General features: G+C 40.2%; 3 protein-coding genes across 3 annotated transcripts; 2 read left to right on the forward strand and 1 right to left on the reverse strand.

Moving 5' to 3' along the window:
• Positions 1 to 808: 808 nt before the first annotated feature.
• On the forward strand, positions 809 to 99,265 carry CRYBG1 (crystallin beta-gamma domain containing 1). Its single transcript, XM_062624710.1, has 23 exons — positions 809 to 1,230; positions 33,208 to 33,337; positions 55,554 to 57,040; positions 62,529 to 63,975; positions 64,057 to 64,233; positions 66,821 to 66,868; positions 66,968 to 67,098; positions 68,476 to 68,638; positions 69,471 to 69,610; positions 73,339 to 73,465; positions 73,792 to 73,827; positions 74,209 to 74,351; positions 74,580 to 74,706; positions 74,798 to 74,943; positions 81,213 to 81,339; positions 81,510 to 81,542; positions 83,295 to 83,404; positions 83,653 to 83,782; positions 87,461 to 87,600; positions 89,881 to 90,004; positions 91,174 to 91,332; positions 94,196 to 94,358; positions 97,426 to 99,265. Exons 1-23 carry the CDS (start codon positions 869 to 871, stop codon positions 97,512 to 97,514), a joined length of 5,739 nt encoding a protein of 1,912 aa, XP_062480694.1. The 5' UTR covers positions 809 to 868; the 3' UTR covers positions 97,515 to 99,265.
• Positions 99,266 to 100,136: 871 nt separating this feature from the next.
• RTN4IP1 (reticulon 4 interacting protein 1) lies at positions 100,137 to 125,235 on the reverse strand. Its single transcript, XM_062624772.1, has 9 exons — positions 124,740 to 125,235; positions 122,625 to 122,776; positions 121,676 to 121,744; positions 121,319 to 121,443; positions 116,048 to 116,096; positions 114,361 to 114,497; positions 112,017 to 112,200; positions 110,554 to 110,646; positions 100,137 to 100,406 (listed from the first exon to the last, which is right to left on the reverse strand). The coding sequence occupies exons 1-9, from the start codon at positions 125,002 to 125,004 to the stop codon at positions 100,290 to 100,292; spliced, it is 1,191 nt and encodes a 396-aa protein (XP_062480756.1). The 5' UTR covers positions 125,005 to 125,235; the 3' UTR covers positions 100,137 to 100,289.
• Positions 125,160 to 138,710, forward strand: QRSL1 (glutaminyl-tRNA amidotransferase subunit QRSL1). Its single transcript, XM_062624739.1, has 11 exons — positions 125,160 to 125,311; positions 125,617 to 125,776; positions 126,950 to 127,048; positions 128,680 to 128,776; positions 130,411 to 130,587; positions 132,950 to 133,125; positions 133,243 to 133,355; positions 134,842 to 135,034; positions 135,416 to 135,533; positions 137,560 to 137,765; positions 138,251 to 138,710. The coding sequence occupies exons 1-11, from the start codon at positions 125,288 to 125,290 to the stop codon at positions 138,460 to 138,462; spliced, it is 1,575 nt and encodes a 524-aa protein (XP_062480723.1). The 5' UTR covers positions 125,160 to 125,287; the 3' UTR covers positions 138,463 to 138,710.
• The last annotated feature ends 89,770 nt before the right edge of the window (positions 138,711 to 228,480 follow it).

Here is a 228,480-nt window from a genome sequence, read left to right on the forward strand (position 1 = left end):
ACCAGGTTGCTTCAAGCCCCATCCAGTTTGGCTTTAAACACTTCCAGGGATGGAGCACCCACAACTTCTTTGGGCAACCTTTTCCAGTGCTTCACCACCCTCACAGTAAATGCGTGCTTGTTAGCTACAATTTAGGACCGGCGGCATCGTCAGCATAGTACAGTAAGCCTCCATTGGAAAGCTGGAGAAGACGTCGGGGTCGTTTAAGAGAAGAGTCCTAAAAGCACGGAGGGACGCACGGGACCGCCACGTCCCGACAGGGGCGACCTGAGGCGACCCTGTCAGCTGCCAGCCCGAGCCGGGCCCTCCCCGCGGGAGCGGTTCTGCAGCCCCTCGACACAGCTCATTTGTCCCTCCCCGGCGGGACGGTCACTGCCGCTTTAGTCCCGGAGAGAGGGATAAGCACCCAATTAATTAATGCCCGGGCACCGGGACAAAAATGTAGCGCTGCAAGGTTTAGGGAGTGCCGTCTCCGCAGGAGCCCCCTCGGCTCCACGGGAGGGGTAAGGCCGGCCGTGGGGGGGGGCTGGCGGGACCTGTGTAGGATGTACGTGGTCCCCGGCTCTGACCCTACGCGGTGCGGGAGGGCGCGAAGCGTTTGCCCGCGACTTGCACAAGTGTCCGGGGCGCGGGAAATACCTGAGGGTTAGTAGAAAACAACAACAAGATAATGGTCCCTAATGTGCACCCTGGGCACGGATCACACGCGGGCCTCTCCCTTCCTGTGCGACCGGCGGGGAGCCTGCCGCGCCGCGGCTCTCTCCGCGGGGAGGGACCGACGCGGCCGGCGGTGGGCAGGGAAGGAGGGAGGGAATCACTTTATTAAACGCATACACCGAGGCGGGCGGCTGCCACCGCCGCCCCGTCCATGCCCGCGGAGAGCCCGAAACCACCGGGAGCGCCGCGCTCCCCCCGCTGCCGCTCCTGCCCCGGCTGCCGGCAGGAGGACGCCGCCACCGCGCACAGCCCCGCCGCCCACCGCGATCACCACATGGCGCGACGCGGCCGCTTCCAGCGCCTCTTCGGCCGCAGCGAGTCGGAGGACTCGGAACCCGAGGGGGCGGCCACCCCCCCCCGCCGCCGCTCCTCCACCGCTGCCGCGCCCAAGCGGCGCCCCGCATTCCCCCACTGGCGCCCGAAGAGGAAGGAGCAGCACCCCCGGGGGAGCGGCGGTGCTGCTCCCGCCTGGACCCCGCCGCCCGCCTCACCCCTCGGTTCCCCGGCCCCGCGGTAAGCGCAGACCCCGCGGGAGGGGCGGGATAGCGGGCGGCCGGGGGAACGCGGGGATCGGCAGGCAGGGCACGGCTGGAGGCCAGGGTATTTTTCGCTCCCGAGGAGGGAAGCGGGTGTCCCGTCGCCGCCTTAATGTCCAGCGTTTGCCCCAGCCTTCTGGCAGCGCGGCACCTGAGCGGTGTTGACAAACAGCAGCGCCTGTGTGAATAAGTAACAGTCACCCTGTGCCCCAAGCAGAGGGAGGCTTCTTGCCCCAAAACAGCCTCCTAAAGTGTGGCTGGCGTGTGTGAATAAATTTGCTTCTCCTCAAGAGCAGTGGGCTTACTCTGTGCTCACTTTCTGTGGATGCAGTAAAGGAGGAAGAGCAGAGAGAAGGGCCTGACACCGCTTATCTGCAGCCCTCCCCAAAGCTGTTGCTCCCCAGTGTGGTTTGAAGTCTCCCGTGGGTAGTGACCATCTGGTGCACCCTGGCTTATAAATTCTTGAGGACACGGGCATTCCTCAGGGCTGATTTCAGCCTGTGGCCGTGGCATGGGGAAGCGCCGTGGGACTGTGGAGTTGCCAAGCAGTAGAACCCTCTGACATGGAGGTGGTTCACATCAGGGTATGGTGAACTTGGGGTTATATCAGGAATCAGACTGGTTAATACTACTCAGATTTGAACAGCAAGACCCAGGCAATGAGAAGGTGTCAGTGCTATGTGTTTTTTGTTTGTTTTTTTTTTTTAAGCTGCGTTATTGGTCTCTCAGGTGTTTGGTTCAGACTGAGAAATCTGTGAGTTGCAGGTGGTGGCTCTGTGTGTTTATATTAGTTACACAGAAAATGCTGGCACTTGCCTAAAAATAGACAATATGTAGATGTGCGGACTTGACTAAAATATAGTCTAATGGTGTATTTGGTATTGAAATGTATTCTTGAAAACTTAAACCACCAATGTCTTTTATAAAAGAAAATAAAAAAGAACTTATGTTTACATATTTATAGGAAAAAGAAGACAAAGTATGCTTTTCAGATCTATTAAACCAGGAGACGATGCATTTCACAATGCTGTTGAGTGGCCAAGCTCAGGGTGATGCTGCACGTGGACCTCAACCAGGCACAGACCCCTCTTCTGCCTTCCAAAAGCCAGATAAAATAGAAGAGGATCATAGTGTAGCTCAGGTTGTAAGGGAGCACCAAGCATCGTCAGCCCTGAGTTCAGTCCCTGGTTTCTCAGGACTGTGTCCAGTTCAGTTGAGTTTTGAAATCTTCCAAGAACAGAGTGCTCACCAGCTCTAGGCAAGCTGCATCATTGCCTATGTACAAGAAAGTTTCTCCGGCTACAAGGCTGGAAAATCTCTTCTTTCAATGTATGGCCTCTGTTGCTCCTGCTGTGTACTATTGAAGAGCCTCTTGGCTCTTCTTGGTGATACTCTGTCATGGACAGAGTGGGAGATCAGACAAAGTTGCCATGGAGGCCTTCAAGTTGAGTCATGAGGTTCAAGAAAGGAGCCCCTTGCTCCCTGTAGTCCTCAGAGGGGAGTTTAGGTGCAGCTGGATTTAGACTTAGTCCCAGACTTGGACAATGGTTTATGTCTAAAGGACTACACCACTTTGTCCCACAGGATTAAAGATGGCAAACTGTACAGAAATATAAACTGAAAGTTTTATTACAATTGATAGTGATAATGACAATAATGATTGATAATCATCATAATATGACTAGGCTAAAGAACTTTAATCAGAATATCTACTACATAGTATAAATGCTTATAACTATTATTTACTGTAATTCAAATCTAGCTTAATAATTAATAAGTAAAGATTGATGTTACTCACCCATGCTGATGACTGTGGGCAGCTCTCTTTTGCTCAGCCTCAAGGGGTAACCTTAAGGCACATCCCCACTCAAGGGGTGAATTTCTACATACTCCTAGGAATAGCATGCTAGAATTCCTGCCTTTGGAAGGTAGAACTAAGCTTGTATAGTATAAAGTGATTGAGTGTCAGTCATTTATTGTCAGGCTAGATTTAGTAGCTCAGCAAAACATGAAAGGTAACAATAACTCATCCAGAGATAAACCATGTTTCGCTAGATAGGCCAAGTCACCATTCATTGGTTCCTCTTCCAGGAAGCATCCAGTTTCACATCTTTGTTAGGTTTAATTTGATGAAGTTGTTGAGTCAGGCTGGTCCCGGTCTTGGCATGCCTCAATGCTAAAACCAGCATGACCCCCTTCTGTCACTGATTTTAATGAGTAGGGTGGAATTTGAGCTATTTGACCCCCACTTAGAGCTTCCTGCTACACCTTTGCAGGAATATTGGCAGACAGATGATGGGTCCTCTCCAAGGTCACCTCTCCCTCTGAGCTCAACAAACCCCACTTCCCCAGCCTCTCTTCTCAGGGCAAGAGCAACAGCCCCTGGGCGTCTAGGGCTCTATGCTCAACTTGCCCCAATTTACCAACATCTGTTTTATGTTGAGGGGGCCCAAAACTGAACAGAATATGTAGACATGGACACATGAATGGTGAGAAAAGTGGGGTAACTCTTCAATCTAGGTGTAAGTTCCTTTTTCTTCCAGATACCTTGCTAGGTCTACACTGCCAAACCAGAACAGCAATGCTGTATGGGATTTGGGCTTCAGTTCTTACACCTGAAAAAAATGGAGGATGTTTTTACTGCAAAAATTTGTTGTCAAGTTCTGTGCCTAAAACACAAGTGAAGTCTAATAATTGCAAGGCTTCTGAATGATAGGGTTGAATCTCTTGGTACAAAATACTGTTGTTTATATTTTTTTAATTAGGGAATCAGTCCTTCTACTTTTGATAGCAATTTGGGCTTGTGCTTCAGTGCATGGAAATACACATGTATGTCACCATCATTAACTGCAGTTGGTCATCTTTAGAGAGCACAAACTTTTCTTATTCGTATAGCTTTCTACTACTCTCATTAAAAATAGAAAAAGAAATAAACAAAGCCCTTAATACGTAGCCAAAGCCACTAAATGTATTTATTTAGTATGTTGAAGATTATGGTAGCATTTCTCAAAAGACATGGTTTAAAGTATTTTATTTTTATTACATGAATAGTATGTTATAAGCCATGGTTGCATGAATGCTGTATAGGCCAAATAAAAGTATACTTTTAACAGTGATTCTTTTGAAAATTTAGGATGCTTAATAAATGGCCATGGCTTCTGCTATGAAAGAGTCATGGTTGGTCACATACTAGCATGACAGCTGGCGATTTGAAGAAACTTAGTTATGTGAAACTGTAAGAAGGTAGATTTAGATTATATATTAGGAAGAAGTTCTTCACTGTAAGGGTGGTGAGACACTGGCACAGGTTGCCCAGAGAAGCTGTGGCTGCCCCATCCCTGGAAGTGTTCAAGGCCGGGTTGGACAGGGTTTTGAGCATCCTGGTCTAGTGGAAGCTGTCACTGCCCGTGGCAGGGGGTTGGAACAGGCTGAGCTTTACGGTCCCTTCCAATCCAAACCATTCTGCGATCCTATGATACTCCAGTTTAAAAATTGTCCAATGAGCTGTTTTGCTCTTCCTGTGTTATTTTTTCCAGTAGCCAGTACTTTTCCTTGCTGTTAGTTATTTACCTTGAAGAGCTGTAGCCAATTAAAAAAAAACACCAAACCAAACAACAAAAAAAGCAGCCCAGTTCCTTTAGACTTGGGGCTACAAGTGTGCATTCTCCTGCCTCAGTGAAGCTTGTGTTGTACTGCCTCTGTTCATGGGTGTCTGGGGTTAAATCAGAGAAGGCAGATGAACTCCTCTGTTCTCTTTTTCCAGAAAAAGCTTGTAGAATCTCTTTCCCAGAGATGACAGGTACAAATTGGAGCCTCTATACAGAAGATGCAGTGAAAGAGAACAATAAAAAAGCATGACAGCTGTCACCATGCCATGAAAAACTACACCATAGTAAGAAACCAAGTTTTACTTGATCTGTTGAAGTCAAGTACCTACAGAGTTGTCATTTCTTGAACACTAAATGATCTCCACCCAAGGGCTACTTCAAAAATGATGTTGATGACTTGAATTTGACCTTTGAAGCAGGAAGTTGACTACAGGAGGACAAAGAAAATTGTATATCTTTGGGGTGTGATTGTTTATCAGTCTTTCTCACAGTCTGTGCTACTTCATGAATTTTGAGCTTTTCGTATTTGATGGTCAAGACAGACAAGTTACTTCAGTCCAGTTATGAGTTGGCTATTACATAAATGTCAGTAGCTAGATTCTCCCCCAAGATGAGTCACTGTAATCACCATGAAGAAAGAGGACATTTTTTATGCTCATTACTTCTTCAAGAACACTGTTATTTTGGTGTTGATATTGAGGAAGCTAAGGCTGTTACCATCAGCAACACCCCTTGTTTTTACTGTTTTCCTCTCCTCTGATTAAATGCAACTCAGCTTATCTTCATCAACATACTAAATACGTGAAGGCAAAGAAACCTATGGGATTGCTATTCTACAGCCATTTGGCAGGGAAAAAAAAATTAATTAGGGTTCAGTAATAGCATAAAATAGCAAAGGGAAACAGCATTAGGCAACATCCAAGGAGAGTTAGACTGTGAAATAATTATACCTTATCTTGGAGAGGAACACACACGTTCAGGAGATATGTTGCATGCAAAGATACGTATTGTGTGTGGAGAAAGTGGTGGTGAGACCAAGATTTTATATTTCTTCCCTACTTTAATATTCTTTGAGTTACTCTTCTTTGACTTCTATATTAGAAGAGGTGAAGGAATTGTGCTTCACAGCCAGAATATAACATCACATTTCGTAGAAAGATGAAGAACAAATGTTTCACCCTGTGAAAAACACAGAACATCAGTAGCTTGACTGATTGACAGGAACAAAATGTTGAAGCATCACACAATCAGCTGTTTTAAATAGTGAAATATGAACCTTCCATTCCCTGTCCTTTATGTGTGTAACTACACTTGTGTGTTTTCTGGTTCAAAGAAGAAATGGAATCATTCATCTGTGTTCTTTGCAAGATAAAATGTACATGTCTACAAGTGGTCCTGTTTGCAATTACTTTGTGGGAGCTAGAAGGGGAAAAGGGTAATTACATTTGCAGTATAATTCTTAGTACTCTGAAATGTAAGTGTAATGCCTTAGGAATAAAGATTTCTTATTTTAATTTCGTTTTATAGAGGGCAGAAGTTCTCTAAAACCACTGTCATGATCAAATAATTAATTGCAGAATGTGTTTTGCTCAATTTCATCTATACTATGACCTCATGAGGAAATCAGTGCTTATTGAAAAAAAAAAACAAACAAAAATGAACAACACGTTTAGAAAGATACTAAGATAAGAGGGATGTCATGCTAAAACATTCACTTACTTTGTTTGCATTTTTAAGAGGTAAAAAATGCTGTCCTATGAAAACCTACGTAATGACATCTGTGCCATGAAAACAGTAGTCTGTCTCTTCTTCAGGAGTTGAACATTAGCTGCTGGTTCTGTGTCACTGATTTTGCAGGTTTGGTGGCTGTGAAAACACCAGTGTGAAGAGTGCTCACCTTCTCATTTTGTCCTTTAAAAAGTGAAATGACAGCCTAAAAAAATCTGAACCAGTGAGACTGCTAGTGCCTCCTTCAGCCTGCATGGATGTCAGTGGAAGGGTAGATCCTAGCAGGGAAGAGTGGGATCTCATTCCTGACCTCTGTGGTGCAGAAGAATTGCTGGTTTTGTTTGTTCATGTTTTTTCTCTTAAATTAGGAAGAACTATCTTAAAAAATAGACTGGACTCATGCCATTCACAGTCAAGGAATTTTTCCTTTTTTTTGGGGGGGAGTGCTTCTACCTTTGTTGCATATTCATTTTGGAAAGGTAGTATACTGTCCTGTATTCAGGTGAATCTGACCCTTAGTAGTGCTGAGTACCATTGAGGTGATAAGATTTCTGTACTGAACAGTTAAATGTCTATTAAAACAAGGACTGTTGTGAAAAAGGAGGCTCTAGCCTACTCAAACTTGGTGCCAGTCTTGACACCTTTGGTTTTAGTGTGTCAAATCCGCACTTTGAAATGGTGACATATGAAAATATAAAGGTGTTCTGAGGAGTTATTATAAAACACCACTGTGGAAACCACCTAGGAACATGAAGAAACAAAATGTTCATATTGAATGCAGGTACATATAGTTGGCAGGTAATAATGTATGAAGTGCTAAAACTAATATTAAATATTGAATGCATACCAATTCATTGAGTACCATTTGTCTAAAAGTGAAAACAGCAGTTTTTGCTGCCTACTCTTTCTTAACACTGCTATCTTGCCTCTTGTTTTATTCCATGTCATGTTCCTTTGTTCTTACAACTCTCTGTCCTGTCTTTTCCTCCCTTTTCATCCTCTAGAGATTTGCATCAAGCAGTTCAGCCTTTATTTTCTAGTGGGCTCCTGCTTGCATGAAAAAAACAAAAGAGTGATGCTTTTCTGTACCTGCGATGGCCTCAGGGCATAGGCAGGACAACATCTGTAGACAGAAATTAATATTTGTTATTGAAACAGTAAATATAATTACTTTGACTTACTTCATATACAAGATGGCATCCGTATCCTCTAATTTCAGGTATCTACATCTGAACTAGTTATTCCCTTTATAATCAAGGAGGGCAAATAGGCACGTCTGGCATGCAGTTCATCTCAGCCTAAGGTTAGTGTCTGAAACAGGCTAAATGAATTGCATCTTAGAAGTGCCAGTTTTGTCTCATTGACTTTAAAAGCTGCCTGAAGGTGACGCCTCCAACATCTGAATTTGGGTAGCTGAACTCCGTCTGTGTTACGTGGTATGGGGGGTCCACAGGCTGGTACTTCCATGCATGCTGCAGTGCAAAGTCATACAGTCATGAGCTTCAAAAACTATGTTCTGATTTTGTGTGCAACTTTTAAGGCACCGTCTTTGTTCGCAGGCAATCTGGTTTTAAAAAATCATTTTCTGCAGGATTTATGTGTTGTTATTTAATTGATTTTGGTTAAGGGTTTTCAAGTTTCTTTAGGGAACTGGGGTTGATCCCTACTTCAGCCATGTTTCCTTGGGAAAGCTGGGCAAGTCATGGAAGACAAACCTTTCACAGATGATCACAGAGAGAAAACAGGGTAAACAGGAGAGAGAGGAGGCTACTTGACCTAGGGTCTTATTTGCAAAATTTTAGCAAAAATGGCAATGCTTAGGCAAGTTAAAGGCTGCTGAAAATGGAATCTTAAAATGGAAAAGATGGGGAACTGTTAATACTGGACAGTCCTTCCTTTAGCACGTTGAATTTTTAAATTCTGTGCTCTGTGCAAGGAAGTTCCTGTGCAAGAGAAAAAAATCCCTTCTTCAGTTTTCAAAACAGACAGGAAGAAGTCATCAATGGTTTGCATGAATGTAAGGTATCTGATAATACTGCATCTTTGTATATACTATTCTTCTATTATTTATTTCTTAAACCTAGTGAACTTTCTCTTGTAAAGTTTACCTACTCACGCATGTTTGTTCATGTGGCCACATACTGTGAGCTAATACAACCTATCATCAAATATTTCATAACTTGGTGCTTATGGGAAGGAGGGAAAGATTGGCAAAGACAAGGTCCCTTCCAACCCAAACCGTTCTATGACTGATCAATGTAATAGGTTAATCGTTTCCTTTGGTGCCCTTAGCCAAAAAAAAAAAAAAAAAAAAGGAGAAAAGATAAAAGGCACAGTATTCATTTGAAGAAAGTAAACTATCATCGTCCATGTTATCATCAGTATTGTTCATTCCCAAGTGTGTAAAAATACTGTCATTTTTTCAGTAGCCTCATTGTGGAACTGTGCTTAGAAATTCTGAAATGAAAATGAAAGAATATTTGTTGGGTAAAATAGTACTTTTTGCTTTATTCATCTATAATTTACAGTTATAAAGTCAACCAAGTTATATTCTAAAAGAATGCCACAACCTATGAAAATCTGTTTGAATTCCCCAAATCCTGTGTTTCAGGTAGAGCCTGACACCAGAAGCACAACTGCTATTTCAACAAAAAGCCCTTTGGTTTTCCTCTGTAAGGATTATTACTGATTACACTGCTTCTTCTACTGTTAGAGTCACTCCATCGGTACTCTAAGAACTACAGGCAGACAGAGGGGCCCCAGTGCATCCTTTAACCAACTCTGTAATAGTTGCTATTTCATCTTTGTAAGCTAGTGTTATATTGTCTCTAGAGTATTTTGAACTGTTGCTGGTGAGGATCAGTGCCCAGGCTTACAGAGTTTGATCAGGCTATAAACAGCTGAGCAGAAAACATTTAAGTTGCATGGCCTAGCGGAAACAATCTTTTTCCATTTGTCTCTCCTTCTGTGGCCAGGAGCAGGTGCCACAACACAGTCTTGCAGGGCTCGTGTAGAGTCACAGATGACTTCTAGTTAATGCAAAGAAAGTGGGAGAGAACTTTTTGTACATTTTGTATACTTTTCTTGCACTGGAGATGGACAGGTAGCCTTCATTGTCACAAGGGCACACTGCTGATAATGTCTGATAGTAGAATGTGAAACCTATGGACTTGCAGAGACTTGGCACTGAGAAGTACAAGGTAATTCAAGGTGTCATTGTGAATTTGTGCATTTTTGGGGGGTTTGTCTATAGTTTCTTGTTCTTTGACTTCAAGAAGTTTTTACTGATGTGTTTGGTTTGGCTTCCATAATACTAATTCCCTGAAACCACCAGCTGGGATTTCATGGTGGACATTCCACAACAGACAGAGATGTACCCTGTGATTAGCAGTGCTGACATGTTTTCCTACCCTTGGTTGGGAATCCTGTGCCATTCATTTATGAATCATTTAGTGAGTAACTGGTAATTCTTGTGACAGAATGTATATTTAGAATTTTGGAACAGTATAAGTACGTTTGGCATAAAACCAAACCATATGATTACTAGTAAGAGTTTGTAACATTGTAGTGCCATCTCTATCTTCAAGGAGAGTCTTTTGATGATTCACCCATGATAGCCAATTTGCAGATAAAGTACAAATAATTTACACTCCATGGTGCCACGAGGACACTGGTAGATATATGCTGAAACTTGTTCCCTGTTGAAGCATTTTTGTGTGCTCCCTTAGCTATGTGCAAGAGCTGAAGCAGCAGGGGAGAAAATAGGAATGGAAATACAACTTAAGTTCTTTCTATTTGAAGAATATTTGTGTACTTGGTGAAGAGGAAGAAATTGTTGAGGTTTTTTTCTAGATATGTTTGAGGGTAACATTGTAGATAATTTGTTGGAAGGAAGCTGTGAATGCTCCATCCCTGGCAGTGTTCAAGGCCAGGCTGGGCAGAGCCTTGGGTGACATGGTTTAGTGTGAGGTGTCCCTGCCCATGGCAGGGGGGGTGGAACTAGATGATCTTAAGGTCCTTTCCAACCCTAATCATTCTACGATTCTATGATTCTAATTTAGTGAAACTGCTGAAATGGCAGCCCTCACGTTACTTTTGGTGTTAGCTCTGTATTCTTAGCAGTGCAGGTTAGGTAACAAGAAGAGGTATAAGTTTATGCATGTCAAGTGTTCCTTGGTTAGAAATTGTCTAGGAGCAAAGTACCTTCTGTATGGAAGTAACATAGATGGGCTACTGTAGCTCGCATAGAGATAGCTAGCTTGCACTCTCAAATCCCATAGAGAGGCAGACTGATTGATTGGGCGGATTGACTGTTTTTTCTACAGCACTGAGAATAAACTCAGATATTCAGCCTGAAAGGACAGATATGCAGACACATCACCTGACTGACCCAGTGGTGTGGCTTGCAAAGTAAAACTGATTTTTATGTGGCTGATTTAAACTTGGATGCATTAAACACGTATGTCATCCTCACCTCACTGTGTAGACATATTCTGAGTTAACCTCGTGGGATTCTTCTGATTTGAGTCTGGATTCCTTTACTTATTCAGTGGGAGGCAACCTTGTCTGCCTTCAGTTTAGGCAGTAAGAAATCTTTTCCTCACACCTTCTGTCTGTATCGTTACTGAGTAATCTCTCCCAGGCTGGGGTTGTGTGTTTATCAAATGTCTAGAATAATGGAGTCTGATTTTGACTATGGCTTCTATATGCAAATAACAGCACAAAGGACAAAAAAAACCCCAATGTTGGCACCTTCCAAAAGCTCTGAATGAATACATATCATTTGCAATTTCAGAGTGGAACTCATCAGGCTTTATAGTCCTAGTGTAATTTAGAGGGTGTGTATGACGTGAAGAACTAAAAGAGGCTGGGAGGCCTATAAACATTCCACAGGGATGTATTTTAAATACAACATAGGTGACAGTCCTGCAGGTGATAAGCCTATTCACGTGAAATTGGCTGCCTGATTCCTGTGTAACAGCTTGATACATGTTTCTGTCATGTTTATCAGAAATGGAGCATAGCCAGGGCTTCAGGGAGGCTCTTCTATATTTGGGGTGAAACCACTGATGTTTTCAGGGAAGTGGTCAACTTTAAAGTTCTAACAAATCTAAATTCTGGGTTTTTTTTCCCTCTCTGTTGATTGAGTAGAAATCCAAAGGCAGCCAGAGTTGTACTGTTACTCATGTGAGTCTGTATCACTGTTAGCGCTATCTCAGGCTATATATTTGTGGCTTGAAGCAACTGATAATTGAACTAATCAGTTCTTTAATAAGATCTAGATGATATCTTCCTTGCTTGGGACAAATAGAAATATATACTGCATACGGTCTTTGAGGTAAGGTAGAGCTAATAGTTTTAACACAGGAATTTTAGTGTTTTACATGAGATAAATCTATGAGGAAGCTGAATTCTGTGGGAGAGTTTTTATGTTTTCATTACAATTCACCAGGAAAGTTAAAAGATGGGTAGAGATCCAACAGTACTCTCCACTGGTTCATTGCAGTAAATAAAACAACAGAAAAATAATCTGAAGCCTAAATGCAGCTCTTTCTGTCAAGATACATGACTTTGCATCTTGACTTTCGAAAAGCATTTATTAGTGCAAGCATGTGAAGTTTGGATCAGAGCATAATTTAGAAAATGGTTAATTTTGTAAACTTCAGTTCAAAACAAGTAAGTCAAAATAAATATCACAAACAACTTTTACATGTGTGCCAGTGTGCTAGAAATGTCTTGTAAATAAAAAAGTAGAAAATAAGCCCATACTTTATAGTGTAACTTTTATTGGCAAAAGTAGATCTAGTCAGATGACAAACTCTAGTATTTCGTGTCAAGTGAAAATTCCTTTTTTTCTGTAAATGATAAATACAATGTGATAGTAAGATTTCTAATTTGAAAACATGAGCAAAAAGTGACCTCAATTATAAACGTTTACCAGTATGTGAAACTGTGTGGTAATATAGACCTGAGTATTTTACAAATGCTCTGCATCCTAAATGAACCCAGTTATAATGGGCTGTCTTTCTTTTGTTCCCGCTTTACAGTACAATGCTCAGAAGCTATGCATGAGCAGGTCAGGAGCTGGAAGGCTGCTGGTGCTGGAAGAATGTCCCACTAGCTGCTAAACCAGTGGGGCAGCATTGGAGGGAATAATAATAGTTCAAAGCTTACATGGAGGTATTTGAGTGGTGATTACATGTTGCAGGGGTGCTTGCCATGACTGCTAAGGAGGAATTTGAACAGGAAGTATCTATCTGGCAAAAACTTGGCAACTTTAAATTCTGCATCTAAATGAGCTTTTAGCAAGTTCAAATATCGAGCGCAACAGTATTTTTGATGACACTGTAGGTGTTGCCTGATGTAATCAGGTTTTTGTGATGGGCATTTATGTTTTAATACTCTGAATAGTTTCTTTTAAAACTATGAAATACAATTGCTCCATGAGGGTTGTTCTTTACTATAAGAAAGGTATCTGAATCACTACTCAACAGCTGGCTGCCTGTTTTCTTTGTCTAGTTTGCCTTCCTAAGTTTATTTAGCAGCTGTTTTCTTTGGAATTGTTTTCTGTTTGTTTTGGTTGTTTTGGGTTTTGCTTTTTGTTTTGGTTGTTTGGTTTTGTGATTCACTAAACATGATCAGGGTGATTCCATAATATGACTACAGTCATGACTAACTTTCCATACTGTATGGTTTAGTTTTGCTTGGTTTTGTTTGGTTTTAAAAGAAAAATAAACCTTTGTATACCTGTTTGGACATGTCTAATCTCTTCTAAGTTAGATCATAGTTATTTGGCAACCTTTGGCATATTTCTGTTAAACAGTGTTTTCCTCCCCCCCATGCTGTTTTCTGTAGAAGTGCTTTTCCTGCATCCACCTTAAAGCAAATCCTTTATGGTCTGAAGAATCCACACTTTGATATTTCTTTGTGGTTCCTAAGAATCCTCTGTTCCCACTGTTCTTTATTATGGTTCATGGAACTCCTTCTCGTCTAATTATTACCCTGGAACAGCTGCCAAGAGAATGCACTATCATCATGTATTTGTTCCTTCCCACAGTGAGAGGTATCAGTTCTAACTTCAACATGTATGAGTTGATAGAGCTTAACGTATATTTTCTGGTGGTACCTCTCTGTAACTTAAGACAGGCGGATTTCTCTCTTATCAGTAACACTGGTTGTTTTTTGTCAAGATTAAATTCTTTCAGTTCTTCTGGACATAATATTCCCCAGGCTCTCCAAAATCTGATCTGTTTCTCTCATAATTCTGAAATGTATTTTTAGACTCACTGATTTACAGCCTATAATTGCAGCATAGGTGTGTAGAGTAGATTTATTGGATGTGAATGAATAATACATAGATTAATTTTATATATAGCACACAATACTTGTTTTCATTCTGACATATGCATTTTGGTTTACTGAGTGCATTTTCTTACAAGCATAATGTTCATTGCACTTGAAAATGATTATAAATAAATTATGCTGCTGATGACAAGTCAGGTGTTCATGTCATCTAATGAAGCAGGTGTGCCAGCCATGTGTTGGCAGTAGCAGGCCGTGGTGTGTGTGAGATACATGTGCTTAGTTTTTTATTTTCAGAAGCAATAGGGGTGCTTCTCCAAGAACTGGTTTTATTATTTGGTGCTTTGTGTGTGTGTATGTAATATTCCATCTAGTGGTTGAGTCATTTCTACCTTTGAAAAGAGTTTTGAACCCTCTTCCAAGTTAGCATCTTAGTCAGTTTGTGGGAACAACACATGCAAGTTGCCTTTACCTCTCCAATCATGTTTTCTGTGTTTCTGAGGGAGCAAGCACAACATCTGTCTCTCCTTTTGAATTCTCTGTGGGCATACTGATCTTTCTCAGTAAATTGTAGTATTCTTGGTCATCTTAGTCTATCACTTTGCTTTTAAAAACCTCTCACTTTATGTATGATGATACGGATGCCACTCATAAAACTAAAGAAAAATTCCATACAGAGTTACTTCTTAATATTAAACTTTATTTTATAATTTATTTATAATGTGAAGAGTGTCAGGGGAAACAGTTGTGAAATAAAGGATATTGACTGTCATTAAATTTAGTACTATCTAAGCAGATACTGAAATGTAGACAGACTTACTTGATTTAGCATTTCATATATCTTCCCTGGGTTGACTCTTCTTCCTTGTTATTTTAGCCTGTGAACACCGAAACTTTGGAGTCTTTTGAGTGTGCTGTTTTCTGAACTTTATGGTTGGGTTTTACAAGAGATTCTAGAAACTGAAAAGAGAGAAACAATCACCAAGAACGACTCCTCAGAAAGAGGGTTTGGCAGAAGCTTTCATTTCTCTGCACATGAATACTAAATCGACTGTTTTGCTTTTCAGCAGTAGTCCTCATTTGTGTTCAGGCTTAGATGTGTGTGTGATTACTATGCCCAAACATAAGGACTTTCTAATCTAGCAAAATCTACAAGTATCCGTATATCTGCTGCCGCCGCTTTTGCTTCATATCAGAGGAACAAAGCGCACAATGTCTTCATGTGTTTCAGTCACTCCTCAGCCTTAGAGCAAGTTTCTGGTTCTTGGGGAGCTTTTGACTTCCGTTTTCAATAATTTTCATAAGCATGGGTCCATTGGTTTAGGTTCTTTTTCAGAGATTTCATAGAGCTGAAGGAAGACACTTGAACAAATGAGGCAGTGATCAGGGGCATCTGGAGGAGTGCTGAGCACCTCTTGAAACTGGAAGTGTGAATGTAAGTGCTGGTGCCTTTTGCATCTCTCTCAAGACTGAATCACAAGCAAATGATAATAAAGGAACAGTATGGGCACTGATCCTCCCTATGACATCTTGTTATCTGATCGTTGTTACCACTGTGGCATTCAGTACTCATGCTGGCATAACCCGGGGTGCCAGCTCATATTTGACAGAAAAGTCAGGATACGTCAGGGCATCTGAGCAGTAGGTAACACTGACTAATGCTCCAGGACTTGAAACTGTGTCGCTAGCAGCATTCAGTTCCCATGATGGCCCTGCTGTCTGTGGCACCAAGGTTACTGCTGTGGAGGAAGGGTGTTGCCTTTTCTATGACTCCTCTCCATTTACAGGAATCTAGGAGGATGTAATAGATGTAAATATTCCCTGTCTTTGCCACTATGAGTTGGTCCTGGAAAGAAAAGATGGCTTCTGAGACAGTCTAGGAATGCAAAGCATTTGTGGTAGATTGTGTGGCCCAATGAGAGACCCTTCAGCCCTGTATCCACCCAGGAGCAGCCCCAGAGCAAGAAAATGTTTGGAAGGCAGTGACTGATTTCACAGGTGTTGGAGATCTTGTTCCCAGCTTATCCTCTCAAGATGAAGTGATTGACTGTAGATGTCTCTAGAAGTGAGAAGATTTTAGAGAGTTAAGTTCTAAGGTGTGGAGTGACAACATATCATGACATTGTAATGCCAGCCAGGTGTTGCTGGAAGTTCAGCAAACAGCCTTGGGAACAGTTGTCTGCGCTTATAAACAAGTGACTTCTGGATGACAGACTTGCTGAACTGACCAAGGGCGCCCGGGCTCTGACAGTAGCGCCTCCAGCATGGCCAGAAACGGTATTTATTTTATTTAAGAGTTCCAAAGGACGGTTTTACAGTTTCACATTCATCAAATACTGCATAGTTTCTGAGGGCATCCACATTTGATTTTCTATTCAGCAAACAGCCCTTACTTCCCACTTTTGAGTTGACTACTCCTTTGTAATCGTTCACATGTGCCTGTGGACAACCACAAATAGAAGAAAGCATTTTTTTTTAACACGTGTTATTTAGGTTTCCTAAAGAGATGCTGTCCATAGGCGCCTTATGCAACCACTCTACCTATAGAAAAAGCAACCTGAGATCACATGCTTATGAGGAAACTGAAATTTTGGGCATGCTTTGCCCTGTATGGCATTGGTGCAAAGACTATGAAGCTATGTATGGAAAACATCAAATGCATAAGTACTGCTAGGAAAAGCTTATCAAGTCTGAGTATTTAGGGTGTGGTCATTGCTGTTGGAGCATACATATGGCCAGTACTGATTTAACACTGGTAGCTTCTTTCTTTTCTGTTTCAAAGAGTCACACAGGATTAACAATCTTTTATCTTTAACTAAAAGAAATACTGCACCATGATGACATAGTAAAGTAAAAATGGTTTAGTGTATGTTTATACATGATAACCAAAAACCAGTATACGTTTAACAAATGGACCTCTGAACATAACTAATCTCCTGAGGACAGGTAATTGTGAAGGAATCTTAATCCCAGCCCCACAAAAAGGATGTAATTCTGTGATAGGTTGACCCTGGCCAGCAATTAAGCACCCACCACCCTCTTGCTTTACTCTCCTCCCCACCCCTTGCAGCAGCTTAGTTGTAGAAAAGTCCTGGATAATTTTGCAAATTAGAACATTTGTGGTTAGTAAGCTTACAGTAAGGAAAAATAAGAGCTGGGCTTCAGAGCTGAGTAAGACTGCCTAGGGAAGGCAGGAAAGACTACTTTTGCCCAGTATTTACTCTGTTGCATAGTTAGAGAAATATTTTATTTACAAAATAAATTAACTATGGTCTTTTAAATGAATAATTTAATAAAATGAAGGTTTGTGCATCTAACATTATTTCACTCTCTTTAAATTTTTATTGTGCAATCTTTTTCTTCCTTGTAGACTCTGCAGACTTTGTTTTCTTGAAGATTTGTTGACCTTACCTGTTCGTATTTGTTAATCCATGTAAGCATGAATTTGCGCACTAATCTGTGTCCAAGCAAAGAACTGAACATATTTTACCATAGCATCACATTCCCTGCTGTCCTGTGTCATTACTTAGCTAGTAATGAAGAGCCGTAATTGATCCATCTGTTGCATCCTGGAGGTTACTAGCAGTGCCATCAAGTTTGTGTGACTGTTATTTTTGTCGTGTGACCTTGATTCCAAAGACGGCAGAGGTACATGTGTTGTGTATATCTTGAATGACTCCCAGAAGCTTGCTTGTGTCCTATCAGGTGGCTTTGATGTTTACACCTGCTGTTATCTGGTGTTGATACCTCCTGCCACAAGTGTTCGCTGTCCAATGTTGGGTCTTGGTGATGGTAAGTCTGATGGAGCAGCTGCTGTTTTGAAACTGTTATGATAATGACCTACCACAGGCAGACTCTGAAGATTCTCACCATAATAACAGAGCAAAATTTACTAGGTTGTACCTTTTACACCCTCTTTTTTCTTTAATACAGTTTACCTGTTGATTACATTGTACTGCTTAATATTTGGGTCTGAGTTTTACATGGCACCTACATAGCATGTATGCAAGAGAAGAAAAAAATTGCAAAAGCTTGCATAAGTACAGGACATTTTTTAAATGTTTATGCAAACTATTTTTTCCTAAAACTACTTTCCATTTCCTCCAAGAGTAAAATACATGGTTAAAAAAATGGCTTGAGGAGACCTTCTATTAATTGTTAGAGGTCCTCACTTTCCTTTCTTTTCCCCTTTCTTAGAGTGCTTTTAACGTCTCTCATACTTTAAGAAGCATTTTCCTTTTTTCCATTCTGATTTTTGTATGTTTCATATGCCTGGAACAGTCTCATTATTTTTATCTGCTCAATAATCTGTCATCACCCTAAGTCCCTTTGCAAATGTGCTTTTTTTGTTAGCTTTGCACCCCTCCTTTTATGCTGCTCTGCTGTCCTTTAATCTAGCCCAAATTACAATTTAATAATGAAGGTGAGGGTTGAGGAGGAGAGGCAGTTCTAGTTTCAAAAGTTAGCTGTAAAACAAACCCCTTCAGTCATATTGCATCTTCTGTTATTGTGGTCTAGGGTTCAGTTTGCTCAGGCTTTTCAGGGTGTTTGTTTGTTTTCATGTACTTGTGTGCAGACTGAGGTGCAGAAATACCGCTGTGTACAGCTTACAAAACCAAAGGAGACCTGAAGCTTTTATTTAATGAAAACTGATTCCTGTTTACTGGGGAAGAGCAGGGCCTTTTAACAGAAACAGTTTTCTAAGTGCTTGCCAAAGTTTCTATAGCAAAACTACTTCTCCAGCCAACTCCTGAATATTTGCCTAGTAGAGCATTATAAAAGAGCAGACTAAGGACATAGAATTAAGCTAAAACCAACATAGAGTGTAACTTAATCAGTTTGGTTTGCCCCTTCCAGCCACTGTTGTTCTGAAGTTCCTAAAAATGTTATTGCACGTGTTGATTAGTGAGACCTGAGTTACTAGAATGATGTTGAACTTGCTTTCATTAGGGAAACCGAGACATCAGTGTCCTTTTATTTCTGTAGCTCCTGGTTTTTTCTCATTAATTAATGGAAACACTAATAGAAAATTATGTGTTTGCTTTATTTTTTTATGTGAAAGATTTGTAACTAACAGACTTACAGACCAGGCTACAGTGCTGCCTTCTGATGGAAACGTAGTTCAGATCAAGTCTTTCAGCAAGGTCATTTCTTTATGATTCTTCAGCATCGTTTCGTGCCATTTTAATTCTACATCTATAATTTAGCAGTTTACAACATTCAAATTAATGAAATGATCTATCTTGAAAATAAACTTCAAATATTTAGGAATTATTTGTCATCCTTAGCGGCCTCTTCCTGATCCTTTGTTTCTTTGAAGTGAACATTACCTTATATGAAGACAGAAAAAAAAACCTGTTATGCATTATGGATAATGAATATCTCTTGACAGAGATTTCAGAGTCTCTACCTTTGCAGAATGAAACTTTGCAGCCCTAAAGGTTAACTGTGTTTTCAAATATGCATTTACTGCACACAGCAGCCTAGAGGAGGTTTGTAAAATGCTTGAACATCTGGTTTCTGAGACCGAGTCCAAAGATTTAAAAATTGTCACCTGTTTCGCTGCGTATTTAATACAGCAAAAACATGATTGCTGTCTTTCTTTTCCCTTGCCTAACTGATTCTAGTAAGAGTGTTGATTCCTTTTGTTGTTTACTCTTGCTCCTTTCTGTAGATCCTTTTTTGAAAAGGAATCTGTGGCTCCTTTGCGTTTTTTTTAAGAAAGGAGGGGCTTATGTTATACTTTGGAAAACCATCAAGACAAAATACTCTGCTGTCTAAAACCCAGTGTTTCCCCCCCAGAAACACTGTTTTTCCCCCAACTCCTAAGGATTTATCTGTGGGAAATTCTAAATTCTTTGTTCCTTATGAAGGTGTTGCCCCATCTGGGTCACAAATGACAAGATAAATGCCTTGTTAAACTGGTTCTAGCCCCTAGAGGGTTGAAAGTAGGCAAATGCAGAAATTAAAATGGAAGGTTTTAGCAGGTAACTATAGAGTTGCTGGCAGATGACTCTGTAGTAAGTTATTGTAAATAGGACATCCTAGATGACTTAAGTTGGTCTTTGAACTGGCTCCAGAATGACTTGCATTTCATGTGTAAAGTCGAAGACTCATAATACATTTGTACCAAATGATGCTTTAGGATAAAGTTTAATGTGTGAACTACTTTAAAATTAAAATGTGATTGAAATTGTAGTAGAGTTATTTTGTGTGATTCGAGGTGTTTACTTAATTACTCTTTGTGCTCAACTGTCAATTAGACTTCTTGCGTAAACACTGAGCTACCTAACCTACTGAGATAGTCAGATGATATAAACTCCTTTGGCTCCAAAGGAAGACCAGAAAACTTTGTATGTGTTTCTTTAATGTCTTTGTTTTTTTTTTTTTAATGGTCACGTGATCTTTTTTTGTCTAGAAGCTATCAGGAGCTTATACACTGCAGGTATGTAAAGCATCATAATCACTGAGATAGTATGCACGTATACTGGAACAATATGGTTTGCCACTTAATGCCGTACCAGAATAATTCATTTCTTGATGACAAAGAACTGAAGCATGACACTGAGATGAAAATTACTTCCTTCAGCAAACACCGTGGAGGTTACTCCTGCTAGGTAAAGACCAGGTCAGGTTTATGTAAGAATATGTGATGCTATAGCTGTAGGCTAGTAAGAGCAAGTTCTCTCCCATAAATTTTTCTTAATTCAGCTTCAAACACAGCCATAATAATCTTATAATTTTATAAATGGCATCCTTAATCAAAGATAAGGAGGATTATATCTAAATTTGCTTGTCACGTGGAGAGGAAGCTTTCATTAGCAATAGATTTGACCCAATCAGGAGAGCAGGTGTGGCTGAAAGCACTTATGGTGGACAAATAAAACTTGTTTTTACTCAGAAGTGCATGTGCATTGGGATTAGCCACCTCTGCTCTGGCTGTTTGTTAAATCTAAGAGACAACCTAAATGTATTTCTTTTGCAGAGTTGTGGCCACAGATCAGTGCAAGAGAGAGCAAAAGTCTGTCTTAACCAGCTTCCTCAAAGTTAAAAACTTGCCTAGGTTTTTCCTAAGGATTTTTCTTCTGATATAATGATCTCATTATAGGAGCACATTGTTTCTACTCATTACAGAGTCTCTGACAGCTTTCCTGTGTTCAGAACCGCTTGGCAGGCTCCATCCCAGACATTTAATATAATTAACTTGAAGGTGTTTCCTGCTCAGGAGGTATTTAAGCATCCTAGGATGAACAAGCATTGAGGTTGGAAGATGAGCTCTTCATAACCAGTAGTTGAAGGCCTTGTAGTTTAGTAATCCAGAAGAGAGCTGTTAATGAGCAAAGTGGAAGCAGCATTAAGTAAGTGTACTGAATTGTAACAAAATGCTCATAATTTTAAATAACAAAGCCTTACACATAATTACCTGGGCTTTCAGTGTCCCAGTTAAAAAGATAGTCTGCCTGGCTTGTCTGCACCTCCTTTCCCAGGAGCGTCTCATCTTCATTTTTCATTTTCCCCTCTTTTCTTTTTTTACGTTCTTTTATCTTCTCTCCCTGACAAGAGGCAAAAATACCGTCAGGAGGTAACTTCTTATTTCTCAAAAGGTGAAGCAAAACAAACTCTGAAAGTGAAGTTTGTGATCTGGTGCTGTAGAGTTAAGGTGCAGACAGGCAGGTAGGCTGCCTTGCAGTGAGCTTGTATCCAGGAGGAATCATGAAGCTGGCTGCTGCTTGATTTGTAAGCTAGTCCTTCCTAAGAAGCCGGTATGACTTCAAAGAAGCACTTCATAGTGTAAATTGATGTTACAGTGTCTGAGCTAGCAGAAAGCCTAATATGAATAAAGCCCATCCACATCCATGTATTTCCTTTGATGTGTAACTTCTTGACAATTTAAATATCTATATTAATTGTTCCTAAAAGTATGTGAGATTGAAAAGCACTGACGATAATCTGTGGGGCTACAGAATGTGCTGTGAAATGGTATCTTATGTTGTTGTGCTAGAGTTTATGACCAGACCACTTTTTATATCACATTTGAGGCTGCACTTGATGCATACTGGGTTTGAGTTGCCTTTCCACCTTCTCCATTGTTCTCTGACTTAAAAACTTAGTAATTTCCAAGACTCCCCCAAACTACTTTTTCTGCTGGACTCGTGACTTGGAAAGCTATAGGAAGTATAAAAGCAGATTTCTAAAAGTTGTATCTTTACATATGCTGCTGTTAAAGCATTTTAAAATTGTTTTCATAAATACAATTGTAAATACACATACAAGATGAAGACTGTTTTCTCTAAGTCATAGACCTAGCCTGTTAAATACATTCATAAATTGTGATTAAGTATTTTCATCCTTTAAGACAGGATTCAAACTTCACTCAGATGTTCCATATAGAAATATGCAGAGAATTTAAATGAGAGTAATTAGTGGTTTCTTAAACCAAAAATAGTGAATTGTTAGGACTTACATGAAAATCTCTGCAGCTGCATGCTTTTAAGCAAGTAAGAAAATCCATATTAATGTATTTTGCAATAACATTATCATTATTTGGAACCTGAAGTAATACAGTCCATTATTATGTCTGGAAGTGACAAAACACATTACAAAAGCTAACTTAATCTAAGTATAACTTCATGTTTTCCTATTTCTTTGTACTGAATATATAATTTTAATTCAATTCTCCATTCCTGGAATCAGCCACTGTAATAAATTGTTCTTCCTTTCTAGTTAAGGCTCAGTAAAATTTTAATGGCCACTTCTTAAACCTGAATTTCCAAGTCTACAATTCTTAACTGGTGCCTCTATAGTGCACTTTTTAAAATATATATATTATTTTTTCTTTTCTGCAGCATGTTTGTAACTGCTTTATAGGTTTGCTAGGTATTTAGATTGCTGATAATCAGAAATGACATAATAAACTTACATTAATGCAATTTGTAATCGCAAATCTTCATTGAATATAAGCCACTGTTATTTTCTGAGCAGAAGGTGGCTCAGCGCTTTGTTGCCAAAAGCCTGAGTTTCAATTAGGCTCAGCATAATTGATGTGAATGTAAAATGGCTGGTACCACACTAGTTGGTTGTCTTTGTTCTAGACAGTGGGCTAATTTAGCTCATGAAATCAACTCCTTTTAGGCGAGTTTCTTTGTTGTAATTGCAGGGTGTGGTTTATGAAGATTTTGATGAATAGATAAATTGATGAGTTTATGCAGCACCAGCCAAACCTCACAAATCCTGCATGCATCTCATTCATTTGTCCCTTTCCTCAATCTCTCCGCCGGTGCTGCTGGGGGTTCACTCACTGTGTGCGCTCAGTTCATGAGACCTCCACAGGCATCTCTTCATCAGCCCAATGGGCGCAGGAGAGGCTGGAGCAGGGGAGAGTCCCAGCATTAGGCTGCTGAAAGGCTGTCTAATCTTCCAGGATCTCATGCTGACAGGGACCTTTGTGTAAGCTGTGGTCCCCAGCCGCAGTCTGGTGCTGTGGTCATTGATCTCTGTATGACAAGATGTGGCCCCGCCACAAGACCTAGTGTTCAGGTGATAGTGCATCCCTCCCTGCTCCCTCTGTACCCATCCTGCATGGGCTTTTTTGCCTTTGGCCAAGGGGAACTTGAAAGGCCTGTTTTGGTGTGTGCAAACCTGTTTCATCTGTTCTTGTGGACAGAAACTTTTTTCCTAAGAATTAAAGACTTTCCTACTTGCTGCTGGAATGGCACTGTGTTTAGAGATGAATAGATGAATTGGACTTTTTAAAAGTGGAACTTCAGTCTATGACAGATTACTAGATGCTCACAACCAACTTTGAAGAGCAAAGAGCACAAACTTTGTTAAATTTTTTCCAACTATCCCTTTGAACCAAATGCTAATACATAAAAGAGCGTGTGTGTTTGGGGGGAGTATGCTGCCAGTGTGAGTCTTCATGTTCAGAAGTATTTTCATGTCCCTGAATTTGTAAACACTTTTCTGTATCTCTTGTCATAGCTAGAGAAAGTACCAAAATTATGCAGTAACTTGATATTTCTGTTCATCAAGTCATGGTGAGTCAGTGTGAACAAAGGAAGAAAAGCATCATGTGTTTAAATGAATGAGTGATGCTGGCTTTCTGTCTCCTCAGTCAAACAGCTTCATCTGGTTCTTTGACCTTCTTACTATATAAAATATTACCTTTGTTAGGTAAGGCAATGTGATGATTATTGTTTATACAATGCTTTAAAGCTAGGCTGGAATATAAGTATCAAGATCAGATTTACACTCAGTGAAATAGTCCAGTGCATAGTTACAAATGATATCTGGGGGCAAGACTGTTACTAGTGTACTTCCTCATTGCCCACCAAAACTGGAATTTGACTTTGCTTGGTGCTGGATGCTACTGCAGTGTCAGACATGATATTAAATGTTGTTATTACTACAAAGTGACAGATTTCATTATCTATCTCCTCTGGCATATCTGTCAATTGAGCATCTGTCGGATGCTCTCAAAAGTTGCCGATACTTACACATATTCAAAGAATCAGGTTTCCAGTGAGGGGTTTATTTACAGAGCTTCCCCCCTCCCCTCCCCCAAAAAATAGGAGTAGAAAAATTATGGTGGAAAATTTCAGGAATATTTGTAAAGTCAATTTTTACTAATTAGCTGTCTCCCAAACAAAGTTGCATACGCAGAGATGATGTGATGTCAGCACTTGGCTGTAGGAGGAATCATTATCACAGCCAACACGGGTTTGTTGGGGCACATCTGGCATCTATGTAGAGGTGCCACCCAGTGGCCAGATGGTAATAATGAGGTTTTCTGACTAATTGAAATTAAAAAAAGGAGGGGGGGGGGAACCTCAAAGGAGGGTTTCTTACAATAATATTTTAATTCTTTTTTTTTTTTTTTATGCTTCATGATCAGCCGATGGGGTTTAGTTTCTTGAAAAGTAATAACAGCAAAGTTTGTTAATGTTCTTCAAATTGAATTAAAAAGAGCTTCAGTTAATTCAAATAGCTTCCAAGTAATCAAACAACGTGTTCCTCCTTTGAAACTAGGTTTTAGAAAGTGTATCAGTATATGTTCGAGTTGTACCAAACCAAGCTGCTCTTTTTGCTGTTTTTATTAGATTATAGTTTCTTCCTATGCAAACAAGAGCTAGAAATACAACTTAAGAGAAGTGATTGTCTGTGGTAGGTGTTAACTGAAATTTATGATGCATCTCCTCATAGCGACATTAATACAGAATGATAATCATCTGGTTCATAGATATAAAAAGGGAGAAAGTGGAGTTGCTGCATTTATGATGCCAGCAAGATACAAAGTTAAATCTATTACTATATATTTAATCTACAGGATTAAATTCCATTGTTGAGATTAATAAAAGACAAAAGAGTGAAATAGCGATGAGCATCTGATACAGGCCTGGTGTACATCAAGCTCTCCACAACCATTCATGAAGATTTTAACTAGCTATACAATGGCTGGGTTTCTGGTGCAGGTCAATCATTATTCACTAAATTTCCAGACTACCTAGGAGATAACCTTGTACTTCAAAAGCATCTATTCTCAGCCTCAAGTGTCTGTATTGGGTTTATTTCCCAATTAATAGAGGTACTAAAGAAGTTAACTTTAAACACAATTAATAACGTCAGTAATTTCTATGACAGCAGGGCTTTTTGATTCTGTAAAACAGAAAAGGGTCACTTGGGGTGAGAAACCAGAAGCTTGGATTCACTGTATTAAAGATTTGGCTACAAAACACACTCTGTACCTGTCTTAGGACTCAGGAAAACACGTTTTGAAGGACTAATGACTGTAGTATTTCCAATTGTATGCTGTTTGAAGCACAAGAAAGCCAGAACCTTGAAACCATTTCATTTCATGAGCAGTTGCTCAGAGCTTTAACAAACTGCCAAATGCAAACAAATGCATTTAATAACCTGAAATTAATATATTGTACTTGGGAAGGCAGTAGGGCTGAAAAAACAAACACATGTAGGTATGGTAGTGGACAACAAGTATGACAAGTTTGTGGTGTTACAGTGGCTCAGAAAAAGCTCTGTTTAGTCTTTGTGTGTGCAAATGTATCGTGGCACAAAGCAACAAGGCAGCAGACCTGCTTTTCGTGATTTTTTATGTGACTGGAATGGGAACATTGTGGCCAGCTCTGGACGCATCTTTGCTGGAGGGGTGTTGTCAGAAGGAATCAGAGAGAAGAACAGTGGAATTCATTTACAAAAGGGAAAATTATGCTAAATAATGGCTGAGTGGAGAGATACAGCTGAAGCCTGCAAATATTTAAATGGTGTGAATTTGCCAAACAAAGAAAGGAATTATTTAGGCTGACACAGTGAGGCAGAGTGGAGTAACTATAACAAAAGGTACTTTGGGTGAGATATAAACCCTGTTATTAAGATGTATGACAGAACACTCCAAAATAAGCTAGCAGGAGTATGTCTGCCCTAGCAAGATGTGACCTAAGGTAGTTTAAACAGACTTTTCTATCTCTAGGATCTAGAAAGGTGGAGGCAGAAAGGTAGAACTTGATTCACCTGTGAATCTGAAGGCTGGCCATTAGATGGCAGGGTGCTGGCACAGGAGAGTGGGTACTGCCCTGCTGCTTCTTAATGCCATGCCCCAGGAATTGCTCAGAACCACTCATAAGTTCCGTGGAGAAGTTTGAGTTGCTCAGTTTTCCCATAAAAATCATACGTGCACCCTGTCACTCCCACGGCAGAAAGTCATACAGCAGCTATGTCCCAAGCACATGTCCCTTAAAGAATGTGTGCGTCTGCTCTGGCTTTGCACTCCCTGAAAGCCCGTGTGGGTAGGTAGGTAGGTACGAAAGGTGTTTAGCTACCCCAGTGTAACAAACCACTTTGTGTGGGAGCTGAAGTCGTCTCTTTTATTCTATAACCAGGTATACAGTAATGGGACTGCTGAGGCAGTGGGAAAGGGTGGTGTAAATGCAGTAAGTAGCTTGCTGCAGACTGTTCAGGAAGTCCACACACTGGTTTTGTGGAGGAGACAACAGAAGGAGTAACAAGCAGTAGGTTTGTATGGAAAACTTCAGCCTAGAGCTGACTGTTTGAAATGCTCAAAATATATTAAGACTGTAACTACAGCAACTCAAATAATGTGCAATAAAAAAAAACACAGCAAAATCATAACGAAACCCAAAACAAAAACAACTCCAAAGCTTGTTTAACATACAGTCTACACAGCTAAAGGATCTGCCCCAGGGAGCGATCCTTACATATGCATCCACACCTCTCACACCTCTGGAGTGAACTGGCTGTGTTTGTGCTGCGTAACACTTGACCCGAGTCCGATGCCCCTCTAGCTCTAAGACCTTAATTATATTTTTGTGGCTTCAGTTCAAAGTGTCTGAGGTAATGTGAGGCCTGCTGTGCTGCCTGCAAGACCGGTGTTTTTATAGCATTATGCCAAAGGTACGCTGCATGCTGTGGGGTGTGATGTGAGGGGATACAAGGGGTGTCTGAAGGTAGGAGGCTATCTGAGATGGTGTAGGGCAGGAGAAGCCAAAGCTGGTATAGTCCCATCCTTGCTCTGCCATCTGTAGGGCAGCTCATCTGCAGAGCTGCACCTCAGCTTTGCTTTGGAGGGAAGTAGTTGGTTTCCCCCAGAGAAGAGTCTAAGCACAAAATGGTGCATGTGCGCTATGGCTGACAGGGGGACTGGACCAGGGAATGAACCAGGGATGTAAATTATTTGAGAGTGTAGGTGTACCTGTCATAGTCACAAGCACCACAGTAGTGGGTGAGACAGGGAAAAGCCCCTTACTGCGCTTATTGTTGTTCTGTGTTTTGCAGTAAATCTTTAGCACAGACATTTTGCTGATCAAATTGATACTTGCTGGTCCCAGGGAAAAATTTAAGTGCTAATATGGCGTGGGAGGGGGGAAACTGGGCAGAGGATCTGAATAAACAAACAAAATGTCTTCATTCCATTTTAATGAAGTTGCTGTTGCTCATACATGCTCTCTCTTAAAAAAAATTATCTCATCCTATACGTGTTGATTGAAAATGGGAATTACTATGCAAGAACCATGTACCAGGTACAGACTGAAGACTGTTCTGAAAACTAGCAGACTGGAGATGGATATCAGGGCTGAATATCATGGATTATGAGGGAAGCCATGGTTGTAAAATTATAAGGATGCCAGTTCAGTAAACACTATTAGTTTAAAATGTATGTCAATCTCCTTTTTTGTTGTGAGTTGTTTGCTTATTGGTCCTATATTAGTGTTTTCATGTATTTTTGTCTTCAGCTTAATCCACTTCAAAATGATTTGTAATTGTCATGATATTTTAAGGCAATATCTTAAGACAGCCCTGTATTACTATTAGAGACTTAGGTACGGACAGGTATAAGCAATGGGGCCGAAGCGTGTGATCTGCAGTATAAAGAGAGTACTCCCCAGTTTAATTCCTATCTGGTTGTTTCCTTTTCCAGTCAGTCATGCTGTGAACCAGTATTCCTGTACTGGCAAAAAGAAGATGGATGTACGTATAGAACTTCTCCTTCCTCCTTTTAGTGCCTCAAGCTCTCATCAAAAGCTTGGTAATTTCCAAGGCCTCCTAGCTGCTGTTCCTTTTGCTTTACTGTAAAATTTATTTTCATTGGCAATATCAAAATGGGCTGGTTTTAGCTCTGATGGAAGTAGTTTTCTTAATAGTAGCTAGTATGGGGCTATGTTTTGGATTTGTGCTGGGAACAGTGCTGGTAACACAAGGATGTTCGAGTTACTGCTGAGCAGTGCTTGCACAGCATTGAAGACTTCTGCTCCTCACCCCACCCCACTAGCAAGTAGGCTGGGGGTGTGCAAGGAGTTGGAAGGGGACCCAGCCAGGACAGCTGACCCCAACTGACTAGAGGGATATTCCATACCATGTGGTGTCATGCTCAGCAGATACAACAGGAGGAAGAAGGAAAGGGGGGGACAGGACATTCAGAGTGATGGCATCTTACTAAGTCACCGTTACACATGATGGAGCCCTGCTGTCCTGGGGATGGCTGAGCACCTGCCTGCCCATGAAAGGAGTGAATGAACTCCTTGTTTTGCTTTGCTTGCTCATGTGGCTTTTGCTTTATCTATTAAAGTGTCTTTATCTCAGCCCATGATTTTCTCGCTTTTACTTTTCCGATTCTCACCCCCATCCCACCAGGTGGGAGGGAGCGAGCGGCCCTGTGGCGCTTAGTTGCTGTCTGGCACCACAGCTGTGTCAGACAGTAGGACACACACTGCTGTAGACCAGGTAACCATCCTCTGAGCATTTTTTACATGATCTGTTGTAAAATTAGTAGCCAAACATGTAACAAACAATAAACTATCCGGTCTATCACAAATATTCACCACACCATTTTCCTGGTTTGTGAATTCTTACCTCCACAGACAAGGCTCCTCTCCAAGTACCTCCAACAGTTGATGGGCCTTGCAAAACTTCTGGGAGGGTTTCATAATGTGCCCAGGATGTTGCAAGCATCCTTTTCCTCTGGGCCCTTGGGGCTCTGAGCGAGTGCGTATGGTTACAGAAGCAAGCCTAGGTGAGGAAAGCAAGGGTGTGGGCTGACAGTACGTCAGCTCCTCTATGGTAACTGTCCACCCGCCTGCCCTTGCCCCACGGTGAGTTTCTCTGCAGGGAGCTGGGGCAAGCTGCTCAGCATTTGGGCTGGAAGGAGAGAATTTGGCTGGGCAGTTAAGGCAGCGATGGTGCGGCGCTGTGCCTTCACACCTTGGCTTGTCTCTGGGAGCTTGCGTGTGTGCCCGTGCCTTCAGGCAGGAAGCGTACCACAGTGTTTCCTTGGAAAACTGCCTGTTGCCATAAAGTAAAGCTTTTGGGAGGCTCTGGTGAGCTCAGCTCATCAGTAGATTTTTGGGAGGATGTACCTGAAACTGGGAGGAAATTCAAAGAGTGCCTTTTCTCACCCCTTTGGAAATCTGGTGTTGGCTGTTTTCCAGCACACTGTCTTCGGGTCGAAACTTTCTATGCTGCTTCTGCCAGCTCCAGCTTCTGGTGTGAAATTGTGTCCTGTAAAAAGAGCTGTCTGAAAAAAAACACTGCTGCTTCACCATACTGGGAGAGCAGAGGCTTCCTGGCTGCCACACCACAGACCTGCTAGTGCCCTGAGGTCTCATGGTGTCTCAGGGGCTGATGGCCCATCAGGAGTGGCCCCATGGGGGTGAGGCTTGCTGGAGGGGAGACAGCGGGTGCCTCCTGGTGGATGTTGCTGGCTTGCCTGGTGACCAGCACACCCCCTTCTGCAGCAGGGGATACTGAGGAAACATCATGACTTCCTGTGTAGGAAGTGTTTGCTCCTAGAGCTTCCTCCTTTTGGCATTTTGACGCAAGGGATCGATAGCATGTTGTTTTCTGACATATGTTCATTATATAGCACTTGGGGGGCAGATGCTTGGCACCAGCCCAGCAGCACCATTACAAATGGTGGCCTCAAATGTGACTGTTGGTGTCACCTCAACACTTGACAGCTCTTCTATCTGCTTCCCATGGTGTGCCGTTATTTTCCTTTTCCTTACCTGGACTTCGACTAAGTGCCTTCCCTGTCTCCTTCCCATGCGATGTCACATGTTCCACTGCTCTGAGTCACTGAGTTGATAGACCTCAGACTACGGGTGCTCCCTTAAGCAGTCTTACAGAGGCCTCAAGTATATACATTCAACAGGGTAGGGTGCAAGAGGATCTTTAAGCACTAGGTGAGCAGCTGGTTAATGCCACTTTTGAATTCTGTCATATACAACGTGTGTGGAACCACCCCAAAAGCAATGTCCATTGGTAGAGGCAGAAAATGGAATTCAAGATTAACAGCTCAAAGTCACCTATGGCTTGGAGAAGGTAACCAGCTATTGAGAGCGATGCAGTTTCATCCTTATAAATAGGTAAATAAACAAAATAATTGCACATGTTTATTGGGATATGTGTTAAAATGTCAAAACTTTTTCACCACAATTATGCAATAAACTGAACACCTCTATAAATATGCCAGAGGCTTTTCTGCTGCCTTATTTCACTCTTTGAAGATTTTTTTATGGCAGTCAGTTATAAAACTGAATTTGCAACTAAAGCTGTACAAACAGAGCTGGGTTTGAGACTTTGTGATGAGTCTGGAAAAGTAGCCTATGGGAAAGACAGTTTTGATCCAACTGAAATGGAAAATATGCATACGTTAAGGACAAACCAAACCAAAATATTTTGAGACTTTTTTTTTTTTTTTTTTCTGAAAGCAGATACTTGTTGAGGGTGTTTTCTACCTAAAGATCTCTCAGTGTTTCAGACTGGGAGTAGTTCATCGGATGGTGACCAGTACTGCCAGGGATTGTGTGTGAGGCTGCATGTGCCTTGTGAGGACAGGATGGAGATTTGGGGCTTATTTAGTCTGGGGGAAGAAGCAGCTGTGGCAGGTGATGAGGAGCCTGGAGGTCCCCCAGTACATGTGAGGAGGTCACCAAGAAGACAGACCCGTTGTCTTCACAGTGGTGCATGGCAGAAGGACAACAGGCAAAAATTGAGAAAGGAGGAATTCAGGCTGCATGTAAAGGAAAACATTTTCACCACTGCCCAGAGAGGTTGTGATATCTCCGCTCCTTGTATGTTTTCAAGAGTTATAGAATCATAGAATCATAGAGTAGTTAGGGTTGGAAAGTACCTTACGATCATCAAGTTCCAACCCCCCTGCCATGGGCAAGGACACCTCACACTAAACCGTGTCACCCAAGGCTCTGTCCAACCTGGCCTTGAACATTGCCAGGGATGGAGCACTCACAGCTTCCTTAGGGAACCCATTCCAGTGCCTCACCACCCTCACAGTAAAGAACTTCTTCCTTATATCCAATCTAAACTTCCCCTGTTTATGTTTTAACCCGTTACCCCTTGTCCTGGCACTACAGTCCCTAATGAAGAGTCCATCCCCAGCACCCCTATAGCCCCCCTTCAGATACTGGAAGGCTGCTATGAGGTCTCCACACAGCCTTCTCTTCTCCAGGCTGAACAGCCCCAACTTCCTCAGCCTGTCTTCATACGGGAGGTGCTCCAGTCCCCTGATCATCCTCGTGGCCCTCCTCTGGACTTGCTCCAACAGTTCCATGTCCTTTTTTATGCTGAGGACACCAGAACTGCACACAATATTCCAAGTGATGTCTCACAAGAGCAGAGTACAGGGGCAGGATCACCTCCTTCAACCTGCTGGTCATGCTCCTTTTGATGCAGCCCAGGATACGGTTGGCTTTCTAAGCTGCGAGCGCACACTGCCAGCTCATGTTCATTTTCTCATTGACCAACATCAGTTGACTGGTTAAAGCCCTGGGCAACCTGGTGTGACCCCACTTAAGGCAGGACATTGGACGAGACTTGCTGTGGTCCATTCCAACCTGCACTGTCCTATGATCCTCTGAAAAATACTGCCCAGTTTTAAAATAAGAAACCCCAAACAAAATACATGCATTTTTTAAAAAGCTGGATTTTATCTAACTGTTGAATCATCTAAAGGACTAAATATTTAAAACAACATTGTTATCAACCTTTTTAATGAAACCTGATCTTCAGAGAATTCTTTATTCTTGCTACTTAGATTTTTCAGACAATGAAATGAAAGAAATTATATAGTCAGATTTTACTATTTTATTTCTCTCTTAGGAGACTAAATGAACTTTTCCACATTCTTCAGATTCAGAATTTCAAAACTGGCACTGCAGAATTAACATAAGCAAAATTAGGTCCTTTAAGCTTTAGGACTAACTTGGCGAGAAATAATGTATTGTTTTAAAGATTGAAAACACTTTCAAAGTGTATTCTTATGGGACAGATTTTGGGACAGATGGGACAGCATCTTCCCAAAATTTGATTACCCTCTGTTTTGAGAATTCAACTGGTTCCTCATTGATACAGCTTCCGGAAGAAACGTGAACAGAACAGTGATGTAACGTGGAACTATAAACCCCAAATGTTGTAATCTGCTATGTCCATAGAGATGGAGTGACATAAGACAACTAATTTTTCTGCGTTGTGGCTTTGATGTGGTTGTCCTGCTGGATATTATATTTGAGGTTTGGTTGTTTTGTTATTGGGAAAAAGCTGACAAGTTAGAGTTTTGGATCGCTAAAGCAGGTGGGATGAATTAATGTCTAATAAGAGGAGCAAGTTGTTTGGCTAAAATAAGGCTGTAAACTTTCCAAGCACCAGACGCCTTGAACCACTGCAACAGGAGAAAACTGCTTAGTGTGTTTTGTCAAGAAATACAGCAGATATTAGCTCAGACTTCATTTCACTAGAATGTATTAATTGAACAAGGTTTACTCTCCTTTCAGGTACTATGATCTGTCAGGCAGATGCTATACTGTTCAAGAAGATCAAATGCCATCAGTAGTCTGTCCACACTCTTTTGTTCTTCCAGCGATATCAATGTCTACTGCCTCATTACCAGCAGCACTTAGAAAGGTAAGAGAACTAAATATGCGTGTTTACAGAAAAAATATATATACATATATGCACTCACACATGTATCATAAAGAAAATTACTATTCTGAAAACAAAATTTAACACTAGGTATAATTGTAATCTTCCTTTAAAAGACCTATGTTTGAAATACTGGAAAAATTTCAAGTTAATATCATATATGGAAATAACAAAGGTACATGATGACTATAGCTGGCATGAAGAGCCAACAATGGAAATGGCTCGAGGAGATCTTCCACATGCTCTCACAAACCATATGGCTTTTTCCTTTTTTGTTCATGAAATATATATAGGCAAAAATAATAAAGGAAAAGCACCTACACTTCTACAGTCTATGTTAAGTTTTATTCCAGAGAAGGAGAAATGGCTGTGCATTTGTTTTCTAATGTTCATTTAGCTCATGTAGTGTTACTCATGTGCTTGGCAGCAGTGTTACTGTATGGAAGCAAGGTAGGGAAAATGCTAATTACTTCTGTTCTAATGTGAGAATTTAATTTCAGATTGCAGACAAGGTTGTGCAATGCCATTCTTGTCTTTATTGTAATCTTTCCATGGAAAGAGAAATACTTTTTTTTTTTTTTTTTCCACATTAACAAAAGTACATAGCAGGCCAGTAACTGAAAAAGTTGATTTTTTTCTTTCTTGTGGAACTGATATTCATCTGAATATATCTGATGAGGGCTTAAAATATTCTGTCTTTAAAACAAAATTTTATTGTCTAGTCTTTTCAAGCCAGTAAATCTCATCTGCTAATTTCTATATGAAGCCTTTTGGAAAGACTCATTAGTCTTTAGTTGAATACACAAATAATATACATCCCAAACATCCGTTGTGGTCTCATTCATCATCTTAGTTCTTTTTACACTGTAGAAACATGCCTACAAAAAGACCTCAGTTCCTTACAGCAAAATGGCATACTGCTGTGATGGGATATTTCTCTTGCAGTAGAACTAGCTGGGGAATTAGCTTTCCAACAATAAAAACCTGCTTTTCACCCTATTGCTGTCTTGGATGGACTCATGTATTCGCAAGGACTTCTAGAAAAGCAAGTAGACTTTGAATTTTTTAGTGGAAATTTAAGAATGGTAGAATTCAGCTGTCATTTAGTGAGCTTGTGAGTTGTCATTTTGTTCCTCTTTTTAAATAAATTGTTCATATTTACAGCTAAGTTAAACTGTTGGGGTGTCAATCCTCTAACCTGGAACCAATCCATTTGTAGTAAGAACATTTAAAACCCCTTAAATGAAGCATCTAAAAGAGTATCAGAGCAGGCTACATCATTTTATACTTTGAAGTGTAATACAAAGGTCTGATTGTAAGATAAATCATGAAAATCAAGGAAATCGTGCGTGGGGTGTGTGTGTGTACGTGTGCGCGCATGAATTCAGCAGTTTCTTCTGTATTGGGATAATCTGCTAATGTGAGTGATAATACAGTCACCTGATGATGATAGATGGCTTATGGAGATATAATGAAGCCCTGTCTTCCCTCAGCATTTCTTGTGGGAGAGCAGTAGAAAACAGTCGATGACAGAACATAAGCTGTTTGCACCAGGCTCCTCTCTGTTGCTGTTCTCTATATGGAGATCTGCTCGTAAACCTTTCAAAGGTGAATGTACTAAGCAGAGTCTTGCAGACTAATATACAGAGCCTAATTTGTATTATCATCTGTTTTTGCCTAATTTAGGTTATTTCCTTTGCCTCAGATAATTAGAAGCTGACTCCAACAATGACTAAAACAGACCAGCTCTCCTGCATTCTTTTACTAATTAAACAGTCTTCCTAAGTAACCTTGCTTATCAGCTTCTGGAGCTGGTTGACATTTGGATTTGTTTTCTGGAAGGAAAAAAAAAAAAGTAATTTAATTTTGCTGCTTTCCTTTTCCTTTTTGTGGAAGTGATCATTAAACGATAGAGCTCACTTTCACCTAAATTCCCTTCCACTCTCAGCCAGTTCGTGCCTACTAGTCAGCAGAAGATCTAAAATAGCCACTCCCTTAATGGTTTTCTTCACCTTCTGAAGAAAAGCTGTCCCCAGCATATTCCAAGAACTTGTTGGACTGTCTCTGTCTTGTATTTCTTTTCCAGCAGAAAGAAAAAAAAATTAATTCCGAGAAGTAATTAAAGCCATCAGGTTCTGTCCTTTTGGATGCTTCCCTTGCTGATCAAAAAACAAGCCTTCTCTCCACTCAATTAACTAGTGTTTAATAAACTTCTATCATAATATATCCTGGTTTTCCGCTTTCATCTTCTTCCAGGATTGTTGAACTAATCTTCATCTTACCTATTCCTGTACTTCACAGCAGCTGTTCTTGATACACAGTGTAACTTTGATTCTCTTTTTGCTTAACTTCCATAAATAGCTACATCCTTCTGTATCAAGATTACTTTCTCCTCAAATACTTCTGACGCTGATTCAGATGTACTTCTAGTTGTGTACAAAGATTTCTACTTTTTTCCCTTTGCAAGGCCATCTGGAATCTATCACTTTGTTTTAAGCTTCTGATTTGAACAAATGAAAATGTCAGCTATATAACAATGAGTGTTCTTATATATAAATGGCATATGGTTAAAATATGGTTTACATATCTTTATATAAAATATTACATAATACTAAAATATTATATTTAACACCTATATTATTATTTATATAATATTTATATAAATTATATAAATAGCATATGTTTATTAAATCACTGGATGTAGCTAGATCTCTGAGAAATTAATAAATAATATACATTTAATTTTCTTGATTCTTCTAGTCCTGTACTAATTAACATGCAAAACATTTGTTTTACAAAAATGAAGGTTTATCAGTTATTCTTTTGGTGTTTTGGCAAATAGAATTAAACACAATAAATTAAAAAACCACAAACAAACAAACAAACAAAATCCCCCCCCCAAAAAAACAACCAACAAAAAAAAGGCACCAAAATCAAAAAACACCCCAAACCAAATAATTTCTAGATGTCACTTCTGCAAAACACTTTATTTCTGTATTTCTAAAACTCAGCTTACTCCTTTTCCCAAATAATACTTTCGAACAGTGTTTTGTTTACTGAAGCTAAACAGGAGGATTATTTGGTGTCTTTGAGTTTGTTTGCAAATGAAGGCAAAATAGCTCGATTAGATTCCTGTTTATATTTAGAATGTCTATGCAGATCTACACTGAAGAATATTTCAGCTGTCGCATAACCTATATGAAGTAGATAGCTGTGGCCACAATTTCATGACTGTTTCTAAAGAGTATCTTTAAAACTGCTTAATTAATAATACAATGTGGCCAGTGTTCTCACTGTGAATGAATAAACAAGTTCCTGAATGCTTGATTCATTCTGTTCTGTTTGAATAAACAATAATTCAATTTGAAGACCAAATCACAAATAAATGTATATTTTGCAGTCATGCAGCTTCAATGGTGACAAAATACTAATATGAATTGAGGAGTCCTACCTGTGATATGGCAAACCCAAATGACCCTGATTAAGTTAAAGGAAAAATAGACTCTAAGCTGATAGGTTTCCACACAGTTAAGATGAAAAGCATTTTTTCCTGTAGGGAACAATTTCAAATTTAGATTGGTTTCTGCTGATCATAAAATGAGTGAAGGAAAAGAGTTCTTAATCCTTCAGTACATATATACATTTCCTGTGCACTAGAAATAGTGATCACAAAAAATCTAGACTTTAAAATTCCATGTGGGATACTTAGGTCTAAACAGGTTTTTTTTTTCCCTAAGTCACATCTATGTGCTCTAATGCTGTCTCTCCTCTTATATTCAGGTGTTGATTAGTCATATTTTCAGACCTATAACCAGGTACCTGTCTAAAGGTTTCTCAGGATTCTCCATCTAGATAAGAGTTCTCACACCTACTTGCTACCTGAACACAGCCACTGCCTTTCACACAAAGATTCTAGTCCTGTGACATGAATATTAAATGAAGGAAACTGGGTGGAGTACTTCTAACACCCAGGTGTGGCCATGGAAGCCCATTTTGATTCTGTGTCAAATTACTGGATTAAATGAATTTATTCTATCACTGCCTTTGCCATATTCCTGAGACAGCAGATATGCAGATCCCTAATTCCTCCTGCTCTTTCAACTCATCTTTCAAGATGATAGGTCATCAGGGTTGAAGATATTTTCAGTTCATTTCTCCCTTGCTCAGAGAAATGTTGGCAAGACATCCAGCCCAGGTCCTCATACTGCTTCTCTTTACAGTGCTTTATTTTCTCAAATAACAAAACCTAAAGACTATTTGGGATCCCACGGAGTTACAAAATCACCTCCCACAGTGATGTTTAAACAGTAGAAACAAAGCATTTTATGCTGCCATTTGATAAACTTCCAATACCAAGTAAGTGAGAAAGCAGGTGAACCACTTTCCAAAGTAACAGACAACAAAATTACCAGTTTGTGGATAGGTGAGAGGAGCCTGCCCTGAGGAGAACAAGTCTTTGCCTTAAAGTTCACCACAATTTTTAATAGATAAGGCCTTCCAGTGGTTAACTGATCTCCTCCCAAAACCTGAGACCAAAAGAAGAGAAGGCATCCCTCTCCAACCTGGAACCAGAAAGCTAAACAAAACCTTGTACTTTGTAGCCAAAATCCTATGAAGTGAGTCATACAGGGGCTGAGAATATTTGCTGGTGTAGGTTTTCTCAAAGGAGAAAAAACTCTCCAGGAGAGCACTAAGCTGCCTTGTGCAAAGACTGAAGGAGAAAAAGAAAGGGTGATGTTTGCTCTTCGTTTCATTTTGTTTTCTTTTAAAATCTGGATAGGTCCTCAGCTGTTTGAAATAGGTTATGGCTTGCTGGCTTACTACCTGAAAAAAAACCACCCTGAAACAACAGGGAAAAAATCCTATTCAGTGCTGTGCTGGACATTGGGATTCTTGCCAGAATTTCTATCTGCTTAACTACACTTACTGTCAACTTTTGTATAAAATAATGCACTTTGAGCTGTTGGGGTTTTGTTGGTTATTTTTTCTCTTTTTCTTCAATGTAACTGTTGTGTTCTTTACCCGGTAAAATTACTGTTACTTCTCCTGTGGGAAATACAGCAAGGCTCACTCAAGTTGGGTTGGAGGTCTCACTGATAGCACAGAGCATGTTCCCTGCAGACCCCTACCACTGCACAATGCTCTCAGTCACCCTCCTCCCCCAAGTGTGACTTTTTTCCCTAAAATAATGTTTGCACTTTCTACCTCCCTCCCAGGCTTGACAGCCTGAATCATTTTCCTTTCCTTTTTTATTTTACTTTTTTTCTACTGGTAATTCCCCCTCTTACAGATAGACAGATTCAAAATCCCCTGATAATCCCCACAAAAAGATGGCATTTACTTACTGCCTTTTTGATTAGTCATACTTGTGCTCACTCTGCTAGGGCTACTTTCTAATCACGTTGCTCCCCATTGTCATTCCTGCAGAGTAGCTTACCATTTTTAAATTTTAAAGCATAAATTTTAACCTCTTTAAATAGCCAGGTCTGCCTATGAGAGTCACCTGCATGTTATATGCTTTTAGTGCACTAATTTATGCGAAATCTGGATAAATACATTTCTTCAGTTTAGATCAATGAAAATTATAGCAATAGAGATTTTTATAAGATAGAGTATATATAGGAATTTTGTAAGATAGAGTATATATAGGAATTTTGTTTACATTTATATATACGGATGTATATTAAATGCATGTATGAATTGAAGGAATTTTGGGGTTTAGTGTGAGGTGTCCCTGCCCATGGCAGGGGGGGTGGAACTAGGTGATCTTAAGGTCCTTTCCAATCCTAACTATTCTATGATTCTATGATTCTATGATGTTAATCCAGAAGCTATCCTGATGTATTTATATGAATTGAAGAGAAAGGTATATAGGGAGAATGGGAAAAGATCAAACGTGATGGAGGATGGATTGCAACAGTTCTTTGACAACACTCAGAATAGCTATATTATTCATTTTCTGTATGGCTTCTAATAATGGATTTCAGTAGGATGTTATTGTGCTGGCCAACACAGTAATTTCTTATTGTGGTTTAAATGTCTAGGAAAACATAAGAACATTATAATAGTTTATCTAAATTGTGGGTTTTTTCCTTTTATTCTGTCTATGCAATTTGATCCTATTCTTGGGCTGCAACCATGCTATGATCTGGGCAAAAAAAGTGATGTTAATGGAAGAAGAACACTGAAGTAATCAAATTTTCAAACCAAACCAGTTGAGTAGGGTGGAGAGATGTGGGAAGGGAAAAAGAATGCCTCATTTTGTTCTGGCTATGCCAGCATTTCTCATATGGTCGACAAAGGACTTAGACACTTAGTAAATATTTCATTTGCTCTGTCCTTTAAACTTTTAGGTATTTTATGGGATGTCTAGCTCTGAGTCATACTATGTTTTGCAAGAGTTTGAGATGATTAATACTGAAATATTCTTTCAGAATTATTTAGTTGATAAATATGCATTTCATAATTAAAAACACAACACCACCACAACCAACCAGAAGCAAACAGAATTCAAATACCACTTCCATTTACATCATGGAAGCCAGAAAATACAGAACTGGGACAGAATTTAAATGCTGCCCATTTAAGACACAGTGATGACTCCCACAAACACTAGCACTCTGAGAAGCCACTGTATCTTAAATGACTTGTACACAGTATTTGGTGAGTAGTATCATAAACCAGTAACCTGAAATGATACGGTAAAATGTTAAAACCCACAAAATACTGGGGGAATAAATTGAAGATAGCTTCTATTGAAGCACTCTCCATTGAGAGAGTATTTAGGAGCATGGTCTACAGAGGCATAATGGCAGTCTTGACTACTCTATTTGACAGAAAGGGACGCTCAAAATCAGGAAACAAAGCAAAGCTGGTCACAGCATGTGCAGACAGTCTTTGTGTAACACCACCTGCTAGCAAGAACCCACATATATGCCAGCACTTTCTAAATAATAGTACTAAATAACAGCAGAGGACTGAACTATGGTTTTGTTAATTCTTTCAGTTTAATAACTTATGGTGCTGTCTTTTAATACAAATATTTCTCAATATTGACACTAAAAACTGTAGATGTAGCACAGCCCCTGTACAAGCAATATACTTCTAATAGTGCATGGTTACTATTGTACCTGTAGGAATGCTGAATCAAGACACTGGGATAGTCAGCTATAGCTGTAAGTCACCGTTGGAGATGCTTCTTGGTCTGACAGAACTTAGATATCATGTCTGCTTTATATAAAACAAATAAAGATAAATGTGATATGAATTTGTTACATCAGGCATTTTTACTTTTGGCTGTAGTAATTGCACATTCATTGCTTTATCTATATCTGTTCCTTGTCAAGGCCTTCAGAGGAGGAGGAAGAGGGGACAAGAGGGATACCAGAGAGAAAAGACCAAAAAACATGGCACCAGAACAAGCAAAAAAACCAACAAAGCAAGCCAGAACACTAAAGCAAGAAGACCTACTTGATATAGATTAAATTTACAGCAGATAGGAAAGAAAGCAAACCCCAAAATGTATGCAGGAGAGTTCAGAAGACAGAATAAGCTGTTCCTGTAATTTAAGTGCTTTCAACTACCAGATTGAAATTTATGGTATCTGGTAATGTTATGGATTTTTTAGGATTCTGCTCCAAGTCTGGTTTATTTTATGTCTCTGGTTGAAAAACTACAGTTCTTTGGTATTTCAATTCTGAATGGCAGAAGAGTAAGCCATTCAATAATAGAATTAGCTTTCTAACATGATTGAACTGTCAGAAGCACAACAGAATTAAGAATTCCTGAGTTAGTATCTATAATTTTATGTACTTTGGTTAAGCATCATTCTTCCCAGATTTCCCAGGACACAGCAAGCATTCATAGCGGTGTTAGCAGAGATATTCTGGATATAAAACTATGGTTCTTTCATAGAAATAAAATGCCACATGCCCTCAATTCAACTGTATTTGTTACTAATGAAGGCATAAGAGTCCAGCAGCTATTTATACATGCACTGTCATACTTACTGTGTAGGCAATGACCAAAATTCTAAGAAGTCCAAATATTAAAAAACTTAGACATCAGGTCCACTATAAAACTATCTGATTATTGTGATTTGGCTTGGTAACACAGCTCACTAAAGACCTCCTCATCCTTTTATCGTCCAAAAAGTCTGGACATTTATAGCTAATTACAGCACTAGAGAGGTTGTCAGCCATCCACAACAGAAGCTTTCTGAGTGTTGCTCAACAAAATTACCTCTGCTTAAAAAAATACCATTCTGCTGACTAGACTGATGGCATCATTGCAATTTCCTTGTCAGTCCACTTTTTTTCCATATTCCCAGCTCATTAGTTTTCTTATCCCCATTTGAACCACAAATTCATTTCAATGTTATCTTAAAAAGGGTTTCATTTTGCTATTTTCAACCTTTCTAAAGACACCAACTCCCTGATATCCTAAAAACAACATCTAGGTTATGTTCAGTTCTTATGGCAGTTTCAGGGAGACCTTGAAAACATCTTTCTCTTGCATTTCTGCTGCTTTTCAGTAAGAAGTTTAGCATAAGAATATTTAAGCTGTGGTTGACTGCAGGTGTACAGGACTAAACCTGACAACTAACATGGGCCTCAGAGAAGTGCAGAAGACAAGGGGGAAGATGGCATGACATTACTTAGCGTTTTCATAGAAGGAACATAGCTCCTGGAATATTGGGGCAAGGTGAATCTGTCTTGTAGTCTAACATTTTGGTATTCAAGACAGCAGTGGATGCATTGAGTCAAGAAGGTTTCCTCCACCCCTTTAAGAATATAAATAAATTTGAAGGCAGAGTAGGAATACTAGTAAATTATTTGTAGATTCTTACTCTGAAAGACATCTTTCAAGTACTCACAAAGTTTATTGAGGATGTTGTTGGGATTTTTTACATTCAGTTTAAAAAAAAAACAACTTAAAATATTAACATATATCATATAGCTTACATTTACTTACTCTTATCTGGCAACTTAAGACATATGTCACTTGGAGAACTCTCCTTCCAAGCAGTTCAGCACACCCACCTTGATGCAGGAGAATTATAAAAAGGCTATGTCCAACTTTACATTGGACTTGCATTCTGCATAGCCTTTGTGTTGAGCTACGTTTGGAATTTTCATCTTAGTTCTTGCATGCTCCATGTAATACTGTGAACAAATTTAGAGGACGCAATGGGTGAAAATGCATTTCTGTTTGAGAGGGTTAGTGACAGCTTAAAAAACAGTCATGTGAGCAGTGGTCCAGGAATCTGATAGTGCTGAGATCTTCAGGGCTGAATAACCTACAGTCCCCCAAGCAATGACAAAATAAAAGGTATATCAAACCGGCACAGTACTGCACTTTGCAGGAGTGAGATAATGTGGATAGCCACATACTCAGTGTGGCATTGCTGACAGAAAGCAATGAACCATTTGTGCATTGCAAAGTTTTAAGGAGGTCTGTCATCAAAGATCAAGCGTGGACAGTACATAATGAGTCTGGTAATGGTGACATGGGAGTGTGTACCATGCAGTCCAATGTTATCAGTGTCCATCCTTTATCTGCCCCACCTTTGTGTATCATCATGCCAAACACTTAGCTACATAGCATTTCAACATTTCACTGGTGTTGCTCATGCTAGTACGTAACCCTTTCTTAGGATGACACTGGGCACTTTACTGCCTTCTTCCCAAAGGGCATACTCCTCCCTTCTCCTTCCCTTGGTGAGTAAAGTCCTGTGAAGTTGACCTTTGAATCATCAGGGGTTTGTTTCTGGCCTCCACACTAGGCTACCGTGCAGTGATCTGCGTGGAAAGCTGTAGACTGTTTTGCTTTTCATGTACCACTTCCACTCTTGTGCAATGTGTTGGAATAGTTTTCGGGATCTTGGCAGCTACCTGTGCTCTCTCCTTGGGTGTGACCCTATTTCCATTCTGCCATGCTATGTGACCAGGTGGCTCAGCATATGCACAGTACACCTGTGCATCCTCAGACCTGAGGAGGTTGCGACACAAAGCTTTTACTAATAATTCATTCCTCCTGACCAGGCTTTTGCCACTTTATTCACTATGAAATGCATAATGACAATTGGGAATGTGCATATATATGCATATATGTGTAATTTATTGCTCTGTAGTTCCAGATGCAGTATAATAATGTGTTTGCAAAGGGTAGTAATGAAAAATTTAATCTTTCTGATTTTACTCTCTTGAGAACTGAGTTATAGTCAATAAGCTGGAATGTCTCTTCACTTATCCCTTTAAAACAAGCACTCAATCTGCCATGGCTCAAGAACTGCAAAAGCAAAGTGTGATCCACTTCAATAAAGAATTGCATAAACTACTGTTTGAGTAAGATTTAGAGATGCAAAAAAAACCAATCTACCATACCTACAAGCTAGCATTGTTCATACAGTTTTCAAAATCACAGTGGGTAACATTTCAACAGATAAGTTTTGAATGTGTTATGGCTGCAGAAAGTATCTAAAGATTTAAACAGAATAGAAAGGTTTGTTCTACAATAATTTCTTTTTCATGATAGAACTTAATATTGTAACTCCCTCTAAATTATACCTATGGCATGCAATTAAAAAGGTATCCTCTTTTCCTCTCCCCTCTTTACACTTCCCTTCCCCCCAGCTTTTTTTTGTTTGTTTGTTTCCTTCTCATTTTACCAAGTTGATTTTTAGGGTATATTTGCTGAAAACCAGAATAATTGTCTAGGGGAAAAACAGATATTGAAAAGTGTAGCTTTTAAAAACTATAAAAACCTAAACAAACTATGCTGGTTTAGCAACCAGAATTGAGATTAAAAGAAACTTGTGATTTTAGATGGCTTATCAGTGGTAATTCTGGGTATTCCCTTTCCCCCTTCTCAAGGAGAGTTATGATCGTTTTGCTTCTGGGAATGCTGAGGGTTTTTTCTTTGACATATAAGACTTAATTTTTATCAGATAAATTCCTGACTCTTGGATATTGTCCTGGGGGGGGGGAAATCACTTTCCAAGCATGAAAAAAGTATAGGCAGTTTGTGAGGGTTTTTTTCTAAGCAGCTGCCCAGCTATGCAGAAGCTCACCCTGCTTGTTGCTGGCTCCTGTTCAGAGCCTTGTGCGCAGCTGGGAAACTTAATAGACTTGTCAGGTTCATCATGTGGCTGGCTGGGAAAGCCCAAGTTGCAGCAGAGACAAAAGATGGAATCACCTGCAGATTAAACTGGTAGGTAGGTAGAGGAGAACCACACAGAGCAGAAGAGATTTGTCTTGCCACCCCCACCTTCCTACCAGGTTCCAAGAAGCTGTGAGAGGGAAGCGGTAGAGTAGGAATGGGAGGGAAGACACATGCCTGCCTTCCATGTACAGAAAGCACTTGCTGTCTACCAGGTTTTAATGTTAGACAACAATCTCTCTCCTACATTCTCAAGCCCTGACGAATAATGGGGCAAGCTTATGCAAAGTGGTCCCCAAGAGTTGTTAATGGAGTATTTTTACCATATTTTATTTAGAAAGGATCTGAAGTAGTCTGAGCCCAGCACTAGAACTGATGTAGTACTAACTTCTTATTCAGAAATTTTAAGCGCAGACTCAATAAACCTGTGTGTTTCTTGACATTTCCTGGAAATGCTGGTACTTCTGAACAGTACAGCGTCATCCAGTTTGATCCAATTCCCTGCTGTGTTATTGATAATCAACAAAATATATTTTTAGAGTTGACCTGAATACTTTTTTAAGAATACCAGGTAGGAATTTGAACTTTTACCTAGTTATCCAGTAGTAACAGTAGTGAGGTTTAACTGCTGTTGTAGTTAGACCTCTTTAGCAGCTAGCATTTAGTAGTTCGGTTGCAGTGTAGGATAATGCAACATGTCTGTAATAGGGTATCTGTAATAACAGGAAAACATACATCTCCCTTTTTCCTCAGAAGTAATAAGGTATCTGTTTTCTGGACAGACACATATTGTTTATTTTAATGTTTTGTATGCTAATTACTTCTGTTCAGAGCCTAAAATAAACACACCTAAGAATACAAATGCATTTCATTAAAGCATTTTCTCTTAGAGGTTTCTCTTGCTTAATGGTGAATATTTAGACGATACTGATGTAATCGTGGGATTAAGAGCAAAGAGTTTGCAGGAGTATTCCACTTGATTTAATTTTTGCTCACTGCACTGCAGGGAACCAGTGGGTCTTGAGTCATTCCTATCTTCTCTGTACTGGTTTTATAAAGTCAATTCTAATTAACAATATGGCAATTCCCTGTAATAATTATTATTATAATTAGTTTGAGGGAATTCTGGGAGCCTTAGGTGAACACTGTTATTTAGAATAAATGCTAAATTATAACATTGTAATTCAAACATAAAATGAGATGTCCAGCCATTTTTATAAAGTCAGGATATGGTATTTTGGTAATAATAGTTCCTTGTACTTAATAGTCTTCCTCTGTATGTGATGACAAATCTGTACATCAGAGAAGTTATCAAGGGGTGTAAACACTTTATACATTTTACAAAAGGGCTGTTTGAAGCACACAGACTGTCAAGTCCAAATTTTCCAAAGCAACTGCTGTGTTGGGTGCTTTCATATTGAGGGGTTGACTTGAAACACATTTCAATTGAAAGATGCCGTTTGTTTAAAGCTACCGAATGATACCCTGGCATAACGTGTAGTAGAAGTTGCATTTTACTTAGTCAGAATTTCCGTGGAGAAGAGAGATTCTATTAATTTCATATTTAAATACACTTTGATTAAATATTGTCATTTTTCATCCTACTAAATGGTTTTCACAGTCATAAACACACAGTAGTTTTTTCTTGTTTCAGGACCATCACATTAGCTTCCCAAAACAAGCATGTCAAACATGCAGTTCCCTTTGTTCTTTATGAAATTTGGCTTTGGTCAGGTTAGCAGTCCAGTTTGCAGCTTGTTTACCATCTTGATATTTTTGCAGTTTTACAGTCTCACAGTAAGTCTCACAGTAATACCACAGCACTCAGAAGGATGGCTTTCTGCCTGTTGCCCTGTATGCCTGTGCCTGACCTGGGGAAAGTCTACTATGCCTGACCTGGGGAAAGTCCTTGCATTGCTAGCAAAAGGCTTTTAGTTTTCCATTTATAGTTCCAGACTATCTGCTTTACCCAGAGAAAAGAACCCCAGTTTTCTAAATTTCAATGACATAACAGGTTACTTTTAGGTATCTAGAGCTAGAGGCACTGAAGGACTAAAACACGTACGTGCTTTAGTTAGTTAAACTAACTCCTAGGCATATTTTCCCTAGCCTGAATCAGAACTGGAAGTAAGAACCTAGGTTTCCTATCTAGTGAAAGCAGAGAGTGAGACAATCTATATCCTCCATCTGCTGAGTATTTAGAACTAGCTAACAAGAAAGATTGGGCACAGGAGCACATTAGAAATCCTGCCTTGCTCTTGAGCTACATGCAGAATCATGTACAGATGCCCAAGCTAGCCTGGGAGGAACCAGCTCAGTTAGCCAGCACAGAGCAGCCACATCAGTGCCGTGTTTGGCAAAGGCTAATATTATATATGGCTCCCTAGGATTATTTCCTCTTTGTCCCACAATCATTTAATGTAAAACTGTATGAACAGTCTTGAGGAGACAGAATAGAGTATCTGGAATGAGATCCAAGGATTACAATTAGTCTGATTATTATTTAAATAGCGTTTCCACAGTCTGATTTCAAAGGTGTTTTCAGTGTGCGTAATTTCTCTTCTGAGAGTATATATCAGTTTTACTGTATCTAAGTGCTTAGCAAAGAAATAAATTCAGATTGCTATTTAAAATACATTTTCTTAGATGAGAATGATGCAGAATGGAAAACATAGTTGTCGCTTGTCCATTTTTAGCTGACCTATCCGCAGGTTTTGTTTGACAGTAGGCTCAGTAGTGTTAGTGAAAATATCAGTCTTTGTCATAGTATCTGACTTTGGGTTGCTCTGCAATTTACTGATGCTTTCACAAAATTCTTGCATGTGCCCTGAAATGCTGCGAGACTTTTGCAAATGTCATAAACTGTCAAGACTGTGGAGCTCCTATGACAGCAATAATTTTGCATGAAAGCAAGGGGAAGAGATCAAGATTGATGGTGCCTAAGAAAGCTGATTTCCAGAGATTTATGGCTTAGTCTGTTGTACAAACACTCCTAGATTTGCAGCCAAAGAAGCCCATCTCCTATCCCCAGTAATTATACAGAAATTGCAATCTAAAAAGAACTGGGAGGTGTTGCACCAAGTTATAGATCTAAATTAGACAACTCATGTTAAATCTGTACTTACCAATATACACCATTTAGTTAGCAACAGGACACTATGCTGTCACAAAACAGAAGAGACCTAGTAAATGCAAAACCACTTGTGTACCGTATTCTTTATAATTTTGAATTGCATTCAGAATTTAAAAAAGGAAAGAGGTTACATATATTAGTTGTGCTTTTGCCATTTGTCCTCTATTGCTCAACAGAAAAAGTACTTTCAAGTTCCTGTCTCTCAGAACAAAACACAGATAATAAATGTTTACTTTTACTCTTTACTTCAGAAGAGATGGTGTCTTGATGAATCTTTACACTGAGTAGATTATCTAATAATACGGCTCTGACCCAGCAGCAAGATTCAAAATCCTGAGAGCAAAGATGTGAAGCTAGTCCATGTCAAACTTTCTCACTTTCTCTTACATTGAAACACAAAGAGTTACAAGTACAATAATTTATGTTAATGCTATTTTTTGCATATAATTTTATTTCTGGAAGTCATCCAAGTTCAGGAGAGTTTAAATATTCTCTCATTTCTTCAGTGTTGAATAATCCCTGCTCCTACTTTTGATGCTGCTTCTTTTCTGCTTTTTTCAAGTCCCATTTTAGTATAATTTTACCATAAATCACCAGAAAAATAGAGATTTAATAAATCAAATTAGGAAGGTGAAAAAACAAGGATGCCTGTATAAATCAATCTCTTACTGAAAAAGGCACAAGTAATTTTTTTCCTTTAGACATCTTACACAGGGAACAGAAGACAGTAACACAGTTTGTGAGAACCAACGTGTGTGGTACATTTTTTCCTACTGTTGCATATCTACATTCTAGTATTGCGTGTTAATTAATGCACGTAAGGCATTTGCCCAACACTAAGTTCACAGTTCTTTGCAGCAGGTTCTCTGCTTCTATAGAGGTGTTTACTGAAGGACTTGCTGCCACCCATCTGCAGCTTTCTCCTGTCCTCTAATTGAGTCCGTTTCATAGTTATAATTTGTCTGCCAAATGACTTATCAGTTGGAAAGGCTCAAGTCAGATACTACTTCCTTTTTTTGCTTGTTTTTAACCGAGTGCTGGCAGAAGAAAGAAGGGGTTAAAGCGTGGGAGGATTGCTAAGAAAAAGGGTTTGGTTAATGACACATAGGACTGCATCTCACACACCATAGTTTGTTTATCCTTCTGTAAACAGCAGAAAGAATTATCATCATCATGGTAAGGCAAACAGCACGCTTTTTTTCCCCCCCTTTAAACCCCACTACAAATCTCTGGGTTAATACACATTTTTTAAAAATCATATAATCAACTGATCTCCATTAGTTTTATAAAGTGTTTCTTTAACTGACAGATGCTACCATTGACAGGAGGGGAGGGGGTAAAGGCTTTAGTATATGGAAATAACTAGCTCTGGGGAAGAGGAGATGGGAGCAGGCATGCCTTTTCTGACATGCCTGTTCTTTTTTATCAGCCTTGTTTCCTAAATAGTCATGTAAAGGTCTGTTCAAGCTTTACTTATGCGTCTTTGTCTTTCCTGAGCTTTTTCAAAAGATTTCTATTTACTTGATATTGCATGATTTGTTTCTTTCAGTTTTGCTGGATTTGGGGGTTTTCTTTTACATACAATATCTAATCTCTGTGTTTAGCACCTAAGAAATAATATGGAATTTAATAGTTACACCTATGCTTCTTGATCTGATTATTTCCATTAAAATATCAGTTAAACATGCAGGCTCGGTATTCTTATTAGTCAACTACTACTAATTCTTATAGTCTACTACTGTTGCAAAATGGTCAATTTTCAGTGTATGTTTGAGCTAAAAATTTATTTTTACACTGAAAAAATAAATTGTAAGCAGACAGGTTCTGTCTCTTGAAGACATGAACTGTTTTGCTAAAATACCCTGACATATTAGAATATAGAAAATACAAATAGTTCATGGAAAAAAATATGACTATTAAGAAAAATTAGATTTGTTTCACTTCTCTCTGCTTAAAAGTCTCACATTTACAGTTCCTTGGTATCTCAGGTAAGTTCCCTGAGCTAGATAACTACATTCCCTGTATACAGAGCTTAGGTAAAGCTGAAATTGTTTAAAATCCAGCTGTTGCTGTTTATATCCTCTGCAAGCGTGGCAGGCAAAGAGCTGGAAGAGGCAGGGAGTAAATTCCGTGCTAGAGTGGACTTGTTGAAGTGTTTGCTTTCTTTGACTCAGAAGAGGACACTGTCAGCCTGGAATCTGATGTATTTAAAAGAAATGCTAAAAAAATGTAATGTGTATATGCCAAACTGTTGGAATTCAGAAGAAGGCAGTGTGTGGGTTAAAATAATGTAAGTAAGTAAGTCATACTTTTCAAAATAGCAACCTCTCTTTTGTGGCTTTCTGAAGGGTCAGCATAAACAAAAATTACAGTGAATTGAAGTAATTCATATGTAGTTGACTGATGGCAAGGTAACTGGTTAAGTTTAAGTTAACTTGAAATATAACTGCTTTTTTTCCCCTCAGTGAATCAACAAAACAAAAAAATTGTTTCAGGTCGAATGTTTTGTTAGCTATAATTTTTTTTTCCCATGCTTTTTAAATAAGAAAACAAGTAAAAGCAGCAAGCCTTTATTTCTGTCTACAACTGCCCTCTTTCTCTACCAGTAATTAGGACACTCACCTGCAGGACAGCAGTATGACATCTTCTCTCACTCAGTAGGACTTGAAGTGGGTCTTGACTTCTCAGACTTTTCTTTCTTAGCTTTGATTTGTACATCCTTATGTCCAGTTTTCCTAGTATTTTTTCTAGTATTTTTCTAGTATTTTTTACCAGCACATTGTACCAGCAATACTCCAGATGAATTTTCAGCCTAACAAAGCCTGGCACTGCTATTGCTGAATATGTGAGACTCAGTTGTTGCAGAATGCTGCTACAGCCTGAAGAGTAGTAGTTTATTTATTTAAATGTTTTTGGCTAATGCACATTAGCCTGCTAATGCACATTAGACTGCTAGAACTCCAAGACTTTCTGCTTCTTATGGTTGTAAGAATATGATACTGTGAGTTAAAGGTACCCAAAGTTACCGTCATTCCAATATGAACTTAGAAGGGTTAAAGATAGAAGGGTCTCAGAGGCTTGCATGTTACCTGAACTTCAGTTATTTATGACCTTCTACTGAATGATAAAGCTCAAACTTACTCTTCATTAAATATTGTTTGTTGCTTTTTCCCCCTCTGAAGGCAAACATAAGCTAGCAAATAAATGTTTAAACTACAGAACTGTCCACACTAGATATTACCACCTATTAGTTACCACAAAGTTGCTAATGACTAGTAAAAATACTACTTTTTTCTATAATGTGTGCTCTAAGAAGTATTTTCAGTCATGTTCAACTGACTCAGATGAGATAATCTAAGAAAATAACATCCAATTGATCCCTTGAGACACAGCCTGAAGTCCTGATTCAACAAATCACAGTAGTTTATGCGTTCTCTCCACTGGCGACCAGGAAAGCACATGTTTAATTACATTGCTAAATTAGGGGTTTGGCTGTGGCAACTTATATTAGCTAATGAGAAAAAGACCCAGCCAGAAACATAGGAAATATTTCAATGCTAACATAAACAGGTATGAATATAAATAAAACAAGATTTACATTTCTTGGTTAAGAAGGCGGCATTTTGCTTTCAGATTAGAACACCGCTTTAAAGATTCATGCACTGTACTTGAAATGGCTTCCTCTACACTGTCCAAGGAATGGATAGGCAAGTCCTCTGTTTTTTTTTCTTTAGTTGCCAGTGTCTTTGATCAGGGATTTCTGAAAAAGCTCATGTCTCAAGGGTAAGAGTGTTTGAGCAGAAACATGTTGAAGAAGCCAGATCTGCAGAGCAAGGATACTTCTTGCCTTCTGGAAATCAAACATTTCAGTGTTGTGCTCTGGAAGTCAAGCATTCCTGTGCTGTGCTTTGTCAGGCTGGGCCCCACTTCGAAGCCTCTTGAGAAGCTCAGTCTCTGTGCCCTCTTGCACTGGCAATACTGGCTCACCTACATTTATCTGAGTTAAAATACAAGCTCTTCAGGGCAAGTACCTGGTCTTTTATGTGTTTTGAAAGAGCTGTATATAATTAAGGTACTTTGTATGAAGAAATTACTTCAAAACAGTTTACATAGGGCAGCTATTTCAAGATCAAGAAAAAATCTTTAGCCTTGTTCCCTGAGGAAACAAGGCTTATGTGACTGTCCCTCCTCCCTTCCATCCAACACCTTTTGAACTTGGACAGTTTAAACTACATTTGAAAGGGGGAGACGTCTCAAAGATAATTAAGTTCCCATGGACTTTATGAAAATAAGCTGCTGGGAAGACAGAAATCCAGATCCACAGTTCAAATAACTATTTTTTTCCAAGGGCAATCTTGCAAACCCAAAGCTTGACTGCAAGTGTAATAATGACTGTCAGGTTGATAATGCAATCTCAGCTAAGTTAGAAGACTGACAGCTATTTTACATCCAAATATCAATATGTAGATTGACACCATAACCATAGAATCATAGAATAGTTAGGGCTGGAAAGGACCTTAAGATCATCTAGTTCTACCCCCCCGTGAAATGTTGGTGTTTTACCAGTTTTCAATATGAACAATATATGCATCCTCCTCACACTTGCAGTTACTATGAATTTTCAGATAAATTATTGTCAGTAATTCTGCATTGGCTTGCTTTCAGTGCTCCTGAAAATGTCATGCTTTTACTTTTTTTTTTTAGCTAGCAACGTTCATTACTGTCTCCTTATCCCTTCCCTACAATTAGTTATTACTGGCAATACATGTGTAGAATCAAGAAATTAGATAGTAATTGGGCTGCATTACTTATGATTGTTGGATCTGATAGGGAAATTCAAAGTTGGTTTTGTTATCACTAAAGCACTTTGAGCTGCATGAACTCAGTGCAGCCCTCAGCTGCTCTTTTAAGTGAGCATTTTGGTTCTACTGGCTGAAAGAAATCATCAAAGGGAGGGAAGCACAGACATCAAACTTTATCATTAGCAGATTATTTCGCTATCTCTAAATAAAATCAAAACCAACCCAACAACCAAAAAGCTTAATCTCAGGGTCATGATCATAGACTTGCCTATCAGAAAACCTGCTGGTAGAAGATCACTAAGTGTGCAGACATCAGACCTCACTGGGGGTACAGCTGCTTATCAGTTGTGTAAGTAACACATGTAAGAAAGGTTGGCAAAGACAAGGGTCGCCATGAATTTCTGTTTGTTTGCAGTATGAAAAGCTTGCTCTACATATTTAACAGTTTAGGTTTTCTGTATTTTTCATGTGCTTGGGCAACCCTCACTGCTACACTGTTTCTGGCAGTAGTAGGGTCTGTAGGGTCTCTTGGAGCTGAGACTGCTTCACGACTCATGTTTGGGGTGGTTCTACAGAAGAGGCCAAATATTAGTCTGTTGATGAAGCAAAAATCACTAACTTGACACATTTTCACCCGGAGGAGGAAGCAAGTGCATAAAAAGAGGCCTCATTTTCTCCAATAGCCAGAGGGCTAGACACGCCGCAGGGCAGGCCGCCTGACCAGCCGCCGGCGGGTTGACCTGGTGTTTCTCCCGCCTCCGCGTAGGGGCCTCAGAAGCGCCGAAATGAGCCTTGCGTGGTCCTTCCTGTTGAAGCTGTTTCACTTCATATAACTAATTAAGCGTTAATTAGAAGAGGAGTAGTTTAGCATTCATTAAACATTAAATACTAATTGAGCGCCCGGGGAGAGTGCCGGCACCATTAGGCCACGGAGTCATTCTCACGCCGCGTCGGCCGAGGACAGGGGACTGGCGGCGGCGGCGGGAGGTGGAAGGAAGCCCGCGGAACCCCTGCAGCCGCGATCCCGGGGGCAGGCCGACGCGGCAGGCAGCCGCGCCTGCCGGCCCTTGGTTGGGAGGTGGAGAACGCGGGTTCATCTGCCTACAGGGCTCTGAACCGAGATCTCCCACATGGGCTCAACCGCCGGGCGGTGCCGGCCCCAACATGCCTACCCGGGCAGGTCCCGCCGCGGGACTTGCTGCGGAGACCCACGCCTCCTCCCCTCGGTTGGGACTGAGGGGGTGCCGACTGCCTGGTGGCCCGCACTCAACCCCGGCTCCCCTCTATGACCCGGTAACAGGAGGAGAGCGAGTGTCCCCGGCCTAGCATCCCCGTCCCGTCCCCTCGCCCCAGCGGAGTGGAGCGCTGGCTCCGTGATGGGCGCGCTGGTTGAGGCCGGGCAGCCCTCACGGCAGCCGGGCGGCGCGGATTGCCCGCCTTCCACCCTTGGCGCTGTTCCCTCAACATCACAAGTTTGTCGGTTTTGCCCGGGGCGGTGTTTTGCCCTCAATAACGAGGAAGCCGCCGCAGCGCGGGCTGCCGGGACACGTACGAGGCGCGGCGCCCACTCGCGCTCCACCGCCCCCTCGGAAGCCTCGCCCGTGGCCGAGGGCGCCCGCCTTCCCGCGCTTGCCGCTGCCCCTCGGCCTTCGCCCTCGCTGAGGGCCTGCGCTACCCAGCCACCCGCCCTCTGTGGCCGAGAGAGGCCGCCCAGCCCGGTGGAGCCGCTGCCTGCGGCCGGGGCGGTGGCTCAGGGCGGGCCGAGGCGCCCTGGCGGGGCGGGCCGAGGCGGAGCGCCCAGACAGCTGGCGTCCGGGCAGCCGTGCGGGTAGCGGCGTGAGGGGCAGCTCTGCGCACGGGTCGCCGAGCCGCATCTGGCGGTGAGTGTCGGGGCCGCTTGAGGCCCGTGTAGGTACCGGCACCTGCGGAGCCGGGCGGTTAAAGTTCGTCCGCGGCTCCTTCCTCCCGCTCATCCCGTTCTGGGACGGGGGGAGAACAGCGGCGGGTTCTAGGGATTTCACCCTCTGGGTGGGTTCACGGGGCTGGGAGGTGAGGTTGTACTCGCTAGTGCTCCGTAGCCGTCCCCGGGGAAGGAGGCAGCGGCGGGGGTCCCTGGGCCCGCCCCGCGGCGGGGCGAGGGTGGCCGCGGGGCTGCGCGGAGGGTGCGGGCGCTCCAGGTGGTGGAGACTCGTGGGCGCTGTCAGGCGGTCACGGTGTCTGCAACAAAACCCCCCAGGTTTAAAACGTCCGTGCTGACGAGAGGTGCCCTCTCCTCTAAAACGTCCGTGCTGACGAGAGGTGCCCTCTCCTCTGGGGAGGTCCGGTCCCCCGAAGTAGGAAATACTCGCGGTGTTTTGAAATAGGCATCTCAAAACAAGTATTCATCGTACCGGCATGTAAAAAGTGCTAATATATTAAAATGCAAATATGCATGTGTACTCGGCAATGCTGTTGCGTGTTTCCTGTTTACCATGTTAATTAGAAGTTGTAAGGGAAAACTTGCCAAGAGTAATCCAGGGTAGTATTTGACCCAGTAATGCTCATTGAATGATGCAGTGGCTTTTATATTTCTGAGTTTTCTAGCCCAAAACGCAAGCCAAGTAGTTGCTGGACTTTGTTGATGAGAAGTATATGAATAGTAATATAACTTACGCCTTTGAAACTATTCTTTGCCAGCATGAGTGTCAAAACTAACTCAGCCAGTATGAAGAGGAAAATTAAACTCACCAGTCTTGTTTTTGTAAGGAAAATTTTGACATAGTAGTTTGTCTCAAACCTTGCAGACACCAGCTTGCTTTCCTCTGTTATTCTGTGTGATGTTAACTCATTGTGCAAAAGTTTTGGATTTGAGACATTATAATGATAATATTGTAAGGCAAGATGAGTGTACTTGTAAATGAATGCAGGCAAAAACATACAGAAGGATTTTTGGATTGTAATTGGTTTTGAGGGTTTTGTTTTTCTTGTTCTTTTTTGAGAGCTAATATTGTTCAGGAAGCTGTTCATATTCACTGTGTCCTTTGGAATCCTAGGTGGTGCTAATAAAAACAAACATATTATAAAATTTTGACATTAACCAAATGTTTGTTTGTTTGTTTTGTAGTCCACCTCACAACTTCCGGATTCTTCCAGAGAAGAGACTAAAAAGAAGCCAGTTTTGGAAAGACTTGGAAATTTGTTTGGTACAGGGAGAAGGAAACATGTCAAAAGTTCCCTAGAATACACTTCGCATCGAAAAGGGGAGGGGTCAGTTTCTCCTCACAGAGTACAGCCAATATATTGTAGGCACTCAAAGGAAGGACACGAAGCTCCTCAAGTACAGAAGCAAGTGGGAGACGTAAGTGCTGTTTCTGAGACGCAGGAATATCATTTTGGTGGGGAAGCAGGAACGCTGTATCGTGATACCATTTCAGAATGGAGTAGTAGAGGAGTATCTTCTGACAGCGAATGGTCAGCAGATTGGAGCAGCAGCAGTGAAACCATTAAAAACTCTTTCTTTGAGAGTAGCCTCAATGTGGAAACCCTGGGACTGGAGAAAGAATCCACCACAGATATAAATAATTCTACAACTCCAGATTTCATAAAAAGCTTGAGAAATTTCTCTAGTGAAGACTTAGAGAAGAGTATCTTAAGCCACAAGCAGCTTGTGAACACGTGGGTGGCTGAGGAGCCTGGGCATGCGAAACCAAGGGATTTGCCATACGAGTTGGAATCTGCAGCGAGTGAGCACACATATTCTGCTAGAGTGTTAACAGTTGATATCTATCTTAGAAAAACAGAAGAACTCCTTGATGAACCTGTGACTGTTACATCGGAAGAAAATTGTAGTGACTTTGACACAATGGATAAAAAATCTGCTCATAAAAGATCTGGAAAAAGGAGAAAATCTCAGACGTCTAGTGACCTTCCAAACGGAGAGAGAAACCAGACTGAGATTACTGCAAGAGAAGAATCTGGTTTTGATGATGATGTCCCTTCTGAGGTGTTCTCAGACAAGGTAATAAACTCAGAAAGAAAAACAAAGTCTCCTCAACAGACTCCTGAAAGGAATTCCTCTTCTCCAGGTAATATTCAGGATCTAAAGGTTGGATCTGCGCACAAAGGGACATCTAAAACTGAAGCTGACAAAGGCAAGCAGCAGATCACAAACACAACCACTGCAAGGAGAAGATCATACAAAAAGAATCAGTCAGATGCTGTCCCCATTTCCCCTACTGGTTTGAAGGGTCAGGTAAAAGATTATTCCTCAAAAAGACAACCTTTAGGATCACCAGAGAGTAACCCAATGACAAAAAGAACTTTGGAAAAGGGAACTATATCTGCAGCTTTTGGAGAAGATGGCTTGGAGTCTCACAGAGTTTCTTTGGCTGCTAAGACAGAAGACACTGCCTTGGTGTTTGCTGAAGGCAGAAATGAGACCAAGGCATTAAAACATGGTAGTGGTTTGGATGGAAGAGCTTTCTTGCATACCGATGGGATTAAAAACGGAGACCTGTGTATGTCAGCTGAGAGACAGACAAATTCTGATTTAGACAGCTTGAAGCTGAAGAGTTTGGATGCTTCCAGAACAGTCACGACAAAGATTAGCCTGTAAGTAACATAAATTAGTTGCAATTAATAGCTGTAATTTTGCCTGTATCTGTGTTTAGGATTCTGTAGGAACACGAGCTACTGTATCTATCTAGATTATTTTCAGTAATGAGCTGCCTTTTTTCCTAAATGTCTCATAATTAAAAGCACTGTAGTTCACAGGTGTTAGAAAAATATTTTTCCTGTGTTTTGTTTTTTTCTCTTTTTTTTAATAGATAGGGAATTTTTTTTGCCAATTTCATTATATGGAATAATTTAACATACATAAAAGCTGCTTTGTCGTCATCATCATCAGTGCCCCATTGTTGCTCGTATTAGTTTGGCTGTCATTGACCTTAATGTAGTCTTGTCATCTGTAAACAACTGATATTGTGGCTGAAGATTTGATATGTGAAAGTCTTTGACTAAGAAATGTGTTCAAGTTGTGCTTTGACACAACAGGATTTCAGCTATCATTTTATGAAGAAATGTAGGGTGCAATGTAGAACTCAGTCCTTCAAACGATAGGATAAATCACACTCCAGAAATTTGAATATAGTTGCTTTCATAAGTATGTGCAGGATGAATCGTGAATTTTTATGCATGTGAATAACATCAGACATGTAGAATTACACATAAATTAGTTTTCAGGATTTGGTTTTACTCTCAAGGAAGTTGTCATCTGTCAAACAGAGGCAATCAGTGCTTTGCTGAGGACTGTAAAGAAGTGGATGTATTTATAGCTTTCACTGTAATCATAAGTATGAATCCAGTGATTGATTTCCTGGATTCTATGACGTTCTCTTCTACAGTGAATCATTTTATTACATTTGTCATTACTGTTGTTTGATTTTCATGGCTACCTACAATTCTCTATTGCTTTCCTCACTCTGGTATGTTCATTTATAGGTGTCAGAGTACAATGAATCCTGTAAGTCCCCCTCAGGTACAAGTGTTGTGTTAGCGAATTGTGAAGGTTTAACATTATGGCTTAAGAAACACATATGATTCCAATTATGCTTTCCACATCTGAGAAGCATAGGGAGCAATTTAATTTGCATGACTTGTAATACTGTACATCTGATTTGTACATTCATAACTGAATTAAAGACAGTTAATACTAAAAGTTAAATTGTGGTATTGTTGTACGTGGTGATGCTTTGCCATCTGGCAATACAGATCACAAAACTTAAACTAAGGTTTTGTATCTTAACAACTTCAAAGGAAAGGTAGCTCTCATATTTTTCTCTTTGTGTCACTGTCATTAGTGATGATGAAGTTAATAAATGCTTGCCTAGCTGGATTTCTTTTTTCTGGGTATCTCCTTGGTTTGCTGTACAGTGAATTATATTCTGCTGTGCTCATATAGTAAAACTGTCAGAAAAGTTACTTGCCTTTTATTTTAATAAATAGCTTGTTCTGCTTCACCTGATTCTGTGGGGTGTGCAGCACTTTGCATCTTGGCCTTATCTGCTGCTTTTGGAACTTTAGCCCTGGGTGGGGATTGCTGTGTTGCATGCATCTGGTAGCTGTCGTTGCACAGTACTAGTTTCTTCAGCCAGACAAATTGGTATGGTCAGACTGCTTGGTATAATTTGTAGTCATTCATCAGAACACATGAACTATAAACCTGGATGTGGATTAAGCTGCTGTAAAATTGGGAAAGGAAAAGATGCTGCCATTCCTAGAAGGTGTGTTTTTGTTCTTGTTGTTGCTTTGAACTACAGAACAGATAACTTTTCGATTTTAGAAGGTTAAAAAATTATTGTTAGATACTTAAGATGAATCCCTTTCAGGTTGAAAAAAGTTTACTCACAGGCATGTTTGCCTCCTGTTAAGGTGGATTTCATATAATCAAAGTAGTTTTCACATGAAAGTGCATAATGTCTCTTATTAATGACATTGTGCTAATTCTGGGAGTCAAGTTTCTTTAGAAACGATTTTAAAATAAGTCTGTTCTGCTGGTTCCCTGTAAGTAATGATAACATTTTCTCCTTTTATGTTTGTATACTGGGCAACTTGGAAGTCACAGAACACTTTGCTTCTAGCTTTTAAAAGGGAAATCTATCAGGTTTGAGATTAAACTGAGGTTGATGGTACATCTTCATCAGCAAATAAAACCTCAGGCAGTAGTTACTTTGATGTGCTTAGCCTAAAACTTGGCTTCAGTTGTCATATTTGATGTGCAGACATGGTTTTGTAGTTTATGCCAACTTGCTGAATTATTCTATTCTGTTAATATGCTGTTTTTCTTTGCTCATCTCAGTCTGATGTTTTGGCATTAGGTACATGATTGACATGGTCGTTTGGACAGTATGCTTCAACTATGTGACTCACCTTCCATTTATGACTGTGTGGGAGAGGTTTAAGTGCTTGCTTCCACAGGTTAGCTGCAAGATGTAGCTGAAGAAAAGGACGTTAGTTTTATTCTTGTGTCTGCTTGTTCCTGCCATTGCAGATCAGCACGAGGTAGTAGGCATCAGCCACTCTGGGCTGTTTATGAGAAAATGTTTGCACTGTTAAGTGAATCCATCTTCCAATGCTTTTCCCTCAAATTAGAGCGGAGGCTTAAAAGGACTCTCAAATAATATCTCCTTCTTTTAAGCAAGTTTAGAAACTCAGTTCTTGCAATAAGGCACATCTTTTGGCTGTATCTAGAATTGGTATTTCATAATGTGAAAAAAGGTGTAATGGAAAGATCAGTTAGAGGAGGCCAGCTGTAGTGAATGGAGCTCCAGGGCTAAGCTTTCCGTTTCTCGTTGTGCTTTTTTGCTGCTGCTGTGCAGAAATACTGCAGAATTTAAAGTGCAAAGTGCTGAAGTGGCTGTTTTTGCCTGAATTTGCAAAGCTTGAAACTGTACCTTTGAGGTGTTAGCTGTTCATTTAAAACAGGTTTCAGGTGTGGCTGATAACTATCAGTGTTAACCATTAAACTTGCTTGTGTCAAGGCAGGAGAGACAGACTTTGTTAGAAAAATATGTGTTGTTAGGTTGAAATGCATGTAGTAGTGCAAGTGATGGGCTGACAAAGGGAGGGTATGGAGATGAGTCTGTTAACATAATTAGGCCATTAGTGATACCTCTTGAAAATACAGGTAGAAGGAAAGGATTGAAGGGTCCTGGCAAAATGCAAGTTCAGCATGTGTCAGTAGTGCAGCTTTGTGGCAGGTGAACACAGCCTGTACTGGGCTGCATTGGCAGGAGCATAGCCGGCAGGTCAAAGGAGAAGATATTTGGTGCTCATGAGGCTGCATGTGTGGCATTGTTATTGAGTTGTATCCCTTCCTCCTCTTCTCCTGGTCCAGAGTAAGTATTCACAGATTGCAATGAGTCCAGTGGTGAGCCATTAAGAAGGTGATGGCACCAGAGCATAGTATGTATGAGGAGAAGCTGAAGCAGCTTGATTTGTTTAACTGTGAGCACATGTGTATATCTCAATCATCTCTTGCTACTTACAGAGGTATTATAGAGAAGGCAGAGCCAGATTAATCACTGAAGTGTGCAGCGAAGGGACAATGGCCATGGATGCAAGTTTCAACAGTAAAGTTTCAATGGGATATAAGGCAAAAATAATACACAGTGACAGTGGCTGACCTGCTGCAATGTTTCCCTAGTGAAATTTGTGAAATCTCAACCCTTCAAAATACTCGGAACTTGGTCAGACAAAGCCTTCATCAGCTTGATCTAACTTTGAAGTTGTCCCTATTTTGAGCAGGAAGTTAGACTAGCTGACCTTTAAAGGTCCCTTGCAACTTATATTCATTTTTCCAAAAAGAAGAATTGTAGAATAATTTAACTTTGAAAAGTTTAGGGAAAACAGTTGTACTGCAAATGAAAAGTAGTGCCTAAATATATTTAATTTTATGCTGTGATAGTTCCCCATCTGCCTTCCCCCTTTCAGTAATATTTTTTTCTCTTTCTATGTTTTATTAGCATGTTTATTAGTATATTTTATTAGCACCTATGTGAAATATGGCCAGTCATTTTTAATGTTAATATTTTCCTTTTTATTGATCACATGTTCTTCAGAAGAGCCTTCTGGTTCTGAACTGACATGAGCGGGCTGGTAGTTAGCGTCAGCGCTCTTGGGAATTCTCTGAAAAGAGCTTAACAGTTGCTTTCTGTGTAGATTCTTAGGCAGCTGATTTTGGGTTCCTTCTGTTACTTCAATAATTTTGTTCCTCATGCTTTTCCCAAGAAGCTTGCGTAATAGAGAGTCTTGCTTTAATGGGGTTTATTTTCTTACTTGGGATGGATCTTTTGAGGAAGAGGAGACAGGAGTGATCTCAGGTTTTGGGTTGCTGATGTTAACTCACTTGTACCTCATGCATTTTTCTCAGGCTAAAGAGCTGCCTGAGAGCAAGCTCAGTGAGCACAGTTCATATAGGTAAAAAAGAAGAAAGCACTTAAATACCAGAATTGTCTGTTGATTGACAGAGCATTTGAGACCCTGGAGATTGTTGTGGCAAGCCGGTTTCTTTCTCTTATCGTTGTCAGTTTTCCTGTAGCGCAGTTTCTGCCTGTTCCTCCACTGCTGAGTGTCCCCAGATTGCTCTTTGGGGGACAGGTCTGCTTTTGAGGTGATGGTGGGCTCCACTGCTTATATCTAACTGATACATTTTGAAGACACATGCCTTGCATTGTCACAGCTGTTGATACTGCTCCTTTGGTAGCAAGTGACATGGACAAATGATTTGTTCCTGGATATAGGTATTCAGAGGAAGCAGGCTTAAAACCCACAGCTGCATGTCATCAAACTTCTGCTATAGTACATGAGTACTATGTGCTATGTACTTGCGCACTTCTCTATCCACTCTGATGGAGAAATTTTTGCGTTTCCTAATTCAGTTCTTTTAAAATTAGCAGGGTTAGTTTACACAATTTAAATTAGCTGACTTTACCTGAAGGAAATGGGGCAGTCCTCACATGTGGTGTTTTCTTAGCCAAGTGGTGATGCAGTGATTGGGGTCAGTTCCCTTTTTCATGAGCACTAATAAAGCCAGAAGAGTTCTTTCACTAGTTTAAGGTTGCTTTTGCAGTAGAAAAGCTGCAAAGAATCTGGACAGATGTCTTCAAGACTTGTTGGAGAGGTATATTAAAATGTTAACCAACTCATTATGACCTTAATGAATTGGGATTTGTTTCCTAAACTCTGTAGGGAATTGCATACATATAATTTATTCTGCCTATTCACTATTAAATTTTAATGTCTGTCAGTCATAAGCATTTTCAGCCTCAATTGCAGATGCTGTAGGCTGCTGTGTTTGTTGTTTTACTGAGCATTAAAGAGCTATGCACGTGTTTGAATGTATTCTTATTAAGTGTCGATTTTTTTGTTGTTGTTTGTGTAGTTGCTCCTTTTCTTGTTACCTCCTTTTGAGATACCAACATTTAGCTGAATATGACTATGGAAAAAGTAATTCTAATGATACGTTTTATTGTTCTGAAAATTGCTACAAATCTTTTCATGATAAATTAAAAATGTAACTCTATCACTTTGCCTCCTCTAGTCCAGCCAAACCGAAGAATGTAGAGCTGAATTTTAAAGCACCTATGAATCAAGACAGTTTAGAAAGTGAGCAGGATGCTCTTGAAAAACCAGTTAATAAAACTAACAGCAACATTGCCAACAAAATTTCCTTGTTTGAAAATAAATGTGCTAACCAGAGCCAGAGGCCTGTTGACATTCCTGCTTCAAAAAATAGTACTGTACCAAGCACATTTGTTGGCAGAGCAAAGCTAAAGTTTGGAAAACAACCTAAGGAAAACGAACAGCCTGATAAAACGTTAAGCAAGCAAAGCAGTCGCCAGAAGTTGTTTGAGAATGGCACAACAGAGAAAGAAAACACTGCAGAATTAAAAGGCAAAAATGAAGAAGGCTCTGCCTCTTGCGAGGATATTGGAAAAACAACAGAACTTAAAGTAAAAGCTGCAATATCCCTTTTTAACCAGAGCAGTAAAACAGATGCTAGTAGTGTCTCTCTGAAGCAAACCGACCCAGAACTGACCACAGGTAAAAAAGAAAGTTCATCATTTAAACTGCCTTTGCACTTGCCCAGTAAAAGTGAAAATGCTCAAGATACTTCCTACCAAAGAAACAGCACAAGCTCAGAATTCCAGCGAAATGAAGAAAAGATGCTGCCAAATGCAGAGGTTTTATCACCTTTATCACCATCTCATCAGGTTTCTAGATCAGAATTTAAGAAGATGGAAAATGGAGATAAAAAGACAAAGCCGGGAGATTTGAGCCTTGTAGAACTGCAATATGATGACAGAAGTCAGGAGAGCATAGTGATTTCAGAGAACAACATCGATACACAAAAGAGCCCAGGTGAAACCTGTAATGGGTCTGCTGAAGATGATACCATTTTTGATTCCCCATCTGACATGAAGAAGTTTGCTGAAACAATAAAAAACTTGGACAGCTCCGTTTGTTTACCCCAGAAAAAGAAGAGATCGAAGCTTCCTAAGTCCCCAGCACCCCACTTTGCAATGCCTCCTATTCATGAAGACAACTTAGAGAAAGTATTTGATGCCAGTGTATTTACTTTTGGTTTGGGACTGAGGAGGGAAAAAGCACAGGATCTGTTACCAGCACAACAAATGAAAATGCAAAGCCTGGAAACAATAGCCAGAGTCAGGCCCAAGCGTGCATCAACAGAGCAGAGTATTGTATTTAAAGCCCTGCAATCATGTAATAGAGAGGAACCTGCCTTTACTCATGAAATAAATGGAAAAGAGAGTGTTGATGGTACAGATGGTGAAATTAAGAGATCCCGTCTTGAAAAAAGCTCCCTCTTCTCAAGCTTGCTGTCTTCTACATCTAAAGAAAAGTTTCTTAATACTTCTGTCACCACAGTAAACAACACCGCAGCAGCTTTTGCAACTGACTCCTCAGGGCTCCCTCCTTTACAACAGGATGCTTCTGGGCCATTCGGCATGCCTCAAAAGTCTGAGGTAATAAAGATAATGAAATGCAGCCATGTAAAATTTTGTCTACCTGCTGAATGACTGTTAATTTTGATTTTTGCAATTCAGTCTCTTTCAGATTTGAAGCTTCCAAGCTTTGTGGAGAAGTACATGCAAGCAGATAGTGCAAAAAAAGAACTAAGTTTACAAATGCCCAACTATGGGAACCCTGAGAAAAGTTTTTCAAGCTGGCTAGGGACAAGCAGATGTGAATCAAATGGCCCCTTTGGTTTATTAGCCGTGGATGTAAGTACTGTGTTGTTTAAAATCTGCCTGGAAATTTATCCAGTTTTTGTGTTTTCTATATATGATGTGCATACATTGTTTAGTTTTGTTTCCCTTCTTAGGGAGTTATGTAGGTTTTGAATACATAGAAGTGAATCAGTTTCATCTGATGTTGGCTATACGTGAAAAGGAGATGGGATCTATTAACTTGTTTCTTCATGGTGCTCTTGAGACTCTTCACAAAAATGAATTTAAAGTCATTCACATCTTCATACTTGATTTTGTATTATTTTGAAGCAAATCTAATGCTAACTTTATTTTTAAAAAAATTGTAAGTTAGTAGAATGCTTTCTGTGAACTGCGGAAAACTTGTGCCTGCTTCTTCTGTTCATAGTGATCTCCCTCCTGTTTCACCAAGACATTCAACCATTGCATTGTTAAATGAGTAACAGGGCAGTTTTTTTTTTTTAATCCCTCTTTTTTGTTCCCAGTATGCCTATGCTCTTAATAGGAAATATGAATTTTTCAAAAATACTTTCAGAACTGGATAGTAGTAATTATTCAAAGTGCTGCTACAGTGAAGCGCTGTCCTTTTGTCTGATTATGAGCATCTAACCGTCACGAATCAAGACAGACCTATGTCTTCCCTTTGAGGGAACTTTACCTTAATGTGGGAGAACTTTGTGATTTCTGTCAACAACATGATGAACCAGTGTTTTTTATATCTGCTGTTTCTGTTGATGTAAGCCCTTACTGTTACCTGAGAGGAAAACTATAATCAGAAGATTAAGAACCGTGGGAAGAAATGTGTTCTCCAGATTTCAGCAGCCACATTAATGAGACCTGTAGAATTGAAGCAGAATATAAGCAATTCGGGAAATTCTTTTCCAAAGTTAATGGCTATCTTCTGTTACAGTTCTACTAAAAGGAGTGGGGAGTAGTAGAAATAGCTTCTTTCTTCTTCACCTTGCAGAAGGACATCCTCCATGGTACCTGCAATTTTGAGGATGTAGATTTTTCCCTCATGGGAAGTTATTTAATTGGTGTGGGCATGAAAATTACGGGGGTTATTTGCAGTAGACTTAATGCTGCCAGTTAAGGCTTTCTTATTCTAGCTGGTCCTGCTTGAATTTCAAAACCTGAGTTTTAAAGCTAAATGACTAATACTGATGTGGTTTGTTTTTTTTTAATTTTTTTTTTTGTTATTGTTACTTAAAACTGCTGTTCTCGAGTGAGTTTCAATTTTTTAGTAGAGTGTGGAGGCCTGATATGGCAAGGGGGTACATACTGCTCTTAAGAGAAGCCAGGTAGGCTGTGAAGGGTTCCAGAATTTCTGCAGGACTGTTGATGACTGTGAATTGTCTTGCTCAAGTTAGAGAGGAACCAAAAATGTTTTTATGATGTGTGCATCTTCCACTGAGTAAGAAGATGATGCAGTGGCTAATGGTAATGTGAAGAGCAGCCCAAAACAATGACTTTGGCATTCTCTAAAACACAGAGCAAGTTCTAACTGGAATTGAGGCACAGGCTAAAAAACCAGTCATGCTTCAGCGTGTCTTGATGATGCCTACAAAAATCTTATGGTGGTTAGGAACTCTGTTCTGAGACCACTGCCCTTTGTGCTGACTAATACATTTTCCTTAGTTCCTTGCATGTGTTGCTGGTTATCTTAGGCTGCAGCCTATTTAGGAGACAGGTTCTGTTTAGGTTTTGTTGTTTGCAAGAGTAGTTCCTGGAAGAGTGGGACCCTGTTCTGGAATAAGCACTCCTGTCCTTTTCTAGGAAACCAAACACATAATTGCAACGCTTTCTTTATTTGTTTTAAGATGACGTGATGCAACCCCAAGTTTCCCATATATTCTATATCATATAATTTACCACTGACTTCAACACTGGTTTAGATTTTGTATTACTCAATGTGTTCTGTTTCTTCTTGGCATTTTTAGTCTGTCACTTACTGCACAGTCTCACGCTTTTTGAAGAAACCTATCTTGTTACAAGGTGTTCAGCACAAAATTAATTATGTTAAATAGTTCATACACATATATGCCATTGTGCCTCCTCAGTCCTTTCATATATTCCTTCAAAATTATTTTATGAGTTATGGTTAAAAGATATTTAAACACCTGTTAATATCTTCATCATTGAAAAGTTTGTACTTTACCAATGCCAGTTTTTTAAGTAGTCTTTTGGTATGAAACTCCTGGGATATATAGGAAGTTGATCAGAAGGATTTAGAAGTATCTCAAGTCTGAGTTTAGTTGGCTTCAGTGTCAGAGGACAATTTGGATTTAAAAAAAAAATAAATGTATAAGTTCATACAGTTATGACAAGATACTGTTCCTCAGAGGAGGAAGGAGGAATTGAAGCAGTAAGTGTAGTTGAAGTGTTACCAGGTTTTTACTATTCAGACTAATTTTTACTTTTACTACCTTTTTTTTTTCATAGCTGAACATCTTTATTGAATAAATTTTGTGTTTGCATTTTTTGTTTATTTGGAGTTTTTGTTTGTTTCTTTAGTGTTTGAGTTTTTTTTTGTGGTGGTGGTTTTTTTTTTGTTCAGGTTTGGGTTTTTTTTTGGTGACTTTCTCTTCCCACTGTCTGTTAGGCACTTTCAAGAAATGGACAAAGTAAAATCAATCCCAGACCTGGTAAGGTAAGATCAATCTTTACTTTTCCTCTCTATGTTTAAAGCAGAGCAAGATAGAATTTTATGGTGTTGGTATCTGGTTGTTCTGTTTTGTTTTTAACACAGCTGGTGATATACTGTGAATCAGATTGTAAATCAGACTATCAGAAAAATGGTATTGAAGTTTTCCATGATGTTCTGGATTGCAGTTCTTGGGTTCTGTCACCAACAATTTTAGTTAAAGTCATCAGAGGATGGTAAGAGATTAATTTTTACTCTTTCTCACTGGTCTATCCAAAAATCTTTCAAAACAGAACCATCATGTAACTCACAGTAAGTCTGCCTTGCAAATGGCAATGTAACATAAACATCTGTGAGTAAGAAATGTGGCACTGTACCTCTGCCATAGGAAGTTCTGGTCTGAGAAACTTATTTTGCTGACAAATTGAGTGAGTATTACCATCTCAGGGATGCATCATTTCACCAGGCATAGGCATGGAGTGGAATGACACATTCTGTCCATCTGTGCTGCCCTTTGACTCCTATCCCTGTTACAGGTTCTTGTGTAGTATTTAAGTTGGGCTAGAACGTCAGCAAAGGATTTTAAAGCCATGTCTGACATGGGTTTGGATGCAGAATATTAATTTCACATCCAAAGATGTAAGGTGGTGCTGTAGAGATAATTGAATGTTTCTCTTGGAAGTCCAGAGGGAATTTTTCTCTAAAAGCTAGATTGCCTAAGAGTAATTCAGAACAAGTTCATCTCCTACTTTCTTAGTAGCATTTACAGAAAAGCTATTATTATTGTGGATAGTATAGCAAGTTAAGTTGTGGGCAGGCCATAATGCAGCCAAATAGCAGGCTCTCAAAAGTAAAGATCTGATAGTAAACTGCTGAAACAAGGGCTAGCTGCAGTAGGAGGTACTGGGAAGCACACTGATTGCTGTTTAGCTTCAGAAACTGGAACAAAAATGTTTTGTCTGTGTGAACCAGGTCTTTTCCACCACAAACTAGGGGAGATGGGGTTTTTCTTTCCCCACTTCTACTGAGAGCTGCATGGGAGGGTTTTTGTATTTGCAGATGGATATAGTTTTTAACTAGTTATATATTCAAAATTACCCTTAAAAATGCAGTTATGCTTGTCTTCTAAGCAGTCCTATCATCATTTGGCCCATCTATACCAGCCCTCGTGGAACTCCAGGCTGCTGTTCACAGGATCCAAGTAGCTTGTCTGTTTATACATGATGCAGCAATCTGCAGAGTCAACGTTTTCTGACCTACAAATTGGTTCTGATTAGTATCTCATGCAAAAATTTGGTACTCACAGACAGTAGTCTTGCCACTCCAAATCATCAATTTAAAAAGGCGGAGGAGTTTTCAGTGAAATTACAAAGTCAGCAGTAGGCATCTTTGTTTTTATAATTGTTTTAAAAGTATCATATCTATCAGTAATGGCTTACATCAGCAGTGTTGAGTGAATAAGCTGTACTGGGGTGGCGGGAAGGGTCTTGAAATAATATTCTTGTGAAAGGATTTATTAAATGGGGGCATGACTTTTGAAAACCACACTTGATAAAGCAGCATTAAAAATGAGGGGGGTTTTTTGTTTGTGTTTTTTTTTTTTTTATTTTAAGCTGGATACTCTATGAAAAGCCAAATTTTGAAGGCCCCTCTATTCCACTGGAAGAAGGAGAGCTGGAACTCCCAGATATTTGGGGTGTAGGTGCTTCTGAAGAGCCAAATGAAGGCAAATCTCTAAAGCCTGCAGTGATTGGTTCAATAAAACATGTTGTTAAGGCAAGTAGAGAAAATTTTATATGGATCTTAATGTTCAGTAATGTTTTGGTTTTTTGTTTTGTTGGTTTTTTTTTTTTTGTGTTAGAATAGTCTCCAAAATGGTATGTATAGCATATGTACTTTTGCGTGGACAATCTGTCAGTTTCTCAGGAAAAATATCCCAGAAAACCATCAGTAATTCCAGAGACTCATTTTTTTAAACAATGTGTGTGGCTATTTATTTATTTTTTGTTTGTTTGTTTATTTTTAAGTATAAATCAAACTTAGACTCAACATGAACATTAGTGTTGAATACCAAACCTTGTTTCATACTTAAAAAAAAAAGCCCTTAACAAACTTAACAGGGAGTTTCACACATGGTGAAACAACCTTCCTACATGCACTTTTAACCGACCATTAAGTTGTTACCTTTGCAGGTTGCCAAAGGAAGCAAGAGCTATAAAGTTATTTGATTGGGAAGGGAAAAAGGAATATATATTGCTTGTAACTACAATACTTGTTTAAATTGTAGTTGTCTTCAAGAACGGCTTGCTTGGTGTTATCTTAGGATTTAATTTACTAGAGGAGATGTTAACTGATGAAAGAAAATGCATTCCTGCTTGGATGGCAGAAAGTGAACAATGTAAATGCTGGTTAGAGATTGACTGACTGTCTTGGTCCAGGAACAGGCAAACTGGCCTAGTTATACTTTGTTACAGGCATCTAATAGCAGTAGTAATTGACAAGGGGGAAACAATTTAAAATAAACAGGTGTTTCAAAACTGATTTAGTTGTCCACATTAATTACAGAACTCATAGCACAGAGTGATTATGGCAATCTTCATTTTTTCAGGATTACAGGGTTTGCCGAATTGATTTGTATACAGAACCTGAAGGGTTAGGAATTGTGACTTCCTTTTTTGATGACACTGAAGAAACAGGGGTGTTCGGCACCACTCAGAAGACTTGTTCTATCAAAGTACACTGGGGCACGTAAGTGCGTAGTTTTCTGTGAACGTGTACTGCAATGAAAACAATTCGTTTTAAACCATTGGTTACGCATATCCATCAGACATGCAGGCAGGCTGTATTTTAGTCCTGTATTTTGGTAGTATTTGTTGACAGTAGCATTAGTACATCATTGTATTGCTTCACCCTTGCAGAGGCTGACCTCTTAAAATGTGGTGTTAGACACAGTTTTTCTTCTGCTCACATGTAGTAACCCTTGTGTATTTGTAGCAAAGGAATAATTTTGCCTCTCTTGCTCTTTTTCATTCAAGTAGAACTTACCATAAGTGACAGTGGGGGAATGAACTGTTAATGATAAGACCACATTTCCTACTTACTTTTCTCTAAACTTGAAATCGTTCTACTAAAATAAGAAAACTTTCAAGCCCTTGTGTTACAAAATAAGACTTAGTGTCATGCTCTGGAAAGTATTCTTGTATTTCACAGTGCATTTTAATCCGTGTTTTTATGATGATGGACATGTATGTTATGTCACCTGAAAATATCTAGCCATCTGAATTAGGAGAGTAATGAATGTCATGAACTAAGCAAGCTGTTGTGAGAAAGACCTTTAAGGAACAGTCCAGATACTATAACAATGGTAGTTTTGATAACTTAATAAACAAACTTGTAAATCAGAACCGAAAATATGCCTTAAAGTGGTACATGGAGGCTGCTTTCAGAAAAAGTGAAAGTGGAACCAACAGTGTGCGGTCTTGCAGAACACTTCACAGGGTGTACAGACCTTGGTTGTAACCTGTTGGCCATGTTGTGTTCTGTCACTTGCTGCAGATGGTCTATTTATCTATCAATAATGATAGATAGATCTTAAACTAGATGATCTGAAGGTCCTTTCCAACCCTAACTGTTCTGTGATTCTATAAAACCTGCCCAACTAAAGGCAGGTGTTAAATACCACTGTAAAGATGGATTCAAATATGTCACATGATAGATGGCGCATTTAGTTGATAGGTAGAAGGTATTTCATCTGATTGAATCTTTATGCCTTGATTTGGTGAAAAAATGAAACACTCTGATATATAGGAAAAATTTAAGATGTCCAAGTATTTGGTTCTCTGACAGGAAGTTATTTCTGTTGAACTGCAAGCTTAATTCAAATTACATGTCTGCCAAGATACGTTATTTGGACGTTGATCATAAATTGAGTTCATCTACCTTTCCGCTTAATTTATGCCCACACTTAAAAGTATTCTGTGAATACTGAAATTGCAAAATTTCTGGCAAGGAAGCAGAGCCTGTCCACATTCCTTCAGTCCTTATCTTTCACCAGGGTGACTGTTTCATGCAGTAGATCTGTGTAAACTCTTACAGTCTTAATTTCTGTCTGTTGCATTTGGATCCTTTGAGGGAATGCAGGCTAATATTTGCAGCTGGACCAAAACAGGCAGCTGAAAACAATCTTCTCTAACTGACATCTTGGGTATCAGTTCACTTGTCCCGTGTAGAAGGAAGTTGCTTCTGCCAATTGCTTGCCAGAGAAATTCAGTAAATTGTTGCTGCTTTTTCACATGTTCCTGGGTTTTTATTTTCCATTAGTTTACAGGCATGGCATAGTTCACTGTATTGGCAGCTGAGGGAGGCTCTGATTCTGAGTCACCTTGCCATGTGGGTGTGGTTGTATCTTCTTAAAGTTTCCCAGTGTTCATTCTTAATTGTTGTTTACTAAAAGCTGCCAGCAAAATTGAGTCAGTGCACCTTTATCTTCTGACTGTACTCTTTCCTTGGTCTTCATGTGTTTAAGTTCTTGCAGTGAAGTTAGAATCATAGAGTTGTGTAGGTTGGAAAAGACCTTTAAGATCATCCAGTCTGGCTGTTAACCCAGCACTGCCAAGTCTGCCACTAAACCGTGTCCCTAAGCACCACACTTACATGACTTTTAAATACTTCCAGGGATGGTGACTCCACCACTGCCCTGGGCAGCCTGTTCCAGTGCTTGACAACCTTTTAGGTGAAGAAATTTTTCCTACTATCTAATCTAAACCTCACTTGCCACAACCTGAGGCCATTTCTTCTAGTACTTCTTGGGAGAAGAGACTGACATCCACTTCACTGCAACCTCCTTTCAGGTGGCCGCAGAGAGCAATAAGGTCCCCCCCAGCCTCCTTTTCTCCAGACTAAACAACCCTAGTTTCCTCAGCTGTTCCTCTGAGGACTTCTCCTCTAGACCCTTTACCAGCTTTGTTGCTTTTTGGACATGCTCCAGCACCTCCAATGTCTTTCTTGTACTGAGGGTCACAGAACTGAACACAGTATTTGACGTGCGGCCTCACCAGTGCTGGGTACAGGGGGATGATCACTGCCCTGGCCCTGCTGGCCACACTACTGCTGATACAGGGCAGGATGCTGTTGGCCTTCTTGGCCACCTGGGCACAAGCTGGCTCATGTTCAGCCGGCTGTTGACCAACACTGCCAGGTCCTTTTCTGCTGAGCAGCTTTCCAGCCACTCTTTCCCAATCCTGGAGCACTACATGGGGTTGTTGTGGCCCAAGTGCAGGACCCAAGAGCTTTGCCTTGTTGAACCTCAGGCAGTTGGCCTCAGCTGATCAATCCAGCCTGCCTATATCCATCTGCAGAGCCTTCCTACCCTCAGCCAGATCAACACTTCCACCCAACTCATTATTGTCTGCAAACTTAGTGAGAGTGCGCTTGATCCCCTTGACCAGATCATTTATAAAGTTATTAAACAGAACTGGCCTCAGTACTAAGCCCTGGTGAATACCACTGGTAACTGGCTGTAAAGTGAGGGTTTACTGAGCAGTGCGACTACAGGATATAAAATATATCAAACATTTACTATAGGCAGCAATAAAACTAAAACTCCATGTTTGTTTCTTGGAACAGTATGTTTGCAGTGAAGCTGCTACCAACTTGTGCTGGTTTACATCAGCTTGGAATCTGCCTTTTGAGCGCAATAGAGTGATGGATTATTGTAACATCTTTCTGGTATCACCACATTTATACATTATGATCCTTACATGATTAAAGGATTGGCTGCATAAAGTGTTCCTATTTAGTATGTGTTTTATACCATGCTGCACTGCTGAGAGATCAGTAAATTTAGTTGTGTAAGGATGGCAATGTATTCTGTCCAGAGATCAGCAGTATGTTTGTTTCCAGTAAGTGATTGGTGGTTAAGCTATTACTGAAAAAGCTTTAAAGGTACTGTTGCTGTTCCCATCAGGAACTTTGAAAGTTATGTCTTTCTAAGCAGATTTATTAGCAGATACAAACCATGAGGAAGTAAATTGCTAGCAAATTGTCAGGTTCTTCTACATATTACTAAATAACACAAGGTCTTTCGAGTTCTTGAAAGTTGATTCAGCATATTTTAAAACTATTATAAAAATAATAGAGAGTAACCTTGAAATTTCAGTCTAAAACTTGGGTTGCCTTCAGAGATGACAGGCAAGTTTCTAACTGTGTTTGTTATCTTGATGTGGGGAGTTTTTAGTCTGTTGAACCGAAGCACATGTATTATTGGTGGTTCCTGCACAGGCACAGAAGTTTGCCAGTATACCAGGTTGCAGCTGGCAATTTTGATGGTAAAGAAACAACGTTTTATTAAGGGTACAAGAATGTCTTTCCTAAAGTAAGCACGTAGTCTTGCCTTTACTGTTCAGAAATGTTTTGGGATTTTTATCTTTTTCTTTTCTCCACACCCTTTCCCCACCTGCCCACATCCCTCTCTTTAGATGGCTAATTTATGAAGAGCCTGGTTTCCAGGGAGTCCCTTTAATGTTGGAGCCTGGTGAATACCCTAATTTAGCATTCTGGGAGAAGAAGGAAGCCTACATCAGGTCCATGAGACCCTTGAAAATGGTAAAATATTGTTATTACTTGGAAGTTACATGACCTGTGTTTGTGTGCCAGAAGTAATGTGTTAAGGTAGTCAGATTTTTCAAGACTCACAAAATAAAACTCTTTTATAGACTAAAAATGTTTGGTTTAAAATTCTTGAACTTTCAACATTTGATTGCATCCGTTTCTGCCTTTAATCTACCTTCTTATTTTCACTTGTGTTTTTCAAGGAAGGTTTCTCTTTAATTCTATCATTTTGTGAAGAGTTGATGACTTAATAGTTGCCTATAACTTGTTTAAGTAAGTATAGGCAACTTATTTTCTTCTTTCTTCTATTTTTAAAACAGGGTGGTCGCAAAGTTGAATTCAGTGGAGAGCCAAAGGTAAAAGCCAATATTCATTTGATTGTCCAAAGGTATTTTATAGCACATGAACATATGGGTAGATAAATGCATCTTGACCATGTATGAGCTACTGGTGCCTGGTCCTACTGTGTGTGACCACACCATGAAACTGCAATTTCTGACACATTTATGCATCCACAGCATATGTAGATGGCAGTATTAATAGCTATCTGGATAATGCAGATGGGTAACGAACATTCAGACCCTCATGTTGCATCTCTAAGATCTCTTTAACAGAATAGAAAGATCCCACTAACTAATTTCATAATCTTGGCTTCTCATTCTCTGTGCACAGAGGAAACACTCATCAGAATTTATCATGCTCTCTGCAACTTTTCTTTTACTTCATTTCCTGTACAGGTAATCGTTTATGAGAAGCCTTTCTTTAAAGGGAGACATGTGGAAATAGAATCGGAGATCATTATGCTTGATGACAAGGAATCAGAAGAGAAGACAAGACTTCAACTTCCATCAGTGGGATCTATGAAAGTACTGGGAGGAGTGTAAGTGGGAAAACACCAGTAATATTTCTCCTTTAGCTGAAGTAGTAAGCATGTAGGCTGGAAACTGCAGTGGGCAAATTCTGTACACGTTTATTTTCTCTGTTTTCCTAGTTTTTTGGGTTTAGATATATGCCCAAGTTAAATTTGCAAATCTGTATCTGTTCCATTATGACGCAGAGCAGCAGTTCTCCATTTTCACACATGGACTCTGTTGTTGTTGTTGTTTAGTTGGGTCGCTTATGAGAAGCCTGGGTTTGAAGGCCATCAGTACTTGCTGGAAGAAGGAGCGTATCGGGATTGGACAGACTGGGGTGGCTATGATGAACAGTTGCAGTCACTGCGACCAGTTGTTGGCGTGAGTTCCAAGAACATGTAGTAGACATCTCCTGAGTGCACTGAGATGTCATGTTGCATTTGCCTTATGATGCTTCTCTGTGTTTTAACAGGACTTCACAAGCTCCCATATGATAATGTACAGTGAAAAAGACTTTGGATCAAAGGGTGCCAATATTAATGTGTTAGGAATTATTTCCAATTTGAAAGACACTGGATATGGGCTGAGGACACAATCTATAAATGTGCTAAGTGGCGTGTAAGTGATATTTTTAATCGCTGTTTAATTTTAAATGTGCTATTCTTTTTAGATTTTGATAGTATTTTCAGATATTTCTCAGCACTTTTGACTTCTAATGTCTGTGTGGAGTCTTCAGATAAGATTTTCTGCCCTTAACTGCAGAATGTGGAAAGTTTTTGTGAATATGGTAAATCAGTTTTCTTTTTCATTGTAAGATTGGATGGTCCAGGAGATGTTGACTTACTGATACACAAAGTACTAAAAGTATGATATTTTGTCAGAGAGGTAGAAATAGCTTGTTCTTGTGGCTGCATTTTTTGAAATCATTTCAACAGCAAAAGTACTATGGAACCCATTTCCAGTTTTAAAGCTTAATTTCCAGTCATCTTGTGTTTGATCAGAGGCAAATTCCTTGCTCTTTATTTCAGTTGTGTGCAAAACAGAGATAACTCTTGCTGTGCTCACTAATGCATTCTGATATTAAGGAGACTTTAACTGTTCTGAAACATAACGTTGGTTTTGCAGTGAATCCTATAGATTAATAGTCTTTTAGTACCATGCTGTTGTTTTGTTCACCTTTTTTTTTACCACAGTGATTCCCAGAACTTTGCGTTGATATGGTCATTACCCTCTGCTGCATGTGTTATCAGATGCAGTAGATAAGTTGATAGACTTTGCTGTTTGATTTGTTCAGTACATCAATTGTAGATTGAGTTTCACAGCCTTGCAGACTGCGTCAAAGTAGTTTGGAAATAGAAACAAGTGTTAGCAATCATGTCTCCAAATACACAGAAGTACTTGAAGTAGTAGAACCAAAAGAATTTGAGATGTACAGTCTCTCTCCTTTCCTGGTATGCAGGTGACTTGCTGAAAGCATACGCAGCCACACCTTGAATCTTTCTGTGTGTTTATCTGTGCGAAAGCTCTGCAAGTTTTGTCAGGGTAAAGACTGCACAGTCAAGCTCAGTGCATTCCAGATGACTGCTTTTTAAGTTGTATATGAATATGGTACGACAGCAGGGTTTTTTTCTGCATGATGATCTTTGAAGCCACTGTGCCCTTTTGTTTTCTGTAATATACAAGGGAGATTCATGAGAAAGAGTGACCTCTGAAGGTTGGGGAAACAAACCTTCAGAGGTGAAAATAGGTTGTGGGTTACCTATCATGCCCTTTGTGTTGTTCTAGTAAATGTATCTGTTACAGTTAAGATAGGAATCATACTTTGGTCTCAGTATTCTAGTAATTAAGAGTGACTCTAATATTCTTATGGTAAGGGTGGCTAGAAGTCATTACAAACAAGAATTGTCCCAACAGTCTCTGCTACTGCACCTGTAATCTCACCTTGTAGTCAGTCAGATGTCATTTGTAGCAGTTAGCTTTTTAAAAACTTAGGTGCGTTGTTTGTAGCAGGTGACTAGCACTCGGCTCTGAACAGTTTTGTGTGACCCTTTTGTTTCCAAAGAGGTTGTGAGTGTTTGGGGATTCTGTGGTGGTGTTCTTCCTAAATGCTATGTATCAGAAAGGTTGAATGATTCACGTTAAGTCATGCTTGGTAACACGGTGCTTTTTTAAGTCTTGAGCAACGGTTCAGGTACAAAATTTTTATATCTTTCCTTCCAAGAAATCATTCACCAAGCAATGAATAATCCATTGAGTAATTTCCTGAGTTGTTTAGACTGTAGTGTAGATGATGTCTTAGTGAACTGTGACAGACTGAGTAAAAGCTTGTCAGAATATTTCAAGGGAACCTTTCTGGTATCATACTTATAATACCTCATTATAAAAAAAAAAAAAAAGTCAAATAATGTAAGAAGCCCTGAATCTGTCATAGTAGCTTTTCAACTACAGGCTTTTCTGGGATAAGCTGTTATGGCAGACAGATAACAGATGATCTGCATTTCCCCCCATATTAATTTAATTGCTCTGTAATTTAAAGGGTATGTCAAAGAAAGCCTGATACTGCAGTGCACAGATACTACTGAGCAAGATATAAGCTAAACTGCATCTCTAAACTGTATGCTGAAGGCAGCCCAGCTCTGCATTTGGGGAGTGAATATTCTATTTTGGGGTAATTTAAGTGCTAGTTCCATCAGATTTTTTTTTCAGCTATCCTGTTTCTGAAGAATGTTTCCAAGCAGTATTTTCATGTCTTTGCTAAATCCATTGTAAAGAGACTCCCCCCCAAAAAAATATTCTAAAATGATGAGCATTTACTTTTTTAAAAATGAGAATTTTTTGCTCTTGAGCATTCTTCAGAGACTGGCCAAGCATAAGATCCAGGATGTTTTATTCTTCTGCTGTTGGTGCAGGAGAAAGCAATCCAGACTGCCTGAAAGTAGGAGAGGCCTTTCTTCTTTTAAGAAGGGTTTGATTGTTATGTCCAAATTGGCAGAATTTAAGTGGCGAGAAATGGAAATACTTACTAGCAATAACCCTTTACAAGTTGAAGCAAGTACTAAAATCAACCGTTGTGCAATTTTGATTTTCTGTCTGCATAAAACCTCTTCAAGGTTACATTGAATAGTGATCAAAATCACAGGAATGTTTGAAATGTGCCTTTTCTGTATTCATAAACACACCAAACATTTGCCAAAAATACTGAAACCCCCCTGTCTTTTAGTTGATCCTTTTGGAACTTGGTGGAAGAACTTTTCCATATTCGGGGGGGGGGGGTTTGTTGGTGGCTTTTTTATGTCGGCGTTTGTTTTACTGTGGAGCTGTAATCAGGCTGGTTTTCCCCTAGTTTTCAAGCAGTTAGTCCACAGTGCAGGTTTGGCTCCTTCTTGTGTACATCTGGGTAGTGATATTAAGGAAATTACAAGGTGATGAGTAGTTCATATACAGGAGCCAGAATGTAGTAAATTTAATCTAAATGTGCTTTGAAGGTAACACAGGTGAAACTAAGACAACATGAGTTACAAGAACTAAACCTCCACTGGAGCTGAGAAAGGCAAGAACCCATGGGCAAGTACCCCATGGGAGAAATCTCAAACGAAGCTTCCACTTCCTCTATGTCTGAACTGACATTCAAAAAACCTTTCAAGGAGTCTTGAAATTAAAATCTGCAGGTCCCTGGGGTACTGGGAATCACAAGCACAAAGGGGTATGATAAAGAACCTGTTTGCTCTATTTACTGTAACAGAATTTTACTAACTCATCCTCTCTGTTAATCATGCTACAAATCTGAAAGTGTCAGTTCATTTCCTGGCCCCTATGGTCTATCTGATTAGCATATTTATGCCAATTTAAACTCATTGTGTCCATATAGTATTTAAGCTTTAAAGATGGTGGATTGTGTTTCAGACCTGAAGGAGTGTTCTGTGCCTGAAAGCTTTCTTTTTACAGCTATGCCATTTAGTTTAATGAAGGTGTTGTCATTTCTTCCTTAGCTGAGAATGGTCCTTCCAGGACTTGGGTAATCAGTCCTATGTTAAAGTGAGTCTGAGCAGCTGAGGGGATTACTCCTTGCAGCTGATGTTAGAAAGAACATATGCGATAAGAAATGGCTAGTGTTTTAAATGATGAAGTTAGGTAAAATGAATCCTGGGCTAACCATGAGCAGAGCTGATTTTTTCTGGCAAGTTGTCTTTGTCTGTGTTCTGTTCTTGGCTGATCTTCCAGACCCTTCTTGGACCCATGCTTCCTAGACATCATATCTGGAAAGTTCTGGGGAAAGACACTGGGCATGTAGTAGTGCCAACAATATCTAAACAATGCTTTTCTTTACATCTTTGGTTCCAAGGGCATGGATGGTGTAGAGAAGTGAAGGTCTCCAGCACCACCCTGCCAGCAGCATGGGATGAGGCTGTATCTCAGGCTAAGACAATTTGTAGGGCTGGGGGTTACAAAAACTGTTGTGCTAGGAGACCTTGTTCCCTGTAGGGCAGGGTTGTTGTTGCCATGCTGCAGAGCAGTACTCCAGTTTTTGTGATGCCTAGCAACTGGAATGTGACTCTCTTGCTCAGATATGGAGATGATGTCTTGCTCTCCAGGCGTTTCTGTTAAGTCAGAAGTTGGATGCAGGCAGTGCTCCTTCCTAGGAGCACTTGACGTTTGACAGGTTTAGCTGGTACTGAATTAAGCTGCCTGTCCTTGATGTTGTTGTTACTACTCTCAGCAGCTTGTGTGGGCTTATGAATGAAGTAGAAAAACACAAGGCTTATTTCACCAATAAGCCTTGACAGCAGAAACTGCATGGGCTCACTTGCTTATTTAAATCCCATGTGTGAGTGAGATACCTTGGTTATTTCTGTATTCAGGTTTCTTTTTAGATGGGGGAAATGAAATAACTGCAGTTGACAGATTCTTTGGAGGCACCTGGAATATTTTGTCATTCACTTACTATCAGAAAAACTTTTTTACGTAGATGTCAGTCAGGTGAAACTGTCATGCACTGTAGTTGTACCTTGGCATTTGCACATTGAAAAATCTAATGAACATCTGCTGAAGAGGCTGGCTAAGGAAACCTCATTTTCACAGCTTTTGGTATATGTGGCATACAGGTATAGACACACCTGAGACATTTGAACTGTCTGCTCAATTTATTGTACATACCGATGTCTCTTTGATGAATTACTATGAGGTGATTTTGAAATGTGCCTTGAAATATGTCTTAAGTAATTAGTGCATAACAAGTTAGAATAATTGATTATATCTGAGGCAAACCAAGAGATGGTGAATAGTGATAAATGTGAATCACTGTATGAGTGTTTGCCATGGGCAACTAATACAAACTTTATACTCTCAGCACATACATGTTGATGCAGCTTTATTTCAATTTGAAGTTATTGTACTTCTTGTATCTGCAGAGACTCTGGCATTTGTTCTTAGAATAAAACTGCAGCTTAATAAAAACCAGTTGCTTGACACATGTAGATCATTTTATGGTAAATTTAGATGGTGAGGGTTAGCCTCCACTGCAAATTACAAGTACCATATCATTTTACTGCTTTATGATATGATTTTTTTTTGTGTTAGTGTTGAAACTTTGTAAGAAAATTGCCCTGAAAGTGGGTTTTGGCATAACCTAGCATACACTCATTATGCAGTGCTTTGGATAAAACTGGAAGTGGGTTGATGATGAGTAAAGGATTATATTGTAGAACCAGGAACCAGCAAGATGTCCTAATGCCTGCATAAACATGAATGAAACTCAGCTGGTACTCTGGCCAGTTCTAATATTGGCACTGAAAAAGAAAGAAAGAAAGAACAAACAAACAAAACAGGGAAAAGGATGAGTTTAAAAAAGAGCCAGAATATAATTATGGGAAAGTTTGCAAAGTCTAGTGGTGAAAGGCAACAGACAGAAGTTATGCAGGTTATCACAAAACCAAAGGTAGTGCTGATGTGCAAGTGCTTTATCTTGGACTTCAGTATGGAGCCAGGGTTAGAAGAATGCCGTAATAGAAGGTTTGTTGAATGGATGCATAGCAAGAGTACCTGATAGCAGATAGCTAGAAAGAAAGCACTGCGGGGGTAACTGAACATTAGAGAGAGATATGTAGTGATTTGGTTGTTTTTCTAATGTTTTTCTAATACACTCTAAGTGTGTATTGACCTCAAAAGGTCAGTGTCTTTCAAAAAGGTGTATTCTGACTGGGACAGAAGTTATGGACTTGATGCAGAATTCTGAGTCTGTGGCCTGTATCAGGCAGGAGATGTGACTGCCTAGTTATAATAATAGCTTTGAATTAATCTGGCCAAATTTGTGATGGTTTTAATGCTTAACTTTCAGGGATGTTCTTCCTGCCTGATATCTGTGATTCCTGGCAGGGAACAGCCTGCTCTCATTAGCATATATGTCTCTTGTTGCAGCTCAGCTTTCGGTTGGGATTGATGTTTGCTTGAACACGGCTGAACTGGCAACATTAAAAATCAGTATTCCTATCTTTACTGTCCAGATGACTCTGAAAGTTAGTTTTATCTGAAAAAAATGTGTTCTGTTTTTCCAGAGAAGGTCTTGAGCTAGCTAAAATAATGGAACTGTGAAGCATCTCAGAATGTTCTTACTGGAGTCAGCTTCTAGGAAATCTAGCAGATGACGTATTTGAATTTGTGGTCTGCTTTTAGCTAATTCATATTGACATAGGGTATAAGGAAGTGAAATTTACATGGGTTTTGGAGTATCAGATACACTTGTTTGTTTATGGTTTTAATAAAATTACAGTTGACACTTGAGGGGAGAAATTTTTTATTTGTTCTTACATTAAGACAATAATGATTATACACACTTGTATTTTGGAAAAGTACTGTGACTTCTACCCATCACCCTCTTCTGTCTCTCTTAGGTGGGTGGCTTATGAGAATCCTGAGTTCACAGGGGAGCAGTATATACTGGCTAAAGGGCTATATCCCAGCACTGAAGCATGGGGGGGAAAGAATTGCAAGATATCTTCAGTTCAGCCCATCATTACAGTAAGGAATTAATTTTATACTTGTTTTGCAAGTTTCTCTGAAGTGTTTAGAACTACACTTTTCCTATCAAATTCAGTTTATTTACATTCTTTAATAACATTAAACTTTTTTATGTTTGTTATTTTATTACTGTTTAAAATAATTTTTTTTCTTCTTCCAAACATCTGCAGGATATTGCTGGAAATGAAAGAGGTAAAGTCAAGGTAAGACTTCTCCAAGGTCATGAAAAGTACTGTGTAGGTCTGTAACATATATAAATAAAGAAATGTCTTTTTGTCTAGTGTAACACCCAGCTATTTGCGTAGATGATTGACTAGTCAGGCAAAGAGTAAGAACTGCAGGTAAAGAAAGGAAGCTTTCCAGACCTCTCAAGTAAGTCACATTAAGGCCCAAGGAAGATGGGATTTAATACACAGCTGCCACCAGAACTTTCTAAGGGCACAGGCGATGTTTTGGTTCAGCAAGTGAGCTGTTTTGGTATATCAGTGATTGTTCTGAGGAGCTGGAGCTCTCAGCTGTCCATTCAGAGGCGGAGGTAGTTGCTGAGGCAAGTGCTCTCAAAGTTAAGTGTTGTTCATGGTACTGTTGTGACTTAAAACCTTTTGGATCTAGTTCTTTGGTTAACAGTTCTGCTAATGGTGGTTGCACTATATGGGAATCTTGTTCACTCTTAAATACTGCCGAGTTATGCTTAAAAGTTAGTGCCATCTTTGTCAATAGTTAAGAGAAGGAAATGACTGGGAGAACTTGTTCAGTGAGTTAACATATTTTTATGTTGGACTGTGGCCTGTATGCAACTACTAATATGTATTTTTGACAGTGAGGCCAATGGGCACCTTTTTCATACTTTGATAATTTTGAACCTTTTCATGTTTGTCTCTGCACAAAGAGACTTTTATTTTCAATTCAGTCAAAATGGTGGGTATCTCATGGAATTAAAACTAGGGAGAAAATTCTTATCTATTCCATTTTGCATTCTTTATTAGTAGCATGCCTCACTGGAATCTCCTGCATACAGATAGTGTATGAACTACAGGGAATAAAAATCTCAAGGCTGCTTATTTTCAGCTATGTGCATGAAAAATTATTTGCACCTATGTATATTATGTGTCTACTAAGATCTTATCCCGAGGAAACAAAGAAGTAATGGCTTGCAGCCAATAGACTGCATCGCTCGTCAGCATGTTCCTCTTTGGAGAACGGTGTGCATGCCCACACTTGTATCTCTGTTAAGAGTGAATAAACTGGTAGGCATGTGATAATGTGCATGACTTCTGTGTGATCAAGGTTAATTATCCTCTAACTAAATTAGCAGGTTTGCTGCTTAGAAATTATTATTTTTTTCTTTTTTAACAAGGACAAAAGACTCTGGGTGACATATCCTCTCTTATCCTCCAAGCAGAGAAAGAACAACGGATGTGACTGTATAGCCATAACAGGCACATAAAGCCCATCTACCCTGGGAATATTTACCATGCCTGTTGGCATGCTGTCCGAGTACTTTGCCAAGATTATGCCCCATTTGTGTTGAGAGACAGACAGTTTTCATTTAGTGGGAAGAGTATGTATTTTGGAGATTAAATGGATTAATAATCTAAACCAAAACCGTTTATGGCCCTTTAATAAAGATGTGCCAGGTCTGACCATTCTGTGGGAATTTAAAAATCTTCTCCATCAGATAGTCCAGGGGACTATCTTCATTAGTGTTATTTTAATTACTTTGTATGTTACTGAGTGATACACTGCCAGAAGTAATTTTTGGTATTGTCGCCTTGCCGTCTTGAACAAGGATTGCAACATGGAAGAGGTAAAAAAAAAAAAAAAAAAATGCATGTAGCTGAGGAAGTCTGGGTGATTTAAGTAGGTTTTAATCTAATTGTAAAAACAATGGTAGAGGCGTGTTACTGAAGATTGAATAATTAATTGTTTTTAAATACGTTTATAACTTTTTAAAGGTCCAGTTATTTTCAGAGCCTGAATTCAAGGGTAACTGCCAAATATTTGAAAAAGATACAAGATGTATTGATTCATTTGCTGTGAAGTCTTCAAAAATATTAGATGGCAGGTAAGTTACATTGAATAAATATTGCAAAATCCCTTAAACAGTAAAAGTTTTAAAAAAGCAGCCAGCTTTCTAACACCTGAAGTGATTTCAGAAAAATGCTTTGCAGTTTGCACATAAGTCTTCAGCCTGTCAGGACAAAACAGTGTAAATAATCTTTCTGTCAGTAGCTCTTGCTAAAGACTGAGAAATACAGCTTCATTTTAACTTGCACAGAATTCTTAAGAGGCCATTTCTTCTCCTTTCTGCAGCTGCATAGTGTATGACCAGGAAGAATTCTCTGGTAACCAGTATGTGTTAGAAGAAGGAATCTATCCTGATCTGACGGCAATGGGTTGTTCACCCCAAGCAGTTCTAAAATCTTTACAGATTATAAATATTGTAAGTAAAACTATTAGAAATACCGTAAAGATTGGTAGTGATGACTCCCACCTCCCCGTTTTTTTCAACAGTAAAAATATGAGGGACACACTGACAACAGGAGTATTTTTATTTATTTCTTTTTTATATGTAGTGGCATTTAAATGTCCCAGCTGCAGCCAAGTTTTTTTGACCTCTGTGCTGTTTTTGCAAAAGAAGGGACATCCCTGAAGCAGCTGCCTGGGATTTTCTGTAAGAAGAGTCAAGGATGTATCAGACAGGCACTTAATTTCCCAGTAGGAGAGACCACTTAGAGTGGGTTGAGAAATGTCAGTAGAACAGTGTGAAGAAACCTTTGTACTGCAGCCCTTGGGTTTTATGCATATTAAAAAAAACAGACTTAACTAAGCAATTTTGCATGAAATACATGTAATTATAAAGCACTATTGCTATAATCAGGGAAATGCAATTTGAGTAATCATGAAATAATGTACCCTTCTAGATAAAGTAAAGCAACACCCAATGCCATTTGGCAAAATCAGACAGTGTTGTTGTTATGTGTGGTGGATACAAACTAAACAACATTTACATATTTTGTAACTCATCAATGGCAAGGAACGAGTTTGCTCAAGCCTATAGCCAATCATTATGATTGGTTCTGATGGAATCTGCAAGTATATTTTAAGGTGAAAGTAATTCCTAGCAAAATGGCATCAAGAATCCAGGGACTTATGTCAGTAAGAAGATACTCATTTTAAAAAAGGAGGAGTGCACTGTTGACTGTTCTTTGAATCTGACAACTTCGTTGCACTCCACTGTAATTTTGGTAACCCGTCAGTGATGTAGCAGTTGACAAAGGAGAACTAAAGTGTGTCATCCTCTTTCATGTGTCTGAAGCATTTTGATGTACAGTGTAAACAAGTATCTGCAGCAGGTATGTCTGACTTCTGAAGTCTCTGGCTATCTAGTAGATGGATCCTATTAAAAACAATAGAAATGCTTCTAGCCAAGCTTGGTGGGTGATCACCATGAACTAAAACAGGCTCTTCTGTACCTGTCAGTGTCTAGTTCTTGGGTCTGAAATGCTTGTTTCAAGCTGGAATGATCAGCTTACTTTTGGAAGATGTATTATTTGTGACATAGGCTGTTGTGTTAAGACAGCCAAATACCAGTTTTGTGCCTCAAAGTTCTTGTAATTTCTGAGACTTGTTTTAGCCTTACAATTCATCACGCTTCAAACAGTAGCATAGAGATGCATCTGTTTACCAGTCGCGTGCTGCTGCTTCCTTCTTCAGAGGCTTCCTGCCTGCGGAGAAGAGGATAAGGGGTTGCTTTGCTCAGCAGTTTATTATCAAACCAGAATACAGAGAATAAGAAGTTAGGTGGAAATGATTCATAATTTTACAAAAGCTTGAAGCTTGTTAGATACTGGTGTCACCTCTCAGATTTATTTTGGGATTGGTTTTGGCAGTGCAGATCTTAATTCCTCCCCACCATCTGCTGCTCCCATAATTTTCCGTGTGATTTTTCTGTGACGTTTCTGTACAAGAAGCACCTTTGCTATTTTGGTATGTCTAAAATACTAAATATAGGTGTTTTAGCATTATGATACTAATCTAGTTTAACTCCCCCTTGAAGGGATTGATTTCTAATGGACCATGAGAAAAGAAAATGAAAGGGATATTCAATAAACTTGGAAGACAAAGTTAAAAGGACTTGTATTCATAAGCTCAAGGTTTTTGTGTTATTATACCACTGTATCTTTGCATGTTTGTGCTTGCTTTGCATACTTCACATGGTTGTGCTGCAGATAGAGAATAGCATTTTTCCTTCTTGAATTTGCTAAACATTCGTTTTCCTGAACAGACTATAAGAACAACTGTGAATGTGGTTTATGCGTGAACAGTCATGCTGAAAATACTTCTTTTTAATGAACAGCTCTGTGAAATAACTAAGTGTAGATATACAGGAACACCAGATTCTCACAGTGCAGTACATGCGAAGTACTGAAAGAAAACTGGTGAGCAGATGTTGCAGTTCTTTCAGTGTGGAACGTTTTATGTAACAGTATTGCTGCTGAATCTAAACAATGCCCAGAGTGGAAGGTGTGGCAGAAAATTGGAGGATTTCCTTTGCTGTCTGTGTGTTTTCTTTGTAAGTAGATTATTTCTCAAGCATTGCACATGGCTCAAGGGCTGCTGCCTGACCAGTTAGTTCCATGTCTCAGAGCACAGGTGCAGGTCTATAAAAGGGCTGAGGGGGAGACACCAGACCATCATCATGGTGCAACTGTCCCTGCTGGGCTTTTGACCCGTGATGACGCATGATGGTCTAACAGGTGTTTACCTTCCATGGTGGAGATGAGTGTACTCTGATTTTTGGAGTAAGCTGAAAAGCCTCTCCTGGCATTTCCTACAGCCTAGCAGTGTGTGTGTGATCAGGAAGCTGCTGTACAATAATCTGGACTGTTGCAAAGATGATGGTGATGCTCATGCAACTTTGTCATCTGGGCCCTTAAGTATCTAAAGGAAGATCAAAAGGAAGATTAAAGAGAAATTTAAGCACTGTCTAGAGATAGGTTGACAGGAGATCTTGCCTAAAAAAATTGCATGGAATCATGGATATCTGCTGCAGTGCATTACAAAGCCACCTCTGCCTTACAGGGCATGTTTCCATGCCTGGGGCCAGATAGGAGTCTGTCGAGACTTTGCATCATGTCAGGCGTTCCTGATCCAGTTGATGTGTTTCAAGCATTCTGAGCATATGCCAGCAGGAAGGAGCTCTTCTGGCTATGGTGGTTGTTTTACACAGTCGTTGCTGGAAGACTTGCAAGAAAGGGAGTGGCAGGGTCATTTCTATCTATGAGCATAAACTGTAATGCCAGGACACTCAGGATTATTGACTTTATCCCAAGGGATTTCAGACTCTTGCCTCTCAGCTTCCGGAGGAAGGCTTTAATTGTGAGAAATTATTTCCAGTCCACTGCAGATAACCTTGCTACACAGAAAAGCCCAAGGTTTGTTATCCAGAAGGCATTTAAGATGGATTGAGCAATGCAGGGAGCTTCATGTGGGCAGAATCCCTTTGACACCAGAAGCATTTTGACAGTGAGGAAGAAAAATCATCTCTCCACAGTAGTTTGGAGGATTCAGATATTAGTTTTTGCTTGTCTTGAATTTCACCTCAGAAGTGTAAATCTTGAAGCTTTTGTCTAATCCAAGTTTGATATTGCCATAACCAACTATAAGAGTTAAAAATGAGAGCAGTAACTAATAAGCAGTACTGACAAGGCTGTCATCATTTGAAGCTGTAGAAATCAGTATTATTTGACTGTATGTTCAGGACTGAAGATGAAAATTGCTTCATGACTGGGCTTTAGTACAATGGAAGACAGGGCATTAATGAAAATATATTTTAAAACGTACTTAAGATATTATGCAGAATTAAAACCAGAGAAATTTCTGTGTGCCTTAAGGAAGTTTTATGTTCCATGTAAGGAGATCCCTTGTGTGTTTTGTATAAGGGCTTTTTATTACTTCTTTTTATTTCTTGTAAGTAACTTGTGCAGAACAAAAAACCATTATTCTTAAACAATCAAGAAGAAACCTCTGAAATAAAAGGGCTGTGTGGAGTAGTGGTGTTCATAGTCACCATGTGGAGTTCTAACATACTATAAAAGTGCTTATCTTCCTTTTGCAGGAGTTGTCTGAACCGTGCATAGCTCTTTTTGAAAAGGTGGGGTTCCAAGGAAAGAAAATCAAATTCAGTACGGAAATCTTAAATTTCCAGTTCCTGGGATACAATCCTCGAGTAGCTTCAGTTCAAATCCTTGGTGGCACGTAAGTTTAAAATCACTTTCTGATTCTTTGGAATGATGTTATTTACTCAACTGAAAAATTACAGGTGTTACAAACCAAGGAGTATAAAATTTGATTATCATAATGTGTGGAGTGCTTTAATACAGCGTCTTCTTACAGAACCTTTTTGCATCCCATTTCAAGAACATGTTATCACCAACTTGTGCTCTGTGCTAGAAGTTGAAATGAATTTAAATAAAGCCTACAAGGAAGCCGATGTCCTCTCTCATGCCATATTATAAAAGCCAGTTCGCACAGCATCCTTAAAGCCAACTTCTGTGCTCCTGGTTTAGGTCTCAATCATAACAAAACAAAAAATAAAAAAGATAATCAATCCATTTGAGCTGTGCCATAAGTTTAAAATTTTATAGTAAGTCTTCACATTCATCCTTTTACCTGGGTGTTATGGACACAGTGGTACAATCAGATCATGATCTGGCCCCTTTGGCATTAGTAATAATCCCTTTTAATTCAGAACCTGGGTCAGACTCTGTTGTCAATCTAGCAGTTAAATTCGTTAACTGTTTTTATGCAGTTGTGTTCTCTAAACTTACTTTTGAAGATCAGGTGAAAAAATAGGCTGTGATGAAGTTTAAAAACTGTCTGGAAGCATTTTGAAAGCTACTGTGCTATTTTCTTCCAGTGTTCCAACAGAGCTGTTAAACTTCTCTTTTCATGTTTTTTCTTCCTATTAATCTCTAGCTTCAAGATACTTGCACCAGTTGTTATATTTAGTTTCTGACGAACGTTTTTGTGTTTGTGGTTTTTTTTGTGTTGCTTTGTTTAACGATAAATCCATGTTACTGTTTGCATTTAAATGTGTTCTTCTGAAGAGAGAAATTTCAAGGTGTGTGCTGGAGAGACTCTGCGGATAGCTTAAGACTGCCCTCCAGTGGATAGCTAATACCAGATCTGTAGAGCAAATCATTTTTACCATCTGTGTAAGCTGGTTGAAGGGTTTCTTTAGCACACTGAACTGACGTTTGAAACACAAAGGTCATTGGAAAAGGTACCTGTTCAGTACCCTCAAGTCTACTGAGATTTTGTAACTTTCACCATAACCACCGTATAGTTGTTTCTCACTTTCAATAACATGAAATAGCATGAGGTCAAACATTGTTACTTCTTTGCCAAGAACACAGTTACCATGATTCCAGATAATGGAGTCATGAATTGTGTATGTTTTCTGTCCAATGACAGGTTGATTTTTCTGATTGGTCACTGGAATAGTACGAAAATTCTGATTTCATTTTAGCAGTGTCAGATGCTGAAATGTGTCAAAATATACGTTTCTGAGTGCGCTTGCCCCTGGTGCCTCCCTTATTGAGGGTTTTCTCCTCTTCCTTTGCTAAGAGGCATTTGTTTATGATTTTCCTAATTTCATACCAGGGGATAGGTGTGTATTAGGCTGTGAAAAAGCACCAATATTAAGGTGTGTGTTCTGGATATGGACATACGGCTGTTGTGCAGTCCCAGTAAATCAGTGTGAGAAAACTCAACGTATTGCACTGTATTGCAGCCTGTTTCAAAGTCTAGTAATTCACTGCCTGTGCCAGTATAGTAGAGACGCAGAAGTCAGGTTCTGACAGATTGCTTTCGATGTGATGGTTACCATGGTTGGATGTGTTTGTATTTAGCTAGGGAATGCTAAACAAAAGTTTTCTATATGCTTTTTCTTTGTCATGTGTCATATCTGTGTCATGTCCCCTCCCCTACAGTATTTGGGAAGGAGAGAGGTGTTCTGAAATAAAACCTCTTATCAGAATACCCTAGAGAATTTCACACTGTTGCAGTTACAGTATTTGCTTGTTGTGGTCTACATCCCTAATAGCTCTTTCCCATGTGGGTCAGGCCTGTCCAAATTAAGCTATTAGAGCTACTGATTCAGCACATGCAGCAATCTAGTATATACAACATATATAGCATATACATACATGCTCCTTGAGGAGTCACAGTACCTCCTGAAAGCAGATGGTACTTAAAAGTTGGGTTCCCCCTTTAAGGCAAGAAAAAGCTTTGTTTCATTCAGCTTGTATTTTTTAAATAACAGGACTGTAAAATGTGGACTCCAGTGTATTCATCTTAATGCGATTGATTTCAGTCAGGACATGATTTTATTATTTTTTAAGACCTATCAGAAAGGAGGTCATTGTCTTTCCAAAGCTAAACACTACTACTTTGTGAGACAGATTTCTAGAAACCCATTTATTGATTTCAAAGCAGGATTTAGCTGTAAAAACATTCTGTATTTTTGTCTTACAGATGGGTAATTTATGAGCACAGTAATTACAGGGGGCGTCAGATGTTGTTATCACCGAAAGAAATTCCAGATTGGTATAAAGTGAGTGGCTTTTGTCAGATAGGTTCTCTGAGACCTTTACTGCAGGTGAGTAGGCTCTGACGTGAGATTGTCAAGTACCAATTTATATTTTGTAATGGGGTTAGGGGGATATTATAAGCAGTGTTACAGTCTTGATGCATGTTACAAGCTTCAGCAATAGCAGTTGTGTAAAGAAATTGCTCTACAGTTTTGCTTGTAATAAAAGCTGTTTGATTATGCTGCATGGCTTTGCAATTCTGCTTCTCAAACTGTTCATTAAGCATACTTTAAACCAAAATATGGAGGACAGCATGTAAGGATTGGCTAAATTCTTTTAACAAATAGTGACTATAACTACTATATATAAATTATTTTGTTTTATAATTAGCACCCAAACTTGCTACTGGCAAGTACTGTATTATCTACATTATTTTTGGAGCAAGAAGAAAATTGGTCAACAAAATTGGATACTTCAATTAGTAGTGATTTTTGTGTTGATTTAGGGGGGAAGGCCCTTCCCTGCTTATTACTTGGCAGAATAATTTGCAAATCTAATGCAAAGCTTGTGGCATCTATTTCATTTTGTCCTCTAAGTGAGGACCATGTGATTTGGTCCAGTACTGCAGCAGTCCTGTAAGCTTTAACATTCGAGGTTTTTGCTGAGCTGTATTTTATTGAGGGAGCAACTTTTTCTAATTCACAGATTACTTGTACCTGTAACCAAATGTATTTGCTTGCTGTCAATGTTGTCTTTCTATAACCTTAAGCAGGGTTAGAATAATGCATTTTGACTGTGCTGGCTGAGAGCTTGTCTGAACAGAAATGTTAATGTGTAACAAGACGCAGCATGAACTTGAAGTATACTACTTGTTGCCAGGGAAATAAGCAGCGTTGCACGAATTCACCCTTGATGAAAGCTAAAAGCATCAATACAAGAAGTTAGCAGAGAGCCGTTAGTGCTGCTCTGAATTAAAAATTCTTAGCTTTCCACTTCGTGCTGATCTTGGTGCATAGGAAGGCCTAAAAATCTCCATGCAGAATGACAAGTTCTCAAAGCTTGGCTTATTCTAGACATCTGTAGACTTTGGAATTAAATTCTAGAATAGAAAAGTTAAGGTTTCTGAAGGGAGGAGGGACACGTGAGGTTCACGGGACAGTAACTACTCTGAAGTTAACCAGAGCAGGATGTGTTTTGTGCTGAGACTGTGGTTAAAGAATTCTGTTGTTTTCTGCAGAAACGTGTGTACTTCAGGCTTCGAAACAAAGAAACAGGAAAATTCATGTCAGCTGATGGAAATTTAGACAATCTGAATCTTCTCAGAATACAGGTTGCAGAAGATACAGGCTCAGATGATCAAATCTGGGTTTATCAGGATGGATTCATAAGGTGCCGGGTAAGGTTCAAGTTCAGAATGAATTTTCTCTTTCCCTCTTTCCCAGTAAGGCTTTTTGGATTCAATTCTTATTGTATCATCTTAATTTATTGTATTTCTGTTTCAGCTGTAACATAATCTTTTTGTAAAGTGTTGGTTTTGTTTTGGTTGGTTGGTTGGTTTTTTAAGTTGAACTCTGGCTTTTTCAGGTGATACAAACTAGTTGTATGATACCTTTTCTGATGTCATTTGAGTTGTGAGAGATTTTAGTTATGATGTACTTTCCCCCTAAAGAATAGTACCCTAGTACCAGCCTCATCAACACCAGAAGATCATTGTCTTGCTCTTCATGAGCTCCTTTCACGTTTATGCCCTCTTTCTTCCAGGGAAAATATCACAAAAGTGTCTAAGCAGGGGAGACCTTTTAAAATGCTTGTTGTTAAAATGCTATCATTAATAGACCCTTATTGATAACACTTTGAACTACAAATACCTTGTGGTAGGTTGATTAGCATAATGCAGGTTATATCCTCTTCTGCTTAAAGATGCAATCCTATTCTTTTGGGTTTTTGAGGATTTGTGTCTGGTTACCCGTGTATTTGTCAAATTCATCGCTTTCCATTCCTCTGTACAATTTTCCAAATGAAGTCCTACTTTTCTCACAGTCCATAAAACTAATCATGTGTGAATTGTCATTGAGGTGAGCAGAGGTATGCGTGGTTCATAATGTCTAAGCATGTACAGTCTCAGGTAGGGATGCCAGCCAAAGAAAATTAAGTTACTTTAATGCTCTCAAACAGCTTGACTGCAAAGAATCATATGAACTTTTTCTATAGGATTGTATAACTTCAAAGGAGCCATTTATAATTATGTCATCTATCCTGGAGGGAAGAATCTTACTGTTAATAAGCTAAGGAATTGTTTGGACATGTTTACAGAACACATGCAGTAGTAAAAGGGATTTATATAGAGAGTGAAATGATGCAAAGTAAGCTAAAAGCTTTAATATCGCACACAAAAGACTTCTGTCTTGACAGTGCCTCTCAAACATTTCACTGAAAGTATTTATCAAGATAGTGTGGTATTACATGGCTTTGGATAAAACATGCTCTTGGTTTTTGTCCCTGTCTCACACAAAGCAGTTCTTCTGTGCACAGAAAATACAGAGCTCATGCTGTATAGCAACCAGGTAGCTTAGTGTGGAGTACAGGCTGGCAACATTGATCTTAAATGACTGGACTCTTACAGAGCTCCACCACCATCTTCCTATTGAATGACAGTAAATGTTTTGTATGCAAAAAATGGTTTTTCACAACATTTTAAAAACAAGCTCACGGGTGGGTAGGTACATGCATGTAGGCAGACCCAGGTCACTTGGAAGAACTTGTGCCTTTCTTCTTGTAAGCTTAGGTCATCTGACTGAGTATGTGGTACTTGAGGTATGCCTGAGGTTTCAAGGAAGGGCTGTTTTAGGTAGGTGGCATAACTGGTAAGCAGGATATGAAAGTTATTCTGCCCATTTTGTCAGAAACGAATATGATTGTAGGTCTGAAATCAGGTCTCCTCACTCTTCACAAGTTTCTTGGAGATGGGTGAAGTAGTGGCCGTTGTGTAATAACCTAGTGTGTAAGCTTTGAGTCTTCCAAGTCCCACTAGAGAAGATCTTTAGATACAGATGAGTATTTCAGAATTGTAGAACTAAATCATCTTACTTCAATTCTAGGTTATGATAGTAAGAAGTGCTACTTTTTCACAACTGTCTGTTTAATAATTTGGGGCCATATCAACAACAGCAGATGGGCATTTGCTTAATCTGCCGCTGAAGTCCCTTCAGATGATACAAGGCAGCTTATGGTGATCTATTGAAAAATCACTGTTCACATAGAATAATTAACTGTAATTTACTACTAATAGTAAATTAAGTAGCCTTAATATTCTTTTCAAATAAACTTGATTTTTGCCAGTTCTTTTTTTTTTAACCATAAAGACATTTGCAGCGTTTTGAAATCAAGTTATATAAATGGCTAGGAAAAGAATATTGAACAAAGAAGAACATATCCTTGTGACATGCTACTGTGCAGTTATGTCCTTTATCTCAAAAGGACTGGAGATTATTAGAGACCAAAAAAAGAATGCGCAGAGGAGATGGAAGGTTTCTATGCAAGGAAGAGACAAAATAGGACTTTTTAGGCTACAAAGGGGGCAGTTTGAGGGATGATATGATTGAAGTCATGCAAACATAGCATGGACAAGACATCCCTTGAAGTAAAGGAGGGGAAGGGGAGTAGAAGTAGGGGAGTGAGGAGAGCACCAAATAAAACCTGTAGTTGCCTATCAGTTGTTGGGTTTTTTTTTTTAATGCCAGTAGTGAAGATACGGAACTGCTTGCTGCAGAAGGGTGGTGATACAGAAGGGTGTTTGTCTCAAAGAGTTACACTGATCTCAGTGGGTAGTGATTAACGAATTCATGTATGGGACAGAAACCATCTGAGTATTAAAGGTACCAGCTCTGCATGGAAAAGTCTCTGGACTGGAAATTGCTGTAGACTGGGAGAGATTACCAGGAATGTAGTGCATACAAGAGCAGAGTGAATGTAATCTTTCATAACACCTGTTATTGGCCACTGCTAGAGACAGCTGCTAATTGTACCTTCTGATCTGACACACTATGGTTATTTTAATGTTCTTATGTTGTGAAGAGTGTCAGCCTTATAGGAACAAAAGAAAAATAAGTAGGCTTGAGTTTGGGGCAAAAATACATTCCTTTAGGGAAAGTAGTTCCTAGATTCTGTTCTTGCCTGTTGTCATCTATCTGATTAAAAAATAGTGAATACTAGAAGTAAGGCTGTTTTGAATAATTGGTGTTGCCTTTCTGATGATACAGATGGCAGAGGATTGCTGCTTGACAATTGTTGGAAATCTTATAACTCCTGGCTCTAAACTTGGTCTGTCATTTGAGCGGAATGAAGACAAACAATATTGGCATATTAATCCCGATGGCAGGATTTATAGCAAGATGAAACCCAAACTGGTTTTAGATATCAAAGGTAAGCAAATGTGTTATCTCATTACATTGTGTCTTAATTACATGGTATTTACAGTGGGATAGGCACTAAACGTGCCTATAAATTAAGGATGGTGTTAGAGTTACTTTAATCTAGAATCAAAAGAAGACCCGATTAGCTCATCTGACCTCCTGAATTAGACAGGCCCAAGGACTTCATTTTTCCTACACAGAGTTTAGTGACTCACAGTACTTGCTTATCTTGTATTCCCAGTGTCCACTCACTGTAGATATCCCCAGTTAATTTTATGTGCACTGAGTGATATGAATATAATTATTGAAAATGCTGAAGCAAGAAAAACCTAACTTCTCATTAACTATAATTTGTATAAAGAAAATTTTCTTATATAGTAAGTAGGTGCATTAGCCAGAGGGTATTAGGAAAGCAAAGACAGGCTTGTACACTGATGTGATTTTATGAAAAAAGTGTTTTCATTTGGTTATTAATGACGACACCTTTATTGTGACTATGAGATTCTGCCATAGCAGCCTAAGGTCTGTGCTTACTTGATGGTGTTTTTTATAGTCACTTTTGTTGCAGCAATTTGATTCACTTAGATACTGTTTCCAAACTTTGGTTTCATAGTTTCATAGAAAGTCTGAAAAAGCAACAAATTGAATGATTAGCAGAATTAGCATAATCAGATCATAGAATTGTAGAATGGTTTGGGTTGAAGGAACGTTAAAGCTCATCCAGTTCCAAACCCCTGCCATGGGCAGGGGCACCTTCCACTAGGCCAGGTTGCTCAAAGCCCCATTCAACCTGGCCTTGAACACTGCCAGGGATGGGGCATCCACAACTTCTCTGGACAACCTGTGCCAGTGGCTCCCCACCCTCACAGCAAAGAACTTCTTCCTAATATCTAATCTAAATTGACCCTCTGTCAGTTTAAATCAATTCCTCCTTGTCCTATCACTACACGGCCTTGTAAAAAGTCCCTCAACAGCTTTCTTGTAGGCCCCATGTTCTAGATGTTCTTACATGACTCTCACTCTTTCAGGTAGGGGAATAATCATTTCCTGTAGCTGTTTATTTTTTTAGCTGTTTTAAGATGAATTTTGCATTGATGCTGTGGCATTAATTACAGCCATTAGAAAAGAAAAAAAAAAGAAGAAAGGAAAATACTGGAGTCAGAACTTTAGAACAGAAAAGGACAGGACTATCAGAACTGTGAGAAAAGGGTTATCTAATGTTTGACCGTAATACAACACTGCCACAAATCATCACTAATTCTCTTTACTGCCATAAAAAGGTAGTGGCTATTAATTATAAACTCATCAAAAAGCCTCCAGTTCAAGGGAGAGTGTTTAGTCAGGATAACTCCGCATATCTTTTTCTAAAGTGAGTTCTGGGTTGCACCAAACAAGAAGAAATTACACTGCCTTGTCTTCAATTCATAATGTTTAAAGTAGTTATGCATTCTGCATTTGTAATTGAAAATCTCACAATGGTCTGGTGCTGAAAGTATAGATGTGCTCTTAGTTAAAAAAAAAGTAAACCTGTGTGGTACATATGAAAGAGTAGGTACATTCAGCTTTTATTTGAGAAAGCCTAGTAGGAACATTACCTGTTTCTGCCAATCTTGCTGATCTGTTCTTGACCACAAATTGAGCATTAATGAATTCTTCAGCAAGTGAATGCAATTGTTAACTGTGCAGTTACCAATGCCACCTTGTGGATGTCGTGGCACAGCACAACGCCTTGTCCAGGGCACCGCTCTACCAAAGTAGTCTCTTCTTCCACTGAAAGAAATCCTCTCTCTTCCCTTATAACATGTTTACATTCTATCAGACACTGCTTAAAAAGTACTTTTTGTGCTTGCAGTGATTACTGAGCTATTTAGGTAATGTTATTTTTTGTAGCTGCTGGTTAGGTTTTCTTTCCCCTGGGATTATTAGGTCTGGTATTCCCTTTTTTTAACTCTCTTTCTGAAGAACTTTGCAAGTATTTCTGCTGTGTATCCCCACTGCTTTTTAGTAACTGCCTGAGGAGACAAATCATGTTGGTGTTAACCTTCTCAGAGACCTTTCTGCTTTGGAACAGTGGCACCAGGAAGCCTCCCCCAAGTTCCTGAAGCAGAGAACAGCTAAGGTGCTTGAGATGGCATTTCCTTTGTACAGAAGAGCTGTTCTTAAATGTGCCTGCCTATGTATATTTGTTGCTGAGATCTGCTAAAATCTACACTTGCTACATTCATCATAAGCTTTTGGCTGCCAGGCTTGTCTTTTGCTCCTTTGGAGAGGGTGAGGCTGTAGGGGCGCAGAATGAAAGATGGTGTCTGCAGGGGTGGCCTGGTGCTCTCTGTATGAAGGTTGGCTCAGATGGCTGCTTCCACACACTTTTGCAGTATGTACTAGATACGAGAAAAATGTCAGTTCTCACTTTCAGTTGTAGTCATACATTTATTTGCTTCAGAGTTTAAGTCAGATTAGTACTAGTGCGCTTCTGTGAGAACATGTTTCAACATGCATGAACATTGCAGCACGAGTAAATTAAGCCCCTCTAAGAAAGGGCTGTATTTGCCAGTGGAAACAGCTGAACATTGGGTGATATCCTGTGTCTGGCAGCTGCTCCAAACACAGGATTATAATGGTGAAGAGTAAATGAGTACCAGACCTTGTCCCTGGTATGGTCCTGCTCACATTGTCTGTTAGCAGCAGGACTTATTTCATTGTGTAAACATCATCCTTAGAGCAAAGTGACAACTGACAGCTGTTGAGGGAAAAACTGAACAGCCAAGCATGACTTTTGGGAAGTGACAGTCTTAAAGGAGCCACACTTGACTGTACTACAGTGTTTCCTTCCTTTCCCATCCAGGCTGACAAAGCTGAGGTACTGAATTACTGAAGGGGTGGAGAGGAGCAGACAGCCTCCCTTGCTTCAAAATGAATTCCAAAAGCAGGCAGTGATGAAAGGGCGTTTGTCTTTTCAGTGCCTTGGGGAGAAGGGAAACTGTCTACACTGTCACTTACTAGAATTGCCCTGAAACCTAGAGTACATGTCTCTTATTTCAAAGCTAATCTACCCTCTTTGAAATCTTTCTTTACAGGAGGCACACAGTACGACCATGACCATGTTGTTGTCAATACAGTCAATGAAGAAAAGTTAACTCAGTGTTGGGAACCTCTGGTTGTATAAACTCAAACAAGCAAAGATGACATTTGAATTGGCTGCTGTTCCAGATGCTAGAATTGGCACTGCCATCTCTGAAGGATGTGGGATCAACAAGAGGTTTTTCTTCCCAATTTTAAAAAGAACAAGCAACAGAATGGTTTCACCTCTCTATCTAAGATTATTATCCGTAGAAAACCTGGAGTATTTCTCAACCCTTTTATTATTTTTTTTTTTTTTCCAGTCAACAGGAGAGAGAGAATGGTGGTATGCCTTGGGCTAGAGTGGAAGAACTAAAGGTGGGGGAAGCTCCCTGGAGTGAAAGTTATGTCAGTGAGTAGTTAATCCAGAATAGTCAATAAGCATAACTTTAAATTATTTTTCAAGAGGGCTTTTGTTTTTAACTGAGAGAAGGGCTAAAAAATAATTAAAGCTTATTTTATAAAGGGCAGGAGTGCAGTGTGTATATGGGTATAGCAACTTGGACCTATGGGCCTGTAGTATAGCGAAATATTCACTACTGGAAATTAATATATTTGTTTGACTGGAACAAACATTTACTGGAAGTTTGAAGACTGCTAGGGGACAGCACATCTAAAGAATTTTTAACATGTGGCTTCACATATAGTTAGAATGCTAATATAGTAAGTCCTAAATTACAAAAAAACTGTAGATTTTCTCATGTAGAGATGATATAAATTAGTAGATGTTTGTTAGAAAAAGAAAGGGCTGGCTAAAGGATGCATCAGAATGTGAAGAACTTGCCCGTTTTCTAGGCTGCCTAACTTTTTGAGTTACAGGTATTTTACTTCTTTGCTAAGTCAGATTTTTACCTTTTAAAACAGTTCCAATAAGTATAATCTCCCTGAACTCCAAAATCATATTGAAAACAAGAATTCTTAGGGAAAGTACCACTAAAGGTGACTGTAACAGCACCTAAGCACTGTAGTTGCCCAGTTTTTCAGCCACTGCCTGCTGGGCTTACTGTAGAGAAAGCTGGACTCCCCAGTATTTCTGGTAATGTTGGATAACAACATCCATGGTGGGCTGCTGGCTCCCAGCTGCTGCTGAGCAGATGTGTCAGACTGCTCTAGTAAGTGGCATAGCCAAGCCTGGATACATGCCCAGTCACAACGGCTGTGCCTGTTCAGAGTAAGCATTACTGGTTTGGTAAAGAGCTTGTGACAAGACTTATGACTTCAGAAGGTTCTTCTGTTGCCCTGCTCTTAATCTGGTTTTCTTTGTTTTCCTTAATAATGTTGGCAAAAAGGTAAAATACAAAGTCTTGTACTATGCTGCTGTGTTTTTGTTCTAGCTTAGACCAGTGTTATTACAAGCTGCTCCCAGGAGCATCCAGGCCTTTGTCTTGCATTGTTAGTCTGTTTAAAATCAACATTTTCATTACTATTGTATTGCCTCAAAGGATACTGGTGCTTTTATTGTTACCACTCTAGAGGAAGTGCCTTACTAATTTTCCTCCTTTTGTACAGATGTACTGAAGTTTTGTTGCTCTGAAATGTGCTGCTTTTAGTTTTTCATAGAAAATGTGTTGTTATTGGTTACAAACAGTGGTACTTTGTCATATTGATGTGCTCTTGCTATATATAATATAGCATTTTACAAATAAATTTAGTTAGGTAACTTTTAATTGAAATTATTTTTAAAGGTAGAAAGCTGATATTTTATGGTTAGTTTTGCTTCTGTCTTATATCCTTCTTTGTCCATAATTCATCTGTGACCCCAAATGAGGAGTGAACACATGGTGTGGAATGGCTGCAGGCTCTGAGGAATAGATGCTTCTCTTGTAAAAGTGTGTGTTCAATGCATTTGTACATGGAACCACAGTTCTCATGGCTGCTGCTGCTTTCCCCTGGTGGAAGCACTGTATGACATGTTTTTTCCACCACCATAGCTGCACCACAGTATATGTGCAGCTCTAATTAAGAGATTACCACTTTCCTTTGATCTGCCTGCATAATTGCAGGGCAAGTCACTCTGTAGCCAATCTCTGCAAAATGGTAAGTTTAAAAACAGAGCAGCAGACACATACACCCTCAAGCACTTCACCCCCAGCAGCAGTGACAGGGGCCATGGCAGAAACAGGCTCTCCTGATTACTGACAAAATCATGTCTAGCCTACCTGCATAAACACTGTAGTCAGCTGACTCTGTGCCAGAAGATAGGCAATTAGAACAATTATCAGTTAGTTGCAGATGGATTTTGTTCCATGCTTCTACTCAGATTAGTTTTGCCATGAGAAATTTGCCATATCAAGATTAAAGTGCCAGGCTTGAGGTAGCAGTGTGACCAGTTACTACAGGGAAAGGTTCTGAGAATGAAATAGACTGAGTAATAATATGTATTAATAAAGGTGAACAGAACTAGGAAAGGCCGGGGAAAAAGGACAGCACAAGTTTCATTTGGACAGTTACATACAAATATGCCTTACAATTCTGGGACTTAGCTAAAACATCTGGAAAATAAAAGCTCGATGATCTACCAACAAAAAATGCTGCTGGCTGTTCCTCTTATTCCAAGAGGGAGGGGTGTTCTGCAAAAGTCACAACTACATTAGCATGGCTTACATGTAAAAATACGTATGGGACATTGTTACCAAAGGCAGAGCATGAAGGAATCAGAGAGGCTTTTCTAAAAGATTTTTCTTTTTTTTTCTTTTCTTTTTTTTTTTTTTTTAAATTATGCAACCCGTGTGAGCTTTTAAAGAAGAAACAGCTGCTGTGTACCAATACATGTTCAAGGGCAATAATTTACCAGTAGAGGACTGACTGCAGGAAGAATATTTTATTTTTTACTAATTACATTGATCACTGTTTTTCCACGTGCATGTCCTCCTTCCAATTTCTGAAAGGCCTTTGGAACTTCAGAAAAAGAGAAGACTTCATCAATAACTGGCTGAATCTATAGAATAAAGAAAAAATATCATTACATTAGCAATAATGTATCACCTTCCCATTTTAAAACTATATGAAGAAAGGGGGAAGTTACTTTATAATGTTTAGGGCAGAAGTTGCTAAATGATGTAGTCACTGGCTTCTACCTTTTTTTCGGGGTCCTTCTGCATGCACAAGGCTTTCTGATGCTCTTTTCCCAAGATTTGAAACATCTCTACTTGCAGAATCTGGAGCCCTCAACTGGTACTCTTAACTATAGGGTCACCAGTCAAGGCTCTAAGCCCCTTTAAAAGCTGACAGTGTGGTGCAACTGTTGTCCACTATGATAAACTGAGGAAAAGATCTTTTTTCTTGTATGTCTCCACTGGTTTTCTTGTTAAACCCACAATTTTTTAAAAGGTCAGCTGTTTCAAAGATACCTATGAATCTAGTGCCTGTCTGCATCAGTACATGCCTCAGTACCCGTAAAGGACTTGAAATGAAATACGTGAAATACAAAAAATATCCTACAAACATTTGTTGCTGAATCATTTAGATATACACTTGAAAACCCAGCCACTGTGTATTCCAGCAGGCATACATCATTAAGCCCAGCCTGCATCAACTGCTATTCTGGCATTAATCTTGTAGAGTAGCCTTCTGGATTGCTTTACACTCATTTCTAATAATGAAGGTGAAACTGACCTATTCCTTGTCTCAGATATTAACTCATGAGCCCAAAACCCTACACTTTCTTTAGACATCATAAGGTACTGACAGAAGCAGAAGAAATATCAGCTGCTTCTGAAAAATACTTTGTCACTGCTCATCCAAGGGAAGAAGCTTTTTCTAGTCTCTCAGTCCAGTTCTGAGTCAGCCTTCCAAAGGCTAAAATAAGATCTGTGTACAAAAGTACCTCCTCCCAAAGATCCTACCTCTCCTGAAGTTAGTCACTTACCTTGGACTCCCCTAACACTAGCCCTATGCATGTTTTTGCACTGATGAACTGATCCTAATCCTCTTATCAGAGGAAAACAGTAATAGTAGGTGATTCTACAGCTAGCTCTTGCAGTAATGAAGATCTGAAGCAACAAAGATCCAAACAGCCCATTTGCTATAACAGAAAAAGATCTTTGCTAACTTGAGTCAGTGAAAAAGGTATCTTCATGCTTTTTCCTTGCAGCTACTAGCATACATGCTGTCTTGTTGAGTACTCTAAAACTGATAACTGCCCTCTCCTGGCAAGGCATGTGTCTCACTAAATACAAAAAAGAATACAACAGCAATAAAGACACAAACAATTTGTCAGCATGAGAACAGGGCCATTTTTCAAAAGGCTTGCTTACTTTTACCAGAAGACAAGGGGTATGTGTTCAGACATGCTGTTTAGAAGGCAAATGTACAGCACTACCAAGGAAAGGTTTTCATATGTACTTTTTCATATGCACTTTTTCCAAGCAGCAGCACTAGCCACCTTGCACCCTCCCCAACATCACAACAAATGCATTGTCCATACTCATGTAGATCCTTTTCTCAACTATTCATACACAGTGCCTTTAAGTCCATTCATTGCACTAAAATAAATACTGGGTTTGCTTATATGATAACAGTAATCCAAGACATCAATAATCTACCCTATTACATTGTAGTATGGCCTAATCTTACTAGATTTTCTTTATTTTCTCAAGGCAAGGTTAGCAGTAATGTGAAGCTTTTTAGGCCACAAATGTAGGAAGGAGTGAACCCCCCTAGATTCAGAATTAGCAGCCAAATCACTGTGAGAGCAGCTGTGCAAATACATTCACTAAGTGCCTCAAATCTGTCATGCTGCATGATACAAGGCTGGGTCCTTTTTTCCCTTTGTTCTGCCAGGACAATGGCTGTAGACAAACCTCAAGCAAAGGTAATAATAACACAGCAAAGAACGCACAAAGATAGTAACACTTTCTGCTGCTCAACTGGGGATGAAATGTGGGGCATGAAGGATCAAAACAAAATCATGTTTGGTCAGCATCCAGCACAGAACAAAAATGTCATCTCGGGTATCCACAAGGTCAGGGACATGGACCTAGAGCAGCAAAATCACTGAGACAATGGCTTTGGGTATACTGAGCACCCAAGTAAACTGCAGCTGATGTGACTATCAGCAAGAGGAACGTGCTGCTGATCAGTAGACTTTGGTGGAAGAGCAACCCTTGCTTTCAAAGCAGGAGTTTGGCAAAAAACCCCTACAATTCAGTAACCAGTAACCTTGTTGAGCCAAGCACAAGTGCAGCACTTGTACAAGTACTTAATGTTAATGGCAGTTACACACGAAGCTGTGCTTCAGTTAAGAAATAAACTATACAGACACTCACCTGCTGGACTGTGCATACAAATGACCCTCACAGGGCAGGAGGCCAGGAAGAGGGGAAAAGTACTTGGGGAAGAAAGCATTGTAGCAGCACAAGGGATGTGAATACAGAGAATTACAGGGAAAGAGGCAGGAGTTAATTTCAGACATGCAGCAAGTGAGAAAAAATTAACAAGACACTTCAGTGTTCTGGCACCTGCACTCATTTATTGTAGGCTGTAGCTTGTAACCCTGACAGAACAGGGTATGTTATGTCCTCAGCCTATTAGGTAAAGTTCAAACCATCACATTTGAAAAGCGGTGACACAGGGGTTCAGAGGAACCCTAAACTCAACCTCACAGTGCAAAACACCATGTGTATCGCACTCACTCAAAGCCCATCTGCTACACTGATGTAACTTCTAGCTCCATTTCAACGCTGGCTTTAGGCAGTGCTATAGAGACATGAATACTAAATTGATGATCCTGACAATCTAGAGCATTAAACATTTTATCTGGCTGGCTGGTCAGTCCCATTGTCTGAATAGCCCTGAAAGGGCTGACCGTGTTGCAGCACAGTGATTCACTCAGCCTTTACCATAATCCACTGACTAAGATAAAATTTCTTCCTGTGAACAGACAAATAAGTAGGGGAACGTCTGCTGTTGCTGAATGTGTGATAACAAATGGAGATTAACTGGATAATAAAAACACTGCCTATTTACAGCCACGCATCAGTTCCTTGCCAGAGGACACCTATTTGTTCAGAGAAAAGGGATTAAACTAAAGTCTGTGAGAGAAAGGATTACACACAGCCACATTGAAATGCTTATCTGAAAACAGATTGGTACTGAAAGGTACTTTCTTCCTCTTCATTCTCTCCGATGCAGGGCACAGTATAGAAATGAATCTCAGGTCTCCTGAAATAAACTCATGTGTTTGGAAAAAAAAAGAGTAATTGCTGATGCTGATTAAGGCTATCCTACACACAGCACAGAAGTGGCATCCCGCTCAACACAGCTCTGAATGCAGCAGGCAGTGAACAGGCACAGGCAGGAGTTGACTGGTCAGCAGAAACACACTCCTAACGGCAAATTCAAGCCCACCCTTTCAGGGCCCCACTTCTGTGGTAGCAAGGATAGTTTGAATTTTTCAGGAGGGACAAGGTATGAAACATAAAGGGAATGAAGATGACTTTGATCAGCCTATTATAGCACAAGCTGTTGCAGTGAGTGTGAAGCTGCTTCCTGCCGCTGGAGGGAGAGCTACAGCCTTGAAATCTCGGCAGAGAGACGAACCGAGCCCCAGAGGCCCTCAGAACAAGGCTAGTTGAGACCAGACCAAAAGTCCCCTCACTCCAAGGGCAATGACAGTGCATTGGCTCTCCCCCAGGTTTGTAAAGGACGGCCCTGTCAAAACATCAGGGCAGCCTTGCTTTGAAGAGCACCTCTCTCATTGCTGCTGCCTCCCAGCACACACAGCCTCCTCATGTCTTGGTTAAGTCGGATACTTGTGCACACACATTGGAAAACATATTCGTCTACTTACAGAACACAAGCTGTGATGTGCTCCACCAGACATCAAAATCCTCTTGAGGGCTTGCCCTAATGGAAAGACCCACTTGCCATTTTAACTAGCTGAGTTAAAAGGATAAAGGCTGTCTTCCTCCAGAAATTGCCACCTTGCCCAAATGTGGTAAAGGAACACAAAAGCACAGCTTGATACTCTCCTATGGCCTTCAGTAAGTCTCCCTTCAATGTCAACAAGAGACTTGAACAGAAATCATTACAGAGAACAGTCCCTGTCCTGTAACTAAGCATTTAGTTACCTGTTCAGTACTTCACTGTCATCTCATGGAGAAAAGGCTGGTTTGGGACACTGCTGTTTCTAACATTTCTTCTCTTCAACTGAGCATCTCTTCCTCAACTGTACTCAAGTTCCATGTTCTCTGGGTCTTAATTCCACCCCTTTTTTCATTCTTCCTTCACCTTAAATCTATGCTGAGCTTCATACTGCTTGTCAGTATTAGGTTCTAGGGCCAAACCTCACTGAAGACAAAGATTAGAAATTGTCACCTTCTGGAACAGCTAGCTCTGGTCATGTGCTGTGGGTAGCTTTTCAGCTGTACAGTACCATGGTTTTTATTAGATTATATTTCAGAAAATATGTACTTTCATCCAAGAGCACATTAAAGGATAACAGGTACATGGTATCTCTGTCCCAAATGCCTAACGGAAGTAAAAATGAGCCAATGATCCAGTCTCACACACCTGTGAGAAGAATGGTGTTGCAGTGGTTCAGACACAGGAACAGAAACACAGTCCTGGCATCTACTCCCACAGTCATCTTACCAACAACTGTATTGACTTTTTCAAACCAAGGTACCTTCTTTCATATCCAGCCTCTACCAGCAGCCCACAGGGACTCACGAGTATCATCAACAATTATTAAACTACTAGAAGATGAATCCCAGTTAAGCAGACTATCAGGGTATGGTTCTGAATGTAGAAAAGGCTTTAAAAAAAATCTAGTTCATTGGCTCTGGCAGAACAGCTTCCACAGAACATAATCAAGAGCAGTAAGAAACTGGAACAAGCCCAGAACTGTAGTGTGTGCCAGCCTAGCCCAAGCTTAAATCAGTAGAAATGAGGAAGATCCTGTGTTTAGTTACCTATTGAACCATGCTGAAGAACTATTAACTAAAGGAAAGAACAACTCTCACGTCTGGAATCCCCTAGCACTCAAATTCATGGTAGTTGTCCTGATACTTACGCTGGTAACTAAAGCCATCTGGGGCAATGCTATCATATAACAACAACAAATTTTAGTACAGTTACGTGTGTATATATATATATATGAGAGTATACATCTTTATATATGAAAGCATATGTTATTATATATATTACATATACTATGTACTATGTGTTATACAGTGTATGTATTAGAAGAATAGTCCTGCATGATCTGCATCTCATCTCAGCAAATTACACTCACAACAGACAAAACCTCACATTTCACCACTATCCTGGATGTAATTCCCTCCTACATCAGGGGACTAGAGCTCAGAACACTGGGTCTGACCTTCTATAGAATATGCAATTACATGAGGCTAAAGCAACACATTTGATTAAATATCTGGTATATGGCGGTTTTTTTTGTCCAGACTTCATTGTGGTTTATGTGAATTTACATATCCTAACCCTAGATCCCCACAGAATGCAAACTTTCCATTAGTCTTTTTCACAGACATTTTATGATGTAATCACACAGCACCCTCATGAAGAACATGAGCAAGCTCTCATGTCCTGAAGGAATAGGAACAGATGTGGTTTAATGAAAATCACAGTGGGGTTTCCTTGGTGGTCATGACAAAATGCAGAGAAGAGAAGGGACTTTTGGAAGAGAAAGACCTGAACAGCTTTTTTGCAACCTCTCCTTGATCAACATTTCTGGGGACCAGCCAACCAACCTGGCAAGCAGAAGCCACAAGAAGCAACAAGAAAACACAAAACCAGAAGGAAAAAGAAAAAAAAGAGAGAAAAAGGAAGAGAAAGAAAAAAGAAAAAAAAAAAGAAAAAGGGAAAGGGAGAGGAAGAGGAGAAAAAGAAAAAAAAAAGAGAAAAAGAGAAAAGGAAAAGGAAAAAGAAAAAAAAAAGAAAAAGAAAAAAGAGAGAGAGAAGAAAAAATGCAAGCTTTGCAATTTAGCAAAGACAGTTGTCAGAATAAATGTGAGTGACTGAAGAGGAGAGCTGTGGAGAAGGACCGCTCTCTAGTCAACGTAGACATTTTATTACAGACCTGCGATGCTAGCGCCCTTTCTTAGACAGGGAGAGTGAAGGAGGCATTACCCAAGGTAATGTCAAAGTGGGTGGTTGTATCCATGTTACGTATTCCCTCAACAGTAAAGACTAGCAATACAAAACAATTCCACAGGGCATCTCAGAGCAAATTACCAAAGATGGATAAAGGGCACTAGCCCTCATTAGTAGACAGAAATATTATGGTAGCAAAAGATTATGTGATTTGTACAGCATTGCACAGGAAGACAGCAGCAGGGCCAGACAGCATCCTGTCCTCCAAACCACAACAGCAGGTGCTAAGTCAAAAGCATCTAATGTCTTCAGCAAAATGTATAATCAATACTAGACACAAATTACATTAATATAAGCATGCAATAGTTTTTCTTATGTATGCCTGTGCTGTAACATTGATCTAGAAAGCAAACAACACAGAGTATGATCTATTCATGTCATAATCAGAAACTCTACTTGTTCTTTAGTCTTCCTTCTGCAAAATCAGCTTTCACCCATCAGCCCATTCGATATAACTCTGAAGGAAAGAGCATTAAGCCACCAGAAATACTGAAAACACACACACACACACACACACCCCTCTGCACTGCATTTAAATGACACTGAATGTAAATGGAAATTTCAAATTTCTGTTAGGGCTCCACATTAACCCACATCCATCCTGGTCCAGCAGGAACATACAACATACTCAGTTGTTCCTCTTACAACACTAAGGAGTTTTTTGAGCCTGCTTTCCTGCATCAGGCTTTATAAAAGGCAAAGTAAGTGCTCAAACTTTGTAGAGGCTTTCTACAAACTTACGTAGTTACACACATTTGGTGTATTTTCACCAAGTACTAAACCACACGACCTCAGAGAGAAGGAAAAAGTTAAGTAAGCAGCAAAACCAAAGGCTGCCAATGTTAAATTCACAACACTGACCACAAATACATAGAACTAATTCCTAGCAAGCCTTTTAGTGACAGTGCTGGCAGCAGAGACCAGTGATGATACTTCAGCAAATGGTGTGCCAGCACATCTGCGTCCTGAACTAAAGGCTTGATTGATTCCAGCCGTCTTTAGATGAGAACCTTTTAATTCACCAGGAACATTCTGCCATGGAAAGAGATCCCCAGCTTCTGACATGTGCTTTATCAATTCATTTGGTGAGGCCCACATTAAGCCAGTCCTTACTGGCTCATAATTAACTGGCAGAGTTCCTTCCACAACAGGGACTTCCCAGGAGCTTAAAAAGTAGCCAGTTCTCTAAAATCTGACATGGAAATACGTGATTTTCTCTGTGCCTACTGTTGCAGCAGCCTCCCAGCCCCTCAGTCTCACAATAGCCTCTTTGCAAGACGTCTAGCTGCAAGGCAGAGAAAACAGCTCATAAACTGAAAATGGTTTTACAATCCCCAGAATTGAGCTGATGTGCAGGTAAATTACAAAAGGAGAATTACTCTCCTTCCTTGCACTACCAGCTCATCAAATCCTCTCCTTCTCCTCACCATTAAAAAAGGCTGTTAAAAGAACTTCTCCTCGTACCTGACATTTTGCAGATCTCTATTTCTTGCTGCAAAGCTCATCTGCAAAAACCAAATCTTTAAACAAAATGCCCTTTTTGCTTATTATTTATCCACTGAAAGACTGAGAATCCCTTTGCTTTCACAAAGGAAGATGATGAACTCATCAGAACTAAAAATCTGTATTGGTGAAAAAGGACTAAAAGAAAGAACAGTCAAATCAGTATTATCTGTAACAGCTTCAGGGATATACTCTTCAAAGCTTCACTTACTGTAACATCACCTCTTTAAACCACCATCTCATTTTAATTTCCTTCATTTAAATCCCCCCTCACAATTTATACTTTCCTGAAAAAAGCCTCTCATTTTCAGGAGTTCTGCAATTGCTCTCCTCTTCACACAATCTCAAAATTTAGATGTCTGTAGCAGAAAAGACGATTCACTGAAATTTAAAAGTAACTACAGCTGTATTACTCAAAACTGTATTCAATCAAAACAAAGATGTTCAACTACATGAACTCACTTTACTGGCTTCCCCAAGTCATCTTGCTACACTTTATTGCTTTGTGGGTTTTTTTAATTCTCATTTTTTCCTCATTTATTCCCACTTACTTTCACTTAGTTACAGCAAATGATGGTATGATTCCTCCAGTAATTCCCTCCTGCTTTTCTTCCAAGCACCTACTCTTCTGAATGGATGATCTGTCCATTTCAGAGAACACTTGTTTCTAGACAATAAAGGTCACGGTCTTATTAACATCTATCTAAATGGAACACATCTGGGTCTTACAAAATACAATAGCACAGGTGTTTGCAACATTTTACAAAATAGAGTAAAAGGCTGCTAGAATAATGATTATGCAGATAAACAGTCTGGCACTATGACCTCTTTTTGCATGGAGAATAAAAGACTAAGCAAACATCTCTGTCCTCACTATCATCTTACAACAAAAAGTACATTAGGACATTCATACATGTATGGCGTACATTTTAGATGGCATTACAATTCACCTGTCCAGATCATCAGGCAGAGAACAGGGATTAAGCCCTATCTCTATTGCATAAACAGGTGTTTCCCAAGAGGCTTTCATGGGTATATTCTGCATTTGTTTTGCATACAAGGTAGGAGCACAAAATAAGGCAGGAACACAAAACAAGTTGTGACTGGTTAAAAATCAGGACAAACGGTAAGAACAAAGACAAGGGCATTTCTATTTCTTAGACAGTTTTAATTCAGTAGTGTGATTGTATGCAATCACACAGTGAGTAGCATCCTCTAGGATCTTTCTTGATCATGGGATAATGCCTACAGCACTGGACATACCACAGGGTGGTGCAAAGCTGTAGCCAGGGACAAACTCCACCACAGCTTATTTACTGCTGCAGCCTCTATTTATGAGTAGTTAACTTTTTAGGAAACACAGGCTTTCCACTGGTTGTGTCAGCAGCACACTGCTCATGACAGGGAAACAGGAGTGGCTGAATTCACAAGGTTTTTATTCTGATCACCAGCACTGAGGTAGCAAATAGAAGCAATCAGGCCTTAAGTACAATAGCAATTCATTTACTCATCTCAACACTCTGGAACATAATGCATAGCAGAAAAGGAGATCAACGCTCATTGACGGATCTAGATTTTACTAATATGCACAGATTTTGAGCACAAGATGGTCTGACAATTCATGTACCGGAATTACCAAATCATGGCAGATTCTGTTCCTTCTTCTGCTTAGGTACCACATAAAAAGATTAACAACAATTGTCCATATTCTCTACTCACAGAATTTTGGCAACATGAGGACACTGCCAGGACCTGCACCACACAGTCCAATAAACCGGCAATCAACTGCTCACTCTCACACACATTTGGTAACAATAAACCTGAAATAATCAGAAAAACAGTAGCCCACCTGCCATTTCATACCTTTCCCACAAGTCCATTAAAAGATGCCCCAAAATCTTACAAATGCTCATGATACTCCAAGTCACTGTGCTGAATTAGCACAAACATTATACTCTGAAGCACTGAAATAATGAAACACAAAATTCTTGTCACCACTCTGCCAATGCAGATTGTCTAAGACCTCCAATAACCTGAATATTCTAGTTCTGCGCACATTATGAGCCAGACTGCCAATCACCTAGGCTAAGCAATTTTGTGTATGCAGATATACACAGTCATGTTCATTCTGACTAAGTGAACCAAATGAGGCCTCTTAAAACATACCATTTTCAACACCAGAGTTCATTCTAAATGACTGGGAAAAAATAAACAATCATTGGGCACTTTTTCCTCACAACTTAGTAAGCTTTGTGTTTTTAAAAACAGATATGGTGGAGAGGGAGAAAGCAGAAGAGTTTTAAGGATTATGAACTCCTAAATTCCATGCAAATTCAGAAGTTAGAAACTGCAGCAAGTAAATTCTTAACTAGTTTCTTCACTGTGACTGTAATTATGAACTACAGCATTTTTCAGACAAAGCAGCACCTCCTTCAGCACAAATACTCAAATAACCATTACAAACATACCTTTCCAGAATCAACTAGTTCTGCAATTTCATCCAAACTTGGGCCACTTGCCATAAAAAATGCCCACCGATAATGGACTCCTTTTAAGAGATGCTGCAAGAAGGATCACAAACATATTAAAAAATTATGAGAGAAAACTGAAATGGGAACTGAAACAAACAACAGGAGATCCAGAGAAGTAACTCAAGGAAAAGACATGGAAATTATATGCTAGCATCTGAAAAAAATAACACCTAAGCATGTGGATTAAATGTACAGACAGGGATGTTGGATTACCACAACAGGATCAGGGTGAATTTTGTGTTCAATTGCACACAGGTCAGCTAGTTGAGAAAAACAACCATGTCTCTGCAGCTAGTAAAAACATTGTTTGTTATGTAAGAGAGAAATGGTGCTATATATTTATACGCTTTCACAAAGAGGGTGAAAGAAACCCAGCAATGTGACATTCAGAACCTTACACCTCAGTGTCAGTAATTAAACTTTCCACCATCACATCTGCCAAAGTCATCACCATCCAGTGACATATGGCAGCTCACATGAAAAGTATTTTGGGAAGACCTCACAACCACAAGTCAAGAACAACTCCTCTGAGTAAGTCGTTACAGGAACAAGAGATATCAGCCATCATCTGCCAAAGAGAGATGATTTTTAATACATGGCATACAATGCTCCCCACCACAGAAACATACACACTGAGAAACATTACATTATCTATGATTTCTTTCCAGCCTTCTCATTTTGTTTTTGAGCCTGCCTTTGAAAGTACTTGTGCAGGACTTAGAATCTCATTCAACCATGGCATCACAGGAATACCATAGCAACTGCTTGAAATGCATTCATTTGGAGAGCAAGTACACATGTTGAGAGAAGAAAGAAAAGTTCTAAGAAGCCTCACTGATCTGGCCACTGGCAGAATGTTTTAAGATCCACTTATGAAAAACAGAAAAAAAAAAAATCAGTATCACCATCCAGACACATGAACATGAAAGAGATGAAAGACTTTCTAGCCACTCTCAACCACTTTTAATACTCTCTGGTGCTGGAATAGGATGAAGAGAACCAGTCATGGAAAAATGTTTTGAGAGAAAGCCTGAACTGCCTAAAGCAAGTAGCAAAATTACCCACAGTACAATGAGGCAGGGATTTGCTCTGTTTACTATGAAACACTAGCTGTCAGCAGGACTCACTAGGGAGGCCATATGGAAAAGGCCACAGTGAAATAGCACAATAAGGAATCAAAACTTCAAAGCACCCCAAACTACCACATACATCAATCACTACCACCCCAACACATCTTTTTTTTTTCAGTTCAAGAAAGGAAAGAACAGAAACGCATCTGAAGTCTACTTAATGATATATGAGGAAAATACAACAGATGCCTCTAGAAGAACCACATGACTAGCATCCAAGCCACAAAGGAAGCCACTAGAGTACTACATAAGATTAAATATATAAGATACCTTTACAGTTTTGGAACCGACAGTGAATCCCGTTTGTAACATGCCATCAGCCACTCCAAGTCTGTCCATATTGATCAGGAAAGGTGTTACTAAGGTAACGTATGTTGCTCCTGACCATTTCTTCAGGAGATCTAGAGCCCACTTCTCAGTGGATCCACCAACACTATCTAGGATGAAATCAAATCTGCAGACATGTAAAGAACAGGTTTAAAATCACAATATGGGAAAAATAACTTCATCATAATTAAGCTAATTCATATCAGAAATTTGCTATAGTTTACATTTTAATGTGTCAGCGCAATGAAATAATCTGCTTGCAAGACAGTGGCAAGAAAGTCCCCCGACTTCAGTTAAATCCCAGCTTTATTTACTGTACAATGCAAATCATATTTATAGGATATTGCCCATTCACTGCATAGCAGACACAAGCTATTCAGAGAACTTAAACCTCACTTAAACTCCAAAATGCAGACTCTTACACGCAACAACTACATTCTCTACTTGCTTAAAGCTTAGAGCTCTATCTCCTCCCTCCCGCTGAGACTACTACAGCAGTCCTGAGGTCTGGTCCTAGCATTGAACACTATGGTATGTGAATGTAAAACTAGCCTGGACTCATGCCCTGACTAGGAACATCTCCTGTACATGCTGTTCTCAAGGGAAAGTCAATTCCAGTGGTCAAAGTTACATAAACAAATTACTAACCCCTACCTCCTCACATCTTTTCTGTGACACAGTCCTCAGCTTCACTTCCAAAAGTCTTTCTTGACCTCCTGATTAATTTTGGGGGCATTTTACCTCTACTGGTAGCTCTTTTCTCCCCATCTACCTATCTGACGTAGAACCTAACAATGCAATGAGTATAAAACCTTCCCCCCATGGAATGGGTGTATGCAGCCTGTGGCAACAAGCCACAGTTTCAGCCTTCCTTCTCACTTTCCCAGGCATGTGAGCCTGTAAAGGCTGAATAGGCCAACAGGGAGCTATGTACCTATACTATTAGATGCACAGCTCATTCTCATTTTCATCTGTAAATTTCCAGCAATCTCCAAACTGCAAAAGATATTTACACATACATCTAAGGAACTTACAAGTAAAAGCAAAAAAAAAATTATTCAAATTAAATAGAAAAGTTCTTATCTTTGGGAAGACATTTTACCTGCCTGTCTTCCAAGGATGTAATTTCATGTTAAAGTTTAGCCAACCTAACTGTTAGCTGTCAAGAGAAATTAAAATAATGAGAACTAATGCTCCAGGAAAAACTAGCTCATTACAGGGTCTGAAGAGTCAGGACAACTGAAAAGGGAAGTAGAAACATCCCTCTCAGTACACCTGACTGATAAGCTTAACCATATCATAAAACTGCTGTTGATACCTCCTAAAAGGGTCATCTGCTAGAATGGGTGTTCAGTATTTAAGATGTTAAACTGCACAAAGGCAAATTTAGCACTGCTTGCAAACTGTGTAGCTGCAGGTCCTGCCCATACTCAGAGACAGTGCCCCCACAGTGGACCTCAATCCTGCTGACAATCAGCTAAAGGGCACATGCCTTCTTAGCAGTTACCAGTAAGATTCTTTCATAGATCGAACAACTTCTACTTCCCCCCCCCCCCGAAAGTTAACTCAATATAGCTAAAAAGAGCAGCGTAAATACCATATTTAAATACAAGTCACAGTATGCAAAGTTTAAACAAATGGAAAGACTACAAAAGCAAAAAATACTTCAGTTCCAGAGAAAACCCCCAAACTACTTTAAACATAACTGCTGTGACAAGATAAGTGTGATTGTTTATCAGAGCCAGCTGTATCCAATGTTACAGAAGAGAAATTACTCCCAGCTGAGTTGCACAGTGGTTAAAGACCCTCAGGCAAGTCACTTAACTGCTTAATGACATAGTTCTTCCCCCTAGAAGAGGGAAAGTTACTATTTACTAACCTCACACAGGATTTCTGAGACTTACTTTCATTTATTCATTTCACTTATTCTTTATAAATGCTCCAAGATCCTGACAAAACTGTTCACAGTCATTGAACAGAGGCATGTGAAAGTGAGCTTGCCTCCACAAGCCCAATTAACTGTCTTAGTCTTACAATGAAATCTGTGCTTGGGATACCCACTTGGCAAACTGCATTCAAAAAGGGGTGGGATGAATTTGCTTTACAAAGTAATGCTTTAGAAATTGGGAAAAAAAATAACAAACCCTCAACAACCAAAACCAAAAAAAAAAACCCAGTGAAGAACAACAAAAAAAGAGGGAGTTCTGACAGACTGGAGTCAAGCAATCAAAAGGCAGCTCTAACCGCCAACTCCTTCATCTCAGTATTAAGCAACACAAACACGTACAAGGGTAACGTTTTAAGCTGCTCTTCCAGATTTCCAGATTTGTAATCAATCACATCATCTGCTCCGAGTTTTTTCACCAGCGTGCTGGCATCATGAGAACAAACTGCTGTCACATGAGCACCCCAGGCCTTCACTAGCTGAAAACAAGCATATAAAAAAAAAAAAAGAAGTCCAAAGTTTAAAATTTAGTGAAACATTGAGAACAACTTAAAAAAGTCATTATATAATAAATGATCACCTTTAGTAGGGGGACTGTGTTCCAACACAGCATAATTTGTCACACATCCCACAGACAAACAGTGGTAAGAATTTATCAGTATTTAAGGAAGTTTTGGGGAGGGAGAAGTTGGTGTGGAGGAAGGAGTGTGGTTTTTAATGCCACTTAGAGATATCGGGTCGTAGGATAAGTAAGGCTTCAAATAAAATACCAGTTTGCCATCTGAATCTGGCAGCTAAATACATACCAAGAAGTACTGTCCAAGTTACCAATCTACAAAACTGTCACCAGATCAACCACTAAATATTTGTAAATATTTTAAATTATTTTATGTTCCTACCTATTCATTATTTAATACATCTACCTCACTGTAAATACCTTAAATATTAATAATGAGAAAAAGAAGGAAGTCATCTGATTTACCACAGGGATGATATCAGATTATTTTGTACTCCAAAGGCTATAGGAAAATAAAGGATTTTTCTAGTTCTGTAACCTCGTTCTCCGCTCACAGTAATGGTTTCTACATTTACTCTGGATTAATGAACATAGTTTACTCAGAATTAATCAGGTAGAAATTGCAACTAGTCAGTGGCTGGTAGGCCTTTCATACTGATCTAATTTAACCACCTTATTTATCATGAATCAGGCATAGCATACCACGAAATATTCTCATGTAAGCCTCTTGAAAAACACTATGTTTATGGCCTAGTAACATGGAACACAGTGAAATCATCACCAAATTTCAGTGGTTTTTTCATATTCTCAAGAGAAAGATGTTTCAGCATGATACAACACCGATTAGAAACAAAACCCCCAAATTAAAGAACAGCATGAAAAGAGGATGTTCCACAATTCATGTATCAATAAAAGAGCATATTGACTCTCTGAAGTGTAGAGCTACCAGAATGAAGACAGACAGAAGGGCAGCAGGACAAAGACAGTGAGGGAAGGTTCATCTAAGCCACTGTGCTTTACATACACTGCACATAAAAGCCTGGTGCCTCTCATATCATTTGAGCATCTGAAACAGTCATGGTAGATGATACATTCTCAATCAATTTTTCTACTTGCATCCCAAGTTCTTTTCATATTATGGAGCAGAGCTGACTGAAAGATAATGAAAACAGGCCACCTATTTCAGGTTACACCAATTAAGAGACTTCCTGCACCCAAACTGTGAAATGCAATCTTTCACAACCTACTCCAACACACAACGATACTCACACCTCCTTTCTTTGAAAGCCCCTGCTCCCTATTCTAACCCAATACAGTGTAATATGGAAAGCAAATAAATCTGAAAATATTTCACTTCTGGAAATATCAATCAGACCAATCTGATCGATCAGACAGATCAACTGCACTGGCTTGCAATTTCACTATTCCTTTCCTCAGTTGCCTTCTGTTCAGTTTTTTTTGTTAATATTGAATAGTTTGAAGATGCACCCTGGGCATGCTGGTTTATATTACCTGTACAGCAAATGTACCAACTCCTCCTGAAGCTCCTAATATTAATACTCTGTAAGAGAAAATTAAAATATATTAAATAGTTTTTTAAATAAACTCTATTGTATCAATGTATTCTAATGCTTCTTACACATCTCTGACATCAAACTGTTTTAAGCAGAAGACTGTATTTGTTATTCAGTGTTACTTAGTGTTTAACTCTTCCGATGGTGAATAATGTGACTTAACATTATTCACTACCTGTTTCATGTGCCAAGAGCATTATCTCAGCACAGCCAATGAGACTTCCTCAGATGTACCTTCCACTAAATCCAGGCAGTAGAGCTGTCAGGCAGTAATATTTATCACCCAAAACCCCTGTCCTTGTCCTTACTTTCCCAAACAGAATTGCTTAGTTTGGGACAAAATCAGTTAAGAGTCTTTCATTCTCCCAGACTCCACTGCTGTATCTCCTAAAGTAAAAAAAAAACAACAACAAAACAACAACAAAAAAAAAGTAAAAAAAAAATATATGATTGATCAACATTTTATAAAAAATGGCATTATCTAAAGAAAAAGTAGTTTAGTATTACATTGTAGGGAGATTGGGAACTTCAGATTATAGAGAACATAGTTTTCCATATAGCATACTATTTATCTAAAACCCCCCAAAATACAATGAAGTAGCCTTGCCATAAACAAATCTAAGTTCTATTAAATTATCTGCCTTTTTCTTCAGTAAAAAAGACAGTAGAATTTTTCTAGTGAAAACTGGCACACGATGAGGATTAGGCGTGTATTTCCAAATTATTAGCAAGTGGGAGTTCATTAACTGAACACACTACCCTGAATTTCATGAAAATGAATGCAAGCTCAGTTGTGTGAGAATCTTACTGCTGGCAGCCTCATTTCAGAAATTATGTTCAGAAATTAATGTTCAGAAATTTCATCCAGAAATTTTAATTAAATAATTAAGCTTCACAAAGTGTAAGAAAGACTTGGTGCCGAAGCTAGAAACAGTGCTTGGACTCTGGACTCATTTGCTAATTCTAGGACAAAGGAAGATCCAAGATGAAGATGAAGTCTTGGCATAGGATTAGGGAACATCATGTTTCTCAAGACTTCTGTTTGCCAGAAAAAATTCAGTACCTTTGGAAGCTGGTGATGTTCCTGTCTTAAATCTCACGGTGCTGGATGTTGAAGGAAATTGCTTTTTACAGTGCGAAACTGTACTATACAATCTGGAGTCTCAGTTTACAAAAATTCTTTGACGTAACCTAAGAGAATTGGCTTTGGTCACAGCATCCATTTTAAAATGCTTCTTTTTTTGTAACTGATCAGATTCCATTCCCTCCTATTTCACTGATCCAAGCTGCAAAATTCAGATAAAGAATATGAAACCACAATGCTTGCAGCTTTTAAATCTGCCAAAATGTACTTATCCTCAGAACCATGCTTCCAACGACAGATGCCTGAAGCAACATTCACATTTTGATTTTATTATACTTGAAAAGGCTCAGGGATGTTACACTCAAGATACTGGGTTAAGCCCATCTTTATCCTCACAAAGGACAGTCACAATAAAATCCTTCCCCAAAAAAAAAACAAACCCAAAACAACAAACCAAACTTGTCAAACTGCCTTTCCAATTTTACTCCCTGCTTAAAGCACATTTCTTGCACTACAGATTTTGGAGAAAGATGTCATTTTAAAATGGACATCTGGCTCAAGAATTCAGGGAATGTTTTCAGTTTGGGGGAGCTACTTGGCTTGGATTTTTTTTGTTTGTTTTTTGTTTGTTTGGTTTTGTTTTGTTTTCCAGTTCAGTAAAAGTCCTTGAGGTTCTTCATAATTTCCAGATGTGGTTTGTTCCTATATTATGTGGGCTATTTCCTACCAAACATTCAAATTATTAAAGCTTTCTCCATACACTGTGACTTCAAGAAACTCTTTGCTTCAGAGACCAACTACATCTGCACAGGATGTCCATGTGCCACAGCTCAACCATTCAGCATTTATACAGCACTGAGGACAGCAAGACACATTGTTTGGCAGAACACAAGGAAGTGGGGAAGCATTTGAAGGTGCAGGACCTGTTAGGATGGTAATAAAGGAACACAGATGGTGGAAAGTGCCAAAGCAGGCACAGTTTTGTTTGTATTGCCTCAGGAAAATACAGCCAGAAGAAAACATACCAGAGAAACTACCTGTTTGTGAGCTCAGGAATAAACTAATATATAAACATGTGTACAAGGAACAAACTAACAAATTATTTGACCTGAGGAGAGGTCCAAGAGAACATGTTCTCTCAAAAGAACAAAACAAATGTTCATACTCCAGGCTTTACTCCCTTCTGACAAAGGCACATAATTCAAGCCAGTATTCACCAAGGCCTATACAAGGCTTTAGTAGTTCAAATGGTCAGAGAGTCAGCAGATCTCTCCAGATGAGCATAACATAGGAGCTTAGACCTTCTCCTTGGGCACCACTTGGAATTATGGTATGGTCAGGAACTCGAATCAGAGAGCCAGGACCTGTTTCAGCTGTGTGTGTCCCCGCAAAAGACAGGAGGTGGGGAGTAGGTATACAGATCAAGGACTAACATTTTCTCCAGATTATAAACAACTAGAAATTTTCAGTGACTCAGCTAGACACCAATGTACTATATTTCTTGAATATTTCAATTTTAGATATGTATATAAAACTAAATTGTATTTGATTATGCCAATAAAATCCCTAAGAGATTTATTGCTGTACCAAGGAGCATTTACTCTATCAAGAAGTTTTGCAACCTCACTCACTTTGTACTTCTCAACAGATAAACTGATGAAATAATACAGACTCTGAAAAGAATGTTTTCTCGGGGTATCATTCAAATTTTCACTGAAACAATATAAACCAGGAGTGTACGTTTAATAACTTACAGCAACAGAATCCAGCGTCTCTGCCCAGCATACTTAAAACACATAAACTAGTAACACTGCATTTATATAAAAACCTTCACTTAACATTAATGTAAATGTTTTCAAGAATTTCCCAAACTGTCAGGTTTGTTTTTATTGTGCTTTTTCTGAATACAGCAAGCAAGATACTTCGCACTGTTGTTGAACAAACATACCACCTTTCTACTGAAACAGGACACTGGCATGTACCAGAAGGTCTCCAGGTATTACCCAGAGAACTTCAAAACAGCGGAGTCGTTCAGAACATTTTGGATAACAAGAACATTCACCTTTAGCTTGTGCAAGAATATTGACATAAATTACAGTGGTCCTGGATAAAAGTTACGGAGAAACAACTAGGGTCATAGTGAAGCAGGAGGCAGCACGAACACTGTGAGCACGCTTCAGGTAACTTGTGAAAACAAAATCTGTGAAAGTGTGTGCAGATGCAGCAGATACTCCTAACAGATCAACATGCTGGACTATTAGCAAGTATTTCTGGTTAGCCGACCCTTACACCTTAAAGAGGCAAAGAAAACAATACACGCCAATAGAAAAATATTGCTCTAAGATGTCTTAACACTGCAATAAAGTACCAGTGAAGTAGCTTTCATCAAGGAACTGCTCTTTCAAAGTAAGACACACTGTTGTGTGTAAACATACACACATACATAGCTATTTACATACACCTACAGGAAACAAAAAGACCAAGGTAAAATCACATACATAGGTAACTTCTTGCCAAATATGTTAAATTATTTCAAGAAATTAAGATGTAAATTCTTGTCTTTTTAAATTACATTGTCTTGAGAGAGTAATACAAAGCTCATGGAATGTACTTTTGCACAGGCCTTTAAATTAATTTTATATATTTTCCTACAATATATTTTTCAGGGAAAAAAGCTACCATCATTTAAGTCATTCTCTGCTGTTTTTACAATTCAAGATGACTAGATGGGAAACGTAACTTTTTAAGTACATTAAAATTTTTTTGCTGACAGAGAAATTAAATATTGGGAACATAAAAGTAAATATTAAATGTAAAGACACTATATAATGCAGTTTGAATTTCACTTTTAACTGTCTAAACACTTACCTGAAGATTAGAAAGATACTTTAAACAAGGCTAGCCTACCAATATATCTTTAGGTTAATTCTATTTATATGTGAAAGTTAAGATTAAAAAGAAGTCTAAACACTGAAGAATAAAATGGAATGCAACGTAACTAGAATTTTGTCACTAGCTGGAAGTTAATTTCAATGATGTCCTTTGAAACTGCTTTAAATTTTGCAATTTCATTTTCTCAGAGCATTGTTTATCTTCAGAACAGTCATCTGATATTTTCATGATGAAATTTACCGTGACATACAACTACTCAATCTATTATCTTCTAAGGATGCGGGTGAAGAATTTCAGTTAATCTAGTGTCCTTTATAATGTATTGCATTACAAGTAAAGACTCAAGATAAGAAGTCAGGCATCTAGACTCCTACTGCCCAGTAATTACTCTATGACCTAAATTTTTGGTGCAACATAGTAATTTCAATGACTTTTTTTTTTCCCCCGATTCTGGTATTTTTACTTTTGCCCTTCTTTCCATTCTGAACATTTTGCTATCTGTTTACATAAACATCCAAAGGCCAAACAAATTGCAAATTTCAATTGTCAGGAGAAAAATGGTACCTGCTCCAATCATTCAATGCATTTTTTGTCTTCTGTCCTCCATCTGCTAATATCTGATCAGAGGCTGATAAACAAAGCCCGTTCTTCTGTTTGATTTGGCTGCTTATCTTTCACGTTTTCCTCTTCTGCATTCCTGACCTCATTAAAGTTCTGGCCTACAGCTCAAGCGAGACCCAGTCACCTGCTCATTTCTTTCTGAAAAGCTGGAAAACCAGTCTGCTCCAAATGGCCCACACATGCAGGAACAGAGAGAACCACACCTCTATGGTTGAGAGGGCATTTTGTGACTTGTCAAAGTAACTCAGAGAAGAGACTGCATTTGGTAGCCATCCTAGCAGGCAGAAAGGCAAAGTCCCTATAAATTCCTAGAGATACCACTCTTAAATTCTCTATACATTAGATATGCATTGAACTACCTCTATATAGTCACTATATAGAGGAAACAAGCAGCAAGTGACTAGGTACACTTCAGTTAGGATCCTCATCCAAGTCTCCCTCTAAAAGACATCTCCCTCAGCAGTCGTGTAGATTGAAGCCAACATCTTCAGCCTGCTGGGCTTTGTGAACGTCATGGTGTAACAGTCTTCTTCATTGTTGGACATGCCTTCGAAGCAGCTAATCGGCACAAAAATGAACCACAAAGTTTTAGCACCAGAACTATCTGCTCACCTTTTCCCACTGCAATTACTTTGGTTCAGTCCTCCAACCTGGTTAACAGCAGACCACGCTGTGAGACCTACGTATGGTAAGGAGGCAGCTTCTGTATGACTGAGACACTTCGGCTTAAAAGACACCTGGAATAAAATCAATGATATGTAAGTCACACAGCAGATCCTACGTGACAATGAAATATTTAAATAAGCTTTACTGACTTGCAGATTTTGTATTCCACATTTTCAACTATCTTTGTAACTAGCTGGAATCTAAACCAAGCCAAGCACTAAGAAATAAACAGTTACTTAGACACTGATGAAAAAAGTGCCAGTCTTGTTTTGTTGTCTATTAGCTACATTTTTGAACGTTTACCTCATTTCCACTAGCAACCACAAACTCTGACAGTGTGCCCTGTTTCCAAGGAGGAATTGCTGCCCACACCTAAAACCAAACAGAAAACAGCTATCAGGTTTTGTGGACTTCGCACATGATTGTACCTACAGATAAGTTTTCTTCATTGAAGAAATTATTTTTTTTCCCAATTTGCAGAATGTCCTCACTATTGCTTATCAGAAACCAGTTTTAGCTTACTCTACACAAAAAAAAACAACAACACATTACAAGACTGATTAAATGAAGGACTGTAGAGGTATGCAAATAAATTTTACCATCCTGTGTATAAGACACAATTTTTTCAAACCCCACAACTATTTCCATGCCAGGAAAGCCCATATTGGAGGGGATGGGATAGGGGGTTGGGGTAGGCAAGGTGTGCATGTTTGTGTGTGTGTAATCAGAAATTGCTATACTAAAACTGGTAAGATGTGAAAGCAACTGCTGATGGTGAAAGCAAACAATATCAGTACTTCTGGGGGGGGCCTCAGAAAGTGCTTCTTGGGTTATGCCAGAGCTCCTATCCTAAGTAACTTATGAAAAAAATCACAGAAATTAATCCCTTCCTGCATCCTGTTATAATTCTATCTTCAGTCAAAAATGAGGAAGCACCACAAGTGTGCACAAATAAATTCCTCTCTTGCTACCACTGAAATAGACAAAAAAAAACAAACAAAAAAAAACAACAAAACCAGAAGGGAAATTAACTTGCAGAAGCAAGTCTTGGAAAGACCATGTTTTTCAGAGAAAAAAAAGGTAGGGAAGAAGGCATTTAGGAATTTACTGCTAGATAGGCCTCATTCAGAGTGCAACAGCATTAAAAGAACAAAAAACCAAAGAATTTTCTCAACAGGAAAATTAAAGGTGGACATCTCATAGTACATTTTAACTATACAATTTAGGAAAAAATAAAGATCGGTGGTATCACCTCATCTCCAGGTTTGAAATAAGATACAGCCAGTCCACATTCCATAACAACACCTGAGACATCTCTACCAAGTGTCAATGGAAATTCAGTGTCCTCGCTTTTGAGTTTCAGGGGATCCCGCTTCATATTTAATGCGGTTGCACCATAACCACCTGCAACACATGAAATCAACCATGACATACTGTACTGAGTTTTCATTTATTAACTGAACAATTCCAATTAGAAAGCACTGTCAGTACCTGATAAGCCTCATACGTATTTAGCATGGAAAAAATCTGCAACATTTTATACTTTTATAGAATTTACAAATAAAGAGCAAATCTCATTCTCCTTATTTGTCCAGGAAATGGCTCTCCATTATAAGAATATTTAGCATGTTATAACACCGTCAGAAATTCTAATAAGTCCACTGGAAATGTTCCATTTTCCAACACCATTGTGTAGCTACAAATCCAAAATAACTCCAAACTTCCCATTTAACAGAATCATAGAATAGTGAGGGCTGAAAAAGACCTTAAGATCACCTACCTCCAACCCCCCTGCCATGGGCAGGGACACCTCGCACTAAACCAGGTCATCCAAGGCTCTGTCCAACCTGGCCTTGAACACCGCCAGGGATGGAGCATTTACAGCTTCCTTAAGAAACCCATTCCACGGCCTCACCACCCTCACAGTAAAGAACCTCTTCCTTATATCTAACCTACCTAATCTGTCTTTTCAGATAAAGTACTGTAACAAGCAGTACGAACATTATTGTAAAAGATATTATGGCACATCCCCTAAGGTGAGTAACCTGAACTTCCATTCAGTAAGCAACAGCTAAATGCTGCTCTCAGAATTATCCATCGAATAACTCTGCTCAGCCTAAAAAAAGTCTGCATTCGGGCATGTATGCCCTTTCAAGTGTTTGGACAAGTCTGTCTAGGTGCCCTACTATGCTAGGATGTGTTTTAATACTTTAAAGAAACAGACAAAAAAGCACCTCGAAAGCAGAATGAAAACGTAGTTTCTCCCAAATACAGACTCAAAATACCAGTGGTAGCCCAGCAGTTCAGATAGGTCATTCAACAGGAATCCTCAGCACACGTCCCATAACCAAACCCACAACTATACACAAAGATTTTTTAAAATTAGTTTATTAGTGGCCCAAACGCAAATTACAGCTCTGTTGGCAGGCTTCCCGCAGCTATCTCTGAATGTGCTAATGAATCTGGTTTGATGTGCAAGATCACTTGCCAATGTGAAATATAAGGTCTTCTGCTACCACGACTTACTTCTTGTGTTTCAAATCTTGAAACTGAGGGAAAAAAATCTGGTTAAATGCATCCAATACAAAGAGTTGGTCAGTGAAAGATGTAGATTTCCTGGGCAAAATGACAGCAGCTACCCAGGTATCAACACAGGAAGCAACGGCATGACAACGAATAAGGTTCGGATCCCTGGAAGTGTTCCAAGGCCACGCTGGACACTGCTTTCAGCAACCTGGTCTAGTGGAAGGTGTCCCTACCCTTGGCAAGCAGTTTGGAACCAGATATCTTTTATGTCTTTTCCAACCCAAACCACTCTGTGACTCTGATTTGACCGCATGTGCCAACTTTGTAGCAATTTTGACCTTCAGCTCCTTTTACCTCAAAGAGGCAGGACAATCCAGCACCCCTCAAGGGGAATGCTGCTCCATGGAAAGGCTAGTCTCTTGGTCAAGAGTACCACCACTCACACAGTGGTAACAGGGGAGAAGGCCAGGAAATAAATCCCACCATAGTCTTGCTACTAGCAGAAGGAAGCTGAGCTGCAAGCGTGCAGAAAACAACAATTAGTCACTCAGATTAAATGCTTGCCCCTGCAACATACATGCTCCTGTCTTCAGAAAGGCAATGGCTTTTTGTACTGCTCACCCCTAGGAACTTCAAAGGGGTTCATGATAAACAGGCGGTTTCACACAGGAGTCAGGGCAACACCTGCTTTAAGGCACTACCGAGAGAGGTGCCCACCGGGCCAGGCCGGTCACAACATCTGGCCGATTTTGGCCGCCGGGGGACCATATAGAAGCCGCAGTCCAAACGCAACCTCTGCCATCGCGCCAGCCCGGCCAGACCGCCCAGGCTCGGCACTTACTTCTCATGCTAAGGTCGATGGGGTTCAGGCTCGCAGCGTGAACCTTAATGATGACCTCGTTCGGGAAGTGTATGATGGGGAACACCATGCTCCTGGTGAAGCGCAGCACGTCGTTGCGGCCGTACCGGTCTATGACCCAGGAGGGCATGACAGACCGCGTTCGCGGAGAGGCGCGGAGCCCGCGGAACGGCGGCGGCCGCTGCTGCACGCCCGCCCGCGCCGCCCCGCGCCGAGCCCACCCGCTCGCTGCGCCCCGCGATAACATGGCTGTGGAGCCGGGCCGGACAGCGTAGCCAGAGCCCCAAGGGATCGGGCTGGCTTGCCGAACTCCCCACTCGCCTCCGCGCTCAACCGGGCCGGCTAGGCGCGGCCTGCCCTCCTTCCTCCTCTCTTCCCGGCGGCACCCGCTGCCAATCGGTGGCCGTCTTCTTGGCTGTCCTGCCAATGGCACCTCTCGATGTTGCAGCAAGATGGCGGCGCCCAGCCGCCGAGCCGGGAGAAGGGTTATGGTGGTCTAGCGGCTGTGAGGCGGCGGGAAGTGGTCCGCTATGCTGCGTGCCTCTCTCCGCAAGGTGAGTGCTGCCAGCCCATCCTGTGAGCTGCCGCGGCTAGGGGTGGGGAGGGCATGGGAGAGCGCGCCGCGCCGAGGAGCGGGGTGATAGTGGCGGCGGTGCGGGCTCGCAGGGTGACCGGGGCGAGCGGGCCCTCCGCGGTGTCGCCTCATTTGTCCCCTTCCAGAAGCGCGGGGCGGTAAGGGGCTAGCCGCAGTGGGGCCCGGGGGAGCCCTTCCTGAGGGCTCCTTCTTGGCCGCGCTTTAACGCCCCGAAGTGGGCTCTGTTACCTGCCTGCGTTGAAAGCCGGGGGATTGTGCTTTCAGGTGTCGGCAGCTCTGAAGGAAGGACATGTCTCTCCCACGGAGCTTTGCCAGCAGTGCCTTGGCCTGATCAAAAGCACAAAATTCCTTAATGCTTATATTACCGTAGCGGAAGAAACTGCGTTGAAGCAGGCTGAAGAATCAGAGAAAAGATATAGAGCAGGTATGTTTGTGATAATATTAGTCTTTACAAAGCTGTTTCGGAGGAGATCCTTGTGTTAGATGTGTTAGACTTTTTCTTCTTAAAGCAGGTGTATGTGCTACTTGTTTGACTGTTAAGGGGATGAGGCTTGTGGTTGAGGCTTCTGTGAGTGCATGCTTGAAGGTGTAGGTAGCATATTCAGTCCAAAATTGGAGGCAAAACCTGGACCAAGCCAGGCACTGCAAATTAAATAAATAGGCTCAATGCTTCCTGAGCAGCGCTGCTGCTACTGATTGCTTCTTCTTTCCCTCAGCAGTTTATTTTGAATTGGTAGCCAACAGTTACCATAAAGGGGAAGATGCAGCGGTCTTCTGCAACCTGTTGGCTGGGGTAGACAAACACCTGGCTCAGCCTGTCAGCTTTTCAGTTAAGAAAGCGAATGAAAATAAAGCAACTTTGTGAATCACAGTTATTAGTGGGTGAAGAGAACAGCATTCAGTCTTGTTATCTGCAGCATTTAGAGGCTGACCATCCTCATTTTCATTTGCATATCCCAGAAGACAGAAAAGAGAAATTTCACCTAATGGGGTACTTTTTTTCCTTTCTGGGTGAAATTTAGTGTCCTCTGGCAGCTTAAGAAAATTGTGTTTTGCGTCCTGACATAGGCATTTTTTTCTGGATAGTGGATAATCACTTAGGGAAGATTTTTCTCTGCTTCAGGGTTTTGGTTTTTTTTTGCGTTTTTTTTTTTTTGTTGGTTTTTTTTTTTAAGATCATATCTACTCCATGTGTCAGGTGGGCAGCATTTAGGGCTCCCAGCCTAGGGATTGAGTAGATGTAGACAGCACTTATGGCTGAAACAAGCATTGCATGATCATATTTGAAGAGGTAAGTGCTCCACTGGGATAGCTAACCTATAGCAGCTACCTGTCTTGTGGGCTTAATCACATTTGCAAAGCTCTGCTCTGTGGGGCCAGGTCTGGTTTCAGCAGAATGCTGAATGCTAGAGTTAGAATGGAGGGACATTCTTGAAAATGTAACAGACAACCCTCAAATGCTAAGTGATGGGTAGCATTCTTGCTTCCAAATAACACCCAGAAGGGTGTGTAAAATGAACTGTATTTGGTAAGAAGGCTATACACATAGCATGCTTTGCTTTAATCTCTGGGTTTTTTGCAATAATTCCCAATGCAGGTCAGCCACTGGGTGTTTTGGATGGAATTCCTGTTGCAGTAAAAGACAACTTTAGTACAGCTGGCATTGAGACAACATGTGCATCAGAGATGCTAAAAGGTACAGTAGAGCTTTTCAAGTAAAATCAGATCTCATTTTAATGTTCTTGCTCTTTTCTTGAGAGGGTTTATGGAGTGGAGTCTTCCAGAAATCTAAATATTTTCAAAAAATGAGCTGAGCTCATTTGAGGAAATACTTTTCTCTGATTTCTTCTGCCAAGCTCATCTGGTATTACAGATGCATCTTTTTCTTGTTGCAAGCACATTATCTCCTTTGTTCACACAATTCCATGCTTTTAATGCAGCATTGTTTATTATAGCATGTGTACTAGAGCAAAATGGTTCTATAGTTCACACTCTCCTTTATGTGACCTTTAGGTTTCCAGGAGAGCAGTCAGTACTGTTCTCTCTAGCAAAATCCAAAGAAAGTGTTTTTTTTTATTTGTTTGATTTCTGTTGATAATTGTTGATTTAAGTAGTTTTTCATATGGCTTAGGAGGATTAGACTTACTTTAGCAATTCTTTTCTCTATGTTCTTGATACACAAACATGTCTAAGGCTTTTTTAATTTTTTGAAGCTTCCTGAGCTCATTGTTTCTGTTAACATACCATGAACATTTTCAAGGTGTTAGAATGTTTCTATAGTAGAAGCAAAAGTAGAAAACATTTCTTATGTCTGTTATATTCTGGACAAAGTACAACTGAAAAGTTTTGTGGAAGAGGAGCCTAATCTGATCATGTTTGTTTGTTTTAATAGCAGAAGAAACCAGTGAGGCACTAGCACAGGTTGCCCAGAGAAGTTGTGGCTGCCCCATCCCTGTCAGTGTTCAAGGCCAGATTGGATGGGGCTTTGAGCAACCTGGTTTAGTGAAAACTGTCCCTGCCCATGGCAGGGAGCTGGAACTAGATGATCTTTAAGATCCCTTCCAACCCAAACTGTTCTGTGATTCTATGAAAGAAAATATGACTTTGCCATTTTTGAAAAAGTAGTATTACCTGAGATGTTTTTCCTTAAAAGCACATTCTCAGACTCACTGTGATTGATTGTAATGTTGTGGCTGAGAGTATTAAGAGTGGTGTTGTCTATGTTGTTCCCGTTGAGAGTAGGGGTGTAGAAACCGCTGTCAGTAGTTGAAGAAGGAATTGGTTGCTACCTGAGATCTCCTATAAGTGTCGTGGTTCTCATCCTGGTTTATGTAATGTCTTAAGTGGTTATGGGTGTACATGTTTGATCATAGGGTAGCAAATTAGTATTTCAGTTTGCGGTTAACCATATGTTCCTTTATTTCATGGTAACCAGAGATAATTCAAGATATCTTAGCACTTTTCTCTAAAGAGCTGTTTTTCATTCTTCTAATTTTAGACAGTTCCTGCAAAGTGGCTGAATGCAGTAATTTGCTACACTTGTGGTAACTCATTTGTGAAGTCTTAGCTCCGTGCTCTAGAAATATATAATTCAGAATTACTGGGTTGTAAATTGTGAAGGGGAGAAAGGGAAAAAAGAGATACAGCAAACAAACCAGCATTTGGTTTACTTTGTTACATTTTGGAAATTACTCATGTTATCTTGAAGCAGTGTGAACTGACAGTTCTTCTGCAGAAATAATGACAACTTTGAAGTGTTCAGAGTAGCTAATCGTAAAAATCAGCTGTATCTCACCAATCACTCTTAATCATTCTGATTGTTTTCAGGTTATATTCCTCCTTACAGTGCTACAGTAGTTCAGAAATTACTGGATCAGGGAGCTGTGCTTTTAGGAAAAACAAACCTAGATGAATTTGCAATGGGGTGAGTGATGCATATTATTTTTTATGTGTTGATTGCACATTAAATAGAATACACACCATCTGTTCCAATCTACCTGTAATCCTTAACTCCTCTTCTGTGAGGTTAGAAAATAATGAATACTTACCCATGAAGAGTATATAGAGTTGCATGGATTTCTCCTTGAGCATGTATACTGTTGTATAACTAGTATAAATGCTGAGTTTTATGAACATAGCATTCAACTACAGCTTTGTTTGAGGGGGAGGAAATGGTGCAGCCTTTGCAGAAGGCCAAGGACAAGCAGACTTCTTCAGATCCAGTGGTGTGTTAGTATAATTGGTTACACCACCAATTAATTGCTGCCTTTTTCTCTATTCCTTACTGGGTTGGTTTTGGTTTTTTTTGCATTTAGCTGATTGTTATCATGCACCTGATCACTGTCTGTGCCTCTGCTGGTCAGCAGCTGGAGTAATTTGTGTGAGTACTCCATGGTTTGCTGCAAACAGGCTAATCTAGAGCAATACTTTAAATTGCCTAAGCTGATGTTGGTGACTTCTTATTGGGAGCACACTGAAAAATGCTCTCACAAATTGATTCTCCAGCAAATCAGTGAAGGTAGCCAAGCTATAGCAGGCAATAGCATTGAGCTGTTAGCAATGGGAGTCTCTGTCACTGCAATTGTCATGTCTCAAAAGCAATGTCTGGGACTTTAGTTATGTATGAAACAGTATTTGTTGTGTTCTTGACCAGAATCAGGTTTGCTTGGGAATTCCCATAGGTAGGGTGGAAATACTTTGGCTGTATTTTTTTGGATAAAGTAATTTTTGCGTCAAAGTGACACTCTTCAAAGGAAGAGCAGGGAAAAGGCACACTAAAAAAAAAAACCTGATTAGCAGTATTACATCTCGATCTAAACTCATTAAAGCACAAAGTTCTCCTAAAAAGGCTTATCCCACTGCTAGCCTCTCATCTGTCTGTGTTTGCACAGGTCTACCATGAGGTCAAGCAGGGAGCGAATCTAGCTCCAAAGAATGATGGGTAGTTTTCAACTGCTGTGTCAACTACCCACTCTGTCTGATGATTTGGCTGGTAACAGTGGCACCCTGGAGTCAGAGGGTAACATGGGGTGGAGGTTGTGAGGTAGGAGGAAAGTACTGCTGCTTCTGCCTCTGGTGACCACAAGCTGACTGAAACTACTTTGAGAAGCCAGTCACATTGAACCAGGGAGCAGTGGCCTTAAGAGAGGCCTAAAGAGCAAGTAAGAGTGTGTTATTCAGAGAAGTGCTTGTTCCCACCCGTCTTTATTAGCATGGTTTGTCACAAGACTGTTGTCATGTTTTGTCTTTTCCAAATGCAGCATTAGGAAGCCAGAAGACCTTTATTTTGAAGTAGATGTGCAGCTTTATTGTTACATAGCTTAAATCAGTTTTATATTTTTGTGATTGCCTTCTTTTCAGTGGCATTAGCAGAAATTAGAGGCATGAGTTCAGTTTCTCTGTCAGAAGGGGATGAAGATCAGAAACTTTACATTTCTGTGTAACATCGTCTTTTTGTATTGAAATCAATTTTGCTAGGAGGAAAATAAATAAAAGATTGGGGAATGCAGTTTGACATCTGTCACTTCTGTCTGCATTTGTCCTGTCTGACTATCTTAGATCTGGGAGTACAGATGGGGTATTTGGACCAGTCAGAAATCCCTGGAGTTATTCAAGACAGTGCAAGGAAAAACCTGTCCCAAAATCCCATCCTGAGGATGAAAATTCGAACTGGGTAATAACAGGAGGAAGCTCAGGAGGCAGTGCAGCTGCTGTGTCATCTTTCACATGCTTTGCGTAAGAGGATTTTTAAAATTGTTTCATTAAATATATCAACATATGTTGGAATGTTTTAATATTATAATTTTCTCATAATCTAATTTGAAATGCAAGGGTTATTTATACTGGCACACAAGAATCATTTCAGCATCCCTAGTTCAATTGTGGCATATCACAACGCCAGAATTAATCCAGGTAGAAAATCTAGGCTTTTTCATTTTTAGTATTACTCAGCATAATGAGATGACCACTTTGCACTGCATGCAATAAAATAATAATGGCAGTAAAAGAACAGTTTTATTGTTATTTCCGCATAACTCTTAAAATTGACACGGGATTTGTGACATGTCCTCTTCCTCCGTAAGTGTTACACAAATACACACTGAAAATGTAATTCAACAAGTGAGGAGATCCCTTAATATGTAGCAGTATAATAATATTTTCTCCTCTCTTTTGTTTTGTCTCAGTTAAATAATAATACGTGAGATTTTGGGTCTAAAAGCTTTCAAATCACTGACTCAACAAAAGCATACACAGATACTTACTAGACAGATACAAACTTGTCTGTTTTAAAAAGTTAGGAGACAGTTTTAGTGTTTGAGGGCTTGTTTTGGTTGGCTGGGGTTTTTTTTTGGTTGGTTTGGGGGTTATTTTTTTTAAAGGAACTTACTCGGAGATTTTAGATTTTGTTTTTTAGTTAAACAGTTGTTATTATCTGTGTGGAATAGCAACATGATATTTAGCAAATCAGTTGTCTATGATATCTTTCCCATACAACTGTTAAAAGAAATCTGATCCTTAAAACTTTATACCTTTCATTTTACACAATTTTTAGAGCTACATTGTGGAGCACATTTTGTAGGAGATTATGTCAGTTGTGCTCTTAACTGGAGGGTGGCTAAGTGTTAAAGAAAGCTCTTTAGTTACTGTGTCCTTATTTACCTATAAACTATATTATAAGTGTCTATTGCTAAAATACTTTTTGCTAGCATTGATCACAGCTTTTTTTTAAAAAATACTATGTTTTTATATACAAAACCCATTTTATTTTATGATTTTTAAATGATACCTCTCCATCTCATTGCCTTCTGCTAGGATGTAGTCTACTCAACATTTTAATGCTATTGAAACTGGACTTAGTGCAGCCATCCCTAGGGACTGCTGGTCCTTGTCCTGAGCCAGAATGGGCTGATCCTGACAGAGTCTGGCTGGCACCATCTCTTAAATTGCTGGGCATGCTGAACTCCTATTTTGCACTGCTCAGCACTTTGTCAAATCGGGAAGATTTTTTTTCTCGTCCAACTATTTTAATGTCTATAACCTATTGCTTATCCTCTCTATTAGTTTCTTTCAAACATCAGAAATACTGCCAGTCTTTGTATTTTCAATTTGAGATTTGGACGTACAGAGATGCTACAAAATAGAGGAAGTTTTGTGTTACAAAAGCTTTGAAAAAAATACTCTTCAGCAAAGTCAATTGAATTGGTTCAACCAAGAGAAATGGATGCCTATGGGGAACAGTCACATAACCACTTCAAGAAAAATTGTGCCTCCTTCTGAAGTTTCATTTATTTTTGACAAAGATTTGGATGAAGGCTGTCTACTTTTTTAAATGGTGCTTGAGTTAAAATATTTAAAAACAAAATAAGAGCAGGTTTCATTTCAGTATAAAATTCCAGTACAATTTTTGAAATAAAAATTTCAGTTCTGAAAGAGCAAAGTTTCACCTGTGAAAGAAAAAAAAGCTCTTAAAAACAAACGAAGAACCCCCCCCCAAAAAAAAAACAACAAAAAAAAACCCAACCAACAAATAAAAATATATACTGTGTTTAAAAATTGCACCTAAGCTACTGTAACATGGGCATTCTATAATGCTATGCTTTGTAGGTTTGGAAACAGGAAAAACATCCTAGGCTTTGCAAATTATTTCTGTTGTTAAAAGCAAAAAGCATATTGTGTTGCTTTTTATTTGTATACTGGAAGATGCTGCTTCATGGCATATTAGCTACTGAGTAAGAGTCTAATGTCTGAAAATAACGAGGCTTATCTTTCAGAGCCTCAGTATTGGAACAGACCAGTGGAGAAGGGAGAAGTAGATATTTAGGGGCATATTCAGATAGCAGAGGTAGATAGGTAGAATTTAGGCTATGTGAAGAGAACTGGGCTCTCCTGTTGGCTAATTCAAAGACCCTAGGAAAAATAAGAGAACAGGTAAAAAAAATAGCAGCCATAAGGAGCAGACTAAAATTTAGGCTGATTATGACTTCTAATCTGGAATAATTCATGCATTTTTAAATCCATGCATCTTAAAGCCATACATTTTTATTATTTGGAAATGTTCTGTATTATTTTACTAATAATAACCCTTTTGAAACTATAGAGCCTTAGGGTCAGACACAGGAGGATCTACTCGAAACCCAGCTGCTCACTGTGGTGTAGTAGGTTTAAAGCCAACATATGGACTGATCTCTCGCCATGGTCTCATTCCTCTAGTGAACTCCATGGATGTGCCAGGAATTCTAACCAGATGTGTGGATGATGCAGCAGTTGTGTTAGGTATTACTACTTCATATGTCTTTGTGTACAGCATATCTTTGTTTGCAGCATTGTCTCAAAACAAATTGAATTCAGGCTATGTACATTTTCTTGTTCATACATGATGTCATATTTCAGGTTCACTTGCTGGACATGATCCTAAAGACTCTACCACAATTCAGGACAGCTTTAAGCCATTCGAACTACCCAATTTGATTGATGTCAGCAAGCTCTCAATAGGAATTCCAAAGGTACCATTTAAGTCCTGTCAAAAACTGTGGACAGGAATGGTAAATAGGACACTCGACAAAAAAATACTTGTCTTGCTCACCACTTCCCAGTCTCTCATGGTTTAAAACAGTGAAGACAGCATGAGCAGCTCCTGAAAAAGAGCAGTATGTGCTCTGTTGCCTGTGCAGGTGATTCAGAGTAAGCATATGTGATTGCTTCATCTAAAATATTTTGTTGTCATTGTGGGAAGCACTGCTGTGAATTTCCAAAGGAAATGGGGAACTTCAGTTCTTGGTTCTCTGTTGCTTTCATCAGTTGCCTGTATAACCTCAAACAAGTTGCTCTTAATACTGGTTTGTGCAGTGCTTTGAAATACTTCTCTAAATAGCACTGTGTTGATACAAAGCAGAATTTTCAAGGCAATGGGGTGACACAGGGACCTGTGATTCTCAGAGCTCTACTAAGGATTGAAAGACAGCTGTAATCTTGCCTCTGATTTATGCAGTTAAGTCGTGTTTGTAACTCTAAGGACACTTGCAATTTAGGTACAATATTTCAGACTTCAGCCTATTTTTAATTTAGCAAAGGCTCTGCCTTCAACGAATCAGTGTGCATAACATTTATTGGTTTGAATCTCAGTATTTGAACCTATTTGAACAGGTATACCGAAAGATTTAATTTGGTAAACAGATGTCCACTGACCAGTTATTTGGGATCTGTGAAATGCAAAAATGACATGCCTATAAAATTTATTAGCTGCATACTGTTTAATTTTCATAAATATGAAATAGTGCTATTGGTTAATTATTCGTACCCTTTGGACAGTTTTTTTCTACTGCTACAGATTATTCTTAACAGATACATGCATATGTTAAACATGGGTCATAGCTACTCAGAAATCAGTATTATAACCTTGACATTGTGAGTTAGAACTAAAGCAAGTATCTTCAAGAATAGAGAAATTCAATAGAATATCTTTATCTTATCATAACATAGCTTATCTAAGTCTCCTCCCAACCCCTTGATTATAGTTCTTTGGTGGGTTGTTTCGTTTGTTTCACTGTGGCATGCCAATTGCTGCTGATATGCTGTGGCTGTAATTTCTTTTAATCTTTCCTACTCAGAGCAGCCCTAGTATTAGGACTTAAACCTGAAGAGTTTCTACCCATGAACTGCAGAGCAGCTCAGTGCAGTCTCCATAAGTATAGGTAAATAAGTGGATAACTGGGCAATTTCTTCTTCAGAAGAAAATTCCATGGTCTGTGATATGTGGGTTGATCCTACTGAAATGAACATAATATTCCTAAGAGGATTGAATCCTGTTAATTTAATACTGCTTGACTGTGTAATGTCTAGTAGATGGAAGAAACTTTAATAAGCACTTAATATCATATAGTGGTGAGGTAATAGTTTTGATGTATTTTTAGCAAGGGGTATTTGCAGTTTGGTTGCCATTAGAAGTAAACCGATATGTAAAAATCATTTCCCTTCTTGTTTTTCTCTAAGGAATATCATGCACCAGGGCTTTCTAGTGAAATTCTGGCTCTCTGGTCAAAGGCTGCTGATCTCTTTAAGAATGCAGGTGCTAATGTAATTGAAGTGAGTCTACCACACACTCGTTACTCAATTGTCTGCTATCATGTGCTGTGCGCAGCAGAAGTGGCATCAAATATGGCCAGGTTTGATGGACTGGAATATGGTAAGGCTTTTGCAAAAACTTTTCTCAGACAATAGAAACATTGCTGGTTGCCATTTAAAAGTATTTAATAGTTACGCTTTTCTTGGTTGAATGCTTGGTGTTATTTCTCTGAGATGGAAAAGAGTAGAAACTCTATCCAAATAAAAATAAGCAACTAAATGCATTGTTTAATGTATTTCACTTCCAGACACGAGTGTCTGGGCTTAAAATCTGTTTAATATTTGTATAATAAATCAGAAATATGCTTTGTTGTTTTCCAGAATAGTAGCATGTCAGTCTGCAACAAACAGTGGCCTATTATATTACTATGTCTAACATTACCTTATGTTGTTAAATCTTAAGGATTACGAAAAGTATTAATTTCCAAATTGCTTTTTTCAGGACACCGTTCTGATATGAACAAGTCCACAGAAAGTATGTATGCTGCAACACGGCGAGAAGGCTTTAATGATGTTGTAAGAGGAAGAATTCTGTCAGGAAACTATTTCTTGTTGAAACAGTAAGTGGAACATCTTGAAACTCAAATTTGCCAAGTTAATAATTTTTTAAGCAAATGGTTATTTGTCATTTGTGACATGAAAAACAATCATCCTTACACTAGTAGCCACTTGTATCATTATTATTCTTGCTTTAGCTATATAATATCTACTGAACTGCTAATAATGAACACAAGTGTTCCCCTTAGTATGGCCGATGAGCCTTCTGAATTAAATAAGTAAAGCAAGCTCGTGATTTTTATTTTTTTCCCTTAATAGAGTATTATTAGCACCCATTAGTTAAATTAAGCAAAAACCTATCCTATTGTATGACATTGAAATCATACCAAAGTATTACTGTCGTAGTGTTAAAAGTTGTGTTAGCTATTAGTGTCATTAAAACTGCATAGAAAAACTGCTGATGCATTCTAGTGAGGTCTTCTAAAGAAAGCCAGAACATATGGCAGTTAAGTGAACTATACCTCTTTGCTTTAGTATACAGGGAAAGGAAGGCATTTGGCAAAGGTACTGAACTGATGTCTTTACAGAAAACAGGTTTTTATCCAGCTCATGTAGAGAAGGTGGTGTGTGGATCAATTTGACTTTTTTTTTCTTAGTTTTCAAATTTTATTATTATTAGCAGTTCAGTAGGTATTACATAGCTAAAGCCTCATCCAGCAGTCCTAATTTATGTTAGTAAAAGTGCTGATTTTCTTTGTCTTAGTTTGTAAGGTACTAACAGAAGTATTAGTCATGTAATCAGTCTCAAAGCAAGCGCACCACAGAAAGAGCTCTGTCAGCAAGTTTCATCAGATGTGACTTCTAGTTGCTCTCAGAGACAGGAACGTTGTCAGTCAGTATGTAACAACCAGCTTTTATGGAATGCCGATCCTCTTGCCAAGTGTTCTCCTTCTGGCTAAAACATTCCAGTTCAGATTTCCTAAGGCTGCTTTAAAATTCATGTAGTTCATTCTTCTGTGAAGAAATATGCAATTGGCTTCCATCAAGATTGAACTGGAGAGTCCTGTTCCTGTCCACAATAAATGACTTGTGAAGAACAGGACGGGGTTCAAAAGCATTCTTAAAATAAACAGTAGAGAAGAAGCATCTGTGACTGATGTGAATGTTGCATTTTATAGATAAAAATTATCTTACTTATCTGCCAAATTACTAGGTGACTGTTCAGAAGTTGTTTAATACTTTGATCAGTGATCTGGACAGGGGGATCAAGTGCACCCTCAGTAAGTTTGCAGATGGCACAGGCAGTTTTAGTGGTTTTATCTATGAACACTCTGCCATATAGTGGTTGTTAATACTCCCTGTCCTCCCCCCGTTTTTTTTTAATAGCTGTGGATTTAGATGGTAATTACTTTTGAAACTGAACTTCTCTGAATTTAAGGTTTCCACATTTGTCAGTTCTGCATATGAAGTTAAAAGGAACAATGGGACATAAAGCTGACTAATTTGTTTCTGCGTCAGAATTGCTTAAAGACAGTTTAGAAATCAATAGACCACATATTTACATAAAGGAAAAAAAGGTTAGGAAAAGATAAAGTCCTTAGAGCATTCTACAGAGAAGTACACTACACACACATACATAGTTTTAAGTCCTCTGTAGATGATGTGACTTTTTCACATACTTTAAGTATCTTGTTGAATTGAACCCTAAATGGTTAGTGCCCGTTTTCTAGTCCTGCATTATTTCTAGGCTTTGCTATGCTGCCCTGCAGTGAAATTCACTGGAGAGTTCAATTGCAAAATGGTCATAAAATGTTGTTTTAATTTTTAGTTGATATTGTAAACTACGGTTTTGTTTCCCTTCACCTTTCTTCAGGGTATGTCTTCACCTCCTCTTTCTCTAACAGCTTCATTGTTAGGAGACCATAAACACCATGTTTGATGACTAAGCTTCTGTTATATCAAAAAGCCAAGTGCCACTGTTAGTCCTTTAACCAAAAGGAATACTTGGCTTGTCTTTTCTACTGGAACTAAGAAATTCTGTATTTTTTGGAATTAGTGTCATGCCGTCATGTCCATATTTCTTTGTAGGAACTATGAGAATTACTTTGTCAAGGCACAGAAAGTCAGACGTCTCATTGCCAATGACTTTATGAAGGTTTTCAGGAGTGGTGTTGATATTTTACTCACTCCTACTACTCTGAGTGATGCAGTACCATATATAGAATTCATCAAAGAAGACAACAGAACCCGTAGTGCTCAAGATGACATCCTAACACAGGCTGTAAACATGGCTGGTGAGTAGGGACAGGAATTCAACTAGGTTTTCCCCTGCCTAGTCATTTTTAATGTCCATTTCCTTCAGCTATTTAACCTTTCATTTAGAATAAAGATGGTTTACCCCTGTGTTCTAAGTCTTACTATGATAATTAGGTATAAGGCTAGCATATTTATTAAATGCTTTAGAATGTAAGATTTTGAAGTGGGGCACCTTGGAGCTGAGTGTGGACTTGCAGATAAGATGAATCTATTCAAGTTCCAGAGACCAAAATCTTTTTCCAAGGAGACTTGGCTTTCTTTTCAGAGGATGCTGACTCCCTAAATCACTCTGATTTCTTACCACCTAGCAGTATCCTTAGTTCATTGACTCAGATTGTTTTAATTAGTTCATTTCCTCTACATCGTTTTTTGTCATTGTTGTTCTCTTAGAATTGTTACAAAAATTACTCCAGCTGGATTTGTTTAATAGTAAGTCTGCCTACGTATCTTTTTTTTGTTCCAGGACTGCCAGCTGTAAGTGTTCCTACAGCTCTCTCAGAGAGAGGCTTGCCAGTTGGGCTTCAGTTCATTGGACGCTCGTTCCAGGAGAAGCAGCTTCTCACTGTAGCCAAATGGTTTGAAAAACAAGTAAAATTCCCAATGATTGAGCTAGAAGAAGTGAAGAGGCACGACCATGGTGTCTTTCAACATCAGAAATCTGCTTCTTTTTCATAACATGGGACTTGCTGGTCAGCTAAAATAAGAAAGCTGTGGGGATGGTATAAAAATGTATTCCTGCAGTTAAGGTTTTTTATCTTCTATAGAAATAATAATTCATTTTAAAAAGACCATATACAGTAATGCAGGATGGAATCACAACAGCTTGTTATTGTGTAATTAAGGCAAAGTGAGTCATTAAGTAAACATGTCTGTGTTATTAAGAACCATTTCTAATTGGTATTGAAAACGCTGAGTTGGAATTATGTATCTTTTGCTGGTGGAGCTGCTTTTTTTCCATCCCAGAGGGTGTGTAAGATATCAGGCAATTAAAGAATTTGCCTGAATTTTCTTGTGAAACTTGCATGGTTGCCAAAGGGCTTGGTTTCCTTTGGACCGTAGACTTTTTTGTAATGGCAACAGCCAGACAAGCTGTAATGGAACAAAGGTTCCACATGTTCACCCACAGGTAAATACAAAAGGAAACAAGGAAATAGCATATAGTTATTCTATAGAAATTTAAGGAATAACATACAGTTAACACTTAAAAAAAAATAATTAAAAAATCCCTACTTCTACCAAACTCATGCAGAAGGTGAAAAAACCTCCAGGTTTATAAACCGTGTGGATTACTTTGATTACATCAATTGTAAGAATTATGAATTCTAGATTTCTTATTAGTTCTTGTGTAGTTATTTTCTTCTTCCTTCATCACTGTTCTTTATAATCAGCACTTAAAATGAATGCTTACTGAGAAAGAAATTATCTCTCCGTAAGAATAGCATCACCTATACCTTCATGGACAGTCATTCATCACTATATTAGTTGAACAAATTTCCAAACTATAATGTTGGTAGACTGGAAGGCTTAAGAACTAATAACCTGTTGTGAATGTTGTGGTTTCCATTTTTTGAAAGTCAAAAAAGTATGAAGGATTAAGTTTGTAGATTTGGTTTTGTATCAGATTTCCTTTCATAATCTACAGCGTGCACAGATGTAAGAAGTGTAGGGTAGGGAAAGCTATTAAAATTTTGTCTGCTATGGTTACATACAGAATCTTCCTGAATTAGCTCTTGTCCTAGAGACTGTACTGTCACCTGTGTACATATATATATATATATCACTTTATTTCTAGAAATCGCAAGTGAATGGGTGAAGTTTCTGTGCTCCAAGGAGAAACCATTCCAATACCTTTCCCCCAGAATTAAAATGGTACACAATTAAAAATCCCATTCCCAGCTGTTTACCATTTGAGGGGACTGTATACCCTATCTCCTGCCATCTCCTCCCCTGCCAAGCCAGAGGTGAGAGCTTGGGAACCAGAGTGCTGCACCTTCTGTATGTAAGCAAGGGTTTCTCAAGTTGTCCAAGAGGATATTTAAAAGGCTTGTGCTGTCTTCATATTAAAAAAAAAACATTTTGAAAGAGTAACTTAATACCCCAGTAGCTTAACACCCTGATTTACCTATAGGTACAGCTGCTACCAGTGCAGCTACTACCAGTGGCAAATCATAGCTCCGGAGTTATAAATAGTAAAGTTTCTATGATGGATAATTACACTCCCAAAACCCCTTGTGTAGAGGAATTCCAGGGGGCAGAAAGGTGTGGAGTAAAAAAAAAAAGCCCCAAACCTGCCTATACAAACATTTTGTACAGCTGCCTTGAAAAACAATTCTCTGAAATAATAAGAGTTGAAAGTTTTATGGCATTGCAGCGCAGCCACAGCAGGGGGTAGGTGTAACCTTAGGACACAGGGAGCCCAGATAGTTCCAGTATTTCCTGAAGGAAACAAAAGCCAGAGCTTTAGCAAACAAGCAATGTGCTTAAATGTTTAAGGGTGAAAAGTTTTTTCCTCAGGTAATGAGAAACTGTAGAAACATTGTATAGTGGAAAAGTTATTTGTGGGAAGAAAACTCTTAAGGGCTTTTGCTTCAGATATTTATGCGATTTTCACATACGTGTTTTTCTCTCGCCCTTCTTAACAGGTTCATAGTAAGGAGAAATTCAAAGCAAAATTAAACCTGACTGCTGCTAATTCTTTATTCCAGCATTTCTCAGTTGTCAGGCATTGGGCACTTGGCAGTTACTGTGACTTCACTATAGCTTCCCCTTACATAGTGCTAGTCACTTCTCCATTACTTTTATGATTCGCCTAGGAACCAGTCTGTCTGGAAAGCTGCAATGGGGAATGGACTTTGTGGCCTATCTGAGGTGTCCAGGGACCCTTTCCATCAGCTCTGTCCCTCAGAATACTGAGTAGTTCCACCAGACTTACATACATACAGGAGATGGGCAACTGAAAAAGGATGAAGAGGTACACACAGTGTGTCTAGAAATCACTACTAGGATTACACTGTTGTCATACTTTGTGTTAAATTGTTGGCCACAATGCCACCAGAGAGGGCAGGGAAATAAGCAAAAAAGTCAGAGGAGCAAGAAAGGTTTATGTAAGTTTGTTATCTTTCAGTATATCTCTCAAATAAAGAAGAAAGTATCAGATTCCAGGAATGTTAGAGGCAGGAAATGAAAAACACAATTATCTTAATAAGCTTACCACACCTTTGCTTGACGAGTGTCCCGATGCAATTAAGAGCTTCCAAGCTAACCTTGGGGTTTTTTTTTGTAAACAGAAGAAAGGCTTTTTCCCACCCAGCATGGGCATTCTGCTGTGCTCGGTCTGGAGCAGTGATAGAAGGTGTCAGCAGTGCAGGGCATTCAGCAAAAGCAGCAGGAACGGAGCCAGGGGGCTTTGCCTGGTCCTGCACACACTTTATGGCCAGGGCTGTGGTCTGGTATCTGCAATAAGGGTGTAAGTGACAATCGCAAGCAAATGCTGTGTCACAATATGTGATGAAACTGACTCCAAACAGCTAAGAAATGAATTTATTTATTTATTTATTTATTTAGCTGAAGGGACTGTTCTTGTGTGTTGGTGTTTTGGTTGCTGAGCGGATTTGTGTGGCCTGCTGTGCTGCTCTGATTGTGACATGCGGTGGACAGGTTGCCATCATGTATGCCAGCTCAGGCACCTAGGACAGCAGCAGAGACTCCTGTGTTAGGTACCCCTCTGCAGGGGAAGATGTATCATGGGCTTGGAGTTACAGGGCAGAGGAAAGACTGGCTGGAATGCTGCTGAGGCGAGAGATGCAGCAGCATCTCTCATAAGGGAGCAGAGGTGGTCAGTACTGGCTGGCAGCAACTGGGCACCCATTTGCACTGTACTGTGAACTGGAACAGCTACTGGGTTGCTACTGCCATTTGGCAACACCAACCTGAACAGGAAGACAAGTTCCTGCATTGCAGTGTATGGTGTAAAAGTACTAGGCACCTCATTGTGTCACCCAAGAGAGGATGTTTCAGCTTGGGAAAAGACACAGAGGAGCACAGAAGAGTTTTCTAGGCAGGCTGTGAAACATCAGGAGGTAGAAAGCACATGGGAAAACGAAAGGATTAATAGTCATGGAAGCTAGTAACTCATGAGAGAAGCCAGAGACTTAGGAGAGAAAGATTGAAGAGATAAAGGATACAGGGGTGAGAACGCAGTATTCTGATGGAGGGGCCCCAACTTCATCTTCCTAAGTTGAAATCTTTGAAGGTGGGTACCTTTATGAATTGTACGTCTGAACTAGAGAGTCTGCTGGATTTAGTGTAAAACCAGAGTGTTGGAGACTTGCATTTGCAAGCTTTTAGTCCCAAAGTGAGCGCTCTTCAGGCACACATAATGCCTGGCACAGACACACGTAATATGTGTTTAACAAAGACCAAAGGAAAACACATTATTAACAGTGTACTTCAGGAAGCCTAGGAACACATTGCAAAAGGGACCTCGTGGGCTCAATTTCTCTTCATAGGTAACTATTTCATACAGTCATCTCCATAAATTTATTAAAATCTGTCTAAGGAGTATTTTGGTTTCTTTCTCCTATTAGTATTCCAGTACCTTTTGTTAGAAACGTTAATCACAGCCAAGCCACACACACCTATTTGCTCAAGGCAATATTGTTCTTTTGTTTAAATATGCTTTCTCACTCCTTGTGTTTAATTCACTCTTGTATTTACAGAGCACAGTTGCATTCTTCCTTAGCCCTTATTATGCTAGGATGAATAAGTCAAGCTCTACCAGTTTACTCTTGTATATTAGAGTGCCCTGTGCTAATCCCTGTAGCCATTAAGTGCACCTGCTCCAGCTGAATCCATCTGTCCCCCAACATGGGTGACCACTATTGTAAAGACAATTCCAGGTGCAGCTTTACAAGCTCAACAGCATTAATACTTCCCTATTGCTCCTGAAAAATTCCTTCCCTGAGCACTCTGGAATCAGACTTGCCTTTTACTTGGCCACATTAGCCCACACCAGTAGCTCAAATTTATTATTAACCAATGAACTCGGGGCTTTCTCTGTCTCCATTGCTTTCAATAGAGATAAGTATTTGTGGTATGAGCTGAGAGTTCATTATTAAGCCTCCAGGTGCATGACCCTTCAGTCCTTGTTACTACTATTCAAATTATCAGTGTTTTCCAGTTTTTCCTGTAGAGTCCAACTCTCCGCTGTTTTGACAGTAACTCCCAGCTTCGTGTCATCAGAAACAAAGACTGTGTCCTACAAATAACTTGCCTTATTACCTTAACTTTACTCTTGTCGTAATCATTTTCCAAGCTATTGCTGCAAATGACAGCTTCTCCTATATGGCCTCTGTATCTTGATGAATCATGATGAGGCACTATCTATTACCAACAGCTAAGCACAGGCTGAGGAGATGCAGCCACCCTTAATGAAAACTTAGGTCCTTGCTCTATTCCGTAACTGGTTTGCTTTGAAGGCTACAAGCAACAGCCTGTTGTGGTAAACACTGTTCAAGGATATCAAGAAAAGAACCTGCCCCTGAAAAGAGCTGGATCTATTATGCATCTATCCAAAACCAACCATGAAAACAACCACAAAAAAAAACATCCCAGGATAATAAGCTATTGTATTCACAGCACTGGAAACATAAGAGCCTGAATGATCTGCTCTCAAGTGGGAACAATGGAAACACGCTGAATCACTAACACCAAATCTTCAATAGGCCAAATGCAGCCTTGTCACTAAGACAAACTGCTAATAGCAACAATGAAGCTTGCAACAGCTTGTGTGGAGCCAAACCGGCTCTTGTACTTCAGCTGAAGTTCATCCAAAGTTGAACAGAGAAGTCTCCAGATGGTCACCACAATTTGGGCTAGAAGGAGGGGCCATTCTGTTACTTTCTTGTTCATGAACAAAGTGCAGAATTTTGTTCAATGATTAAAATTGAAACCCCCAGAGGCATGGATGGGATACACCACAAAGAAAAACTGCAGCACTTAAACAGGGAAGCTGTTACTACTTTAAAAAGATATTGTGGTCATAGCACTTTGGCAGTTACTAACTCAAAAAATGGCGAAAAGCACAACTGTGTTCCAAAGTTTGTGCTGTGTTTTTTTTTCATACGGCATATAAAGCAATGCCATTTCATTTCTAGAAGAAAACATCTAACTTCATGGTATTTAAACAGACAAGCAACAAATCCTCTATTGCAGCCCCAGTCAGGAATGTGACAGGCAGGGAGATTTCCACCTTGTTGAACCAAGCTGTAAGCTACACTTTGTTCTGGGTCTTCCATTTCAGGTTGTATTTGTGTCTGTCCCGTGTGCTACACAACCACGCTGACAATGCAGACTTTGTCAGTACAGCCTGGCTGAGGGAGAGCACGGAATACCTCAGACTTTCAGAGAGAGGTATAGGCTCTGGGTCAATCTGTGTACTCCTAAGGACACCAGCTTGCCTGCAGTGCAGATGACCTGGGGAGGTTGTGGGCTCCATCAGCTTGGTCACACAAGTCAGAGAACATAGTTAGAAGGAAAAGTTGCCCCTGAGCAGGTTGCCCAGTACACCCAGGCAATGGGTGTCTCTGGAGAGACGTGAGGGCAGTCCTGGAGCCTCTCCGGAAATGTTGGCCAATAGCAAAATTAATATCGTGTTTAGGAGAGGGGCATTAGTAGAGGGGCTGTTTGTTACTAGAGCTGTACTTGCAGTTTTCAAGCATAGTGATGACAATAATTATTAGGCTTTTTAGCTTCCAAGGTCTCAATGATAAATTTCTGTTTCTTCATTTGCCATCCCAGTCTTGAAGTTGAATCTATAAGCACACACATGGTGAGTGTGACGAATACACGGAAGCCACAGGGAACCTAAAAAAAGCTATGTGAAACACTGACTGTACAGCTGTGGTGATAACACATCCTAAGGCAGGAGATCTGCCCTGGATAACGTGCCTAAACTTCTTCAGGGCATGACAAGGACATCAACTTTGCTCATGCCTTGTTCAATTTGACATTTAAAGCAGCCAGTTGACAGATTCACTTTCCAAGCCAAAAAACACTCAAGTGTTGTAGCCAACAATGACTACTACACACCTCTGCCGTGAGGACCCACCTGAGAGCAGCCCAGCAGAATGACAGCACATCCTGGCAGAAGGGATTTCATCAAATCCGTCCTGCCACGGGCAGGCAAAGCAAAGAGGCCATACAGACCTTCAGAGAAAGGGAGAAGAGATTACACTTCCTTGTAACTCTCCCAGAGCAGGAGCTCAGTGAAGCACACTACTCGTAGACAAAATTACTATTTGGGGTTTTCTTTTCCTCCAGGATACATACTGCTCATTGGGGGTGCCAGCTGTATTCCTCCCATGCAGCATGTTTATCTTGAAAATCAAATTCCCAATTTCTAGTAAATGCTACAAAAGCAAAGACTGGCAGTGGGGAACTGGTAGCATACCTTAAGAAATCAGGGGAGCTGAAATGGAACACAAAAGGAGAAAATTATTTTTTGCAGGCAAGTCACCAAAATATTCTTGTGCATTTGCTCTTCAAGCACAGAAGAGCATTTGCAAAAAGCCTGATGAAAGGGAGATGCATTGCTCCAGTTCCTTCATCTCAGCAGGACCGAATTGGAGTGCTGAAGGGTTAGGACTTGATCTAACATACTTTGAAACTGGTGAAAGCCACACCTCAGTTGAACCTGTACAGAACTAGCACACTAACAAAAAATAATAATAGGTGATTTCCATTTCTGCTGTAAAAGTGAGACCCTAAGACAGGTTATGGCACAGGTCAAGGAGAGGCCAGACTGGATGGGGCTTTGAGCAATCTGCTGTAGTGGAAGATGTCCCTGCCCTTAGCAGGAGGGTTGGAACTAGATGATCTTTAAGGTCCCTTCCAACCCAAACCATTCTATGATCCTATGATAGAGGAAATTTAGGGAACTATCACTCTTCTCTGTGCAACCTTTGAGCTTTTTGTGTAAAGCATCAGTGACTCCTGTTCTACCTATTTGACACTTCATTGCCACTAAACTCACTGCATTTAAAAACTAGATTTCCATAAGAATTGGGCCAATGAATATGGAATTACTTGGTAGGCCAAAAATGGTGGAGTAAATCCTTCAAAAGTGAGAAGAAAACTCGTTCTGCTTGCTGTAAATGGAATGGATGTACTTTTGTCAAGAAGAGACAACAGTAAACACAGTATGTGAATGCTTACCTAACTAAGGTGTCCAAAACTTCCTTCTCCTTCTCCTGCCATTCTGCACGCTGAAAGCATAGACCATTGCCCATGGCTTTCACGAGCAAATTCACTAAACAAATGCCATAGCTCCATACAGTCCAGTATTACCAAAGCGAATGGGCTTTTGAATCACCAACACTTTGAGGTCATTCTAAGTGGCTTCAAACAAGACTTTCCAATCTTGTTTAAGACAGGAGGACTTAACTCTGCTCAAACTCCAGTTCTTGCAGTCAGAAATTGCTGTCATTGCCTTAAGTATCAGTTAGCACAGTGGATGTGTGAGGGACAGGAGGACTAAATGACAATCACTCTGTTGATCGATTCAATTTTTAAGTCTTTTTTCTAGGGCCTGCTGCAAGCACTAAGCTTTAGCTGAAATTGCCATTAAAGAACACTGGTGAGGAATAAGCCTGAAAAGCCATGAACTCTCCAAACATGGGGGTGAAATATGAAAATGAATTTCACTATTCATGAGTAGCCATCGGAAATACCTAAGTGTCTGTAGAAGGGTGACACTGCCACATCCCTACCCATGCACTACCTTTAGAACATCTTTTGCATTTCTTCTCTATTCTTCTACCTGGCTTGCTTGGCTTTACCAAGGAACAGCAGCTGCACAAGGAAACTGAAGATACCAATTTCAAACTGGTCTTTTTCAGAAGGGACGGAGCTCTGTACTCATGGCACCCCTTCTCAAAGATTCTTCGCCCATCACACAACATGAGGTTGCCTTGCAGGAGCCTGTGAAACGTTACAAGGGCAATGCCAACGCTTAGAGACTGCACTTGCATCACTTCGCAGAGATGATTTTTCTTCCTGTTCTGCTGAAGCAGGGTGCATTTACTTTAGCGTGCTATGCTGATTTCTACACAAGTGTCGAGTACCAACCAAGACAAAAGAATCACTCTACAACTCTAAATATACGAGAGCAACATTGTTTTTATCAGCCGCCTCTCCTAACGACGTTACAAAGCGCTCAGTTTAGTTCGACGGAAGCGCTTCTCTATCGGTCTGTTGACACTTTAGCGCTCTCAAAGCCTTACCCCTTCGGTACCCCCCATCACGGTTCTGTTACTTTTCCTGTGACTAAGAACCAACAGACATGATTGGCTCTGTGCATTGAAATGCTACCAGGTCTAACATTGGCTTCCTTCTTTCCTTCCTTGGGGTTTCCCCAGTGGCCATGCCAACGCCAACGCTCCCCGTGGGAGTCTCTAAGCCCTGAGTTTCCTGGAGGGGAGCTGCACAGTTTGCAATGTTCAGCTGCAGTTTAGCATTATGCCAAACTGCTACTGGAGGGGAAGATATCGCACAGTCTTATGACATAACATCCCTGCTTTGTGTCTATAAAATATCTTCAAGTACTTTCTCTGCTGTAATGACAAATCCGCTGTTCCGTCAATGGCACCAGTAGGTCCTTCCTCTTAAGAAATTTTAGGCCCAGGTGTTTAATATCTTGCCTTACCCCGAGTGTTTAGATTCTTCTCCTATGGAAAGAGCTATGTCAGCTTTTCCTGTCAGAAGTTTCTGCCTTATATTCGTCCCTTTCAGCTTCCCTGTTCTTGGACTACTTGCATATTCGAGGAGAAGAGGATTATTGTTTTAGCAGTTCCCTCTCAGTCTGGATGTTGTTGTTTTTCTTGAAACTGATATGCCCTTATTTTTTTCCCAGTTATTTTTCCTACTTTTTTTGGTAGGGAACCTGTAATATCTTCTTAGATGTTTTCCATTTATCCTTTTAATTTTTGCCCCAACTGACTTAGTTCAACATAGTTTTCCTCTTTGTGAAATAGTGTGAGCTACAGGTACTGATTTAAATTGGCCTGTCTGTGAGCTGGCCGTGGAAGAGGCAGGGAGTAATTGCAGCTTAACCTGTTCTAGTTTTGCCTTCCAGGCTCTTTAGGACATTCCTGCAGAGTGTAGCGTATTCTGCTATGGGCAGAAAAAAAGCCTTGCAGTGGGTTACTGTCTTTTAAAAAAGCAACAATAAAACAAACAGAACAATAACAAAAAAGTCACAGTAACTAAATCAACTGAACCCCTCCCAACTCAGTTTGCCTTTTAATCAGGCTTTAAAACCTTTATCTTCATCCTGCCACACTTCACTAACATGTGACTTTGCAAGCAAGTCCAGGATAGTTTTCCTCTTTGTGAAACAGTGTGAGCTAGAGGTACTTGTTTAAGTTGGCCTGTCTGTGACGCTTCTTGTCCATTCAGGTTTTTATGCCGTGGGTTATATAGACGTTCCATATTGCCAGCTCTTCGATATGCCATAGGAATTGCAAAGGATGAACCCGGAGGATTTTGACCACAGGATAGGGAGCAACTGGCATACAGAAAGGAATATGTTGTCTCAATTGTTTCGGTAGCACAATCAGTAATGAAACAGCTAAAAAAATCTTTATCCAAATGTTGTCCACAGCTTAGTGACCAAGCAGCTATTGAAATGTGTGTGGCAATTCATGCTTTCCGAGCATCATTATTTGGTCTGGCTGCCAACACTGGGGATTAACAAGCTAGTGATTTGAACATGTTTCATGTTTTCATTGCCATAGATCTGGAGACAGGCCCAAAACCAAAACCAAGCCCTTAAATTTTGGAGGATTTGGGGATCCTGAGCTACATATTGATGAAAGAGTATAAAATCCTGGATGTCATTCAGCCGTTCTTGTTCATGCAGCTTGTACCTTTGCTCTTGGTGGCTATTGCCTAGACTTTCTATTTATTTATTCTTTCTTCCAACAGACTTGCAAGAAAATCTTCTAGACTTACAATAGCCTTGCAGAGTTATTGGTTTTGAATTGAGTCGAGTTTCTCTAGGCACTTGAAATAATAAAGAGGTCTTTAAATGTGAGCTTTGTATTGGGCTAAGCAAACTGATTAAGAAGTGGTTACAGAGAATTGAATAAACATCTCGTAAGTAAGAAAATGCTTCAGATGTCAGAGGCAAAAAAAGTTCTGTTTTTTTAACTGGCTGTGTAGGTAATAGTTCCTTCAGGACACTCAACTGAAAAGTTGCTTATTTGATCTTCCCAGAAGATGTAAGAGCTCTCAGCACAAAACACTGAGCCATTAGAAGATTTGAATTAGGAAGGAATAATTTCTGTTCTGAGAGCAAGAGAATACTGCAGCTGTGATTTTTATTCTACAAAGATATATAAAGGGCTAGCGGCCGAACACTGTGCTACTGTATTGGCAAAATGACAAGATCTGAAAGTGGGAAACACTAAATAAATAGTTGGAAGTGCAATTAGCTTGAATAAATTGCTTCTGTCTTTTTCTTTCACTGTTTTTCTCACTTTCTTTCATTACTGCTGTTAAGTACTAATTACACTACAGTTTGTATTACAGTCTGTAAGAATAGTTGCTCCTGTCTTAAAGGCCATCCTGTAAAAAAACAAAAAAACAAAAAAACATTTTACAAGGCTTTGGCAGGAGACTGCTAAAGCTGTTCTCATTTAGTGTCCAATATATCTCTGTTAAGATGCAGCACTGATTCAAGAATGGGCTTTTGTGTTTTTTGTGATTTGTGCAGAGTGCAGGATAACCAATGTGATGAAATTTAGTATCACACTAGAAATCAAATGACAGGACTGTATCATTAATGAATGAATTTATGTGCAAAAAACCCAAGTTCAGCCTTTAACTGACCTCTGGCATATTTACCATGTTTCCTTTAAAACAATGAAAGCTAAAAGCAATTATATGGATGCACACAAAGAGTGATTTTTACTTTAAAGGTTCATTCCTGTCTACCTTCCTCTGAGAAGCAGAACTACTATAGGGCAATTCTGTTTCATTTTGTTTTTTTTAAGGGGGAGGGAGAGCAAAGCAACACATGGTCAGTTATTAACTGGAGCAATGGCAGAAACCACTTGTGTATGCGGCTGAAGAAGGGCTGCAGGCACAAATTTGTTTAATATCTCCTGCCTTTGGCTGCAGGGAGGAAGGAAGGCTTCTCTTCTTGGAGGGTTTCTGGTGAGTGGGCAGCCCCTGAGCTGGCTGGGGGGAATTCTATAGCTTCTGCTCCTTTGTGAGAAAGGGACCAAGAGCAGAGAGAGAGCATGGGACCTCTGGCAGCCCCAGGATTAGGAAAAAGTGAAAAGGGGAAACAAACAATCAGCATTTGATCTCAAGCTGTGCCGCAGTGAATAAAGCTAGCTCAAATGCCCAGGGACATGATAAGGAGAAATTATTTAGCTGCTTAGACCAATGCAAGGGTCCTAGGTAATAAACAGAGGAGCTGGAATTGCTCATTTATGAGCAAAAAATTCAATAGAAATGGCATTGCTGGAACTTGATGGGAAATTTCTGGTGACTGAAATCTTTAAATCATCGGCTATAAGTTTTTAAGAAAGGTTTAGTGGACAGAAGGCAATGAGAAATGGCACACTATGACCCAAAAAAGAAAAGGGCATGATTTATTTACTAGTGACAAATGACAAAGAAACAATCTCATGGCTTGATTTCCCACTGTGAAAAGTGCAAACTGGAGTATGAGTTGCTGTCTGTGAGAGAGCAACTATTTTTATGGAGGAACAGATGACTGGTTCCTTCAGTTACTATCCATAAGGATAGCATAGGGGGAAAAAGAAAGTTGAATTTTTGTGGGAGATATTAATCCAAATGACATATGCTGGTAGTCTTATACTGCCAGCACTGAAGCATCTTCAGAGTGACTAAATGTTTATAATCTCCTTGTTTAAAAAGGATTGCACCAGTTAACAAGAAAATTCTAGAGCAGACATTTGCATCAGCAAAGGGAAGGAACCACAGTACTAAAAACTACTGGTACAACAAATGAATAAAAATGTTCATAACTTGATTACGTTTGTTGAAGGCAAAAGAAGTGCAAATCCCTAAGCATCCAGGTGTATCTGCATTGTGAAGCATCAGGAAAGCAAACGTATGAACATGTTGTTCAGAACTTGCAGAAACTCATCGATTTTCAGAGTGGCTGTTTGGTCTTTCCAGCCTTACTTGCCCTCATGTCATGGTAACCAGGACCCTTGAAGCAACCTTCAGATCCAGCTTGTCGTTAAGCATCCCGGTGTATTTGCCATGTGTAAACTGGTCGGTCAGCAAAAGAAATGATCAATTTTATGTTTCAGCGAAAAAGCTTATGCTTTTGTCTGCCGTGCAGGAGTGCAGATGGAGATGTCTTGACAAAGTCACATGTTAGTAATGTGTGGCAGGATGAGGATAAAAGTTTTAAAGCCTGATTAAAAGGCAAACTGAGTTGGGAAGGGTTCAATTGATTTAGTTACTGTGACTTCTTTGTTATTGTTGTTGTTCTGTTTGGTTTATTATTGTTTTTTTAAATACAGCAACACCCCGCAGGGCTTTTTACCTTTTGTATATAAGTTTATGTGTATTTCCTGTTCTGCATAGAAACAGGTATATATCAAAAAGCCTGTAGTGTGTTGTAGTAACCATGTATCTGTGGTTGGGTAAGGAGAACACAGGCTGGAAAAAAGCCCCAGTACCTGAATTCTCTGTTTTTTCATGTGTGTCAGTTGCCCTCACAAGGGCTATTACTTTTCTTTGCAAACCTTCCTTGTCTGATGCTGTGCCCACATGAATGAGCTTATAGCACTTCACCCACATTGATAGCCCATAGCAGAATACGCTACACTCTGCAGGAATGTCCTAAAGAGCCTGGAAGGCAAAACTAGAACAGGTTAAGCTGCAATTACTCCCTGCCTCTTTCACGGCCAGCTCACAGACAGGCCAATTTAAATCAGTACCTGTAGCTCACACTATTTCACAAAGAGGAAAACTATGTTGAACTAAGTCAGTTGGGGCAAAAATTAAAAGGATAAATGGAAAACATCTAAGAAGATATTACAGGTTCCCTACCAAAAAAAAAAAGTAGGAAAAATAACTGGGAAAAAAATAAGGGCATATCAGTTTCAAGAAAAACAACAACATCCAGACTGAGAGGGAACTGCTAAAACAATAATCCTCTTCTCCTCGAATATGCAAGTAGTCCAAGAACAGGGAAGCTGAAAGGGACGAATATAAGGCAGAAACTTCTGACAGGAAAAGCTGACATAGCTCTTTCCATAGGAGAAGAATCTAAACACTCGGGGTAAGGCAAGATATTAAACACCTGGGCCTAAAATTTCTTAAGAGGAAGGACCTACTGGTGCCATTGACGGAACAGCGGATTTGTCATTACAGCAGAGAAAGTACTCGAAGATATTTTATAGACACAAAGCAGGGATGTTATAAGACTGTGCGATATCTTCCCCTCCAGTAGCGGTTTGGCATAATGCTAAACTGCAGCTGAACATTGCAAACTGTGCAGCTCCCCTCCAGGAAACTCAGGGCTTAGAGACTCCCACGGGGAGCGTTGGCGTTGGCATGGCCACTGGGGAAACCCCAAGGAAGGAAAGAAGGAAGCCAATGTTAGACCTGGTAGCATTTCAATGCACAGAGCCAATCATGTCTGTTGGTTCTTAGTCACAGGAAAAGTAACAGAACCGTGATGGGGGGTACCGAAGGGGTAAGGCTTTGAGAGCGCTAAAGTGTCAACAGACCGATAGAGAAGCGCTTCCGTCGAACTAAACTGAGCGCTTTGTAACGTCGTTAGGAGAGGCAGCTGATAAAAACAATGTTGCTCTCGTATATTTAGAGATGTAGAGTGATTCTTTTGTCTTGGTTGGTACTCGACACTTGTGTAGAAATCAGCATAGCACGCTAAAGTAAATGCACCCTGCTTCAGCAGAACAGGAAGAAAAATCATCTCTGCGAAGTGATGCAAGTGCAGTCTCTAAGCGTTGGCATTGCCCTTGTAACGTTTCACAGGCTCCTGCAAGGCAACCTCATGTTGTGTGATGGGCGATGAATCTTTGAGAAGGGGTGCCATGAGTACAGAGCTCAGTCCCTTCTGAAAAAGACCAGTTTGAAATTGGTATCTTCAGTTTCCTTGTGCAGCTGCTGTTCCTTGGTAAAGCCAAGCAAGCCAGGGCCTCCTACCTCTTGGTAGAAGAACAGAGAAGAAATGCAAAAGATGTTCTAAAGGTAGTGCATGGGTAGGGATGTGGCAGTGTCACCCTCCTACAGACACTTAGGTATTTCCGATGGCTACTCATGAATAGCGAAATTCATTTTCATATTTCACCCCCATGTTTGGAGAGTTCATGGCTTTTCAGGCTTATTCCTCACCAGTGTTCTTTAATGGTAATTTCAGCTAAAGCTTAGCGCTTGCAGCAGGCCCTAGAGAAAACACTTAAAAATTGAATCGATCAACAGAATGATTGTCATTTAGTCCCCCTGTCCCCCACACATCCACTGTGCTAACTGATACTTAAGGCAATGACAGCAATTTCTGACTGCAAGAACTGGAGTTTGAGCAGAGTTAAGTCCTCCTGTCTTAAACAAGATTGGAAAGTCTTGTTTGAAGCCACTTAGAATGACCTCAAAGTGTGGTGATTCAAAAGCCCATTCGCTTTGGTAATACTGGACTGTATGGAGCTATGGCATTTGTTTAGTGAATTTGCTCGTGAAAGCCATGGGCAATGGTCTATGCTTTCAGCGTGCAGAATGGCAGGAGAAGGAGAAGGAAGTTTTGGACACCTTAGTTAGGTAAGCATTCACATACTGTGTTTACTGTTGTCTCTTCTTGACAAAAGTACATCCATTCCATTTACAGCAAGCAGAACGAGTTTTCTTCTTAGCTTTCTTTGTCCTCCATGGCCAGCTCACAGACAGGGCAATTTCTTTCCTAAAGCTTTAAATGGTTTACAAAATGCTTTGATCAGCCCATCTTACCAGCATCCTTTACTAAAGTTACCAGGGACCACTCACAGGAGGAAACTTGCTGGTACACGTAGTGAGGATGAAGCCACCTCCTGGCAGCGCCACGGATGCTGTTCCTAAACTGGGATTGTGGTTATTTGAAATGAATTACTGCACTTGGGGAGGGAAGAGTTTGTCACTTAGCAAGTGCCATGCATGCCGTTAGGAGGTTTTTTCCCACAAATCGAACACTGAATCCCCCAGGCCCACTCAGCTCCATATTCAGAGATCAGACATGTCAGACAGCTGCAGCTCTGTACTCCTCCTGTAGCACCGCTAGTATCTCCAGTATCAGCCCTCTCCCACAGCCTCTCTTTGCCCCACTGCAGCATTGCTAATCACTGAGCCCCAGGTCCTTCCCGGGGGGGGAGAGGTGCAGACATCCCAGCACCTGTGTCCTTGTGCTTGAGCAGTCCTCATCACATTCTCCCACACGTGATATGTTGTGCAAGCATTTTGCCCTTCCAGATCAAATAACCTGACCTAAGGTGTCTCACATGATGGGTTGCTGGGAAATTGAGAGGTCTGAACAGCTATGGTTTCACCTTTCTCAAGTGAAGCACCTGAACCAACGACATTTTTATGTTTCTGAAGTCTGAGGACCCACATTTTTTTGACCATCCAAAAAATGCAGTAGAACTGTTCTTCACAGAAATAAACTGAGAACAGAAAAGACTGAAACAAAATAGAAATATTAGTACTGAGAGCATACACTTACGGTGTGGCTGAAGGAGCAGAAAGAGAAGGTCTAACTGAAAATACCATTCAGATAGATACCTTCTGATTATCTCTAGACTAAGGTCCCAAAGCCACACTGAAGTGTAAAACATCCCATCTGACCTACCAATGGAAAAGCGCCCCTGAATGCCCGTGGTATGCTGCAAGCTAAGGGCAACTGAGCTGCTGACTTTGTGAACATGCACTCAGTGTGATGTAGTTATATCATTTTGCAGTACACCACCAAGAATTTGATCAGGCAGAGCTTCATCTTCTCTGCTGTACGACTTAAAAGCCAGCAAAGTAGATTGTTCACCTTCTCCAAGCAGCACTGCCACTGTATTAAAGTGACAACGACTAAAAGGATTAATGCTTATTTATTTTTAAATCAATGCTTCAAATTTACTTGGCTTCAGGGAAGAAATAAAGCCTTTAATGTTCCAGCAATTCACCCAAGTGAACAATATAAATATACTTGAAATATGATTGAGGGTATAAAATTGAAATACGCTTCCATGTCACCTCTGATTCTGTTCTTGGCTATAAACTGAAGAATCAGAATACCATGACTATGACTGGTATTTTTATCCAGGGCAGGAGGTGAAGTTCCTTGCTCCCATCACCCTGCTGTACTGCTGACATTCTTAATACCTGAGCAGCTACAACATGTTGCCAATTTCAAACCAGCAGCTGGCTGCTTATGTCTCTCAAACATACATGTTGGGTTTTTTTTCTTTCAAAATGCATCTTCTCAAAGTCCAGGATCACAGAATCATAGAATCATAGAATAGTTAGGGTTGGAAAGGACCTTAAGATCATCAAGTTCCAGCCCCCCTGCCATGGGCAGGGACACCTCACACTAAACCAATGGATGGCCAATAAAGTCAAGCCTGGTCCAGCACTGGTTTTCAAAGAAGATATTCTGCAGTCCCCAGTACTGACTTCCCATTCCAGTCTCAAGGATAAGAGATGTATTGAGAACTGACTGCTTTTTGGGAACACCAGCAGCTACTTTAAGGTGACAATATAGACATAAAAAAAAAAATGAGAACTAAGTAAATTAAACTCATTAGGACCTACTAGCTACTCAACATTACCTGAAAATTTAGTCAGGTCCCTTTCACATGCCAAAGCTTGGATTTAGGACTTGAGGTTTAGGCTCCTGGGTTTGAAAGGTTTGACATTTGTTTTGGGCAAGAGAGATGCTGTCTTGAAGCCCTGTTACTGTGCTGTAAGACTTCCCTCTCATAGCCCAAGACCTGTCCAGATTTTGGTTTCACTGCAAGACCCAGCATGCTTCTGACAGCTCTTCCTGCAGGTACTGAAGTAGCTTTGACTCTCCATGAAGTGGGCAGCAACTTCACCAAGAAACTATGTCAGCCATATCTTAATTTCATTTGCTTTTGCACTTCATTGGTAATTATTAGCTACTGCAGCAGGTTCAGCAATCACCATCAGCTGCTTTCCTGTGGTTCTCCACATACCCATTGCCACATTTGCCCCTGTACTGCCAGCAGAAAGAGGTAATTTTCATGGGAGAGCAGTCTCTGCCTCTGTTTGGTGTGAGAGCTGCTTTCTCCATCACCAGCCTCTACGATTTCAAACTTCAGTGTCTTTGTCTGCTTGTCTCATGCCTCGAGTCCAGGCTGCTGTGTGCAAAAGTGCTGCGCCCTGGGGCACCAGCCCCTTCTTTGCAACATGATGCCCACACGCCTCCACAGACACTTACACGGGTGATGTGTCACACGCATGCGCTCATTCATCAGGGAATGAGCTGTTGCTGTCCCCACCATGAGATCCTAGCAGACTTACAGGGATGAAAACACTTTGACTTCATTTAAACCAGTTGCTGTGGCCAAAAGGGTATTTGTGACCCACAGAAAAGGAGGAGTTGGTGTTGTGACCAATGCTACTAAATGTGCTGGCAGCCTGGGCTGTGTCAAACACATGCAGTGCTGACAACAAGATGATAGCTTGCTGGTTGGAGTGGTTTCAGTCCCTGCTCAGACAGCCTCCACATGATGTTAATAGCATTTGTCTTCCCTGAGACGCCATGCAGGTTTATGAGAACTCCTAACAGCGCACTGTGGTTTTACCAGCCCGTTACTGTAACAGGACATTCCTGGAAGAAAAGTTCAGCATGACTAATACTAAAGTGTTGACCCTGGTTCAGGGCCACCTGGGGCAACACTGACCTCTCAGTGAGGCGGCTTTTACAGGCTTGCATTTTCAACACACATTGTTCATGTTCCATTTGCATATCCCCCCACATTTGCCATCACCTGAACTCTGTTCCCAATTTGCTACCAACTCATAGAGGTTCCTCTGCAGTTTTCTCTGTCTGCAAACCCTCTGCCCAGGATGTCCAGCCCATGCTCTGACACGTGGGTTGCACCATCCCTTAGCTGTCCCAGCTGAGCTGCCAGTGTTCTGTGGGGCCAGTGTAGACCCTAGGTTAGGTGGCCCTGCAGAGAGACATGCCTCCCCAGCACACACACCGGGTGGCATGACTGGTCACCAACACCCAGACAAGGGCATGAGCTCCCACAGAGAGCCTGTCTCCCCTGGGAGCTGCAGCTCTGCCAATGTCACCTTACCCCTTGTTTCTTTTTCCAGATCATTAACTGTTAAACAGGGAGAGAAAGCAGAAGCGAGTCCCACTGCCCTGAGAACAGCATAATGTCAAAAAGGGATTGCTACTTATCATCAATCCTCTGCTAAAGCGAGAGTGGGAGATCTTTGGCAAAAATAAGCAAGAAGAAGGACAAATATATTTCTACAGAAAAAAACAAACAGACAAACAAACAAAAATGCTCCTGAGGCCTTTTTTGCTTTTGTAGGCCAATTTTTACCTGTGTGAATCTGGCCTCAGCAGCAACTCTCCACTGACTTTGCCTGACTGGGCCCTGCCTGACCATCCCCTGCATGCTGGTGGCTCCTGGAGGCAGCGGGGCAGTTGGCACAGCCGGGGGGATTAAGATGCCTGAATGGGAGAGCAGCCACTGCCAGAGGAAGCCTGGAAGCAGGCGCAGACAGTGCGGCAATGCAGCACGGGCAATAGCTGGCTGCAGCTCAAGGTTTTCATGGACTGCAGTGAAGTCTCAAGGTACATTTACTGCTTCGCCTTCATTCTGGAATCTGTTTTTCTGCCTTCTTGAAGCCATCTCAAAAACGCAAGAGCTTCCCTGCTTTAGTGGATGGCTGTCTCCCCACTGTTTTCAGTGCAAAATGTTTTCCAATCCAATGTCCAAAGTGGGAATTTCCAGCCATAACCTGGTTGCACTTTTAGTGCAGCAAGCAAGCAGGCTGGCTTGGAACCACATGATTTGCTCTTGACATTGAACTGTTTGTTCTTTTCACATCTGACCACTTCTACTGTGCCTAAGCATCACTCATAAAACGTAAGGGCTTGAAAACACAACCTCCAAAAAGCTGCAGAGCTGTTTGGCTTATACCTCTCAACACTTAGGTCATTTTCAACACTGTTAGTCTTTGTTTCTAAGGGCTTGTGTATCCCAAACACACCATGCTGTTGTATTCTGGTCACACAACTCATTATGATGCGTGAGCTGTACTGCACCCAGCTCCCTACCTCCAGGCACCAGCAGCCTCTGATGCAAGTGCATTGATCAAAAAAAGGTACAACCAGGGGAATACGCAGCTATCAATCCTATCTAACCTGAAAGGATGGCGGATGAGGGTTTTAGAAACTCCTAGGCAGGCTTTTCAGCAGCTCCCTTTGATTTTAAGGATATCAAAGGATGCAGGTACACCTGCAGGAGGTGTAGAGGAGCAGAGAAGGTGAAGCTGAGCTTTGCCATCTGCTTCAGTAATGCCTTATTCCCTCATTTGAAGGCCAGCCAACACTCTGGGTTAATGCTGAGGGAGACAGTGCCACCTCAGCTCCACCTCTTCCCTGCACTTTTGGGGTGGTATTCCCTCCTGAAGGCACCAGGAGGAAGCAGGCTCCATGCTCTCCAGTTCAAGGGCTACAGTTGCATGTCCACTCATTGCAAATATTTTTTTTTGTAAGCTTTTCTCTTGCACTGGTCAGAGTCAGACATTGCCTCCTGAACTGACCCAGGTACAATTCTCCTGACACTGTTCCAGGCTGAAATAAAGATGAGGGAGTTATAACACCAGGCTTTGTGAAAAGCATCAAGAAAAATGCTGATCAGGAAGTTTTGTGTAGATTCTTGGCAAAACTCTTGAAGGGAAGGATAGTTTAATCTTTTTAGATTTATGATGCCCACAAGAAGGGGAAAGGCTTGATGTGGCTATGGTTCAAATAACTAATTTTCAGTGAATTGTTTTGCATCCTACATTTTATCTGATTGATTCCTATACATATCTTCAGGCAGAGTCTGTCCTCTCAGACACAGTGCCATATGCCATAGGAAAGTTCAGGAGGGAAAGAAAATACAGTGTAAATCCAAACTGAATTGAGTTTCTGCTTCAGTGTAGCTTCTCATTAAGACTGTACTGGTAGTGGTTGCTGAAGTCTTTGTGTTACCCATACTACATCCTGCAGCCTGTCTGCAGGCAGAGGCAACTTCTTCCTTCCTTCTTCTCCTTAAGCACTCCCTGCCAGCATTGAAAGTTCTATGTTGTAACACTTGTATAACAAACATGCTTATTTTGTTATTAGTTTTGAGCCACTTAAAAAAGCCAGACTGATCAACCAACAAGTCCCTAAACATCCATACTATATTTTTTAATTTTTGTATTAATATGCATGTTTGTTCTGATTAGAAAGTCACACCTACATTCAGTTAGAGATTAAATAAGCCATTATAAATGGACTTTAATTTCCCCCTTTATAAATCAATGAGTAAACTTTCATTCATTCTCACTTATTCTGGTGTTTTCAACAAGATGATTGTTCTTTTTCTGTCTTTGCCAGCTAGCTATTATCATAAGTAGTGTTTGGGGGAATTAACTTGCAGTGTAAATGAACAAAGACAATCTTGCAGTTGTCACTGGTTAAATACAACACAGATTGCATCAAGTGATAAAGCTAGGTCTGAGGAACATCAAGATATCATTGTTTTAAAAAGTAGAAAGAAATCTCAAAAATTTAGAAAACACATAGAAAGCAAATAAGTTACCTGATTGCCAAAGAAGGCTACTAGATATGGCCAGAGAAAACTATAGACCACTCAGCATAATTTCAAAATCTGAAGTGCCCAGCGAACCATGAGATAACTAGAAGCTGACAGAACATAGACAGTAAAGCCAGATACTACCTTGTGAAACATGGGTGAAGCACGTTTCTTAATAAATAACATGAAAATGCTTTATAATGTATTTTAAAATTAAATTGCTTGCCCCAGTTACCTCACCTTTTTTGCAAGCTCTCTGAAAAAGAGAAATAAATGGCTTAAAACCTCATCCTGTGGAGAAAAGCCATGACTCTAAGAGTGCGAGCTCACCAGAGACAGGGAACATCTCAACATGAGTCACTGACTGTAAGCCACAAGCTGACAGTCTCTGCTTGACATGAAAATCACACAAAGACAAGTTGCTTTCAGAAAGGCATGTCAAGCTCAACTTTGTGGCATACGTACTTCTGTTGAATTCATCTTGGTCAGTCTGGCACATGTCTAATCCAGATGACCATTGAAGGCTGGTTTTATGAATTTGCTATCCCTTGGAATAAGCCAGTAGTGATTGTCCAATTTGCCTTCAGAGGGTTGCTCTGGATTCAGAATTGCTTTGATTCTGCAGTCAGGCTGCAGAGGAAAACCCGCATTCAGGGATTTCCATGCTCAGTCTGAGAGCAAGAAGAAAGCATGTCCATGAAGAAAGGCCTCAGCGCGCATCAGCACTGGGGTGCCTTAGTGTGTGGTTTAATAGTTGACTGATTACTGGCAATACAGAAACCTCATGGCTATAACCTAGGTGGCACAGATTTTTCAGGGATGTCTATGAGGGCTTACTCTTTTTTTGAAAAGGATTAAAGACCAACCTACCGGGGGGTCATTAGTCCTTTTCAAAAGGTCTAAAGGGGGGAGGAAAAATAGAAAACAAAGCTAAAAGTACCCCAGGAAATAATATACCAGCTCTCCTCCAGTACATGCATTTAATTCCTGATACTTGTCTAATCTGCTCTGCACAGCTGGAAGTCTAAAATCTTTCAGGGACCTCCCAGGTGATCTGCTCCACTACTTCACTAGTTTTACCATTGGAAAGCCTAATCTTGCTGTAAGGTGGAATGTCTTTCTTAGCACATCCATTGCCAGACAGAATAAAATAATCATTCCTCTTTGAAGAAGACTTTTTCATTGACAAAGTTTAATTTTAGAGGGATTTTACGAAAATGTTTCTCAAAATCTCAGCTACTTTCCTGGCACATGCTTAATTTATGCCCTCAAATACAAGTATCTATAAGTTGAATTAATCATGCATGTTAGGTTTTTTAAAAAATCCATCCCTTATGCATGCAATATGAATTAGTTCAATGTTAGCTTCAGAACAATCATTATTTATCAGTTTTCCACAGTCAGTTTACACAAGGGAAATAGTCTTTCAGCTATTACCTCAGAAGTAGATATGAACATAGTATTTACAGACTTTATTGAGTAACCAAGAAAATGAGTTTTTACAGACAGAAAATTATACTACTTTTGAAATCAATTCTTCCGCAGCAAATCAACACATTCTTTTAGGTCTTTCAGTGCCCTGACACAAACACAGAATCCAACCTTCTGTCAAGTCTGTGTGCACCAGTAAACCATTGAACTGCCTGAACTCTACACTGTCTTTCCGGAGGAAGCGCTTGAATTAAACTAAGACAATTGTTTTATGGAATCAGAAGGAAGTTGGGTATTTCAGAGCTGGTACAGACTATCAGATAAAATACGTTTGCATCTCACTGGGCAATGATGTGGTTTTGCATGGTTATATATAACCAAAAAATTTATCATATGTCTTTTTAATGGTCTAATTTATTTATAGCAGTTCTTCCAACATATCACTGTCAAGATGTGACTGTTTCAATTTTAAGGCTATCAGAAGACATTTGGTATGCTGTTAAAGAGAAGCATTATGCACTTATTGAAAAAGACTCTTCATCATCCCTAATAAACAACGTTTAATTATTGCAGCCTTACTTAATGTGCAGAAATAATTTATAGGAGCTGTAAAATATTTTAGGATCCTGCTCACTGCAGATTAGAGATACACATCTCTCTAACTAGGGTGTACCTCAATGTTTCCATGCTTTGAGAGCTGACAGAATGACTGCCAATTCTTTTTCTTATTGTCTGCAGAAAAGCAATCAAAGGGGTTTGCCATATCAACTTCAAGAGTGTGTTTGTCCCCTGATTTAATCTGCCTACGATCTAGAAGAGCAGCAGGAAGCTAGCATTGCTTCTTATTATCTACTAGTTTGAGACAAAGTAGCATTTTCTAAATAGTAACATTAGTGTAGCAACTGCAAGCAGAGATACATCAGCAAAGCCCAAATCATTTGTAGTGCATTTGCTACATTTTAGATATTCGTAATGCTGTTTCACTGAGATCTTGAAAGCATTAATTTAGAAAGCACACCGTTCTTTTCTACCTACCCAACAATAAACATTGGAAACGTTTGGATATATCAGTAGCCACAATCTTTCTTTGTTTTCAATATTGAAAGAGGATCATGTTATTCACAGTAAATGAAGCTTTTACTCTAAAAAACTAGACTGATTCAGAAATGGGTAGAAAATGTTATTGAATTTGCTGCCATACTCAAGAGATTTATGTGAATGACTGCAGAAAGTACAATTGCTGTTTGCCACTTTTTTACAATGCTAATTTTTGTTGTTCTCCCTAAAAACCTATGGAGCTTTTATTGTAGAAGTTACATTACAATTATTTTTTCTCATCTATTCTGTTTTCCTGCTCTCTTATGTCTGACAGTACTCCATCAGTCTTAAAGAAATATTTGCTGCATTTGCTGACAAGCCTTATGTCCATGCACCTGAACTGTGCAAGTCATTCGTTCACTCAAGGAGGCAATGCAGAGCATTTCTTCCACCACAGGCAGGAGAGGATGTGTTGGAGGAAAACACTACCATTGTCATGGTCCATGGAGACCAGTAAAACAGTTGACACATCACTGGTATTTCAAACTGATCTTCCTTCACAATCAGCCTTCAGGCCATGAATGTACTCGAAATATTTAGCTGATATTCAAGTCATGAAAAGTGGGATTAAAGTCACCCCCAGATCCTGGAAGCTCAAACATTTAACGATAATAACAGGCTGTAGTCTTTTACATAGACTATAGCTATTTTAGAGGTTAAAGTAAATGTAAAGCATATTTTGGTGTGGAATTAATGATGTTTCACGTCCTTTGCAATATAAACTGGTGTTTGATCAAATTCAAAAAACTTGCTGTCTCAACAAGTAGTAGACACCCAGCCTTCTGGCACTGTCTGTGACAGAAAGTCAGAGAACCTTTCCAAGGAAGTAAACCCCTTCTCTGTCTTTTGCCCAGTCAGGCTCTTCAGCCTGCAAGCACAAGCCTTCGAACAACATCCACAGAGCCTTTATTCCAGATCTTCTTAAGTCATCCTCTCTCTCATGTCTTTTCTGAACTCTTTCTCAGTTCTGCCCAGCTCTGAAAGAGTTGTTTCTCTCTTCCAGTTCTATGACCAATTCATGAAGCCATCATTTTATGACTTTCCTCCCTGCTCAGAAAGTGGCAGTAATGTAGAAAATCTTTATGGGGTGGGGGGCCTCACGTAGTTATAGGCTGTGACATGAACATTTCCCAAGGGTTTTGTTATGACTTCTGCGCTGAAGTTTCCATGCCTTGTCCAAGTAAACTGGCATACTGTCACACTGTAGCACAACACACTATGAAATGCTGAATTGACTTTTGCAATAAAGTGCATTGTATTTACATAGTCACTAACATTAACTTTTGAGAAGTTCTCCTCCTCACAGAAGATTTCTTTACCCGGGGTACAGGTATATTGTAATTTCTTAGGTAAAGTCTGTCATCCTCAGTTTACGGCTTAGTAGCTTTCTCTTTAAAACACGGTTTAATAGCTTTTTCTTGGTTTTATCTAAAGACTGGGGCTCCTCACGCTAAAGACAATTGCCATCAGAGAAGAGAAGACAAATCAAACCCAATATAGAACCTTAACCCATAACTACCACTCTCACACCACAACAAAGTGGATCAAGGGATCCTCCTCAAAATAAGCAGTGACTGGACACACCCAATACATTCAAGTACCTTCTCCCACTGAGCTCAGATCAGCTCTAACAGGCTCTGCAAGCCCTCCTGTCATGCAGCTCTGTCTTATGTTCAGAGTTGCCAACCCATTTGCCTACAGGGTGCAAATGTAGCCTCTTCATTAAATCTGTCACCTGTCATCTGTATGTGAGGGACCTTTCGCATGCTCACTGCGCTGAGGACTTCCATGTTGTAATGCACTGTTCCTTATGCAGGACAATCACATTGGCAGTTAGCACCATAATCCTAAACCCATAAACCTTCTGCAAGGTTTATCTTTCACTCTGTGTTACAGAGGAAGTACCACATACTCGTAAAGTCTGGCTGGTGGTGGCAGCCTTCCATCCCAGGGTATATCTGAGCCCTCCCACCCAGGTTCTCCTGCCCTGCTCTGTCCATGAACTGCAACAACTTCTGTCCATGTCCTGAGCCAAAACCACACAAATACCCTGTGCCCATCTTTGCACAGCAGCATTATCTCTGAGGGCAAAGAGAAAATGATGCTACAAGAAAAAGAAAAAGCCAAAAGAAAATAATCCATATTTTAAGAGGTTATGAGAAAATGAGAGTCCAAATTATTTCTGTCTTCCAAAATGCATCATTAATTTTCAACATTTTAAAATTACTTCTTTAGTACTTTTCTAGAAAAGCATAATTGACCTCTTATTATAAGTCACACAGATTCTAAAGCATGTTTTGAATTAACTTAATCCAATGAAGTCTTCATGAAGACTTCATTTCTCAGGATATTATGGACATTTGAAAGTAGAAGAATCTGGATTTTAAGACCTGTTATTAGGAACATTAAGCCAAAGTACATCAGGCCTTATGCATTCATGTCAGTAACATTTACTGCAAGTAATTATTCACAAGTCTTTTTAATAGATTTTAAATCCCAGAGTAACCTTTATATGAATTCCAGCCTTTCCTAAACACAGATATTTTACTAAATTAAAGGCTTTTTATAACTGAAAACACACTCATGCTTATGTAAACATTTTCAATGGCCTTATGCATTTTATTTCTGGTATAATTCTTCTAATTTCAGCACTAAACTTTCTTATGACCACTTTCTAGGCTGAAAATCTCTCACTTCTCTCCACGAGGTAATGAAAGTTTCTGTCCAGCACACTTGTTGAAACCAGCGTGCCAGGTGCAATGCCACCAATATTGTAGGCCGTAGTAATGAATTACTGAATTTTGACCAACTTTACTGACACCATCTTCTAGTTCAATTCAATTTTTGTTTTATCCCCCCCATTCTCCCAAGAGTGCTGATCAGTTAATGCACATATTGGTCCTTGTGGTACAGTGGATACAAAGGTGTCTCCATGCCGTATTTTCTGATGGAAGGGAGCTACTGCAGAAGGCTCCATGGAGATCCTTTGCTGCTGCCTTGAGAACAACCTCCTCTTCCAAGAAGGATGAGATAACTCTCAGGTCTCAGCACAACACCCAGATAAGTTTTCTCAGAGCTTCCTTTCCCTGGTTTAGTGGCAAATGTCTCTTGGTGACAGCATTATGCCTGCATGCAATCCTTGGAGGTTACTACAAAGGAGTCACAGAAACTTACCTTGGGCTTTTTGCTTCTGTGTCATGCCTTATATGTCAGTCTCTGCTCTCATTCAGGCCTATATATTGATTTTAATTTATGTGAAGCTGCAGTTGAGGAAAGAATTGTTTTCTGGCATCCAAAACTTAACACTTTACCCCATAAATATACCACTTCATAAACCTAGTATATCCATACAGAGATCTTCAGATTCCAGTAATAATAAAACAAACAAACAAAAAATTAAATATATATATACACACACACACCTGTGGACATACCTTTATTCCTGCTTGCATTCAGAAGCAAAACTGTCGGCCAAGAAATGCTGGGTTTCAATGACACTAAGCAGTCAGTTCCCTTGTTATACTCTCGAGTCTGTGACTATTCCCAGCTTCAGAGAAACAAGGTACTGAATACATACAAAAAGGCTCCACAGATGAGTGGAACGGTCTAATACTTGCAGGGCAGTCTTCAAAACACTTGTGCATGTGAACTACTGAACACCTACTCCTGTACTAGAGACAGTTAACAAGCTTGAAAGTGTAATGCACAGATGTATCCTGGAGGTATGAAAAGATCTAACCTGTTACGGAAGTTCTTAATAAATGAGGAGGTATATAAGAAGTTAAGACAGATCTGGTATTATTTATTAATCCTTTTTTCTAGGTTTAAAATATGATTTATAACTACTATACAAACGTTTTCCTGACATCTTGGCACATAAGACAAACTATTCTGAGAGAAAAATACCTTATAAACAAAGAGAAAAAATACATATATAATCAATCATACTCAGTTATAATTTAATTCTCTAGTATTCTTTCCTCTTCTCCCTCTCTCTCTCCCAATGTAGGGATTATTATAAAAATCTATAGCAAATTCAAAATCAACAGAACATACTTTGGGTTTTATCTGAGTGATGAAAGATTTGGCAGAAAACAAACACAATGAACAAGAACATTTTTGTTGAAATTCTAACTATGAAGCAAAATCCCTTGCTTTCTTGGACACTTTTGGTTTTCTAATTAAAAAAAAAACAGTAGACAAATGTCTTCTCCATCAAAAACCTCTTGCTTTTTCTGTGATCCCTTACTCTCTCCTGGTCAACTGATTTGAAATTAACGAACATTGTTTTAGAAAGTATATAAAAACCTATTTAATGGGAACATAAATCAAGAATTGGAAAGAGAATGTAATGAAAGCAAAACACATTAAGTAAGACCACTATTTTACTGAAAATATACAATTATGAAACTAACGTGTTTTCTTAGGTGACAGCATTTAAGGGTTTTAAACACAGATTGAAAGCACACTCTTAAGTAAAGATGCAGTTACATAGTTCTTTCTGCTTTTCTTTACAAGCTTAAAGTAATTTTACTCCCATATTCATGGATTTTCCAGTCAGTTTAATCTGAATTTCAAAATTTTAATATCTAGTCTTCTTGCTGTGTGCCACCAACAAAGGACTTGAGGCTAAAATAATCTTCTGTTGGCCTTACTGCTTTTCTCACAAAAATTTAAGGTAACAAAATACCTTATTTGTGCTGTCTTCATATAGAAACCATAGGCTTCACAGACATACAAGAAATTAGGCTGCGTTTCTGAGCACCATCTCCACCCTGTATAACACAGTGGGAGACCCATTGCCATAATACAGGAAGGCTCTGTATTTCAGACTCTTCAGTAAGAAAGCAGTTCAGAGAAGCACCATAACTGTATTTCCAGCCATTTTGTGGCAAACTATTTCTTTATTGCTTCCATTCAATTCTTTGCACCAGATTACATTCTTCATGCAGGTGTTGCAAAGATTGCTGCTTACTCAACTTTCTTATATTGCTACTTCAGAGACATAACAACGGAGTGGGGGAGGGAAGGTGTGGTAAGTGATAGAGGCTACTGCAAATGTCTATAAGATTTTCAAAAACCTGCTGAAATTACTTCTCCCTGAAAAGAGTTTCCAACCCCATTTTACCATGTTTTCAGTTTCTTGCAGCCCCACATCAGCCAGTAGAATTGCTCATTCTGAACAGGAACCACCTTTATATCTCAGTCTTTAGCACTTTTTGAGCCTGCCTTTTCATGTACTTTCAAGTTAAAATGTTACTTTAATTTTGAAAGTCAGAGACATCTTAAGAGATGAAACTCCTCTGTGTAAAGGACTTCAGCCTTTCAAAACAGTTTTGTCCCCAGAAGAATTCAAAACTCTCTGTCAGTATAAAAATACTTAATTTCTCCATCAAACACTACCAAAGAGCTTCTGCTTGACCAACTGCCTTAGAGCTGTGGGACTTGGAAACCCCCAAGCCCTACCGAGGGGTACCTGCCAGAGGAAAAAGGAAAATAAGTTGTCTAGAGTCAAAAGAAAGACAAGAGGAAATCTGGTTCATGGGGACCTAGGTGTCTAAGGCACTCAGACTTCCGGATATTCTCTCCAGACCCAGCCATACAGGTGGAAAAGTTTACTGTTTCTCAAGATTTTCTTACCTGCGCACTCCCTCATGCACTTAAACAATTAAGCCATTATTCCCCATCCACCACCTTGATTTGCAAGGATTGATTTCACAGGATGGACCTTAGGGAGCTTTTGGCCAGGAGCTCTCTTGGGGTAGCAGCCTATGGCAGAGGAGCTGCAACAACCCCTTGCATCAAGCGCAGTGGTCCTGGGAGAAAATATGTTTGTGGCTTCCACTGAATCAGAACCATCTCCACATAACGATTTAATTTTGCCCAAAATCAGTACATTCTGCTGAGTAGGTGTTCTATTGATTATTTTTTTCCCTAACCAGCTACACAATTGCTAAGAAACTGATGCGCTGTCAGACATTTCGGTGACTAAGTAATGAATAATTGGCACTCAATCCAACCAACTGTCACATTATACAGTCTCTGAAAGCCTGTTCACAGTAAATACTGGTTTTGAGTGGGGAATTGAAGGTACAAATATTCCCAGTGTGAGTTTCTTGATTCTTCTTTAGCTATTACCTCCAAATAAGCTCATTTCTTCTTCACGTATGTTGCAACATTTTAGTTCTGTGACATTTTCATCCTGTGAGATTTTCAGCTTAAAATATTAAATCCCACAATGCTTGCTTGCAGAGGTCTTTATAATCATTTATCATTTGCAGGTCTTTATAATAATACTGAAGTGTTAGATTATGCCCAGAGAAATGTCTAGGAATAAGGTTATTGTTCGATAAATAACTACCAGTACACTTTTCTCAAATCCAGTTGCATTTGCTATAGCCAGCTAGTGCCTATAGATTAGATATTCCACATGTTCCACAGCTAGGATCCACAACAGCACTCGTAGCATAATGTGAAAGTTCCCAGGAAGAGTGAATTGATACAGAATTTGAGATATCCGGAACCTTCAAATTCACTTTCCCAGGAATATATTTGTTTTAATATTCCCTTCTTTGGGTGCAATAGAAGAAGTGTTTAATGACAGAAAATTCAATACTGTATTGAAATATGAGTCCAAATTATAATGTGAAGTGAATTACCTCCCCACTTATGACTTGCATAGAAGAGGATATTGAATGGTAAGAAAAAAAAAAAAAAAAAAGACTATATATCTGGTAACTCGAATGATCAATAGCTCACATTTGTGTAAAATATTTAGGAGAATGAAATCTTCCTTGTATGGAGCAGAGCAGCTTTTGCAAGGCAGACTCTCCAAGTATCTTACCCTAAGGCAGTTCTCTGCCACATATATCTAATGTATCTGTTTAGCTTAGGGCATAAAACCTCCTTCCAGTTTCAGAAAGAATGAACAAATCCTGCTTTTTAGAGCAAAACATGAATCTCACTCCACGCACACCTCCTCATCTCCATTATTTTTAGTGTAAATGTTTGAAGCAGTTCATTGAAGAAAAAGCTATTAAGGAACAAGCCCTCATTTCCTTTCAGCTTGCAAGGTAATTAGACTGGCAAAGCAGTTACAGTATTAATTTATTCCTGGCGGGTAAATTAACTGCTTCTTTGCAGACACTGGGGGAATGACTCACATCATTAACACAAGTTTATTAACTAGTCTTTCCCCCTTCCCTGCCTCCCACCTTCTTCTCCTTTGGGCATAAGACTAAGGCTGGAAGGTCAGCTTCACTGTGTTCCAGTGTTTTCAGGGATTGTTTCTGTCTTCTACCCCCAGCCCCCAGTGTTCAGCCACCCCAACATCTGGGAGCAGCTTCTGCCTCCAGTGTAACTCATTGCCTCTGCTGGGAGCTTGGCCAGGGCCTTAATCCATTCATCATTTTTCATAGTCATAGCACTCAGCTAAATATCAGCAATGCCTTCTACGCCACAGCAGCAAGTCTGCCAGGAATGTTATTGGGATCTGATTTTTAGGTGTTTTTACACAAAACACAGTTAGGAAAGTTTCCTACAGACTGAAGTTAGAGGTCTGGGTCCTTCAAGCAGTCATTCACATGAGCAGCCCTTACCTGCAAGCTTCATCAATGGCACTATTCACGTGAGATTTTATGGTTTACGGGATTAGACACTGTATGTAATGTCTCAGGCTGAGATGCAGCCACACACCCACACATGGCTGAAACCCAGGCACACAGCACAGCCCTCCTACCCTCTCACCATCAGCAGCTGAGAGATTCGGAAATACAAATATTAACCAAAAAAAAGTGAACGGAAGTTGCCTTTTTAAATCCTCAGTTTCATCATAGCTCAGAAAAATCCAACTGCTTGTGAGATGTATGTAATCTCCCTTTAAGACTGGTGCAATGAATTCAGCCTTCACACAGGCCTGCACTGTAAACTGTGGTAAATAAATTGCTGCTGGCTCTACATACAGTGAATTCATTTTCTGGGCTTGCCAACATGACATGTTTCAACAAGACTTATATTCAGGTTTTAAATGTATCATGTTAATATGTTTGGTTTTGTTTTTTTTTCTTATACAAATCCCACCAGGGATGGTGACCATTTTAAAGGACCTCCATCATGGCAAATGCTGTTTTATTTTTGTCATGGGACCCCTGCTTATCCGCAGACCTTTTGGCTCAGCAAAGTCAGCCTCTTGCCACATCAAGAAAATTTCAGGTTCTGTTGTTTTTTAGGTTAAACAACATGGCAACTCTAAGTAGAACCTGTTATGCTGGCTCAGGTTTGCCAGCACAGTATGCAAGTTTCAGGTGCTCACTTAAATTAACAGGGATGATGAAGGAGGCACTTGTACCTTAACTCTCTGCAGCCCTTGTGGGAATAAGACTGCATTTCGCTGGTGACTACCATGGCATAAATGTTAATTCTCAGTGAGTTAAAATCTTGGCTACCATGTCTCTCAAAGGAGGCGTTCACCTCATCTGCTCTCAGACAAGCTTCTGCAATAAAACCACCGCAGTGCAATTTGTAGCAGTTCTCAGTCCATATGCTGCTCATTGTTATCAGTCCCAGCAGTCCACCCAAGCGCTCCAGGGTATGCCAAGCACACCAGGCCTCTGACCAAACTGTTCCTCCTGTCTACGTCAAAGAAAGGAAAAACAAGGTCTCTTCATTACTCACAGAAGAGCCCTGGATGCTGGTGTGGGCATTATCATTGCAGGGAGAACCCTTTCGGGACCACCCATGCAGTGTCTGTGGGATCCAGCAGCAAATCAATCTCTTCAGCACACAACAGCCTACCTCTAAATCCAAACATCCTTCAGCACTTCCCAGAGATACCTGAAAAACCAGTGTTAAACCTTGCTGGCTTAGCTTGACGCGTAATTCCACCTCCCAGTTCTAGTTCTGTTGGCCTTGAATGATAAAACACCCCAACCCTTAGTCCCTCCCATGGCCAACATAACAGTCTGACTGAGTCCAAACTACATGTGTTTTTATTGGCTCATTGGCATCAATAACAGAATCGGCAACAAATGAGAAAAGAAATGGCACTATATACAGTGACATACAGTGCACTTTTAAAAACAAATTAAGCACCAGATTACCAAAAAGATTCACGGTCATTTGGCATAAAGCCAGCACAGATCACGCTGTGATAACAAGATTACTGCTTACACTGGCATCAGGGCTAGGTTAAGACTTGGTAAAGCAGAGAGTGAAGAACTTGATTTGTGGTAAGGAGAAAGTAATATGAGTAGTGCATGGTATGGAAGGTTTAGCTTTAGCTTTAAGGTTGAGCAGGTTTTAGGGTAACTGAGAGTAGGGTCCAAAGTTTGCAGCTAGATCTGAAAATTGCAAGGGCTAGCGTAAGGTCTGTGTGTTAGGACTAAAGCATGGCTCGGGTGTGAGCAGGGCTCATTTGCCTGTGAGTTGGTGTGAGATAACAGGGGCTGGACAGCAGGGACACAGAAGGAGAAGCAGGAGAAAACTGTTGCAGTTCACAGAAGGGATGAGAGGGCTGCTCCTCCCCTATTGCTAATGAATTATGGAAGCTTCAAAATGGAGTGTGGAAGACAGAGGAGGCAAGTGTCAAGTGCTGCCCTAATATAGTGGTATTGTCAGGATGGAGAACAGCTTCTATTCGTGTTGGTTCAGCTAGGTCTTACTGGAGTAGATTTAAGGATATTCCTGTGTGAGTCTACAATAGATGTTTAAATCTGAGCTACAATGTGCTTTTAAAGTTAACTCTCTAATCATTCTCACTTATTATGCACTGGATTGTGTTGCACTAAGCTTTGGTGCATGTAAATAGACTCCCTGCAGACAAAACAAACCTGAAAGGCCCCCTCCAAGGGTACTCCAGTCCTTAAAGAGGACATGTGGATCTGTAATTCTCTCTTGCTAATACGCCAAGGTTTGCAGGACAGTCTGTTCCTGGAGGTTCCTAAACAGGTTTTGGCAGCAGGTCACAAGTTGCAATGGGAGGCATTGTTATTCAGATAGTATTGTGAGTCCCAAAACAACCTGGAAAGATAAACTGCTATGCAAGGACCTGAGAAAAAGCTGACCTTGTAATAGAAAAGTTCTTATTTGTATTTAGCCTAGCTCAGTCACAACATAAACTGGATAGAGGCAGTTCGGAGACTGTAGCAAGTTAAAAGACATGCCAAGTCAGAGTAAGATATCTGTAGTAGATGTAATAAAACCTCTGACTGTAAGACTGTAAAAAACAGTTTTGCATAACACATAGGAGCTTGCAAAAAGTGATTGATAAGGAGAGAGAAGAGGAGAAAAAAACTAAAGAGAAAATATCAGGATCCAACGTCAAGGAGCGTTGCCAGAACTTGAGAAATGAGCCTGGAATGCTCTATGGTGATGTGTAAAATCTGATCAGCTCTCATCTAACTACAGTTTTGCTTATTTGTAACAGATACAAAGCTAATCTAACATGTCCCATAGCTATTGATAAAGTTGCACTCTAGCTGACTGGTGACTGTGTTACTGTATTTTCACTTTGAAGTATGACAGTAGAACACAACAGATATTCCTCCGCTGCAGGGATTTGCTTGCTCCCTCCATAAACAGCTCGCAGCTGTCTCCTTGTCTTGCTGGCTCTGCTGGTGGGCCATAGAGACGGCAGCACACATGGAGGCTAGTGCAGCCCTGCCTGCCCCCAGCCAGGATCCCATGAAAAGCACCAGTGTTTTCCAAGAACTTGAGAAAAGAAAATGCTTTCATATTTGTTTCCCACTCTCATTACCCAGAAATAAAGGTAAGAAGTAAGTGAGTTTAGACAATAGCTTCAGAGATCTTTAACAGAACTTCAAAACAAAGACTCCCAGGAACTTATGGTCCGTATCTTCTTCCTGAAACAAAAGGATGTCCAGGAGGTCTTCAGGCAGTTCATCTGGGGTGCTTTCCTTGAACAGCTGCCATGTTTGTAAAATTAAGCCCACCGTTCCCCCACACAGTGTCTTTGGCCAAAGACCAAACACAAAGGTGGGGTAGCAACTGTGGTGTCACTCAAAGGGCAGGAAAATGAGCCGGAACAGAGGTAAAGCATGAACATATGCAGCAGTAGAGGCAAGGCTCATTTCTGTATGGCCCACTGCTACGGAAAGCAAATGTAGTCAAGAGAAGGACCAAATAGCTTATATGGGTTTTGTTTCATGTCTCAGGAAGTATTTCCAGCCTTTTGTAGGTTTACAGCTAGGACTGATGCTGGAGATAGGGTTGCAAAGAATAGGCCACTGAAGGTCAGAGTAAAATACAAGGTACTCTGAGCCTGAATAAAGACCAATGCTGAAATTAAAATTGTTCTTGCTGGAACAGGCATCTCCCCAACCCTACACAAGTCTAAGTTTAGGATGGGCTTAGCTGTGAGGATCTGGACTGGAAGGATCAAATTGCTAGGACTTTTTTTCAGTCCTGCTTGGTTTCCTCTAGTTCCAGACTTCTGGAATGCTTGTGAAAAAAGGTTAGGGTACTCCTTAGGGTACAATTTCTGACAGCAGAAACAGCTCTGCCATGGGTCTGTCATGTGAGGGGAGTGGGATGGAGATTCATACTGAAAAGAAAATCTGGCTCAAGGCTAGCCATGACAAGTCCATCTCAGTAGCTAAACCGATTGGTATGTCCCTTGAACAATTATTTACACCTAAAAATTAAGTCTGGAGAGGGGATAAGATCTATGGAATAGGGGCTGAAGATCTCAGTTTAGTGGTGTGAGGTTCAGTGACTGAGGGAGAGATGTGGGGCTCATGTGCAAGAGTGGTTTCTTTGTTACTCTAAGTTCAAGAGAGAACTAAAGAGAAGAGGCAGCTCTGGGCTATATAATTAAGCCAAAATTCAACTGAAGAAGTAGTTTGATTTAAAGATACTGAAATACCTGTGGACTGGACTATTACCAATAGGAAAGCATGACCTTTTTCTTGTTTGGATAAGTTGTTTATTATTATTAAGCCTCTGGCTACTGTTGTGGTTATGTTTACAGTTAAGGTTGTATTATAGAGAGCAGATGCTAGAGGACTTCAATCTTGTCATAGAATCATAGAATCATAGAATCGTTAGGGTTGGAAAGGACCTTAAGATCATCAAGTTCCAACCCCCCTGCCATGAGCAGGGACACCTCACACTAAACCATATCACCCAAGGCCTCGTCCAACCTGGTCTTGAAAGGCCTAGCAGATTAGGATGAGTACTTTCGGTACTAAAAGGAAGCAAAGGTCTCATGAATACATCTTCCACTGGGATGTGACTCTTGGTACAACCAGTATTAGGGGCATGATTAGTGTGTGGCTACTGGACAGCAGTGCTCATGAGACAATTCATCTCTACTATTCGTTCGAAATTTGAGTGTTTTACAAGACTCATTGGCAAAATCTAGTCTTAGGCTAATCCTATATAACTAAATGTATAGAGTTCTACATACTAAAATTTTAACTTTATTCTCACCCATAAAGTTAGGCTTTAGTCTTAACACAGAGAAGCCTAGCTAGAAAAAAAGAAACCAGACTGTAAGCTATTCTTCCCTTCTAGTAATGGTCCTCATTGTCAAAGATCAAGCCTTGAAGACTGTAACCATACATAAATATATGTCTCCAGGTCTTGCAGTTCATAACTTCACCAGCCCTAGCACAAGGCAGATTAGTAGCCTCTTACCCAAACACAATATATAAATAAATAAACTACACACACATGCATCATTTCTATATGTGTGTATAGACTCCTGGAGGAGGCTGAAGTCATATGGAGACCATTCACCTCTTATGCAGCCTTTCATCCTAGACAGTCTGCATGTTCTTAGATAAGTCAAAATCATAAGGGCCTGGTATTCAAAAATCCAAACTCCAGTTGATATAGGTCGGATTATGAGTCTACAAAATCTACATTTGCCTGATTCCTAGAAATGCCACCTTATAGGATCCAAAATACAAAATACTCGTGTTTTAGGTTCTGCTGTTTCTAACCTTATAATTGATTGTATCATCTTTGAAACACTTATGCAGGCTGCAGAGAAGCATGAAATATTCTTGCCTCCCGGCACAAGCCTGTATCTTAGTCCACAGTGCCTTCTGTAATGCACCCTTAAACATTGTTGTTTTGTCCTTGCTGTCTATTATAGTAACCTGATGTTTGTATGTAGTTAGAGTACCAAGATACTTATCACAGATTGAAAAAAGAATGAGCTCTTCCCCTCTGGCTACCAGTCCTGACCCTAAACTGCCATACAGATACCTGCTTTCCATCAGGCCCTGCTAACCATAACCTCTGCCTTAGTTTTATGTCACAGAAAGATACAAAATAGTCTTCTCTTATGAATTCAGCCCATAACCTAGGCCAGGCTGATATTCCTTCTACAGTTAAAAGCCTGTTTGTCCAACCCAGCTGTCAATCACCTTAAGGAGAAGCCAAACACTGATCCCAAACTTAACGATAACCTCTGCAACTGCCACTGGAGCACCACACCAGCCTCTCTACAAAAGTAGTTTTTGTTATGCATAAATATCTAGCATCTGTAGCTCTGATTGATCTGAACTGTAAATGAAGCCAAAGCATAGCTTTAACTATACCACATGTGAATCCTACTGCACAGAGCACTCTACCTTATTAATTTGTCTTTTCAGGCACCATTCCTTAGTTCTAAACACGAGTATCTGGCCAGACCTAATGATAAAATTACCTCTTCAGCACCTATCTTCCAAATGTAGATCCTGCTCTCAGATACAACCCTGGCATCAAATAAAAATGCTAACCTTTTTGGAACAGTTTTTAATACCTGCTGCCTCCTAAAACCAACCCTAGGTGCATCACTGTAAGCCTTGCAAAGTTTACCAGAAGAAACAAACTATTCCATCCCAGACATCCAAAGCCATAGACTGACGGTACTTTTTTATTATAAAGATGCTATATATGAGATGACTTAAGCCAGCAGAATCCAACCTGCACCAAAACAAAGCATAAATCTGTGATTCTGTCTCAGCATCACCTTCAGCAATAGGCCCAGGTAAGCAATGAAGCTGAGGATTCTGTACTTTTAATTTAAAAGACTCAAACCCAGTACTAACATTAATGTAATCAGAGACCACTCACAAAAGTCATGCTCCAAATGAAGCTTCATAGAAAATAACTTAGGTTTATTGTGGGGAATTTTGAGGAAACAGAAGCTGTATCCAAGAGACAAAACTCGACACAACTGCCTACTAGAGGGGTCTTCTGAACTTACATGTAGTTGACATTGACTTGGCATTTGAGAGAAAAGGGGTATTGCAGGGTTTCATAAACTGGGTTTACTTCTCTTGAGTTTGCAATGCAAATATAGACAGTATCACAGGGCATCTCAGCAGTATTACAGCTTAGGTAGTTTTGGTATTTGCACCTGTATAGATTCCCAGTAATTTTTGTTACTGTGATAGCAGGCCAAAACTTGACGTCACTGATGATGGGGGATATTTCACTTAAGGTCAGATGTAGATAATTATACTACAGATGTCTGTCTAGACATTCTGGAACTCCTTTATACCTGATGGAGGGAAATGGAACTTTGAAGGAACAATTCCTCTGAGTTAAATTTAGAAGTCTGCTCTCAGATGATACGAATCCTATTTATCATGAATCTTTTTCATCTTCAACTATATCTCTGTCACTACGAAGACAGCTGAAGGTGAGTAGCTCAGACGTAGACATCTAATTTACTCAGATAAATCTTTTAAAGTTGCTTACTAACCTGCAAGATTAGGATCTTGAATAATCAGCAAATTTCCATACATGCTGCCTTTATGGCATTATGATTTATAGCTTCATGAAAAGGACTTTCAAGGGTATAGCATAACATGGGGTTTCTTGTATCTATTCTAAGGATTTTTTTAGATCTCCACTTCAGGATTGAATCTATCTATGAAACAGGAGAATCCAGTCTAATTGGATGTTTGCAATAGTTACAAAATCATTTAGGTCTGCTGGTCAGGTGGTGAAGACTGGCCTAGCAAGGCTGAGACTCAGCAGAATGGTAGCAATTTATAGCATATGAGCATCTGGCCTAGGTTCTCTTTCCTCCCACTTGGCAAGAACCAGAGGAAGGAAACTAGATCACCACTACCAGGAGTGGCTACATTTCATAAGGCCGCTTTTGGGGAATTCTTCAAAGTAAATAGTCCAGTTTCTGGGAATTGTAAAAATTGTAAAAATGGTTCCTCTTACCTTTACCAGGATTTAGTCAGCTGCTGTACATAATACCTACTTCTTACATATTATATTTCATTACTTTGCTGAAAAGAGCTATCTGCAACACTATGATCAAGGTTTCTCAGCTGGTACTTAGAAAGTAATATTTTTAATGCTCATCCCTTCCCAGATGTGGTGGATTAAATGATGAGATTCAGTACAATGTATGAGAAAACCACTGGCCACCCCACCTTCCATAGTGTCTGATTTCAGGATATGCAGCTGTGAGAGTGAATGGTTTCTAACTTGGTGTCTATTCATTTGCCACAGACCAGTCAGAAGGCTGGTTCACTGTAATATGCAATGTAGTGATATTTCAACTGTGTCATGCTACCAAAGGCATGTAGTTTCTCTGTGAATGACAATTAAGCTAGCCAACTTTATTTTTACTTACACTTTAGTTCCCTACCATAACTTTTTTTCTTATTTTCCCACCAATTAATAATCCACACCCCCTCCAAATATTGTCAAATACAATACTCCAAGCCATACTACCTTACTGACTATTCAAGATTGGTGTGAGTGATTGCTGGTCATTGGAGTCAAAAGTCACACTCCATTTATTTTCTAGGAAGCAGTATTAACTCCATATGAATATTCAAAACTCAACCCATTAAATGAGAGCTACTACTATGTGAGTTGCTACAGTGCAGCTTGAGTAGATGTGCCCAGGCTGGTTGGCTCAGGTGTTACCTGCAAAGTACCTGAAGTCATATTGAGCACAACACAGGCTGCAATCCCCTCTTGGACCACGGGTAAATGCCCTTACTTCAACGCCATGCTGCCAGCTATCAGCCATACTATCGGCTCTGCCCAATTAGCTAGCCTAAAGCTGTATTTATCTCATTTCTGCCTTCCTATCACAGCCTTCTCATCTTGGTTTGTTTTTTTTTGTTTTTTGTTTTTTGTTTTTTTTTAATAGTTTAAATGGGTTAAGTGGAGAAAAGATGAACTAAAAGAATTGAACTGTAAATGCATTTACAAGCCATGGCCAACGCTTACTGGAGGAACTGTTGTCCTGTTTTCAAAACACACATGATGCTCCCTTCAGAAGAGAAATCAATCTATTAAGGAGAAATTTAAATTGCCCTTGAAGATGAGGTGTGCTTCTCCTTGCTTGCTACCTGCAAGAGAGCTTTCCTTGCTGACAACGGTAAGCAGGAAACATTTCTTCTTCCCAAACTCTTTTTAACCAATTCTCAAACTATCCAACTAGGCAGGTAGAGACGTAGCCTCTTTGAATTTAGATAACCTGTGGAATATAGTACAGAGTTTGTGAGCTTGAAAAGCAGCCAGTATCTTATTTTTAAAAGTGCCAGAGGGATTACAAGAGTTCCGATAATTACTTTAAAAGCACTCTAAGGCAAGCAAGGTTAAATGAAAAGCAAATAAAATAATCTGTTTACAAAATCCAAACAAAAGATACAGGTGAACAATTTGTATGAGCAAATATACAGGAACAAAAAGAAAGAAAAAAGTGTGTATTTCAACCTAGAGTTTGATGATGCTGAAGGATGCCAGGCCATCCTAGAGCTGTTTGGCAGCAGTCAGTGATAGGTGAGGAGAGGGGCTGGGGTACTTCTTCTATAGGTCACTGAATGGTGAAGTGAAAGTGAGAAGAGGAAAAAGCTTTGAATACAAGCTGTGAGTAGATTATTACTTTCTCCAAGACAGAGTTTCCCAAACATTTTGTTTACGATATATTGATTATAATTTTCAAGGCAAGTCTTGATTACAGATTTCCCTGGGGTTCAGAAAGTTCTTTTGTTTCACATTGCCACCTGAAGAGACACCTTCTCCTAAAACACCATGCAACCAACTTTCAAATAGGCTTGGCAACAGTTTTGTTGAATGCACCCCATTTCAGTTCCCCTGCTTTTGTTAAAAGCATCGAAGTGCCTGGGTCCTTGTGTGGTTCAGAGATTGCCATAACCATGGAATAACATGATGTTAATTAATATCCCCAAATCACTCTTAGCACAAGCCAGACCAAATACTTTCATTTGTTTTTACGTCTATTTGCAGAAGCCAAAAGCAATAAAGCAGTTCAAAGGCTTTATAAAGAAATGAAAGGAAAACATTTAACCTACTTAACTAATCTCTATGTATCTATCTGACCAGCTGTACCTGAGTTTTCATCATTTTCTTCCATCCCTCAAGATAGAAGGGAGTCTCAGATTCTTGAGTATTTCTTCCCTTTCAATGTCCAAGTCCATTCTTAGTGTTCACCTGCAATTCTATTTATAGTCTTCCCATTGCCCTTGAATCATACTGAACTGCATTTTATTTAAGGGGTAACTTTGATAATGTGTCTCCCAAACTCTTGCCTGGATGATATTTAGAGAAACAGTTGTTTACAGGCTTTTAAAAGACATTGTGGCAGTCACACTGGGGATGTAATTACTGGATAGTTTCCTAACCACTTATTTTGCAATGTCTCTATTCACAGGTGCTTGGATAAGCACAACAGCCAATCTCCTCATATGGGTGGGGACCATTTCTGTCAGGCCAGGCTTTGGGTCCTTTATTTGTATTTTTCATGTTGGGATCTTCTTTCATGTAAAAGTATTTCCCCATCTTTACTATAAGCTTTATCACCTCTATTCATCTAGGCCTTAATTTTAAGTGTCATTTTAATAAAAACCCTAACTTAATAAGTAGTGTCATTATAAAATTCAGGAAAGTATTATTAACATTTATCCATCGACCCAGGGCAATTCATGATTAGAAAGCAGAGCTCTGATTGAAGAGACAGTTTCTCCTTTTCTCCTTTCTTACAAAAGTCTTTTGGTTGTTGATAGAAAAAAATCAGTGCTTAATGGCAAAGTGGCAAAATATCATTAAAAGTTTGCATTTGCTTGCAAGAGAACATAGTTTTAAAACTATATAGGTTTAGATCCTACTTCAAAAATCCTTAGAAATTTGTTGCTGTTATTTAGTTAGCTCTATGTTTCATTTTCTTACTTGAAGTATAAAAACCAAAACTAATCATATTAGTGGAAACACTAACAATATACATTAGTCTCCTTTTCTTTTCCTCGTATGTACTACTACATTCACATTTAAATATGAGCTTTAAAAAAAACTACATTGGAAGTGAAACACAGTTGAACATTCACTCTTGAAAACTGAACAAATTGCTTATAGATAGTTTATAAGTGCATGCATTCCATGTTTGGCTTCCTCAGGAGTAATCAGAGAGATGCCAGCTACTTTGTACCATTTATTTCAAAGTGATTTAATACATAATGCATTCTAAACATATGACGTGGTATGTGGGAAAACTGGCTTTCCTGTAGCCAGTTACTATCTAAAGGAGAAGGAAAAATAGTTATGACAACTGCCTGTCAAGACATTTGTTTCAATGACATCTGCCAATGCTGAACTGAAAAAAGAACACCATTGGCTGTGTGTTCTTAAGATGTGATTTCGAATGTAGGAAGTAACGGTAAGTAGTAAAAGCGATTTACTGCCATTAATATTACTAATAATTTTTCAAGACCCATGACTTTTAGTTTTAACTTAAGCATATTCCATGGGAGGGCATAGAGTGAGGCATATGGAGTGGCACTGCTATGAACAGAGGGGAGTCAAGTAATAGGAGAATGTTTCTGTTCTCAGTATTGTTGTAACCCATTTTTTACTGAATGGGTAGGGGAATAAGGGGAGGGCAGGCATAGGAAGAGGTTGTCAGTCATGCCCACTGCACAGCAAGTGCATGTGCATCCTTCTGACCAGCTGCAACATGGTCACACTCCCTAAGTGAGCATTTACCGTTATGCCAAAGAGATTGTTTGACAGGAATTTTCCAACACAGAGCAAAAACCAAAATGTGTTTCTGCACCACTAAGGAAAAAGAAAAAGACGCAGTCCCACAGTATCTCCTGTCCTGATCCTGCCTGGTGTCTTTGATGGTCCTGATCATGGCAATGACAATGAAGAAGACTCCTTCATTCTACCTGAACTGTTATTCAGAAAAAGACAGAAATAAGTTGTCAAAACGATGAATATCCATCTGTGAAAGTAAGTAACAAAAGGAATATGTCAACCTTTGCATGGCAAACACGAAATCTGACATCTAGGAAATTACAGATGGCTAAGAGCTCTGAATGAAGTGGCTAGCAGATATGGAGGTGCAGAAGACCATGGTAAGCCTTGATGCACAGAGCTAAATTTGGCAATAGCTGTGCTGCTTATTGTATGAGAACAAACGCACAACAGCACATAAAATGCCAAGGCTGGGGGGAACGAGCAAAATTGGACCTGTTCCTTTGTGCCACAGCTTCTTTTTATTCAGAAACAAAAGGTGGGTGGGAAGGAGACCTGACCCCAGTCAACCAAAACATCTTCCTTTATGCTCCTTTAAAAAACAGTTACATCTATATATGAACTTAGCAGACATATAAGGGTAACAAAGACCTCATATAAAACACTGAGAAAGAAAAAAGAAACACAGGAAAAAGGGCAAAAATATGTTACAAGTGGATCTGCTACACAAACTGCTGTTACAGCACAGCCTGTGACTATCATTTGCAGATGGCAGCTCTGTATCAAGCTTCAAACCCCCCATTTTCAGTTGTTTTCTGCATCTTCCTGGATAGCTGGAGCTTATGCCAACATTTGTGGTGAAAATCTTTTTGCTCTCACTAGGAAAACTGCGCTTAACACCTAGCCAGGATTGCCTCTCTTTTTTCACTTCAGCAGGAAGATGAGCACCTTCTCTATCTCCAGTCCTGCTGTATGATACCAAGCATCCTCCTCTTTCCCTCTGCAGCAACGGTCTACATAACATGTCTGATCCATCTGCTGCAGCCACTGTAAATTGCAGCCCTAACCATGAATCAAGATTTTAATTCCAGGGTGCTAGTGCTACAGCAAAACTTGGCTGTATATGAGGACACTAAAGAGAAAGCCTACAATTTTCACCAGGATATGGCTTTCATTTTCAGTTATATTTGTTGGTTGCTCTTTTCAGTTGACATTATATCTATGTTTCAGGCTTCCAAGAAAAAGAGATGGCCGAGGAAGCTTTAAATGATTTGGTTTATGCATCAGAAGCAGTATGGGTGGAGAGTTCAGCTTGGTGTAGCTTATTTGTACAGGGAGTCACCTCAATCAGTGTAGGCTGAACTTCCCGCTGCTGCACTCAGATAGCATCTGCTGAAAAGGAAATACACGTTTAGGACTGCAACTTGTAAACAATTACTTCAGCTGTAGCAGGAAGCACTCAGTCATGTTATATAGTGGCAGGCAGGTAAATAATGAGTCTATTTCAAGTATTGGTTGCTGTAGCTCAAAAGTGGTGTAGTGTAAAACACAGGTCTGATGTTACTATTTTAAAGGATTGCTGAATTTTTGTTCTTCACACCTGAGGGTATAAAAAGGCAACTCACCACAGATTTGTAAGAGGAAAAACAAAAGCCATTTAAAACTCTGTTTTCTTACTCAGCATCACATCCTTCCTTTTTGTGCACTTTTCCCAGAAGATACTTACCACCTGAATTTATATCCTAGAATCTCTTAGTTTCAATGGGGAGAAAAGCAAAGCACTGAGCTTTCTCAGGCTGAGTCAGTGAGAACTGGTGGACACTTAAAGTAAATACTGTAACTTTTCAGTGCCAGAGACACGCTGCACAGTACTTACCAAACAGAATGACAGTCACAGGGAAATTATCTTTTTAACAGCATAATGTATAATGTCTGCTGGGGCGACTGCAGCCCCAGCAAGCCATAATTAGAAGTCGCATGGTCTGTACGCATTCCTGTGTCTAAAGTTTGTTTGCATCAGGTCTAATCTCCAGTCAGAACGAAAGGCAAAACACATTCACTGTTTTTGCACTTTTCATTATCTGAAGAACAAAGGAACAGTGACATAGAAGCAGAAAAACAGTCAGGATTGGGGAGCTCAGAGGTTCATACTCCCCCTTGCTTTGACTCAATCACTAGTTCACACTGATGCCCAAGTGCAGTTGTATTTGTACCTGGATGCTTCATTGATACGTGCCTCAGTCCACTACTCAAGGGACTCTGGAGTCAAAGCTGGCAACTTTGCATATTTTTTTCCCCTAGAACTTGTCCAGTTGCATTTTGAACAAATATAAACCTCTGACTTCCACAATGTCCTGTGTCAAATATTTCCCAGTTTATTTGCATGTTTCCTAAAAATGATTTGATTTGTGTGTTTGAAACATGCCACATACAAGTTTTATTTGGGGCCTCCTAGCTATTGTGCTGCAAGATACAACAAGCAATTTCTCTTCAGCCTTCATTCTTGTACCTGCTAGCAATATTACAGGTATCTGCCAGACCCTCCATCTGGCTTCCAGGCTGAAAAGTCCCTGGTTATTTAGTTGTTCCTTTCTTGCTTTCAGCCCTTTGACCCCTCTTTTCATCCTTTCCCATTTCTGTTAATACCTTTTCTGGGAGCTGGAACAAGGTTGCTGGAGCACAACAGGAGTGTGCAACAGCACAATGACCAAGAAACCCAACAACTGTTCAGTTCCCCCTTCCAAAACTTCCTAGTAATGTCTGCAATAACCCCAGTGTCTCATTTCTGCATGAAAAAGGGCAGCTCACATTTCAACACTGCAAAAACAGAAGTGGCTTTTGCCTTGCCTTTATATTTATCTATGTCAATGTTCACCTGTCATTTTACTGCACAGTATTAGATCCTTCAAATTTAGCCCTTACAAAGGTAAGGGCTCTCCTGAATATCTTACTACAAGTTTGGTCACTCTGCCTGTTCAGACCCTTCACTGACTTTGAACCCCAGTCCACACCGACATAAAGCTATATAAACCTCTGCTGCTTGGCATTCAGTGTGAAAACTGTCTAAGACTCCTAACTGCTCTCTTCATTTAGCTACTGGCGTATCTGCAACGTCCACAGCAGTCTGGTTTAAAGCCTTATTTCCTGCCGTTTGGTAGTCTAAGCAGCTGGATCTCCTGTATCAATGTTCCTGCTGACCTTTTCAGAGAAAAAGCTATGATACATTTCTGAGGAAATGTAGCAGTGGCTTTTGCCACCCTTTTTGCAGTGTTTGCTCTTCCCTATATATTATATTTATGCACGTGTGCACTGTTTTCTTTAGTGCAGCTCCTAGTGATTTGCCTGGTACAGGCACAGCAGATGCATATATCCATAGTTTCCCAGATCTCACCTGAGACACCTTGAAAAATTGATGTCATATTTAAAATCTTCAGTTCTTCAAATGTATAAACAAGAGGTCATGCATCACAGTTAATTCATTTCTGAGCTCCTTTAGGAAACACAATGTGCTATTAATGAAAGTAAGACGCCAGCTCCTAATACTTGGGAATTTGAGAGGAGTTTGAAAATTCTTCATTGTGCCTTACTAAATGTACCTTCTGTCACTGTAGATGCCTTTCATTAGGTGCTATTCACCTTCTGCTACTTCCATATTGGACTATTTCAAGCTCTAATTCAACCATAATATTTTTTCTACAAAATTAATTTGCATTAGGGGAATCTGAATATTGATACTTCTCTCTTGCACTGCCTCATGTTTCTAGTTTCTTTTCCACTTCATTTGTTAACCAAAATCAATTAAAACTTCAAGAACTAGCTAGTGTTTATGAAAACTGCCAGGCTAAGAGCACTCCAAATATTTACCCACAAACAAAGACTGCGTAGGCAGCACCAGTAAAACACAATTTAGCCTTGACCTGAAGGAACCCAAAGTGGAAAGTTAAATCCATCAAGAGATTTTTAAAGCCAGTGTTATAACTATCAAGTCAAAATTCTAACATAAATCAAATCAAGTGACGTTCTGATTCACTACAATCTTTTCATTTTCGTTACTGCATTTGAATGCCATGTCAGGATGATGCCAGTCAATCTCACCCTCCTATTCTTTATAGTACTTGCTGTGATTCAGCAGTCACACTTAACCAGTAAGACTGTGTATTTCCCCATGTAAAGGACAGGAACTGCAGTATGTTTTTCTAAAGAACTCTTTCTCAATCCTATTTCTCATTTCCTAGTCCCTGGGGTATGTCTGGTAGTCAGGGTTTGTGGCTGGGTTATTGCAACCTTAGAACTAAGTGCAAGATGCAACTCTAATTAGACCAGTGGATCTGAGGGCTCCACAGGGCAGCAGTAAATGTGCACAAACTCCTTTGACCAAACTGTAGTCACACTTCTTATCCCACAAAACTCTGTGATCTCCCTCTTGCAAAGTTCAAACTAGCTGGCTATTTTTATGAGCTCTGCAGACTGGATCAATGAGACTGGATTCTGAAAATCCCATTAGAGAAAAACAAATGTCAACAGCAGAATTAGGGCCCTCTCATTTCTCCCCAGAAAACAGAAAACAAACATTGTAAATTGCCCATCAATTACCCAAATGCAAATGCTTGAAGTTCTTTTCCCCTCTACAATTACAGAAGTTGTTCCATGCAATTAAAGGTTATTAAGGCAATACTAAATGGCCTTATTCATAATTCTAAGCCAGCTTCATTTAAAATTTAAGCCTACCAGGCTGTTTGAATATAAATTGTGATGTTCTAGAGTATAAATAAACCCAGCAAGAGCACCATAAATTTCAAGTATTTTCAGACATTTCTATTACCATCATTCCTGTTACATCAGCTTTCCGCTCACACTCTCTCACTCCATTAGATCATTCAGTAATCTTCTAGCAATACCCTCAGTGTGTTCTTCCCCTTCTTGGTTGAATAACTCCAAATACTTCCATGGCAGGGGAGGAGAGGTTGCCTTTCCTGGAATCTGCTTACTTATCAGTATGGATATCTAAATGGTCTCAGGGTAAAAAATGGTGTTGTGAGGCCATTACAAGACAGCTTTCTGAGATTGTTAGGCAAAATCTGACTGCAGTTCTGCATACACAGTAGTCAGGTGGTACAGCCATTCTTAATGCAAGGACCTTTAAGCCTTTCTTGTTGAAACTTCAGTCTGAATTACAAAAGAGGTTGGGGTTTTTTACTGTTGTTTTTGGTTTTTAATGGTGTTGTGAAAGGAAGAAATCAACTCAGTAGCACCCAAATGATGATTAACTTTATGCCAGACTATGTAGACCTTATCTTAGCCCATATTTAGCATGGTTATTTTTTTGGAATACCACCTGGTAGTGAACCTGTACACACATATATATAATTTCTTCCACTCTGAAGCCTTTGCCAACTTCACTTCGGAAGCATTTAAATTATTTGAGCTAGGAGACACCATCATGTGAAAAGGACAAGAAAATAATGTAACACTTTAATTTTTCTTTTCATCTCAGCAGCAGAGAGGTTTCCAGGAACAGAGCACGATAAGGTTCACCAGCTGCAGTCTCACAGACAGCACATCTATAGTTGAAAAAGGTCTTTTGATAGGTTCCATTACAAATAAATAAGAATTGTTCCACAGGGGGTTCAGCAAATACTGCAATAAATCCAGTTAGTTGCTAGGTGAATGCATCTGGTTTTGTCTTCTAAATCAGATTTTTCTTTCCTGGATGATCTTTCTGTACAAGGAACAGCATGAATGAACAAATGAATGCTATTACAGCAAGGCAATCTTTTATTCAGTGTGGACTTCTCATCTCTGATGCCACAGACTGATTAGGTGAACTGTGCCCTAAATTTCAGTGCATAATTACTTCATCTCTTCTGTTCATCTCATATGGAATATAGAAATTGAAGACTGACTGTGGAGTATCTCCAGTGCATATGTGAAGTGAATAATTAAACTCCTTTTCTGAAGGTTACTAGAACCTCATGTTCAGAGCTGAACCTCTGTCAGAAAGGTCTCAGAGATCAGAGGTGGGATTCTTCCTCCCCATTTGTTAACCTTCAGAAACAGCCAGGTAAACAGAGGGCAGAGATACATCCCATGAAGAAAAATGAAGTGATGTGAAGAGGAACCACATTATTTTTAGTTAGGTTTGGGTGCAGTGGTAAATATCTGCTCCTCCACTCCTAATCATTCCACACTGGAAAATGAAAGGGGTATGGACGGTAAGTTTCATTTTTCCTGCCATAGTTTTCCTTTTGAAAAAACAAAATCTTAACTCAGTCTATATGAGGAAGGTACAACTGGAAGCAAACACTGTGAAAAAAGTACACTTTGCTCAGGCTTTTATTCTTTTCCTTGATGATCACCAAGATCCATATCCAAGTCCAAATAATTTTGAAACCTGAGTGAACTCCTTAAGAAAGTGCCCTGAGGAAATATCCTACAGAAGAGGGACAGAACCTTCAGGATGCTACAGTTGCTGTGCTACAAACCATAAGCATGTCATGTCTTTAAGGTTTAAAAAAATCCCCATATTTTTCAGAGGCAAAATCAATGTACATTGAATTCTATAGGGGGATTAAGAGCATTACAGGGAGAGCTTTTCTTTTAGGTAGTATGATTACATTTCACAAAGGAAGAGCTCTAAGTGCTCTGTTCAATCTGATGGTGAAAATGCAGCCCCAGAGGTTTGTGAGGCACCATTCAACACATCACCAGTGTAGCCTTGCATCTCCCAGTTCTTCCTAAGATCTGGCCAAATTTCAGGACACCGTGACACACTGTCCTCAGAGAGTCATGTTTTTGTCATCTTATTCCCTGACTCCTTTGAAGGACACTGCCACATGTGCATTGGTTTCAAGGCTTTCATTTTCAAACACTTCCATACCTCTGAGATTATAACATTATGAAAAGCAGAGCCAGCAAAGAGAAAATTGTGTGACCTTTTTCCTTCCCACAACTCTCTGTATTCTAACCACTACATACTGTAGGGAAGCCTGAGAGACCTGCACGGTGCAGCATGTGGATGACAAACATTTCCAGGAAGGCAAAGTTCTTTGAAGCTAACAAACAGAACTGTTTTTTTTTGTTTTATTATGTTCATCTGGAAGATGTTACAAATGAGACACCCTAGATATGAGTTTTAAAATATGCTTTATATGGGACATGACAGCAAAGTTGAAGATTAAGGCAACTTTCACATCTAATGTAAGAGGTGTCCTGTGACAGTGAGAAAGGAGGAAGAGGGCTCCAGGACACAATAGGAAACCTACCTCATGCCAAGCTGTTTGAGTATGGATTTTCTTCTTGGTTGTAATCAAAATCATAGAATCATAGAATAATTAGGGTTGGAAAGGACCTTAATATCATCAAGTTCCAACCCCCCTGCCATGAGCAGGGACACCTTAAACTATATCACCCAAGGTCTCATCCAACCTGGCCTTGAACACTGCCAGGGATGGAGCATTCACAGCCGCCCTGGGCAACCCATTCCAGTGCCTCACCACCCTAACAGGAAATAACTTCTTCCTTATGTCCAATCTAAACTTCACCTGTTTAAGTTTTAGCCCGGTATCCCTTCTCCTATCACTACAGTCCCTAATGAAGAGTCCCTCCCCAGCACCCCTATAGGCCCCCTTCAGATACTGGAAGGCTGCTCTGAAGTCTCCACGCAGCCTTCTCTTCTCCAGGCTGAACAGCCCCAACTTCCTCAGCCTATCTTCATACGGGAGGTGCTCCAGTCCCCTGATCATCCTTGTGGCCCTTCTCTGGACTTGTTCCAACAGTTCCATGTCCTTTTTATGTTGAGGACACCAGAACTGCACACAGTACTCCAAGTGAGGTCTCACAAGAGCAGAGTAAAGGGGCAGGATCACCTCCTTCCACCTGCTGGTCAGGCTCCTTTTGATGCAGCCCAGGATACGGTTGGCTTTCTGGGCTGCGAGCGCACATTGAAGCTGGCTCATGTTCATTTTCTCATCAACCAACACCCCCAAGTCCTTCTCCTCAGGGCTGCTCTGAATCTCTTCTCTGCCCACCCTGTAGCTGTGCCTGGGATTGCTCCAACCCAGGTGCAGGGCCTTGCACTTGTCATGGTTAAACTTTATAAGGCTGGCATCAGCCCACCTCACAAGTGTGTCGAGGTCCCTCTGGATGGCATTCCTTCCCTCCAGCGTATCAACCTATGTGAGGGTGGTCAGAGCAGAGTTTTCCTTTTCTCTTGCACGAGAAGCAGCTTTGATATTTAGCAGTAATGGTATTCTACCTGTTGTTTATTCCGCTTACAGGACTACCAGCCCAGTGGATAATTTGTCTGTCAAGCTAGGCAATGGTCTCACTACTATCATCACCATGGCTGCACCCTGGAAAGAGTGCTGTACTACGTTATGTATGACTATTTGGAGGTCTAGCTATTGGCAGACTCACTACACAGCTCAAGACAGAGGAAGAAAAGCAATACAAGTGTTTCCTCCACCTCTATGTTCCTGGATATGGATGGATAAGTCCTGGAAGTTCCCTTGTTTTGCTAAAGAAATCTTACCAGAACTTGCCTTCAACTATGACTTATGCCACAGCTTTAATTACTCAGCTTTGCCACTAAGCCATGGGCCATCAAGTTTTAATGCAGTCTTACACCGTTGATTAAAACATTGTGTTATTTTCTGAATGTCAAACAACATATGACAAAAAAGTAGGCATGAAAGATTAGGAAAACAAATGTTCAAATACTTCTGTACTGAATGCAAAGCATAAACAGCTGATCTTTAAATGCTTTTGCATTTGCTTGAAGCTTTGTAACATTAAAATTGACAATGGTAATTAGTATGCCTTTCAGAAGAATGAAATTTGAATCTTCCTGAATCCTTCTGGGCTCAACAGTCTCCTACTAAAGTGTATTAACTTGCTTTCACTGGTCCTTCTGTTAGTGCTGGTGCTGTATTTTTAAAATCAAAGACTGAAATAACCCAAAACCTCTTAACACTTCTTACAGCAAGTTCAGGCATGCTTGATGAACAGTTGTCTTATCTAACATGGACATCTTGAAGTTACTCACATCATCCTGGGCTCCACTTATACTCGGTACAGAGCTAAGGTACCTCATGAGAATGACTTATAAAGGGATGTAAATGAAGCGGGTCTAATGAATTACCTTCTAAAGGGGCCTATTTCTCTTCACTGATGTAAATAAAGCTTAGGGTGACTAGCTTAGACTTAGCAAGGTCATGTTCAGATAACACACAATAGGTGACATCTATTTTTCATTTTCCTAAAAATATGTAGGATACATATATGAGCACTTCAGATTAAGAAAAGCTCTACAGAATCATAGAGAGATAGCTAGCTTCAAATTTGCTCATTACCTCAGTCTCTTTGTCTATTTTAAGTATATTATTGTCTTCCCCCTTGATACTCTTGCAGTGGTGTCTGCCCCCAGCTGAATCCCTAGATCTGGGAGGAATTTGAGGCCCAGAGTGAATGCAAGCACTGTCAATTTTCCTGACTTTGAGGAACTTCTGGACAGTGTCTATAACCAGGACTGAGAAAATAACCTCCTGAAGAACAGAGAGATTCAGGATTCTTCAAAATGAAAGAAATCTCTGGAGAGGAAGGTTTACATCATATTTCTCATTTTGTGCCTTCAAACAGCAGTTAGCAAAAAGAAAGGTGACCAGAAAGACCAACCTTCTCACACCAGCAGTTTTTTTAAACAGTTTTCCTATGTATCCTGCTACCGTCACCTTATCAAAATACACTTCTGTCGCCAAAAAGCCTAATTCTCCCTTTGCTGTTTCTCATATCCATCTGCTTCAGGTTGTTTCTCTTCTACAACTAGATTATTTGCTGTGAGCAATCACTGACCTTCCCAGAGCTGGGGAAGATGTGGCAATTGTCAAAAACTTTAACGAGACTCTGGCTGAGACATCAAATCACTACCAATTATTTTCAATATTGTGTGGAAGAGAGGAGAGGTCTGCAGAAGACAGATGTGATACAAAGGAGGACCTGGGATTTACAGAACAAACTGACCAGTACCCAAGGAAAACAAGGGAACAATCAGTCCAGTTTTGGAATCCGTCTTTATGTTTCACCTTCCCACACAATTCCCGAGTTTTAAATTGCTCCTTTTCTCATTTGGTGATGAAGGACACACTGTATTTTCCTCCTAATGAAGGGTTTAACACCTCATTTAGTGTCTCCTCTGGGCTTCCCCCTGGCTTTTCTTTGCTCTTCTCACCCTTTGCTGGAGCACCCCACGGCCAAGAGTGATCTCAGGTCACCTTTTGTCATGCTCTTGACCTCTACTTCAAGGTCACCCATCACCTCTCTTCTTTCAGTGCTCCCTTTTTAACATCTTAGGCATCAAGCTAAACATGGTACACGAAAAAAGGGTCAGCAAGCCTGTGGCAAAAGCCAGGGGAGGAAAAGCATCGTCCACAAAGACTGATGACTTACACTGAATTAAAAAAATGCTTCAATATTTATGAGGCCATGGCTTCAACTGCAGTTCTGAGCTACTAGGAAAAGGGATGAATTTCCCACTCCAGAGGCTGGACAGAGGGCTTTTCCCTCTCAAGTGACCTATATGCTTTGCATATTACGTCTTGCTGGTCAGCTTCATACATATTTACATGTATGTGCATGTGCATGCATGTGCAGCATGGATTATGTTGGTGCACAGTGCTATGGATCCATAGCTCATTGACCCAGCTTCCCACATCACGTCACTCTGCATCTTAGGGGAGGCTACCCCCTGTGCTGGCTGGCTCACAGCCATATTCCTCCCTTGGCTGGCTTCAAAGGACACTCAAAAGGTAGTCAGACATGCAGCCCTGGCAAGCCCCATGCCAAAGACAAGGTGTGGGGATGGGAACTCAGCCTGCTTGTGCAGGGCACTGCCTAAGGACTCTTCCTATGCCACCAATGGTTTAGTGTCCCTTGACAGGGAGACTCTAGCACTACAGCTGGCCAACAGGGACCACACTGTTGTCTGGGGACCACACATCCCAAAACGCCTCTGTTCCTGTACTTCACACAAGCTGGATATGGGGCATGTTCCCCCACCCTCCTGCAGGAGCAGACATCTCTGCACCACCCTGAGCAGCCATGGCACTTCCTGTGGTGGGGTCCTGCCTATGATGTCTGCACCAGGGCAGAACTGTCAGGTCCATGGGAGGCATGGCACAGAGCAGCATCAGTGAGATGGTCAATTTTGGTAGGGGTCAGTTTTCCTTAACAGACACAGTTGTTTTCTTTTTGCCAGTTTGCACTTCAAGAAATTCACAGGGCTTCCTCATTTCCAAAGCCACTTTATCTTAAGGCCAGGACAGAAATGAAAACAAGTCTCACATGTTTATCACTAAAAGGCATCTTTACACGATGTTTCTCATACTTAGTGCATGCGTCAGGGGTTTATTCCTTGTTTCAAGCTTAAAAGCATTGTGCGTGCAGCTGAGCAGGATAATGGCATTTGAGTCGGGAAGGAAAGAATGAATCATTATTTGCTACAGAAGTCCTGACCCCACCATCTCCCTGGCAGATGCATGCAATGCTTTCCAGGGCTCTTACACTGATACGTTTGTGAGCCATCAATTATTTACATACCTGGTCAATAATTTAAATGTCCTGGAATGTGCGTACTACAAAATAACTGCCTTTGTTATTAAAATTTGCAAGGATGCCCTGCTGGCACTAGAACAATTAATGACTTAATAAAGCCTTAGCAGGAAAATTGAAATACCAGATTTTACTGCTTTGATGGTAACTAAGCTGACTTCTACACTTTGAAAAAGTTACCCTTGAAAGAATACATTAGGCATACACAGAAGTTTTAGTAAATTTTGAGCAATGTACCCTGGGGTTTAAGCGAAACTGTTTCATCAAAATAAAAAGAAATGTCACTTTCCCTTGAATAAGTTATGCAGCAAGTAAGAAAAAACATTTAATGGGGGTCTTGCTTAACTAACCTAGCCATTTGCATATGAATTTCAGGAGTGCTTGATATGTGATGAATGTGGTGCGATTGAAGATGATGCTATCCCATACAGCAGTCTCTGCGGCAGGTGCAGGATCACAGGAGGCTTGTGCTCAGCCCTGAGAGAGGCACAGCCCTTGTGGAGAGCCCTGTAGCCCCCTCTTTCCTCCTCTCATCTCCATGCCTGGAGAGCGAAGGCATGCATGTGATATCAGTAATTCACACCAATTCACTGCCTCTAGAAAGGTGTTCAGGCGACCCTGCTGTCATTTTAGCAATGTGCCTGGACAAAGGGGAGCTTATGTTTGCTCACGGGGCTTCTGTAACTGCTCCATTTAGATATAGTACAAATCAGAGTTTCAGTGTAATTGAAAAAATAAATCTAGATAGACATTTTTCCTGGAAAATAAAAACTGAATCAGCTTGTCTTCATGAGAGTGTTTGGGACTGCAATTCATGTGATCTGAACTCATTTTTCTTTTCATATTTTTAGGGATGCAAATGGGTCCTAAAAAAGAGACTGCAACAGATTTGTAACACTGCAGAACAGCATATTTTTTCTGAAATCTTGCAGATGGTAGATCAGCTTTTGATCAGTAAAACTGGACACTCATTTTCCCTCTGTGGGATTATCCAAATATTCTGTTTATATCTCCTGATTAAGTAACTTTACTTAATTCACAGCTCCATTTCTAACTTTGTTTTAGAACATTTTTGCATATTTTACTTAGGAAGTTTTAGTTAAAAATTTCCTTGCTGAGTTTCAATTTGAAAAAGAAAAAAGGATGCTATAGTTAAATCAGATGTTGATAAAAAGCTTTTTCTTTGATCTGGAACTGAGAACAATGCTAAATAACTAAATCTAAACAAAATAAAAATACTTAGAAAAAAATCTAAGCCTGAAAAATTGTATCCAAATATCAGAAAGTGTCAGTCAAGGAGTTATACAAATTAGAAAACACGTCAACTTTGAATAACGTATTGAATGTTAGAAAAGTTTCAAAGGTTGGAAAGAGACCTAATACTGTGCCAATACTTTCCGAAACAAGTTAAAATAAATAAATATTGGATCATCAGTGGGTCAACAATCCTAGTCAATATAATAGCACACCTGAAAGGAGAGACAATAAGATAATAAAAGTAGATGAGCCAGCTAATGCCAGTAATCAGATTTACAGAAAATCAATTTTGCCCAACAAATTTGATTAGCTTTTTGTGATATTACAAGTTTGGTTGTTAAAGTGATAGCTCTGATATAATAAATTCAGGAATATACAAGGTATTTTAATATAGTTAAAAAAATAGACGAAAGAAGAGTCAACACTGAACACCAGATTTGAAATTACAAGCACAGGTCCTGTAAGTGAGAAATCATAACTGAAGAGCTGTGTTTCTAACAGGTTCACCTGGGTATTCATTCTGCAATATTTTTACCAGAGAAATGGAGGTATAAAAGCTGATACTGACCCAAGTATGCAGGTAATATGAAGAAGAGAGAAGGGGGACAGCTGGGAGGACAGAGAACAACATTAAAGATATTTGAGTTAGTGAACATAAAGATACAAAACACATGAAGTCAAACATCTAGAAACAAAGTCTACAGGCCAGGCTCACAGCCAAGAGCCTTTTTTCCAGGGAAGAGGAGCTTTGATAAGAAATTGGGTATTGCTGGGCACCATTGGCTGAGCCAGATCTCCAATGCAACCAGCTGAAAGAGACAGCATGATCACACGCTGAGCAACAGGGAACAAGGCAGCACCAAAGTTGTTATTCTGCCTCTATGTTTTTAGTGAGATGGGAGTGTTATTAGAGAATTTTGATTCATTCTAATGCCACAATTGTGGAAAGATTCTGATAGAGGTTAATAGACAAGATGAGATTTAGAGGAAAGCAGTAAGAACAACCGAAGGACTGGAAAATATACTTTAAACACAGATACCCCGAGTTCTGTACTTTAATCAAGTCCCAGCTAGCTACTTATCTGTATAATGTACATTTTCCTATAAATACCGAACAAGACCGGAGATACAGAACCATTCAGTGTAACAGCCAGGAACCTAAATGTAGGCAAAATAAAAAAGTGTAAGGTTTTAATTGTACTTGCTGTCAGATGATGAAGTAGGCCCTCAGGTTTTCTGTTAGTGTCTTTATCACTCAAACTTTTTTAAAATATCAAGTTATAATTATTTCCCTCTAAAAATGTGTTTGATTCCAAATGGGAATTAAGGGAAGTCCAGGGGTTATGTTAGCTGGGAGATCAGAGTAGGCAAATGCAAAAGCTTTTTGGAGTTTGATGAATATTTCACTTTCTGTAGAAGAGTCCACCTCCTTTTAAGCCACGAGCTCTAGAAGTGCCTCCAGTTGTAATCCTGAAAACTCCCTTTCTTCTCCTCTCTTCCATGTAACCCTGTATGCCTTTGAGGTGGGTGCGGGCAGAGGAGCCCGTTAATGCTGTGCTCCAACCTTGCTGGATGTGTCAGTGCAATCAATGGAACCAACAGAAGACAGTGATGTTTTTTGAAATTAAATTGTTCAGCTACTCTAGTTCATAATGTTTCTTTTTGTTTAGTTTTTGGGTTGTTTTTTTTTCAAGTAGTTGACCAAACAGATTGGAAAACATCCTTTAACTTGCTGTGGGCTCTCCCTGTGAATTGCCCATCACTGATCCTGGGTTCACAGCACCCATCCAATTAAAAAGACCATAGGGCCAGATATTGGAGTTGACATCCTGGATGCAGCCCATGTACCATGTACTCAGCAAGCAGCTTTTCACAGAGATTTTGGCAGAAAATGCTTTCTTTCTCTCCTCGTATATGTATGTAAAAAAAGAGCAAACTCTACAGATCTATGTTTGCAATCTCATTAAATTGTTAAATGGAGTTTTTGAAATCTAACTACTGCCAGACTCTTAGCTTCGTGATTAGTAATGTATCAAAATCCTCTTAGGAACCTTGTAAAGCTATTAATCTTCCTAAGAAAATATACCAAGCTGATTAAAAGGCAGTTGAAGTTGAATGCAAAGCACTGGAAAAAAATAAAAACCCTCTGAAAAAATATTACATGTATGCATTCACATATTCAATCTTCTAGAGAAGAGAGTTAATTATGGTACACTGAATATCTTAAGAGATTATTTCTCTCTAAAGTTCCTTTTTGGCATTTTTTTTAACTAGTTACGATAAAACCTATCAGTCACGGAGGAGCAGAATGGAAACAGCTTCATTAAAACAAACCCTCTGATAGTTCCCCTATTTCTGAAAGTTAAATTCTCTTGAAAAATTAATCACAGTGGATCTGGCAGAACTAATTTTAAAATGTGAGAACATGTGAGATGCTCTGCTTCCAGCCTGGAGTAAGATGAGATCAATATGTTAAATTAAGTCTACATAAAACCATACAGAAGAATTCAGCAAGCAGCATTTATTCCCATTTGGGAGAGTAATTGCAACTTAGAGAGCAGTGAAGAGAGGTCTTAGTAAAAATATTATTGGCTAAAATTAATGAGAGAAGACAGCGGTACTGAACTAATTTATTGCCGCTCAAAAGACTGGTGTCAGTTGTATGCACCTTAAATCGGGGGGGGAGAAACAACATAAAAACCAAAACCAGCAAAACCCAACAAAAAAGAAAACCAAACCTCAAAAAGTAAAATCACCCAAAAAACCAACATAGAGCTGTAAAATGTGAGCCAGGAAGCACATTAAAAAAGATCTCCCCAAGCTGCGATGCTGATTCTAGTCCTTTAAAAAAAAATCCTTGCTACATTCAAAAAGAAAATAATCAAAGCTACAGAGATTTGGGGAAAAAATGACAAAATTATTCATAAATCCTGAAGATACATTTTCACAAGCATCTGTCTAATACACACAAACCACAGAGCGTATACAAACGCACTGCCTGGGCTTTCAAACCATCAAGGAGAAACTAATGGCTTGCATTATTTCTTTGTTGGGAATGGAGAAAGTGAGCAGACCCATTATTATGTTATTGCCTACTGCAATTTTACTCATATTATTCACATAGGCATTATTAATTATTTGCATTGTTGCAGAAAACAGCAGTGTTCAGGCCTCCAGGAATTTCTCTTGTATCAGCTGTCCAGATATTTTTATGCTTTAACTTCTGCCTAACTCTGATGTCTCAACAAAATTTCCCCATTTAGCTCACTTTCCTTCTTGGATCCAAGATATTCCAGAAAACTGAGCAGGGACCTGTGCCCCACTGGTATTTAACAAATCAATTACAGAGAATAAGAATACGTGGGCTGTGAATCCAGATTTACGCCCAGTGCAGCTCTGTGGAGGTGAGGGAATTGCAGCATTATAGCTCAGTCCAGATTTGGATGAGTATTGATAGGGACAAAAAAATCACTTAACATAAGGCAGCAGAACACCATAGCATTATGCAGAACTGTATGTACACTACACTGGTTACCAACCCTTATATAGAGGAGACCATAAAAAGATGCTAGTGATGATGAATCCTGGCAGGATCTTGGAGCAAATTCTCCTGAGAAGCATACTAAGGCACATGAAAGGCAATGAAGTGGTTGGTGACAGCCAACATGGCTTCAGTAAGGGCAAATCCTGCCTGACCAGTTTGATGGCTTTCTGTGATGGGGCTACAGAATTGATGGACAGAGGCAAAGCAGTTGATGTCATCTACTGGACTTGTGCAAATCACACTGTCCCGCACCTTGTCTCTAAATTGGAGAGACATCAATTTGATGGATGGACCACTCAGTGGATACAGATGGCCAAACACAAAGAGTTGTGGTCAATGGCTCAATGTCCAGCTGGAGATCAGTAATGAGTGGTGTCCCTCAGGGATCAGTGTTGGGACTGGTCTTGTTCAACATCTTTGTCGCTGATATGGACAGTAGGATTGAGTGCGCCCTGAGCAAGTTTGCTGATGACACCAAGCTGTGTGGTTCGGTTCATAGGCTGGAGGGAAGGAATGCCATCCAGAGGGACCTCGACACGCTTGTGAGGTGGGCTGATGCCAACCTCATGAAGTTTAACCATGACAAGTGCAAGGCCCTACACCTGGGTCGGAGCAATCCCAGGCACAGCTACAGGGTGGGCAGAGAAGAGATTCAGAGCAGCCCTGAGGAGAAGGAGCTGGGGGTGTTGGTTGGTGAGAAAATGAACATGAGCTGGCTTCAGTGTGCGCTTGCAGCCCAGAAAGCCAACCGTATCCTGGGCTGCATCAAAAGGAGCGTGACCAGCAGGTCGAAGGAGGTGATCCTGCCCCTCTACTCTGCTCTCATGAGACCTCACTTGGAGTATTGTGTGCAGTTCTGGTGTCCTCAACATAAGAAGGACATGGAATTGCTGGAGGAAGTCCAGAGGAGGGCCACCTCCTGTATGAAGACGAACTAAGAAAGCTGGGGCTGTTCAGCCTGGAGAAGAGAAGGCTGTGTAGAGACTTCGGAGCAGCCTTCCAGTATCTGAAGGGGGCCTACAGGGATGCTGGGGAGGGACTCTTCATCAGGAGCTGTAGCAATAGGACAAGGGGTGATGAGTTTAAACTTAAACGGGCAAGTTCAGGTTAGATGTAAGGAAGGAGCTCTTTACTGTGAGGGTGATGCAGCACTGGAACAGGTTGCCCAGATAAGTGGTAAATGCTTCATCCCTGGTGTTCAAGGCCAGGTTGGACAGAGCCTTGGGCAACATGGTCTAGCGTGTGATGTCCCTGTCCATGGCAGGGGGGTTGGAACTAGATGATCTTAAGGTCCTTTTCAATCTTAACCATTCTACGACTTATAGTTACACAGCCAAAGTCAAAGACTTGAGAGTAGTTTTTAAGTGCTGCCAACAGATCTCCTTTTTCTGAGTCATCTCGTTAGTCAGCAATGTTTGCTGTTTTCAGGTAATTGTAACTTAAATTGGTTATTATATTGATATGAAAAGTTTAAATGGAAGTCAATCCAAGATTGTAGATATTCACCAGAGATGGCTACTGCTGGTGATCTGGTTGAACAGCAGAGACAGTGAAAGAGAGCAGCTACCGTTATTTTCCTTTCATTAACTCAGTGGAAGAAGTTAATTAGATTTCAAAACCTGCCTTTTATCTGAAGGTCTGATATTTTTAGTAATAACATTCATTAAGAAACAATTCCTCTCTGGTTTCTAGCAAGCAAACCAACACGCTGCTTCTTCAGTGAGGACGATGTCAAGGTGGCTGTCGCTGCCTATGACACAAGCACAGCATCCGCACAGCATCCACACAGCCTGGAGCCAACTGCACGAGTGGCCTTCAGCTTACAAAATCCCTACCAATGGTTTCATGGCAGTGACATAGAAAAGTCCACATATGCCACATAGTAGCCCATGTGCACAATATTTCTAGAGAGTTTCACATCCCAAAAAGATTTAGAGGAGCTAAGCAAACTGAAACACAGGTGGGAAAAGAAAGCTACTGGACATCAGCTGCTTACATTGCAAGAGATTTTTCCTAGAAAAATGTTTTTTAAAGGGAAAGGCAGATTTGTTTTGAGAGAAAGTTGGAATGTAAATACTGTCTTTACAAGCAGCATCTGCTCTTCTTTTTTTCAGCATATGCTCTTTCAGTTACCATTGCAGAAAGACTTATAAACTTTTCCAAGCTTTTAAAACTAAACGTTCAAAACTTTCAAGACAACCATCAAAGTTTCATTTTTGCTTCCTGTTGATTGTTTTGAAATTGTTTTCCACAGAAAAATGATATTTTTTTTTAATTTTATTTTTTCTAGTTGATTTTGTAACAAAGAAAAGGTTTGGGAACCCCTGGAGTTTCTCACAGGAGGACTAAGTCAGCTCCTGCCTAGATCTAGTCATTACCAAACTGTACGGCATTTGAGTATAGGCACAGAGGAGATGAAAGATTGAAAAAAAATGTTAGATATTTATGGTCTCAGCATCCCTTTTGTGTTAACTGATCATAACTCTACGTTCGTGAAATAAACCTTTGTTTGGATCCAGCTGTATGTGTGGGCAACACAGTTGACACAATACATCCGATCATGTAATAAATAGATAAAACAGCAGCCCTAAGCTAACATGAATTTCTGTGCTCGGTGAAGTCAGTGAGAGCTTTAGCTTTTGTTTTGGTGATAAGTAACAATGCAAAGCAAAGCTTGTATCTGTGGCCTTTTCTTTGAGGAGGAGAGCTGAAATGGCAAAGAGACAAGCAATGTGCGGGCCAAGATCCAAGGCAGGCAGGGCAGCAGGCACCCAGGGTTATCGCTGTCAGCTGAACAAAGCCTTCCCCACTGAAAAAAAAACAGTATGGGAGGAGGGACAGGGCAAGGCAGAGCCTGCTGAACAAGGCACTATGTTTATTCAGGACCTGTCTTTCAGCCTATAAACCCTGAGTGGTTGCACTGTGAAGCTATGCAGTAGCAGGCACTCCATCTGTGTTACAGTTATCACAGGTTTTCCAAAAATGTCCATTCTATCTGGAAAGAAGCCCAAGGACTTTTCCTGCTAGCGATGCCTTGTAGATGTTCACAGTTTTCCTAACACCACATCTAGCTGCCTGTTCATTGATAAAACTTACACACTGCCAATGCCATGGGAAGAGCTTTCTTGTGGAGTAGCTTGGTCCTTTGGTGTTTGCAGGCTGCTTGAAACGTCTTGAAGGGAAAAAAGAAGTATCTTTACTTTAGAAAATGCAGCTGTTCCAGAGCTAGAAGCAATAGTTGCTGCTCTCATGAGATGGCTCTTCAGACCTCACAGTGAGACCTGGTAACTCTTTGCTGAAAAGGTATTGATAAAATACAGGTAGTTCAGTGGAAAACAACAAAAAACATGTAATGCCCTAGAGGGTCTGATTTAACAGAAAAAGCAAGAAAACCCCTTAGGAACATACGAGCAAGGACTGATAACACTCTACAAATATTTGAGAAAGGAAAGAAATGTAGCATGGTATCATCGGGAAAAGATGAAAGCAGGGAAACAGTGGCTAGCAAGCCCATACTAATAAATAGCACAAAAGCTTGGATAGTTTGTGAAATAATTCCCTTACTTCCTCATGATGGGTCAAACAAAGCCTAAATGTTCCTTCCTTCTTTTTGTTTCTCAAGTTTTTCCAATGGACATGAAGGGCTCACAAACATCCTAAGGTGGGAAGCTGTCCCTTTACATACTTTTTTTGCCTAAATCCCCATAAAGATAGCTGACCTTTACCTCAAAGCCTAAGGGCACATCTTATAATGTCATGCTCAGCAGATACCCACTCTTCATACTAACTTCAGCCTTGTGGAGAGTCTGAAAAGTCTATCACATTTCCACCTGGACTAATACCACTTTGATTGCCACACTAATATAAAGGTGTATTATTGTATCTGGAGATTTCAGGTCTGCCTTTCTATCAAACTTATATTGGCTCTCCACCGTCTTTTAATCTCGTTAAGATAATTATCGCTCAAATGGAGAAGTGGAAAGGAACAAAATAACCTTTGCCAACACTTAGGTGGTAAGAAGGGAAGGAAGATTATTTACACGCACACAAATACACAGGCATGTAGCTCTGACTTACTGCTGTTGGCATTTTCATAACATTTGATCATCTGGTTGCTAAGCACACTGCCACATTACCACTTGACATTTACATTTTATTTTCAGTTTATTGCTAAAGGTAGGAAATGAAGCACTCTCCTACTCTCATAAATTATATTAATCCTGCTAATAAGATTGCTAAAAGCCCCATTCCATTTCATTTAATGAACTTAGAATACCTGATAAACATTCAGACACTGCCAAGCAAACCTATTGTATTTCCTGCCTGAAGAAGGCAGGATCCATTGAGAGCATTTCTCCATCAGAGAGGAGGGCTGCTGAGAAAGTCCTTGTAGTCTGGGTGGGAACTCTCTGGAGCCTTCCAGAAGAGTTAATAACCTGCAGCAAACCAAACCAAGAGCCTGAAGTTTCAAACTCAGAAACACAACTCCTGTAATGTAAAAGAACTGGTGGGGTGTTGTGCAACTGCAGAAGCCGAAGTGGAGGTCACCATATGTCTTCTTGGGCATCAATCAGTGGTGCAGTAAACAGCAGAAGCAATTAATGTGACATACTGCTGAGCATCTGACTGTGAAGCTGGCCTTCCTTCCAAAAGTACTTTATCAGGCAGATGAAAGATCAGAAGTAAATTTTGCCAAACTCATCATCTCCGAAAGATTTTGACTCACTGGTGGCTGTGGTTTAAATCACTTAATAGCTGAAACATGCTGGCCTTCTGTGCCACAGGAAAACATGTGAAGTGAGAGCTTCATCTAATGTATAAATAAGTGGCTAGGGTGACTAGCTCAGGCTCAGATGTCTAACTTTCAGACTCCTTAGTTAGCCGTCCCACTCCTCAGGGTCAATCCAGAGAAGTGCTGAGTACCTCCAACTCCCTCTAATTATGATGTCAACTACAATTTCCCAGCCACTACTAGCAGTAAGAAAAACATTATACTCTAATAAAGAGTATATAAAGACCTCAGAAATAAAACTGGGACCTTACTACCCCAAGGAGATGAGGGGGGCAGAAGGGATATGTCTTCTGTCCTGGGAAACTCCCACTGTGATGGACAGCCACAGACAGGGTATAAACACATGTCCATCCTTAGGAGAATGTGGAGGCTGTAGCTCTTCCCCACGTTTGAGTGGCAAACCAAGCAGCATGGGCAGCCCAAGAGTGGCAGAGACTTCTTTACTGTTTGTCTAGCCGTGGCAGTTTGCAGGGATGGGTGCAAGAGAGTGGAAGGCAGTCAGAATGTGATTCGTGCCTTCTTCCAAACACAAAGGAAGAGCTACAGGAGCAGGGTCAGCCTGAGGCAGGGCTGGAAATTATTCTGAAGAATAATGATTTTGCCTGTTCTGTGTTCCCCTTTGGTCTCTGGTACACTGGTTTACTCAAACCAACGCACACCCTTTCAAGCCCTGCTTTTTATCTCTCCCACAGTTCCTCACACTCCTGCCTGTCCCACATGCCCAATCACTGCCTGGACCCATCCTTGCCTAGTCTACCTCTCTCCCCAGACAGCCTGCAGTTCCTAAAGCTCTAACTCCCACCCTGTTTCCACAGACAAGCCTCAGCCTAGGTAGAGCTAGGTAGGCAGGGAAGGCTCAGGAGCAGCTCTCTTTCTTGCAGAAAAACAAGTTACCACCTGCCAGCTGCTGCACCAGAACACCCACAGCAGCCCACACACAGGCTCTTCTCTTCTGCATAGGAAAAAAAGTGCTTACCCCTCTGCGTGAAAGCAAACCACTGGGAAAAGTCTTGCAGATGGGGCGTGCTCCCGGTGCAGTGGCTGTGCTTCAGGACCCAGAGCACAAGGAACCGCTGGGTCCCTGGAATGGCAAGGAGTGACCAGCTTGGAGGAGAGATGGTTAGCAGAGGAGACCTGGGAGCACTAGCTGATGCCAACAGCACAGAGACAAGGGATTCTGGAAGGAAATACTATCTTTTTTTTCCAATTAGTGTTCACCTGAAGAGCAATTTCTGACAAAAAAATTTAAGTCACTTCTATTCGGTGTTGGCATGCCTTGATGAGAGTCCACCTGGAATACCTCTTCCAGGTTTACAATTTACAAACAGCTTAAGTCATGAAGAAGCCTTGGAAGGTAGAGCAACAGGTCTGTGTTTTAGTACTGTAGCACAGTGAGCCACTGCCATCAGCACAGTGAGCCAGGGAGGCTGCTCTGATACTACAGGTTTGGCCCATAGCACCTAGAGGGACACGGCATTTGCAGATTTCAGCAGGCAGAGTCACACATGGCTCAGAGTTAAGCGTGGCAGTGATTTGAAAATTGTCACATCATTTCTCCTACCTGTGCTGTGCAACTTACAAGCACAACATGAAGCACTGCTGTTTAATATTTTCATCAACGACCTGGATGAGGGAACTGAATGTACCCTCAGCAAGTTTGCTGATGACACTAAACTGGGAGGAGTGGCTGACACACCAGAGGGCTGTGTTGCCATTCAGCAAGACCTGGACAGGCTGGAGAGTTGGGCGGGGAGGAACTTGATGAAATTCAGCAAGGGCAAGTGTAGAGTCCTGCATCTGGGCAGGAACAACCCCAGGGTCCAGTACAGGTTGGGGGCTGACCTGCTGGACAGTAGTGAAGGGGAAAGGGACCTGGGGGTCCTGGTGGATAGGAGGATGACCATGAGCCAGCAATGTGCCCTTGTGGCCAAGAAGGCCAATGGCATCCTAGGGTGCATTAGAAAAAGTGTGGTTAGTAGGTCAAGAGAGGTTCTCCTCCCCATCTACTCTGCCTTGGTGAGGCCACATCTGGAATACTGTGTCCAGTTCTGGGCCCCACAGTTCAAGAAGGACAGGGAATTGCTTGAAAGAGTCCAGCGCAGAGCCACAAAGATGATTAAGGGAATGGAACATCTCTCTTATGAGGAGAGGCTGAGGGAGCTGGGACTCTTTAGCTTGGAGAAGAGGAGACTGAGGGGTGACCTCATCAATGTTTACAAATCTGTAAAGGGTGAGTGTCAGGATGATGGAGCTAGTTTTTTTTCAGTGATGTCCAGGGATAGGACAAGGGGCAGTGGGTGTAAACTGGAGCATAGGAGGTTCCATGTGAACATCAGGAAAAATTTCTTTACTGTGAGAGTGACAGAGCACTGGAATGGGTTGCCCAGAGGGGTTGTGGAGTCTCCTACGTTGGAGATAGATATTCAAGGCCCACCTGGACAAGTTCCTGTGTGATGTACTCTAGGTTACCCTGCTCTTGCAGGAGGGTTGGACTAGATGATCTTTTGAGGTCCCTTCCAACCCTTAGGATTCTGTGATTCTGTGAGCTGCGTACCGTGCAGAGAAGCAGGCACAATTAAAAGCCCTGGTACTAAAGAGGTGCCATAAATATGCTGATTTTCCCTGTAGTTCATGTGAATTACGACTATGGCTTAACAACCAATTTAAAACAGTTTACTGAAAGAATAAACTTTGCATCACTTACTAAACTGCCAGAAATGTAAGTATGTTCATAAATGAGGCGATGTCTGGATCTCTAATTTTCTCTCTTGCAATTTTAACAAAAAAAAAACCAACAAAACCAACAACCCCCCGTTCAAAAAAAAAAAACCTAAAAAAAAAAGGAAAAAACTAAACCCAAACATTTTGCTAGACAGCAGATTTAATTTTCTTTCTTTATTATATGAAGCTGTTGCACTGTTTGGGAAGGGACAGTAGTCAATCATCTGCATTTTCTGTCTGTATGTCAATGCCTCATAATATTTGAATGTGCAATTCTGAATATTTATGAGCTAATTGCCAATACATGTTGCAGCTAATCCTCATAAATACTAGGCTTTGAGAAAAAAAGAAATAACGTCAATAATATTCCAGTCCCAGTGTGTATCAACAAGGTTGCCATTGTCTATGTGAAAAGCTGGAACCTGCAAATTTTCTATCAAAACAAAGAAACTAAATATGCACAGATGTTGTGCTCAGTTCACAGATATCCAAGGGCTTGAACACCTTTGTGTGGCTCCCGATCCTCATCAAGAGGTGTCACTTGCCAGGCCCATCCAGACTGCAGTTTGCTAAACAAACAGGTGTACTGATCCATACAACACTACCCAACTTTGCTCCAGTAAATGTTTAATCTAAGAAGAATGTACTGTACTGTACAAAAGCAGGTACGGAAAACCTCCTCTACACTCCCACAGGTTTCAGCAGTCCAATTACCACATTGAAAAGGCAGTGTAGCACTGGGCTGTGCCTTACAGGCAACTGGCTCACCCACGCTGATGAGACACATTCTAGAACTATGAAAAGGGAGTGTATCTAGCACCTGTTTGAAGAAAGAAAATAACAAAGAATTAGGGAAGAAAGCGAAACTGCAGGAACTAAGTTTAGCTCCGCATATTCTCACTCCTGAGGAAAAAGGTTTCTAATTATAAATTCTACTGTGAGAATGCATCACAGCCACCAGCTGGAGGGAGGAGAGAGTCCCTGTGTGTTCAGTGGGCTCCCAGGTCTCCAGCCTTCCCTCACCACATCCCAAAATAATCGAGGGCGCTGGGTGCAGAGCTTCTGCGTGCATACACAACATCCCCAGTCAAATGTAAAGTGGTGCCACTTTTCATAACCACCTTTTCTGAGTGGTTGACCATGGGCAACATGGAAATGAATGTTTTTTTAAATTAAGGTCTCATTTCAATCACAAGGTTACATTCCCCAAATGAAAATATTTTCTATTTACACCAGAGGAACCCCAGGGTGTATTATGGGAAGAGATGGTTTCCTTCGTTTCCACACTGCCTCCATCTCAAGGACAGAAATATACTGTGCGATTATCACACCCCAGCATCTAGAGACTTTAACCAGACAATGACTGAGTTGTGGCAAGGTGTGGTACAAATATAAATGAGATCAAGCATTCCCAGGATGCCCCAAGCAGAGGCTCCAGAACAGAAGCAGTTTTTAACCCTTATTTCACCTAATTCCAAGAGGCAATATTAGCTCTGAGGAGCAGGAACATACAGCAGAAGCCAACTAAATATTTTCTTAATACTCAAAGGTTTTCTGTTATTCTTGGTTTTGCTTTACCCAACTTCTCCCTCATCCTGTTCTCTGGGATAAGAGAAGAGACAGGCTGAGATAAATTGAGAAGAGTCAACGGTGTCCCCCAAATTTGGCATAGCCAAATTTGACATCAGTGTTGTTAGGAACAAACTGAAGAGTTGAAGCTTATGTTTCAAGTGGCAGAAGGAAGGAATTACACTACCAAACCTGTTATTTATGAGTGAGCAAACTTGGCAGTCATTCTAGATGTTTTTAAGCACTGGAACAGTGTTTCTGGCCATCATCAAAACAACACCTTGGGCAGGCATCAGGAATGTAATAAAGGAGGAGACACTTTCGTTATAAAAGGCTAACAGCTTTATGAGAGGTGATCGCATCTGTAGAATGGTTTTCAGAGAAGAACTGAAATGAAAGTTATCCCATAATTACAGTAACTGGTGGACTTCTCATTTACAAAAGTAAAAACCAGAGTGCTTGCTGACTTCTCATGACAGAGAAATACAGGAAGCAGAGGCAACAGGTAGTCTCAAGATCACTGCTGTGCATGGCACACAGATGATGCTCAGCATGTGGCAAAATACATATGTCTCGAACTCCACCAGCTCCTTATTGTCACCACATCTCCTGGTCAGTATGGACTACTGCTTCTCCCAGTGTCTCTAGGACACAGCACCCTTTTCTAGGCACCAAAACTCTTACCCAGGAAGAGTTTTTATGCATGAAAACTCTCACACACACTCACTTTCCCCACTGTAAGTCCCCTATATATAGGACCCTATATAGGGTCCCCTTTTCTTTTTCAGGTCAACCATGAACGTCTGAGCCATAGGAGCAGCCCAGGTGAAGTAGCCCATGAAGATTCCTATGTTCCATTTACTGATATTTTGGCTTATATTTCCAATACCACCCTTATCCACATCAAAAATTTCAAAGACTGTTTTCGATTTTACTACCTTGCTGGCTTTCAGACTGTGGGCAGCAGCTCCTTATAATGCACCAGAAGTTCCTTCCATCTCTGACAAGCTGTCCTTTGTCACAGAGACTGGTGAGCACTCACATTAATTGACCATTGCTGAAGCTATGGTCTATAAAGCTGTCTGCTGGGTGTCCTTCCACTCCCCTATGCATTGCCACTGGTTTAAGGACCTCATCATCACTCAAACTCAACCTACTTCCAAAGGCAAAATAGAAGGTGCTTTTGCTTTCTAATACCATCCACCAGAGCATCACAAGGCAGTTGTTTCAGAAACCCCAGTTGCTTTCTATGTATTGCCAAAGTGAAGGTTATCATCACCAGCTTGCTTCTGACATAAAAGCACTCCAGACTTGGCTGTGCTCTGCTTGGTAAGGTAGGTAGATAGGCTGAACAAGCAGAAAGACAAATATCATAGCTGCCTTAACTGATTCACTACAGATTGTGTCTGATGGGCTTTGATTTTTTGTCTGAGTAAACCAACACAAATTGGAGAATATTTATACTGTAGATTCTCATAAAGTGTCCGGTGTCCCCTGCTCTACTATGTGTAATCAGTCACCTAAACCTATTGCTTGTTTCTCTGGGCCAAACAGAACAAGTTACAGATTTAGTCTACAGATTAATGCCTGTATGCAAGCAAGGAACAGTCATTCCTCACACTCCGCTGTGAATAAAACAGCTGGCTAATAAGTAAGCAAGGTCAAATCTGAAAATCTTTGGAATTCAAGATAATTACCATTTGGAGGCTTTAACTACTTCTTGCAAAGGCTGCTCTAAGATGCAACATTTGCTGTTCTCTAGAGATAAGAAGCTACTAAAATATGGTATAGTTACGAAGCTGAGAACCTTTCTATAGCCAAATGGCAATGAAAAGGGAAAAGCAGGTAGCAAGGCAGTCCTCTACCATCCCACTCACTACTGGTATTCAAGCACACATTCACATGCATTTTGTGGACATGAATTTCAGTCTGGACTCTAGACGTATCTCTCACTTTGAGAAAGCACCAGGATTCCCATTTCCTGAATAGCTCTCTGTTGTGCTTCAACCTTGGCATTTTTCTTCCTTTTATCTCTTTTTTATCTTCTTTCCTAGAAGCACAAGACTATAAGGGCTATTAAATCCAGTTCCCAGGTCCTGCAGGGCATATCAAGTAATACTCTTCCGTAAGATGTTCAAGCTCCATTACCAAACTAGTTACAACTTCTGTCCCCACTGCTCCTGTTGGAGAGTCATCCCAGAATCTCTTTCCTTGGGCACTTAGAAACTTATAATCCTATCCTTAGCCTATTCACTGCGTAAGTGTTAAAAGTATTGTTGATTATAAACAACTATGACTTACTAATTATAAATAATAAAAGTTACTTATTACTAGTTTACTTGTCTGATTCCTGTTTCAGCCTTGCCCTGGTTCTCCTTTGTACTAAAGATTATAGTGCATAGTGTGCATACGCACTAGGAAAGGTTACAGTGCATAGTGTACACCAGTAGTCATCTCCAGCACTATTTTGTGGGGATCTTGTGATCTTCTTTCATGTTACAGACTCTCTAGTTGTTATCTTAGCCCTTTTTTGTGACTGTTCCACTTGAATTCAAGCTTCTGAGCAGTAAGAATTTCAGACACTTTGTAAAGGAGGCAATTCTACAACAGTATTCATATTTTCTCCTGAAAGGGAAAATATTCCCTCTGACAAATTTCGATGCCCTTCCTCTTTCTTTTTCTTGTTCTTTCTTTCACTTTGTGTAGCCCTATCCTGCAACATAAACTGCCATTAGCAGTCACCGTTCATGAATTTGACCTCATTTTACTGAATTTAATTGCATTTCTATTTCTTTAGCTTTTACCATCATCTACTGTTTTCTGCATGACATTCTCATCCTCCTTCACACTGCCAATACTTCTAACCTCACATCACAAACAGGTTTCATGAACACATTCCTAATTTTATGCCAGGGTGAAAGCTGAACTTCTTTCATCCTCCCTCTACTTGTATGTCTGTAGGATCCTTTATGGCCAATTCTTAATATCCTTTGCAAGCCTTGGCTTGATTTGCATCAAGTCTTGGTTCTCATCAAGTCTTGATTCACTACACTTTTCAGCCACTGCTTCACCCTTGAAAGCTTTCCACTTCTGCCTGGAGGTTTGGGGGATTTTTTAAGAGATGCTTAGTTTAGTCTGGCAGTCCTCATGGTTGGCCTTTTTCTCTTCACAAAGTCTATGTAACTTTGATCCTTTGACTGGAGTTACGTACCTTCTTCACATGCATCATGTCTTCCCTCTTCCACCACTACCTCCCTCTTTTTTGTTTTTGTGAATGTCTGTATTTTGACATCAATCTACTCCACTAGATGATATCTTCCTCTTTCTTTGATGGTCACCCTCCTTACTGAGCAGTTCATACTTTAGATGTTCTTGCTGGCCAAATTTTGAGCAGCCTATGCAGCTGCCTTTCCCTTTCCTTCAGAATATCTACACATCTTCATCCGAACTCCACCCTTGCCTTCAGCATCATATCCCTAATCCTCTGATCTTCCTTTTCAAGACATGCAGAAGGCTGAATTTTGTCAGTAAGTAGATCTTGGCAAAGAGTTGCTCTAAGGTAGTACACATGGCAGAACCACTGCTTACAGAAGTACCTTGGTCACTGCCTCCCATTACAGTCTTCTCTTAGCCTCTAACCTTAGAAAAGGAGAAGACAGAAACTCCACCAGACTCACCTAGATTTCCCTCTTCTCACAACAGATGAAGAAAAAAAAAAAAGAATTAGTGGCTTACTTATCTGAGTGTGCATCATATTACAGAAACCTAATAAGAAACACTGTCCCAGGCTTTCCTGATCGCTGACATATGAGCTAGGTGCCAGAAAGGTGTAAGCATTACCTTCCCTCCCTGCTGCCTAAAGGATACTGCCACCTTTGGAGTCATTTTTGTAACGATCTCCTTTGTAAACTCTTGTTCAGGCTGGGCTTTCAGGTAACAAGAACATTGCCAGTGCAAACAGGGATAGTTTTAAGAAGTGGAACAAAAAGAAATTAGCTCTTATGGTTGCTTTCTTGTTTAATACTAGAAACAAACAATGACAACAATGAAAAAAACAGAAGAGATAATCCCTCAAAATTTTAACAATAGTTTTTTATCCCCATCTTTCAGAAAGTGCTTTTGGGGGCATTTTCACAGGCAGCAGCTTCATTTAATTTAGTTTTAAATTGACAGCTGTGATGGCTTGTGAACTCGCGGTTCAGAAATCCTGATCCTAAGCTGTGCTGCAGGTGTTGTTTAGTGGCCTGACTGGCAGCTAGCAGGATGGCTGTGAATGTACTGCCTCATTTCAGCTTATCATTCCCTCTTCTTTGGACAAGTCATTAACATCTTCAGTCATCATGAGATCTCTGCTGGCCACAGTGCAATGCATTTGTGTTTAGGATTCTTCCCTTCCTACCAGAAAGCCCCTTTGAAACACCATTTACAGTAGGCTGAACTAGGACTGCAGTGCTTTTGACAGCATTTGAGATGCAGCATGCAAGTCACAACTGCAACTTCACTTGCCGCTAAGCAGCAGGCTGACTGGTGTGTCCACCTAACCCAGGCACCTGGATCTCTTCTTATATGGAATTATTTTCACCCACACACAACCACAGTGAGAGACCAGCCACCTTTTAGGCGTCTTCAGTTCTTCGTTAAGAAAAAAATGATCTCTCTGTAATCTGAAGGCTGAGAAGGAGTGACACAATTATCAGTTGACCTCTAGAGTGCTCTTACACTGAATACTTCCACCCTGACACTTGGCTGTTGAACACATTAACTTCTATTGAATACTCTGTATAACATCTTTCAGCAAGGCCCCATAATTTAGGTTCATAGACACTCCCCTTGGTGCTCTGCTAGTAACTTTCTCCTTTAACTTTCCTCAACAGCTCAGAGATCTAACCCCTGTCTCATTGTTTCTGATAGAACTAATAGAATCTGCCATACTTCCATAATTTTTATCTCCTCTCCCTCTTTTTTGCCTGAAAATTCAATTCAAGTAGAAAACAGGTACTGACAGTGGAATTAAATTGTAAGTATGAGCACTATTCCTGTCCCTCTTATTTTTTCCATTTACTTTTCTGAATAGTGCTTTGCAGGAAGAATTGAGACCTATTTCTATTTGGAACTGATAGCCTGTTCATTCTAGGCACAATTACTTTTATTCCTTTTGCAGCAATCAAGCCATAATATTCTCTGTCTTATTAGTTCTGCAGCCTAGAAGACAGTACACATCTGACAAATCTTGCTCCAAGTAGCCATCACACCTCAGAGGACCCTTTTAATCCAATTATAAGAATAAATAACCAACAAGCAAACCCTCAGATTTCTGCATACCAAAATTAATCTTCAGTTCCACTCTTCCTTTTCACATTGCATTTTCAGTCCTTAATTAAATCAGTGAAGGAAATGGACTCTCCTTCTCTGAACAGATGAGAGAGAAAGGGAATGGAAGAGGTGAATGTCTGCTCTCTTTCAGTAGTATTTAAAGAGATTCCAGTAAGAGCTGTTGCACAATAACAAAAGGTATTTTGTTCTTCAGATGCTGTTTTCCAGACATTTTGATTAAATTAGCAGAAATAGCAGGTCTGTACCATAGCACTGGAATTGCAAGTTTACTTTGGTTTTGCAGGAGGCAGTTAACTAAGGTTGTGAAAGAAGCAGCAATTATATTTCAGTTATATAGCTGGGAAGATATTTATTATGCAGACATTCCAAAAGAGTAGTGGCAGGGGACTGGTTTACAGACACCATTTGGGATAATACAATCTGAATTAAATGCTGTCAACATCTTGTGCCTTGCAGAGAGGCTGAGTAAAAGGATTTAGCCATTTCTATGGGGATATTCTTTCCAGTGAAGAAAGCCCCATTAGCTCTTTGCAGTACCTGTGGTGTCTCAGTCTTTCTTTCACAGTGCCTCTCTTAATCTCATCCTGCACACCATGGGTACACTGATGACCAGGGTAACAGCAAGTTGTTTGGAGACAAATTCAGTGACAAAGAAAATGCTGTGTAAGGCTGGCAAACAGAAAGTTTATGCCATGGTTACTGGTAGCTACAACAAGGTTTTTCTGCACACAAATATGTGAATTATCCACAGACATCCCAAAACCCCCAGATGCTGTTCCCTCCTTTGTTGTCCTGAAATTCTGGCTTGGAAAAGCAAAGTTTGCTCAATCAGCCCCTTGCAGGCATCTCCATGGAGCATAAACAGACACTGTTGAATTGAGGCATGAAATCTGGTACTGAACCAGGCCTTTGCTCTGAATCCCGCAGGAAGCAGAGCTGGAGCTAACTCTTATTTCACCTCAAAAAGTCTTCCAATTCCTTCAGAGACTTTTCAGGGTAGCTTCCAGGGTCTTTGATTCTCCCTAAGATACTCAGCAATTCATAGAGCATGCTCCACTGTCCCTTTGAGGAGGAAACTGGGTAAGGACAGATGTGCCATGCTGCCTCTCAAGAAAAACAGCTCCCTGGAAGCAGCCTGGAGTGGACACCCAGGGCTGGAAGCAGCTGTGGTGGGAACAGCCCAGGTAACCAAATGTCGCACCACAATTCTGTCAGCAGTTGCACACTGTCATCAGTTACGTGGGTGCAGTATTTTGAACACATAATGCATTTTTTGCAGTATCCCCAGGCTTTAATTAAAAAAAAACAAACAAAACCCACCAAAAAAAAAACAAAAAAAAAACCCAACCAGGAACACTTAGAGAAAGATTTTTACAACAGTCAACATCTGTGCTAAAATGGGGTCTGAGCAAAATCAGCCAAGGCTGATTCTCAGAAGAAGGTTTAATCAGTCTTTGGAGCCAAACTCTTTGTTTCTCTGCTCCCAGCCTGGATGGTCTGGTCTCTCCTCCCTTTAGCAAAGTGCAGCTTTCTTTTTGCAGAGGCCGGCTTAGAAAATGCTCTTTTCAACAAACAAATACTCTGTATGCTTTCCTAGTGACAGAAAACCCTGTTCTAATCATTCAAGACACCTAATCTGCATAGACTTACATTTTCTTCACATTCAGATTTTGTCTGCTCTCTTGTTTTTTAGTTCACATCACCCTTTCCAGTCTTACTTCTTTCTTCCTCTCCATCCTCAGTGAGATGGTGATTAAAACTGTGGAATCTACCTTCCTAGGGCTCAGAAACAGGCATGCTGGACTTTCCTTCCTTACTTTAAATGAGTAATTATTTTCTAAGGCAGACTTTCAAACAGAAAGAGATAAGTCAGCAACGTGCAGGAGAGCTTGTTTCTCTTCTTGCAGCAGAGCACTCCCAGGCAGGTAAATGAAACATTTGCATCACCATCCCGCCCTGAAACACTTTCATCTGCCTGTTCCCAAGGCACCATTTGCATAAAGAGCAATCTACAGGAGAGCTGCCCAAACAATCTTGCGTCTGCATCAGAAATACAGTTTAATTTTTTCTCAAATGAGCAAAGCACCTTTATGTGCTAAACCATTTTCAAGTGGGAGGTATCCCAATAAAACATTAAAGGTATTTTAATAGGAGGGCAGCCCACTAGAATTTCAGCAGCTCTCCACAGAGCAAAGTGTGTGCAGAGAAGCAAAATATACAGAAGCACAGGGTAGGATGCTCAGACATCTTTTTAAGCAGCACCTGTATGAGAGGCACGAAAACCTTACACGACCTGCTCTTATGATAATAGACTAAAAAATAAGAACCAAAGAAAGCACCCACAGAACATCATCAAGAGACATAAATAAAGAGTTATGCATAAAAAAAGAGTATTGCTGTGTTGTCTTATTGCCTTATTTTTAACTGTCCCTCCCCATTTAGCTGTTTCTTTGGCTGCCTCTGCCCATCAGCCTCCCACTCCTCCTTTTGCCTGTGCAGGAGCAAACTCTAGGCCATGCAGCAAATCCTTCCCGTGTCTCCTTCATTGCAACAGCAATCAGAAACTGGCCCCAGAGCTCCAACCAGACTTAAAGACACTCACTGTGGTTAAGGGAGAAGGAATTTGTAAAAGCCTGATGTAGGCAGCACTCTTTGGCACTAACAGCATGCAGAAACACAAAGAAAGAGCAGAACGAAACTTGTGGGGGAAATGCTCCCTTGGACATTTTCTAACAGTCACACACCTGTCTCAGCACCTTTGGTACAGCCTTGGTAACGTTTGAACTGGGACATTCTTCTCTCTGTCATCTGCCCTGTGTCTAGGTTACAATTTTAGAAATGACTGCAGCAATCAAACAAAACAATAGTGGGGCCAAACTAAGTCCAACGCTGAATACTTCCTCAAACTCCCCACAAGTCATTTATTCTGTTTGCAGCAAAGGAAACTTTCAAATTCATTCTCACTCATGCTTTTTGATGGTTACCTTGCATCACCAGTAGTGATTTGAAAATTTAATGTTATTTTCCTGCAGTTCAGACCTTGACCTGCATGAACAATCCACAGTTGTCATGTTATTTTTCTTATCTCAAACCTAGGAAGTGTGGGAACAAGATGTTCTTTCTTTGGCAAGTGAAAATATCAAGACTGGTGTCTACTCTATGCAAAGTGCTTAAACCTATTTCAGCTGAATAACTGTGCAACAAGGATTACCTTTCTGTATACTCCTATATAATACTTTAGCTGGGTGAACTTTATTTCATGCTGAGCTGCAAAATTATGGGCATGTAAAAATTATCTGTAGTGGCAGGCAAGTAACATCGGCCTTTATTAACAGGAGTATTACATTTTTCCTAACTGCCCTTCTGCAACACCTCATAATTTCTCTTGGCACAGTAACCTATATAAACTTGTATAGGTCGTGGCTCTACCTCCCTGCTAGCTGAACCACCCCCACTGTGTGAACGAAGAATTAACACTTTCTGCTTTCTTCTCCCACTATTGACATCAAGTGAAAAGTTGCCCTGGATTTCAAAACAGTGCCCATACCTGTTTTCACACATTTTGCCTGGAGAATTTCTTTCAAAAGAGCTTTTCAATTCCATTTTTTCTCTCTTTCCTATGCTCAGCAATAGCTGCAGCTCTGTGCTGGGCAGGACATCACAGTGGCCCTGCCTGCCACCTGGCAGCCCTCCCCATGGCATCCTCCACACTGAGCTACCTTTCTTCCCACCACAGCGAACAAAGGTGCGATTGTGCCTGTACTGAGCAGCAGAGCTTTTTTTGAGGTTTTTGAGACATCAGTCCCCTGGGGAATGCACCCAAGTCCCTCCCGGCTCCCAGCACACTGGCACCCAAGACATGCACAGCTGATTTCCCTTCCCTGCATCCCTCCCAGGGCCTCCCAGCAAGAGGTAACCTTCCTGTAAGCTGGCAGATGCTCAGTGTGCTGTAGGCTGCTCCAGATCCAGGTGATTTGCCTGCACACCTGAAAACACAGGCTGTGATTTTGTGCTTGTAAGCACATCACATTTCTTTGTCAAGCTTTAGCACCTGTGCCAAAGCAAAGCAAGGAAAATACAATAAAAGGAGAAGCAATGACCTCTTGAATTATGATATTCCTCTCTTCTAAACATTTTAGCACCCCTACATATGTCTGGGTATGAGGGAGTTTTAATTTTTGTAAAATGTTTCCTTACTAGGTATTGTTTCTCATTGATTATAAACTTACTTGCATGCAGTTTGACAGGGAGGCCATGAATGCAGCTTCAGCCTCCCACACAAAGAAGGTACACAGCAGTGTGCTTGAGCAAGAACACTTTTCCTGATGAAATATAACTGCTAGAGCAGTTCAGCTGAGGACATACTCTTTGACACAACCCCGTGTATTCACATACAGGCTGGGACTCTTTGACACAACCCTGTGTATTCACACAGGCTGGCCAAACCCCACTGTCTCTGGACACAAGCAGGTGCTTCTTTGTTCCTTACTCTCAGTTTCTAGCAGCACAGCTTAAATGCTTTCTCTCTGGCATATATTTCCTTATACTATATTTCCAATTTTTCTGTTTTCTGTGCCTCTCCTTCACCTGCCTTTTGCTCGCTGAAGAGACCTGTGTGCACATGGTTAAACAATACCCTGGGAAATCCCACCAAAGCTCCATGCTTTCAACCCCTCTGTGAGCAGTTCAAATCCACAGCTCACACACTGAACGAGTGAACAAGTCTTTTTTTTTTTCTCTCCCCTTTCTTTTCTGTGTCCTTAGCTGTTTGTTGCATTTATTCATAACAGAAGAGCAGCTATGTCACTCATCAGTTCCAGTCAGTTTAACCCAACCTATAACACTGTCATTGTAGTCAGCTTGCTGAGAGCTGGAAAAATTAGACATACCTGTTTGTAATGAATGCTGATAATTACACAATACACTAACAACAAAGCAGTCTGCTAGATCCAATCACTCCCTCAAATTGAAGACATTAACATTGATAATTGCATACTGTGGAAGCTCAAAGGCACTAAACAAAATTGCCTCCTCCATACTCATCATAAAAGACAGTACCAGAGCAGAGAAACTTACAGTCTAGGAGGAAAAGGATTTGACATTTCTTTGACAGATGAGGAATAGCATACAGGAATAACCATTCAGCCAAAGATGTAATTAAGAGTGTGTAGTGTAGAGCTGGAACCAAGTTACCATAAATACTTGCCAGCAGTTTTGGCACTAAGCCATCTTTCTAAGACAAACTCTGGGACAAAACTGAAAGATTTGGGGAGGATGTATGGGATCCAGAAATTCCATCTCTATGTGTAATCCTTTCTGAAGAGCAGTTTCTAATTTCCCAGTTTACTACATATGAATCACCAAGAGTAACTGAGCTTTTACATCTGTCTGTCATGGGATCAAAGTTAAATATTTATAGGCTCTATGGGGAAGGATGCACCATAGACACTGGCATTCACATACAGATGCTCCATTTGTGTGTGTGGTGCAACATCTTTAATAAACTTATTTCCAGGTTCCTGATTTTGTTATTTTTGGTGTCTGAAAATGTGATTCACAAAGAGTTGCTTTTTGATCTAGGCTATTACACCTGGAAGAACAAAGCCAGGACTTTCCAAACCTTACCAGTTTTGCCACTTTTGTTTGTTTTCCTTAATACTGAGCAGGTATTGCAACTGCACTAGACCAAAACATGAAAATTCTCCTGGCTGGCATTTAATTTGATTTTTACCTCAATTTCCGCAGAACTGTACATTCTCAATTCCACTTCCCTGTATAATATAAAACTAATGTGATATACACAAATGCAGATATCTCGCTGCTTTCTAAACCCACCATCTGCAGCACGATGAGGTGTCACTTCACTGCAGATCACATCACCTGCAATTACAAATACAAGTCAATGTGTTTGCAAGGCATATGCAGCATATGAAAAGCCTGATTTTACCACCACTGATGCTGGAGACTGGAGAATATAGAAATAGAGCTGCAATACCAACCTGACTTCAGCGCTGATTTTATACACTGCCTTGCAAAAATCCCACATGCTTTAGATCTGTTGGCAGGACACTGGTCAGTCTGCCTGCCCTAACTGCATAAATTCCCAGCACAGACTCTGGAGATGTGCAGGGAGGTTTTCTGTGTACAAAGCTGCTTCTTTCTGCTGCGAGTGGAAAGAAATTATGAGAAGTGCTAGGTGTCTCCATCCTCTCATGTTGAGAGTCTTTGCTAAGGCAGAAGATATGATTTCTAAACCCTGCTTAGCCTGAGAAAGACTGAATTTAGACTTTCTGCACTTAAGATAGCTCTCTGACCCCTTGGTCTTAGAGAACTTGAGGGAAAGTCTTCATTCACCCTTCTGTTTGTGGTTTGCTGTGCACAGGCACACGGCGTGAGGACTCAGGCACCACAGCCACTTCTGACCCTTCCTCAGGAGCAGGTTCTCCTGTCTCTCCATCACACTAACCCATCAGAGAGAGGGAGTCCAGGCCTTTGGGCCACCCCAGAGCAGTCACAGCGTTCAGATGCCTGCCTGCCTGAAAAGTGTCAGCTTTGGGGAGAAAGAGATACCTGTCTCTGGTCTAAGAGGTGTTTTTAGGTGTCTACAGGAAGTTTTCAAGCACAGTATAGAGGCACTTTTCAGTGCAAGAAGACAGACTGGGTTATCGTCTGACCCTTAGGCTTTAGGAACCTAAGTCTTAACTTAAGCAGGCTGGATCCTGCACAGAACTAGCACCTTATTAAGTGTTCATGCTCCTTTTCCAGGCCTTTCATAGCTCCTTGGCCATCAGCTTTCCCCACTTAAGCTCCTCACCTCCTAGCACAGTGGCATCAAAGCTATAGAGCTGATCAGAATGTTTTCAAAGTGGCATTGAGTCAAAAATCCCACTTCACCAAAGATGAAACATTTCAGAGGAACATGAACATTTCAACAGAGTTTTGCATGTGACTAAAATCAAACCCCCCAGCTGGATACCTGAGGTCTTTGATCTCAAATTAGGCATTCCAACACAGCTCTCTCACAAAGGCATTTGAGAGGGGTTGCTTTGTATTTTGTTCCCACAGAAGTACAGAGACTTCAGAAACCTCAAGAACTTTCCGTGGAATGGAACGGCTGTTCTTCATCCAGTTTTGCTCTAACACTTCACAGGAGCGGGATTCAGGGAGGTATGTTCATGTCAGCCACATTGGTCACATTGGTCATTCAAAAAAGAGTGACTGAAAGCATGATGCAGGTTCTCCTCGTTTTCTTTCAAGAAAAAAAAATTAATGAAATAAGGTAAAAATTCACAGAACATTTTGCCTCCTTCTAAAAAGCCAAAAAAAAACCACCCAACCCCAACGCTATATTAAAAACGTGTTTTGCAATTACAATATGTCCAGGAACCTCTTGTATCAATTTATCTTCCTACTCATGTCAAATTAGTATTTAAATAGTCTACTTCAAGCTTGTATATAAGGAATAGTCTAGCTTGGTTTATGTCTTCTTAAAAGACACTTAGTAGACATTTTGTGCAAGTAATTATTTAAGTTGCAATAGAAGGAAAAAAAAAAAGGCTATCTTCTAACTCCATTACTGTACATTAATATATCTTTCCTGACATTTACTGTCAGGAATCAAGTTTTCCTTACGGTCAATCTAATTCACACAATTCAATCTCTTGTTAGATGGGAACATTTCTGGCTAAGAATATCCCACAGTCCTTCTGTTGCATGATGATTCCCACCACTTTAGGTGTCTGTCTTATCAATCACAAGAACTATAGACTATTCCAAAAAATAATTTGCCTTGGAAACTGATATGATTAGAGTCAAAAGTGTGAATAACATTCAGAAAATGTTGCCTTTGCATGACGTGCACTCTCAGGAATTAAGAAAGAATTTCCATTTTCTATCTACCTTTCAGCCTTTTGCATTTTTGAGTGTAATTTGCATTTGAAATCAAGACAGAGTGTAGGTTGATGCTGCAATTTTGTCCTTTTAAACAGATCTCATGTTATTCTTCTGCCCAGTGGACTCCTGTGTTACTCTCCCAATTCCTTATTACATTGCAGACAGTTCATATGGTCATATGAAATTACTGTCAGTATAATGAAAGTGTTTCATTTCAAGTGTCTTAAACTTATTCATCCAATGAGTCATACAGCTTTGTGCATGCTTGTATTCAAGTGGCCCTCTAATGGGAATACCAATCCATTCTATGATTCCACGAATTATAACAAGTTGGATTATTTCAGCCCACAAGGGTGAATCTAGATTCCAAGAGAAAATTATTTATAATTTCAAGTCAAAGATGATGCACAAATAGATTTTCAAGTATATATTGGTGGTTTGTTCTGAAAAGATTTCCTACTTGAAGTAGTGAGTTAGCTGTATTTTGGATTGAGGATAGGGGAAGCAATCCAAGAGGAAAGAATTGCTAAGTAATTACTTTTTAAAAACAATTAAAGCCAAATTATTTTCCTTGAGAAAAAAGGAAGGTTGGACTTAAATGGATTGGTACAATTTGATGGTCTCTTCCTCTCCAGCTCTTTTGTTGTGAAGTTCCCTTTAGCTCTCAGGTAGGAAACAGGTAGGAGAGCATTTCTGGAAAATTAAGGTCTCCCTTTATTCTGCTGCTGCTCAGATATACTGGCCTGTCAGTTCCCATTATCAGATGTATGTACATATTCTAATGTGTGCAGTGAAAGGGACCTCTCATAGTTCAGTAACACCATAGCCAAGCTGAGAGCATCCATCTCTAGAGGGGAGTCATGCAGCTGTGGCGTGGCTGCAATGGTCCATAGGGGCTGCTGAGCCTACTGAGCAGATTCAGGTCAAACTGCAGCAATGGCTCTCCCCCCGGTAGGTGCTCCAGCCTCACACATGGAGCTGTCCCAGATGGGAGTACTGCGCAAGAATGATTTCTACTTCCCTTCAGTTCAGATAGCACTGCATATTTATGTATGTGCACATCACCCAAAGGGATTATTGTGAACGGTTCTCAGCAAATGTCTGAGAAGAGCTGGCAGATGAAGGCTTCATAATTTTTAGTATCATCAAACAATTTGCATTGAAACAAAGAAATGGATAGATGTCACTGTCTGAAGGACTTCCTTCCAGCAATGAAATACAAGTAGGCAACAACTGAGAAGGTGCTGAAAGCTTTTGAAGTTTCTTATGCTGTCCAGAGGTGAGATGGATACCTCAACATGTCATAGTTTTCAAAGCAAAGGGGTAATTCCCATTCACAATACCAAATTTGGGTAGAATATGGTCAGCCTAAAGGGGGGAACTCAAGAATACCCATTTGATAATTCTGACAGAAAAATCTGTCAGATAAGAAGGACTGAGTTTAAAATTTAAAAGTGAAAATGGAGTACAAAAAAGGAAGGTATTTTCCCCAAACCAGCAACAACAAATGTAGTTTCTTCAAGTGTAAGGTCTTTGCTTTGCAGCAGGTGCATTTTGGTTTATGTTTATGCAACTGGTAGCAGGGTTATAATCCATGTGTTGTGCTCCAGGTGCCACTTCAACTAGTAACAGAACTGGTTAAGTAGAATGGCTGCAGTTTAACACTGGAAAGTCTGGAAAGCAAAAGAAATTGCTAGCTTCAGTAGAAAATAATACCATTCCTGTAGAAAACGACTTCTAAGCCCCTGAGAATTGCTGCTATTATTTCACCTGATCAAAGGACCTTGCTTTCAGGAAGAAATAGCAGGTGAATAATTTTAACACCACCTTAAGCAGACTGACTCCATTAGCAACAGTGAAATGTCTCTTCCTCCATTCCTCTATGAACAGATGCAAAGTCAGGTTCTTCAGAGGAAAGCAGCTCAAAGGCTGTGTCATCTCCTTTGCTTAAGCTCCAACATCAGAGTCAAGCTGCTATATAACATGATGAATTGAAAAAAAGAAACAGAAGCTTCCAGTCTAGAAGGTGCAAAAAGCAACTATGCGCCAAAGGAAGTCCTTCATATTCAGGTTGTCAAGGAAGTGCTATGGACAGAAGTTTAATATGTCCATGGGTGAGGTGCAGTACCTAACATGTAACTTGTTCTTCCGTTTTACTCCCATGGATCAATGCAAACTTCTGGTTTGAAAGGTTAAGGAACATGCCATTAGAAGAAGCCTTTCATGACAAACAGCTCAGGTATTTGACTTCACCAAAACAGTAGATGTTGTTTTTTGCTCTAGCTCTGGTAAATCATTAAAATGATTAACTAGAAGCTATTCATCATTCCAGTGCCAAGGTGGGTGGAAAGCGCAAAACAAGGTCTTGCAAACAGCTTTTCTTTCTGTTATTCAAAGAAAAAATTGCACATTCGGGATAGCCTACACAATTCATTCTGATTACTTAATTTCTGGCTCTCTTTTTAGTCACAGGTTAGTGGTATTTGTTGTTAGTACCATCTGTGTCTCCATTCAAAGGGGCCAGAGAGTGCTGCCAAAGCAGAGCTGTATCATCGGCTTAAACTCAGAAGGAAATTCAGGTGCATATTCAAGTAACCCTGCCTCCAGCTTCTGGCAAAGGGTCTATCAGGCGTCAGGGAAAAGAAGATACACACCACCACACCAGGTTAAGCACAAACTTCTGTGACCCCAGGCCCAGTGTTTCAGGGTCTGACCAGAGAAATCCTCGGTTTCCTTGTTCTCATTCTCTCCTAGGACAAAGGAGACTGCTTCCTCTGCAACAATGCTCGTGACAATGTGAGATATGAACACAGCTCTTGTAAAATTACACACATAAAAAAGGCCAAACCCAGATGATTGTAATTTAAGGGGAGAATTCAGGCCTCATGAGAATTATTCTTCCTTCTACCACTGGCTCACCGCTCCTGTCTTGTAAGCAGTCTTTGCCTCAGCTCTTCTCCCACACCTCTGGCAAGTCTGAAGACTCATTTGTCTTCCAGGGATGTTTTAAGATGTAATGGATGTTTTATTATATAGTACCATAAGCCTTTTGGATGAAAGGACCAATGTAAACTCAAAGAAATTACTAATTAAAGCTATTAATAATAAATGTAATTACAGGGCTTTTGTAATGATTCAAGAACTTCAGAATACTTCCACATCTGCATTATCCATTTATGATTTAACAAAAGAGGAAGATAACAGATTTTTTACAGAAATTTATAAAAGAGATCAATTCTACATTATTATTTATTGAAAAAAGAAAGGATTTAACCTGGGAAAAAAAAACAACCCACAATCAAACCCAAACCAAACCAAATATATACTGGGAGTAGGCTAAAAGGGAAGGGGAACAAATCTTTAAGATATGGTACCAATTTCTACGTCATAAAAAATCCTCTCAGAAATACACATAGTGTAAGACTGGAGGGAGGAACATTATGGCTAGCTCTAGAAACCAGACACAGATTAAGGCACTGGATATCATAAGAAAAGGAAAAAAAAAAAAAAGAAACAAAACCAAACAATAAACATTAAAAACAGAACAGTAGAGAAGAAAATGGATGAAAGAGAAATAGGAGACTGCTTTTAATGGAAAATAAAAAGAAAATAAGAAAGGTCACATAAACAAAATAGCATATAATCAGCTAACTTTATACCATATTTTATATTCCTCTGTATGCCGTTGCATGTTTCTTGCATACAAACATTGAACTTTCAATGATATGAAGATGTGTAATGGTGTCACTCCTCCTAAGAAGTCTTCCAGTTGTGGTTTCCTTGACTTTTCCAAGTTACTTCTAACTTTGAGATGAAGAGGTTTTCAAACTGCACACATTATGAGTCAAATCTTCTTAAAAAAGCATCTAGCAGTATCTTATACTACGAAATGAACAATTAACTGGTCCATTTCTTCTTCACCATCACCTTTCCTGGTACCAAAACTTTTACATATTCCCTGGTAAATTAGAGCTCTTCAGAGAATAAGCAACCCTCCAACATAGTTTTCTCACAACAAACCTCTAAGATACAAGGTTTTCCTGGTATAATTCCTGCCTTTCTTGCCAGGACCCCCCATAAGTCTTGTTGACGCATCTTGAAAGTGGTTGGATCATGCTCGGTATAGAAACTGGGGGGCGGTGGCCGGGAGTCACCGATCACTGCTCAGGGATGAGATGGGCATCAGTCAGCAGGTGGTGAGCAACTGTGCTGCCTTGATCAGTGCTGCACTCCTTGCTGTCAACAAAAACCTGAGTTAAAATTACAAAAGCAAGCCTGAATAATGCTAAACCTTCAGCAGACAAACCAAGAGGTCTTCATTCAGTTTGCCAAAAGTCTAATTTTGCCCCGCTTAATATTTTGAAGGTTTTAGAATCAACACTAGTATATAGTGACTCCCACAAGATTTTGCAAAAAGTCATGATCTGTTACTTGTGTTCAACACAAGTATTCGCTAGAGAAACATAAGTTGATATGCTTGCTTGATGTTCACAAAGCATTTTGAAGATGAAAAATATCATGTGCTAAACATAAAGCTAGTCTGACCATCTTCTCATTACACTACAGATAGATAGAGAATCTGTCAGAACAAGAAAAACGACATACAAAGCTGGTCTGGTGAGAATCCTGTTTTGCCTTTGAAAAAATGTTTAAATAATTGATAGTTTCAATAATAGATAGTTTCAAAGTATTAAGCATTTCTTTGCTCACCTCTTCAAAGGCATCCCCAAATACTTAGAAATACAACTATTTTCCTTTTTATGTTTGATAGAAGGAAGTATTAAAAAGACTCTTAAAAATACAAATAAAGACATCTATCGACTTTTTGATCCACTTTTATCTAAAATTAAAAAAGAAATGTGAGTGCTTTACTTGTCCCACTGTAATAAAAAACCTCACAAAAAGACTCTGATGTAGAACTAATTTGCCTTCTGAGTGTGCTGAATGGACTACAGAGACTATAGCAACCTTTAGAGAATCTTTGCTTCGTTAAAAAGGTAATTCATGCTCTATCTCCTTCTACAGAAAATCAAAGGTTGAAAGATGTAAATTAGACAAAACAAACAAACCTTTCATAGCACACTAGTTTCAGGTCTCCTGTGCACTTACTAAAATTTCAGTAACTCCTTCCAATTTCAAGAACAGTAAATTTGGGCCATTTGACAAATGATTCATCACCATTTTATTTTAGGGTGGCTACATACAGATGTATATTTCAAGGACAGAGGTATTGAGAACTTCTTTGAACTTGATTTTCCCTTCCTTACCATATCCCTCATGCAATCAAATGGATGACAGGCTTTTTCATCATTTAAAACTCCCAAGATTTCCATCCTGGCTAACTGACTTTTAGGTTACATGGCCATGCAGTGCATGTACATCTTCACATTTCTTTACTTCATTTGTTGGAACTTGCTGGCCCATCTCAACAGGTTTTAACAGGTTGATAGAGGTGTCAGACAGAATCAAGTTCCTGCTCACGTGATGAAAACTGAGGGCTGCAGGAAAGAGAAATGTCCTCTAAAAATGGCGATTAAGAAACTGGGAATGTGCACTCGTCTCACATGACAGACAGTGAGCCTTTCTAAAGGCTCGGTTCACACAGGAGGTTTCTGTTAGACACCAGAATTACCTTAGCTCCACTTTTCATGGGGTTGCTCGTTGGTGGGCAGTAAAGTTCAAAAGCAATGAAATAGCAATTCAATAACAATCCAGAGAGGAAAAAAGGGCCGTGAGAGGACATACAGCCCTCCCCTGGCCCAAAGGTATGATTAGCTAGATCTAAACTGTTTCCCAAAGGATGTTTATCTAACCTGCTTTCAGAAACATCCACAAGCTCCCCCAGCAGTCTAGCTCAATGCACCAGTATATGACTTGTTTCCTTCACAGCATGCATGAAGGACAGGCTATTTGCTATATCTTAACAACTGTCTTTTACCTTCAGATTTCATTATGCTTCCCACTTCTCTTTTCACAACTGAACATGCTCCACTTTTTCTACTTTTTCTCATCTACACTTCTCATGATTTTCATTGCTCTACTCTAGATTTTACCAGTTCATATCTGCTAATTGTAGTGTTAAAAACTGTCCGCGAGACTTCTTATTTGGGGCTTGTAAGATTTCTTCTGTTGAAGGGCTTGTTATAAACATTTTTCAGACATTTCTATATTTTTTCAGTCCCTTCATAATGCTGCCCTTTTCCACACCAGACCACATTACCTGCCATCCCAGCCCTGCCCTCTCCCCAACCTTCCCACCTCAAACCTTGCTCTTTAGGTTGTGAAAGACAGCAATCAATACACAATCTTTTGTCTCTTTCCCAGGTGGAATAAACCCATCTCCCCAGGCCTCTCCTCCTATGTTACATGTGCCAGATCCAAGACCACTGCTGTGGCTTTGTCTGGCCTCTCTCTGTTTACTTCTGTACTTTTGCACACTCTGTTGCAAATGTGGACACATGGGAGATGAATAAAGGGTAGTGATTACTTCCCTCAACCTGTTCAGGACCTGCTGGCTATGCGTGTGAGAGGGGTAGTTCAGAAGTGCATGCCATAACCAAGGGGTGCTTCTTCCCCATGGGTGCACAGGCAGGCTGCTCCCTGCCCTTGGCTTCAGCTTCCACCCCAGGCTGATGCTTGTGGCTGCTATCCCACCCCAGGCATTTGCACTCCTCCTTCTCTGCAGCCAGTAGTTCCCTCTTGCCTCAAGTGGCTTGCATGGTAGGGGAGCCTTGCCTGCTCCAGACAGGAGGTGAGGAGGGGAGAGGGCACCCATGTCAAAGACTGGGGTGTGCTGAGGTTATGAGGAGTCACATTTTCCCTTGTCTACCCATCTGCGTCTGGTTTTGAAGTAAGACTGCAAACTCTTCAGGGCCAAGACCATCTCAATGCCCTTAGCTATAGAATTACAATAACATAAATGGTGAGTAAGAGTAAATACAGTATTTCAGTGTTACTAGAAATCAAATGTGAAAGGTCCAGCTGGAAGAAAATGCCATTTTCCAGATTCCCAGTTGATCAGCCACTCATTTAGCCCCTTCTTCTGTCTTAGAAATCGAAATCAGTCTGAACTGCAATGACTGGCTCAAGCCCAAACTTGGGGCTTGACTGGGGCCCTCAGCTGTCCCTGGGCTGAACCACCACGCAGCGTGGCTCCTCTGGGATGGTGATGATCCCCACATGGGATTGCATAGGACAGGCCTTTGCCTGTGGAATGAGTGCAGGCAGGCTGTGGAGGCCGGGCAGCTGTACTCCAGGAAACCTTCCACCCGGCTGTAGCAGGGATGAACGTCACCACCTTGATGGAAAGGTATTTCCAAACACTTCTGCCACAGCAATCAAAGGTTCTGTCATACAGAAAGCAAACAAGCAGGCAAGCAAAACAAAAAAAGAGAGGAGCTTCATTGTTGTTTCCCTGAAAAATAGGCAGAGATCCCATGAGGTCTGTAAAAGACTTCAATATTATACACTAATTTTACAGGGAAGGCAGTCAGACTACAACTCACAAGGACATTGATTTCAATAGGAATTATAAGTCAGGCACCAAATTACCTTTGAAGACCTGGGCTTTAATTACTGCTGTTACGGAAAGCAGTGTAAAACCTGCTGACGAATAGCAAATGCCTAATAGGAGTTTTGCAGACACTCAGCAATGACTGCCTCTGTGCTGAGGAGCACATGATATAAGACTGGAGACAAAAAAAAGGACTGGGTAGAAGTTAAGCAATGTCAGCCTGCATTGCTGAGTAAGAACAGACCTGCTAAATGTAAACACATTGAAATACTCATTAAAGTCACAGACCCCTACCAGCTACCTAGCGAGATCCACAAATCCCTAGCAGATCAGACCACACATTTTGGGACCAAAGTTGACATCTCAGTCAGGTCACGGGAGTTTATACAGATTCTCTCCCTCTCATCCAGTTCCTCCACCATGTTAGCAATGTATTTTTGCTTACTGTTAGACTGTGGTAAAGGGCTTAGATCAGTGCCAGGTTAACAGGGCTAAATTACTGTGGAGTTTGCATTGTGTCCTGAATATAGCTGAGTGTTGTTTTGATATTTTAATTTCAGTAGAAACACGGACTGGCAGGGAAAAAAAGTCCCCAGAAAACCAAAGTAGTCTGTCATCCTGGTAATGCTTCACATTGGCTCATTTACTGGTAGCACTTTGCTGCAGGGCACACCTTACGGAAGCCTGAGGATTTTGGAATGGAGGCAATGACGAATTCCAACGTGAAAAAATCTGCTGCACTGCATGTAGTTTTCTGTTAGTTTCCTGAAACAGGAAGGATAACAAAATCAGAGTAGTTATCATAGCCTTAAAAAGGAATTTGAAGATACTATTGGAAACTTACAGAAAGACATCAAATGCCAGCGAGCTTTAGAAAACATAAAAACTTTGTAGATAGTAGGGTACATGACAGCAAATAGCAGCAGCAGCAGCAGATACATGACAGCGAATGTCATCATCATGTCTCAAGATAACAGTATCACATTTTTACATTACTCTTAGAGTCCTACCAAAGAACTTTTTTTGCTCATTATTAAAAAACTTATTTGTACTGCAACATTAAAACACTGAAACTGCCATGTTTGAGCACAGA

This window comes from Pezoporus occidentalis, unplaced genomic scaffold (genome assembly GCF_034315485.1).
Source record: "Pezoporus occidentalis ecotype Australia unplaced genomic scaffold, CSIRO_AGI_Poc_V1 ctg109, whole genome shotgun sequence".
Taxonomy (NCBI): Eukaryota; Metazoa; Chordata; class Aves; order Psittaciformes; family Psittacidae; genus Pezoporus; species Pezoporus occidentalis.

Coding starts and splice junctions, on each gene's coding strand:
- CRYBG1 (XM_062624710.1), top strand. CDS start 869: ATGCCCGCGGAGAGCCCGAAACCACCGGGAGCGCCGCGCTCCCCCCGC. Junction 81,340..81,509: donor CAGTTCAGCCCATCATTACA/GTAAGGAATTAA, acceptor AAACATCTGCAG/GATATTGCTGGAAATGAAAG. Junction 87,601..89,880: donor GTTCAAATCCTTGGTGGCAC/GTAAGTTTAAAA, acceptor TTTGTCTTACAG/ATGGGTAATTTATGAGCACA.
- RTN4IP1 (XM_062624772.1), bottom strand. CDS start 125,004: ATGTTATCGCGGGGCGCAGCGAGCGGGTGGGCTCGGCGCGGGGCGGCG. Junction 121,745..122,624: donor ATTTCAAACCTGGAGATGAG/GTGATACCACCG, acceptor GTTTGGTTTTAG/GTGTGGGCAGCAATTCCTCC. Junction 116,097..121,318: donor AGTAATTGCAGTGGGAAAAG/GTGAGCAGATAG, acceptor TTTCTCTTACAG/AGTATTAATATTAGGAGCTT.
- QRSL1 (XM_062624739.1), top strand. CDS start 125,288: ATGCTGCGTGCCTCTCTCCGCAAG. Junction 125,312..125,616: donor TGCGTGCCTCTCTCCGCAAG/GTGAGTGCTGCC, acceptor TTGTGCTTTCAG/GTGTCGGCAGCTCTGAAGGA. Junction 133,356..134,841: donor TCTCAATAGGAATTCCAAAG/GTACCATTTAAG, acceptor TTTTTCTCTAAG/GAATATCATGCACCAGGGCT.